This window comes from Rhinoderma darwinii, chromosome 2 (assembly GCF_050947455.1).
Source record: "Rhinoderma darwinii isolate aRhiDar2 chromosome 2, aRhiDar2.hap1, whole genome shotgun sequence".
Taxonomy (NCBI): domain Eukaryota; kingdom Metazoa; phylum Chordata; class Amphibia; order Anura; family Rhinodermatidae; genus Rhinoderma; species Rhinoderma darwinii.
This window is the reverse complement of record NC_134688.1, coordinates 377,191,278-377,479,635: the sequence shown is the minus strand read 5'-3', so window position 1 is coordinate 377,479,635 and position 288,358 is coordinate 377,191,278. Positions and strand designations below refer to the sequence as shown.

At 42.9% G+C, this 288,358-nt stretch overlaps 1 long non-coding RNA gene across 1 annotated transcript; it reads left to right on the top strand.

The window, feature by feature from the left end:
- Positions 1-88,186: 88,186 nt before the first annotated feature.
- Positions 88,187-237,268, top strand: LOC142741369 (uncharacterized). The gene is made up of 5 exons (XR_012881111.1): positions 88,187-88,449; positions 156,027-156,158; positions 164,061-164,180; positions 235,931-236,033; positions 237,085-237,268. It is a non-coding gene; the product is annotated as an uncharacterized LOC142741369 (long non-coding RNA).
- The last annotated feature ends 51,090 nt before the right edge of the window (positions 237,269-288,358 follow it).

Below are 288,358 nucleotides of genomic sequence, written 5' to 3'. Positions count from 1 at the left end.
TGTTCACTGACCTTGATGCCAATGCATCACTATCATATCCATTTTGTATTTTATCATGTTCGTGTATGATGGTTGGGTCAGTATGTATCGTCAGATTACACAATTTCAAACATTTATGGGATATCCACAGAAGCTTGCTCAGCAGTTTTTTTTTTGTTTTTTTTTTTTCAAAATTCCCATAAGTTTCAATGGAGAGTCTGGCACATCCCAGTCACCCTTTCCATTTTGCTTCCTCCTTCTGTATGCAGCCACCACAGGCCACCTCAGCAAGTGAGACAGGGTTTAGGGGACCCCTGTTCTCCCGGATATCCCAGAGGTGGGGCTCAACATATTAGACATTGATGGCATATCACCTAAAATAAAAATGTAAAATGAAAATGTATCTATTTATTTTGAAGATGTAGATGTAACAATAATGTTAACGCTATATTCTATTTAGTTTGTATATAATGGAACTTATTTTCCATTATTGTTTCGTTGCAACTACTGTAGTCATTACATTTGAGGTAACCGTTACTTTTGCACGTGTGTTATACAGTTGCCAGAAAAAGTTAGTGAACCGTTTGGAATTACCTGGATTTCTGCATTGATTACTATAAAATGTGGTTTGATTGTTATCTAAGTCACAATTATAGAAACACGCAATCTAACTAAACTAATAACACAAATAGTTGTAGTGTTCATGTCTTATACTTAGTACATGTCACGAGGCGGGGTGTGGACCTACTGGACCGTACGGATGGCAGCTGACCAAACAGGTAAGGTATAGAGTCTATAGTCCAGAAAAGGGTACCTGAGACAATGTAGACAGTAGCAAGGCAGGCTCGGCTGGGACCAGGCAGCAGGTAGACGTCAGGCGTGGAGTAGTAGAACAGGCGTGGAATGCAGCACAACATGACAACAGTTCAGCACGGCAGTAGACCAGGATGGTACTGATAGCACGGGAAACAGGATACAGGTACGGGGAACACTGAGAAGCTGGAAGACACTTAGGAGACCATTTGCAAGACAGACTAAGGGAAACAACAACAAAGCTCAGGCGAAGATAAGAAGGGCGGTGACCCTCTTATAGTCCACGAATTCAGGAGTTGATGATGATTATTTCCAGGTGCACGCGCTGGCCCTTTAAGAGCCCTTTAACCCTCCGAGATACAGGCTCGATACCTGGAAGTGAGTGCCGGTGCATCACAGGGGGATGACGCAGCACAGCAGCAGGACGTCCATGGGCACGGTCGTCGAGGGGTAAGTTAGACTGACAGACCGTGGCCATAGACGTTACAGTATCCCCCCTCTTAGGCCCCCTCTTCTTGGGACCAGAATGGGAGAGAAACTTCCTTATGAAGACAGGGGCATCAATGTTCTCCTCTGGCTCCCAAGACCTCTCTTCTGGGCCGAATCCCCTCCAATCCACCAAATAAATGGTCCTTCCTCCCACCTTCTTGGTGGCTAGAATCTCCCTTACCTCGAAAATCCCTGACGAACCGCCAGGAGCCACTGCGGAACTTGGAGTCCTAGAGTAGCGGTTCAGAACCACGGGCTTCAGCAAGGATACATGGAAGGAGTTAGGGATCTTGAGTGTAGGAGGCAGCCGCAGTTTGTAAGACACCGGGTTAATTTGTAGCAGGATCTCCTAGGATCCGAGGAACCTGGGAGCAAATTTGCAGGATGGAACCCTCAGCCGGATATTCTTAGAGGACAACCAGACCCTCGTGCCTGGAAGAAACTGAGGAGGATCACATCTTATAGTATCTGCTTTTCTCTTCATGCGATCAACCGCTAGCAGAATAGAAGATCGGGTCTGTTGCCATATTTGCAAAAAGTCCCTGAAGGCCGAGTCAGCTGCAGGCACGTGGGACATAGTAGAGACAGGAAGAGGTATTCGAGGATGTTGACCGTAGACTATGAAGAACGGGCTGGAGGTGGTGGACTCACTAGTGTGGTTATTATAAGAGAACTCTGCCCATGGGAGCAGTTGCACCCAGTTATCAAGTTGTCTGAAAACAAAGTGCCGCAGATAGTTCTCCATAATTTGGTTAATCTTCTCAACTTGTCCATTGGACTGGGGATGAAAGACCGAAGAGAAGTCCAACTTTACACCAAGTAGACCGCAGAGTGCTCTCCAAAAATTTGAAGTGAACTGGACCCCTGATCCGAAACAATATGCAGGGGCAAGCCGTGCAGACGGAAGATGTGTTGTATGAAGAGGTCAGCCAGTCAAGCAGCAGAAGGCAGGGGAACAAAATGAGCCATTTTAGAGAATCGATCCACCACCGCCCAGATCACACTGCAACCGGCAGGGAGAGGGAGGTCCGTGACAAAGTCCATTGCAACATGCTGCCAGGGGGCATCGGGCACAGGCAGGAACTGGAGCAGACCAGCTGGTCTGGAGTGGGAAATTTTATTTGCTGCGAATATTGTACATGAGGAGACAAAGTCCATGACGTCTCCCTGGGCAGCGTGGGCCACCAGAACTGACGGGTGACTAGGTCTTGGATCTTACAAGTACCCACGTGACCTGCCAGCTTGGCGCTGTGACCCCAGCGAAGGATTCTTCCTCTGTCTGCCAAACGTACAAAAGTTCTTCCTGGAGGGATGTCTCTAACCTGCAGAGGGTTAACAGAGAAGATGCAGGAAGGATCAATAATATTCTGTGGGGACTCCACAGTGTCCTCTGTTTCGAATGACCTAGACAAGGCATCGGCTCTCACATTCTTGTCGGCAGGTCGGTAGTGGAGTTCGAACCGGAATCGAGCAAATAATAACGACCACCTGGCTTGACGAGGATTCAACCGTTGAGCCGTCTGTAAATAGGTCAGATTTTTGTGATCCGTGAAGACCAGGATAGGATACAGTAGATGTCTAAACTCCTGCAGGGCCAGCTTGATGGCCAGTAACTCCCGATCGAGTAGTTGTGCTCTGCGGAAGAAAACTGTTTAGAATAGTAGCCACATACCACAGTCTTGCCTTTAGAACCTCTCTGGAACAAAAGTGCGCCAGCACCAACAGAGGAAGCGTCCACCTCTAAAGAAAACTGTAGGGACACATCAGGTTGGTGAAGAATCGAGGCTGACGTGAAGGCTTTTTTCAAGGTATCAAATGCGGCTTCAGCCTCTGGAGTCCACACTTTGGCATTCATACCCTTTTTTGTGAGGGAAGAGATGGGGGCTGTCAATGACGAGAAGTTGGGGATGAACAGCTGGTAGAAGTTGGCGAGTCCCAGGAAGCGTTGTATGGCCCTTAAGCCTTGGGGGCGTGGCCACTCCAGGACAGCCTTTACCTTCTCAGGGTCCATCTTGAGGCCCTGATCGGAGATGATGTAGCCCAGGAAGGGAAGAGATCTTTTTTCAAACATGATTCTCCCTTAAACGAAGCAACACCTGGTGGAAATGACTCTGATGAGTTACTGGATCTGGGGAAAAAAATCGAAATGTCATCGAAATACGCCACAACACAGATATAGAGGAGATCACGAAAAATTTCATTGACAAATTCTTGAAACACCGCAGGGGCGTTACACAGGCCGAAGGGCATCACTTGGTATTCATAGTGCCCATCACGAGTATTAAATGCAGTCTTCCACTCGTCACCCTGACTAATCCGAATCAGGTTGTAGGCCACCCCGCAAGTCCAGTTTAGAAAAATAATTTGCCCCCCGTATGCGATCGAACAGTTCCAAAATTAAAGGCAAAGAGTACCTGATCTTTACCGTGATCCGATTGAGACCTCGGTAGTCAATGCAGGGACGGAGGGATCCATCCTTCTTTTTGACAAAGAAGAACCCGGCTCCGGCCGGGGATGAGGATTTACGAATGAAGCCCCTCTCCAGATTCTCCTTAATGTAGGTCGACATAGACTGAGTCTCTGGCAGGGAAAGAGGGTATACTCTACCACAAGGAGGGGATGAATCAGGAACCAAGTGGATCGAACAATCATATGCACGATGAGGCAGCAAGGTCTCAGCTTTCTTCTTGTCGAAGACATCAGCGAACTGAGAGAAACAAGGAGGCAACCCTGCCAATTACTGATGCAGAGAAGGCTGTGGTGGATGGATATGACACAGACAGCGGTCGAGACACTTGGGACCCCACTGGAGAACCTCTCCGGAGTTCCAATCTAGAGATGGGGCGTGCAAATGGAGCCAAGGTAAACCCAGCATCACGGGGTTGACGGCCTTGGGCAGAACAAATATGGAGATGAGCTCAGTGTGAAGGGCTCCCACTTGAAGTCTCAATGGTTTGGTCACGGAAACAACTGGGTCAGGCAAAGGCAGTCCATCTACCGAGGCTACGATCAACGGCCTTTCCAGCAGGACAGTAGGCAACTGGAAAAGATCCACAAGGTTTTGACAAATGAAATTAGCTGCAGAGCCAGAGTCCATGTAGGCAGAAACCGGATGGAGCCTCTCGCCAGCGATGATGGTCATGGCAATAAACAGTTTGGAAGAGAGTTCACGATTAAATGCAGTAGTGCCCAGGGTTGTCTCTCCAACCAAACCTAGACATTGGGGTTTTTGGTTTCTGTGGACACAGACGCATGACATGGCCAGCGAGGCCACAATACAGACAGAGTCCTGAGGTGCGCCTGCGCTGTTTCTCTTGTATAGACAATTTTAGGCGATCCACCTGTATCGGCACATCGGGCGTAGCAGTAGATGAAGGCAAGAGGGGTTGTTGTAAGTTGGACGCCAATCTAGGAAGTCGTCTCTCTTGTTGCATCTCATGAGACCTCTCCCTGAGCCTTATAACTACTCGAGTAGCCAACAGAATCAGGTCATCCATGGCAGGTGGTAGGTCTCGGGCAGCAAGTTTGTCCTTGATTCTGGGCGACAGGCCATGCCAGAAGGATGCCACCAAGGCCTTATTGTTCCAGGAAAACTCTCCTGCCAGGGTCCGGAACTGGATGGTGTATTCGCACACGGAGGTGTCCTCTTGGCGAAGGTCCTGGCTCCTCAAAAACAGTACGGAACAACCGCATGAACCCCTGGAAGTCTCCAATCTCAGGTCCCTGTCGTTCCCAGATTGGATTCGCCCATGCCAGGGCCTTGCCAGCAAGTAGAGACATGATGAAGGCGATCTTGGTTCCATCCGACGGAAATGCTCGGGCGTGCAGGGAAAAATGTATATAGCATTGGTTCAGAAATCCCCTGCAAGTACTTGCCTCTCCATGGAACCAAGAAGGTAATGGCAACGAAAATCGGGCATCCGAACCGGAACCGCCAGGAGATGTAGCAGAAGGATCGGTCGGAGGAGCTTGTATAGAGGCAGGAATTTAAGCAGCTAGCGCCCCTAGCTGCTGCGCCATGGAGTCCACTGCCACAAGAAGTTGATCCTGTCTTGTTCGGAGATCCTGCAGGTCCGCCAGCATGGCTTGGGAGTGTGACATGCCCTTAAATTGACCAGTGGAGTCCATGGCCTGAGCGTACTGACACGAGGCGGGGTGTGGACCCACTGGGCCATACCGCGTAGCGGGATGGCACCTGGCCAAACAGGTAAGGTATAGAGTCTATAGTCCAGAAAAGGGTACCTGAGGCAGTGTAGGCAGTAGCAAGGCAGGCTCGGCTGGGACCAGGCAGCAGAGCAGGTAGACGTCAGGCGTGGAGTAGCAGAACAAACGTGGAATGCAGCACAACACGACAGCAGTTCAGCACGGCAGTAGACCAGGATGGTACTAATAGCATGGGAAACAGGATACAGGTACGGGGAACACTGGGAAGCTGGAAGACACTTAGGAGACCATTTGCAGGCTAAGGGAAACAAAAACAACACTCAGGCGAGGACAAGAAGGGCGGTGACCCTCTTATAGTCCAGGAATTCAGGAGTTGATGATGATGATTTCCAGGTACGCGTGCGCGCTCGTGCCCGCTCTTAAAGAGAGCACCTGGAAATCCCTGCAGGAGACAGGCTCGATACCCGGATGTGAGTGTCGGCGCCTCACAGGGGGATGACGCAGCACAGCAGCAGGATGTCCATGGCTGCGGTCGTCGAGGGGTAAGTTGGACTGACAGACCGTGGCCATAGACGTTACAGTACATTCAGTAAAAATACACAGTTCAGGGAGAAAAAGAAGATTTGTGTTTTGGAATGGGCAAGTCAGAATCCTGACCTGAACCCTATCGAGATGCTGTTGCATGACCTGAAGAGGGCTGTGCAGGCATGGTATCAAAGAAATATTTGTGAAATTAAACACATTGGCAGGGAGAAATGGTCCAAAATTCCACCTTAATGTTATGCATATCTTATTTGTAGCTGCAGGAAACATTTGGTTGTCATGACTACTAGCCAAGCTTCTGGGTGGCCCTGGTTTGAGATGCAGAGTCAATCTTATTTCTCTCTCTGCAACCTATCAGGGCCAAGGTTGAATTATTTGAGTCTGTTCAGTGTTTTCATTGTTGCTTGTGATTTTCCTGTGAATGCATGTGTCTGATCAAGCTCCTGGTTACACCCTGAATCAACTTGACTACTTGAACTCTTTGAACTGGACTTCGGCTTTGGATTTACCCTCTGTTCACTGATTTGGATATTCTGCTTACAGCTGGTTTCGACCTCTGCAACTCCCTTCTGGTAATCCGTTCTGGTATTGCCTGCAAGTGCAGCTCCTGTCCAACACCTTATTCTGTTAAAGCAGCCTGGGTTCTATGCGGCCAAATCCAACCTGCCTTCCGGCGGGCTCCGGTGAAGACCATAGAGTAGCCTTAGACTCTGCTGACCAGAGTGGTGATGGACTTGAGGTAGCTGATTTACTTGTGCGCTTGATCCAGACAGTTTCCAGCTGCCTTTGGGGGATTACTCATATAGCAATTCCATAAACTTTCCCTCTGGGGAATTGCTCAATTAGTGATTCCTTGACTAGGAGATTGATGCTAAATAGAGATCTAATTCAAGGGTTCACTTACTTTTTCTCCCTGCATTGTGGATATTTACTCAATGTGCTCAATAAAAGACAAGAACAGTTTAGTTAGATTGTGTTGGTCTATAATGGTGACTTAGATAAGAATCAGACCACATTTTATAAGTAATCCAAGCAGAAATCCATGTGATGCCAAAGGGTTCACTTACTTTTTCTTGCAACAATTTGTACAGATGAGCAAATCTTTTAAAAAAATTTATTCTCTATCAATTCTCCAAAATGAGAAATACTCTGATTCACTGTGAATATATGCATGTTGCACTTGCCATTACTCTGCTGGAAATATATGAATAAATTGACAACTGGGGGTCCCTTTCTCAATGGGGTGTCTCGCTACACAGTTTCACACTGTCCAATCAGTGCTGAGAGTGTCAGACACATTTTGTTATCAAGGGGAATGGCAATGCCACGATTTCAAATTATATAATAAAAAAAACAGGTAGAAATATTTAACTATGGTACGGAGCCTCTGATATGAATAGATAGATATTTATACTTGCTCTACAGGCACAGTTGGTGGGCTCTGGAGGGATAGAGAGGGGCTATAATATGATCCTTATGGGGTCAAACATATAGTAGTCTTAAAAAGTGCATAGAGATGATCCCCCTTACCACCTTTTATCCTTAGCTTTATGTATACTCCTCATATGACACTGTTTCCAGCAGATCAATCAATATATTCGGCTTGCCCATGCAGTAACCTGTATGAAAAACTTTGCATTTAGCAATACATGTGCTCCCAGCATAGGTCCATGAGGTCTTGATATAGATACATTTGTAGTAAACTGTGTTAATTAAAATTAGCTCTAAATTTTAGGAACATATAACCCCTTTAAGTACATGAGGTTAAGACACCACAGCTGATTTAAAGATGACCTGTCACTTCTCCATGTCTGTTTTATAAAATATAATTATTCCTTATGAAATAACAATTTTGAAACATATTTTCTTAGAACTCTGTGTTGTGCCATTCCCCTGTTATTACTTCCAGAAATGTATGAATAAATTGACAACTGGGTGTTACCAGTTGGGGGCGTGTCCCTATAGTCTCACTCCGTCAGCACTGATTGGACATTGTCAGCCTGTGTAGGAACACCCATTTATTCCTTAATTTCTAGGAGGGATAAAAAAGGAATGGCACAACGTAGAGTTCTAAGAAAAGATGTTCCAGAATTGTTATTTCATGAGAAATAAACATTTATTTTTTATTTTTAAAAAAGACATGTCAGGAGAGGTCCTCTTTTGTAGCAAATATATCCTCTAACTGTTAAGTCTAAATTTGCTTGGATGTATTTGCAAGGTGGCTTGTATGACTAGATAACATTCTTAAAAGGGACTTTACAACATTATTCAAGTTCAAACATAAGTGAACATAAAGAATAAAAAAAACATTTTGCGTAGGAGGAACAACTTATTTATTCATGACTTTGACTGAAATATAATTAGACACCAATCTGAAAATACTTTCTATTTTCACTGTCGCTTAATTGCATACTGTTCATATCTAAGTATATAGTTCAGACAACTTGAAGGCAAAATTAATGTTCCTTACAATAATAATGCTAATAAAATTCTGAAAAAAATTCAGAAAATTTGGGACTAGTGGGACTAAACAAATACCAATGATCATATTGTCATAATTATCAGGGAGCCAATAAACTAACAATAAATAATAGGTAGAGAGCCTACAGAAAGTCCTATAAGTCTGCATTGCATACTTCAAATAATTATTTTTCATTTGTACTTTCTGTGAAGCTGCGGCATCACCATCCCTTCTCCCTTTCCATCTGTAATGATGGGGGTAGGCAAACAGACAAGTGAGCCCTAATCTACCCGCCACTCAGTCCCTGCCTACTTGCAACGACCCGCCCTAGGCGACAAGGTACAACTGGGCGACGGTCTCTACGCTCAGTAAGTGCACGACAGACAAACAGACAAGGGTACACAGAAGCAAAGGGAAATGGGGCAGTTGCCCACGGCAACACCGTGAACAACAAGTGTGGTGAACGAGCCGAGTCAAACCAGGAGTGTACGAGGTACAAAACGCAGAGCAGGAGAGTAGTGAACCAGTCGAGTCAAACCAGGAGTGTACGAGGTACCAAACGCAGAGCAGGAGAGTAGTCAGTAAGCCAGGGTCATATGAAGCAGGGTCAAATAGTACAGAAGCTGCAGTAGGAAACCAAACAGAAGAATCACAAGCAAGGAGGAACAGGAAAGGCAGGTATAAATAGACAGAGAGCGGGAGCTAGCTCCGTCTGGCCAGGCTGTGATAGGCTCTCCCACTCCTAAGCCTGCCATCCTGAGTGGTGGAAGATGGAGTCAGTCTCACAGACATAGAAGCAGGTACAGACTGATTACCTATGGGTGTATACACAGAAGCTGTGCCTGGCAGATCCTTAACACCATCCCATCCAGTTTCCTACAGTGGTATGGCCTCCTTCACATCACGTTTTTTGGAGGTATACATCTTTGTTCCTATATGGACAGTGATGTCAGGAGCTTTACTAGTTGACGCGCAGTGCATTGGAAGTTCTCTTACCCGCTGGACTCCAGCACTGGGGAAGCTCCTGACATCACTGTCCATATATGAATAATGATGTCAGTAGCTTCGCCAGGATCAGAGCCCATGGCCAGAGCGTTTTTGATTCTCTGCCTAGGAACTCCGACATTGTAAAGCTTTTTGACATTATTGTTCATCTATGGACAGTGACATCAAGAACTTCCCCAGGGCTGGAGTCCAGGGGCAAAAGCACTTTTGATGCTCTGCCCGGGACTACGGCTCTGGGGAGGCTCCCTCACATATACGTTTAACATATACAGTGAAGGAAACAAGTATTTGATCCCTTGCTGATTTTGTACGTTTGCCCACTGTCAAAGACATGAACAGTCTAGAATTTTTAGGCTAGGTTAATTTTACCAGTGAGAGATAGATTATATAAAAAAAAAAAAAAATTCACATAGTCAAAATTATATATATTTATTTGCATTGTGCACAGAGAAATAAGTATTTGATCCCCTACCAACCATTAAGAGTTCAGCCTCCTCCAGACCGGTTACACGCTCCAAATCAACTTGGTGCCTGCATTAAAGACAGCTGTCTTAAATGATCACCTGTATAAAAGACTCCTGTCCACAGATTCAATTAATCAGTCTGACTCTAACCTCTACAACATGGGCAAGACCAAAGAGCTTTCTAAGGATGTCAGGGACAAGATCATAGACCTGCACAAGGCTGGAATAGGCTACAAAACCATAAGTAAGATGCTGGGTGAGAAGGAGACAACTGTTGGTGCAATAGTAAGAAAATGGAAGACATACAAAATGACTGTCAATCGACATCGATCTGGGGCTCCATGCAAAATCTCACCTCGTGGGGTATCCTTGATCCTGAGGAAGGTGAGAGCTCAGCCGAAAACTACACGGGGGGAACTTGTTAATGATCTCAAGGCAGCTGGGACCACAGTCACCAAGAAAACCATTGGTAACACATTACGCCGTAATGGATTAAAATCCTACAGTGCCCGCAAGGTCCCCCTGCTCAAGAAGGCACATGTACAGGCCCGTCTGAAGTTTGCAAATGAACATCTGGATGATTCTGAGAGTGATTGGGAGAAGGTGCTGTGGTCAGATGAGACTAAAATTGAGCTCTTTGGCATTAAGGGTATGTTCACACGGCCTATTTACGGACGTAATTCGGACGTTTTTGCCCCGAATTACGTCTGAAAATAGTGCCTCAATAGCGCTGACAAACATCTGCCCATTGAAAGCAATGGGCAGACGTTTGTCTGTTCACACGAGGCGTATATTTACGCGCCGCTGTCAAATGACGGCGCGTAAATAGACGCCCGCGTAGAAGAAGTGACCTGTCACTTCTTTGGCCGTAATTGGAGCCGCTATTCATTGACTCCAATGAATAGCAGCGCTAATTACGGCCGTAATTGACGCGGCGTTCAAGCGCCTGCACATGCCGGTACGGCTGAATTTACGGGGATGTTTTCAGGCTGAAACATCCCCGTAATTTCAGCCGTTACGGACCCCCGCCGTGTGAACATACCCTAACTCAACTCGCTGTGTTTGGAGGAAGAGAAATGCTGCCTATGACCCAAAGAACACCGTCCCCACTGTCAAGCATGGAGGTGGAAACATTATGTTTTGGGGGTGTTTCTCTGCTAAGTGCACAGGACTACTTCACCGCATCAATGGGAGAATGGATGGAGCCATGTACTGTCAAATCCTGAGTGACAACCTCCTTCCCTCCACCAGGACATTAAAAATGGCTCGTGGCTGGGTCTTCCAGCACGACAATGACCCGAAACATACAGCCAAGGCAACAAAGGAGTGGCTCAAAAAGAAGCACATTAAGGTCATGGAGTCGCCTAGCCAGTCTCCAGACCTTAATCCCATCGAAAACTTATGGAGGGAGCTGAAGATCCGAGTTGCCAAGCGACAGCCTCGAAATCTTAATGATTTACAGATGATCTGCAAAGAGGAGTGGGCCAAAATTCCATCTAACATGTGTGCAAACCTCATCATCAACTACAAAAAACGTCTGACTGCTGTGCTTGCCAACAAGGGTTTTGCCACCAAGTATTAAGTCTTGTTTGCCAAAGGGATCAAATACTTATTTCTCTGTGCACAATGCAAATAAATATACATAATTTTGACAATGTGATTTTCTGTTTTTTTTTTTAATATAATCTATCTCTCACTGGTAAAATTAACCTAGCCTAAAAATTCTAGACTGTTCATGTCTTTGACAGTGGGCAAACTTACAAAATCAGCAAGGGATCAAATACTTATTTCCTTCACTGTACCTGTGACAGATGCCATAGGACCTTCCCCAGTGCCAGAGCTTTCCATAAACGTGATGTGAAAGTGGCCTTAGTTAGCTGGGTGGCACTGCATGAGGGAAACCCAGTCTTTATGCGCACCTAAGGGAATTAGCAATTCTGTGACCTATCTAGGCAATGCTGATCTCACCTGACTTGCAATGAGACTAAGACTTCTCTCATGCAGTACTACCAGATGACAAATTCAACTGGTCAATAAAAGCAGCATACAGCTACAAAATTACATAGTCACTACTTAAGAAAAAAGCTGTTAAAAAAAATTACTTCCAAACTGCAGTTTAGTACATGCTGTGAGAGATAAATGGTTTATGCTCTTATGACTATACAGAATAATGGGTATTTTAGAAAGGTTAAGAGAAGAAATAGTTTGCAGATGCTCTGCCGTCCCTTGAAATTGCAAACAGATGGAGGTCAATCGCTTGACCACCCCCCTAAGCATAAAGGAAACCTAAGGGAATACCTGGTGCTCCACCAATGAGCTTTTATGGGAAAGGAAGATGTAAGGCTAGAATATACAGATGACTCATATGTTATGGAATGTTCTTTGTTCGTCTGATGCTATAAGTATGAGCACTGTAGTTCAATAAATTAGAAGTATTACTTTGAGAACTTGGTCTCAGTGTGTCTTTACTTCTCCGAGCTCGCACCCCCCCCACCTGATTTGAACCTGCATAGATGATCAAGGCGTAAAGTGACCCCATTGCGATCACAGAAATTGGCGCCCGAACAGGGACTTGACCAGAAGGACGGCACCCCACCTAGGGGATCTCCCGGGACTAGAGTGGCGACCTCCCGGACGAAGGAACGTGCAGACCACTGCTGCAGCAAGGTAAGAAGACTTAATTCTTACAAACTCTGCTCTGCACCTTCCTGTCTGGTAGGTCACCTTCCCGGTAGTACTCCTAAGGAATAGAGGGGCCACATGAGGGTATTTTTAGTGTAAAAATCTGCTCAAGTCTAAAATAAATCCTACCCTCAGGATAAAGTGCCTGATCTCTATGGCAGTATTTGTATGAATGTTGTAGAAACCCAGTTTTGTGTCACAAATGCATTTTAGAATAAGGAAATTTAAAAAAAAAAATACAAAAAAAAAAATCCGATAATCCGGCAAATTACCAGAAACATGTGTACATGCTTCAGGTGACTACGGGGATTATGATAGGCTAAATTTTAGCCCGGAAATCGAAAATTTTGTGCAGTCCAATAATCCGGCATGATGAATCAACACTTGGATTTGACACTCGCCCTATTATTTGGACTGGGGATACTAGCCGATTTACTGTAATGGTGTGGAGGATATCTCCTTGAGTGGTGTTTAAAGTAAATAAGAAGGACTGTAAAAGGAAGATTCTCTGGCCAGAGTAGAAAGTAAGTACCGAAACTAGAAACTGTCTAAAATAGATGAGAATAGAATTCATCTGTCAGTAGCTAAAATCTGTAACAAAATACGGGTGTGCCTAAGGCAGACATGGGCAAACTACGGCCCGCGGGCCACATACGGCCCGCTAGGCTTTTTAATCCGGCCCGCCGAACTTGTCCAAATAATAGTAAAAACCTCCTTTTTTTCCCCTTTCCCTGCAATGCCCACGTTTTCCCAATAGATGGCGCACTCAAAACACATTGACCGTTGTTAACCCCTTAACGCCGAAGGACGGATATATCCGTCCTCAGCAGCTGCTAGTTCGCGCAGGAGGACGGATATATCCGTCCTGTGATCGCGCGGGTACTGACAGTTTACCCACGCGATCAGCGGCAGGAGCACGGCTGTTATACACAGCCTGGCTCCTGCTGCAACTGCCGGAATCGAAGCACGCGCCGATTCCGGCAGTTTAACCCATTAAATGCCGCTGTCAACAGTGACAGCGGCATTTAATGTGTTTGACAGAGGGGGGAACTCCCTCTGTCTCCCGATCGGCGCCCCCGCAAACAAATCGCGGGTCGCCGTCGGGTTTCCATGACAGCCGGGGGTCTAACAAAGACCCCCAGGTCTGTCTTCAGCATCTGCCTGTCGAGTCAAACCAGGAGTGTACGAGGTACCAAACGCAGAGCAGGAGAGTAGTCAGTAAGCCAGGGTCATATGAAGCAGGGTCAAATAGTACAGAAGCTGCAGTAGGAAACCAAACAGAAGAATCACAAGCAAGGAGGAACAGGAAAGGCAGGTATAAATAGACAGAGAGCGGGAGCTAGCTCCGTCTGGCCAGGCTGTGATAGGCTCTCCCACTCCTAAGCCTGCCATCCTGAGTGGTGGAAGATGGAGTCAGTCTCACAGACATAGAAGCAGGTACAGACTGATTACCTATGGGTGTATACACAGAAGCTGTGCCTGGCAGATCCTTAACACCATCCCATCCAGTTTCCTACAGTGGTATGGCCTCCTTCACATCACGTTTTTTGGAGGTATACATCTTTGTTCCTATATGGACAGTGATGTCAGGAGCTTTACTAGTTGACGCGCAGTGCATTGGAAGTTCTCTTACCCGCTGGACTCCAGCACTGGGGAAGCTCCTGACATCACTGTCCATATATGAATAATGATGTCAGTAGCTTCGCCAGGATCAGAGCCCATGGCCAGAGCGTTTTTGATTCTCTGCCTAGGAACTCCGACATTGTAAAGCTTTTTGACATTATTGTTCATCTATGGACAGTGACATCAAGAACTTCCCCAGGGCTGGAGTCCAGGGGCAAAAGCACTTTTGATGCTCTGCCCGGGACTACGGCTCTGGGGAGGCTCCCTCACATATACGTTTAACATATACAGTGAAGGAAACAAGTATTTGATCCCTTGCTGATTTTGTACGTTTGCCCACTGTCAAAGACATGAACAGTCTAGAATTTTTAGGCTAGGTTAATTTTACCAGTGAGAGATAGATTATATAAAAAAAAAAAAAAATTCACATAGTCAAAATTATATATATTTATTTGCATTGTGCACAGAGAAATAAGTATTTGATCCCCTACCAACCATTAAGAGTTCAGCCTCCTCCAGACCGGTTACACGCTCCAAATCAACTTGGTGCCTGCATTAAAGACAGCTGTCTTAAATGATCACCTGTATAAAAGACTCCTGTCCACAGATTCAATTAATCAGTCTGACTCTAACCTCTACAACATGGGCAAGACCAAAGAGCTTTCTAAGGATGTCAGGGACAAGATCATAGACCTGCACAAGGCTGGAATAGGCTACAAAACCATAAGTAAGATGCTGGGTGAGAAGGAGACAACTGTTGGTGCAATAGTAAGAAAATGGAAGACATACAAAATGACTGTCAATCGACATCGATCTGGGGCTCCATGCAAAATCTCACCTCGTGGGGTATCCTTGATCCTGAGGAAGGTGAGAGCTCAGCCGAAAACTACACGGGGGGAACTTGTTAATGATCTCAAGGCAGCTGGGACCACAGTCACCAAGAAAACCATTGGTAACACATTACGCCGTAATGGATTAAAATCCTACAGTGCCCGCAAGGTCCCCCTGCTCAAGAAGGCACATGTACAGGCCCGTCTGAAGTTTGCAAATGAACATCTGGATGATTCTGAGAGTGATTGGGAGAAGGTGCTGTGGTCAGATGAGACTAAAATTGAGCTCTTTGGCATTAAGGGTATGTTCACACGGCCTATTTACGGACGTAATTCGGACGTTTTTGCCCCGAATTACGTCTGAAAATAGTGCCTCAATAGCGCTGACAAACATCTGCCCATTGAAAGCAATGGGCAGACGTTTGTCTGTTCACACGAGGCGTATATTTACGCGCCGCTGTCAAATGACGGCGCGTAAATAGACGCCCGCGTAGAAGAAGTGACCTGTCACTTCTTTGGCCGTAATTGGAGCCGCTATTCATTGACTCCAATGAATAGCAGCGCTAATTACGGCCGTAATTGACGCGGCGTTCAAGCGCCTGCACATGCCGGTACGGCTGAATTTACGGGGATGTTTTCAGGCTGAAACATCCCCGTAATTTCAGCCGTTACGGACCCCCGCCGTGTGAACATACCCTAACTCAACTCGCTGTGTTTGGAGGAAGAGAAATGCTGCCTATGACCCAAAGAACACCGTCCCCACTGTCAAGCATGGAGGTGTGTTTGACATTTAATGTGTTTGACAGAGGGGGGAACTCCCTCTGTCTCCCGATCGGCGCCCCCGCAAACAAATCGCGGGTCGCCGTCGGGTTTCCATGACAGCCGGGGGTCTAACAAAGACCCCCAGGTCTGTCTTCAGCATCTGCCTGTTAGGCGATGCCAGAGGCATGACCTAACAGGTTGCCTGTCAGTTTTAGGGCGGGTTCACACATAGCGGAATTTCACTTAAATTCCGCTGCGGACACTCCGCAGCGTTAATCCGCAGCGGAGCCGTTTCTCCATTGACTTTCACTTTAATTTAGCAGTGTTCGTTTACACGATGCGTACAATTCCGCTGCGGAGCATAGGCTGCGGAGCGGAATTTGGTGTCCGCAGCATGCTCTGTCTGTTGCGGAGCAGTGGCGGACTGGTTGCGGACTCATGGCGGAATTTCTCCATTGACTTCAATGGAGAGTCAAAATTCCGCAATGAAGTCCGCAGATCTTATGTGTGCTGCGGAGCGTATTGTTTTTACTACCATGACATTTCTTCATTCTGGCTGGACCTATGTATTTCTAGGTCTACAGCCAGACTGAGGAAGTCAATGGGGCTCCCGTAATGACGGGAGCGTTGCTAGGAGACGTCTGTAAATAGTCACTGTCCAGGGTGCTGAAAGAGTTACGCGATCGGCAGTAACTGTTTCTGCACCCGGGACAGTGACTACCGATCTCAATATACATGTATCTGTAAAAAAACATATAAGTTCATACTTACCGAGAACTCCCTGCGTCTGTCTCCAGTCCGGCCTCCCAGGATGACGTTTCAGTGTAAGTGACGGCTGCAGCCAATCACAGGCCAAGCACAGGCTGCAGCGGTCACATGGACTGGAGCGTCATCCAGGGAGGTCGGGCCGGATGCCGAAAGAGGGACGCGTCACCAAGACAACGGCCGGTAAGTATGAATTTCTTTGACTTTCACTAGGGAAAGTGCTGTCCCTTCTCTCTATCCTGCACTGAATAGGGAGAAGAGAAGCACTTTTCCTGCAGTCCGCAGCGGCCAGTCCGCATCAATTTTCTGCACATTTTGTGCAGATCCGCTGCAGAATCTGCAACGCAGATTCTGTGCGGCATTGATGCGGACAGTTGCGGAGGAAATCCGCCACGTGTGGTCATGCCCTTACACTGACAGGCAATAATGCTTTGGTATACGAAGTATACCAAAGCATTATATATGCGATCGGCATATCGCATAGTGAAGTCCCCTGGTGGGACTAAAAAAAAAAAAGTAAAACCGTTAAATAAAGTTTGTGAAAAAAAAAATAAAAAAAATTACAGTCAAAGTCAAATAAAACTACTTTTTTGCCCCAAAAAGTGGTTTTATTTAATAAAACGGTCAAAACAAATCACACATACACATATATGGTATCCCCGCGATCGTAACAACTTGACCAATAAAATGAACACATTAATTAAACCGCCGGATGAACGGCGTCCAAAGAAAACGCAAAAAACAACGGCAAAATTCTCTCTTTTCTCCCATTCCCCCCATAAAAAATAAAATAAAAGTTCATCTATAAGTCCTATGTACCCCAAAATAGTACTAATGAAAACTACACATTGTCCCGCAAAAATCAATCCCACGTACGGCCACATCGACGGAAAAATAAAAAAATTACGCCTCTTGGAACGCGGCGATGCAAAAACAAGTAATTTTTTTCTAAAAGGGTTTTTATTGTGCAAACGTAGAAAAAAACATATAAAACCTTTACACATTTGGTATCCCTGTAATCGTGCCGACCCATAGAATAAAGTTAACATGTTATTTACGCTGCATAGTAAACGGTGTAAATTTATAACGTGAAAATTAATGCTGGAATAGCTGCTTATTTTCAATTCTCTCCTAAAATAAAGTTAATAAAAGTTAATCAATATGTTATAAGCATCTAAAAATGGTACAATTACAAAATACAACTCGTCCCGGAAAAAACAAGCCCTTATACGGCTATGTCGACGGAATAAAAAAAGAGTTACGACTCTTGGAATGCGACCGTGGAAAAACAAAAAATAATCCTTGGTCATTAACGTGCAAAATGGCCCGGTCATTAAGGGGTTAATGTGGCGCGTATTTCTCTTTATTTCACTTTAATTTTCACTTCGTTTCACGTCACCATTAAGCCCTTCGGTTTTCAAAGAGTACAATATCAGCCGTCACTTTGCCACGAAGCATGCAAACTATGCTAGCAAGCAGTCAACACAAGAACGGGCGGCTACTGCTCAGAGGTTGGCAGCTAATTTACAGAGTCAACAGAACTTTTTTCTTGATAAATCACAGTGCGTATGTTATTTTAATCTATTTACATTTCCTTCTCCCAGTATCTGCGAAATAGTATGTAAATGCCATATCTTGCATATTCCTTGAGACAAATTTATTAACTGATAAGGGCTATTTTTCACATTTGAAAGACAGTTAATAAATTGGGTTGTAGTGTTCTTACTGTGCTATGAGGTTTGCACACACTACATTTAATGCTTTAGTATATCCGGCCCAAACACTCCCTCCAAATGCTCCTGGCCCGGCCCCTCTGTCAAATTTTAGAACCCATTGTGGCCCGCGAGTCAAAAAGTTTGCCCACCCCTGGCCTAAGGCCACCACTTACAGTCACAAGATGGGAAACTTGGTTACCCTCTTTAAAGATGAACACCCCAAAGGACAAACCGCCAAACAGGTAGTAGCAGAAAGAGAAGGTAAAAAGGCGACACAGGGAATAAAAAAATTAATGAAAGCATGTGGTCTAGAATCCCATGGACGGTTAGATGCAGACAAACGGAATGAATGTTGTGACACAAAGCGTGGATGGCTGAAAGATAAAGGGTTGACTGAGAAAGCCGAAGCATGGAAGAAAGTGTCAGAGGAAGTAACGCAGGGGGATGCATGGAAACAGAAAGTAAGAAAAGGTTTTATTATGATTGCTATAATGAAAATCCAGGAAAAAGGACAGAGAAGGTAGGTAGACCCCCGGGGTATGGAGACAGAACGGCAAATGGTCCAGAAGGATGGACGTGTTTTTTGGACGAGGGATGTATGTTATGCATGTGGCGCTCCCAGACCTAGGGACAAATATCCTCTAGGTATATACCCAGTAGTGCCAGGATACTCGAACAACAACCCTTTTGCGCCTGCCCCCACGCATATACCGGAACCATATAAGCAGGTTGCAGGAATGGCCCCAGTGGTGTTAGCAGGGGTAATTACTAGGGCAGGTAAAACAAATAAAGGAGCAGAGGGAGGGGATGAGGAAGACGAAGAGGAGCAAAAAGAGCAAAACAGGAAGGACAAGGCAAAAAGAGAGGAACAAGAAAGAGAAAGAGAAAGGCAGCTCCAAACCCTCCAAGACCAGATGGATGAAGGGAGGAATATACCAGTGGGGAAAGACGCTACAGAGGCGCTGAATGCAGTTGCCTCCAAGCTCCAGGTACTGACCAACATATACGCTAGCGAGGCAGATAAGAAAATTAGGAAAAGGGAATATAAGTACAAACCCTGGAATCCCAGGGATGCACTTATACTAGTCCAAAAAGCCCCGGATCCAGAGGCAGAACCCATACCCTTCTATAGATATCTAGAACAGATACAGAGTATGTACAAAGCAACCTGGCAGGACCTAGCACAATTGATACATACAAAAATGGGAGGATATAGTGCCACAGTATTGGATCACTTAGAACCCCTAGCAGGAGGGGAGGAATGGAGACAGAGTGAGGATTCAGGGGATCAACTGGTGATACAGCTAAAAGAGTGGGCAACTCACAAGCAAGCCGAGTTAGGAGTAAATTTAACGGACCTCACTCAGGAAAACTCAGAAACGGTGGAGAAATTCTTCACTCGGCTCCAGACAAGCTGGAAGAACATGGGGTATCGAGAACGAAACCCTTTGGACTGTAGACTGCTTACTAGTAGTTTTGTGGAAGGATTAAAAAGACCCATACAAGACGGGCTGAAAACGGCCAGACCAGAATATCGTAGTCTAGACCCTAGAGATTTGCTGAAGGTAGCTCAGGGAGTGGAGCAGGGATTAAAAGCCCAGACTCAGCGTAGGAAGCAGACCACGGGGGTAGGAATTTACCAGAACCCACAGGGGACACAGAATAGACCCCCCCATAGGGAAATAATATGTTACAACTGTCAAAAGACAGGGCATATTGCCAGAAATTGTAGAGGCCCAAAGCGCTCCAGACAGACCGAAGGCATTCTTTTCAGTCCCTCTACATACTGATTGCCAATACCTTTTTGCATCCACCCATCAAGGCAAACAAGATGCATGGACCGTTCTACCTCAAGGTGCCCACAATTCACCCAGTGCTTACACGGCTGCTATGCAAACAGTATTAGACGATTGGCTGCCACCACCGGATGTTGTATTATTGCAGTATGTCGATGATTTACTTCTTTGCTGTCCCTCTTCCGAAGCGTGTATCCAAGCTTCGGTATCACTGTTGAAGTTTTTAGCGGAAAATGGGTGCAAGGCCTCTAAAGATAAATTGCAATTTTGTTGTACTCAAGTTGTATTTTTAGGACACTGTGTAGCACAAGGCACGAGGCATCTCACACACAGCAGAGTAGAAACTATTGTACAAATACCAGTTCCAAAATCTTTAAATGCTTTACGTACATTTTTAGGTTTAGTCTCTTACTGCAGACCATGGATTCGTTCCGCATCCATTCTCATGCAGCCTCTGTATGACTGCCTCAGTAGCCAGCCTTTCCATCTTACGCCCGAAGCTGAAGAGAACTTCCACACTTTGAAATTGGTGGTCCAGACAGCCCCAGCTCTCAGGACCCCCAATTATGACAAGATTTTTCGATTATATTGTACTGAACAAAATGGCCATGCCACGTCTGTACTTACGCAAGCACATGGTCCACAACAGCGCCCAGTTGCCTACTATTCAGCTAGGCTTGACCCGGTTGCCCGTGGATCCCCATCCTGTGTACGAGCTATTATTGCAGTTAACCTTATGTTGAATAAAGCGTCTGATCTTGTATTAGCATTTCCTGTACAGATATATGCCCCCCATGATATTACTGCTATTCTAACTCAAGTACAACCTAAGCATTTGTCCACTGCCAGACATCTAAGATTAACCTATGTGCTTCTTCTCCCTGAGCAGGTTACACTCCATAGGTGTACCACTTTGAACCCAGCTACTTTACTGCCTCTGGAGCAAGGGGGAGTAGAGACAGGTAAAGTATGGTCGGAATATCTACCAGATACTGAAGAACATGATTGTATGGCCCTTATGGCTCAGGAAACAGTGGGGTTCGCACATGTGAAAGATACCCCACTCCAAAATCCAGACCTGATACTCTTTGTGGATGGTTCACGGTATTGTGTGCAAGGTTCTTTCTTCACAGGCTATGAAGTCACCACAGAACATACCGTACTTGAAACAGCATCCTTACCGGCCTCACGCTCCGCACAAGAAGCAGAACTAAAAGCACTTGCCCAAGCCTGCCATCAGGCCACAGGTAAAACAGCAAATATCTACACTGACTCTCGGTATGCATTTGGGATTGCACACGATTATGGCCCCATATGGAGGGCAAGACAATTTTTGACTTCAGCAGGTACCCCAGTTAAGAATGCGGATTTCGTAAAGTATTTGATGGAGTCTTTATTATTACCAACTGAGGTAGCAGTAATAAAGATAAAAGCTCACACTACGGCCAACACACCAGAAGCAAGGGGAAATGCCCTGGCAGACGAAGCGGCAAAGCAAGCAGCACAGAAGCTACCCGTGTTAGCAGCCGTATGTCAGATAAAAGATCCAGAGGAAACAAGACCAGCTGTAAGCCCGGAACTACTGCAAAAACTTCAAGGACAAGCAACAAAAGAAGAAAAAGACAAGTGGACGGCCCAAGGAGCAACGCTACGAAAAGATGGCCTCTGGCAATGCCAGAATAAACTGTGCCTGCCTAAGACAATGTTCCCTATGATGGCACAGGTAACGCATGGACAGACACACCAGTCAAAAACAGCAATGATGGACTTGGTTAACAAAACCTGGTATGCTCCAGGGTTTAGCACTGTAGCGAGTAAGTTTGTACAAGGGTGTATGGTATGTGCCACCAATAACGTGGGGAGAACAGTGAAAGTGCCACAAAAACACACCCCAAAGCCAATTTACCCATTCCAGAGACTACAGATAGACTATATTCAATTACCAAAAGTCGGTACCTATGAGTATGTGCTTGTTTGTATTGATCTCTTTTCAGGATGGCCAGAAGCATTTCCAGTAACCAAAGCTACAGCCGTAGCCACAGCAAAGAAACTGATCAACGAGGTGGTGTGCAGATATGGAGTTCCGGAAGTAATTGAGAGCGACAGAGGAACACACTTTACGGGTGAAATCATGAACAATGTTTTATCTTCGTTAGGTATAAACCAAGCATTCCACACACCATACCATCCGCAAAGTAGTGGTAAGGTTGAGAGATTAAACGGGACTCTCAAATTGAAAATCCAAAAAGCTATGGTAGAAACCGGGAAACCATGGACCGAGTGTCTACCATTAGCCTTGTTCTCAGTAAGATACACGCCCACAAAAAGAACAGGTCTCAGCCCGTATGAGATCTTATTTGGGTCGGCTCCCAGACTAGGATGTTATTTTCCACAGGTGCTCCAGATGCAGTATGGTAGGTTAACTGACTATGTATCAACCCTGAACAAACAATTGACCAAGGTGCATGCACAAGTATTTTCTTCCATTCCAGACCCAGAATCGGTTGCCGGCGCGCATAAGCTAGAACCAGGAGATTGGGTCGTTGTCAAAAGACACGTGAGGAAGAGCCTTGAGCCACGGTTTGATGGTCCTTTTCAAGTTTTGCTCGTTACAAGCACCTCAGTAAAGCTAGAAGGAAAACCCAGATGGATACATGCCAGCCACTGTAAAAAGGTCCTGATACTATCAGAAGAATCTCAAGAAGCGTCAAAGACGAAGGACTGAGAAGTCAAGATGAAGCTTTTCTCGGTTGTTGCGATAATTACTGTTTTTATGATGTTACACAATGTATGGACAGCAACCCCTTTGGTAAAAATACAAGGGGTAGGAACGGGATTAGGAGTATTGAATGGTATACAGTTAGAAACAGTTATGAACAAATTAAACTCAGTGGGAGATGACACATCTACTGCATTAAGGATAGGTGCGTCATGGTTACCTACTACCTTTGACTTACAGCAAAAAGGGTTAGCTATAGATGAACTGTTTCTAAATGTTTTTAATGAAAGTATGCTAACCGAATATAGAACATTACAGAATGTATCAACTTTTGTAAATTGGACAGTATGTACGCTTAAAACGATGTGGCAACAAGAACAGATGAATAATTTTAAGAATAAATTGTTTAGTAGTCATGTTAGGCAATGGACAGACATTCTGCCCATAGGAAAGAGAAATGATACGTGGTTATTGTTACAGCCTGAGTATACTGAGTGTACACCTAAATGGTGTGCAGGAAGACTAATAGCATTTAATGTGAAAAATCCTACTCTATTATGCAAATTTATTGTTATGCCAATGGTAATGATTGATCCGGTGACATTATTAGGACAATATTGGATGCCGGAAATGAAAGGAACACACATAGATTCTCAAAATAAGACAAGGAATATAGATTTGTGCCAATTAACAGAGCAAGGATATGTATGTAATCAACAGTCAGGGATATATGAACCCTGTCTAATGCAGCACCAGGATAATGTATGCGCACTCACTATAATCCCAGAAGCTAACCTACAGGTTTATATTGAAGTAGGCCCCTTGCATGTATGTCTCATAATGGATGACCTAAAGACACTTAAACAATTTAATGTCACCAGTCCATTCTCAGGGTGTTTGTATAATGTGACTCATTTGAATTGGGGTAATGATACGGTAGTCTTCTTGCCCACCCTAGAAGAAATTATGTCTACAATATGGGTTCCTGAACCACTACCTTATAGCAATTTTAGTTTACCGTTAGAAGAACTAAGAAGGGTATTACAAAAATCACAAGATGTCCAGAAATTAATAAAAGAACACAATGTAACCTTAAATAAAGTAAAAGTATTGGCCACTATAGCTTCAGGAAAAATAGTGCATTTATCCTCAGCCATAAAGGATGTTAGTGCCCACCACTGGTATGATATTTTCACAGGATTTTCCCCTACAGCTACTACAATATTACACGTATTGTTTCAACCTTTAATCTGTATGATGATATTATTTGTACTACTTACATGTTTCAATTGTTATGCTTTATGTAAGATAAGAAATGCTTTTTCTCGAAGACCTATACACTATGAGCAGAGACGGATGTTGTGAGTTTAAGAGATAAGATGGTTAAAATCACAAAAGGGGGAATTTGTGAGAGATAAATGGTTTATGCTCTTATGACTATACAGAATAATGGGTATTTTAGAAAGGTTAAGAGAAGAAATAGTTTGCAGATGCTCTGCCGTCCCTTGAAATTGCAAACAGATGGAGGTCAATCGCTTGACCACCCCCCTAAGCATAAAGGAAACCTAAGGGAATACCTGGTGCTCCACCAATGAGCTTTTATGGGAAAGGAAGATGTAAGGCTAGAATATACAGATGACTCATATGTTATGGAATGTTCTTTGTTCGTCTGATGCTATAAGTATGAGCACTGTAGTTCAATAAATTAGAAGTATTACTTTGAGAACTTGGTCTCAGTGTGTCTTTACTTCTCCGAGCTCGCACCCCCCCCCACCTGATTTGAACCTGCATAGATGATCAAGACGTAAAGTGACCCCATTGCGATCACAATGCCTTACTCCTTTTCTTAGATTGAAGTTATCCCATTGATCAGCTAATTTCTGGGGCACCTTCAATCTACAACAGTCTAGGGGCTTTTCTCTAGGTCCAGTTGCAACAAATTTCCAATGATGACAAGAACTAATGTAACTTCCATATACATAGAGAAAACGAATAAGACGTCATCAAAATATAACTATTTATAAATGCTGAAGCTCTTAATAATCAAAAAGGCTGAAATTCAGAACTGAATGGTCCGCTATATCTTCTTCTGTGTTGTTCTTTTACAATTGTTTTGGATGTTTTTATATAAATATTTAGACTATTTCTAATACTGTTTTATATCACATATGCCCTCAAATTTACTTGCTTTGAAGACTTTACCGACTTTTGAAACAATCTGTGATAAGGTTTTCCACACCATATATTTTGCTCAGCAGGAATGAAATAGTGTTACTAGATTGCTTTCTTTGCCTTCTCGTGGTTTAATTTGCACTGTTGTAGAGGTCTGAAATAGGACCGCAGCATGAAGTCACTGTTGCCTCAAGGAGTATGAACCCACATTACACAGATAAAATGCACAATATTTTCCTGACCTGTATGCTGCGCTCTGTATGCTCAAGTTTTTGAATTATGTACAATTATACATCCCACTACGCATTTATAGAGGAGCACCAATTTTCTTTTCAACTTTGTTTGACCTTGCAACAGTAAGAAAGACGCCTTGTCTGCCAGGGAAACATCAATGCCTCGAACTGGATTCTACTTCTAAAAAGAGACCCTAAACTGATTCATTGCTTGCTCTTTTGTTCCTAACTTTACTTTCTTGTAAGTATTTTCTATGGAAAAGTATCTGCTTTGTCACTGTTATTTTATAAAACAATTTTTTTTGCTAATAAAGTACAGTAATAATGGTTAAAAATAACAACAAAGGACAACCAAATGCAATTAAACATAAATTACTTACTCTATAGCAGGGGTCTCAAACTCGGCCGGGTAAGTGGGCCGCATATAGAAAAAATGGGAAGTTGACGGGCCGCATTACTTTCAAATTTGATACAATACAAAATTATTGTTAATCAATTAGTTATTTGAACTACTATAACACTATATTACTAGAATAATAATACTACATTACTATAATAATAGCGCTAGGTTTAAAATTTGAGATATTTCTCCACGTGCGTATTTCAACAATCCAGCTTTCCAGTTTAAGTGTCGCTAAATGCAGTCCGGCGGCTCAATTAGCACACATGTCAAGATTGGGCAGCCCCTTTTTAGATGCCGCAGTGCCCTCTGTGGATGCTGCCGCAGTGCCCTCTGTGGATAATGCAACACACCCCTAGATAAGGCCACAGTGCCCTCTGTAGATAAGGCCACAGTGCCCTCTGTAAATAAGGCCACAGTGCCCTCTGTAGATAAGGCCACAGTGCCCTCTGTAGATAAGGCCACAGTGCCCTCTGTAGATAAGGCCACAGTGCCCTCTGTAGATAAGGCCACAGTGCCCTCTGTAGATAATGCAACACACCCCTAGATAATGCCAGTGTCCTCTTCAGATACTGTCACACACCCACTTGTAGATAACGCCACAGTGCCCTCTGTAGAGGCTGCCACTGTGCCCTCTGTAGAGGCTGCCAAAGTGCCCTCTGTAGAGGCTGCCAAAGTGCCCTCTGTAGAGGCTGCCAAATTGCCCTCTGTAGAGGCTGGCAAAGTGCCCTCTGTAGAGGCTGCCCCAGTGCACTCTGTAGAGGCTGCCCCAGTGCCCTCTGTAGAGGCTGCCCCAGTGATGTCAGGGGCTTGCCCAGAGCTGGAGTCCCGGAGCAGAGCCGCTTCTGGCACTCTGCCTGGGATTCCAGCTCTGCTCCTGACATCACAGTCCATATATGGACAGAGATGTCAGGGGCAACCCCAGAGCTGGAGTCCCAGGCAGAGCGCTAGTAGGCTCTTCCTGGGACTCCAGCTGTGCTCCTGACATCACTGGGACTCCTGCTCTGGGGAAGCCCCTGACATCATTGTCGATGTATGGACAGCGATGTCAGAGGCTTCCCCAGAATCCCGGAGCAGAGCCGATAATAGCGCTCTGCCCGGGACTCCGCTCTGGGGAAGACCCTGACACACTGTCCATATATGGGCAGCGATGTCAGGGAATTCCACAGAGTCCCGGAGCAGAGCCTGTACTAGCGCTCTGCCCGGGACTCCGGCTCTGGGTAAGCCCCAGACATCGCTGTTCATATGTGGACGGCGATGTCAGGGAATTCCACAGAGTCCCGGAGCAGAGCCGACACCAGCGCTCTGTTCGGGACTCCGGCTCTGGGGAAGCCCCAGACATCGCTGTTCATATGTGGACAGCGATGTCAGGGAATTCCACAGAGTCCCGGAGCAGAGCCAACACCAGCGCTCTGCTCGGGACTCCGGCTCTGGGGAAGCCCCAGACATCGCTGTTCATATGTGGACAGCGATGTCAGGGAATTCCACGGAGTCCCGGAGCAGAGCCAACACCAGCACTCTGCTCGGGACTCCGGCTCTGGGGAAGCACCAGACATCCACATATGAACAGCGCTGTCCACATATGAACAGCGATGTCAGGGAATTCCACAGAGTCTCGGAGCAGAGCCGACACCAGCGCTCTGCTCGGGACTCCGGCTCTGGGGAAGCCCCAGACATCGCTGTTCATATGTGGACAGCGATGTCAGGGAATTCCACAGAGTCCCGGAGCAGAGCCGACACCAGCGCTCTGCTCGGGACTCCGGCTCTGGGGAAGCCCCAGACATCGCTGTTCATATGTGGACAGCGATGTCAGGGAATTCCACAGAGTCCAGGAGCAGAGCCGACACCAGCGCTCTGCTCCGCTCTGGGCAAGACCCTGACACACTGTCCATATATGGGCAGCGATGTCAGGGAATTCCACAGAGTACCGGAGCAGAGCCGACACCAGCGCTCTGCCTGGGACTCCGGCTCTGGGGAAGCCCCAGACATCGCTGTTCATATGTGGACAGCGATGTCAGGGAATTCCAGAGTCTCGGAGCAGAGCCGATACTAGCGGCTCTGTGTCCCGCGGGCCGCAGATGACAGCCCCAGGGGCCGCATGCGGCCCGCGGGCCGCGTGCTTGAGACCCCTGATCTATAGCTATCTACATGTATGTATTCAGTGAAATCTCTCCAAAAGACCATGTTTCTGAGAAGACCACCCCCTTATCCAGACCGGATTTCCTGTGACCGATTATCTGTTCCACCACATGTTATGCATACTGGTAATGTTGTCTGAGAAGACCAGCAGGATAGCGTAATACTAGCACAAGACCTACTTATGAATGCCCTAGCAAACTGCCTGTGTATTTAACATAAACAGGGTAAGATACTGGCATATATGTATCTTACAAAGTAAAAATAAAATATCAACAAAAACATCTCCCTATAAGATTAACTAATTATTAAAATAAAGGTTAAACAAGTGTGAAAAGAGAGAAACCCTTATGAATTTTTTTTTTTTAATAAATCCATTTTATTAAATATTAAAGGAGTATTTTCAACTCTCACATTTATGGTGTATTTACAGGATATGCCATAAATGTGTCATAAGTGTGGGGTTCCACCTCTAGGTGGAAGAATAAGGACCCCCGTCCTGCCTAATGAGGCGGTTACCGCATCCAGGTGGATAGACAATGGAGAGAGGGCCGCGAGGCTTTCTCCATTCAGGCCCTATTGGAGTTAAAGTAACAGGCGAGCAAATGCCCCCGTTCTCACCAGATGTGGGACACACCCTTATCCCACATTTATGGCTTATCCTGTGGATATGCCATGTATTGTGAATTGGGAATATCGCTAAATTTGGAAGACATCAAATACTGTAGACATATTTGGTATCCCCATAACCATAATGACCTGTAAATTAAATCTATAACATTATTTAAGATTATTGGTGGGCAGCGTAAAAAATAAAATAAAAAAAATACTAAGGCAAAATAGTTTTGTGTCTACATCGCCCCATATTATAAATTCATAAAAATGAAATGCTAAAATGTTTGTACCCATCACAAAGTACAACTTGTCCTGCAAAATACAAGGACATGCTGGAGTAAAAACAAAAAAGTTCTGACGGTCAGAATGTGGGAAAGCAAAAATAAAAAAAATCTATTTGGTCATGAAAATAGTTAAAAAGCTGGCTTTTATGTTTTACATTGCTTGTAGAAATGTGGCTTTTCATATACTCTTCCATTTTTTTTCATTGAAGGCACCCAATAAGTCTTTAAAGGTTAATATGTAAGTGAACAAATTTTTACTCTACTTTATCCTACTATTTTCAATAGGTACCATCGTGAAAGGGCCAGCGACGGGACAAGCTCTCTTTGTACCCAAGACAAAGGCTTTAAAATGTGCCCATCCCCCAGTTTTTCTTAAATTCAGTGTTAGGGTATGTGCACACGACCTATTTTCAGACGTAATTCAGGCGTTTTACGCCTCGAATCACGCCTGAAAAGACGGCTCCATTACGTCTGCAAACATCTGCCCATTGCTTGCAATGGGTTTTACGATGTTCTGTTCCCACGAGGTGTAATTTTACGCGTCGTTGTCAACAGACGGCACGTAAAAATACGCTCCGCTTCAAAGAAATGCATGTCACTCCTTGGGACGTTTTTGGAGCTGTTTTTGTTTGACTCCAATGAAAAACCGCTCCAATTACGTCCGTAAAAGACGCCACGAAAAACGCGAGTACTCGCAAAAACTTCTGAAATTCAGGAGCTGTTTTCATCTGAAAACAGCTCCGAAATTTCAGATGTATTTTGCGTTTGCGTGTGAACATACCCTTATAGCTGTCAGTTGTTCATCTGATACTTCTGCAATGGTGATCTCTCACTATCACTTTTTTTTGTTTATATTGTTTAATTTTAATTTTTTTTCAGAAACCACTTGTTTTAGAGGAAGCTCGTTGCATATGGGTTTACACAGCCTTCAAAGGACCCAATGTTTCAATTATGTAAATAGGTAATCATGTAAATTATGTAAATGATCAATTTGCCACTTGCTGCGCCTAGCAACTGACGGCACCGCCGAGGGGGAAAAGCCAGATATCCACAGCCTTGCGTAGATCCTATGACGTAACATGGTATTCATTAGAATGGCTGGTGGTATCTATTGATACGTGCCACCATCACTTCCAGTCCTAGATATCAAAGAGGGAAGATGGCACCTGGCCCCCAGTATTGAATTGGGATACCTCATTATTTATTTTTATGATGCTGCAGTTATGGAGGAGGGTGTAGACAAGAGCAGTGTCAGACTGGGGTTCCTGGGGCCCACCAGAGAAAATGCTTCATGTATTTCACATCCACTTTTTACACAGGACATCTACATCAAACAACAATAATGTCTAAAAGGTTATTTAGGAATCCACCCATGGGAAATATATCCTAGTGGCTAAAACGCGACTCTGACAAAAAAAATCTTATACTTACCCTGAATTCTTTGTTTCTTTGTCCAAGGCCGTCCGCCTGGGATGAGGTTTCATCCCATGTGACCATTGCAGCGGTCACATGGGATTAAACATCATACCAGGAAGCCGGGCTGCAGGACATCAGAGGGTAAGTATGTGTTTTTGTTTTCTACATGCCGCTTTCTGTAGTGGACATTCCGGATGAAAAACTGCGCCACAATTTGGTGCGGTTTTTAAGCCAGAATTCCCTGCGGCACCCAGGGTGGTTACGTTGTGTGCTTTTATGCAGCATATCTGCCCTTTGTGAATAAAGCCATAAAATGTTCTTTTCACAACATATTAAGTCACAATTCATTACTTAGGTTGTAGATTGTGAATTAAACACTCTATCATATGACACAACTTCTCGAGAGCCACATCTGCAACTTTTCTGAATAAATATAATTTTTAATGACCAAATATGAAACAGAATTTTTGTAGCACTGTATCTGCAGTTGCTGCAGACATAATGATTTGTTCCAAACAATGAGCTTTTTCATTTTGCTCAGTGATACTTTTAGTTTATCTGTGTTGTAAAGTTGTTACCCTGTCTGATGCAATACTTTAGGACACGGACCATTTGGTAACAGCAGGAGTGACTTTTTGAAATTGTTGCTATTATAATAACACATTTTCTCTAGAGGCACAATTTTACTATACCAGAACATATTTATAACTGCTGGATAATGTGCTAAAATGTGTCGTACACTAAGTATTAAGCACGTATTAAAAAAATGGTGTTATAACACACAAAATAATTATTGAGCCAAGGGAGGAAATCTAGGGTTTTACTCAGAAAAACACGTTTTGTTGGTTACTTATGAAAGCTTTAGTGGAATTTAGTCATTTGTCTTCTTCATGAAGAATGGTGAGAAAATCAACTTCCTTTAACATTCCTATTGTGGACCAAACACAATGTATTAATAATAGCATCAGTATTACTCATTCTTATGAACAATACAAGTGAAAAGTACACTATAAAAAGCTATGCAAGCATAAAATTCAGATTTATGCATAACATATACAAGAAGGTAGTGGACAAAAGGCAGGTTAGCTGCATTTCTGTATAGAAAGAACACAATATATAAATATATATGTATATATATGCTAGTCTCCCAAAGAGGTGTGAGTTTTCCCCAGCTTTAAAGAGGCTCTGTCACCAGATTTTGCAACCCCTATCTGCTATTGCAGCAGATAGGCGCTGCAATGTAGATTACAGTAACGTTTTTATTTTTAAAAAACGAGCATTTTTGGCAAAGTTATGACCATTTTTGTATTTATGCAAATGAGGCTTGCAAAAGTCCAAGTGGGCGTGTTTAAAGTAAAAGTCCAAGTGGGCGTGTATTATGTGCGTACATCGGGGCGTTTTTACTACTTTTACTAGCTGGGCGTTCTGACGAGAAGTATCATCCACTTCTCTTCAGAACGCCCAGATTCTGGCAGTGCAGACACAGCGTGTTCTCGAGAGATCACGCTGTGACGTCACTCACAGGTCCTGCATCGTGTCGGACGAGCGAGGACACATCGGCACCAGAGGCTACAGTTGATTCTGCAGCAGCATCAGCATTTGCAGGTAAGTCGATGTAGCTACTTACCTGCAAACGCTGATGCTGCTGCAGAATCAACTGTAGCCTCTGGTGCCGATGTGGCCGACACGATGCAGGACCTGGGGCAGGAAGTGAGTGACGTCACAGCGTGATCTCTCGAGAACACGGCTGTGTGTCTGCACTGCCAGAAGCTGGGCTTTCTGAAGAGAAGTGGATGATACTTCTCATCAGAACGCCCAGCTAGTAAAAGTAGTAAAAACGCCCCGATGTACGCACATAATACACGCCCACTTGGACTTTTACTTTAAACACGCCCACTTGGACTTTTGCAAGCCTCATTTGCATAAATACAAAAATGGTCATAACTTGGCCAAAAATGCTCGTTTTTTAAAAATAAAAACGTTACTGTAATCTACATTGCAGCGCCTATCTGCTGCAATAGCAGATAGGGGTTGCAAAATCTGGTGACAAAGCCTCTTTAAAGCTGTCAACAGTCGGATCTCTTTAAATGATAACATCTAAGAGATGCCCTTACAACAGTTAGGCCTAATTCTCATCTTCATTTAAGGCTCCGTCAGGGGCCTCCGTTGCAGATTCCGCACATGCTGCACTATTGTTTCCGGTAAAAACCACAGACTCCCCGACGGAACCCAATTAAAATCAATGGGTTCTGTAGGGTGATGGTTGTCTCCGTTCTGCAATGGAACTTGTGCTTATGGAATTTTCGTTATTCTGCTCCTCTGAAAGAGCAGAACAAAACAATGCCGAACGCAGAGGTGAACAGGACCTTAGCTGGATGCTCTTGTCTGTCTCAATAGTTCAGAAAGGCACAGCTGTCAAAAGACAGCCACATCCTACTGATGCATAGATCACATGTATCTTCCATTTAAGGGAATTGGCAAGGTGCAGCACACCGTGTTGGAGCATGGACAGGTAAGTAATAATAATGCACTGTGGTTGACACTTTTATAGGGGACATCGTTATGAGGTACTGTGTGGCTGTCACCGTTATGAGGGAGATGGTTATAGTGGTACTGGTTTGTTGGCATTGTTAAGGTGGGAACTATGGGCATGTATGCAGGGCCGGCTCCAGGTTTATGTGGGTCCTTGGATGACACAGACTTAGTGGTCCCCTTTTGCGGAGGAACTCACAGCAGTAGTAAAATGGCAGAAAACTTCACTTTATGACCCTATATAGAAGTTAGGACCTGTTTATGCCCCATAAAAAAGTTAGGCCTGCAGTTTGTACCCCCATAAATTTAGTGGCCACTGTAGATAGTGCCACATGGCCCCCTCCCAGGTAGTGCCAAGCAGCCCCCTCCCAAGTAGTGCCACACAGCCCCCTCCCAGGTAGTGCCACTTAGCCCAACCTCCCAGGTAGTGCCACACAGCCCCTTCTCCCAGGTAGTGCCACACAGCCCCCTTCCCAGGTAGTGCCACACAGCCCCCCTCCCAGGTGGTACCACACAGCCCCCCTCCCAGCTAGTGCCACAAAAACCCCCTCCCTGGAAGTGCCACATAAACCCCTCCCTGGTAGTGCCACACAGCCCCCTCACTGTAGGTAGCGCCTTTGGGGCTCCCTCTAGGAGTGGAATCGCCAACCAGAGCATTGCCGAAGCTCTGGTCGGGGATTCCGCTTCAGGAGGAACCCCTGACGTAACTGTCCATATATGTCCATATAAATTTATTTTTTTGAGGCAGGGGGCTATGTGGCAATATAAACGGGGGGATTGTATACAATGGGGATTGCTGTGTAGCACTATATACAAGGGGGCTGTGTGGCACTATATACAAGGGGGGATTGATGTGTGTCAGGGTCTTCCCCAGAGCGGAGTCCCGGGAAGAGCGCTAGTATCGGCTCTGCTCCGGGACTCTGTGGAATTCCCTGACATCGCTGTCCATATATGAACAGTGTGTCAGGGTCTTCCCCAGAGCGGAGACCCGGGCAGAGCACTAGTATCGGCTCTGCTCTGGGACTCTGTGGAATTCACTGACATCGGTGTCCATGTTTGGACACACGATGTCTGGGGCTTCCCCAGAGCCAGAGTCCCGGGCAGAGAGCTAGTATAGGCTCTGCTCTGGGACTCTGGGGAAGCCTCTGACATCGCTGTCCGTACATCGACAATGATGTCAGGGGCTCCCCAGAGCAGGAGTCCCAGTGATGTCAGGAGCACAGCTGGAGTCCCAGGAAGAGCCTACTAGCGCTCTGCCCGGGACTCCAGCTCTGGGGTTGCCCCTGACATCTCTGTCCATATATGGACAGTGATGTCAGGAGCAGAGCTGGAATCCCAGGCAGGGTGCTAGAAGCTGCTTTGCTCCGGGACTCCAGCTCTGGGCAAGCCCCTGACATCACTGTAGCAGCATCTGTGAAGGGCACTGTGGCAGCATCTACGGAGGGCACTGTGGCAGCATCTGTGGAGGGCACTGTGGCAGCATCTACGGAGGGCACTGTGGCAGCATCTATGGAGGACAGTGTGGCAGCATCTACGGAGGGCACTGTGGCAGCATCTGCGGAGGGCACTGTGGCAGCATCTACGGAGGGCACTGTGGCAGCATCTAGAGAGGGAACTGTGGCAGCATCTAGAGAGGGCACTGTGGCAGCATCTAGAGAGGGCACTGTGGCAGCATCTACAGAGGGCACTGTGTAAGCATCTACAGTGTGCACTGTGGCATTATCTAGGGGTGTGTTGCATTATCTACAGAGGGCACTGTGGCATTATCTACAGAGGGCACTGTGACATTATCTAGGGGTGTGTTGCATTATCTACAGAGGGCACTGTGGCAGCATCTACAGAGGAATCTGTGGCAGCATCTACAGAGGGCAATGTGGCAGCATCTACAGAGGAATCTGTGGCAGCATCTACAGAGGGCACTGTGGCAGCATCCACAGAGGGCACTGTGGCAGCATCCACAGAGGGCACTGCGGCAGCATCCACAGAGGGCGGGCACAGTGGCAGCATCCACAGAGGGCACAGCGGCAGCATCCACAGAGGGCACTGCGGCAGCATCCACAGAGGGCACTGCCGCAGCATCCACAGAGGGCACTGTGGCACTATCTAAAAAGGGGCTTCACAATCTTGACATGTGTGTCTGCCAAACGCACGTGGAGAAACATCTAAAATTTTAAACCTAGCGCCATTATTATAGTAATGTAGTATTATTATTATTGTAATGTAGTATTATTATAGTAATGTAGTATTGTTGTAGTAGTTCAAATAACTAATTGATTAACAATAATTTTGTATTGTATCAAATTTGAAAGTAATGCGGCCCGTCAACTTCCCATTTTTTATATATGTGGCCCACCTACCCGGCCGAGTTTGAGACCCCTGCTATAAGACAATGTCTAGAGGAGAGCTATTTTGCATATATTTCTCAGGGAGCTTTGCCCTACAAACTTCCTACTAGCTGAATCTCCGCATGGAGAATCTGTACTTTACGAGAGCCAGTACACATGGCAGCTCATATAGTCAACGAGAACTCTACTCTGCATAGTGAGGAGCAGGTACTACATAAAAAGCATACATAGGGTCAAGTCAATGGGCCCCTATGATTACATTTGCATAAGCACTGGGAACTTTCCTGGAGCTAACACCACATGCAGGGGCGTAACTAGGAAACACTGGGCCCCCCTCCCTGGGTGCCACACACACAGCCTGGCCTTGTAGATAGTGCCCCCCTGTAAATAGTGCCCTACAGCCCCCTCCTTTAGACAGTGCTATACAGTCGCACTCTGTAAACAGTGCTATACAGCCCCCACACAGTATAATACCTCCAATAGCTGCCCCTACAGTATAATGCCCCTATTGCTGTCCCCACAGTATAATTCCCCCCATAGCTGCCCCCACAGTATAATGCCCCCATAGCTGCCACCACACAGAATAATGCCCCCCATAGTTGCCCCCACAATATAATGCCCCATAGCTGCGACCGCAGTATAATGCCATCCATAGCTGTCCCCACAGTATAATGCCCCCATACAGTATAATGCCTCCCATAGCTGTCCCCACAGTATAATGCCTCCCATAGCTGTCCCCATACAGTATAATGCCTCCCATAGCTGTCCCCACAGTATAATGCCCCCCATAGCTGTCCCCACAATATAATGCCACCATAGTTGTCCCCACAGTATAATGCCCCCATACAGTATAATTCCGCCCCATATAGTAAAATGCTCCTATAGCAGCCACCATATCAGCCCACCTTCCCTACCCGGTACAATGCCCCATAGTGCCTAATAGAAAAATGATAACATAATTACTTATCTATCCCCGTTCCCACGCAGGAATGGAGGATACTTCTCCTCCTGTCTGTGCTGTGAGTGACTCAGCACAGAAAGGCGATGCCACCATTAGACCGCGCCTGCCTGCGCCGAGCCGCGCACGGCAGAGTGAATGCTGAAGCACGAAGCTGTCAGCACCTTGCTCAAGCATTCAGGAAGTGGGACCAGCACGGTGTGGCTACGGTGACCATGCGGGCTCCCCAGGTTTAGAGGCACGGTCGCATTTGCGATTGTTCCGACCCCTAGAGCTACCACTGTATAAAGTAGCCTATGGCGGAGCAGGAAGATAGCTCCCTGCGCTGTCATAGTGTTTAATAGCATCTGTTCCTGAAGAACGCATATACACCGCATTCCAAATTATTATGCAAATGTTATTTTTCGCTGATTTTCCTAAATAGTCGATGCAATGACAGTCAATATAATCTTCAAGGCATCAACCGTTGCAGTATAATGCTAATTTTATTGAACTTGCAGCATCAGGAGGTCATATTTACAGAAATCAAAATCTCTTTCAATCAAAAAAAACTTAGCAGGCCAAGTTACATGTTAACATCCATGAATTGAATTTGTGAGTATTTAGACAGTTTCTGCTTGAATATCTTTGCAGGATGTCAGAATAGCCTCCCAAAGCTTCTGTTTTGATGTGAACTGCCTCCCACCCTCATAGATATTTTGCTTGAGGATGCTCCAAAGGTTCTCAATAGGGTTGAGGTCAGGGGAACATGGGAGCCACACCATGAGTTTCTCTCCTTTTATGCCCATAGCAGCCAATGACACAGAGGTATTCTTTGCAGCATAAGATGGTGCATTGTCATGCATGAAGATAATTTTGCTACGGACGGCACAGATCTTTTTGTACCACAGAAGAAAATGGTTAGTCATAAACTCTACGTACTTTGCAGAGGTCATTTTCACACCGTCGGGGACCCTAACCAGCTCTCTCCCCATGATTCCGGCCCAAAACATGACTCCGCCCCCTCCTTGCTGACGTCGCAGCCTTGTTGGGACATGGTGGCCATTCACCAACCATCCACTACTCCATCCATCTGGACCAGCCAGGGTTGCTCGGCACTCATCAGTAAACAACACGGTCTGAAAATTAGTCTTCATGTATTTCTGAGCCCACTGCAACCGTATCTGCTTGTGAGCATTGTTTAGGGGTGGCCGAATAATAGCTTTATGCACACTTGCAAACCTCTGGAGGATCCTACACCTTGAGGTTCGCGGGACTTCAGAGGCACCAGCGGCTTCAAATACCTGTTTGCTGCTTTGCAATGGCATTTTAGCAGCTGCTCTCCTAATCCTATTAATTTGTCTGTCAGAAACCTTCCTCATTATGCCTTTATCTAAATGAACACGTCTGTGCTCTGAATCAGCCACAAATCTTTTCACAGTACGATGATCACGCATAAGTTTTCTTGAAATATCCAATGTTTTCATACCTTATCCAAGGTATTGCACTATTTCACGCACAGCAGCCCCAGTTACAGGGGAAATCAGCCCTCTCATAGTGACGATTGTCACTAACTGGGCTTTGCTGCCAGCAGCTGTCTCTCAGTAAAGGCACCCGGCGATCATGTGATCAGTCACATGATCACCGGGAGGAATAGAGACAGCGCCGCTGCTGCTGCTGTCTCTATTCCTATACACAGCGTTCATTGAGCGCTGTGTATAAAGACATCGGAGAAGACAGAAGCAGCTAAAGCTGCTTCTATCTTCTCCTCAGGGTCCCCGGCAGTCACTGACAGCCGGAGACCCGACATTCAGCTGCCCGATCGCGCGGGCAGCAAGTTAAAACCCGAGCCGTAAAAAGTCTATGGCTCGGGTTTTAAGGACCCTGACCGCTGGCCGTAAAAACACAGCCAGCGGTCGGGAACCAGTTGGGCAGGAGGATAAACCGGCAGCCAGTACTAACCTCAGCGGCGGTGACCGCCCGCCCGGCTCTTCTCTTCCAGCTTTGGAGTAACAGAACAGCCGTCCGTCGCTGTTCTGTTACTCAATGGCGGTGCCCACACGGTCAGGGAGGCGTGTCCTAAGCACTAGCAGACGTGCTTAACGCCTGCTACCTACCACTGTACCGGCCAATTCCCTGCTCCTCCCCATCTCCGTAGCGGCAGTTAGCAGCGCTAGCGTGCTGAATAGTTTTATAAGACGATGTGCGGTTCGGGCTGCCATGGCCCCCTGGGAGCCTCGGGCCCCGGGCAGCCGCCCAAACCGCCCATATGATAATCCGCCACTGCATGTTATCTCTGAGTTGTATGGAGCTGTAATACAATAGTGTGAATGAGTCCTTGTTTTGTCAATGTTCCATAAAAAAAGATTAGGAAGTTTTGTAATAAAGGCCCTTTTACACGGGCCAACGACTGCTCATATGAACACTCGTTCCCAATCATTGCCCTGTATAAACAGGGCAACTATCAGCCGATGAACGAGCAAATACTCCTTCATTGGCTGATCGTATAATTTATGGAGCACATCCCTTTGTAAAAACGGGGATGTGCTGCCGACATGATGGAAATGCATGGGGACGAGCGATTGTAGTAATGATCGCTCGTCCTTATACATTACTGATCATAACTCTTTGTGAAAGAAGCAAATGAGCGCCGATCAACGAGCTGTCTCTTTGATTGACGCTTGTTTTTACGACCAAAATTGGCTAGTGTAAAAGAACTCTTAGGGTATGTTCACACGCTGAGAGGCAGTTACGTGTGAAAAGACAGACTGTTAACAGCTGCCTCGTTTCACACGTAAAAGCTCCTCCTCGTAATTTACGAGGCGTCTGAGACGCTCGTAAACCTTGAGCCGTGCTTCATTGATTTCAATGAAGAACGGCTCAAATTACGTGGCAAAGAAGTGCCCTGCACTTCTTTGCCGAGGCAGTATATTTACGCGTCGTCGTTTGACAGCTGTCAAACGACGACGCGTAAATTACAGGTCGTCTGCACAGTACGTCGGCAAACCCATTCAAATGAATGGGCAGATGTTTGCCGACGTATTGCAGCCCTATTTTCAGACGTAAAACGAGGCATTATACGCCTCGTATACGTCTGAAATTTGGCCGTGTGAACATACCCTTAGACATGCGGCATGTACAAATACAGATGATAATAATATATTTTTTAATATTCAGCAATCCTTTTAGATTCATTGTCTTCCTTTCTGTGCATTTCACATTACAATTGCATATAACATTTGTAATGGAGCGATAATAATAAAATCACTGCTTAAACCAATTACAGTGCTGAAGAGTTTTCTGTAATGTTACCTCCAGATGGCACCATTTAACTGAAAAGACATTTTCTTAAACTACAAGTAATATAAATCAAAATATGCAATACTTCACTTGCTGAGAATAAATTATACTTGCAAGGTTTGCCAAGTCACAGTTGGTCTTGCAACTCTATACGCAAAATGACTATGAATCACTAATTAACACTGTTACTCAAGTCGTATAGTCAAAATATTTTTCAAGTGCATATTCAAGAATTATCATTAAAAATGTTTATCACATAAGTTACAATTAGATATTTAAAGTGTACCACTAATTTGGAGGTAATATTTGAGAAAACCTAAAAGCGTTCTGTAGTCCGCCTAGAGGACAAAAACTGGAGGTGTGCTTTAAATATGTTAATGTGATTTCCAAAGCTAGCTGGCTACGCCACAAGCCCCACAATCATGGGCCACAATTGAGACAAGCGCATATATCGCATAGTTACAGCCTAGGCAAATTCCAACTTCTTGAACACCAATATGTAGTAGCGTGGGGTTTTCCAGTTTTGTTTAAATAAAACGTAATAATTGTATAATGAAAAGTAATGCAAATTTCTAATATTCTTTGTGTTACAATTACGAACCATTTTCAAAATCTCTATTCGCTGTCAGTGAATGAAAACATTCTTGTTAACATCTGAAGGCTGAAAAAAATAGACGCATCTAAAATTGTATCAAATACTGTGTTATGTGAACCTGGCTTAAAGAACCCATGATAAGAAACCCTGTTCCACTTGCACACACATACTAAATGCATTTATAAAATTAAAAATATAGTAACAAATTATAAAGAGCATAGAAAATATAAACTTTTTTTTAATGGAGAAAATTATTAAAAATATAAATATTCTTGATGTTGGCAAGAGCAGTAGATCAGATTATGGTGTGATACATTAGCACAACCTAGTGGTAAAGATGAATTAACATTTAAATTACATTTTCAATCTGTAAATATAGAACACCATTCTTTAAACAGAAGGTATTTAAAGAGTTAAAGAGTCATTAGTTTTTAATTAATACTTAACCCTAACCTGACAATGTTATGTTGAAGATTATTCCAATACTTTTATTGTGAGTTTATCTTCACACGCAGTTGTTTCAGACGTAATTCGGGCGTTTTACGCCTTGAATTATGCCTGAAAATACGGGTCCATTACGCCTACAAACATCTTCCCATTGCTTGCAATTGGTTTTACGGTGTTCTGTTCCCACGAGGTGTAATTTTACGTGTCGCTGTCAAAATACGGTGCGTAAAAAGACACCAGCGAAAAAGAAGTGCAGGACGTTTTTGGAGCTGTTTTTCATTGACTCCATTGAAAAACAGCTCCAATAACGGCCATAAACGACGCTGCGAAAAACGCGAGTTGTTAAAAAAACGTCTGAAAATCAGGAGATGTTTTCGCTTGAAAACAGCTCCGTATTTTCAGACGTTTTTGGTTAAGCGTGTGAACATACCCTTAAAAGTCATCAGTAGTAAGACTAAAAGTTGTTAAAGGTCCAATTAAGATGGATTTACATGCGGCAGATCTTGTGGCAAAAATTTCTGCAACTAAAAATAAGTTCTAGTTTTATCTGAATGGAACTTGCAGAAATCCATGTGCTTGCCGCAGAAATAACCCCATACAGATGAATAGAACTGATTTTCAGTCGCAGACATTTCTGCAACAAAATCTGCCACGTGTGACTGAACCCTTAACGGGCTGTCTCACGAAGGCAATTCCTTTATAAAAAAAAGAGGGCCTGGTTTCTCTAACCCCCTGCAATCAATCAGTGTAATCGCTGGGCAGATGCCACATCTAGGCTTTCGTTTGCACTGCTGCTGTAGGGTCATCCATGTATTACATGGAGGCGCAGGTCTACCACAGAGGGGGACTATAGTGGCGGATAGGGGGACCTTCTTCTAGAACGTCCATATGTTCTAATAGGGCATGCAGACAGGGGTTTTGCGTATCTGTTCTTAACAAGTTGGGTTCACATGAGCATGTTACGTCCGTAATGGACGGAACGTATTTCGGCCGCAAGTCCCGGACCGAACACACTGCAGGGAGCCGGGCTCCTAGCATCATAGTTATGTACGACGCTAGGAGTCCCTGCCTCTCCATGGAACTACTGTCCCGTACTGAAAACACGATTACAGTACGGCACAGTTGTCCTGCAGCGAGGCAGGGACTCCTAGCGTCGTACATAACTATGATGCTAGGAGCCCGGCTCCCTGCACTGTGTTCGGTCCGGGATTAGCGGCCGAAATACGTTCCGTCCATTACGGACGTAATGTGCTCGTGTGAATCCAGCCTTACAGATGAAGTTAGGAACTCTGTTTGTTGCCATACAGGCTCTGTGTACACGGAATTTTAAGAAGCTTAAAAGAGAATGTCAGTTTTGAGCATGCAAATAAACTAAAGTCAAATAAATATGAAATTATAATAAATATTAAATAATTATTTTATCATTCTATAACTTTATGAAAGTCGAATCTCAAAAGCTGAAAATTCTGGTCTGACTGTACATAACAAATGTAGTCATGCTGACAGGGGTCAAGGAAGATGAGGTACGTGGAGAATAAACAGTCTTTGCACTGAACGGATGAATTAGCCTTTCCTGGGCCTGCAAAACTACATTCATGAACACAGTGGTCACCAGTAAATTTCTCACTACAAAATAGTGTCTCTACAAGGTTAAATCCTCAACCCCCCAGACCTGCTTTTTATTTTCACTCAGGAGAAGAAATTTCAAGTTTTTTTTTCATTGTCAAAGGCAGATTGAAAAAGAGATGAAATCAGCACCACAGGAACACTTTTTATTGAAAACACTCTAGTGTACTGCTTCTCTTCAGAACCAATCCAGAAGTCTATACTACAAACAGAAACAGATAAATAAACGTACTATAAGCGCATGTTCAGACGTGGCGGAATTGCTGTTGAATTCCGCTGCTGACAGTCCGCACTGACAATCTGCAGCAGCCGTTTTTTTCCGTTGTTTTCTATACCTTTGTAGGTAACTTAGTTGAGACGCTGCAGAAAATAACAGTGCAGAATTTGCAATACAAAAACTGAAATCTGCGGCAAGTCTACAGTGATATCCACAACATCTGAATTACCTGTCAAATATGCCAATGTTGCTGCAGATTCGTTGCTCAATTTCCGTGAATTTGCAGCAACATTTGCAGCGGAAAAATTCGGAAAATGCCCGTACACAGCCCGACTTGGGCATTGTAAACAAGCGCCGCTCAACGAGATAGCTCGTTGATCGGCGCTCGTTTGCTCCTATCACACAGAGCAATGATTGTTTATGTATAGGGACGAGCGTTCGTTACTACAATCTCTCGTCCCCATACATTTCCATCATGTCACCAGCGCATTTCCCTGATTACACAGGGAGATGTCCAGCCAACTGATGATTTTTAATTCTACATAAAAGAGCAGATCAGCCGATGAACCAGTGTTTGCTCGTTCATTAGCTGATCGTTGCCCTGATTACACAGGACAATGATCGGGAATGAGCGTTCATATGAACGCTTGTTTGCCCGATCATTGGCCTATGTAATAGGGCCTTTAGAACTTCAGTGCAAAGGCCATGCATACAGCTCCCCATATCTTATCTTCCTGAGTATAATATAAGACAAAGGTGAAAAACAGAGTAGGATATTAGGCACACAGTCCAAAATCAGTTTTACACAGAAGTCCAACCTCCTATCATTTGAAAAGTGCAATAAAACTATACAATATTAAAAAAATATATGCCCACCTGTCAAAGCATTGCAATTTATATATATCTATAATCTGTATATATATATATATATATATATATATATATATATATATATATATATATATATATATAATAAAAATTTACCACGCAAAGCATTTGAGTCAGTCCCTTTATTAGACTGGATTCACACATGGCATATTTTTCTGTTGCGGATTTGGTTTGTGTTACATTCGGATTTGTATGCAGGTTTGTTTGTGGTTTTGCTCTGCACTTGCTGCAGATTTCATTTTTTGCATTGAAATCCACAGCGAGACCGTGGCAAATCTGTTAAGTTTAGGATTATTTTAATCTTTACTCTGTGCCATATGTATTTTTTTAATGCACAGCATAAATGCACAAAGTGAAGTCACATGACGGACATGCTACACATGGTAATGTCACAGTAAGGGGATAATTAACTGAATGAAGTTATAGCACATGAATTATGCTCACAGCCATGTCAAAGTAGCAGAATAATTTGCACAGTGATGTCACAGTAGAGGGATAGTGTACATAGTGATGTCACAGCATAGAGATAATACAAATGGTAATGAAATTGCTGGGGTGCCGGTGGCTGCAAAGGTAACCGGTGGCCTAATACTGGCCTCCCGGTCTGCCTAGTGCAGAAGACTTTCAGGCCCCGATCAGAGGCGGGGCCTAAAAGGCTTCCGTAGCCGCCAGCAAGATGGCGTCATCAGCGGTGGATGTCAGCTGTATGTTACAGCTGACATCCACCTGTAACGGCAGGAACCGGAGCTAGCTCTGATTCCTGCCATTAACCCCTTATATGCAGAGATCTAAAGCGATCACTGCATCTTTGTGGTTGGTAGCAGATCGGCAGCCCTGCCATGCTATAGAACGGCTGCCGACTGCTGCTATGGCAACAGGAGGCCTAACAATGGCCTCCTGCTCTGCCATTATGTAAGCCGATTAGGCCATGCCTGGAGGCGACACCTAATCGGCTTGCTGTCAGTGAATGACTGACAGATCTAAAACATTGCACTATATAGGTAGTGCAATGTATTAGAAAAATAATCTGACAGTTGGACCTTCAAGTCCCCTAGATGGACTAAATAAAAGTGTAAAAAAAAGTGTAAAAACGTGAAAAACAAATTGTAAAAAATATAATATAAGTTTCAAGTTTACTTTATCAAGTTCTTTGTTATTGAAAAAAGAAATAAACCATACATATTTGGTATCGCCGCGTCTGTAACAGCCTCAACTATAAAAATATTATGTTATTTATTCCACGCGGTGAACGGCGTAAAAAAACCGTAAAGAACAATGCCAGAATTTCTTTTTTTTGGTCACTTTGCCCTACAAAAATTGGTATAAAAAGTGATCAAAAAGTCGCATGTAAGAAAAATGGTACCAATAATAACTACAGCTCGTCCCGCAAAAAAAACAGCCCTCATACCACTACATCTATGAAAAAATAAATTAATTAAGGCTCCAAAAAGTCAGGAAAAAAAATATGCAGTTGTGCAGGCCCGATGGGAACATTTCTACCATACCTCCCAACTTTTGAATTCGGAAAAGGGGAACATTTTAAGCCACACCCCTAACCACGCCCAATATCCCGCATCAACACATCAAATCACGGCCAGATTCTTCTGCAAATAACAAGCGCACATTCTCACTGCGGATCTCTAGACTGTCTGGATATCACAGATATTATGGATCCGGTTATATCGTCTTTATGTTACTTTTCCTATCTTGGGTATAACATTTGCTCATCATGGCAGCAGCTGCAGGACAAACCAAAAGGCTGAGATCAATGAAAGTCAAGAGGGAGACCCTGTGGTTGATGACTTTTCAATTGACAGGTAGCAGAGTTACATGATGGGGATTTTTTTCCAGTTGTATAACTCTGCTACCGCTCAATGGAAAAATCATCCACCAGAGCCCCCCTGTAGATTGCTCCACACACAGCCCCCCTGTGGATAGCTCTAGACACAGCCCCCCTGTAGATAGCTCCACACACAGCCCCCCCTGTAGATTGCTACACACACAGCCCCCCTGTACATAGCGCTAGACACAGCCCCCTGTAGATAGCTCCAGATACAGCCACCCTGTAGATAGCTCCACACATAGCCCCCCTGTAGATTGCTCCACACACAGCCCCCTGTACATAGCGCCAGACACAGCCCCCCTGTACATAGTGCCAGACACAGCCCCCTGTAGATAGCTCCACACACAGCCCCCCCTGTAGATAGTGCCACACACCACCCAACTGTAGATAGCTCCACACACAGCCCCCTGTAGATAGCTTCACACACACAGCCCCCCTGTAGATAGCGCCAGACACAGCCCCCTGTAGATAGCTCCACACACAGCCCCCTGAAGATAGCGCCACACACAGCCCCCCTCTAGATAGCTCCAGATACAGCCTCCCTGTAGATTCGTCCACACAGCCCCCCTGTACATAGCGCCAGACACAGCCCCCCTGTAGATAGCTCCCTGTAGGTAGCGCAACACAACCCCCTTATAAAAGGTAGCCGGCCCTACTGCTGCCACTCTCCGCTCTGCTTTCACTCACCGTCATAAGAAGGCAGGAGTCTTGCGGCGGAGTTCTCACCGGTGAGGTCAGATGACAGGTCAGGTGACTGGACTGGTCCACTCCCGTGCCGGCATCGATCCCAGTGAGAACACCGCCGCAAGACTCCTGCCTTCTTTTAATCGTTGCAGCGATCAGCTGTTTTGATACAGCTGCAGCGCCCAGCGGGACATTTTGCAGACCGCCCGGGATGGTGGGACAGCGGTGAGAAACCGGGACTGTCCCGCCGGGTCCGGGACGGTTGGGAGGTATGTTTCTACTGTTTCAAAAGGCGATTTATCAAGGCCCTAAAATTAGGGAACCAGGAAGAGTGCCCGTATTATACCAGGACAATACTTTCAAATCACTGAAGTAACTAATGAGTAAAACTTGTAATTTTTATTAAATAACTCTCTAAAAACAGGGGTACAATCACCACTGTGAGAAGAGCCCACCGTGCTTATTTAAAAATGTATTAAATATATACTGCAATTGCTGGTTCATTTGCGAACCCTCCTATAATTGAGTATGCTTGAATATATGGGATCAAACAGCGTTTAAACATTGGTGTATCAGCGAATGGGACCCTACACCACACCAGAGCCTGCAGTTACCGCTCCTATGTACCCCAGTGCTGGGGTTGCCCAACGATAGCGCTGTCGCCTACGCTAAGACCCCTCTCTCATCTGACCCTACGCGTTTCTATATATAATTTCATCAGGGGTCTGTACTTTTGTCAGACTGGCTTTTGCGCCAGTGATATAGATCTGTAACAGATATTCTGTTACACACACGGAAGCGTGCTCGCATTGATATCAGCGTCACGCGTCACTCAGGACTCCGAGTTTATATAATTAATACTCCTCCCCTTGGGCTGAGGCTAAGCCTCGAAAACGGCCAATCAAAGTCACCCATGTCATCCGTGACGTATGGTCATGTGACTCCCGGCGCGTCATTTGACGTACCCGGAAACCCACCACCATCGTCATGCCAAACGCGCAGCCGCAGAGAGAGGCAGCAGAGTGGATCTCATTACTGCCTCTAGCCCTCCCATCTAGGGGGTGGAGCAAAATATTAACGTGAGAACAAAGATTGCTGTCCAGCTCAACACTGCAATCTGGCAACCCTAATCTAACAACCCTCTGGTCACACACTAGGTGTGGATGAGTAGGCAATAATAGTGTTTTATACAATAGTACATTTTGTCTATATTGAAGGACAACTATACCAATATTTGAGACTTAAAAATTAATTAATAGATGACTGTATATTTAAATAAAGCAAGTACAAAGTCCGCTTATATGACCGTAATAGATGACTCTAGATTAATACATGTTCAAATAAAGCAGGTATAGTTTGTCTGCTCATTTAAGCCTTCTGGCTGTATACATGAAAATCTATAGATCCACTGGGCCTCTTTTCTCAGGATTAGATTGTCCCAGTCCCCTACCCGTTTCGGAGGATGGACCTGTTCAATCAACTGGAATCTTAAACATTCTGCTCTTCCATGATGTTTTTCATGTATGTGCTTAGATATGGGAGTACCTCTGACATTTGTCACATCTCCTACATGTTCTTTAATTCGGCGTCGGAATTGCCAAATAGTTTTACCCACATAATTCAGTGGGCATGGACATGTAATAAGATAAACCACCCCTGTTGTTTTGCAATTCACAAAATCTCGTATATCATACTCGATTTCGGTAGTGGCACTTTTGAATTTCCTCCCATTCTGGATAAAGTTGCAAGCTCTACAACTGCCACATTTGTATGCACCTGGAATCTTCCTATCTAGCCATGTTCCTTTTTGTGGTATAGAATCAAAGCAACTATGCATCACTCTGTCCCTGATATTCTTACCCCTTCGGAACGTGACTGATGGCTGATGAGTGATCTGATCCGCCAAGTCCATATCCGCACTGAGAATATGCCAGTATCTTTTTAGTATTTTCATAATTTCTGATTGCTTGGAGTCAAAAGTGCCTATAAGTCTTTTGATTTTTTCATCTTTTCTTTTTCTTGGAACTAAGAGACTCGTTCTGTCAGAATCTCTTGCCACCTCATAAGCCTTTTTGATTACCTCTTTGGGAAACCCCCTCTCCTTCAATCTAGTAGCAAGGTCTTGTGACTGTAGCTCAAAATCATCTAAAGAGCTGTAATTCTGGCGTATCCTCATGAACTGGCCCTGGGGATGTCTCGTTTTAGGGGATAGAGATGACAGCTGTCCCATTGTAAAAAGCTGTTTGTTGCTGTCTCTTTGCGGTACACTTTAGTTCGAATTGTACCTTCCTTGGTTTTGGTGATCTTAAAGGAACAGTGTCATCACAAATAATTTTTTTATATGTTAAAGATGTTAGTGCTTTAATAAAAATGTTTATATTCATTTGTGTGTTTGTGTTTTACTTTTTCTTATTTTTACACTTTTTCTTCCCTATGGGGGCTGCCATTTTTTGTTCCATTTCTGTGTGTGTCGATTAACGACACACACAGACATGGAATACGGCAGCCACAGTCCCATAGGGACTGCGAACGGCTCCCGTCCCATTGACTGCCGTGTACGGCGTCTGTGTGGGAACTGCGCATGCGCCGCTCCCACACAGTCCTATTCGAAATTGGCGCCGTCCGGCGCCATTTTCCTGTGGACCGGAAGTCGCGGCCGGACAGTAATATTACTACTTCCGGTCGCGGCTTCCGGACTTGTGCACATGGAACAGCGGCAGCAAACGGAGCGGACGGGCCGGAGGGAGCCGCGGCGGCAGGAGCAGGTAAGAGATTTCAATGTATGTTAGTGTTTGTGTGTGTTTACTACTGTATGTAAACCTACTACGCTGTGTGTTAGCTCAAAAAATGGCGACACACAGTGTAGGAGGTTACACCGTTCAAACCCCTCGTTTATCCCGGCACTAGCCAGGATAAAGGAGGGGGGGATGCTGAGAGCTCACTAGAGCGAGAGCTTTTTACCCAATGTTGCAATGCTGCAATTTTGGGAAATAGCTCCATCTAGTGACCAAAAATGGGTAGTATTATAAATTAGAAATAATTTATAATATTTCCTGACTCGTGAAAAAAATAAAAAAAATTTGAACAATGTTTAATCACCCACACACTAAATGTTTAATTAAAAAAAAAAAAACATGTTTTTCTGGCAACACCATGCCTTTAAGATCTAGGAATGATAGTGCTAGATCACTAATCTCACTCGTAAATCTCAGCCCTAGATCATTCTCGTTCAGAGCTGCCACAAAGGCAGGACAACACTTTCCCAACAAAATTCCCCAAACTGCAAAGGTGTGGAGTGTGGACTAAATGGGAGATAAGAAAGGACACAATTTATCAGTGCGACACTGGCCTGTGCAGAAAGGATTGCTTCACAGCGTAAGGCCTTATTCACACGAACGTGTCCGTAAAAAAGGCAGCGTTTTTCCTGCATTGCAGTTCCGTGTGACATCAGTGTATGGTGCTTGTCAGCGTTTTATATGCGCGTATGTCATCCATATGTCATGCGTTTTTTATGTCAGCAAAATAAACTGAAGGAGGTGGTTTTCTTTTTCTCATCATTTCTTTAGCAACTGTTGCATGAATCACACACAGCACACGGATGAAGGTCCATGTGCTGTCCGTGATTTTAAACACACCCATTGACTTCAATGAGTGCGTGATGTGCAAAAAATGCACAAGTATAGGACATGCAGTGAGTTTCACACAGCGGACACACGCTGCGTTAAAAACACTGAATGTCTGAATGGCCCCATTGACTTGCATAGGTCCGTGTGACGTGCGTTATTTTCACGCGCGTAACATGGACGTGAAATACGATCGTGTGAATTAGGCCTTACACAAATCTATGGATTATTTTACCCCATTATTATACCACCTGACTATGCCGCTGATGTACTCTGCTCAGCTTACATGTACCACCACATTATAAACTAAAATACCAGTAAAACTCCAAACAAAACTACTACCAAGCAAATCCACGCTCTGAAAGCCAAATGGCGCTCCCTATCTTCTAAGTCCTACAATGTGCCCAAACAGCTGTTTAATTTACATTTTTGGGGTGTGTGTCTCCAGTGGCATAAACTGGGCATAACATATTTGTCACTGAAATGGCATATCTAGGGAAACATTTTAATTTTTACTTTGGTACTGGAAGAAAATATAGATATAGTTGTTGTTGCTGAAACATGGCTGGACTCTTCACATGACTGGGCTGTAAATGTAAATCTACAGGGTTTTACACTGTTTCGGAAAGACAGAACAAATAGTAAAGGCGGTGGTGTATGTCTGTATGTGAGAAGTGATATGAAGGCGAGTGTGAAAGAGACAATAGTGGGTGAATACTGTGAGGAGGTTGAAACCTTGTGGGTGGAACTAGAAAGGGAGGTAAACACTGAAAAAATTACTTTTGGTGTAATCTATAGACCCCCCAATATAACTGAGGAGATGGAAGGTCAGCTATATAAACAGATGGAGCGGGCTGCACAGGCGGGTACTGTAGTGATAATGGGAGATTTTAATTTCCGGGATGTTAATTGGTGTCATGGTTCAGCTTCAACTGCAAAGGGGAGAAATTTCCTCAACCTGTTGCAGGAAAATTTTATGGGCCAGTTTGTGGAAGACCCGACTAGAGGTGAAGCTCTGTTGGATCTGGTAATTTCTAATAATGCAGATCTTGTTGGGAATGTCAATGTTCGTTAAAACCTTGGTAACAGTGATCACAATATAGTTCCATTTTACCTATACTGTAAAAAACAAACGCAGGCTGGGAGGGCAAAAACATTTAATTTTAAGAAAGCCAATTTCCCCAGGATGAGGGCTGCAATTCAGGATATAGACTGGGAAGAACTAATGTCAAATAATGGGACAAATGATAAATGGGAGATTTTCAAATCTACTTTGGGTAATTATAGTGCAAAATGTATTCCTATAGGTAACAAGTATAAACGACTAAAATTAAACCCCACATGGCTTACACCTTCTGTGAAAGGGCCAATACATGACAAAAAAAGGGCGTTTAAAAAATACAAATCTGAGGGTACATCTGCAGCCTTTGTAAAATATAAAGAGCTTAATAAAATCTGTAAAAATGTAATAAAATTTGCAAAAATACAAAATGAAAGGCAGGTGCTAGTAAAACAAATCCCCAAAAATTCTTCAAGTATATAAATGCAAAAAAGCCAAGGTCTGAACATGTAGGACCCCTAGATAGTGGTAATGGGGAGTTGGTCACATGGGATCAAGAGAAGGCAGAGTTACTAAATGGGTTCTTTAGCTCTGTATATACAACTGAAGAAAGAGCAGCTGATGTAGCCGGTGCCAGTGCTGTTAATATATCAGTTGATATACTGAATTGGATGAATGTAGATATGGTCCAAGCTAAATTAAATAAAATAAATGTCCACAAGGCCCCGGGACCAGATGGGTTACACCCTAGAATTCTTAAAGAGCTTAGTTCAGTTATTTCTGTCCCCTTTTTCATAATATTCAGAGAATCTCTAGTGACTGGAATAGTGCCAAGGGACTGGCGCAGGGCAAATGTGGTGCCTATTTTCAGAAAGGGCTCTAGGTCTTCACCGGGTAATTATAGACCAGTTAGCTTAACATCCATTGTGGGTGGAAAATGTTTGAGGGCCTATTGCGGGACTATATACAGGATTATAAGTGACAGGCAGCACGGTTTTACTAAGGAAAGAAGTTGTCAAACTAACCTAATCTGTTTTTATGAAGAGGTGAGCAGAAGCCTAGACAGAGGGGCCGCTGTGGATATAGTGTTTTTTGGACTTTGCAAAGGCATTTGACACTGTCCCCCATAGACGCCTAAAGGGTAAATTAAGGACTATAGGTTTAGAAAATATAGTTTGTAATTGGATTGAGAATTGGCTCAAGGACCGTATCCAGAGAGTTGTGGTCAATGATTCCTACTCTGAATGGTCCCCGGTAATAAGTGGTGTACCCCAGGGTTCAGTGCTGGGACCACTATTATTCAACTTATTTATTAATGATATAGAGGATGGGATTAATAGCACTATTTCTATTTTTGCAGATGACACCAAGCTATGTAATATAGTTCAGTCTATGGAAGATGTTCGTGAATTGCAAGCAGATTTAAACAAACTAAGTGTTTGGGCATCCAGTTGGCAAATTAAGTTTAATGTAGATAAATGTAAAGTTATGCATCTGGGTACCAACAACCTACATGCATCATATGTCCTAGTGGGAGCTACACTGGCGGACTCACTTGTTGAGAAGGATCTGGGTGTACTTGTAAATCATAAACTAAACAACAGCATGCAGTGTCAATCAGCTGCTTCAAAGGCCAGCAGGATATTGTCGTGTATTAAAAGAGGCATGGACTCGCGGGACAGGGATGTAATATTACCACTTTACAAAGCATTAGTGAGACCTCATCTAGAATATGCAGTTCAGTTCTGGGCTCCAGTTCATAGAAAGGATGCCCTGGAGTTGGAAAAAATACAAAGAAGAGCAACGAAGTTAATTAGGGGCATGGAGAATCTAAGTTATGAGGAAAGATTAAAATAATTAAAGAGGCTCTGTCACCAGATTTTGCAACCCCTATCTGCTATTGCAGCAGATAGGCGCTGCAATGTAGATTACAGTAACGTTTTTATTTTTAAAAAACAAGCATTTTTGGCCAAGTTATGACCATTTTTGTATTTATGCAAATGAGGCTTGCAAAAGTCCAAGTGGGCGTGTTTAAAGTAAAAGTCCAACTGGGCGTGTATTATGTGCGTACATCGGGGCGTTTTTACTACTTTTACTAGCTGGGCGTTCTGACGAGAAGTATCATCCACTTCTCTTCAGAACGCCCAGCTTCTGGCAGTGCAGACAGCGTGTTCTCGAGAGATCACGCTGTGTCGTCACTCACAGGTCCTGCATCGTGTCGGACGAGCGAGGACACATCGGCACCAGAGGCTACAGTTGATTCTGCAGCAGCATCGGCGTTTGCAGGTAAGTCGATGTAGCTACTTACCTGCAAACGCTGATGCTGCTGCAGAATCAACTGTAGCCTCTGGTGCCGATGTGGCCGACACGATGCAGGACCTGGGGCAGGAAGTGAGTGACGTCACAGCGTGATCTCTCGAGAACACGCTGTGTGTCTGCACTGCCAGAAGCTGGGCGTTCTGAAGAAAAGTGGATGATACTTCTCGTCAGAACGCCCAGCTAGTAAAAGTAGTAAAAACGCCCCGATGTACACACATAATACACGCCCAGTTGGACTTTTACTTTAAACACGCCCACTTGGACTTTTGCAAGCCTCATTTGCATAAATACAAAAATGGTCATAACTTCGCCAAAAATGCTCGTTTTTTAAAAATAAAAACGTTACTGTAATCTACATTGCAGCGCCTATCTGCTGCAATAGCAGATAGGGGTTGCAAAATCTGGTGACAGAGCCTCTTTAAACCTATTTAGCCTTGAAAAAAGACGTCTAAGGGGGGACATGATTAATTTATATAAATATATTAATGGCACATACAAAAAATATGGTGAAACTCCCTCAAAAAACAAGGGGGCTCTCCCTCCGTCTGGAGAAAAAAAGGTTCAACCTGCAGAGGCGACAAGCCTTCTTTACTGTTAGAACTGTGAATCTATGGAATAACCTACCGCAGGAGCTGGTCACAGCAGGGACAGTAGATAGCTTTAAAAAAGAGTTAGATAATTTCCTAGAACAAAAAAGTATTAGCTCCTATGTGTAGAAATTTTTTCCTTCCCTTTTCCCGTCCCTTGGTTGAACTTGATGGACATGTGTCTTTTTTCAGCCGTACTAACTATGTAACTATGTAACTATGCACCATCCGCAGCACAATCATTTATGGAAAAGACCTGTGGGGTGAAAATGCTCACTACACCCCTTAATAAATGCCTTGAGGGGTGCAGTTTTCAAAATGAGGTCACTTCTCAGGGGTTTCATTTATTATTTCCCATCCGAGCCTCTGCAATTGTGAACCAATAATTTGTAAATCGGCAAATTAGGCCTCAACTTCGCATGGTACTCTTTCACTCCTGAGCCTGGTCGAATGTCCAGGCAAAAGATTGCGCGACATGTAGGGTGTTTCTAAAACTGGGAATCACAGCATAATAATTAGAGAGTTGTCTTTGTATGGTGGCACAAGCTGGGCACCACATATTTTCATATCTATGGAAAAAAATCTCAATTTCACTGCAACATTGAGTGTACACTAATTTCTGGAAACACCTGCGGGGTTAACATGTTCACTACACCCCTAGGTGAATACCTTGAAGGGTGTAGTTTCTAAAATGCGGTCACTTCTGGGGGGTTTCCACTGTTTTGGTCCCACAGGAGCTTTGTAAATGCGACATAGCGCCCAGAAACCAATCCAGCAAAATCTGCACTCCAAAAGCCAAATGGCGCTCCTTCCCATCTGAGCCCCGACGTGTGACCAAACAGCAGTTTATGACCACAAATGGGGTATTGCCGTACTTGGGAGAAATAGCTTTACAAATATTGGGGTTGTTTTTTCCTTTATTTGTTGAGAAAATTAATTTTTTTAAGCTAAAGATACGTCTTATTGAAGAAAAGGGATTATTTTTATTTTAATTGCCCAATTCTAATAAATTCTATGAAACACCTGTGGAGTAAAAATGCTCACTACACCCCTAGATTAATTCTACATGTGGTGTTGTTTCGTGAATGGAGTCACTTTTGGGTAGTTTCCACAGTAGTGGTACCTTAGGGGCTTTGCAAAAGCGACATGGTGCCCAGAAATCAATCCAGCAAAATCTGTACTCCAAAAGCTAAATGTGCTCCTTCTCTTCTGATGCTTGCATTGTCCCCAAACAGCAGTTTATGACCACATATGGGGTATTTCCGTACTCTAGAGAAGTTGTTTTACACATGTTGCGGTTCTTCTTTTACTTTATTTGTTGAGAAAATGAAAAATTTTGAGCTAAAGCTACATCTTATTGAAGAAAAAGGATTTTTCTTATTTTTACTGCCCAATCCTAATAAAATCTATAAAACACCTGCGGGGTCAAAATGCTCATTAAACCCTTAGATGAATTCTTCAAGGTATGTTGTTTCCTAAATTGAGTCACTTTTTGGCAGTTTTCATGGTTTTGGTCACTCAGGGGCTTTGCAAATGAGACAAGGCCTCCGCAAACTATTCCTGCTAAATTTGAGCTCCAAAAACCCAATGGCACTCTTTCCCTTCTAAGATTATGACCACATGTGGGATATTGTTTTACTCGGGAGAAATTGCTTTAAAAATGTTTAATCCTTGAGGAAATGAGAAAAAATTAGCTAAACCTACATTTTCTTTGAAAAAATTGGGATTTTAATTTTCACGGCCTAATTCCAATAATTTCTGCAAAATACTCGTGGGGTCAAAATCCTCACTTTAGCCCTAGATAATTTCCTCAAGGAGTGTAGTTTCCAAAATGGTGTCACTTGTGGGGGGTTTCCACTGTTTTGTCCCCTCAGTGGCTTTGCAAATGCGACATGGCCTCTGCAAACCATTCTTGCTAAATTTGAGCTTCAAAAACCAAATGGCGCTCTTTCCCTTCTAAGCCCTGCCGTGTGTCCAAACAGCTGATCATGACCACACGTGGGGTACTGTTTTACTTGGGAGAAATTGCTTTACAAATGTTGTGGTGCTTTTTCTCCTTTATTCCTTTGCTAAACCTACGTTTTTGTTAGGGATCTGCCAGGTACTACGTCTAGGTATACTCCTGGGATTAATCAATCCACACCTGAGGCCAGACCTCTTAGACTGACACCGGCTCCCACCAACCAGGGTGGCAGGCTCAGGAGTGGGAGAGCCTATCGCGGCCTGGTCAGTCGGAGTTAGCTCCGCCCCCTGTCCATTATTACCTGCCGTGTTCTCTTCCTCAGTGCTTGTAATTCTTCTGGATTCCTGGCCCCACTGCTGCCTTGCTCCAGCCTGCTTCTGCCGTGCTTCTGCCTTGCTGCAGTTCCGCTTAACCTGCTTCACTTTGCCCCTGGCTTGCTTCCTTCTCCGTGCTCACGTTGGTATACTCCACTTCATCCTGGTCCTGACTACTCATTCACCGCTCCGTTTCCTCGCGGCGTTCCGTGGGCTACTGCCCCTTCCCTTGCGTGTTCCCTGTTTGTTCTCCCGTGTACTTAGACAGCGTAGGGACCGCCGCCCAGTTGTACCCCGTCGCCTAGGGCGGGTCGTTGCACGTAGGCAGGGACAGGGCGGTGGGTAGATTAGGGCTCACTTTCCCTTCACCTCCTTCCTGCCATTACATAATTACAAGCCCATACCTAGTCTACCATTTCTCCTACGCTGACGCTATCATGGACCCCCTTGAGACCCTGACCCAGCAGATGCAGGGCCTCTCCCTACAGGTCCAGGCCCTGGCCCAGAGGGTCAACCAGGGTGACGCTGCCTTAGTAGTACCCCTCACCTCACCTCTAGAACCCGACCTCAAGTTACCTGACCGGTTCTCAGGGGACCGTAAGACGTTTCTCTCCTTCCGCGAGAGTTGCAGACTGTATTTCCGCCTAAAACCCCACTCCTCAGGTTCCGAGAACCAGCGGGTGGGTATCATCATATCCCGACTCCAGGAAGGGCCCCAAGAGTGGGCCTTCTCCTTGGCTCCTGACGCCCCTGAACTTTCCTCTGTTGATCGTTTTTTCTCTGCCCTCGGACTCATTTACGACGAGACTGACAGGACTGCTTTAGCCGAGAGTCAGCTGGTGACCTTACGTCAGGGTAGGAGACCGGTTGAGGAATACTGTTCTGATTTTAGAAAGTGGTGCGTAGCTTCTCGGTGGAACGATCCGGCCCTAAGGTGCCAGTTTAGGTTAGGATTATCTGACGCCCTGAAGGATCTGCTGGTTAGCTACCCCTCTTCTGACTCCCTAGACCAGGCTATGGCCCTAGCAGTACGACTTGACCGACGTCTCAGGGAACGTCAGCTTGAACGTTTCAATGTGCTCCCCTCTGACTTTTCTGCGATCCCCCCGAGGTCCCGTCTCCTCGCCCCTCCACGGAGGACTCGGAGGTACCTATGCAACTCGGGGCCTCCATGTCCCCTCGACAACGTAGGGAGTTTCGCAGAATGAATGGTCTCTGCTTCTACTGTGGGGACGACAAGCATCTACTGAACACCTGTCCCAGGCGCAAGAATAAAAAGCCGGAAAACTTCCGCGCCTAAGTGATCATCGGGGAGGTCACTTGGGGGCGCACAGGTATTTCCCGTTAATGTGAAATGCAATAAAATTTTGCTTCCCTTTCAGGTCTCGTTTGCTGGCCGGTCTGCCACGGGCAGTGCTTTCGTGGATTCTGGCTCATCTGCTAATATCATGTCTGTGGAATTTGCTATGTCTCTAAAAATGCCTTTTATTGATTTACCTTATCCTGTCCCGGTAGTGGGTATCGACTCCACTCCTCTTGCTAATGGTTATTTTACTCAGCATACTCCTGTTTTTGAACTCCTGGTTGGCTCCATGCATTTGGAGCAGTGCTCTGTACTGGTGATGCAGGGATTATCGTCCGATCTGGTGTTAGGTCTTCCCTGGTTGCAGCTGCATAATCCCACGTTTGTTTGGAATACTGGGGATCTCACCAAATGGGGTAGTGAATGTCTGATGTCATGTCTTTCTGTTAACTCTATTTCTCCCCGGGAGGAGGTAAACACGCTTCCTGAGTTTGTTCAGGACTTCGCCGATGTGTTTTCTAAGGAGGCCTCCGAGGTGTTGCCCCCCCATAGAGATTACGATTGCGCCATCGATTTGGTGCCTGGTGCCAAGCTTCCTAAGGGTAGGATATTTAATCTTTCATGTCCTGAACGTGAAGCTATGAGGGTGTATATCCAAGAATGCCTGGCCAAGGGTTTCATTCGCCCCTCGACTTCTCCTGTAGGTGCTGGCTTCTTCTTCGTGGGGAAGAAGGATGGTGGTCTTAGGCCGTGCATTGATTATCGTAACCTGAATAAGGTCACCGTAAGGAACCAGTACCCACTTCCTTTGATTCCGGATCTTTTTAATCAGGTTCAGGGAGCCCAATGGTTTTCTATGTTCGATCTACGGGGGGCATATAACCTTATCCGCATCAAAGAGGGGGATGAGTGGAAAACTGCGTTCAACACACCCGAGGGTCATTTCGAATACCTGGTCATGCCCTTTGGGTTGTGTAATGCCCCTGCTGTCTTCCAGAATTTTATTAATGAAATCCTGAGAGATTACCTGGGTAATTTTCTTGTTGTGTACCTTGATGACATACTGGTGTTTTCCAAGGACTGGTCCTCCCACGTGGAGCATGTCAGGAAGGTGCTCCAGGTCCTTCGGGTGAATAATCTGTTTGCTAAGACTGAAAAATGTGTCTTTGGGGTACAGGAGATACCATTTTTAGGGCAAATCCTCACTCCTCATGAATTCCGCATGGACCCTGCCAAGGTTCAGGCTGTGGCGGAATGGGTCCAACCTGCCTCCCTTAAAGGGAATGTGTTGCCAGAAAAACATGTTTTTTTTTAAAAAATTAAACATTTAGTGTGTGGGTGATTAAACATTGTTCAAATTTTTTTTATTTTTTTCGCGAGTCAGGAAATATTATAAATTTTTTCTAATTTATAATACTACCCATTTTTGGTCACTAGATGGAGCTAGTTCCCAAAATTGCAGCATTGCAACATTGGGTTAAAAGCCCTCGCTCTAGTGAGCTCTCAGCATCCCCCCCTCCTTTATCCTGGCTAGTGCCGGGATAAACGAGGGGTTTGAAAGGTTTAACCTCCTACACTGTGTGTCGCCATTTTTTGAGGTAACCCACAGTGTAGTAGGTTTACATACAGTAGTAAACACACACAAACACTAACATACATTGAAATCTCTTACCTGCTCCTGCCGCCGCGGCTCCCTCCGGCCCGTCCGCTCCGTTTGCTGCCGCTGTTCCATGTGCACAAGTCCGGAAGCCGCGACCGGAAGTAGTAATATTACTGTCCGGCCGCGACTTCCGGTCCACAGGAAAATGGCGCCGGACGGCGCCAATTTCGAATAGGACTGTGTGGGAGCGGCGCATGCGCAGTTCCCACACAGACGCCGTACACGGCAGTCAATGGGACGGGAGCCGTTCGCAGTCCTTATGGGACTGTGGCTGCCGTATTCCATGTCTGTGTGTGTCGTTAATCGACACACACACAAATGGAACAAAAAATGGCAGCCCCCATAGGGAAGAAAAAGTGTAAAAATAAGAAACAGTAAAACACAAACACACAAATGAATATAAACGTTTTTATTAAAGCACTAACATCTTTAACATATAAAAAAAATATTTGTGATGACACTGTTCCTTTAAGGCGTTACAGTGTTTTTTAGGGTTCGCCAACTATTACAGGAGATTTATTGCCAACTTCTCGGTCGTTGCTAAGCCTCTTACGGACCTTACTCGCAAGGGTGCTGATGTCCTCCATTGGCCCCCTGAGGCCGTCCAGGCCTTTGAGACCCTCAAGAAGTGCTTTATCTCGGCCCCCGTGCTGATTCAGCCCAACCAAGAGGGGCCATTTATTGTGGAGGTTGACGCATCCGAGGTGGGAGTGGGGGCCATCTTGTCCCAGGGTACCAGCTCCCTCACCCATCTCCGCCCCTGTGCTTACTTCTCTAGGAAGTTTTCGCCCACGGAGAGTAACTATGACATTGGCAACCGCGAACTTCTAGCCATTAAATGGGCTTTTGAAGAGTGGCGGCACTTCCTGGAGGGGGCCAGACACCAGGTAACGGTCCTTACGGATCACAAGAATCTGGTTTTCCTAGAATCGGCCCGGAGGCTTAATCCTAGACAAGCTCGGTGGGCACTATTCTTTACCAGATTTAATTTCTTGGTTACCTATAGGGCTGGGTCCAAGAATATTAAGGCTGATGCACTGTCACGTAGTTTCATGGCCAATCCTCCTTCTGAGGAGGATCCTGCTTGTATTTTACCCCCTGGTATAATCGTTTCTGCCACGGATTCTGATTTAGCTTCTGATATCGCGGCTGATCAGGGTTCAGCTCCCGGGAACGTCCCTGGGGACAAACTGTTTGTTCCCCTGCAATACCGGCTAAGGGTATGTAATGGCCGGAAGGAGGTGAAGGGAAAGTGAGCCCTAATCTACCCACCGCCCTGTCCCTGCCTACTTGCAACGACCCGCCCTAGGCGACGAGGTACAACTGGGCGGCGGTCCCTACGCTGTCTAAGTGCACAGGAAAACAAACAGGGAACATGCAAGGGAAGGGGCAGTAGCCACGGAACGCCACGAGGAAACGGAGCGGCGAACGGACAGTCAGGACCAGGACGAAGTGAGTACACCCAAGCGGGCAAGGAGACAGAAGCAAGCCAGGGGCAAAGCAAAGCAGGTCAAGCAGAACTGCAGCAAGGCAGAAGCACGGCAGAAGCAGGCTGGAGCAAGCAGCAGTGGGGCCAGGAATCCAAAAGAATTACAAGCACTGAGGGAGAGAACAGGGCAGGTAATAAAGGACAGGGGGCGGAGCTAACTCCGACAGACCAGGCCGCGATAGGCTCTCCCACTCCTGAGCCTGCCACCCTGGTTGGTGGGAGATGGTGTCAGTCGAACAGGTCTGGCCTCAGGTGTGGATTGATTAATCCCAGGAGTATACCTAGATGAAGTACCTGGCAGATCCCTAACAGTACTCCCCCTTTTATGAGGGGCCACCGGACCCTTACTAAGGGGACCCGGTTTAGTGGGGAAGAGAAGGTGGAACCTCCTGATCAATACCCCAGCGTGAACATCACGGGCAGGTACCCAAGTCCTCTCCTCCGGCCCGTATCCTCTCCAATGGACCAGGTACTGGAGGGAGCCCTGGACCATCCTACTGTCCATAATCTTGGCCACCTCGAATTCCACCCCCTCAGGGGTGAGAACGGGAACAGGAGGTATCCTCGAGGGGGACCAGGACGGGGAGCAGCGTTTAAGGAGGGAGGCATGGAAGACGTCATGTATGCGAAATGATGGGGGGAGCTCCAGACGGAAGGATACAGGGTTGAGGACTTCAATGATCTTATAAGGTCCAATAAATCGGGGAGCAAACTTCCTGGACGGGACCTTAAGGCGCAAGTTCCTGGACGACAACCAGACCAAATCCCCGACGACAAACCGGGGGTTAGCAGAACGTCTACTATCCGCCTGAATCTTTTGTGCGCTCTGGGACGCCTCTAGGTTCTTCTGAACCTGGGCCCAGACAGTGCACAGTTCCCGATGAACATCCTCTACCTCAGGATTATTGGAACAACCAGGGGAGACGGAGGAGAATCTTGGGTTAAACCCGAAATTACAGAAAAACGGGGAGACCCCTGACGAGTTACTGACCCGGTTATTCAAGGAAAATTCAGCAAGGGGAAGGAATGAGACCCAATCGAATTGACAGTCAGAGATGAAACACCTTAAATATTGTTCCAGGGATTGGTTGGTCCTTTCCGTTTGGCCATTAGTTTCGGGATGGAAGGCGGAGGAGAAGGACAGATCAATCTCCAACTTTTTACAAAAAGCTCTCCAAAATAAGGAAACAAATTGTACCCCTCTGTCAGAAACGATATTGACTGGGGCCCCATGGAGACGCAGGATGTGTTTCACAAACAAAGAAGCTAACGTCTTGGCGTTAGGTAGCTTCTTAAGGGGCACAAAGTGGCACATCTTGCTGAAGCGGTCGACTACCACCCACACCACCGACTTGCCCTGAGATGGAGGCAAATCGGTGATAAAATCCATGGAGATATGGGTCCAAGGTCTCTGGGGAATGGGCAAGGAACGTAGTAGGCCCGCAGGTCGGGACCTAGGGGTTTTGGACCTAGCGCAAACCTCACAAGCGGCGACGTAAGCCCTAACGTCTTTAGGCAACCCAGGCCACCAATAGTTTCTGGTAATGAGGTGTTTGGTGCCCAAGATGCCAGGATGACCAGATAGAGCGGAGTCATGGTTTTCCCTGAGTACCCTCAGCCGGTATTGCAGGGGAACAAACAGTTTGTCCCCAGGGACGTTCCCGGGAGCTGCACCCTGATCAGCCGCGATATCAGAAGCTAAATCAGAATCCGTGGCAGAGACGATTATACCAGGGGGTAAAATACAAGCAGGATCCTTCTCAGAAGGAGGATTGGCCATGAAACTACGTGACAGAGCATCAGCCTTAATATTCTTGGACCCAGCCCTATAGGTAACCAAGAAATTAAATCTGGTAAAGAATAGTGCCCACCGAGCTTGTCTAGGATTAAGCCTCCGGGCCGATTCTAGGAAAACCAGATTCTTGTGATCCGTAAGGACCGTTACCTGGTGTCTGGCCCCCTCCAGGAAGTGCCGCCACTCCTCAAAAGCCCATTTAATGGCTAGAAGTTCGCGGTTGCCAATATCATAGTTACTCTCCGTGGGCGAAAACTTCCTAGAGAAGTAAGCACAGGGGCGGAGATGGGTGAGGGAGCTGGTACCCTGGGACAAGACGGCCCCCACTCCCACCTCGGAAGCGTCAACCTCCACAATAAATGGCTCCTCTTGGTTGGGCTGAATCAGCACGGGGGCCGAGATAAAGCACTTCTTGAGGGTCTCAAAGGCCTGGACGGCCTCAGGGGGCCAATGGAGGACATCAGCACCCTTGCGGGTAAGGTCCGTAAGAGGCTTAGCGATGACCGAGAAGTTGGCAATAAATCTCCTGTAATAGTTGGCGAACCCTAAAAAACACTGTAACGCCTTAAGGGAGGCAGGTTGGACCCATTCCGCCACAGCCTGAACCTTGGCAGGGTCCATGCGGAATTCATGAGGAGTGAGGATTTGCCCTAAAAATGGTATCTCCTGTACCCCAAAGACACATTTTTCAGTCTTAGCAAACAGATTATTCTCCCGAAGGACCTGGAGCACTTTCCTGACATGCTCCACGTGGGAGGACCAGTCCTTGGAAAACACCAGTATGTCATCAAGGTACACAACAAGAAAATTACCCAGGTACTCTCTCAGGATTTCATTAATAAAATTCTGGAAGACAGCAGGGGCATTACACAACCCAAAGGGCATGACCAGGTATTCGAAATGACCCTCGGGTGTGTTGAACGCAGTTTTCCACTCATCCCCCTCTTTGATGCGGATAAGGTTATATGCCCCCCGTAGATCGAACTTAGAAAACCATTGGGCTCCCTGAACCTGATTAAAAAGATCCGGAATCAAAGGAAGTGGGTACTGGTTCCTTACGGTGACCTTATTCAGGTTACGATAATCAATGCACGGCCTAAGACCACCATCCTTCTTCCCCACGAAGAAGAAGCCAGCACCTACAGGAGAAGTCGAGGGGCGAATGAAACCCTTGGCCAGGCATTCTTGGATATACACCCTCATGGCTTCACGTTCAGGACATGAAAGATTAAATATCCTACCCTTAGGAAGCTTGGCACCAGGCACCAAATCGATAGCGCAATCGTAATCTCTATGGGGGGGCAACACCTCGGAGGCCTCCTTAGAAAACACATCGGCGAAGTCCTGAACAAACTCAGGAAGCGTGTTTACCTCCTCCCGGGGAGAAATAGAGTTAACAGAAAGACATGACATAAGACATTCATTACCCCATTTGGTGAGATCCCCAGTATTCCAATCAAACGTGGGATTATGCAACTGCAACCAGGGAAGGCCTAAAACCAGATCAGACGATAATCCCTGCATCACCAGTACAGAGCACTGCTCCAAATGCATGGAGCCAACAAGGAGTTCAAAAACAGGAGTATGCTGAGTAAAATAACCATTAGCAAGGGGAGTTGAGTCGATTCCTACTACAGGGATAGGATAAGGTAAATCAATACAAGGCATCTTTAGAGACATAGCAAATTCCGCAGACATGATATTAGCAGATGACCCTGAATCCACGAAAGCACTGCCCGTGGCAGCCCGGCCAGCAAACGAGACCTGAAAGGGAAGCAAAATTTTATTGCGTTTCACATTAACGGGAAATACCTGTGCGCCCAAGTGACCTCCCCGATGATCACTTAGGCGCGGAAGTTTTCCGGCTTCTTATTCTTGCGCCTGGGACAGGTGTTCAGTAGATGCTTGTCGTCCCCACAATAGAAGCAGAGACCATTCATTCTGCGAAACTCCCTACGTTGTCGAGGGGACATGGAGGCCCCGAGTTGCATAGGTACCTCCGAGTCCTCCGTGGAGGGGCGAGGAGACGGGACCTCGGGGGGATCGCAGAAAGGTCAGAGGGGAGCACACTGAAGCGTTCTAGCTGACGTTCCCTGAGACGTCGGTCAAGTCGTACTGCTAGGGCCATAACCTGGTCAAGGGAGTCAGACGAGGGGTAGCTAACCAGCAGATCCTTCAGGGCGTCAGATAATCCTAACCTAAACTGGCACCTTAGGGCCGGATCGTTCCACTGAGAAGCTACGCACCACTTCCTAAAATCAGAACAGTATTCCTCAACCGGTCTCCTACCCTGACGTAAGGTCACCAGCTGACTCTCGGCTAAGGCAGTCCTGTCAGTCTCGTCGTAAATGAGTCCGAGGGCAGAGAAAAAACGATCGACAGAGGAAAGTTCAGGGGCGTCAGGAGCCAAGGAGAAGGCCCACTCTTGGGGCCCTTCCTGGAGTCGGGATATGATGATACCCACCCGCTGGTTCTCGGAACCTGAGGAGTGGGGCGTCATACACTTCTCTCCACAACGCCCACTTGGTCATATAGTAAAACACGCCCAGTTGTCCATTGAGAAACTCATTAGCATAAAGCTAATATAGGTCATAACTCCGCCAAAAATGATCGTTTTTCTAAATAAAAAACACTGCTGTAATCTACATTACAGCGCCGATCACATCATGTACAATATAGGCCACTTATAATGTGGTGACAGAGCCTCTTTAAGGCCTCACGCACACGAACGTGTGGCCGCAATCTGCGGGTGAATTGCGGTCGCATTCATTTCTATGGGCCCATGCACACGACTGTGGCTTCCACGGTCTTTTTACGGCCGCATTTTGCGGTACAGGCTCATTGAAATGAATGTACACTCCGCAGTCATCCGAGCTGCAAATCACGGCCAGTGCACACCACTACGGTCGTGTGCATGAGGCCTTATATTGGTATTATTATTATTAATAATTATTATTTGTCTCATAGTACAGATTGTATTTTTATTATTGTTTTTAATAATTTTCAATGTAACACAGAATGACACAACATGCTAGCTCATGTCATTATATACACTTACCTGAAGAGGGAGCCAGTGAATAGCTTTAACTCAAGGCTGGTAATCCAAGACCTGTTAGCAGTGGTGACATCTCCCAGGAGAACATTTTTGATATTTTGACATAACCTTTGTTTTTACTAGTTAATTGTCATAATAATAAAAGGAGCTATGTTACTCAGTACCAATATGGTATACCTACTAAAACTGTATACTTGTAGCGGATTGTCAGTAAGGCTGGGTTCACACGTGGCGGAATTTCACTTGAATTCCGCTGCGGACACTCCGCAGCGTTAATCCGCAGCGGAGCCGTTTCTCCATTGACTTCCACTTCTATGTAGAAGTGTTCGTTTAGACGATGCGTCAAATTACGCTGCGGAGCATAGGCTGTGGAGCGGAATTTGGTGTCCGCAGCATGCTCTGTCTGTTGCGGACCAGTGGCGGACTGGTTGCGGACTCATGGCGGAATTTCTCCATTGACTTCAATGGAGATTCTAAATTCCGCAATGAAGTTCGCAGATGTTATGTGTGGTGCGGATTTCGGGTGTGTTGCGGTGCGGATTTCCAGCCGGAGCAGGATATGACATCATTCTGTAGAGGAAAGGAAGCCGCCATTTTCGGCTTGCAGTCTGACAGGATTGTACTAAAGCAGACAGAAAACTCTGAACCCAGGCTGCAATGGCCAGATATCGACGGATGGACATGGAGGTTTCGGCCCTGATAAATCTGGTAAGTACATGTATATGTTTATGTCATGTTGTTTTAAGTGGTCTAGTATGTATGGTTTAACACTAGCAGCACCTGCAGTATGTACATATTCTAAGGCAGATCAACATGTAACAGCTCCACCGTGAATCCTGAGTACCAAGCAAACTGCAATATGCACTGTGTATTTATTTTGTAGGTGCATAGTAGGCCAGAAATCTGGGACACCTCAATAGCTGCCTATAGTGACCGGAATGCACGTGAGGAGGGATGGACCTACGTGTGCCGCGGTCTGTACCCCGAGTGGGATGGGATGCTGGAGAGGGAGCAGGGAGTGATTGGTAAGTTTGCATATAGTTTGTAATGCAGATAGTTTAAACCACTGTTTGCTAACGTTGTTTTGCATCATTAGAATGCTGTAAATTCTATTCACAACTTTGGCCTTTCCTGGCTAGCTAAACCATACCCCAACTTCTGTCATGTCACTATGGAACGTGCGAAGTTGTTGACCACTTTCTTCCGACTGTAAGGGTATGTGCACATGGCCTATTGACGGCCCTAAATCGTGCGTTTGACACACCATTTAACGACAAAAAATAAGTTTTGAAAGCGTGGACAACCATATGCCCATTCAAATGAATGGCCAGATGTTTGCCAGTGTATTGGAGCTGTCTCGGCATGCGGCATTACATTTGGCATGGAAAGAGGTCGTGGGAACCCAGCCGTAGCCATAACCACTGGCTAGTCAAGTTCAGACCCAATGATGTGGTTGCATTGATGATGTCTCCTCAGGACAGGCCATTAGAAGCGATTGCTCTGGATACACCTGACTTCATCCCCTATGCCCTAATTTAAAAAACATCATTCCTTTTACAGAAAATGATGTGCGCAATAGATGGCGGACAGTCCGCGACCGCTTCCGGAAACAGGTGTCCAAAACACCAGCAAGTGGCTCCTCTCCGTCACGGTGCGCAGCGATAGCCCACTATGAGGAACTGTCTTTCCTGATTCCGTGCAGGGAGCTACGAAGGTAAGTCTCTATTCGCACACACACCTGTGTTAAAAGGGAGCGCATGAACCACGTGATTCCAATCGAACGGATTTCAATTTCCCTTGTTTGACGATTACAGTGGACATGTTTGTTTTGCTTTTGCCAGTGTCGTCACGAAAATGTCCCTTGACCTTACACATTATCACATATCACTCTGCGTTGCTTATGTAACTCATTATCTTCATGAAGAGAATGCGTCTTTAGTTTCCCCCCCAAGCTTGGCGTCAGATCGTGTGTGTGTAGAATGGCAAAAGGCTATGTTAACGAGATTAGCGACTGACAAACTGTCCGACAAATGTCTTCTCAATCCCAAAACTCAGTGACCTTTTTTTTCCTTGCAGAACTCACGGCAATGTACCACCTCGGACGCCGCAAGTGAGTGCCTGTGCCCAGGTGCAGGAGCAGCCCGTGGGAGCCTCGTCTGCCAATTTGACTGAGGAAGATGTGCCCCACGAAGCAACCCCGGCCCCAGCAGTTCCTGGTGGCCACACCTCTCCAGCCCCCCCGGCAGGAACTTCCCGTCCTCGGCAAAGAGTGGGTGGCCGAAAGCGCGTGGCCCCAGCGGAAACAAGTGACACGGTCGTGGGACAAGCTCTAAGCATGATTCGGAGGGTGGAGGCCGAAGATGAATACCATAATTTCGGGTATGCCATCGGTGGGCGCTGTCGCGGTATGGAAACAACTCGCCGGGCGGCATATATGACCTGTGTATTTTCGCTGGCTGATATATTTGAGGCCCCCCAGCTCCTACCCGATGTGGCAGATATAATTTTCCACCTGCGCACGTTAACTGGCCGTAGGGCTGACCCGTCTGCCGCTGTGCCGCACGCCCCACCTCCTGCCTCTGCACCCTCACTGCAGCCCGAACAATATTTTTCCCCCTGGTCACATGGACATCCCTCTGGTTCATCTTTCCGTCCATACCCCAATGTCCCAAACCCTTTGCCCACCCCTTACTCTTCCACTCTCCCACCTCTTCAGATTCATCCTCCCACCTCTGCGGCATACATGCCTCCTACCTCGACCTCCTCCTCTGCCCCCTCCTCGTATCCCCAATTGAGCCCCCCTCGCTACCATACCTTGCATTAGGTTTCTGTTTTGTGTTGGTCGCTATTGTACCAGTGATCTAATTTATGGGCCAAGTTCGTCCCTGATTCTTCTCAGGGCGTCTAGTTGTGCTGTGTAGACGTGGCATAAAAGTTACGTTCAATTGATGACTCTGCCTTGTGTCTTTGTCGTTTTTTATGTGTGGGCGACAAAATGTGGAAGGGCATCAAGGGGACGATACACATTGTTCACGGTGTGGTCGCTTTCATGGAGGAAATACAGTGTGGTTTGATATGCTATGCTGTGCTGAACAAAGAAAGGCAACCTCAACATCATACTCACTTTTCAGACATGTGATTTCGCAAATACACACACTTAGTGCCAATCAGAATAATCGTGTTTTTTTTTTTGCAATGGAAGCACATCCAACAGACAATTTAGCAATCCATAGGAGTATCATTGACAGAATAGTCTACTGTTTGGACATGAGACGGATTACTGCTGGGTAGGCTGCACACCACCAACCCAGGAGTATTGCAAAGGCACGGCCCCTTCAGAAGTCAAGACAAAATAAGAGAACATATCTCGAACTGGTACACCACGACTGGCCTACCCAACAGAACCTCAGGGGCAGTGACAATGAAAGATTCTATCCAAAATATATACCTTCTTAGATCGCGAAAAAGAAGTGCAAAATGACCTTTGGTTGCTCTAAGGGTATGTTCACACGTAGTCAACAAAAACGTCTGAAAATCCAGAGCTGTTTTCAAGGGAAAACAGACCCTGCTTTTCAGACGTTTTTTTACCAACTCGCATTTTTCGCGGCGTTTTTCGCGCCGTTTTCGCTGCGTTTTTTACGTCCGTTTTTGGAGCTGTTTTCATTGGAGTCTATGAGAAAACAGCTCCAAAAACGTCCAAAGAAGTGTCCGCTCCTGTAGTTCAGCCATTGTCCAACACTTCGGACTAGTATACTTCTCCAGGCAGATTCACTTCTCCATCTGGCACACTTATACATGCCATGGGTGTGTCCAGCACGTGCTCCAAGGAAATGACCTCACAAATGAGGTCAGTGCCTAATTTGGAAGACTTGTGTTGGAAATCCGCACCTAAATCCGCAACGCAATACGCAACGCAATCCGCAGCATTTTGGCAAAATCCGCAGCGTAATCCGCAATGCGGATCATGTGCGGCATTGATGCGGACAGTTGCGGAGGAAATCCGCCACGTCTGGCCATGCCCTTAATGTTATGCATTCCAATGTAAATGAAAGTAATGGAATGTGTCCTGCAAGGGCATATTGAGATAATAGGGTAGGGTCCCTGATTGACACCACCCTGTATTAGCCACTGCCCAGAGCTGTGTGAGACACTCACCGTACATGATCAGCTATACTCTGGGGGACCCGCAATCTGAAAGGGATCATAGTGTTGTCTGTATTTTTCATTGTACAAACCCCCGAAATATCTAATTAAAGGCTATATACACCTTTGATTTTGTTTTTGTTTTTTAATAAAAATGTCTATCAGTGTGATTGGTGCAACTTTCAAAATACTTTTTTATTAAAAATAATTGTAACTTTTTGAGACCTGAATCCGTTCAGTGACAGCGGGTCTTGCGGGTCTCTGACATGCAGGATCGAGCTGCTATCGATCACATCTAAATTTATAACTTCGATGTGATCGATTACAGGTGGATCCTGCATGTCAGAGACCCGCAAGACCCGCTTTCACTGAACGGATTTAGGTCTTAGCGCAAGATACAGCTGCTCTGTATACAAAGTAGCTGTATCTCAAAAGTTACAATTATTTTTAATAAAAAGTATTTTGAAAGTTGCACCAATCACACTGATTATTAAGAAAAAAAAAAAAAGAAAAAAAAACATTTCAAAAGTGTATATAGCCTTTAAAATGAAGTTTAGAAATGCATGACTTTTGTCCAAAAAGGCATCAAAAGGGCACATTCAGACGTGGCAGAATTGCTGTGGAGTTCCACTGCGGACTGTCCGCAGTGGAAATCCTTAGCAGACAGTTTGTCCATTAGTCTCCACACCTTTTTAGTTATCTCCGTACAGACGTTGCGGAAAACTCCACTGCGGACCATAGGCTGCAGTGCGAAATTTTAAATCCACAGCATGCACTGTCTATTGCGGAGAAGAAGCGGAATTTCACTGCGTATTTCAGCCTTTGCAATGCAAAAACGGAAATCTGTGGCAAGTTCTGTGTTCTCTGCAACGTCTGAATTACCTGTCAAATATGCAAATGTTGGTGCAGATTCGTTGCGTAATTGCCCCAAATCTGCACCAACATTTGCAGCAGAAAAATTCCGCCACGTCTGAATGTGCCCTAATGGCTGCATAATGTATACAAAATCTAGTAATTAATTTGCTGACGTAGACAGTAAAATATCTGGCACAACTATCCATATAAAGACAGTCACACTACAAAAACAAGTGTAAAAGTGGATGCGTTGCCTATAGCAACTAATCTGGTCAGTTTTTCCATTTACGTTTTTTCCTCTCCGCTTTCCAAGAGCCATAACTTTTTTATTTTTCCATTGAGAAAGCTGAATGAGGGTATGTTTTTTTGCAGGATGAGTTTTATACTTTAATGGCGCCATTTAATATACCATGTAATGTAAAAAAATTGTGGGTTGGAATTTAAAAAAACATCATTCGGATATAGCTTTTTGGGTTTAATTTTTACAACATTGACTGTGCAGTAAAAATTACGTTAACTTTATTCTGTGGGTCAGTACGATAACGGCAATACCAAATTTATATCGTTTTTAATGTTTTACTGCTTTTACAAAATAAAAATAATTTGTTAAAAATACTTATTTGTTTGTGTCAATATATTAATACCCATAACTTGAAAAATGTTTCATGGATGGAGCCGGCTTAGGGCATATATGTATGTAGTTTTTATTGGTACCATTTGGGGGTGTATACAACTGTTTGATTGCTTTTTATTCCATTTTTATGGGGACGCAAGGTGACCAAACAACAGCAATTTGGCAAAGTGAACTTTTTTCCTACGGTGTTCACTGTGCAGGTAGAATAACAAGATATTTTAATAGTTCAGAATTTTACGGACGTGGCAATATTATTTATGTTTTTTTTGTTTACATTATTTTATATGAGAAATGGAAAAAAAATAACGTTTGTTCTTAATTTTTTTAATTTTTTTTATATTTTAAACATTTTTATTAAACATTTTTTGTTCTGTTTTTTTTTAGTCTCTCCTAGGGGACTTTCAGAATTATACATTCTTTATAGTGGTTATAGCTCTGACTTTCCGTCAAGATAAAAAAAATTCTGCTCCGTCATAAGGGCCGAAAAACGAAAATGATGGAGTGCTGGATCCATTACGCGACGGACTTATAATGGGGACTTATTGACTTATAATGGGGACCATCAGATGCTGTCATTTTGACGGGAATAAGGGTATGTTAACACGACCTATTTTCAGACGTAATTCAGGCGTTTTACACCTCGAATTACGCCTGAAAAGACGGCTCCTTTTACGCCTGCAAACATCTGCCCATTGCTTGCAATGGGTTTTACGATGTTCTGTTCAGACGAGGTGTCCGCGTCAAAGAAGTGCATGTCACTTTTTTGGACGTTTTTGGAGCCATTTTTCATTGACTCCATTGAAAAACAGCTCCAATTACGTCCGTAATGGATGCCGCGAAAAACGCGAGTACTTGCAAAAACATCTGAAATTCAGGAGCTGTTTTCGCCTGAAAACAGCTCCGTAATTTCAGACGTAACTTGTTAAGACGTGTGAACATACCCTAAGTGCTTATTCAGACGAACGTGATATACGTCCGTGCAACGCGCGTGATTTTCACGCGTCTCGCACTGACCTTTATTAGTCTATGGGGCTGTGCAGACAGTCCGTGATTTTTATGCAGCGTGAGTCTGCTGCGTAAAACTCACGACATGTCCGTTCTTGGTGCGTATTTTGCGCATCACGCACCCATTGAAGTCAATGGGTGCGTGAAGATCACGCGCACCACACGGAAGCACTTCCGTGGGACGAGCGTGATTCGCGCAACAGCTGTCAAACTATGAATGTAAACAGAAAAGCACCACGTGCTTTTCTGTTTACAAACATCCAAACGGAGTGTCATAATGATAGCGGCTGCGCGAAAATCACGCAGCCGCACATCATACGGCGCTGACACACAGAGCTGTTAAGTACCTTTTGCACGCGCAAAGCACCACGTTTTTTGCGCGAGCAAAACGCACATGCTCGTGTGAATCCGGCCTAATAGTACTACATGCTGCGCTATTCTTCCTGTCAAATATGTTGGAACTGGTAGAAAGAATTTTAGACTTAAACTTACTACTAGGAAATACCCCTCTAAGGCCAAATTCACACGAGCGTGTGCGTTTTGTGCGCGCAAAAAACGCAGCGTTTTGCGCTCGTTCTCGTTGCGTGTCATCCATTTATGCTGCGTTTCTGCGTTTTTTACGCGCGTATGGCATTTGTTTTTTAAAAAACCTAGGGTGGTGTTATGGAGAGGCCAGCCTACAAAAAGGCACCCGTCACAAACACATGCTTGATGTGTGCACATGTTCTCATCCTTTTTGCAGCTTGGCAAATACTTTGGGTAGTTTACAGTGTTTACTGGCTTGTTGTCTTATAAGCCAAACTATGCCGTATACTCCGCTGGGCCGTGTGCTGCTAGCGTGGATGGTTTCTCGGAGATTTGGCGAGCGCCGTCCCATGCTACAGGACCAAACGCGGAGAAGAGGGAGGATTTGGGTTCATCCTCTTGTGGCCCAACGCAACTCCAAAGGGCACTTTCATACCCTCTATGATGACCTCCGGCATCACCCAGAGAAATGTAGGTCGTTTTGCCGCATGTCTGTGCCCACGTTTGATATTCTGCTTGAGGAGATTCGTACAGGAATCACCTACCAGGACACAAACATGCAGCGCTGCATTTCCCCAGAGGAGCGACTCCTTGTGACCTTGAGGTATGTGTGTTTTACAATTAGTGCTTACAGGATGCTTTGTGGGTGTCATGTCCTACATAATATGTATTCTTTGTTGTTTGTGTTTTTGCACCCATGTAGATTTCTTGCAACAGGAAATACATTTTGAATTTCTTCTGGGAGTGAGCACAATTTCAAGCATTGTGTTGTGCTGTGGCAGAGATTAAAGACCACGGTGATGCCTCAGCCCACGGCTTAGGATTTCTGAAGATTTTAGTAGTGGCACCCAATTTCCTCATTGTATTGGTGCCCTAGACGGGAAGCACATTCGTGTGAAGAAGCCCCCCCCCCCACGCTGGCTCCAGATATTATAACTACAAGCAGTATTTTTCCATCGTAATGTTGGCCTTGGCGGACAGTAATTATTGTAGTAGACATTGGGTCGTATGGAAGCTCTGCTGATGCACGCATATTTCGGTCATCCAGAATGGGCCATCGGCTTATGACCAATGAACTTTCTGTGCCTGAACCTACCATTCTCCCTGGCTCCAGCGGACCACCAGTCCCATATGTCATCGTTGCAGATGAGGGTTTTGGGCTGACAAGCCAAGTAATGCGTCCATTTGCAAGAAGGCGCTTGGATGAGCGTAGGCGCATCTTCAATTACCGGCTAAGCAGAGCACGAAGATGTGTGGAATGTGCGTTTGGCATACTGTCAAACAAATGGAGGGTCTTTATCACAACAATGCAAATGACGCCGCAGAATGTGACACGTGTCATACAAGCGTGTGTAGTTCTGAATAACTTTACACGCATACATGATGCGAGTTTTGATGCAGAATATATACAAAGAAATGCAACCACATCAACCATTGTGCGGCCAATTCCACTAGGGAGGGCACAAACATCTGGTATCCGAGTGCGCAATATATTTGCCAAATATTTTGACAGCCCTGCTGGAGCACTACCATGGCAGGACGATTGCGTAAACGGTGGCATAGTTCTAACTATTCTCGAAATAGGTCATTAGTGACCCAAATGTATTTTGTTTTGTGGGGGATTGTACTGTTAGGGACTCGCAATACATGAGGACCCTTGACGTGGGTTGCGAGCTTATATCTTTTGGGGTTTCGACTTAGTATTTAGCAGCCAAACAGGTAATTGTATGAGAATCACATTGGCAATACTAATGTTATTGAATACAATCACAACTGTCCTTTGTGCGTCAAATATGATAGTACTGCACGGCAGCATTGAAATCTGTTTTGATTCAAGCAAAACCCCAACAGATAAACTAATACCTCAATGATGTCGTGCAACAATGTTGGGCCCTGTAAACCGTGTGGAAACGTTACACAAGGACATGATTGGCAAAGATAGTGAAACACAAGAAAAATTAGAAAACACACACACTCATTTTCAAGAACAAAACCAGACTTTATGTTGTGGCCACACAAAATCCGTTGTTACAACATATGTAAAGAGAATGAAAAATATCGCACCAACATGATACAAATTCACAAATAATAACACAAAGAGGCATAAATGAGAACAGAAACTAGAATAAACTGACAGTACTACAAATCATGGTACAGATGAGGCGGAGAGGTGTAGCTGCCCATTTCAGCACCACTATGCTGTCCACTGGCCTGCAGAGGATGTTCCTCAACAGCATAGTAGTGCTGATGCTGGGTCTGATAGGCGTGAGTTTGGGCCTGAGGAAAGTTTTCCACCGGTCGGCTGTAGCCAGGGAAATGTCGCTCACGTCCCGGCACAGGACCAGGAGACATGACTGAAGCCATTGGCCGATAATAATGTTGGCGTGCGCTGGGGGTTGCAGGCTGTGATGGGCCAGGTGCATTGAACCCCACAAACGGCTCCGTTAATCCACGCCAAGGCTCAATTGCGTTGAAGCACTGGCGTCGATTGTTCAGAGGTGTGGCACTGTCGATCAGGGAGATTATGGAGGACTGTAGGCGCGCCATCCTATGGTCGGATACCTTTCGCAGTAACGGGGCTATGGTGCGGCCAAATGAGTCGCAGGTGTCCTCATCCGCGCAGCGCTGCAGGTAGTCCAGAACCCTTGCGTCCACTTGAGCACCTGCGGAAGGCATGTGGGTGCGCCTGCGCCTGGTTCCTGCGGTGGTTTGCTTAAGTTCGTCCGGTGGCACCTGTGGTTGTCTGGACGATTGTGGGGCGGATTCCTCTGCTGTCAGCTCGGGTGTATCTTGGAAATTGTCACTGCTTCTATAATAGAAATGTATAGTGATTAAAAACATTGCCCCAAGGGACAAACACCCTCTTGTGAACAGTGACATTTCTTCAAGCTACAGTATGATTACTTACGGTCGCATCTCCATGATGTCTTTGAGAAACATGAGCTGCTGGGTGTACAGGTACTTCCTTTTTTTTGTGGCCCCATCTCCACTTCGGCCTCTGGCCCCATATTCCCTGCGGAACCGATCACGGGTGCTCCTCCACCGGGTCTTCACATCATCTACTGTACAAAGGTTTGTACAAAAAATTGGTCAGTCACAATGTTACAGCACACAAATCTACACTTCGAAACATTTTCATTCCGTTACACACCAACATACATTACACAAGCTCATGATGCAGTGACACACATGCTACATTGGGCATTTGGAAAATGTTACCACAGGGACACACTATAGCATGTGGGTTTTACATGACATCTAGAAATAAATTTACTTACCAATTCTCTTTCGGTCGCGTGTGCTGCCTTTAGCCCACTCCTGGCTGAAGAGCGTCTGCGCAATCTGATCCCATGCCACTTCTTTGCCAGTGCGGTCATGGTATGCCTCTGAACGCGTGTCCCACAACTCGGGCCTCTCCTGTACAAGGCAGATCAATTTCTCAACATCACAACCCCTAGGGATGGCTGCAGTTGTCTGTGTCAGAGCTCAGTATGTGCCAAACAAGTGCAAAACAACTTCCTGGTTTGTGCTTGTTTGGACAAGTTTTCTAACCCATTTACATACACTTAACAAGTCTTGCGTGAAAAACGCATGTCCCACGGAAGTGCTTCTGTGTGGCATGCGTGGTTTTCACGAAACCATTGACTTCAATGGGTGTGTGATGCGCGAAATACGCACAAATATAGGACATGTCGTGAGTTTTACGGAGCGGACAGACGCTGCGTGAAAATCACGGACAGTCTGAATGGCCCCATTGACTAACATAGGTCCGTGCGAGGCGCGTGAAAATCACGCGCGTTGCACGGACGTATTATACGTTCGTCTGAATAAGCCCTAACTGTGCCAAGGGTAGATCATAAAGGAAACAAAGTATAATGGAAAGACTAATTATTTTCCTCTTCTATTTATCTAAGCTTTGCGTTAACTTTTTTTATAATTTTTAAAATGGATCAAAAACTGCACGTGTGAATCAATCCAAGCCGAGGAAGATTTGTTTTTTGTGTTTTTTTGTCTCCAAACATGAGAACAGGCTGAAGAACAAGAGGCAACATTTTCAAAGGAAAGACTGGGGAGTGTATTTTGGGTACAAAATATAAACTGTATTCTGCAAGCAGTGCCAGAAGAACAGCTGCAGAGAATTTTATGTCCCTGCAGCCAGTGGCGGATTAAGTAGACCATGGGCCCTGGGCTGTTACCCAAACTTGGGCCCCCCTTCCTCACCGCCGCCCTGCCGCGCCGTAACTATTTTTGACACTACTTTTTTGGGCAAGCATTAACAGTGTTACGATTTCCCTTGTCACAGGGCTGTGTCCCTACATACTGAGAGTATCACACTGTGCAGGGACACAACCTCCTGACAAGGGGAATTGTCTATCAGTCCTGGACTGCAGAAAGACTTTTTGTGAAATACAAGGATTCCTATAATAAACATGTCAGGAGAGGTGACAGATTCTCTATAAATCTAGTGACTCACAGGTGACGACGTCTCAGATTCTAGTAGTTTTTTTCCTCTTTTCTTCTCCATCCGGTCCAGCGTTCATGACGACTTCTCCCGGCCATGACTCATTTCTGCAGAATTTGCCACTCAGACGTGTCCTCACTTTTCCAACATTTCCACACCTATAAACGAAAATAAAGTTATCATGGTGCCACATACTGTGCCCCTAAATATAATAGCACCAAACACTGCGTGCCTGAATATAATAATACCACACACTGTAAAACACCACATACACACAGCCCCCTGTACATAGTGCCACGCACAGCCCCTGTAGATATTACACACCCCCATAGATATCGCCATACACAGCCCCCTCTATATATCACACATCCTCCCCGTAGAGAGCGTTACACACAGCCCCATATAGATAGTGCCATACAGCCCCCTGTAGAGAGCGCCACACAGCCCTCCCCCTCTTGTAAATAGCACCAAATAGCCCCCCCTATAAAGAGCGCCACACACATACCACTGTGGATAGCACTACACAGCCCCCCCTTGTATATAGTGCCACACAGCGCTCCCCCTTGTATATAGTGCCACACAGCGCTCCCCTTGTATATAGTGCCACACAGCGCTCCCCCTTGTATATAGTGCCACACAGCGCTCCCCCTTGTATATAGTGCCACACAGCGCTCCCCCTTGTATATAGTGCCACACAGCGCTCCCCCTTGTATATAGTGGCACACAGCGCTCCCCCTTGTATATAGTGGCACACAGCGCTCCCCCTTGTATATAGTGCCACAAGGTTATGTACACATTTAAAAACTTTATATCATAATTTTATATATATATATATATATATATATATATATATATATTACCCAATTACCCTAATATAGACATGTAATATATTACAATTTACGGTAAACAATGACGATTACAAATAAAAGGTCTATTTTAGGGTAAAACTATGTTATTACCAAAAAAAATAGCTGAAACGTAAAAAAGCTTATTTGTTTACTATTATTTTCAAACTTTATGAATAAAAATTGTAAAATAGCAAAAAAGGTGTGTATAAAAACGATAAAAAACGAAACCTGCATTGGCCATGGAAAAAACGTCGCAAAAATCACGTCGTTTTTATTTATTTTTTATAAAAATGTGTGTTTGGTGCAACTTTGTAATTACATTTTATTAAAAAATATTTTTACTTTTTGAGATACAGCTGCTTTGTATCCTGTATCCGTCAGGTCAGCAGGACTGACAGGATCAGTGACACGCAGGATCCACCTCAAATCTATCACATCTAAGAATATAATTTAGCGCAGGGCCCGTTTCACTGATCCCGTCAGTCCTGCTGACCTGACGGATACAGGATACAAAGCAGCTGTATCTCAAAAAGTGAAAATATTTTTTAATAAAACGTAATTACAAAGTTGCACCAAACACACATTTTTATAAAAAATAAATAAAAACGACGTGATTTTTGCGACGTTTTTTCCGTAGACAATGCAGGTTTCTTTTTTTTTATCGTTTTTATACACACCTTTTTTGCTATTTTAGAATTTTTATTCATAAAGTTTGAAAATAATAGTAAAAAAATAAGCTTTTTTACGTTTCAGCTATTTTTTTTGGTAATAACATAGTTTTACCCTAAAATAGACCTTTTATTTGTAATCGTCATTGTTTACCGTAAATGTTAATATATTACATGTCTATATTAGGGTAATTGGGTCAGCGCTAGCGTTACAACAATGATTGGCGGGGGGGGACGACGGTTTTTATTGGGGTGGGTATTTTATGTGTATTTATTATTTCATTTTTTTTTGCACTTTACTTTCCTATTTTTTTATTACTGTGGTCTGTTCCTCAAAGGTCAAAAAAGACCTTTGGGGAACTTTATATATATTTTTTCTTTCTTTTACACCATGTTTTTCCACTGTAACTGGAGCTGCACAGCAGCCCCAGTTACAGGGGAAATCAGCCCTCTCATAGTGACGATTGTCACTAATAGGGCTGTGCTGGGTCTAGTTAGACCCAGCAGCAGCCTGCCACTAACGGCACCCGGCGATCATGTGACCAGTCACATGATCACCGGGAGGAATAGAGATAGCGCCGCTGCTGCTGTCTCTATTCCTATACACAGCGTTCATTGAACGCTGTGTAAGAAGACATCGGAGAAGACAGAAGCAGCGAAAGCTGCTTCTATCTTCTCCTCAGGGTCCCCGGCAGTCACTGACAGCCGGAGACCCGACATTCAGCTGCCCGATCGCGCGGGCAGCAAGTTAAAACCCGAGCCGTAGAAAGTCTATGGCTCGGGTTTTAAGGACCCGTCCCTGACCGCTGGCCGTAAAAATACAGCCAGCGGTCGGGAACCAGTTGGGCAGGAGGATAAGCCTGCTGTACTGACCTCAGCGCCGGTGACCGACCGCCCGGCTCTTGTCTTGCAGATTCGGAGTAACAGAACAGCCGTCCGTCGCTGTTCTGTTACTCAATGGCGGCGGCCCGCACTTGTCAGGGAGGCGTGTCCTACCCCTTTCCCGGCCAATTCCCTGCTCCTCCCCTCCTCATCTTCATTAGTTAGCAGCGCTAGCGCGCTGAATAGGTACCTTTGCAAGATGATGTGCGGTTCAAGCTTCCATGGGCCCCCTGGGAGCCTCGGGCCCCGGGCGGCCGCCCGAATCACCCATATGATAATCCGCCACTGCCTGCAGCTGCTCTCCTCTGTACCCAAATCAATCACGTTTGTAAAGATTCAGTACATTAGGGAAATACTGATAATGCTGTTCCCTAGTATTCAATGACAAACTTTAATGTGGTAATAACTTCTCTGTTGGAAACATTGTTATAAACAAATTTACAAATTGTAATTTTTTATTCCTACTTTTTATGATTTCATTAATGTTATAAATGCTTTCAGGGGAATAGTTAATCCCTTAGTCTGCGGAGTTGTGCATTTCTTCTTTGATGGATTGTACTGATATTCTTTTTTTTTTTTTTTTAAAGAACATTAACCACTCATGAATCAAATTAACAGTAATAATTAGTTCTTGCCATCAAAAATATGAACAGATTTTGATCAATTCAATATTTCATTTCTAGTAGCCAAAGAGGAAGCCGATTTAAATTTATTCCTTGAGGAGCTTTTCAATCAGATTACAATTATTCTGGTTACATAACTGTATGTATATTGCTTTATATATTTATTCATAACTTCAGGAGAACCTTTCACCTCCCCATACATGTGCAGCTGAGTGCAGCATGTAATGGGGAGGGCTGCACAAACCCTGGGGGCACTTAAATTTTTTTTTTACCCCCCTCCGTTATTTAGATATGGGTGCTGTTATATTTGGCACCCGATATTTAAATAACCCCCTGAACTGTCAATGGGGCGTGTACTGGCAAGGGGGCGTGTAATGGCAAGGGGGCGTGTTACTATGGCTGTGACACTGTCCAATCAGATACGGACAGCGTCACACCAAGAGCTGGAGAGAAGAGCATGAGCACGCGCACGCTCTCTTCAGCTTTCGGCAGACAAGGACTGCATCCATATTTGGTCCGTATGTGATCCGTATTGCATCCGTTTTTTAAATGGGTTGTCTTATGTCATTACATTTTCTCCCTAAGAGACATCCCTTCAGTAATACGGATCTGCAATAATGATGAAATACTGACGATATACTGATGTAATATCATCCGTAATATGTTTGTATTACGAATCCGTATTACAGATGTTTACAAACTCGCTCCTCTGAAAGAGGCCTTAGTCAATTGTCCACTAAGTATAGCAATTTACAAACCAAATGCACATTTGACCACCCATGATCCTCTGTGGCTGATGGCAGTGCATTTAGCTCACTATTAAGAGGTGTTTTTTGTTTTATTTTATTTCTAAATTGTATAAATCACTGATTTTAGTTTATAGTATAATACATGCCTGCAAAAATGAAGCAATAGTGTTGCCTGTGATCGGATTTGAACTAAAACCTTAAACTGTATTTACCATTACAAAAAATTAAATTACAATCACTCCTTAAGCAGCTGTAGATAATAATTAGATGTAGTCCAGTCAGAAATGTTGTGTCTAACCTGCATATTTTTTGCAGTTTTTTGTAAATGTCCATTCTCTCTCCATGCTAGCTGAGTTGGAGGGTTCCTTCTGGGATGTATGAGCTGTGTTGTGTGCTAATCAGATGTCTCCCATGCTCCTCACCTTTTTATGTTACATCCCCCTCCTTCCTGTCTCCCACTTAATTTTTTTCACTAGATGGATTTTTTGGGAGATTGAGAAGGTTCCTGGACATTTACAAAGACCTGGCACGCAGGGCCGTAATTATAGGTCACTCTGCCCTAGGCCCTAAGCCTGAATACGCCCCCATTTAAAGCGGCATTTAATTAATTCACTGATTTACCATGATTGTGTGGACTGTATTCTTCAAGTGCCATGTACTCTATTGAAAATTACAGGGCACACTATGCTGTACCAGATTCTGGAATTGGTATACATAAATTAGCCATACCCCCAAATAATAATAAAAACAGAGAATAAATATTGCCACCATACAGCGACTAAACAATACCACTATACAGTGTCTGAATAAAACCACCATACAGTTACTAAATAACACCAACATACAGTGGCTGGATAACACCAACATACCGTGACTGGATAATACCACCATATAGAGACTGGATTACACTACCATACTGGGACTGAATAGCATCATTAAAACGGACAGGCATCTGCTAGGTCATGCCTCCGGCATGATCTAGCAGGCATTCGCTCCAGGCAGACCTGGGGCCTTTATTAGGCCCCCGGCTGCCATTAGAGACACAGACACTCGGCGATCGTATCGCCGGGTGTCGGTGGGAGAGAGAGAGAGCTCCCTCCCTCTCTCCAAAACCACTCAGATGCGGTGCTCGCTATTGTGCACCGCATCTGAGGGGATAAACGGGTGAGATCGATAGTAATATCGATCTCACACAGCAGAGCAGGGACGCTCCCAGCCCTCAGCTGCCTCTAGCAGCTGAGAGCAGGGAGATTTGACGCTCCCTGCTCTGTTTATTTTATCCTGATGCAGTGGCGTAAAAAGGCATATGCATCAGAATAAAGCCCGTTAGTGGCCATCGTTAAAAGGCGTATTGGCGGTCACTAACGGGTTAAATAAAAATTTGACACATTTTATACAATAAACATTAAAATAAGTCTCAATACATAAAATATGCACATATTTGGTAGCGTCACGGCCGTAATAACAAATTTAGAGCATTAATTCTGGTATCATGACAACCCTATGAGTTATGCAGACCAGAACAATAGGGAGATCCATCCCCAACACTTGTTTCACACATAGCTTCTTTTGGGGGCCATACCAAGGGTGGATGCAAATCAGTATATAAAGCCATATCCTCCAGTAAAAAACACATCACACAGCTGTTTAAAATAGACACATAATGAACAAAAATTACCTAATTATCTTATACGAATCGCATGGGTAAAAAATGGCAACAATGCTGCTTCTCATCCCGTCCTGCTAGAAAGGCATTAGCCTGGCCAGAGTATAGACAAGATACTCATAAATTGTTCAGGTCTGTCTTTTTAATGGCATCCTAGTCTACATGGTATTCTTCTTTGGTTTAATGCCTCTAGCGCCATTCAACATACTTTTTTTTATATCCTTAGCAAAACATATTGTGTATAAACTATACCTATTTAGATACAATGATGCATTCAGAAAGTCTTCAGACCCTTTTAATTTTTTCACATTTTGTTATGTTGAGGATTTGTGCTAAAATAAAAAAAATAAAAAATTTTCACCCATCATTCTGCACTCAATATCCCATAATGACGAAGTAAAAACAGAATGTTAGTAATGTTTGCTAATGTATTGAAAAGGAAAAACCAAAATATTGCATTGACATAAGTATTCAGACCTTTTACTTATTACTTAGTTGAAACCCCTTTGGCAGCGATAACAGCCTTAGGCTGGGTTCACACGAGCACATTAACATCCGTAATGGACGGACGTATTTCGGCCGGAAGTCCCGGACCGAACTCAGTGCAGGGAGCCGGGCTCCTAGCATCATAGTTATGTACGACGCTAGGAGTCCCTGCCTCTCCGTGGAACTACTGTCCCGTACTGAAAACATGATTACAGTACGGGACAGTTGTCCTGCAGAGAGGCAGGGACTCCTAGCATCGTACATAACTATGATGCTAGGAGCCCGGCTCCCTGCACTGAGTTCGGTCCGGGACTTCCGGCCGTAATACGTCCGTCCATTACGGACGTTAATGTGCTCGTGTGAACCCAGCCTAAGTCTTTCATTCCAAATCATGTCCAATCAAATGAATTTACCAGATGGACTCCAATCAAGGTGTAGAAACTTTTTAATGATGATCTAGAGAAATGGGAAGCGCACAGAGCTCAATTATAATTGTCATAGCAAAGGGTCTGAATACTTATGTCCATGTGAAATTTTACTTTTTCATTTTCTATAAATTTGCAAACATTTCTAAAGTTCTGTTTTCACTTTGTCATTATGAGGTATTCAGTGCAGAATGATGGGGAAAAAAACGTGAATTTTTAAAATTATTTTAGCACAAGGCCTCAACATAACAAAATTTGAAAAACGTGAAAGGGTCTGAAGACTTTCCCAATGCACTGTATTGTCTATGTACGAACGCATGTATTTTACTTTAGGGCTGCAGCTCTCATATTTAATGATGAAGTTCCTCTGAAGGCTTATAAGCTTTGTGATTGGCTCTTATTATTTGGGTGGGGGGGGGGGGGGGTTGGATCAGCACAGTCCTGTGACTGGTTAATGGGCATGCACGGTCCAGACTTTCGGACGCCAGGTGCCGATGCTTCCTCGTTATTAGGTCTGCAAGAAAATGGTGTGTAATTATCAAATATTTGTAAATTACTATATAAAGAACAATACTCTCACTAACTGTATCAACTATACGCATGGGTCACTTTCTCTTTTTTTCAGTGCTGTTGATCTGACCAGACTTATTTGCTCTCTCTCTCCGTCTCATGCATAATTATTTTTTCTTTGGCTCCTTGACTGCCATGTATATACAAGGGTCATATGCTCACTTTGCATTATGCCTTATCTGTAATTTTTTTTGGGTGTTAAATTGGTATTTTGATGTATTATCTATATTGGTTATGTGCTTCATATATGGTGTTCATTACGGTGTTTAGGGAGCCTTGTATTGGAGATCTTTTATATCCTGATTGGTCTAGCCTCATTTTTAAGGACCTCATCACTAGAGGGTCACACTATTGTTTGTGACCCCCTTTGAATATTGTCTATTTTAATTGTGGTTTTATACTTGTATGTGTCCTTTGTGGGCGCATATATATTTTTTGTGTATTATAATATATCTATTGTGTTTATTCTATTCTGTATTTTTTTGTCTGTGCATACTTCCTTTTTTTGACTTGTCGATTTTTTTGTATATCATAGTGGTCAGATACTACACAAGCGGTCTGAAGAGTATCACCACACTGTAGACTGGACAAATTAATAAAATACTGATCAGATGCAGACAAAGGCAGAAAAAACAAATAAATCCAGTGACTCACGGGTGACGTCTTCTCTAATTGGAATCATTTGCTTTCCCTTTTCTTCTTCACCTGGCCCAGACCGCTATGACAAGTTCTTCCAGCTACGACTGGCCTCTGCAGCATTTGTCACACAGACATCTTTGGCTCCATGCTTTCTTAGCACATCTTCAGCAACTTCACAAACCCCCCAATCCTGCTGCCTCCTTTGATAGGGCCATTCTGCTGTTACCCCTAATAATGGGTCTGCTGTGTTGCTCAGTGCCCCCAAATACTGTACCGACGTCAAATTCAGTGCCTCACAGTAAAAAGTACCTCCAACCTGCCCCACAATAAATAGCTCCATAGATAGAACCTCATAGTAAATAGTGCCATAGTACACATAGTACACAATATAAACTTGTACCATATCAATAGTGTCTCCCTGAGTGTTCCATATAGACTTGTGTCATCTATAGTGACCCATATAAAGTTGTGCCATAAATATTGCCCTGTGCCATTCAGACTAGACCCCCTAAAATAATTTAGACCCGGATTAGACCCCTTAAAGTAATTAAGATCTCAGATTAGAACCCCCAAATTAGTTCAGACACAACGGAAATCAGTCACTGACCGCTCCGTAAAATAGGTGCCGCTCATCTGTCACTCAGTGGCGCTCGCACAGTTTATGATGGTGCTCTCAGACAGCTAAAATTTACTGGGGAGCTCTATCCAGCCACAATTTGCAGGGGCGCTCTCAGAAAGCCTCAGTTTAGGGGGGGGGGAACATAAATCTCCCAAAGGCTATGTTCACACTGAGTTTTTTTGACAAGTTTTTTGACGCGGAAACCGCACCAAAAAACTCCTCAAAAAACGCCCGAAAATGCCTCCCATTGATTTCAATGGGAGTTGGACGAGTTTTTTTACCGCGAGTAAAAAAAACGCGTCGCGGTAAAAAGAAGGGTCATGACCCATCTTGAGACGGTTTCCGCCTCTAAAACTCCATTTCAATCAGTCAGAAAGAGGGAAAAAAAACCTCGACGAGTGTTTTGACGAGTTTTTGTCAAACCACTGTGCAAAAACCTACTGGAGCAGTTTTTGCAGGAGGAATTTTCCTCCTGCAAAAAAACTCAATGTGAACACAGCCTAAAAGTGATGTGATGTTAAAAGTTCCCGACTTATACTACAATTTTCCACTACGCTGGACGTTTTGGACAGTTCCACCCCTTAACATGCCTCTGAATTGTGGTCTACTATAATGTGTCCCTGTGTCAAGGTTGACTGTTTCAGGACATCCCACCATCATTATTGAGGTTCAGTCCCAGTACACTATTCATAAGGCAAGTGTCATTGCAACAAACATACCTCTGACCATGACCATGACTTGTTGTGGACAGGGGGCTCTTCTGTAATATGATGACTGATGAGAGTCAGAACATAATAGCTATGACTGCTGAGAGTTGTAGTTTAAAAATATATGCTAAATCTAAGGGTTATACTGAAGAGTCTCAAAGTTTGTACTTCAGTGCATTACGCACCGTTGATCATGCTGAGAACTGTAGATGGAAGTAGAAAACTTTGAGACAAAGGATATGATGGCAGTTGTTACTTAAAATAGATTAATATGAATGCACCTGCTGAGAGCTGTAGTTCACCCCACAACCTATGATGTCCTTTCTCTCAAAGCTGTTTCCTTCCCACTACAATTTTTAGTATAAGGTAGTTTAACAATAGGTTAAAAGAAAACAAATTAAAGAGACAACACACAGCCCCCTGTAGATAGTGCCACACACAGCCCCCCGTGTAGATAGCGCCACACATAGCCCTCCATGTAGAAAGCACCACACACAGCCCCTCTTTTGTATATAATGCCACACAGCCCCATGTAGATAGCTCCGCACACAGCCTCCTCTTGTAGATAGTGCCACACACAGCCCCCTGTAGATAGCGCCACACACAAAAGAGAGGTGGGAGCATTGCTTATCTCCCTCCCTCTCTCGCTGCCGACAGTGGGCAAACAGTGCACTAGTTCCTAGTGGCAAATATGGCCCTGCTTTTAGGCAGGAAAAAGGGAACTACAGGTTGCTGGAAGGTTAGGAATATGCCACTTTCCCTATTAAGATAAATTACTAAATGTCATGTTTTTACGCATACTACTGATTTGTGCAAAAAAATATGTAAAAGCGATATAAATTTGCGTGATTGATTAAGTTGAAATTATTTCTCTTTGTTCTAGTAATAAAGTTCAAGACCAGTGGCGGATTAAGTAGACCATGGGCCCTGGGCTGTTACCGATAGTTGGGCCCCCCTTCTCCACCGCCGCCCTGTAACTATTGTTAACACTTCCTTTTTGTCCAGACATTAACAAATGGGTGTTACTACTGCCCTTGTCAAAAGGCTGTGTCCCCACATACTGACAGTCTCCAACCATCGCTGACAGTATCGCACCGTGTAGGGACACATTCTCCTGACAAGGGGAATAGTAACACTTATTTGTCTATCAGTCCTGGACTGCACAAAGACTTTGTGAAATACAAGGATTTCCCATAATAAACATGTCAGTAGAGATGACAGATTGTCTATAAATCTAGTGACTCACAGGTGACGACGTAGTTTTTTTCCTCTTCTCCATCCAGTCCAGACTTCATGACGACTTTTCCCGGCCATGACCCATTTCTGCAGAATTTGCCACTCAGATGTCTTTGGCTCCTCACTTTTCCAACATTTCCACACCTATAAACAAAGATAATATTATCATGGTGCCACACACTGTGCCCCTAAATATAATAGCACAGTATAATGCCTCCATAGCTGCTACACAGTATAATGCCCCATAGCTGACACAGTATAATGCCCCATAGCTGACACAGTATAATGCCCCATAGCTGACACAGTATAATGCCCCATAGCTGACACAGTATAATGCCCCATAGAGGTGACACAGTATAATGCCCCCATAGCTGACACAGTATAATGCCCCCATAGCTGACACAGTATAATGCCCCCATAGCTGCGACACAGTATAATGCCCCATAGCTGCGACACAGTATAATGCCCCCATAGCTGACACAGTATAATGCCCCACAGCTGACACAGTATAATGCCCCATAGCTGACACAGTATAATGCCCCATAGCTGACACAGTATAATGCCCCCATAGCTGACACAGCATAATGCCCCATAGCTGACACAGTATAATGCCCCCATAGCTGACACAGCGTAATGCCCCCATAGCTGACACAGTATAATGCCCCATATGTACGTACCTAATAATTAAAAAAACCATAATTGCTTACCTATCCCGGTTCCCACGACGGTGGGGGATGCTTCTCCTCCTTTGCACTGTGCTGTGAGTGACTCCGTGCAGGCAGGCGCGATGACGTCACTACATCGCGCCTGCCTGCACCGAGCCGCTCACGGCAGAGTGAATGCTGGAGCGAGGCTCCAGCATTCAACCCAACTGAATCTGCGTCCTGCAGACGCAGATTCAGTTGGAAGCGGGCAGCGCGGCAGCTAGCAGCGCTGCATAGTTTTTTAAGATAGTGTGCGGTTCGGGCTGCGATGGGCCCCCTGGCAGCCTCGGGCCCCGGGCGACCGCCCGAAACGCCCATATTATAATCCGCCATTGTTCAAGACTGTCAGAATTTCTGGATATATGCCAGATCAAAGGAATTTTACCATGCTTGGTATTTTTGCTGGTTATCTTATTTTCTTTGTAGCATGTGACTGGAAGGTTTTTTTTTTAGGCATGTCAATTTATGGGTGCCAAAATCTTTCAACATTTTTGAAACACTGACGATCCGATTTTAGGTTTGCTATTAGACATGGACTTTTTAATTTGTGTATTCATTACAACTAGTGGGTTCCAAAGAGATCCCTGAGCATATGGATATATCTAAAAATTATATTAAGTAATTTGAATACATTTCCATATAGATTGGTTGACATCTATCTGATTTTACAGATTTTCTGACTCCTGAATGGCAAATCTGCTGACTTATCAAGTGACACAACGCCAATTCTTAAATTACTCTATAACTAGACAGATTTTGCCTTTAGGGTCACAACCTTTGTGGGAGCCATATTAGCAATCATATCCGTTGTTGCCTAACTTGAAACAGTAAGAAATAGCTCAATAATATTGAAATGTGGGTTTATTTATAATAATGAATGCATTATTGATGGGAGTCTCAATATTGTCAAGTAGTTCCCATCTATTATATATTTTCGAAAGTTTGTTTGAAGCCCGATTTTTCATTGGTTTAAAATGGATCACGTCATCTGTAAGCCATAACAACCAATCAGATCGCTGCTTGGATTTTTAATACCTGCTTTGGAAATGATAAAAGCTTACCTGATTGGCTGCTGGTAGGGATGTAACAACCAGAGTGATGTCACACTGCTGCTGCTGACATCATAATCTGCCTCCCGGTACATTATTCAGAGACCAGACACACATCTAATACACCGCCTGCTGCCACCAGACTCCACATCCAGGAGAGGACGCACAATATTCCTTACAAGACCGCACTCCATTTCTTGCTACAAAGAGAAGCCATCTCTGCTGTGTTTTCCTGGGACATGATCAGAACAACTTCCTACATGTAACATGGGAGACATCACAGTCCTTCTACTATACTGGATAAAGGTTAGTATATATAGGCAGGTTGTGTATTTTGTTAAATTTGCCAACAACCCCGTTTTGTGGGAGACAGTCCAGCAGGCCGGGTTAGGAAAGGTGGTGTTTATGCAAATTTGTGTTTTCAGGCAGAAAGGGGGCGAGTCATCAATGCTTTGCTACTATAAATAGTATGGGGGAGGGGTATTAGTGAGATTAAAATCTATTTGTTCATCCACACACTTACGCTCTGTGCAGTAACGGGACGTCACTGTAATGGAAATGTCTCCAAATTTGATATGGACACAATCCATTATAACGTTCATTTTTATATCCATGTTACAGACAATTCTTTTGGTTATTGATATAAATTAGACTTTCAATGTTAGTGGTTACTGAAAATTACAATGTTATATATGTCTCATAATGAGAGCCACTGTAGTTTATATGAGAAGAATGTGTTGTGCTGGTTACTATGGTGATAACAGCCATCTTGGGGCTTATGTCTGAAGTATGGATTGTGCCGGTTGCTATGGTGATACCAGCCATCTTGTGCCTTATACGAGAACAATGTGTTGTGCTGATTGCAATGACAGACATCTTGGAACTTATGGGAGAAGATTGAACCTCATTTAACACAACTGTCTAATAGAAAAACTGGATTTGTTGACCATAGCAACCAATCACAGTGCAGCTTTCATATTTCCAGCGCATTGTTTACAAGAGAGCGTTGGAATAGAAACATGCAGTCTTTAATCAACACTATATAAATCTGTAATGAATATATTGCTTCATTTCATTTCTTTTATGCTTCCAATAACATTATTTACACTCTCTAGCAATTAAATTCATATCGAGAGGTAGCAATTAAATTCATACTGAGAGGTATTTAAATAGTGAGCTTTTACTCTATCTATACCGTAAGTCATCCTCCCGAGCAACGCTGGGTATAAAAGCTAGTAATTAGAAAAATACAACACAATGCTGTATGAGAGTCACACATTGGATGGCTGAATGTATGATTCTCAATGATAAGACGACAACCCCTATTTGAACAAAAGCGGGCCCAGCATTGGGGGGAAAGTCCCGTCTGGCCAGATGCTGCAGGGGTAATATAGTATTACATTGCGACCTTTTAATTAAATGACCAACCATTGAATTCAATGGATGGGTTGGGTCCGCCAGAGAGGAGGACCACTTCTATGATGCCATTATACCCTAAAAGGGCATATGGATGGGGTTGTCTTTATGACACAACCCCTTTCATATGGGGCAGCTATTAATTTTGATAAATAAATAATAAATTTGATAATTTAACCTGCTTTTGCAATGTCTTATTCACTTTAATTTTTCATTTTTCATGTTGTACAGTTGTTTTGATAATCCGAGTTTTATTCCCCTTCTAATCATGTATGTCACTTAATTATTTCCTAGTTCTGGTAAACTAATATCTTTATAACAAATGTTTTAACATCATCATAATACAATACTCCTTTATTAAAGTAAAATCTTATCCTCAAACCAATAGTGAAATTATATGCAAATCTTTAGTCTCATTTACTTCTGCATTCTTCCAGTGACAAAGTAGGTTCATATTAAAATAATTTATCAGCTTCAGACCTGGAAATTAAACCCAAAATCAGTTCAGCGTTAAAATATTAGAGCTCTCACAGCACCATTAAACTTAAATTTAACAGTTATTATAAGCACAGCTTATAAAAAGAGCTGCTAATTATTCATATATATATATATATATATATATATATATATATATATATATATATATATATATAGCTAGGTACAGAATTGTTTGGACAGTGACATTCAGGTTTAACCCCTTAGTGACCAGCCTATTTTAGGCCTTAATGACCAAGTCCTCCGGCGCGTCCTAATAGGCATATGCCCAGGGCAGACCTGGGGGCCTTTATCAGGCCCCCGGCTGCCATGACACCCCATCGGAAACCCGCAATTGCATTTGCGGGCCGCCGATGGGTGAGAGAGGGAGCTCACTCCCACTGTTAAATGTTTAACAAGTTAAATGCTGTGGTCACTATTGACGGCGGCCTTTAACGGGTTAATTGACCGCGATCTAAGTAAACTTCGATTGCGGGCGTTGGAGCAGGAGCCCAGCTGTCATCAAACAGCAGAGCCCCGGTGCACGGGACACCCGTGCAGGACTTAGACTGGGCCACCGTGAAAAGGCGGCGGCCTAGCCTAAGACCCCTTAGTGACAGGCGTGAAAAGGCGTATTGGTGGTCACTATGGGGTTAATTCAAAGGGTTGAACAAAAATATCCTGTGAAACGCTTAGGAATTGCAACCATTTTTATACACAGCCTCCTAATTTCAGGGGCTCAAACGTAATTGGACAAATTAACATTACCATAAATAAAATGTTTTTTTCTTTTTTCTTAATACTTTGTAGAGAACCCATTGCAGGCAATGACTGCCTGAAGTCTGGAACCCAAGGACATCACCAAACGCTTCTTGGTTTCCTCTTTTGTGATGCTTTGCCAGACCTTTACTGCAGCTGTCTTCAGTTGTTGCTTGTTTGTGGGTCTTTCTGCCTTAAGTTTTGTCTTAAGCAAATGAAATGCATGCTCGATCGGGTTGAGATCTGGTGATTGACTTGGCCATTGCAGAATATTCCACTTCTTTGCCTTAATAAACTCCTGGGTTGCTTTTGCAGTATGTTTTGGGTCATTGTCCATCTGTACTGTGAAGCGACGTCCAATCAACCTTTCTGCATTTGGTTGAATCTGAGCAGAAAGTATATCCCTGAACACTTCAGAATCCACCCGGCTGCTTCTGTCTTCAATCACATCATCAATAAACACTAGTGACCCAGTGCCTTTGGCAGCCATGCATGCCCATGCCATCACACTGCCTCCACCATGTATTACAGAGGATGTGGTGTGCTTTGGATCATGAGCCATTCCAAGCCTTCTCCATATTTCTTCCTCCCATCAGTCGGGTACAGGTTGATCTTAGTTTCATGCTATTCCAGAACTGGGTTGGCTTCTTTAGATGTTGTTTGGCAAAGTCTAATCTGGCCTTTCTAATTTTGAGGCTGATTAATGGTTTACACCTTGTGGTGAACCCTTTGTATTTGCTCTCATGAAGTCTTCTCTTTATGGTAGACTTAGATACTGATGCACCTACTTCCAGGAAAGTGTTCTTCACTTGGGTAGATGTTGTGAAGGGTTTTTCTTCATCATTGAAAGGATCCTGCGATCATTCACTGCTGTTCTCTTCTGTGGACGTCCAGGCCTTTTGGAGTTCACGAGATCACCAGTGCAGCGCTGCTTTTTTTTTTTCAGGAATGTACCAAACTGTTGATTTGACCACTCCTAACATTTTTGCTATCTCTCTGATGGATTTCTTCATTTTTTTCAGCCTAACGATGGTCTGTTTCACTTGCATTGAGAGCTCTTTTAACCTCATGTTGTGGGTTCACAGCAACAGCTTCCAAATGCAAATGTCACACCTGGAATCAACTTCAGACCTTTTACCTGCTTAATTGATGATGTATTAACGAGGGAATGGCCCATGCAGCCCATTAAATAGCTTTTGAGATAATTATTCAATTACCTTTGATCCCTTGAAAAAGAGGCAACTACATATTAAAGAGCTGTAATTCCTAAACTCTTTCTCAAATTAGGATGTGAATACCCTCACATTAAAGCTGAGAGTCTGCACATTAATATTGATTATATAACTGTATATTCAATATGTTTTGGTAAACAGCTAACATGCTAAAACTTGTGTCACTGTCCAAATAATTCTGGATCTAACTGTATATAACTGTTTCTGGGAGAATCTCAGCGCTATGATACAAAGTATTGATTTTGGGAGGGCAGACATTTTCCTGGACTTCCAATCTGTAATCCCATTTGAAGAATATTACAGTCAGCCTCTTCCCTGCCCAAAATATCTGTTTACACGGAACTTTCTGTTTAACCCTCTAAAAGGGTTGTCTGCTTAAGAAAATCTTTTTGCAAATTCCCTCAGGGAAGCATAAGTTATTAGAAGGGTATCCCCAGTTTGGCACCTTCAAATGTTAACCATAGTGGAGATCACTGCAGGGATATTGAACACTTGTTGTCAATTTCCCTCACAGATTACAGCTGGTCCCAGGGGAAAACACCTTTAATGACCACCCAACAACTTTTGACTTTGGGCAAAGTCTGTATTTCTGGCACAGTGTAGCAGATTTACCATTTAAAATGCGCAGGAATTCTGGCTCAAATTTTTGGAACCTGGCTTAGAGGAAATGGGCATGGTTTAAAATGCACTGATCTGCAACAGTTTTGTAGAGACAAATTTTTGTTAAGCTACACCTCGGTTTCGAGACACTTTTGAAAAGTCTCTAGTAAGACAAACATTTACTCTTTTTGGTGCATTTGCTTCATAAATAGGAACAAAACTTGATGCAACATTATGCGTGTTTTACAAAAAGGATTAGGCGCAATCACATCAGTAAATCAGCTCTAGTGAATAATGAAGCTGCATGAGCAATGGGTTTGTAGCCAGATGCCTACAAATCCAGAAAGTTTTCTAAATACCTATGCTTTCTTGATAACCTTATACAATTTTATGCAGTACATGGCATATACACCGTTCAATCATAACATTAAAACCACCTGCATGGTCGAGGCATGGACTCCACAAGACCTCTTAAGGTGTCCTCTGGTATCAAGACATTAGCAGCAGATCCTTTAAGTCCTGTAAATTGTGGGGTAGGGCCTCCATGGATTGGACTTGTTTTTCCAGCACATCCCACCGATGCTCAATCATATTTAAATCTGGAGAATTTGAAGGCCAAGCCAACACCTTGAACTCTTTGTCATGTTCTTCAAACCATTCCTGAAAACACTTTTTGTGTGGCAGAGCGCATTACCCTGCCGAAAGAGGCCATTGCCATTAGGGAAAACACTTTGCAATGAAGGGGTGTACTTGGTCAGCAACAATGTTTAAGTATGTGTCAAAGTAACATCCTTATGAATGCCAGGACCCAAGGTCTCCCAGCAGAACATGGCCCAAAGCATTACACTGCCTCTGCTGGCTTGCCTTCTTCCCATAGTGAATTCTGGTTCCATCCCTTCCCCAGGTAAGCGACGCATATGCAACCGACTGTTCACATGATGCACAAGAAAATGTTGTTGACCAGACCACCTTCTTCCATTGCTCCATGGTCCAATTCTGATGCTCAAGTGCCCATTGTAAGCACTTTCAGCGGTGGCAGGTGTTAGCATGGGCAGTTTGACCAGTCTGTGGCTACGCATTCCCAAATGCAGCAAGCTTCGATGCAGTGTGTGTTCTACCATAGCCAGCATAACATGTTTCAGCTATTTCTGCTGCAGTAACTCTTCTATAGGATCAGACCAAACAGGTTAGCTGTTGCTCCACAAACACATCAATGAGCCTGGGTGCCCTTAACCCTGTCACTGGTTCACTGGTTGTCATTCTTTTTACCACTTTTGTTAGGTACTTGCCACTGCATACCGAGAACACCCCACAAGACCTGACGTTTTGGAAATTCTCTGACCCAGTTGTCTACAATGAATGTTTGCTTGTTGCCTAATATATCCTACCCCTTAACTGGTGCCATTGTAACAAGATAATCAATGCTATTTACTTAACCTGTCAGTGGTTTAGGCTGGGTTTTTTGTTGGGTTTATATTGCATTTTCAAATGCTGCCAAAAGAAACAAGTACTGCCCCTGTGGCAAGCACCGCTAGGGCTTGTGTCAGTAACAGGGACTGAGTGTTCCTTTGAATATTTCTGTCTTCCATTGCCATTTTATGAGAATACTGTTAGGTAATTAAAATTTACTGAGGCTGACCACATACCACACCATTATTATAAAGATTAAATGGAAATGATATACAGTGAAACCTCTTTGAGATGACCACCTAAAATTGCATTAAAAAGTGGTCTTCTAGGGAGGTAGTCTTCTCTGAGAAGAAGGGCAGTAGGCATAGCATATGGTGGAACTGAAAAATCTGTCAGAAAGTTTGGTCTGTATAAGGAAGTGATCTTCTCAAGGAGGTTGTTTTTATAGAGGTTTCACTGTACTTATATTATCAGAATGATTTAATATGAATAAAAGATAGATATAAAATTTTAAATAGATATCCATTGGTAACATTTGTCTAGAATGACCATCTGTTTAAATATTTTGGAGCCACAGGGTTATGAATACCAAAGAAAAAATGCATTGACAGTACAAATGGCTCATTTCAAGGAAAATTTGACAGTGTCCAATCCGGATAAGGATTTACAGTGTCCAAAAGTTGTCAATTTTTGGACACAATAATTTATTTTCATCATACTTATTGCAATATATTTATTTTAAAATTGGATATGATTGGAGAATGGGAATTATCTTTCCAGTAGCTTCTGATTACCGAAATTACAATTATTTAAAGGGAGTTTTCCGGATTATCCTTAGGGAAGGCCATTAGTGTGTGGTTTAAGGGGGTCCCAGACCCTAGATATCCACAATCAGCAGAACGAGGAACACTGTCCCCTTTACTGCAGTACCTGCCCCTACACTGTCTATACACATGCAGCTGTTTCTGATAAGGAAGCTCAGCCCATTCATGTTAATGGAGTTGATATTTTATTGCCATTTCTGTTATTATGCTAATAAATTCCTTTTCCTAATGAGCATCAAAGAGTAATACGCTAAAATAAAGCTAGTGGATTGTTATTACTTGAATCAGGGACAAATATTAGAGTGTGGGCTGAGGGGACTTCAGGCGCATGATTTGTTATTGGAGATAACACGATCACATTTAATTCCCTCAGTGTTTTGTGTGGGAGTCATAATTCGGGAATGGTAAAGATGACTATCAGTCACAAGGATTTGTCTCAAATGGCAATGTAAGCATATAAATTATGTTTTTTTAAAGAAAGTTTGATTATATATTCAGCATGAACAAGCTCTTGCACCTGACAAAAGATTTAAAAGTAGTTTTTGTTTCTTAAAGAGGACCTGTAATGTCCCTAGAAAAGTTAAGCTGGCTCCATACCTTCATGGCTGGCGTCTCCCTGATTCTAGATCAGTTTATTTTATCTTTGTAGGGATTCACCTGCAATCATCCTCTGTTTTGTCTCGCTATCAGCCTGCTCATCTCAGGCAGCAGATAAGCTAATTTAGAAATAATTTGACAATAACCTGTCAGAGATTCTTAGGTTTACACCCCTTTGACAACTGGGCAGTGGGAACCGCGAAATTCTCAATTTATTCCTAAATTAGCATATCAGCCGCACAAGATGAACTGGCTGATCGCGGTGGAACGGAGGATTGCCGGGTAAAGGGGGCAATGACAGGTATAGAGCCTGAATGAATTATCTGGTGACTTGACATGTCCTTCTTTTAGATGTTTAGTATTTCAGAGTTGTGTTTTTTTAAATTATAATTATGAGCATGAGACGTGGAGTTAAAATGATGATATCTGTTCTTTCACTACGTAAAATCAAATAATCTTTCAAATAACCTTTCACATTTTTGGACAAATTATTTAATTTTTTCCAATTTTTTTATTGTTTTCAAGTTATACAAAACCATACAACAAAGATGAGCACACATGCTCAAACATAATAAACAATAATACAATAATAAGTATTACAAGAATCAAAGAAATTGCACATTGTTTAGTATCATAAAACAGGAGATAGTAAAATCAAAAGACAAGGAAGAATGGGGACAGAAGCCCCTCCCCCCTCCCGGGAAAAGGAAAAATCCTAACTAATCTTGGTAAAATGTTTAGCTGTCACGGAGTTGCAGACGACCCATCGTACCCTTTAAAGTTTAAAGTACCATGCAGTTAGCGTGAAGGGAGACACCGCCTGTTGAAGTTCCGAGTCAGATAAATGCCTCACCAGAAATGCTCTCCACTTCATAATTTTTTTTTAGTGCGTTTGGTTTTCATGCGCTCAGCATCTAATCGTTCTATGTGTAAACATTGTTTCAGTTGGCTCATTACACTTTGCATAGTTGGTATTGTCGATACCAACCAGTGCTGTAACAGTAATCGCTTAACTACCAAACAGATCAGGTGAAACAATTGAGACAGGTTGTCTCCCCTCTTCTCTGCCACCATCTGTCTCCTCCTCCCAATAGTGGAAAAGGACAGGAGACATTGGCAAGGTCAATCCCCACAAAGTGTCCATCATGTCACAGATCCGAGACCACAAGGGCTAAACTGCGGAACATTGCCACAAACCGTGGAATAGGTCCATTCTAGGAACATGACATTAGGGACAGGCAAACAGGCGATCAGGCATAGAAGGACTCGGTGCATTATACGAAATTGAGTGTCCCTCCACACCTCTCTCATCACATGTTTCCGAACTGAACCCCATCCCATCAGGATTTTATCCCAAAGGTCATTATCACCTAATTGTTGTTCCCATTTTGTAAAGAAGTGGTCCGGTGGAGTAACAATCAAGCTATCCCTGATTTTACAATATATATTGGAGACAGACATCATTCCAGTATGTTGAAAAAGAGCTTTATCCATATCATTTGTAACTACTTCTCTACCAACAGCCCTAAGTGCATTCCCAAACAAATGTTGAACCTAAGCATATTGAATACATTGAAAAGGTCGTAGCCCAAATTTATCGATCAACTCTTGACCAGTAAGCCATCTCGGATCCGTGTCATGGAGCAGATGTTCCACTCTAAGAATACCTTTCTCCCTCCACTCTGCAAAAAGACTACTGTCTCTACCTTGAGCAAATTCCGGATGGTTCCATAGGGGAAGATATTTGGAGATTCGAAAAGACAAACCATAGCTCCGTCTCATCGCCCTCCAAGCCATGAAAGTATCCCTACAGAGCACAGATTGCTTTATGTACCTAGGCATGGCTGAGAGGGAGGAGTGTAGAAGCGTGCAGAGGTTCCATGGGGCACAAAAATGCGATTCAAGAGCATGATCAGAATGATAACTAGTGTGTGCAACCCAATCTCTTACATGTCGCGCTAAACAAGCTAAATTGTATCCCTGTACATTAGGCAAGTTAATGCCACCCCGCTCCTTGGTGGCCATAAGCTTGTCCAGACGTATGCGAGGCCTCCTCCCTTTCCAGAGGAAAAGAGAAAAAGCCTTATACAACCTTGAGACATCTATATCTTTCAAAAGAAGTGGTAGGGTTTGTAGCGGGTACAATAATTTAGAAAAGCACATCATCTTGAGAAGGTGGTTTCTCCCCAATAAAGAGAGTGGTAGACCATGCCACCTCCTCAAGTCGTGTAGAATTTTCGTAAATAAGGGGAGATAATGCAAACGGTAAAGGGATTCAGTAGTGTGCCCAATGCGAATGCCCAGGTACTTGATAGATCGTTCAGCTACAGGAATATTATACAAATGGGCGGGCCACCACCCCCCCCCCCCCCGTTGATCCTTGGTTCCCAGAAACAGGGCTTGGACAAATTTTAAAATGCATTTATATTAATGTGAAATCTTAGAAAGTGCAAGATTTTAAAGTAGATCACTCACAGCAGAGACACTTCATGAAAATCTGCTTCCAAAAATGGTGCAAGCACCAACATCTGGAGTATATATAGGGTCTCATATGAAAACAAGTGCAGACTAGAACTGGAAGTATTGCCTATAGAAAAAAACCTCTTCTTTTCTGTGTCTTGTCCTGCCGTGCACCATATCTAGAGTCATTTTACTGGTGCAACAAGCTTCGCTTGGCTAGTTTTTGAAGCCTTTGAAACGGTGGAATCCATGAGTAATTTTGAATCCTAAACTGTCTCCCTTTATTTTCCCACTATGCCATCTCATGCCGGCCTAAATACAGGGAAATAGATATAGCACTTACTGTATGATAAAGAGATATGTGACTGGGAAATCACGTGAGTTAGAGCGTTAGGCTGGGAGTATGCTGACAAGGAAGAGTGGGAGCAGACTACAATTCCTTAAGAAACCACCGCAATCAGCTGGTAATACTGAGGTAAGTCTTGTCCAACCCTACATTCTCCCTGCAGTGCCCACTGCAGGGCACTTATAGTATAACATGACACCCATTCAATAGAGTAAACAACCATGTAATACAATACATTGTTGGGCAGAGTCCACCAGAGCGGGAACCATTATTTCTTGGAAGCTCTCCACTCTGGCTCATAAAGGGAGACTTAGAGTGTGGGAACCCTCCCTATGATGTTCATATGCCTAATAGGGCATATGGACAGCGGTTTTCTTTATCAGGCAACCGGTTTAAGTGTAATGAAAATTTAATATTTTTTCACAATATCTTGTTAGAATCTAGTCTCACAATAGAATTTGTTTATTAGACTGACAGAGAAAGATGCCTATTTTGAAGCACCGCACATGCTGACTGTAATTTGTCATAAATCATTAACCATAATGGATTTTTCGGATTTTCAGTTTCTAATGCAAATACAAAAAACATCAAAGCCCTTATTTGGGGATATTTTCACTATGAAGTTAGGTATTATTTTGAATAATGACACTAGTGCTGCTACAAAAGGAACTATGTTTTCAGCTAGCCATCCAAACAAACAAACATTACATAGGTAATGGGGCATTAACTTATTTTAAATAAGGATATTAAAAAATAAACTTAAATTTAATAAAAGCAAAAGTAATCAGACAAAGGTAATACATTTGAAAGATTTTTTAGTGGAAAATACTCAAAACGAATTGTAAATGTTTTGAAACGTTAGAAATTGTTGGCATACGTATCCTCACTGTTCTAAGATTAAAACATCTCCCGGTGTGAATGGAGTTTATAAGTAAAGCTTGAAGGTGACACAGAAAAGAAGAGATAGTAATTCAGTTGGTAAAAGTAGGATAGCAGGTATATTAATTAATATATCAAAAATATCTAGTTTGTCTGTTGTAACAAACCATTAATATAGAAAATAATTAATTCATTCTAAAGTAATATGGAATTAACTCTACACCACAATTTGCTCAACCTTGCATAAAGGGTTGTTTCCACTAGAAGTAGTGATGGCAAATTACTAGAATATGGCATCATTTTCTGACTAGTGGGGGGCCGAATGCAGGGATCCAATCTATCCTCAGAATGAAGCATTCACAGTTTTTCCCTTCACAGCACTGCTCCCTTTCACCCGCTGTGCAGCTAACTACAACATTTACTATTACAGTGGTTTTCCAGTCCTTAAATGGTCACTAACTATTCAACAAACTTTGCATAAATCAATAGTACAAGCGAATATAAAAAAAAACATTGCACTATATCTTATTAGAGAAAAATACATCTTTCTCCACTTACCAGGCTTACCCCCTCCCTCCTAACTGTTCACTCACTCCGAATTTACTGCCTTTTCTGTCTCCTCATGACAAAATGGACTATGTGTGCAATGAGGGATCAGGTTATAGCTGCCCATAGAAGTCCATGGAAAGGGGAGGGGAAGGAGGAGAACAGGAGCAGAGTGAGACGCTGCATCAGCAGCTTCCTGGTAAGTGTTATATCTCACCGCAGAGCTGGATTCACAGCTACACTGCTCATTACTGCTGTATTATCCTCCGTCCTCCATTCTGCTGCTTCTATATATGTGATAGATTAAGATAGGAGAGCAGGATTCTCCCCTATTCTGTGTGCAATACTTTTGTATTGCAGTGTATTACTGCCTGTCCGTTTAAAACGGACAGGCATCTGCTAGGTCATGCCTCCGGCATGATCTAGCAGACATTCGCTCCAGGCAGACCTGGGGGCCTTTATTAGGCCCCCGGCTGCCATTGGAGACACAGACACTCGGCGATCGTATCGCCGGGTGTCGGTGGGAGAGAGAGGGAGCTCCCTCCCTCTCTCCAAAACCACTCAGATGCAGTGCACTCTATTGCGCACCGCATCTGAAGGGTTAAACGGGTGAGATCGATACTAATATCGATCTCACGGCAGAGCAGGGACGCTCCCAGCCCTCAGCTGCCTCTAGCAGCTGAGAGCAGGGAGATTTGACGCTCCCTGCTCTGTTTACTTTATCCTGATGCAGTGCCGTAAAAAGGCATATGCATCAGAATAAAGCCCGTTAGTGGCCGCCGTTAAAAGGCGTATTGGCGGTCACTAACGGGTTAAGTATTTGTGAGATTTCAACAATTGCAGACTTTATACTACTATCTATACATATCTGTAAGGGGTCTGTCTTCAGGTTTCATGCTAAATATGATTATTTTGTAGGCAACGACTTCCTCCAACAAACCCATGCTAGCTGAGTGCAGTGGCGCACCAACATGTTGGCAGTCATTAGGACAACACGACTTCCCCAGCAGCCTGAGATCTTTGTGTATCTCTGATTGGCTGTTACAGGGCTGGAGGAAGCAAGAGGCTTGAGATAAAGATTGCTCATGGAAGTGAGTGACATTTCTGTTTTAAACTGGGATTCTTAAGAAGTCAGCAAGGCTGGGTCAGTTTAAAGAGGTTGATCATCAGTACTTCCAGTGGATTAAATTCTATCCATGGTCATGTGATGGACTAGGGGGTAACTAGGAAAGACTGGGCACCATAGCAACCTCTTGATTGGAGCCCCCCCAGGTGCCACAAGCAGCCCCCATTATAGATAGTGCCCCCTATAAAATGTGCCATACAGCCCCCCTGTAGACAGTGCTATACAGCCCTGCCTATAGACCGTGTCACACCCCACTGGTAGATAGCGCCCCCAACCTCCCCCTTGTAGAGAGTGCCATACAGCCCCCTGTAGATATCGCCATAAATCCCCCTTGTATATAGCGCTATACAGCTCCCACTGTATATACTGCTACACAGCCTCCCTCCCTTGTATATAGTGCCATACAGCCCCCCTTAGTAGATAGTGCCGCACAGCCCCCCTTATTAGTGCCACACAACCCCTTGTATATAGTACCACACAGTTCCCCCATGTGTATAGTGCCACACAGCTACCCCTTGTGTATAGTGCCACAAAGCTCCCCATTGTGTATAGTGCCACACAGCTCACCCTTGTGTATAGTGACACACAGCCCCCCTGGTGTATAGTGCCACACAGCCCCCCTAGTGTATAGTGCCACAAGGCAATGGCACATCCAAGAAAGTTGTATCAGCCAGGTAGATGTCAATCCAACATGGAAAGGTGAGTAATTAGCATATAGTATGCGCCATTTTAAAAGTGGATTTTAAAGCTTTTGCTGCATCTGAATAAAACATACATTTGAAAATATTGTTAGGTCATGTATTACCGCATGGTGGCGGTTCAAGGGGTTAAAACTACCAGACAGGTTCCCATGAAATAAACAATGAATTGAGAACAATTCCATCTGTCCTGCAATTTTGTTATTATAAATATATCTTATATAATTACAGCTCCAAAACCAAGCTCTGACATATATACTGCACCAGAACCAAGCTCAGTACATATATACAATATCAGAAAAAAGATCAGTACATAAATACAGCCCGAAAACCAAGCACAGTACATAAATACAGCACCAGAACAAAGCTCAGTACATATATACATCCCCAGAACCAAGCTCAGTACATATATACAGCACCAGAACAAAGCTCATACATATTGTAGCAGTGCAGCTACTGGACAGTGCAGAAACTGTCAGGTTTTAAGCAACCAGGGAACATGTACAGCAGAGAGGGTTTTCTCTGCTGTTGCTTGGGCGTAAAGCCTGGAATAGGGCCTGGTTTGCTGGAGTGTGAAGGAGAAGGGCGGCTTCCACTCCATACAGACAGTCCGTGTCTTGGGCTGTCTGATGAGCCTAGTTAGCCTTCACCTGAGATGGCTCTTTAACCCCTAGGCGCACCACGACGCAACTGTACTTCCGGGTGGCCAGTGTCTTAGCGCAAGGGGACGTACAGTTACTGCGAAGTTCCCGGTGCACACTGTCGTCGATAGTGTGCACCGGGAATCGGGAGGCCAGCTGTCCCTTACAACTGACACCCCACTATATGCCGATCAGCGGCTTATTTCCGCTGATTTCGGCAATTAACCCCTTAATTGCGGTGATCGATTGCAATCGCCGCAATTTAGGGGTTTCTAGCACATCTGCAGACCTCACAATGAAATAGTGAGGTTTGCAGATGGCTAGCATGGCGACTGGCCAAGTAATGGCCTCCGTGTCTGCCATGTACGGAAGCCTACCAGGACCAGCCTCCTGATTGACTTCCTGTCAGAGTCACAGGACGTCACTGCCGTTCGCGATGCACACTGTCGGCGACAGTGTCTGTGACAGTGTGCATCGGGAACCGGGACGTCAGCTGTCCCCTGTTGCCGATCAGTGGCTCATTGCCGCTGATTTTGGCAATTAAGCCGTTAAATGCGGAGCTCAATTGTGATCTCCGCATGTAGGGGGTTTGTAGCACATAAGCAGCACCCATGCAATTGTGGGGGCTGCTGATGCTGATTCTTTGATGGCAAAAGGGGGCCAGACAACGGCCTCCGGGTCTGCCATGCATGGAAGCCTATGAGGACCAGCGTCTGGCTGGTCCTCATAGACTAACTGTCAGAGTGACTGTGACGTCACACTGACAGTTGGAATCCATTACACTACTAGCTAGTGTAATGTACTCTAGCAGCGATCAGAGCTACAGTTAAAAAAAGAAAGTGTAAAAAGTAAGTAAAAAAAGTAAAAAAAAGTTAATAAAAATGTTTTACTAAAGTGTAAAAATAAAGGATTTTTTTTCCTATTATAAGTCTCTTATTATAAGAAAAAAATGAAAACGTTAAAAAACAGTACACATATTTGGTATCACCGCGTTCGTAACGACCCAATCTATAATGCTATAGTGTTATTTTTACTGCACGGTAAACGCAGCAAAAAAAACTAACTAAAAACAATGCCAGAATCACTATTTTTTGGTCACCACCCCTCCCAAAATATAGAATAAAGTGATCAAAAAGTCTCATGTACCCCAAAATAGTACCAATAAAAACTACAACCCGTCCCGCAAAAAACAAGCCCTTACACAGCTTTTTTGCCTGAAAATAAAAAAGTTACGGCTCTCAGAATATGGTGACACAGAAAATAAATTATTTTATAAAGAAGTGATTTTATTGTGCAAACGCTGCAAAACATAAAAAAACTATATACATATAGAATCGCCGTAATCATACCGACCCGCAGAATAAAGTAAAATTGTCATTTATAGCGCATTATGAACGCCGTAAGAAATAAAGAATTTCAAATGCCAAAATCACTGTTTTTTGGTCACCAAAGCTCTAAATAAAATGTAATAAAAAGTGATCAAAAAGTTGTATGCACCAAAAAATGGTACCAATAAAAACTACAGCTCATCCTGCCAAAAATAAGCCCTCACACCGCTCAATTCATGGAAAAAATAAAAAGTTATAGCGTTTGGAAGGCGGGGAGTGAAAAACTAAAATGGAAAAGCAAAAATGGATCAGTCCTGCAAAGGTTAATTAATTTCTATTAAAAAATAAATTATTACCACATGTGGGGTATTGTCATACTCAGGAGAGATTGCGTTACAAATTTAGGGCGACTTTTTCTCCTTTATCCCTTGTGAAAATGAAAAAATTCAACATTTTAGTGGACAAAAATGTTTATATTCATTTTCACGGCCTAATTCTACTAAATTCTGCAAAAAAACTGTGAGGTATAAATGCTTACTATACCCCTTGAAAAATTCCTTGAGGGGGTGTAGTTTCCCAAATGGGGTCACTTTTGGGGAGTTTCTACTGTTTTGTTCCCTCCAGGGCGTTGCAATCGCGACATGGAACTAAAAAACAATCCAGCAAAATCTGCGCTCCAAAATCCAAATGGCACTCCCTCCCTTCTGAGCCCTGCTGTGTGTCCAAACATCAGTTTATTACCACATATGGAGTATTTCCAAAATCGGGAGAAGATGCTTTACAAATGTTGGGGTGCATTTTCTTCTTTATTCATTGTAAATATTACAAATTTTCATTTTCACAGACTAACTCCAATAAATTCTGCAAAATACCTGTGGGGTCAAAGTGCTAACTATACCCCTAGATAAATTCCTTGAGGGGTCTAGTTTCCAAAATGGGGTCACTTTTAGTGAGTTTCCAATGTTTTGGCACCACAAGACCTCTTCAAACCTGACATGGTGCCTAAAATATAATCTAAAAATATGGAGCCCCCAAAATCCTGTAGGTGCTCCTTTGCTTCTGAGGCCGGTGTTTCGTTCCATTAGGACACTAGAGCCACATGTGGGATATTCCTAAAAACTGCAGAACCTGGGCAATAAATATTAAGTTGCGTTTCTCTTGTAAAACCTTCTGTGTTAGAGATTTTTTTTTTTATTACAAATAAATTTCAGCAAAAAAAAAAAAGAAATTTGCAAATTTCCCCTCTACTTTGCTTTATTTCTTGTGAAACGCCTAAAGGGTTAACAAACCTTCTGAATGCTGTTTTGAATACTTCAAGGGGTGCAGTTTTTAAAATGGGGTGATTTATTGCGGGATTTTAACAAATAAGGCCCTCAAAACCACTTCAGAACTAAACTGGTCCCTGTAAAAATAGCCTTTTGAAATTTTCTTGAAAATGTGAGAAATTGCTGCTAAAGTTCTAAGCCTTGTAATGTCCTAGAAAAATAAAAGGATGTTCAAAAAACAAAGCACATAAAGAGTAGACATATGGGGAATGGTAACTAGTGACTATTTTGTGTGGTATTACTATCTGTTTTACAAGCAGATACATTTAAATTTAGAAAAATTCACATTTATGCAAATTTTCTCTAAATTTTGATGTTTTTCACGAATAAATATTGAATTTATCAACCAAATTTTTCCACTATCATAAAGTACAATATGTCACGAGAAAACAATCTCAGAATTGCTTGGATAGGTAAAAGCATTCCAGAGTTATTACCACGTAAAGTGACACATGTCAGATTTGAAAAAATCGGCTGTGCCACAAGGCCAAAACAGGCTACGTCCTAAAGGGGTTAATTCAGGTGTGTGCAGTTCACACTGGGCTCTCAGTCTGGGGAGGACAGGCATGCTAGCCTGTGAGAGTCACCAACGTGTAAGGTAAAGCCGCCTATGTTTTGAGGTGCTGGGCACAAGGCTCAGTGTCTCATAGTGAAGGACACTGAATGTGTTAGTTAGAGGCTGGAGGTCCTAGGGTTTGTTTTGAACTGCTGTGTAAAACCATCTTTTATGTGTGAAGATAATAAAGCTGGTTGTGGCCAGTTTTAAACCCCCTGTGTTGGAGTGAAAATTCTTGTGGGCCAACCATCTTACCCTGAAGATAGCGATCCTGTGAGCTAAGTAGTCCCCAGGTTGCCACATATGGTGGAGAATTGCTTTGGGCAATAAAATGGCACAAGAAGTCTGCAGTGAAATGTAAAGGGCCATTAGCCCAATTAAAGAGACTTATCTGTGAGGATTGAAAGAGACTGTTTTTCCGTTTCAATGGGTCTTATGGAGGAACTCCTCAAACAAATGGTGCAGATGAATGCAGAGCTGCAGGAAACAAATACCAAACAGAGGGAGGATAACCAAAGGTTCCTAGCACAGTTGGAAGCAAATCGAGAGGCTCTAAGAGCACAAGTGCTGTCCATGGATATGCAGCCTTCCAGGCCAAGTGAATGCTTTTCAACGCCAGCTGCATTGATGCCGGGTACTCTTGAGGTGTTGCAAACAGTTTGCAGAGAAGAGCACAGAGCATGCATAGCTGTGATACAAACTGTGAGTACCGTTGCTAAGGGCAACCACCCGGACTCATGGTGGGAATGTTTGCAAGCGGACTATTGTGTGGATGGAAAAGGTGTTCCCAAGCAATGTTGGGCAGCTGTTAAAAAGCCAAGTGTGCTGAATGGCCCAGATGTGGTTGCTAGGAGCAGCCAACCTCAACAGCATGTGGCGGCTGTTCAGCAAAAGGAGCGCTGTTGGAGATGCCATCAAGCAGATGGATGTGCACCTGATTGTTCTCTGGTGAGAAGGCCAGAGAAATCGCATGAGAAAACATGTGAAGTGTTGGTTGGTGGGATTCCACTACTGGTCAGCCTGGATCTTCGCCAAGAGGTCTCGAGGGTGAATCCGTTCATTTTGCTGTTTGTGAAGAAGGATCCTGAGTTGGGTGAGACCGGTCTGATTGTCTTTGAAACTGACGTTGGGACTGTGCAGCACAGACTTATAAAATGTCAGGAACTTGATGAGGAGTTTGTGCTGGGAAGGGACTTCCCTCATTTTTGGCAGTTGTGGGAGAAAGGCAATATCTCTGATAAGCATTTCAGCTATTACAGGGAAAAGTCCTCTGCAGGGTGTGCTGCTCCACTTCCAAAAAGGGAAAATGCACCAGTAGTAAGGATGTCAAATGATGAAAATGTGTTTCTTGAAATGCCTGCTAAAAATGCTGCACATAATGTATTTGATGCACAGCGTTTATGTGATGACACTAGTGAAGTGTCCAAAATTGTGCCTAACGTGTCTTTAACCCGTGAGTATGTCACACAGCCTAGGCAGGTTAATGCAGTGTGTGAACAGGCTGTTAAAGAAAGAGCCTGACACAGCCGAGACAGAAGAGGGGATTAGTTCAAGTGTGCCCCTTGAGGCTGTAGTTGAGAAAGTCGAGAGTGTCACATGTGATGTGCGTACTGTTACTAATGGTAACCCAGAGGATGTGTCCTTGGAAACAGATGTGCCAGGTGTATCTGAGATTTCCCTAGAGGTTGGGATTGTTGATGGTGATAACCTGGAGTACAGCCCTGCCATACCAAATGATGGTGATGAAAATGTGCGTGGTGCAATAGATGTGACTTCAGAACCTCTAGAAATGTTGCCCCCTACTCGTCATTCCTATCCTGTAGAAACGGAGACTGATGTAACGCTCACTCATTCCATGGGGATGGGGAAGCACAGGAGTTAGACTTCAAACCATGTTCAGTGGATGCTACTATAGTGTATGCTTCTGTCACTGATATTACATGTGATGTAAAACAGGTTACTAATGGCTCATGTGTGCCCCTATAAGTCATGGGTCACAATAACAAGACTGTTGCATGTGATGTGTGTATGCTGCTGCGATGGATGACAATGGGATTACTGCTGCTGTGTGTGAGTGGAGTGGTGATAAACTCTACAGGTCTGAGAATGTGGTTGGGGTCACATCAGAGTCCGCAGAATCCAGCAGCAGTGATCCACCTTTTTATTTGAGCAACCATACCAGTGTGAATGTAGCCCTAAGTGACGCACATGAGTACCTGGACGGTGGGGTTAGTGAGGTGAGTGTACTGGTGGCTGTGGCCTCGGACACTAATGAACCGCCTAGTAGTGAACCAGATGTACTTAAAAACATTTCCCTAGAGGTTGGGGCTGTCAATGGTACCAATGAGGGCACTACTGCCATGTATAGTGTGGGAAGGGTTACTGCTTCACCTTTAGAAGTTCTGCCCCCTGCAGGTCTTTCTCATGTAGATGTTGAGACCCATGTAGCGCCCACACTTTCCCAGGAGATGAGGGGAGCCATAGAGGTGGTCTTCCAGGCTTGTTCAATGGTTACTGATACCGCGTGTGCTTTAGCCATGGAAGCTGCATGTAACACAAGACAGGTTGCTAAGGGCAACAAGCGGGGCTATAACAATAAGCAGGATGAGGGCCCTAACACTGCTGCAGAGACGACCACTACTGGGTCTGATAGAAGTAACCCAGAGATGTCTGGTCAGTGTGGTGAAAAAGTGTCTCTGAACGGACAGTCTGAGCATTTAAATGCTGAGACGCAAAACTCCAAGATGGAGGAGCGTATAGCGTCTGAAAGTGGTGTTGTAGATAATACAGGGTATACCACAACTCATGTACATATACATCCTCAGAACCAATTTCATACATATATACAGCACCAGAACAAAGCTCATACATATTGTCGCAGTGCAGATACTGGACAGTGCAGAAACTGTCAGGTTTTAAGCAACCAGGGAACATGTACAGCAGAGAGGGTTTTCTCTGCTGTTGCTTGGGCGTAAAGCCTGGAATAGGGCCTGGTTTGCTGGAGTGTGAAGGAGAAGGACGGCTTCCACTCCATACAGACAGTCCGTGTCTTGGGCTGTCTGATGAGCCTAGTTAGCCATCACCTGAGATGGCTCTTTAATTCAGGTGTGTGCAGTTCACACTGGGCTCTGTCTGGGGAGGACAGGCATGCTAGCCTGTGAGTCACCAACGTGTAAGGTAAAACTGCCTATGTTTTGAGGTGCTGGGCACAAGGCTCAGTGTCCCGTAGTGAGGGACGCTGAATGTGTTTGTTAGAGGCTGGACGGCCTAGGGTTTGTTTTGAACTGCTGTGTAAAACCATCTTTTATGTGTGAAGATAATAAAGCTGGTTGTGGCCAGTTTTAAACCAAATCCCCTGTGTTGGAGTGAAAATTCTTGTGTGCCAACCATCTAACCCTGTAGATGGCGATCCTGTGACCTAAGTAGTCCCCAGGTTGCCACAATATACATCCCCAGAACCAATCTCATACATATATACAGAACCAGAACAAAGCTTAGTGCTTAAATATAGCATCAGAACCAAGATCAGTACATATATACAGCCCCAGACCCAAGCTCAGTACATATATACAGCACCAGAACAAATACAGCTCAGTTTAGTGAATCCCCTGCAAACTAGGTTTGTATGGCGTAAAACTACAGCTCCCAGCATCGCCCGAACAATAGTAAGGATATGCTGGGAGATGCTGTTTCACAAAAAAAAATAATCATACCACCCATCATTGCGCTGCAGATCATACAGTGACTACAGTACTGATTAAAGGCAGAATAAACACTTACATTAAGTGACTCACCGGTGACGTCTCATATTCTAGTTCTTTTCTTCTCCCTCCGGTCCAGACCTCTATGATGGATTTCTCCCGGCCACGACCCATTTCTGCAGTTTTCCACTCAGATGTCTTCAGCTTCTCACTTTTAAAACATTTCTGCACCTATAAACGAAGTTAAAATGCTAAACACCTCCAAATATAATAAAGCGCCATACACTGTACCACTAACTATAATAGCGCCATACACTGTGTCCCTGATTATAATAGTACAATACACTGTATCCCACACACACACACACACACACACACACACACACACACACACACACACACACACACACACACCTGTAGTGACCCACATAAATCCTCTGTAGATGGTGCCCTACATAGAAGCCCCTGCAGATAGTTCCCCACATATAGCCCTCTGTAGATAGTGCCCACATATAGACTCCAGAGCTGTAAGGCAATAGTGCTAACCACTAAGCCACCATGTAGTACCTCACATTTAGCTCCACCTGTGTATAGTGTCCCACATATAGCCCAACCCTGTAAATAGTTTTTTACATAGAGCCCCCCTTTAGCTAGTGCCCCACTGGTAACCCACCCTTTATATAGTGTCCCACATATAGCCCACCCCTATAGATATTGCCCTACAAATAGCTCCCCTATAGATAGTGGTCTACATATAGCCCACCCCTCTAGTGCCCCACAGGTAACCCACCCCTGTATATAGTGTCCCACATATAGACCCCCCCCTGTAGATAGTGCCCCACATTCCCAAATATAGACCTCCCTGTAGATAGTGCCCCACATCCCCACATATAGACCCCCCTGTATATAGTTGCCCACATCCCCACATATAGACCCCCCGCTGTAGATAACGCCACTCAGTTTTAGTAGAAAAAAAAATAATAATTACATACTCACCCTGATACCGTTCCCGCGCTTTCCGGTGGCAATGCAGATCCGCTCTCCTCTGAGCAGGTCTGCTGGAGCTGAACGACGCAAGCAGTACGTCGTTCAAAGGTGCTGATTGGAAGGCAGAATTACTTACCCCGTCAATCAGCGCTTTTCAAGCACGGAAGCAGCGCAATGACGTCATCGCACCGCTAGCATCGTTGAAAGGCGCTGATTGACGGGGCAAGTCATTTTGCACCGCCAATCAGCGTCATTGTAAGGCGCTAAATGGTCGGACACAGAACGTGCCCGGCTATCCAGCGCTGATACATTTATTTGTAACTACGTGCTATAGACGCAGGTACAATTACTGCAAGTTGGGGTGGCTGTCGCTAGCACAGGGGCCCCTCCGGTGCTAGCGATGCCCCCAGACATGAGAGGGCCTGTGTCGCCCGGCCAATACATGTTAGAGGCTCAACGGCACGGGCCCCGTAGTAGTGTTGCTACCGCTGTAGAAGCCATAACAGCTGCTAGCGGCGCCATCGGGCATATGGGGAGGCGTGTCGGCTGGCGGCACGGGCCCCCTCAAGCCGCGGGCCCCGTAGCAGCTGCTACGGCTGCTACAGCGGTAGTTACGCCACTTTAATGGACACACAGGTGCATTGCTCATTACAGTTACATTGTATGTGTCACAGCTGTCCATCATATGACCATGGACAGTATTTTAGCCACTGGATGTTATTCCTATTGAATAAAAATAAGCAGAGATCATGAAGACCATGAGGAATTAATACAGATTGTACAATGGAAAATTGTAGAACTTTTAATTATATAAATAATGACTTTAATTTGCTGAAGCCGGACAACGAGCAACGAAGCTAATAAGGGGCATGGAGAATCTAAGTTATGAAGAAAGATTAAAAGAACTAAACCTATTTAGCCTTGAGAAAAGACGACTAAGGGGGGACATGATTAACTTATATAAATATATGAATGGCACATACAAAAATTATAGTGAAATCCTGTTCCATGTAAAACCCCCTCAAAAAACAAGGGGGCACTCCCTCCGTCTGGAAAAAGAAAGGTTCAACCTGCAGAGGCGACAAGCCTTCTTTACTGTGAGAACGGTGAATTTATGGAATAGCCTACCGCAGGAGCTGGTCACAGCAGGGACAGTAGATGGCTTTAAAAAAGGCTTAGATAATTTCCTAGAACAAAAAAATATTAGCTTCTATGTGTAGAAATGTTTTACTTCCCCTTTCCCATCCCACTTCCCCTTTCCCATCCCTTGGTTGAACTTGATGGACATGTGTCTTTTTTCAACCGTACAAACTATGTAACTATGTAACCGCTTTAAACAATTGGTGTGGTCCCATTTGGAAGCAGTTTTTCAAGCAGTTTGATATTACAGTAAATCTCCATCAAGAAAAATTCCTAATGATCACACCATATCCGTAGATGGTGTACAGCTTAAGTTGACTTCAGCTGGTCAGCGTCCTACCAACTTCTAGTAGGCCACAAGACTAAGACAGCCAGGCCTACAAAAGTAAGTGGTGGGGGGGTTGGGGGGGGGGCAGGGAGCCAATGGCTCTCTGCTCTGCCAAAATAAGATTTAATTTATTAATGAAAACCAAAAAGTAGTCCTGGTTACCACACCAATAAATTTAGTAACTTATTCTGTATGTGAGTTTTTCAGATAAAGACGCATAACTAGAAATTTGTACATGTATTACGCATTTAACCAAGTAGGGTTTTTCTCAAAGACTGAGGATGATAATCCCTAATTGGAACTGGTGACTCTGTGTAATCAAAAGTTGGGCTAGAAATATACTTAGTCATTCTGAAGTGTCTTACTGACGGGGAAGACTATATGAAAACAAATTTGCGTGTATGTGGTACTGGTCCATTAAAGGGGTTTTCTGGTACTTTGATATTGATGATCTATCTGTAGAATAGTTGATCAATATCAGATCGAAGGGGACCCTAATCCCAGGACCCCCACTGATGAACTGATTGAAGGGGCTGCAGCGCTCTGATGAGAGCTTCAGTCTCTTCATTGCTTACTAGGCACAGCTTCTTACATTCAGTAGTGACAGTGCCTTGTACTAAAGCTCAGTCCCATTTCCTTTAATGGGACTGAGCTGCAAAGAGCTGTATTACCAGGCAAAGAACTGCAAAGAGCTGTAGTACCAAATGTACGGAGCTATGCCTGGTAAGCAATGAAGAGGCCGTAGCGCTCACCGTAGCGCCACAGCCCCTTTAATCAGTTGATCAGTGAGGGTGCCGGGAGTCAGACCGCAAACAATCTGATATTAATGACCTATTCTAAGGATAGGTCATCAATATCAAAGTCCTGGAAAACCCCTTTAATTTAGCTATGAAATAATAATCTGTAAAGTGTAATAACCACAGCTTATTAAAGTTCCTTATTCCCTTTCAAACCAATTTAGTTCAATTACATATTGCAGAATCAGATTAGACTTTACGTACATTCACATTGTATACAGTATTTGTTTGAATAAGATAAAATCATCAGGTTTTTTCTTGCATAAAATGCACCACTTCTCAAGCTTGTATTTACATCATTAGTCAAAACTCCCATCATTACTGGTGTTAAGACAACTGTTCAGATGTCAGAAAAAAAGTATATATATATATATATATATATATATATATATATATATATATATTTAGAACTAGGCAATTTATACTAAGCACCTTAATACCTTGAGCCATGATTAAAAAGTGACTGGGATAACACTTGTAAGCAAAGTCTAAAAGAAAGCAGCTAAACCATAATGATCACAGTTTAAAAAGCATTGCTGCAGTTAAATCCTCAAATTGCTGCCAAGCTTCTAAAACCATATAATTCATACAAATGAGTAAAATCAGTATTCACCAGAACCATTACTTTAAAGTATGTATAATGATATCGTCTGTCCAGTGTATGTTCACATTTTAAAAGTAACAGAAAGTTGGATACACAAATTGTGGAGTAGGGTTAGAATCCATACTGTAAGGTACTACGTACAAAGCAGACTGCAAGAGGGTATAGCCCAAAAAATGCTACGTTAAGAGAAAATTCTGTGTGTGATCTGTGTTGTTTAGGGCATTAGCTCCAGTGTGTGAGCTTCACCGATTAGACATTGTAGCAGGAAACATCTACTTATTACTCCTCAATATCTACTATTCCCTGCATTCTTTGGTGTGGGAAGTGTGGTTATTCCTGCATAGTGTGGGCTCTGCTTGCCTCTTTATACGACTTACTTCACCAACAAAGAAGCATGAAGGGTTGTAACAATGGTATGGTACTGTCAGGGTTCCTTTCCCTGTTATTCCACACCGAATAACCACCTCTGTAAATCGGAAACTGAGGGCATGCGTGGAAGAAATACACCAGACAGAGAAGTGTTGGTAAAGATCCTCCCTCAGTGAAGTAGGAAATGTAACTGAACTTTATTGCACAAAGTTACAAATCTTCTCCCTAGAAATGTGGGACGTGCTTAAGCCCTATTGGTTCTATTCAGTTGGGACGTTCATCTGCATGCACACTCATCTTGCATTCCAGGGCGGTGTCTTCTATCGGCGTTGTCTCAGATGCAGGCTCCATCTTGTTGCATAGATTCTTTGTGAAATATACTGATATTTATCTTATGTAAGGTAATAATGTTTTTGCAAGCAATATACATGCTAATGATCCCTGACAGTCCCCCCTAAAAATATTATTACTCTATTACTCTATCCCTGAGTCTTGCATTGCAACCTACTACTGACCACTCGAACCAGGTGGGTTGGGGTTTTGGATTTCTTCACCAGCTTGAGACAAGCTACTCCTTATGAGTAACCCCCTTTGTACCTGGACTTCCAAGGTTTCGGAATGGTCCTAACTTTCCCTATTCTCCTCAGGATACAGGATGGTTGTCTATAAAGGGACTGTCGGTGTCACCTCGTCTATTTGTGTAAACATAGTGGGCACAGTCTGTTCTACAGCTTTCGTCATAATTTTCATGATACAAGGGAGAACACAGCACACAAGGACAGAGAATAGTATTAAAAAGACCACTATCACTACTCCTATTTGTGCTAATATTTTCTGCCATCCATGAAAAATACTGGTCCCATGGGTCGATAATACCTGAGTTCCTTTTCAACCCTTGAGATAACCTCTCCAACTTATGTATGGCCATTGTGACTTTCCCTTTGGCCCGGTGTTGTCGGGGATATACGCACCGCATGTTGTCCCTATCATTCGGTATACCCCACCTTTCTCAGCCAATACCATATCAAGAGCCATTCTATTCTGGAATGTCATAGTTGAGGTGGGCCCTAGTTGGTTGGCTAACCCTTGTAAAGCATCTCGGGTATAATTTACAAACCGCTGCTGGTTGTAATATATATATATAATTAATCCAGTCTACATTTTTATTAACGGTAATAATTGGGATAAGAGACTCAAATCCTGCCTTCACCTGATCTCTGGCCTTGAACTCGTCTGGCACCCCCCTCGGGACACCAATTACATCTATATACACGTGTGGATCGAAGCTTCCCCTTGGGGATGCTTCCCGCTTTCTGCGGTGGTAAGATCCTTTTGTTGGTTCTTCATCTGAACCTTCGCCAAGAATGTGGAAAGGCATAATTGCTTTAGCCAATGCACACTCTCCTTTCCATTGCCCCTCAAGTCTGGTTCTGATTTTCATATCCCCACATATCCAGTATATATTGCCCAAAAACTGCACCTGATTCTGAGTGATAGATGCATTTAATGAGCTGTACTTTGAACAGTACCCTTCCGAAAACTTCCCTAGGAACCTGCCATTCCCTTCTGTATTGGTGTAACATGTGTAGTTGCCTTTGTAAAAGGTAAGTCCCTGGGCTTGTTTGGGTGTCTTGGTGACTATGGGGTATTCCTTTTTCCAGGACTCGCATACTGTGGGGTCTAATGTTATATTGGTGTATAGGCTTAGGAAACATTCTTCAGCATCGTCAGGAATGTTAAGTGGTACTATCCCTAGATGTGGGCGGGCTAGTGCACACACATAGCAGTTGGACTTATTCACTTTCCGTGTCGTGTATTGTACCCACTCTAACCAGACATTATGGTCCCCAAATCCGGTTTCTACGGCCATAGTGTCTTCCACTCCCGGATCAGCCATGGCGATCATATTTTTATGCATCTGTATTTGGGGTCGCAACATGTTTATCTGTCTCTCGGGGTTCAACTTTCTCCATTCTTGGGAGCCTACCATATCTTTTAGTTTGAATTTTCCCATTTCTCCGTTTACTCCCCCATAGGTCCCTAATATGTATGTGTCTTGGTCTGTTTTACTAGGGTTTTCTATGGTGAGGATCAAACCTAATCCTGACAGACCACATGCTTACCTTGATAGCGTCATTCTAGTTAGAAGTGACTTTCCATTAATGTCTTTCTTCTCTAAGGCACTCTGTGGGCGATATCCCCAATGGTCCCCCGTGTTCCAGCCCACCGCCCCCCAGTATGTAATTGTCTATTACACATATATATTGAGTGCCTTGATCACACAGGTGATAAGCATTCCAATATGTTTGTTTGATACAACCATGTTTGTTTTTGAAGGATATTACAGACTTAAATTCAAACTGGTATGTAGCTACATGTGTATTAGAAGAATTATACCAAAAGGTGGTCACCCCATCAGCCTGGGTGATTGCTACATGTCCCCCCTCAGTACTCTGTGCAATAACACGAAAAAGGATAAGGATGTATATGGTGATAGTCATTCTTTGGAAGAGACCCTCTTGCAGTGCGAGGCGTGGATCCATGTCGGCCTTCCTTCCAGCTTAACTGCAGTGGGCGAGATCAGGAGGACCTGGTATGGAACCTCGAATCTGGCTTCTAAGGCCCCTCTGACGTGTCTTTTCACCAGTACACAGTCTCCTGGTTGTAGCTTGTGCACCCCTGGGACAGAATCTGGGTCTGGAATGGAAGAAAACACTGCAGCATATGTTACTGTCAACTCTTTACTGAGGGAAATGACAAAATTAACAAGGCTATCATTTCGTAGACTAAGCTGTTGTGGGTAGTAACATCCCATTCTGGGAGGACCCCCAAACAGGACTTCATATGGGTGGAGTCCTGTTGGCTGTTTGGAGGGTATTTCTAACCGAGTACAAAGCAATGGGCAATACTTCGGACCATGGCAGGGACAGTTCTTTAGTGGCTTTAAGAATTTTACTTTTCAGAGCACCGTTCATCCTTTCCACTTTGCCACTGCTTTGAGGGTGGTACGAGGTGTGTAGTCCAAGATCTGCACCCACCATCTTCCAAATGTCTCTGGTCACATCTGCAATAAATGCTGGTCCCTGATCACTTTCTATGACTTCAGGGATACCGAATCTGCAGACTAACTCTGTCAGCAGTCGTTTCACCATGGTTTTTGCTATCATGTTGGACACTAGGTAAGCTTCAGGCCATCCTGAGAACATGTCCACCGCCACCAGGACATATTCATACCTTCCACTCTTTGGTAATTGTATATGGTCTATCTATATCCTTTGAAATGGGTACAAGGGTCTTGCCAAGTGTTTCTTTGTAGTGAGTTCAGTTCTTCCTGGATTGCAGATTTCACAGCTTTGGGTGTATTGCTTAACTGGTATGGAAATTCTGGGTGCTACGTATAGTTTGTTTATGGCAGCAATCATCTGATTCTTGACCCTCTGTGTACTATTCCGTGGGCCCATTGTACTGTAGATGGGTAAAGTGCTCTGGGTAGACATATTCTGTTTCCTTTTCTCCAGAGTTCATCCTGCAACGTTTGTATCGCCCCTGTTCTTAGCCATTCTTCTCTCTCGTGGGTCGGGGCTTGTTTTTGGAATTCCCGGAGGGTCTTGACTCCTGGATTATCCGTTTTCTCCCTCTCCTGTTCTTCTTCTTTCCTTTTACTCCTCGTCATTACGTACACACCTGCTTCCTTTCGAGGTCCTGTGGCTGCTTGCTTAGCCTCTTGATCTGCGAACTGATTTCCTTGGGCTTCTGCCGTATGGGTTTTCCCATGTGCTTTAACTTTGATTACTGCCACTTGCAGGGGGAGCTGGAGGGCCTCCAGTAAATTCTGCACCGCCTCTGCATTCTTGATAGGAGATCCGGTGGATGTCTTGTAGCCCCGCATGGCCCATATCTGACCAAAATCATGCGCCACCTCGAATGCATATCTAGAGTCAGTATAGATATTGACGGCTCATCCTTCTGCATGTCTGCAGGCTTCAGTTAGGGCTATCAGCTCCGCCTCTTGTGCTGATACGTGCGGCTGAAGGGATCCGGCTGTAATGACCGTGGTAGGGGACACCACAGCATATCCAGTGTGGGAAGACCCCCATTCATCCGCATATCTGGATCCATCAGTGAAGAGGGTAAGTTCAGCTTTGGCTATCATCTGTTCAGTCACCGTGGGCAAATGCGATGTTTCATGGTGCATCACCTGGAGGTAGTCGTGTTCGTGGGCATCTGGATCATCATAATCCGTCATGAGTGGGGGTTAGGAGTGTGGGAAGAAAACCCATCTGTATAAACCCCCCTTGAGAGTGAAAGCAGTGTGGCTGGATTCAGGATTGTGCATCTCTGTAGGGTCACATGTTCTGGGAGAAGAAGAGAACATTGAAGTCTCATATGCCGTTGTGAAGAGAGATGCTTTTGTTGGCTTTGAGCAATGATGGCTTTGAGATTATGTGGAGCTAATATCGTTACTGAATGTCCTAGAAGAATGTCAGACGTTTTATCCAGCAATTCTTTGGCGGCCAGCACAGCTTTAAGACATACAGGGGCCGCTTGTGAGACAGAGTCCAGTTTACAAGAGTAATATCCAATGGGACGATGTTTCCCTCCATGGTGTTGGGTTAACACTCCGGATGCATGGCCGTGGTATTCTGACACAAAGAGGAAAATCGGTCGTTGATAGTCGGGGATGCCGAGGGCTGGCGCGGAGACAATCAGTTCTTTAAGTCTTTGTACTGCATCCACGGCTTCCACAGGTAGATGTGGATTCCAGACTACATCCTTCAAGGCATCATACAGTGGTTGCATAAGGGCAGAAACATTGGGAATCCACTGTCTACAGTAGGTGACCATACCCAGGAATGCTTGGAGTTGTTTCACTCCCCTTGGGAGGGGAATATCTCGAATAGCAAACTTCCAGTCATCAGTAAGGTGTTTCACTCCCTGAGAAATGCAAGTGTCCTAGGAAAACAACTTTGGTGGCACACCACTGGAGCTTCTTCAGAGAAACCTTACAATTAATTTTGGCAAGAAACTGGAGCAGGCGTAGAGAGAAATGATGACTTGTCAGTTTGTCCGGACAACAAAGGAGTAGGTCATCCACGTATTGGAGGAGTGTAGCTTCAGGGTGAGTTCGTATCCAAGGATCCAGGCACATGGAGAGGGCCTGAGAAAAGTGATTGGGTGAATTCTTTGCTCCTTGTGGCATAACTGTCCAAGTGTACTGAGCTCCCCTGTAGGTGAACGCAAAAAGATACTGACAATCAGGATGTAGATGGACACTGAAGAAAGCATTGGCCAAATCAATAACCATGAAGTATGTAGAGTCGGGCGGAATGTTACTCAGTAGATTATGCGTGTTGGGGACCACTGGAGTTTCTAGTACCGTGGCAGCGTTAACTGCTCTCAGATCCTGGACCATGCAAAATTTATTGGGCTCTCCTTTCGGAGTTTTCTTCTTCACAGGGAAGAGGGGGGTATTGGCTGGAGATATGCAGTGGTTAAGGGCGCCATTCCGTAGTAGTCCCTGAATCTGGGCTCCCAAGGAAGCTTCTTGTGTAGCCTTCAAAGGATATTGTGGCAGCCTTGGTATGTGCACACCTTCTTTGTGGAACACTTGAACAGGTGGAACGGGTAATTTCCCGATATCTTCCGGGCCCATGGACCACAAACAATCGGGGATCTGATTGTAGAAATATTCCGGAATGGGGGTGGGAGGGGGTTGGTCTTGAAGCAAGGGGATAGCCCTGATCTGACAGGTCTCTTCCTGGGACAGAGGAGTGTCTAAATCAAGGTACATTCCAGTGTCTTCATAGCGGATAATCGCGTGAAGTTTTTGTAACAAGTCCGCTCCCAACAGGTTGAGAGGACAGGTATTGGAAACCACAAATCTGGAGAGAATCTTTTGTTGGGCCCCAACAGGTACGGGGTAGGTGAGCCTGGAAGAAGATGGCTTGAAGCCTACTCCAACGCAGGAGATATAATCTTCAGAAACGAAACCATCAGCAGGTAGATCCGTAGTTCGTATGACTGATATGACTGCACCCGTGTCCACTAGAAAAGGCAAAGAGTGGCCTCCCACCAGGATCCTAACAGAAGAAATAGGTCCAGACTGTGCAGTAACATATGCCATGGTGGGCACGGGCTTACCGATTCCCTATTGTTGGTAGGGGTGTTCTGGAGAGCGATTACGGTAATCGCCTTGAGGTCGTGGGTCGGGTCGATTGTCCAGACGAGTTCTGCAGTTTCGCCTGAAGTGTCCAGGTTCCCCACATCTATAACAGATGAGGTCTTCACTAGCCCTTCCGGGACCCTGGGCGTCAGGATATTTCCTTGTAAGTCTCGCTTGTATGGGTCTGGGCTCGTAAAGTCATTGAGGAGGACGGTAAGCCTGTTGCGGGTAGAGAGGGGGGCATCGCTCTGCTGGTCCAGCATACATAATTGTATCGATATCCTGGCACACGGCTACCTTTGTAGACTCCTGCGGGGTGGGGGCGGGTTGTTTTTCAATAGCTTTAGCTATGAGGAGGACCTTCCTGGGATCCATGTCAACATATTCTAGCCTTCCCTCCACCAACTTCTTCTTGATATGCTCCTTGAGACCATTAACAAAGGAGGTAACTAATATCACCTGTTGCATTTTGACTTTTACATCAAACCCCTGGTCTTGGAAAAGGGATTGTATCCGGGCATAGAACTTCTCCACCGATTCCGTGGTGTTTTGGGTGCAGTCTGAAATACTCGTGGAAGATTCCGTTAACCTATCCCTGGCCCACCCTTGCATTTGGTGGCAAAACACATCTCCTGATTCATAAGTTTCCTGATTTGGTACTTGTATATCATCTAAGGCAGACTGGATTATGGGCCAGACACTGTCCCCGGCCTTGATGCTAGTGATGAGTTGCAAATCCTTCCATGCAGCTGAGTATGTCTGTTGAATTTGTCTGGGCTCACAATCTGGTTCACTTGCGTCGGGTTGAAGGCCACATATTTGTTGTGTGCATCACCTTGGGGCGTGGTCGTAGGTGGGTCAGGGACTGGAGAAGAGCCGGGGATGGCGGAGGAAGCGGCTGTGGTAATCCCGATCTCCCGAGGCAGTTCCGCATCGGGGAGTACCACGGTGGATGTGGATATGGGAACTAGAAGTAAGGCTGTAGGAGAGCGTGGGTAGACCGGTGGGCGGGGTAGGCCAGGTAGCAGTTCATCCGAGTCTTCGGAGAACGTCTCCTTAAGTAAAGGTGTGGGGATAACTTGCTGGGACATGTTCTGCATGGCCTGCTTCAGTGCTTGGACAGTAATATCATCATTGCTAATTAATCTTATTTCCTCCAGAGACGGCACTACTGGGTGATGCCGTATGGCCTGAACAATTGCCTGTGCGCATGCTTGAGGTGGGAAACCGAAAATGCCTGCACTAATATCTGGGAGTGCTATGGTTGTGAGGCCTCTATGATTGACAAAATCCAGAATCCTGTGGACAGTTGTCTGAAGCTGCTGAACACAGTGCTCGTGATTCTCGGCCTCATACACAGGGCCTACTGCATGTACTATCAGGGTGCAGGGAAGATTTCCTGGGCCTGTGGTTGCTAGATCTGTCACTCTAAGTGGGCCCTGTTCCTGAACTATAAGATCGCTGTCGCATTGGATTATGACACCTCCGGCAAGTACTATTGCTCTGGCCACCCCTCGCTTATGGCGGAGCTTACTATTGGCTGTGTTGACAATTGCATCCACTCGCTGGGTGACAATATCTCCCATTCCTGCCGTCAACAAAGTGTCAGTATGCCACACCATTCTTTCCGTTAACGGTTCCCAGTACTGCGGGTGTCCCGCATCAGAGAAAGTATCCCTCTCCTCCACTGGTGGGGACTGCGGTATGTTAAATTTGACACGGGCTGGGATCTGACTGACCGGGAGGGGGAACTTACGTTCCTCTTTCACAGCATGTAACTCATGCTGAGATTCAGTGTCTTCATCCGGTTCAAGCTGACTCCTTCTCTTTTCCATTTCGTGTTGAAAGGCCGGGCTATTAAGAAAGTCGTCTATGGACGGAAAGCGGCCAGTCATGGCTGGGACAGCCGGGAAAAAGGGCACAAAATCTTTCGGGACATAATAGGCACCTTCCGGTGTAAGAACTGGGTATAGTAGTAATGGTATCTCTATGGTAGTTTCCTGTGGAGTAGTAAGATGGCCGCCGGGGGTGGGGGCTTCCGGTGACGTACTGACAACAGTTCCGGGTGTAGTGGGCATGTCTGTGGGTGTGGAAGGGGTTGGGCTTGGGGATGGGCTTGGGGCGGCTAATTTGGTTGGGCCGGGCGTGACCTCATCAGGGGGTGGGGGGCGGCCTCTCCCACAGGAAACACATCGCTCAACCGTGAGGGGGTTTTGCTGCCCACAATGAGGACATACCCAACACGAGGGACCGTCGCCATTATAGGGCGGTGGCAGGTCCTGTGGTTTATAATACATATAACATAATACAATGCCTTTCGTATTCCTAACTTCTGCAAATCCCTCCTTGCTGACAGCTATGGCCGTCCGCTGCCATGCTAAGGCACTTTCCATCACTATCTTCCAACTTCCCTTTGTTCTCTCGAATACCTTTTGCCCAGTCTCCGGTTTGTAGCCGCCCTCCCCTATGCATCCCCCACACTTCCATCAATTTCTTCGTTTTACTCACATACTGTTTCCCTTCCCTTCGCTTCACCAAATCATACGAATAGGATCTTCCGGGTACGGGTGATCCTGATGATTTGAATATGGACCGTAAACCATCCATTCTAACCTTCTATATCCTTCACGTAATTTATATAACAACTTTTGGTCTGCAACCCTCTAGTGAACGGTTCACCGTGGTATGGCCAAAATATTACCCACGACTTATCACACGTCTTATCAGTGTTCTACACACCCCGTGTGCCCCTGTATAAGACAGGTTATAATATTACCCACGACTTATCACACATCTTATCAGTGTTCTACACACCCCGCGTGCCCACGTTCCCCTGTATAAGACAGGTTATATTTTCTATCTAGTCCCTAATTACCCAGAGGATGGTTAGTCGGGCGCGACTAATTTCTTACGGGTTCGTGACCACACAGCAGGGATGTCTCTCCTGTCGCCTGAGTTAGTCCAGCCAGTCGACCAGGGCTCTACAGACTCCGACAAGACGGTCCACTAACACACATAAGACGAAGATTTATAAAATCAACTGACTTACCGTGTTAGTGCGGAGGTGACCAGTCTCCTTTAGTGGGCAGTCCTGGGTCGTCTGCTTCACCCTGTGGTCGTCGGTTGTCCGGATTCCGAGATCCCCTCGAGTGTAGCCCCACATTGGGCGCCAACTGTCAGGGTTCCTTTCCCTGTTATTCCACCCAGAATAACCACCTCTGTAAATCGGAAACTGAGGGCATGCGTGGAAGAAATACACCAGACAGAGAAGTGTTGGGAAAGATCCTCCCTCAGTGAAGTAGGAAATCTAACTGAACTTTATGGCACAAAGTTACAAATCTTCTCCGTAGAAATGTGGGACGTGCTTAAGCCCTATTGGTTCTATTCAGTTGTGACGTTCATCTGCACACTCCTCTTGCATTCCCGGGCGGTGTCTTCTATGGGCATTGTCTCAGATGCAGGCTCCATCTTGTTGCATAGATTCTTTGTGAAATATACTGATATTTAGCTTATGTAAGGTAATAATGTTTTTGCAAGCAATATACATGCTAATGATCCCTGACAGTACTTATTAGAAAGGCTGAAATCTTAGGGTCCATGCAGATGCAATCACACATTTCTGAAACGTTTCATCCAAGGACAATAAATATCTTACAAAAGCAAACACGATTCAGCAGCCAGACAAACTATTTCCAAATTTTGCTGGAACTCATGGCCATGTCACATTCATAATTATTACTCAGATCACAATTTGCCCATCCTGAAGTAAAACTAAACAAAATGCTCACCATAATAACCATGATCTACTGGTAGAGTGATTTTTTTTTTTTTTAAAAAAGGATCTGTCACCAGATTTTACAATATAAACGGCATACATTATTAAATAGAACTCTTAGATCCTGATGAGGCTGATCTACTTATTTTGAAAATCCATGTAAGAATGGCTGTATAATCATTTCTCAAAGTTTTCCTGCTTGATATTTAAATTAGCATTTTACTAGACCAAGTATATGCATGAGACCAGGTATTTGCCTGATGTAATCTCAATCTCCTCCCACCTAGAGCTGACAAGCTCCTATTAGTATCCCTCCTTCCCTGCACCATGCTGAAATTTAACACATACTCAGCACAAGCTGCAGTCTCCCTGACTCTCGCACATGCTCAGTACAAGCTGCAATCTTCCTGGCTCTCGCATATGCTCAGTACAAGCTGCGGTCTCCCTGATTCTCGCACATGCTCAGTACAAGCAGCGGTCTCCCTGATTCTCGCACATGCTCAGTACAAGCTGTGGTCTCCCTGACTCTCGCACATGCTCAGTACAAGCAGCAGTTTCCCTGGTTTTGCAATAAAAGAAAGCAGTAGATGGAGTTAAAAGCTGTAATTTTACACTAAAACTGCTGCTTGAAGGCAGACTTGCTCACTTTGGAGCCAGGAAAACTGCGGGGGAGGAGGGACACTAATAAGAGCTTAAAGAGGCTCTGTCACCAGATTTTCAAACTCCTATCTCGTATTGCAGCAGATCGGCGCTGCAATGTAGATTACAGTAACGTTTTTTTTTTCAAAAACGAGCATTTTTGGCCAAGTTATGAGCCTTTTTATATTTATGCAAATGAGCCTTTCTTAAGTACAACTGGGCGTGTTTAACGTTAAGTCCAAGTGGTCGTGTATTGTGTGTGTACATCTGGGCGTTTTTACTTGTTTTACTAGCTGGGCGTTGTCAATAGAAGTGTATAATGCTCACGAATCAGCATCATCCACTTCTCTTCGTTAACACCCAGCTTCTGGCAGTGCACAGACACACAGCGTGTTCTCGAGAGATCACGCTGTGACGTCACTTCCTGCCCCAGGTCCTGCATCGTGTCGGACGAGCGAGGACACATCGGCACCAGGCGACAGAGGCTACAGTTGATTCTGCAGCTGCATCGGCGTTTGCAGGTAAGTCGATGTAGCCTCTGTCGCCTGGTGCCGATGTGTCATCGCTCGTCCGACACAATGCAGGACCTGGGGCAGGAAGTGACGTCACAGCGTGATCTCTCGAGAACACGCTGTGTGTCTGTGCACTGCCAGAAGCTGGGTGTTAACGAAGAGAAGTGGATGATGCTGATTCGTCAGCATCATACACTTCTATTCACAACGCCCAGCTAGTAAAACAAGTAAAAACGCCCAGATGTACACACACAATACACGCCCACTTGGACTTAACTTTAAACACGCCCAGTTGTACTTAAGAAAGGCTCATTTGCATAAATATAAAAATGGTCATAACTTGGAAAAAAATGCTTCTTTTTGAAAAAAAAAACACGTTACTGTAATCTACATTGCAGCGCCGATCTGCTGCAATACGAGATAGGGGTTTGAAAATCTGGTGACAGAGCCTCTTTAACAGCTCTAGGTGGGAGGATATTGAGATAACATCATGCATATAATTGGTCTCATAAAATGCTCATTTTAGTATCAGGTATGAAAATTCTAAGAAAGGATAATACAGCCATTCTGACCTGGATTTTCAAAAAGATATTTTAAATAATGTATGCAGTTTATATTGTGAAATCTGGTGAAAGATTCTTTTTACATCAGATAGCCAATTCCACTGCAGAAATAGAAAGGCAGCTGTCCAAAATTTAGCATAACTATAAGGGGTATGTTCACATGCCCTATTTACGGACGTAATTCAGGTGTTTAACGCCTCGAATTACAGCCGAAAAAACTACTCCAAACCGTCTGCACACATCTGCCCATTGAATTCAATGGGTCTTACGGTGTTCTGTGCAGACGGGGTTTTTTTTACGCGCCGCTGTCAAAAGACGGCACGTAAAAAGACGCCCGCCTCAAAGAAGTGCATGTCACTTCTTGAGACGTAATTTGAGCCGTTTTTCATTGACTCCAATAAAAACCAGCTCCAATTCCGTCCGTAAAAGACGCCGCGAAAAAAACGCGTGCACTTGTCAAAACGTGAAATTCAGACGTAATTGACGTTGCCGTGTGAACATACCCTAAAAGGTGGTCATGCTAAAGCTGTCCTAGTCGAGTGCCTATTAGTTCTACTTAAACTTGGTAGGTACTTATTTTCACGAAAGCTGCCTACCTGGAAAAAAGCAATATGCTCAACAGATATTGCTGAATCTCTAAAGAAACCTTTTTTTTTTTACTTTGTATATAGGGCATAATACAAAGAAAAAAATATAATTATATAGGGATCTGCAGCTTCTGATTCAACCAAACTTGTACAATAATTCAAATGCCATGATATTAATACTGGTATTATTGTTATGTGTACTATATAATTTGTCCAATCTTCTATTTCCCTACCACTAGCATGTCCTCTTAGTCCCTATAAGGTTCTTTCCTCTGCCATCAGCCATGTCTTTTCAGCTGGGTTAACATATATCTGTTGTATCCGGCCAGTTGTTTTATGTATAAACCGGATATAACGCGCCGGTCCGACCTCTATAGCCTGATATATGTAGCCAGACAGGAAAAAACTGCATGCAACATTTTTGTGTCTGGTGCAGAGAGACGTCTGGCATCACAACTCATGCATCAGATTCCGGCATCAATTCCCAAGACATCTGAAGATCACAATTGTAGATGAATAAAAAAAGTAGCATCATCTTCCTTTGTGCTTTCCTGAGGCTTATTCATAGTAAGTGGAGATGCAAATCTATCTAGTGCTTAGTTATTTGATGCTCTAAGGACTTTATGAGTACTTGCACTTAATACCAATCCTACTTTCATTCTATCTATCTACCGTAACATGTAACCCAAAATAGATTTTACATTTCCCTTTATCTGTATTGAACTGAGGCCACCCCGTATATGTAGATTAATCAATACTTCATTTAGAGGTTTTTAAGTATATATGGATATCTAAAAATTGCTACCAGCCAAATAATGTACAGTATCTGAGTGAGTGCATTCATTCTGGGGCATGTTTTTATTTTTGTGGTTGCGGTCAGGAAGGATAAGCGGGGTTATGAAGTTAACAGTACCAAGTTAGGAACCCATTGCACTGCTGGGCAGAGGCAGTCTGTGGTTACTATGTCTATTCTACTATATAGGGTCCCGCATGGGTGCTGAGCAGGTGTACATGTCAACAGACACTGGTTGGTCAAGCATCCTGGTGACATATATTGCTGCTGCTCAGAGGTCCTGGCTCCTGCGTGGTGTCTTATTCTAGAGTAGCTACAGGCTTTCTCTTCAAGTCTATGGCAAGATTTATTAATGTATTTGTGCTCTGTTTTTTTTTTGGTGCATTTTACTCCATAATAGTGTCTAATCTGCTGCATGTCATATTTATTAACCATTTGCGCCAAAATTTAGTTCCATTTACGCCATGCACGTCACTTTGCAAAACTGGAGTAAAGTGGGCATGGCTTACTGCTTGGCCAGGATTTAAAAGTCACAAAACAAGTTGCATCTCCAGCCCACACAGACCCCAGCATACAAAATGTGTCATCATTTTAGCTTGTGTGAAATCTAATGGCAGTGATGTATTTTGTGACAAATTTATCAGAGGGCACGTGCAGTCATAAAATTGTCTCAACATTAAATTAGCCTAGGTTTAACTTAGACAATGGCTAAAATGCAGCTACTTTTGATGAATGAAGGCCTTTGTGTGTGTGTACATGTATGTAGCAAGGGTATGTATGTGTCCATGTATGTAAAGAGTATGCATATGTGTTGGTGGGTGTCTGTAGTATGTGTACTTGTGTGTGTGCATATGTGTAATGCCTGTGTGTATCTGTGTCGTGACTTATGGCAGTATCATTTAGGAACTGTATGTTGGTATCATGTCCGCACATTTTTTTGACTCATTTTTGGTGTACTATATGGCAGCATTTTTATGTGTACAGTATGGTGACATTTTTTAAGTATACAGTAGGGCGGCATTGTTTGGGTATACAGTGGGGCGGCATTGTTTGGGCAGGCAGTAGGGCGGCATTGTTCGGGTATGCAGTAGGGTGGCATTGTTTCAGTATACAGTAATGCGGCATTGTTTGGGTGTACTGTATGGCTTATGTTCTTTATTTTTTTAAGTGTTGTAATTTAAGTTCACTGACTTTGTCTAGAAAGTGCCTGTTCATTTGTGTCCATTTACATTTGCGTGTAAGCGCACTTTCATATCCATGGCCAAGAATTCTTCCTTGTCGAAATCATGTGTTTGCCCCTGGTTACAGAGCCAATAAGGTTGAAAATAGAAACAACTCAATCTTGTACAACCTATCATCCAGCAGACAGAGGAAGGTAAAATAAACACGTATGAGGTAATTGCCTATTGTCCAAAAATTCCATCCTGCTTAATTATTGTAATGAGAATTAATCTTAGGATCAACGCCCCATCTCAAGCAATTGGTGAAGTTAACACGTAATACTATATCATTGCGGAAAAAAATCCACCCAGCCTTTAAACTCATTGTAGTCTATGCAAATAATGCATAAAGAAATTGTGTGTTTAACCCTTTTACCACCAAAGATGTATGTAATGCATTATGATTTTAAACGCTTGCTTTGACTTTCATGAATATAAGGACAGCAGCACTCGATCGAAGTCGGGGAGGACGTGTTTGTGTAAGGGAGAGGCGACGCTGCAAGTGACAGCAGGAAGAAAGTTCTCAGTCTGTTCTTGTCAGGTCTCTCCCTATACAGCCTCCAGTGACCCCAGGGGAGTGATACATCAGCTTTTTTACATGTTATTGCCCCCATTCACTTACCAATGTGCTACAGAGATGGAATACGGCACATACATCCCCATAGAGAATGCGAACGGGAGCCGTTCCATTCACTATGGTGTACGCCGTCTGCTTGGGAATGGCGCATGCGCCGCTCCCACACAGTCCAAATGGAAGGTTTTCGGCCGAGCGACATCCGGCGCCATTTTCTTGTGGAGCGGAAGCCGCGGCCGGACAGTAAGATGAGCGGACAGACCGGAGGCAGCGGCGGCGGCAGGAGCAGCTAAGTTATGTTTGTGTATGTTCGTGTTTTAGTGTGTGATTACCACTGTATGTAAGCCCAGGGCCGCCATCAGGAATTTCTGGGCCCCATACAGCCAAGATGTTCCGCATCAAAAAGTAAAAACCGCACCTAAAAACTTCTCAAAAAACGCACTAATACGTGCAGATTTTACCTGCGGTTTTGATGCGGATTTTGTGCACCGGATTCCTCAATGTGTGCGTTACAGAATTTGCTGGGGATTTACAGCAAGTTAACCCTTTACATTGTAAAGGATGAAATATGTTACAATTCTGCAACATTAGGGTATGTTCACACAGCTTATTTTCGGCCGTTTTTCTGGCCGTAAACGCCCGAAATATCAGAAGCAGAACGCCTCCAAACATCTGCCCATTGATTTCAATGAGAAAAAAACTGTGTTGTGTTCCGATGGGCCGTTCTTTTTACAACGGCCGCGAAAAAGAAGTGCAGGTCACTTCTTCAGACGTTTCTGGAGCCGTTTTTCATTGACTCTATAGAAAAACAGCTCCAAAAACGGCCGTAAAAAACACAGCGAAAAACACAAGTTTGCTTAAAAAACTTCTGAAAATCAGGAGCAGTTTTCCCTTGAATATCTCCGTATTTTCAGACTGTTTTTGCTAATTGTGTGAACAGAACCTAAGGCCTCATTCCCACGACAGGGTTTCCCGGCCGGGTGCCGGCCGTTCATAAATCGGCCGGCACGCGGCTGCATTAGGAATAATAGACCCCTAATGGGGCTATTCACACGACCGATTTTTTGACGGCCTGGAAAACCGGCCGTCAAAAAATAGGACATGCTCTATCTTCGGTCGGGTACCCGGCCGCCCGGCTCCCATGGAAGTCTATGGAGCAGGGTAATACACGGCCATCACCGGGATGTGTCCCGAGTGATGGCCGGGTTTTCCGGCGCTTGCGCTCTATCTCCTCCTCCTCCTCACAGCGCAGAGTGCATGTGAGGAGGAGGAGTTGATGCCATTCTGACGAATGGCTCTGCGCTGTACACTGTGTGGCAGGGCCAGGGTGTACAGCAGGTGGAGGGAGCGCTGCGCTGGCTCCCTTCCCCTGCTTGTTTTAAAAGCGCCCTGGCCCGGCGACACCTTCGATGGTGCCGCTAGCAGCTGCTGCTGCTGCGGCTGCTACTACTGCAGCGACGCCACTATAGCAGAGCAGGGAGGTATCTCCCCGCTCTGCTATGTGCTAGCCGCACTTTAGCTCCTTGAAGGAGCGGAATCCCCGTGTTTTCTCCTTGACAGAGCGCTTGATGTCTCTGTCCATATCTGGGCAGTGACATCAGGGGAAACTCCTGAAGCGGAATCCCCGAACACATGGGGATTCCCCTTCAGGAGTTGCCGCTGATGTCACTATCTAGATCTGCCCGGCCCGACACGGATGCAAAACTTTATGCAAACCGGCCGGGCAGAATGGCCGATTTTACCGGCCGGCACTCGGGCTCGGGCGCGACCCGGTCGTGTGAATCCCGCCTAATAGGCATGCAGCTTATTTAACCCCTTCCCTCCTCAGCCATTTTTTGGATTTTAACTTGAGGGCTTGTTTTTTGCAGTACAAGTTGTAGTTTTTCATGGCACCATTTATTGTACTGCATAATGTGCTGGGAAGCTGAAAGAAAATTATTTGTGGGGTGAAATTCTGCACGTGCATGAGATTTTGACAAACCACATTCACATGAGTTAGGGCTTATTCAGACTAACGTGTTAATCGTCCGTGTGAAGGACGTTTTTGTTAATGGCCGTCACACGGCTGCATGTATTTCTACGGGGGTTATTCACATGGTCGTTGTTCTAACAGACCGTGTGAAGGGCCTGTAAAAAAAAATAGGACATGTCCTATTTTTGTGCGTTTTCACGGATCCCTCAATAGACTCAAGTCTGTGAAAACGGGTCCCTGCAAATCAGCCACGAAAAACGGCCGTTCTTCACGTCTGATTTCACACACGTTGGTCTGAATATCGCCTTAGACCTTATTCACACGAACGTGTCCGTTTTGCACGCGCAAAAAACTCTGCATTTTGCGCAAGCAAAAGTTCAGTGTGGCATCAGCATATGGTGCGTGGCTGCGTGATTTTCGCGCAGTCGGCATCATTATGACACTCTGTTTTGATGTTACAACACAGTAAAGAAGGAGGGGCTTTTATGTTTCCCTTCTCCTTTACCAGCTGTAGCGCGAATCACGCGTGTCACCCGGAAGTGCTTCCGTGTGCCGTGCGCGATTTGCACGCACCCAATGACTTCAAAGGGTGCGTGCTGCGCGAAACACGGGCAAGTATAGGACATGTCGTGAGTTTTACACAGCGCACATACGCAGCATGAAATTCACTGACAGTCTGAACGGCCCCATTCACTAACATAGGCCCGTGAAAATCGTGCGCGTATCACAGACGTATAACACGTTCATGTGAATAAGGCCTTATATTGTAATTTGTAGTGAATTTTCAGTGTGCAATCCGCACCAAAAATAGGAGACAAGTAAGTGGCCTTATCCAGACGTCCATGTTCGGTTTGTGAAATACGGAGCGTGTATCGGCCATATTTCACGGACCGACCACAATTCAGGGAGCCGGGTTTCTAGCATTGCAGTTATCTATGATCATAGTCCCTCCCTTCCCGTCGGAATACTGTCCCCGGTCCCGTACTGAAAGCATCATTACAATATGGGGCAGTATTCCCGCGGAGAGGCAGGGACTCCCAGCAACACTGATAACTATGATGCTAGGAGTGAGGCTCCATGAATTGTGGTCAGCCTGGGAAATACGGCCGATACACGCTCAGTATGTCACGGACCGAACGCGGCCATCTGAATAAGGCCTTAGTCTAGTTACACAGTGCGGTGAAATCCCATTTTTTTGCCACAAATTTTGCAAAAACGTGATTTGACCGCACTGTGAGAATATAGCCTAACAGCACTTATCAAGTTTTGAATCCTTTTTTTTATGCAATTTTCGTAATTGCGGCATAAATCACGCGGTCTTGCCGCGATTTTTATATCATTGCGGCAAAACGGCGCCATTTTTACGAAAATCGCGGCAAAATAAACGCTAGAAAAATGAAAAAATAACAAAAAACATTTTAAACAACTTTATACATTCTACAAATGGGGACAGGGGGATGGGAAGCAGGATAGATAGGGGAAAATACTCACCAGCCTGCAGGTCCGTTCGGCAGTGTAGAGGAGGTGGGGGGCGGGATCTACACACGGAGCTTCAGCACATGCTGCATCTTCGCCTTCCAGTGAAGCTACAACAGGTATGCAGGGGGTGCCGCGAGCGTTGCTAGGGGGGTGCCGCGGGCGTTAGTAGGGGTGGGGCGCGAGCGTTGCGAGGGGGGGCCCGTGAGCGTTGCGAGGGGGGGGGAAGAGTCCGAGGGAGGGGCGACGGCAGCCCGGCGGGCCCCTTTTCTTCATCCATGTGGCCGGGCCCCTGACGGGAGTACCAGTAATACCCCCCTGTGTAAGCCTACTACAATGTGTATTCGCTCAAAAAATGGCGGCACACAGTGTAGGAGGTTTGAACATTCAATCCCTTCCTTTCTCATGGCACTAGCCAGGATAAAGGAGGGGGGATTGTTTGAGGATGCTAGAGCGAGTGTGTCTTCTCAAATTTTGCAGCATAAAGCAATGTGGTTGCTTTACCACATGCCAATGCTGCAATTTTGGGAATTGCTCCCTCTAGTGACCAGCACAGGGAAATGTTATAAATTAGAATCTAATTTATAATATTTCCTGACTTGTGAAAAAATAAAAAAAATTGGAACAATGTCTAATCATGTACATAATAACTGTTTAACTAAAAAAAAAAAATTTCTAGCGACACATTCCCTTTAAAGGGAATGTGTTGCCAGAAAAACATGTTGTTTTTTTTTTAATTAAACATTTAGTGTGTAGGTGATTAAACATTGTTCACATTTTTTTTATTTTTTTCACGAGTCAGGAAATATTATAAATTAGATTCTAATTTATAATATTTCCCATTGCTGGTCACTAGATGGAGCTATTCCCAAAATTGCAGCATTGCAAAATTGGGAATAAAGCACTCGCTCTAGTGAGCTCTGAGAATCCCCCCCTCCTTTATCCTGGCTAGTGCCGGGATAAACGAGGGGTTTGAACGGTCTAACCTCCTACACTGTGTGTCGCCATTTTTTGAGCTAACACACAGTGTAGTAGGTTTACATACAGTAGTAAACAAACACAAACACGAACATACATAGAAATCTCTTACCTGCTCCTGCCGCCGCGGCTCCCTCCGGCCCGTCCGCTCTTTCTGCTGCCGCTGGTCCAAGTGCACAAGTCCGGAAGCCGCGACCGGAAGTAGTAATCTTACTGTCCGGCCGCGAATTCCGGTCCACAGGAAAATGGCGCCGGACGGCGCGCATTTCAAATTGGACTGTGTGGGAGCGGCGCATGCGCAGTTCCCACACAGACGGCGTACACAGAAGTGGATGGGACGGGACCCGTTCGCAGTCCCTATGGGACTGTGGCTGCCGTATTCCATGTCTGTATGTGTCGTTAATCGACACATACAGAAATGGAAAAAAAAATGGCAGCCCCCATAGGGAAGAAAAAGTGTAAAAATAAGAAAAAGTAAAACACAAACACACAAATAAATATAAACGTTTTTAATAAAGCACTAACATCTTTAACATATAAAAAAAAAAATTGTGATGACACTGTTCCTTTAAGAGTTGTTGTGCATATCAGGGTCTCTTTGGGTCAGACTTGTTGCCACAAGCTTGACTTTTTATGCATTTTTTTTACTGAACAATATGCTTTAATGCAAGTTTGCAAGAAGGTGCCCATAAGTGTCAAGTGCTGGGTGGGATTCTTACGATGTGTAAGGTGTCTACTTTTTTAAAATATTTGTACAGGATATAATAAAAAATATATTTTATAATTTAGGTTTCAATATGTGCACGTCAAAACTGTGTCAAAGTTATGTCAAAAGTGTGAAAATAATTGTGGCAGCAAAGAGATGAAATACAAAAGGATAAAAGTTTGCTGTACAACTGCACAGGAAGTGTCTCAATCCAGAGACCGGGATATAAGATCAATTGAAATAAAAAGCTTTCTAGCACCGGGTGACCATGTGAATTGTAGGTGTTGCTAGGTTACTGGCCATTAGAATTGTCTATGATAAAATTAGTGCGCCATTTTTCTCTCATTTTACGGCTTGTGTTTTTTGTTCCTGGAAGGGGGCGTAACAGTGTGTGGGGCAAAATGTCCATAGTGAACTTATTTTTAACTTTAACACCTGTATTTTTGCCTTTTTTCAAAGTGGTGTCCATGTAAGTCAAAAAAGTCTTATCTGTGCAATAGATCATAATTCATAATGTACTTTTGGGAAATTTATGGCAATTTTTAGTACAATGAACTCATCATTAGCACACATAAATATCTATGCTTCTATTCCCTTCTGTGTCCAGCACTGTGAAATATGTCATTGTTATAGCAGGGAATACATGAAAGGGGTAATTACCTTATGTTAATAAGTTACACAATAGGATGTAATTTGTTTACGAGCGTTCTCTAAAAGTAAGATTTTACCCAAAACCATTTTGTCAGTTCCTTAGGCCTCATATGAAATACACCGTTGTGACACAAACAGCTTTCATGAATCTAAGTGCTCTAAATGCTGCAACAAAATGATACATTGTCACAGTTTTATTCAAATCAACTTTGAGTGTTTTCTTTGTCAAGAGCAAACATTTTAGAGAAAGACAATTGAGATGTGCTGAGTTTAATCATTTGCACCTGCATAAAGAAATGAACTAATTTACTGTCATATCACTGTGCTATTTAATGGCAAATGTTTGTAGCCGCTTTATTCTGAATATAAAACACAACCCAATGTTATGGGAAAAGCTGAAATAGAACTGTTTGCATGCCTGACTATAAAGAAAAGCCAGGGGTTCAAAGGGCTTTAACGCCCCAAAGCCGGAAATGTTGATCTCAGATTGGCAGGGCTTTGGTGCATTACAACTTTCCTGATGTTTAAAAATGACTTGTTAACGAATGAATTTAACGGTGGTTTCTGCTTTTATGGTTTCTGCTTTTAATGTTAGGCTACGTTCTCACGCTGTGTTGGTGGCCCTGCCCCATCCCAGATAACCGCACACTTTTCAAAAATGGCGAGTTAAATAAAAAGTTGTGCATTGTAGCACAAATATGGCGTGCGCCAAATTTTGTAACATGGCCCAAAAGTGGCGTAAAACCATTTTTAAATTCACCCCATAGAGTTTAATGGTAAAATTCTGTCTGAAGTAAAATTTATTTTCTGCAAAGAAAAAACAACAACTTTTGAAGGGTGAAGAAACTTTCGAAATGCTGTTTTGAATACTTTAACCCCTTAATGACCCAGCCTGGTTTGGCCCTTAAAGGGGTTTTCCAGGGACACAACATTTTTAGAGTAATTATCTACAAATTGAATAAAGTTGCTAATGTATAGTCTGTATTGAATATGGAAGCTTAGCTTCCTATTGACACTACGGCCTTGTTCACACGGCGATAAAAAAACGACGTGTAAACGTGTCAAAAGCGCTAGTGTTCCAATAGATATTCAAAAATTTGGCTCCCTTGGATTACCTTTATTTCTGATCTTGATGGAAATTGCAGTTATATGAACAAATAATGTTTTTCCAGGAAAAGGGGTATTACCCCAGGATGCTTATAGGATCAACACTCGCTATTCATTCCCCTTTGGTTTGGTAACTCATGTACCCAGAAAATATTGGTTCTAGACATGTCAGTAACTGTGTTCTAAGTTTTAACATAAGTTTTCCTCTACTGTAAAGGAACTTGTACTAATAGACCAAATATGGCGATCTGTATTACACAACTGTTTGAAGATGTGCAAAATCACTCTTTAGTTATGTAAGGTTTTATGATTTTTCTATGATTGGAATTGACTGTTATTGCAATGTAATGGGTGATTGTAAAACCAATAAACAAAGATTTGATAAAAAAACAAACAAAACGCTAGCAATTTTGAAAAGCGTTTTTTAAATACAGGCATTTTTAACGTGTTTTTAGCTAGTTTTGTACGCGTTTTCGGTGCATTTTTTGGCATGTAATTAAGACACCCATTGACTATGGGAATTTAGCGCATTTCTGACACATTTTCAGGGGAGGGTTCAAACACCAAGAATTGACCTGACGCTTCTTTTTTATGCGTTTTTTTTAAACAAAAAACACGTCGTATGCACTAAAATGCTCTTTCCCATTGATGTCAATGGGAAGCTTAAAGCATGTGTTTTCTACGCATTTTCGATGCAGAAACCGCATCAAGAACGCATACACAGTGTGTGAACAAGACCTACCTCTGCCCGGCCGGAAGTTCTGCTTTGCATGCAAGTGTATTTTTTCTCCGAAAAAGGCCCGTGCACGAGCAGTAGTATCGACACAGTTCTGTCGATACCTCACTTAATAACGTCACGCTAGAGGCATGTTCCACTGATATGCCATTTTAGTGCACAATATGTTGTGCCTATCTTGTGCCACTGAGGACAAATATCTTATAAACTGTTAAGCGGGTTCTCCCGGGTATGGTAATGACATATATGTGGACGTAAACTGCTGTTTGCTCATGTTTTAGGGCTCAGAAGAGAGGGAGCGCCATTTGGCTTTTGAAGAGGGATTTTGCTTGGTAGTGGTTCTGTTGGGTTTTTACTGGTATTTCAGTTTCTAATCATGGGGCATATGTAATCTGTGCAGAGTACATCAGGTTATAATAAGGTGGTATAATAATGTGGTAAACAAATAATATTTCACAGATGTGGCCAGTGTTTTCCCCATTTAGAACACACTGCACATTTTGTCTCTCTTTTGTGTTTTTTTTGTAAGACTTTTTTGTAACTTTTTTTTTTAGTTACACTGGAGACTTGAAGGTCCAGCTGTCTATTCGCTGTTATAGTACACTGAAATACTTATGTATTGCAGTGTATTATACCTGTCAGTTTCACACTGACAGGCAGCCTATTTGGTCCTGCCTCTGGCAGGGCATAGTAGGTTTCCGCAGATGGCATACCCGGAGGCCATTGTTAGGCCTTCGGTTGCCATAACAACCATAGGCAGCCCGCGATCGTGTTCCCGGGGGCGCCGATGGTGTTCCAACCCCTTAGATGCGGCGGTCACTATTGACCGCTGCATCTAAGGGGTTAATCGGCAGAGACCACCGTGATTGGTCCCTGTGTAGTGAGCTGTGATAACTGCTGTATGAGACAGTAGTTATCACAGTTCTTATTTGTGTCGGGGAGGGGGGGGGGCGGATTAAAGCGCCAACATACTATTACTGAGCTGAGCGGGAATGATGCGCTCAGCTCGACATAATAGTACTGAAAGAAGCGGGAAGGGGTTAAGGGGTGCAGTTTAAATTGGGTGATTTATTTCTAACATATAAGCCCGTCAAAGCCACTTCAGAATTTATTTGGTTTCTGAAAAAAATAGGTTTTAAAAATTGATTCCAACATAAAGTAGACATATGGTAAATGTTATTGAGTAACTATTTATGTGTGGTATCAATGCCCTACAAGTAGAAAAAAATGATTTAGAAAAATGCCAACTTTTCTAAATTTTCAATACATTTTGGTGTTTGTTTGTTTTTACAAATTAACACAGAATTTATCGACCAACATTTACCACTAACATAAAGTACAATATGTAACAAGAAAATAAATTTAGAATGACCAGCTAAGGACCGCACCATTTCCGCATGCTGGAGGACACTGATTATCATTCTCTCTATATTCTCCTAAATAAGCTGAGAAACCATAAGTATACAGCCAGGGAGTCTGCACTTTATTCTTCTACATTCTATCTGTGTGACAGGAACCTGTCTAAGTACTAGTGGTAGCTGATGATAGAAGTTTCTGTCCGCCCCCCCCCCCCCCCTGTGGAAAACTAGTGTGGTACAGGAACTGCTGAAGGCTGTGATGGGTGACACAGAGATCTCCATAGACTCAAGTAGAGAAAGTGTGTCACCGAGTCTGATTCACACTGCTGCTAAGCAACCATCCCAGTCTGATATATAGAGATAGAAGCAGCAAGAAAGACAGATGAGAGACTGACACATGGAATATCATAATGATACAAATGGGTCGTTTTAGTTTTGTCTGGAGTGTCCCTTTAAGTTGTTTGTGACTTAGGAGTTCCTATTAATATAGGGTTGTCATATCAAGATATTTTTGTAGATTATCTTGTTAGCTATCACACACTTTGCTTAAATTGCATTTTAAGCCACCATCTGTTATTTATGGGTTGAGGTGTTTTTATCCATTTGATATTATGCATTGTGATCAATTGTATGTAATTTAATTAATAAAGTATTACTTATTTTTGACCATCCTGGTTATAGGATTTTGTGATTGGGGGAAAGATAGATTTTGTATTAATATAACACCCAATGGTATATGACTTTTTGTGGAAACAATTTTGTTGGTTGTCTACAGTTAAGGAGTCCCTCCATTTTTTTTAGGTACCTAATAAAATATTAGGGTATTTAAACATCAGCAGTAGGGATGCTTTTTACTTTTCCTCTCATGCAGCTAAAAGGAGTGAGGCCACGTTCAAACGTGGCAGTTTTTCCGTTGCAAATGTTGTTGCAGATTCGGGGCAATTACGCAACGAATCTGCACCAACATTTGCATATTTGACAGGTAATTCAGACATTGCAGATATCACAGTGGACTTGCCACAGATTTCAGTTTTTGCATTGCAAAGGCTGAAATCCGCAGTAAAATTCCGCTGCTTCTCTGCTACATAATGAGCATGCTGTGGAGGGAAAATTCTGCACCGCAGCCTGATTTCCGCAAAGTTATTTTCCGCAATGTCTGAACTAAGTTTCCTAAAAATGTAGAGAAACAAATGTAAAAAACGGCTGTTGCAGAATTCCAATGCGAACTGTCCGCAGTGGAATTCAACAGCAATTCCGCCACGTCTGAACGTGGCCTAAAGGAGTAAAATTGCTAATTATATAGGAGATAGTTATGGGTCATTTAAGGAAAGAACTATACAAATTGTATTTGGCTCCTGTTTAGAGTTGGCGGTTTGTCCGAATTATATTTACTTGTAGTTTTATGATACATTCGCTTGTGATAGTAGAAACCTTTAATTGAAGTATATACATTTTCTTGACAGAAAAAACAAACGTATAGGTCTTATTAGTTGTATTTGACCCTTAGGGTATGTGCACACGACAACACCAAATACGTCTGAAATTACAGAGCTGAAAACAGCTCCTGAATTTCAGACGTTTTTACAAGTGCACGCGTTTTTCGTGGCGTCTTTTACGGATGTAATTGGAGCTGGTTTTCATTGGAGTCAATGAAAAACGGCTCCAATTACGTCCCAAGAAGTGTCCTGCACTTCTTTGACGCGGGCGTAATTTTACACGCCGTCTTTAGACAGCGACGCGTAAAATTACAGCTCGTCTGCACAAAACATCGTAAGACCCATTGAAAGCAATGGGCAGATGTTTGCCGACGTATTGGAGCCGTCTTTTCAGGCGTAATTCGAGGCGTTAAACGCCTCCATTACGTCTGAAAAGAGGTCGTGTGCACATATCCTTAGAGAATTTTTTTAGTAGGTGGAACCAGCATTTATCTGCTATGAAGTCCTTTTTATTTGTAACAAGGTAAAAACATCAATTAAAAAAACCCAGTGCACCCACAGTAAGGCTGGGTTCACACAACCTATTTTCAGACGTAAACGAGGCGTATTATGCCTCGTTTTACGTCTGAAAATAGCGCTACAATACGTCGGCAAACATCTGCCCATTCATTTGAATGGGTTTGCCGACATACTGTGCTGACAACCTGTCATTTACGCGTCGTCGTTTGACAGCTGTCAAACGACGACGCGTAAAAATGCAGCCTCGTCAAAAGAAGTGCAGGACACTTCTTTCAGACGTAATTTGAGCCGTTCTTCATTGAACTTAATGAAGCACAGCTCAAAATTTACGGCTGTCAGAGAAGCCTCGCAAAATGCGAGGAGGAGCAATTACGTCTGAAACGAGGCAGCTGTTTTCTCCTGAAAACAGTCTGTCTTTTCAGACGTAAATGCCTGCTACCGTGTGCACATACCCTAAGATTTGATCCAAATGAATCAAGTTGGTGTCTGGATGAACCAGGACCGTGCACCGAGGAGTGGTGAGCAGGCTTCAAACCCCTCTTTTCTATTGTATTCGATCCTTAGTTTAATCAATTTAGCCAAGCAGGCCAGCCTAATAACGGGTAGAAATATAAATAATAATAATAACAACAATAATAGTAATACTACAGCAATGTATTATATACACTACACAAAGCTATTATTACAACCCCATAGCTGAACACTTTAATATTAAATAATACATTGAATGTGTTTCTTGGCCTCACAGGATAGGGAATGTAACATTTCTAAATACTAAGACATACTCAGAAAGCAGTGTTTATATAGAGTGGGTGGTGACCCTTTTCTCAGGCAGATGAAAGCCTATTAAATGTAATATAAATTCAGTTGTTGGAAAGTTTTTCATCCAGCTTAATAGAAAACCCCTGTGTATTGCTCAGTTCTTCCTGAATAACCATAGATTTGGGCATACCATTGTTCCAATCAGTGCATCTGTATTGTACTTTTGAACAGTCTGTCTTGGGCATTTCCTGAAATCATGTAATCGTTCTTCCAAAACAAAAAGGACATACATTTGCACTAAGTTGGAAAACTAGGTCCATAAATAACTTTGGCAATATCATTGTCTCATTTATGATTCATTTATAGCCCAATGTAGTGTATTAAAACCAAATGTACAAAATAATTAATTTGGAAGTTTTTCAAGAAAAAAATGTTAAATATATATTTGGGAGAAACGGTAATATGTCTTATTATAGCCCAATAGTTTTGTAAAATATGGTGCAGCATGCACATTACTGTATGTAAAAATGACTATACATAAAATGCCAAAATGAATCAAATATTACAATTTACTAGGCTGAAGAATGTTCCTGTTCTCTTATACTGCACAGTATTTCACTTTTTAGTATAGCAATTTGCACTTCAGTGCTGAACTTCATTCTATAGTTGGGGGCAAGAAGTTGCCATTATAGAGTCTCTATAGAGTCACGTAAGTTTCTGCTAAACTTCTTTCTCCATGTTCATGTTAGGGTATGTTCACACACTCTAATTACGGACGTAATTCGGGCGTTTTTGCCCCGAATTACGTCCGAAAAATGCGCCTCGATACGATAGCGTTGACAAACATCTGCCCATTGAAAGCAATGGGCTGACGTTTGTCTGTTCACACGAGGCGTATATTTACGCGCCGCTGTGAAAAGACGGCGCGTAAATAGACGCCTGTATCAAAGAAGTGACCTGTCACTTCTTGGGGCGTAATTGGAGCCGTTATTCATTGACTCCAATGAAAAGCAGCGCCAATTACGTCCGTAATGGATGCGGCGTTCAAGCGCCTGCACATGCCGTTACGGCTGAAATTACGGGGATGTTTTCTCCTGAAAACATCCCCGTAATTTCAGCCGTTACGGACGCTGCCGTGTGAACATACCCGTACTCCCATATTTACACCCTAGTGCCTTCTGTAACCAATTCAATTAGTGCACAAGGAGACTGCATTCCTACAGATAAAATGCCTGTGAGACAACCAAAATACACTTTGGAAGCACACCTTTATCTCAACACAGTTCAGAATTGTTTTTGACTGGAATTGTACAATTAAGGCCGGATTCACACGAGCGTGTTCGGTCTGTGATATATGGTCCTTATGTCGGCCGCATTTCCCGGAACCGAACACACTGCAGGGAGCCGGGCTCCTAGCGTCATAGTTATCTATGACACTCAGTGTCCCTGCCTCTCTGCGGAACTCCTGTCCCGTACTGAAAACATGATTACAGTACAGGACCGTTTTCCCGCAGCGAGGCAGTGACACTGAGCGTCATAGATAACTATGATGCTAGGAGCCCGGCTCCCTGCAGTGTGTTCGGTTCCGGGAAATGCGGCCGATATACGGACCGTATATCACGGACCGAACACGCTCATGTGAATCCGGCCCAAGTTAAAGGTGTTGTTATCATATTATAACCCTTTTTAACCCCACATCCGCTGTATACATACGGCATTGTACTGTCGGCAAGGGTTCCTGCAATGCGCAGTACAGTTATGTCGAAGTGATAGTGCTGAGCTGGAGCTGAGCCCGCACCATCACCGCTTGGTGTCAGCTGTATGTTGCAGCTGACACCCTCCTGTAACAGCCAGGACCGGACCTAGTCTCTGATCCGGCCGATTAACCCCTCAAATGCTGCACTCAATAGCGATCTCTTCATCTGAGGGGTTTTTAGCAATGGCAAGTGGAGGCCTAATACTGGCCTCCTGGACTGTCGGCTACTGTGGCCTCCTAGGCCCTGCTCGAAAGGGGAGCCAAAAATGCTTCCGTAGCCGACGGCAAGATGGCGCCGGCTTAGAAGCTGGGCCGGCGTCATCAGCGGTGGGTGTCAGCCGTTTGTTATAGCTGACACCCTGCTGTAACAGCAGTGACCGGAGCTAGCTCCAATCCCTGCCATTAACCCCTTACAAGCAGCGATCAAAAGCGATCGCTGCATCTTAGTGGTTTGTAGCAAATCGGCAGCCCTGCAATGCGATCGCTACTATGGCAACAGGAGGCCTAACAATGGCCTCGTGCTCTGCCGATTACGGAAGCCGATTAGGCTCCACCCAGAGGCGGAGCCTAATTGGTTTGCTGTTAGTGAATGACTGACAGTTCTAATACATTGCACTACATAGGTAGTGCAGCGTATTAGAACAGCAATCAAACAATTGGACCTTCAAGTCCCCTAGTGGAATAAAAAAAAGTGTAAAAAAAGTGTAAAAAAAAGTTTTACAAAATAAATTAAAAGTTTCAAGTAATAAAATAAATCACAAACTACCATTTTCCCTTATAAAGTCCTTTATTATTAAAAAAATTAAATGAACCATACATAACGGCCTGAACTATAAAAATATTGTTATTTATCTCACGTTGTGAACGCCATAAAAAAAACTAACATACAATGCTAGAATTGCTGTTTTTTTTATCACTTTGGCTTCCAAAAATTGGAATAAAAAGATCAGAGAGTATGCAAAAATGATACCTATAAAAACTATAGCTCATCTCGCAAAAAAGAAGCCCTCATACAGCTCCGTCGACGAAAACATTTAAATGTTATGGCTCTCAGAACATACATTTTTTTTTTAAAAAGTAATTTTATTGTGAAATAAATTGTAAAACATAAAAAAGTGCTATAAATTTGGTATTGCCGGAATCGTACTGGCAGAATAAAGTTAACCTGTAATTAATAACGTGTGTTTTTTGGTCATCTTGCCTCCCAAAAAAAAGGATAAAAAGTGCTCAAAAAGTCACATGTACCCCAAAATGGTACAAATAAAAACTACAGGTTGTAATGTCTGTAGCTGCGGGCTGTCAGCTCCAAACTCCCCCTGACAGCTGCAGCCAGGAGTCGGCAAGCGCTGGCCCCAGCCTCCTCCTCAGGAGACGCCAGTGCTCGCATCCACTCATCTCAGCCGGATCCCGTAGGGTGCGCGCGCACGCTCGTGCCCGCTCTTAAAGGGGCAGCGCACGCACCGGACCTCGTTAATGAACTTTGACCCATGAGTACCCTGGCTTTATGCCTGAGCGTTGTTGTGTTCCCTAGTTTGTTTATGTGATGGCCTCCTAGTGTGTTTCCTGTTCCAGTCCCTGTCCCTATACCTGTTTCCAGTTCGTGTTCCTAGCAATCCATACATTCCTGGTCTAGCACTGAGCTGTGCCAAAGTCGTGCCGTGCTGTATCCACCTCTGACCTGCTTCACCTCGCCTGACGTCCGCCTGCTACCTAGTTCCAGCCGAGCCTGCCCTCCTGCTGTCTGAGCTGCCACAGGTACCTATAGACTCTCACCTGCTCCCTGTTGGCCAGCTGCATTACCACCAAGGCGGAATGGCCTAGTGGGTCCACAGACCCTTCGTGACAGTACGCTCAGGCCATGGACCCCGCTAGTCGATTCAAGACTATGACGACGTCACAAGAAATGCGGGCAGATATGCTGGACCTCCGGTCTCGACAGGACCAACTCCTCCAGGCATTGAACATTCTTGCACGTCGGCAGGAGGCACAAGCTGCCATTCCTCCTCCTACAACTCCTGGCAATGTCGATCCTCAGACTACACCTCTTGGCAGTATTGACCCATGTGTTTCTTTGCCACTTCCTGACCGCTATGATGGAGAAGCAAGTACCTGTCATGGTTTTCTTAATCAATGCCAGATCCACTTCAGCCTGTATAGTAGAACATTTTTGACTGATGGTGCCAGGGTCGCTTTTATCATCTCTCTCCTCACTGGCAAGGCTCTTGCATGGGCGAACCCTATCTGGGAGAGACAAGGACCAGAGACCCGTGACTTCCCTGCCTTCCTCCGGACTTTTTACATGGTGTTTGAGGAGCCTGGACGGGTCTCATCTGCAGCGGCCTCTTTGATTAACCTGCGCCAATGAGACACCTCCGTGAGTGAGTACGCCATCCACTTACGCACCCTGGCGGGAAAACTGTTATGGAACAATGAGGCTCTGGTGGCTGCATTCTGGCATGGACTATCTTCCAGAATTAAAGACGAACTTGCCGCCCGGGATCTGCCGTCTACCCTGGATGACCTCATCCTTCTGTCTGCCCGGATTGATATACGGATCCGTGAATGCCTCCAAGAGGTTCAACGGGAGGGAGCCCTTCCTAGTCTGGTCCCTACTTTGCAGCAACCCCTGCTGTCCCCAGATGTCGATCCTCCTAAGAAGTCGGTAATAAGTATATGTTATCTACCCAAGATAGACAACGCAGACGCACATCTGGACTCTGTCTTTATTGCGGTCTTGATGGCCATCTTGTGCGCCTGTGCCCCCAAAAATACCAAAACCTAGGGTTGCTAGGAGTGACAACCTTGGGTGAAGATGGACTTCCATCTAAATTGTCCATAGTGTCGGGAGAGAAAACGCATCAGGTATCTAGACTCTGGAACCGCTGCTAATTTCATCCGCAGAGATCTGGTGGACCTTCTGCAATTACCCACCTCCCCTCTGGAGAGCCCGTTGACAGTTGCCTCAGTGAATGGACTACCTCTGCCAGACCCTGTTATAGCTGTGACCAAGCCGCTGAGGCTCCAAGTGGGAGCCCTACACTCCAAACTTCTGTCATTCTATGTCCTGCCCAAAGCTGTTAAACCTGTGTTGCTGGGCCTGCCTCGGCTCCGACTGCATGCCCCAGTTCTGGACTGGAATTCTGGAGGGGGTTCTCCAGTGGCGCCCTGAGTGTCAAGGTCGATGCCTGGTGCAGATTAGTTCGGTTCAGCCTTCTCTGCCTCGGTCATTGGCAGGATTGCCGGGTCATTATGCTGCCTTTTCGGACGTCTTCAGCAAGAGGGAGGCGGAGACGTTGCCCCCACATTGGGCGTATGACTGCCCTATCGAATTGATTCCTGGTGCATCCCTTCCCCGTGGTAGGGTATACCCTCTCTCCTTGAGAGAAAATGAGTCTTAAAGGAACAGTGTCACCACAAAATGTTTTTTAATATGTTAAAGATGTTAGTGCTTTATTAAAAACGTTTGGAATAATTTGTGTGTTTGTGTGTTACTTTTTTTTATTTTTACACTTTTTCTTCCCTATGGGGGCTGCCATTTTTTTTCCATTTCTGTATGTGTCGATTAACGACACATACAGACATGGAATACGGCAGCTCCAGTCCCATAGGGACTGCGAACGGGGCCCCTTCCATCCACTATCATGTACGCCGCTGTGTGGGAACGGCGCATGCACCGCTCCCACACAGTTCAATTTGAAATGCGCGCCGTCCGGCGCCATTTTCCTGTGGACCGGAAGTCGCGGCCAGACAGTAATATTACTACTTCCGGTCGCGGCTTCCGGACTTCTGCACATGGAGCAGCGGCAGCAGACGGAGCGGATGGACCGGAGGGAGCGGCGGCGACTGGAGCAGGTAAGGGATTTCTATGTATGTTTGTGTTTCAGTGTGTGTTTACTACTGTATGTAAACCTACTACACTGTGTGTTAGCTCAAAAAATGGCGACACACAGTGTAGGAGGTTAGACCGTTCAAACCCCTCGTTTCTCCCGGCACTAGCCAGGATAAAGGAGGGGGGGATTCTGAGAGCTCACTAGAGCGAGGGATTTTTACCCAATTTTGAGGCATAAAGCAATGTGGTTGCTTTACCACATGCAATGCTGCAATTTTGGGAATGGCTCCATCTAGTGACCAGCAATGTAAAATATTATAAATTAGAATCCAATTGAATCCAATTTATAATATTTTCTGACTCGTGAAAAAAAAAAAAAAAATTAGAACAATGTTTAATCACCTACACACTAATTGTTTAACTAAAAAAAAAAAAAAAGGTTTTGCTGGCAACACATTCCCTTTAAGGTCTGGCATAAATGTTTTGTGGTAGGCTAATGTAAGTCCGTCTGGGCCTGGGGCTCTACCCGTTCGAGAATCTTTAACGGCGAGTTCGAGCTCGGGAAGTGTGATAGGTTCTTCCAAAATTGAAACAGAGTCCTGGAGAAGGGTGGGAAGGCTGGCCCGTTGCAGATAATTATCTATGGAGAGTTTGCACTCTTTAAGGGCCTGTGATTGAAGGGGCTGAGTAATCTTATAAAGCTTAGCATAATAAGCCTGGAATGTTTCTGCAATAAGTGAGAAAAGGGCATGTTTGTGACCCCGTTCATCCGAGATGAGAGGAATAAACGAGCGTGCTCTCTGTACGCGCAGAGCCCGCGCCAAAGTCTTCCAAACTCGAAGAAATGGCGGCAACATCTGGCCAGGGAAGCCTTCGCGTGAGAAAGAGATAAGCTTTTAAGTTGTTCCCGTAGTGTGCAAAGTTCAACTTTAGTTTGAAGCGCAAGGGATCGTTTATGAGCTTTCTCTAGAGCGCCGATCTTGGATAGAAAGTCTGTGAAATGAGCATTCCTCGAGCGCTTGAGCCGGGCACCATGTTTAATGAAAGTGCCTTGGATAAAGCATTTATGAGTTTCCCATACCACAGGAGATAATAGAGGAGAAAAAGCGAAAAGAAAAAGGAAAGAGGAGAAAGAAAAAGAACCAAGAGTAGTCCTATAAGGACATAATGGGAAAACCGTAAGGACAGAGACTGTCCAGCAGCAATAAAGCGGCTGGGCAGTGTCCGACCACAATTGCGTGGGAACGTAAAAGGAAAGAGCAAAGCAAGGTGCTCCAGCAGGAGACCAAGGCACAGTGCCATAAGAAGTATACTGCATCAAAGAGACATAATGAACCAAAATGACATAAAATAGAAATAAATAAGGAATATACATTGCGCATACCAAAAAAGGGGGGGGGAGTGGGAGACACAGGAATGAGCCAGGACACCAGTCCGGGAAATAGAGGGGTTGGGAGGGAAAAAAAAAGATGAAAGGAAGGAAGGAAGGAGGGGGGGAGGGGATAGGGAGGGAAAGGAAATTGCGGGAATAGGGGGGGAGAGAAGATGGAGCCTCCCGGAAGGTAAGGCGGCTGACACAGTGCAGTAGAAAAACAAATCCCATGAATACACATTAGTATATAAGCCCCAGCCCTAACATATTGGACAACGAGGCTCCAAGTGGCCGAGAGAGATAGCTTATGAAACCCTGTAAGCTAAGATTATACAAACCCCTACATGTCACACTGTAAACCAGTTGAAATAAACAGGGCAGGTAGAAACGTGTAAATCCATGTATGTCCTGAGCACAAAATCCCCATCCTCCCATCATTTAGAGAACGCTATTGGAGAAAAAACAAGAACCCAGTCCAGGGATGGGACCACAGAGTACTCACAAAGTCCCGTCAAATCCAGGAGGGGGAGGACAAGGTCAGGCCGTGGGAGGCGTAATCGGGTGCCGGAAGGTTCAGTGGTCTATCCCCATTCGGACGCAGAAAAAGACCAGGGATTGTCGAGTTCGGGATTGGAACGGGATCTGTTCCCAAAAGACAAAGACCTCCTGTAGGTCTTCCGGAGCAAATTCTGCACCCCCTTTCCGTAGAATGATATGGAAAGGATGGCCCCAACGGTAAGATCCACCCGCCTCACCGGTCTTATCCAGCAAGGGTTTCACCATGCGTCGCATATTAAGAGTGCGACGTGACACATCTGGGAGCAAAGTGACAGTCGTCCTGCGTGTGGAATGGGATTCACATTCCACGCCTTTCGGAGAAGAGCTTATTTTTGTTGGTAAAAGTGAATGCAGCAAAGCACATCACGTGGGCCACTCCTATTCCGGTCCTGCAACCTGGGGCTATAGATCCTATGGACTCTGTCGAGCTCCAGGTCATCCTCATCAGTTAAATCCAACATTTTGCAAAATAAAGCAGAGACAGAACGCCACAATTCATCATTACCCACCGACTTTGGCAAGCCACGTATTTTGATATTGTTGCGGCGGCCCCGATTTTCCAAGTCATCAATATGCAGTGTGAGATCAGTCAGCACAGTAGAATGAGATTGCAAGGTAGTCGTAATGTTAGAAAGCGAGCTGTCCAAGTCTGTGGAACGCTGTTGTACCTGTGTTACTGTATCAGAGTCGACTCCGCTATTGATTTCGTCGGAAAACCGGAAACCTGCCGGAATGGTGACGAACGGAAAGCATTAGCGATGTTTCCGTCACCATTGAGATCAATGGTGACTGAAACGGAAGCTGTGCTTTCACTTTCACTTTCCGTTGCGGGGTTCACCCGACGGACACCTCCGACGGAACCCCGGAACGGAAATGAATGGTGATGTGAACAGACCCTTAGTATTGAAAGAAATATTCATAGTAAACGATTGGCAGTCTTAAATAACAATGGTGTTATGCAGAAAAACTGTGCATGTTCTCCTTTAAGAAGTTATAGTGTATGAACTGCTTCTGCTTAAAATGGGTCTGAAATGCTTTATATGAAAATGAGTCACAATGCTTTAATCTTGTAAATGTGATGAAGCTGCTTTGCTTTATATAGTGCCTTTTCTGTTATATGGTGTTTTAATCTCTGCCAGATATCTCTTTAGCAACCCTGGGCCCTTCACTTTAATTCTCCCTTAGGGGGGCAGCCAGATGCACACACCAGGTTGCCACAGCCATACAATCAATACCTCTGCTGTGTTGCTCTGAATGACCTGAGGGTGGAAAGCAGGGAGAAGGTATGTTCAGCAAGCAATATGTGTGGCTTGTCCCTCACCTGCATTTCCGATGTCCAGTGCTCTCCGGTCGGCCCTTTAAAATTGAGGCCGCGACTCCGGCGGTGTTAGTAGGCCGCAGGCTGTAACCTGCATCAAAGCGGTCCAAGGCTGCTCCAAAGTGCCTCCAGCTGTGGCGAACGGCCTCTGATGACAGTCAGGGCCGTTTTTGTAGAGGTTAGAACGAGATGCACGGGCCGCGCCCACGGCGGAGCTTCCAAATTGAGGCCCCGGCTTCAGGACCCAAAAAGTAGGCCGCGAATCTAAAAATTCAGAGCCGATTTTAAGTTCTAAATGCTCAGTTGGTGCTGCTGGTTGCAGAAATGTCTGCAACACTGGGGAATCTGCTGTGTGAAGGGTTAGATGGACCTGGATGTGTCGTGAGACTCAGGAGCTCACCCCAGATGCGTCTGTCCTGGTCTGTTGTTAGCCACGTCCCCCTTATGTTTTTTTTTTTTAGGGGTGTGTGTCTCCAGTGGCACAAGCTGTGCATGACATATTTGCCACTGAATTGGCATGTCTAGGGAAAAATTGCAATCTTTACTTTTCACCATCCACAGCGCAATCCTTTATGGAGAAGACCTGTGGGTGAAAATTCTCACTACACCACTTAATAAATGCCTTGAGGGGTGTAGTTTCCAAAATGGGCTCACTTCTCAGGGGTTTCATTTATTATTTCACATCAGAGCACTGCAGTTGTGATTCAATACTATATAAGTCGTCAAATTAGGCCTCAATTTCGCTTGGTACTCTTTCACTTCTGAGCCCTGTCGATCGTCCGGGCAAAAGATTATGGCCACATGTAGTGTGTTTCTAAAACTGGGAAACACAGCATAATAATTAGAGAGCTGTCTATTCACAGTCGCACAAGCTGGGCACCACATATTGGCATATCTATGGAAAAATTGCCATTTTCACTCCGCAACATCGAGTGTACACTAATTTCTGGAAAACACATGCGGTTTTAACATGCTTACTACACCCCTACGTGAATACCTTGAGGGGTGTAGTTTCCAAAATGATGACACGTCTGGGGGCTTTCCACTGTTGTGGTCCCACAGGGGCTTTGCAAATACGACATAGCGCCCAGATACCAATCCAGCTAAATCTGCACTCCAAAAGCCAAATGGCACTTCTTCCCGTCTAAGCCCTACCGTGTGCTCAAACAGCAGTTTATGACCACATATGGGGTATTGCCGTACTCGGGAGAAATTGCTTTACAAATGTTTGTGCTTTTTTGCCTTTTATTTGTTGAGAAAATGAAAAATTTTGAGCTAAAACTATGTCTTATTGGAAAAAAAACCTATTTTTATTTTCACTGCCCAATTCTAATAAAACCTATGAAACACCTGTGGAGTCAAAATGCTCACTACACCTCTAGATGAATTCCTCAAAGGGTGTATTTTCCCAAATGGAGTCACTTTTGGGGAGTTTTTACTGCTTTGGTCCCACAGGGGCTTTGCAAAAGCGACATGGTGCCAAGAAACCAATCCAGCAAAATCTTTGCTCCAAAAGCCAAATGGCGCTCCTTCTCTTCTAAGCTCTGCCATGTCCCTAAACAGCAGTTTATGACCACATATGAGGTAGTTCCGTACTCTGGAGAAGTTGCTTTACAATTGTTTTTCTTTTTTTCTTTTCACTGCCCAATTCCAATAAAAACTATGAAACACCTGTGGGGTAAAAATGCTCACTACATCCCTAGATGAATTCCTCAAGGGGTGTACTTTCCTAAATTTATTCACTTTTGGGGTGTTTTCACTGTACTGGTCCCACAGGGGCTTTGCAAATGCGACATGATGTCAAGAAACCAATCCAGCAAAATTTCCGCTCCAAAAGCCAAATGGCGCTCCTTCTCTTCTGAGCTCTGCCTTGTCCCTAAACAGCAGTTCATTACCACATATGAGGTATTTCTGTACTCTGGAGAAGTTGCTTTACAAATGTTGGGGTTCTTATTTTCCTTTATTTGTTGAAAAAATGAATAAATTTTGAGCTAAAAGCTACATCTTATTAAAAAAAAATTTTTTTCTTTATTTTCACTGCCCAATTCTAATAAAAACTATGAAACACCTGTGGGGTCAAAATGCTCACAACACCCCTAGATGAATTTCTCAAGGGGTGTAGTTTCCTAAATTGAGTCACTTTTGGGGAGATTTCACTGTACTGCTCCCACAGGGGCTTTGCAAAAGTGACTTGGTGTCAAGAAACCAATCCAGCAAAATTTGTGCTCCAAAAGCCAAATGGCACGCTTTCCCTTCTAAGCCCTGCCATGTGCAGAAGCAACAGTTTATGACCACATATGGGGTATTTACATACTCTGGAGAAGTTGCTCTATGAATGTTGGGGGGGCTTTTTCTTTTTTATTTTCACATCCAATTCTGATAAAATCTTTGAAAAACCTGTGGGGTCAAAATGCTCACCACACCCCTAGATGAATTCCTTGTGGGGTGTAGTTTCCAAAATGGTGTCTTTTTTGGGGTGTTTCCTTTGTTTTGGCATCACAAGACCACTTCAAACCTGACATGGTGCCTAAAATATAATCTAATAAAAAAAAGCCCCAAAATCCTCTAGGTGCTCCTTTAATTCTGAGGCCAGTGCTTCAGTCCATTAGCACACTAGGGAATTGTCTGGGATATTTCTAAAAACTGCAGAATCAGGGCAATAAATATTACGTTGCTCTGGTAAAACCCTCTGTGTTACAGAAAAAAAAACTGAATTAAAAATGAATTTCTGCAAAAAAAATGAAATTTGGAAATTTCACCTCTACATTGCTTTAATTCTTGTGAAACACCTAAAGCGTTAAGAAACTTTCTAAATGCTGTTTTTAATACTTTGAGGGGTGCAGTTTTTAAAATGGGGTGATTTATGCAGTTCTGTATTGTATGGGCCTCTCAAAGCCACTTTGCAACTGAACAGGTACCTGAAAAAATAGCCTTTTGAACTTTTCTTGAAAAAGTGAGAAATGTCTACTAAAGTTCTAAGCCTTGTAATGTCCTAGAAAAATAAAAGGATATTCAAAAAACAAAGCAAACCTAAAGTAGCCATAAAGGCAACATTAATTAGCAACTATTAGGTGTGGTATATCTGTTTGTTTTCCAAGCAGATACATTAAAATTGCTAAAAATGCAAATTTTAGCAATTTTTGGCTAGATTTTTGTGTTTTTCACAATTAAATACTGAATGTATCAACCAAATTTTAACAGTAACATAAAGTCCAATGTGTCACGAGAAAATAATCTCAGAACCGCTTGGATAGGTAAAAGCATTCCAAAGTTATTACCACATAAAGAGAGATATGTCAGATTTGAGAAATAAGGCTCAGTCAGGAAGGTCAAAAGTGGCTGCAGTGGGAAGGGGTTAAACTTAATGAAGTACTCCACTTTATTTTTTTTATTGCCCCCTCCATTTGTACATTGTTGTTTCAGTGGGGTGCTGTGTGCAAAAATACTTACTGATCCCCACATCTTGTATTTTTCGGGTCCAGCGCCGCTCACGTGATCTTCCCTCTGACTTGACTAGAGTTACTGTGCTTTTGAATAAACCAGAACTCAGGCTCTCAATGCATTACTATGGGAGCCAGAACGAGGCTCCATAGGAATGCATTGAGAGCCTGACTTCCGGTTTTCTGAAAAGCAGCAATTCCAGACCAGGTCAGGATGAAGATCACGTGAGCGGTGTTGGACCCGAAAACCGCCAAGATGCGGGGATCGGTAAGTGTTTTTGTACACAGCACCCCACTGACACACCAATGTACAAACGGAGGGTGCAATAAAAAAATAAAGTGGAGTGCTTCTTTAATATTAGTGATGATAATAATAATAATAGAATATGTAGCGCCAACATATTTTGCAGCACTTAACAATTCAGAGGGAACATGTACAGACAAAATCAGACATTACATAGTGACAAAACGAATTAACAATTTATATTTGAGAAGAGAGAGACGTTCGCAAGAACTTACAATCTATGAGCAAATAAGAGGTGACACAAAATGTAAAAAGTGCTTGTTTTGTACAATGGTCCAGCCGTCTTTTATAAAAAAAAATATAGTAGTATACATAAAGCTGCATGAGCCAGTCACCAGGCAGTATCTGTGTATGATAGATGTAAAGTTCATTAGTGTGGGTTATATGGTTGAGAAAAGGGATCAGGTTCTGAGGACTGTCCATGGTGGGAGGTAAAGCAAAGGAGTTAGATTAGGGAATGTTATAGGCCTGTCTAAAAAGATGTGTTTTCAGGGCACGCTTAAAGGAACAGTGTCACGAAAAAAAAATTGATTTTAGTGTTTTATTAAAAACTTTTATATTTATTTGTGTGTTTGTGTTTTACTTTTTTTTATTTTTGAACTTTTTCTTCCCTATGGGGGCTGCCATTTTTTTTTCCATTTCTGTATGTGTCGATTAACGACACATACAGACTTGGAATACGGCAGCTACAGTCCCATAGTGAATGCGAACGGGGCCCGTTCCATTCACTATGCTGTACGCCGTCTGTGTGGGAACGGCGCATGCGCCGCTCCCACACAGTCCAAGTTGAACTGTGCGCAGTCCGGCGCCATTTTCCTGTAGACCGGAAGTCGAGGCCGGACAGTAAGATTACTACTTCCGGTCGCGGCTTCCGGACTTGTGCACTTGGAGCGGCAGTAGCAGACGGAGCGGATGGACCGGAGGGAGCGGCGGCGACTGGAGCAGGTAAGTTATTTCTATGTATGTTCGTGTTTTACTGGGTGTTTACTAGTGTATGTTAACCTACTACACTGTGTGTTAGCTCAAAAAATTGCGACGCACAGTGTAGGAGGTTTGACCGTTCAATCCCCTCGTTTCTCCCGGCACTAGCCAGGATAAAGGAGGGGGGGATTCTGAGAGCTCACTAGAGCGAGTGAGTTTTCCCAAATTTTGCAGCATAAAGCAATGTGGTTGCTTTACCACATGCAATGCTGCCATTTTGGGAATTGCTCCATCTAGTGACCAGCACTGGGAAGTGTTATAAATTAGAATCTAATTTATAATATTTCCTGACTAGTGAAAAAAAGTAAGAACAATGTTTAATAATTTTTACACTAACTGTTCAATTAAAAAAAAAAAAAACTCGCAACACATTCCCTTTAATACTGTGGATGTTGGGAACTAACCTGATTGTCTGGAGTAGCACATTCCAGAGGACTGGTGCAGCACGAGAAAAATCTTGGGAGATGGGAGTGGGTGGTTTGGATTATGAAGGATGTTAGTCTGGGTAGGGTGGTAGACAGATGAGGAGGGAGATGTACAGTAAGGAGGTGTAGATTTCTGAAGAGCTTTGTAAAAGTAATAGGTTAGGAAAGATCTGAGTTGAACATAACCCCAAGAAACATGCTGCCTAGGAGTTATGGTAGTACCATACACTAAGATGGAGACATCAGGTTTAGGTAGGTTACTAGATGGTGGAATCACAAGGAGCTAAATTTTTGAAAGTCTCAGTTTCAGCTAGAGAGAGGACGTGAGTGTATAGATAGCTGACAGACAGCCACTTGTGTTTTGTAGTAGTGCAGGGGGGATATCAGTGGAAGAGGTATATAATTTGGTGTCATCAGTGTAGATGGTACTAGAAACCAGATCTGCTGATAGATTTTCCAATAGGGGCTGTGTACAGAGGATAGGACCTAGGACTGATCCCTGAGGAACTCCAACTGCAAGGAGAGGAGTAGTTATAGAGCCAATAAATGATACCTGAATGAGGGATCAGAGAGATAGGAAGAAAACAAAGAGAGAGCAGTTCCCAATGCCAATAGAATGGAGCATACCGAGTAGGAGTTGGTGGTCTACACTGTCTTTATTCAGCTTCTAAAGATGCAGTCGACCATGTATTTCACACAGAGTAAATTCAGTATTACATAGGTCCTAATTCTGCCTCAAATAGGGAGGTCCTGACTGGGGAACCACACTATGATATCTTGTTGAAACAACATCTTTGAAGATAATCTCTTGCAGTGGAATACATAGTCCTCTCATACAGAGTTGCCAACCGTCCATAAATTTATGGACAGTCTGCAAAAAAGGGTGTTTTTTTCTGCCATCCGTAGCGTCTGGCGGAAAAAAGCACCGTCCGGGATATTTACTCATTTTCCCGAAACGTTGCTCTGCGCATGCACCAAATGTACATGCACAGATCAAAGGGAAGAGTAGGCCGCTGGTATATTTTCAGATTATGCTTGACCTCTGCGGAATATGAAAATATGCAGGCTGCTACCAAGTGAATGACAGTCTGAGTGAGGTCGGTGCCAGGAGTGGACCAGTCCAGTCACCTGACGTCAGTGACGTGAGGTCAGGTGACTCAGGTCAGGTGACTAGACTGGTCCACTCCTGGGCCGGCACTGACCTCACTAAGACCGCCGCCGCATGACCTGCTCCTAATGGTGAGTCACGTCAGGTAGAGTGGAGAGTGGTAGCGGTAGGCTACCGCTACCGCTCTCCGCTCTGGGGACTGTGTGTCACTAAGTACAAGGGGGGGGGCTGTGTGGCACTAATTTCAAGGTGGTCTGTGTGGCACGAAGTACAAGGGGAGCTGTGTGGCACTAAGTTCAAGGGGGGCTGTATGGCACTAAGTACAAAGAGTGGCTGTGTGGCACTAAGTACAAAGGGGGGCTGTGGGGCACTAAGTACAAGGGGGCAGTGTGGCACTAAGTACAAGGGGGGCTGGTGGCACTAATTACTAGGGGGGCTGTGTGTGTTGGGCTATATACAGGGGGCTCAACTGGGGCATTATTACTGTGTGGGGGCACGGTTACTGAGGGGGCACTTTTATTGTGTCGAGCGCTGAGGGATCATTATTACCATCTGGGGCACTGTGGATTATGAGGTTGTTTAGAGGATGAGGTATAGGTGGGAAGGATGCTGGAAAAGCGAGACACCAACATGTCTGTGTGACAAATTATGCAGAGATGAGTCGTGGCTGGAATAAGTCGTCACAGTCGTCTGGGCCGGATGGAGAAAAAAAGGGAAAGTCAACGAGTCTAAATAGAGAAAACATCACCTAAGTTAGTTTAGGAAAGCTAGAAGCGGAGCTGTGATTGGTGAGTCACTCTTAGCACACTGCACAGGCAATGATTTTGTAATATGTCCGTGAAAATTTGAATCTGTCTGTGAATTCGCCTAGAAATTACTGAAGTGGAGGTTGGCAACCCTGCTAGACCCTTTTCCTCTACTATAGTTGACATTTAAACAGAACACCCAGAAACACTCCAAACAACCATACTAACATCCTCCATAGCTGAGGTACGATTGCAAATTTTTCTTTTATTTATTTCTCGTTACTTATAAAGCACCAACATATTCTGTAGCACTGTACTTAAATCATTTATAGAAATGAGCGAATCGATTCTACACTAATTGGAATTTGTCCTGCAGAGCCATTTTACAGATCAGAAGATGACAAGAAGACAGAGAAGAAGGATCACACAACCTCGGAAGCAGCCTGGCAGACTTCCCCATAATGCATTGCAGACAGCCCTCTAGCGCAGCCTATCATTGGGAGTAAAGGTGTGAGTCCCTGATGACTTAAGTGGATGACATATGTGTCGTATGAGTTATAGTCGCTTTAAACTTCCCAACTAGGAAATGCTGCTGCAGATAGATAGCGAATTAGTGTCAGTGTGTTAGTTAGTTAGTTAGTTAGTTAGTTAGTTAGTTAGCTAGTTAGGCAGGCATAGGCAGCCATTGCTGTGAGTGAGTGCCGCTGCAGCTATACAATTACATTCTTTTGTGAATCACCAATTTTCCTCACATCATTCACAAATCTTCTTCAATAATTTAATCCTGGTACTGACAGCATGCCGTTGCCTTCTAAAACAGATGTCATGGACATGACGTCACTCATTGTTTTGCATATATCTAATAGTGCCACCAAAAATTGGTACATTGTTCTGCGTCAAGCATTTATACAGTGCCGTTATACTTCAGTCTGTCAAATTTACTATTTTTTTTCAAAATAAATATCTTAATATTTAATCTAAATTAAATTAAAATTCTGGTGCTGACAGCATGCCACTCCCTGCTGATACAAACCACAGACGTGACATTACTCATTGTTTTGCATGCACCTAATTGCAAATAATAGCGCCACCAAAAATTGGCGTATTAGTCTGCGTTAAGCATGTCGCTATACTTCAGTATGTCTCCATTCTACGTTTTTTAATTTTTAAAAAGCATAACAAAGATGACAGTGCAGTGTGTTTTTAAACAGGCTGTTACCATCGGCTACCATCCGTTTACCCATAGCCCTAAATGTTGCTGTCACTTTGACATTACTAATGCTTTCTTGGCCTTAAGGAGCTTCAAAGGGGTTGGATACAGTCCTAGAATGTCACACACAACTTTTCAGGGCAACGGGGGGGGGGGGGGGGGGGGCACTTTAAATTCACGACAAATTTATTCAGACAGTATCAAATCTGATGGCTGGTTCGACCGAATCAAATCCGAAATGAATTTAAAATTCACTCATCTCTATCAACATTCACTTAATTTCCTGTCCCTAATGGGGCTCACAATTTGATTACCCTACCTAAGTCTGAGACATACATTCTGGGACCAATTTTATAGGAATCCAATTAAGTTGTATACATATTTTTTTGAGTGTGGGAAGAAACTGATGTACCCAGAGGAATCCTACACAAACACAGGGAGAAAATACAAACTCCTGCTAATGTTGTTCTTGGTCAAAATGAATTAACTAATTCAAGTGTTACTATCTCCTTAAACCAGCATGAACAAAAAATTGGTTAAGAGGTTAAAGGTTTAAAGTTTATTCCCAATTTGAGACATATCCACAGGACTGACACCTAAATCAAGAACGGGGGTCACCCAACACCCTTCTTGGCTGACAAGGTGGACTCTGGTTGCCAATTCCAGACAGGACTAAGTGGAGAGGTGTCCACGCATGCGCGCAGCTCTCTCCATTATGTTCTATGGTAGTTACTGTAAAAGACGAACAGCACATCTATCAGTCATTTATGGTATATCCTGTAGATGTTGGAGTTGGGAATAACCTTTTAATAAAAAGCTCCTCTCAAGAACACAAAGTAGTTCTCTTGGGATTATATACATGTTATCTAAGCTCCCATAATTAGTGATTTTATCTACATAATAGTAGCAAATGTTTGTTTCTTTTTCTTCTACCTTGATTTATATGTCTAGAAGAAAATATATAGAGTGCATTTATCAAAATGCCTATAAATACCTGCAATGTACGATATATAACTCTGAATCCTTCAGCAGATTGCTAATGAATAACTTCAACTAATTGAAGATGAAAACTCATTGACTCCAATAAACATAATTAATATTGATGCAGGAGAATAATGAAAGCTGTCTGATATTACACATTCTGTAAGGCAGACACTTTTAATTATGAATAAGGTTGGCAGAAAAAACATCTCACATGGTAATGAAAGTTTTCTGCAAGCAATGATGTTGCAACAATTTTATAATTCGTGTCTATTTGAGAATATTGATACAGACGTGATTAAGTGAATTTCTACTAATGTAACTTACAGAAACAATAACAGAAAATGCTAATTGTTTTTGGTTACTAAGCAACTATTAAATATTGTAGCCCAACCGCAAAAGCTCCACATTCTAGGACAGATGTATATATGCATATATTTTAGGGGGATTTCTTCTGCAAGGAAGAAAATGCATAATGCCCATTGCACATTGGCACTGCACTGTCTGCCACGCTCCGCAGTTCTAGACCTTTTAAACTAATTTATACTGCAAATGGTAAAATAACTGTCATTGGTTATATATATATATATATATATATATATATATATATATATATATATATATGTATTCTTTCACTATTTTTAAAATTTGTTTGTAGATCTAGAGTATATTTTTTTTATTTATGTAATCTCTCTTTTTTATTATTATTATTATTATTATTATTATTATTATTATTATTATCATTATCACTACCCTACTATAATGGGAACACAAAACTCAAAGTTAAATGCTATGTAAACCTTTGAGCACTGTATTTTGGTGTTTACAGTGGCCTAGCTACAGGGGTCACAACAGTCGCAGTTGCAACCGGGTCCCTTAGCCTGGGGGGCCCCCGTTGGAGACGTCTCACCTAGAGTTGCCTCTCCAACCAACCCTAGGTACGGGAGTTTCCCGGTTTCTGTGGGAATTGGCACACAAAATGACCCTTAAGGCCACAATACATACATAGTCCAGAGGAGCGTCTGCGCTTTTTCTCCTGTTCAGACAACCGGACTCTTTCTACCTGCATGGGTTCTTCAGGTAGCGCACTAGGGGAAGGCCATAGTGGTCTCTGAACCGAGGGTGCTGGTCTATGGACCCGGCTCTCCTGTCGAACCTCTTGAGTGCGCTCCCAGATTCTCAAATCAACCCGAGTGGCTAACAGGATGAGGGCATCCAAGGTAGGAGGAAGGTTGCGGGCCGCCAGTTCGTCCTTGATGTGAGAGGACAGTCCCTGCCAGAAGGTCGCCACCAGTGCCTCATTGTTCCATGCCAATTTGGCTTCCAGGGTACGGAAGGAGATAGTATACTCCCCTACTGTGGAACCCTCTTGCTTGAGGTTCAACAGAGTGTCTGCGGCAGAGGAAGTTCGACCCGGCTCCTCGAACACGGCATGAAAGGACGACAGGAACAAGGCTAGGTCTGAGGATATGGGTCCTTGTTGCTCCAAGATTGGGTTTGCCTATGCGAGGGCCTTGCCAGCAAGAAGGGAGATGATAAATGCCACTTTGGCCTCCTCGGAGGGGAAGAGTTGACCCCGTAGCCTAAAATGAACCATGCATTGGTTAATAAATCCTTTACATGCTCTGGGATCACCGTCATAGCGAGGAGGAAGAGGCAGACCAACTGTGGATCCGGAACAAACAGGAGGAGCAGCGGGCAGTGGTACAGCAACAGTGTCAGGAGGAGGAACCGGAGGTGGTACAGTGAGTAAATCCAGACGGACCAAGATAGAATTTACGGCCTCAAGGAGTTGATCCTGACGTGTGCGTAGGTCATGCATCTCTGTCTGTATCTTCTGGACTGCGGTCTTGGGCGGGCCAGCGGGTTCCATGGCCTGAGCATACTGTCACGGTCACAGGGTATGTGGACCCACTAAACCACTCCGCTGTAGCGGAGAGGCAGCTGACCAGGTCTCAGTCTATACAAAAATCTAATGGCAGTTCATAACACACGGTACCTGAACTAGTCCAGATGGTGGCTGTGGCTTCAGCACGGATGGAGGTCGGTGCAGTAGGTTGCACCAGACGTGGCGGGCAGTACAAGTTGTGGCAGAAGACACTGGACGTGGCAGAAGACACTGGATGTGGCAGAAGACACAGGACATGACAGAAGACACAGGACATGACAGAAGACACTGGATGTGGCAAAGACAGCAGGTGCAGTAGGACACGACTCCAGCACTAGTAGGCACAGGAACAAGAACACAGCACGGGATACAGGAACAGGTAGCAGGGGACGGGTAACAACTGGAATGGGAAACACTAAGGGACATTTGCAAGACAGACTTGGGATAAACTAACAACGCTCAGGCAAGGATCAGAAGGGGCCTTCTTATAAGCCAGGAAATCATGTTGATTGATGATGATGATTGTTTTCATATGCGCTCGCTAGCCGTTTAAGAGCGGGCACGAGCGTGCGCGCTCACCCTACGGTACACAGCTGACCGGAGCGGATCCATGGCTGCGGGCATCGGGAGGTAAGTAAATTCGACGGCCCGTGGCCATGGACGCTAAAATATGGGTGTTTTTTATTCATCTGATCACTTCATTCTTTCATAACGGCTATTTATCTTCCAGCAGTTGTCATGCCTCTGACGGAGACTATTACACTAGCCATTGAACAACTTTTCTTCACCTCGTTATACAATGTGCTTTGCTAATACTTCTCTTTATGCTGTTTTTCTCCATACGCCAGAGCTGTGTATATCACTTTGATACTTCCCACAGAGGCATTTTTGGCTGCAAAGTATCACTTTTTTAAACTTCCCACTGAGTCCTGTTTTTCTGCACTGGAGTCACAGCGGCTGCTGGAAAAATCTTTCAAATGAATCCAATCCTCTTGTTAGCCCTGTGGTCCGGTCAAACTTGGCTGTGATTAGTACAGCACAGTTTAGAAAACAGCTCAGTGCAGATTGATGAATGTTATGGTACAGAATATACATTTTTCCTTTAAATAAATCAGTGACTCCTAGAGGACCTGATGTAATTTAAGAGCAACATTGTTTTGAATACAGGACATGAGTCACAGATCATCTCTATAAATGAGTCATTGGAAGAAGGAGGTAGAACATTAAAACATTAGAAAAGTCCCTTTTCAACATAATCGCTCATCAATGAAATCACTTTTCATATATTTAAATAACTGAAAGTCCTAAAAAAGTCCTAAAGTAAAAAAGTATATGTCTATATGGGTATGTAGATAAATTTATATATTCTGATACAGAGATCCCAAACCCTCGTAGGTCACAAGCCACTTTCAAATATGCCAGATGATGTTGAGCCACGTTGAATATTAAAATGTAAAATGTCACTATGCGCTGTACATTTATGGTGCTAGAAACTTGCAGTTAAGAACCAGTGACATAAATGTATGGCATGGTGATAATGCAGGAACAAAAGCTGTTCCTGTGCCATCACCCATGGGAGAGTAATGTATAGGAGACACATCTCCATAATTAAAAGGGGAACGTGATGTTTCATGTGTTGTGGTATTTTAGGCCCTCGTGGCAATGCAACTGCGTAATTAGTGAAATGCTATTCCAGCTATGCTGTATCGTTGTTGATGTTTATTCATCCCCCCACTAGGTGGCACTTGTGTAGTAAAGAAACCAACCACTGTCTGGCAATGAATGGGAGCAGATGTGCTACCATTATCTGCACTGGAGAGAAGGGTGTCTATCTTACAATGAAGATTGTGTGTGCAAATTGCATCAGTTGCGTTTGCTGACTGTTTTAACTAGATAGGGCAAGGTGCTCGGTTTGTTCACATATTAAATGTCTGACAAAGGGATGTACAGCCCGGAAGCCATTTTCAGCTGCATTGATTGCTCTGTAACAGGGTGATGGCGCAGTGACATGTGTGCTTGCGTCATTATAGCTGGGGGCAGCGCTTGAACTATAAAAGCGTGGTGAGCCCGCAAGTCCATGTTCAGTGTTGGGAAGATTGGTATGAAGTGAGCTCTGTGAACTATACAGAGGAGAGGTGTTGTTACAATGAGGAGAAGGAGATAAAAGTTGCTGTGGATGTGGATTAAAAAAGAGATAGGCCGACTGCTTTGCAGCTAGAACTGAGAAGCCTGAGTTTGACTGGTGATGTCCAACATTTATCAGTCCCACATCTTTGGGCCTGTGGTGGTGGCAGGTCAGGAAAAGTGAGAAGGGGTGGTATGTGATGCCCCACTGTACAGATAGCTGGCTTGGCCATGAAGGGCACGCAGAACAAAACATGACCCAAGACAGTCAGTGAGAGGTGGCCAGCAGTAGTGCAAAACAAAGGGGGAGAATCTGTCCATGTGGAGGCTTGTAGGGCCTAAATTTCGAATCAGCCAGCAACCACTGGCACAAGGGGCAGTAGGCCTAAGGTATGCAGTAGCAGCCTACTAGGCTCCCGGCAGAACAACCCTCGTATCAAGGAGGAGTGCCCTTGGACCGACATCTATACAGAACAAGCCAGCTATCTTGTCAGCCTGAGCCGTAACTAAACTGTGCCTCTCATTAGTGAGAAGTGTAAATATTATAATTACTCTTGTGCCTCTTAAAAAACAGGAAGATTGTAAATATCGAAATTGGCCATAAGCACTGGCAAAAACTGTGAATATATTATTTGAAAGTGCAAGAAAAGTGTTTGGCACTGAAACTCTCCTGCTTCTTCATCTTTCTCCTTGACATCCCACTGAGGACTTCTACCATCCGCTCCCCACTAGGAAAAGAGAACAGCTGTGATTGACAGCCGACCTCCTGCGGCAACAGCCAAGGTCTAAGATAGCTCTGGTCTTGGCAATATAACTCCTTAGATACCACGGTTAATAGTGACCATGGCATCTAAGTTATCTAAACAAAGAGCGGAGGCCATCTTTGTCCTCCCATTGCCAACCTCACGAGGTAATTGCGAAAGGTGATGAAAAAATATGACATCCAGGGGCCTAAGAAAAGCCCCCATGGCTGCCATATATTATGAATGTCAGATTTTCACTGACAGGCAATAATGCACTGGATTACTGAGATATTCTAATTTATAAAAGTTAAACGCTAAGATATATGTACAGTAAAAAATGCTACTATTGAATAAAATAAGAGTACTCGCAAAACGTATGCTATCGCATTTTCATTATTATAGTTAGAAAGCAAGCATAGCATACTTATTACACATTTACTTATAATTATAAATGATTAAAATGTGGATTGAGAATTTTACAGTGCAGATGATACATGAGAAAGTGTTTGTGGCTCTTCTCTGTGCGGCTAATTGCATTCTGAAATCCTCTGCTTACTCCTTTCCTCTTCATATAATCTTACAAGTGGCAAGACCTCGACTTCCACAAATTCAGCACTCTCACTACATGGCGTAATCTGTGAACATTCCAAAGTCATTGGCTTCATGCCCACTCCGAAACGAAGAACATCAAAGATGACTAGGAATAGTAGAAACAATACAATAAGGCACTCAAGTGTTTAATCCTATTGATCATGATATTCCTTTTCTTAACTCTTACAGCACATTTACAATCACTGAAATAAGAAAAAAAAATGGACGATTAAATCATGGACCCCAGCATTTATTTTCAGGAATATTCTAAATTGAATATTGATGATAAGAAATGCCATACCTACAGTATATGTACACATTGTCTGATGTAGTACCTTTAAAGTACACATAGCATTTCGAGAACAACTCTAGGTAACCCCAGATGCCCCTACAACCTGGAATTCACTTCTTCTCCCTATACGTCAAACAATTCCTTAAAAACAACTCTTAGGGTATGTGCTGGCTTTTACATCTGAAATTACAGACTGTTTTCAGGAGAAAACAGCTGCGTCGTTTCAGACGTAAAAGCTCCTCCTCGCATTATGCGAGGCGTCTTTGACGGCCGAACATTTGAGCTGTTCTTCATTGAATTCAATGAAGAACGGCTCAAATTACGTTTCAAAGAAGTGTCCTGCACTTCTTTGACTAGGCAGTCATTTTACGCGTGTAAATTACTGGTCGTCGGCACAGTACGTCGCCAAACGCATTCAAATGAATGGGCAGATGTTTGGCGACGTATTGTAGCCGTATTTTCAGGCGTTAATCGAGGCATAATACGCCTCGTTTACGTCTGAAAATAGGTCGTGTGAACCCAGCCTTAAAAACGACACATTGACCTTCACCTTTATTTTTTTTTATTCTATATTTCTATAGTCTATATTTCGGATCTACATGTCCATCACCTTCTGCCTGTTATTAATGGAATTCATGGAAAGCTGAGCGACAGCTGCTATGAGGATAAATGACTGGCATTCAACATCTATCATCTATACAGTAGGTCATGATAATTCAGAATGAACTAAATAAAAAAATTAAAGTTCACTAAATTCAGGACAACTCAGTGCCTTATACTGTATGGTGTTTTTATTACTTAGGTGGTTGTATACAATTAAAATGTAATCATATTAAAGGAGAATAAAAAAATATAAACTCTGAAACCCCCACAGGCCAACACATTCCGATTATCCAAAAAACTGCACATTATTAAAATGAAAGTGAATAATGAAGAGGTTTTGCCAGTTAGGTTACATTCTCTGGATAACAAACTTGTAGCCAATAGTTTTTAGTTCTACTTATAGTGAATATTGCTCAGAAAGAAAGCAAAGATGTACTTTAATAAAAAAAAACAATAACAATAATAATAAAAATAATAATAATAATGTGTTCTTCTAGTCACAAATTTGCTCAATCCCTTTCCATATTATCATATTGTTCAATTTCTCACTTTTTTAGGAAACCCCATCTTTACAAATATTTCCATTTCTCTCATGTAAATGATCTTACAGTATCATTAAAGGGTTCTAGTATTTCTATCAATCAATGTGGTTCTGACCATTGAGACTCTCACCTATCACTAGTAAATCCAGCCATCTCAGCATTTTTGGATAACTCCTGCTGCTAAAAGAACCTCAATGATCCCTAAAAGCTTAGCACCACAGTCCTTTAAAGTTATTCCCTCCACAAAGGTCACCTGGCCACCCACTTTGTAGTTTAGTTCAGCACAGCCCCGCAGTCACTTGATTGTTGGGGTCCCACAGGTCGAAACACGGCCAATCTTAATGTTATGGCATATCCTAGATATGCCATTTCATTACATTATGGGAATACTTAAAGGTAAAAAACTAATTTCTTACCATAAAAATAATTAGAACTACTACCAACAAGGAAAGGGCTTGTACTATCTCCAAAAAGGAAAACAGTGGCTTTCTAAATATTAAATACCTCCTACCAAATGACAGCAACACTCACAAAATATTTATAAATTAAATGAAAAACGTTATTGTTACATATAAATAGATAAAAATACATGAAAATGTAAACATACCCATGATAAAGGATTAAGCCCAAGGTCTATAATAAATCAGATACAGTACATAAAAAATGAAAAGTGCAAGTGCTACAATCAATGTAAGCCACATAAGTATACTAGGAATGGAGTTAAGTATAAAGTGCAAAATACATACAATAAGCCAATAGAAGACCTAGATACAGCAAAAGTGGAACAACCAGACCAAGAGCGCACGCACGCACCTCTTAATGCAGATGAATGCAGCAGGTGGCATACAACTGCATACATTGGCATCCCTTTTGACATGCCAGGTTTTCTGCATTGCTACAATGTAATGTGAAGTTCACCTAAAAATTATATTAGAGGTTTTCTATTTCATTTGACAATAAGACAATTTGTTCTATTTTAGATATTGTTCCATAATTTAGTGAATTTTTTATTCTAATCGCTTAGATTTGAAAGGGTTAAAATGTCTTCTCTACTATTAGTAATATATGAGTAATACTGGCAATAGATGTTGATATGTAGATTTTAATTGAACGTATCCTGTGGCATTGTTTTTTTTAGAATTGTGGGTAGCATAGATTATTATAAGATGAAAGCACACATTTATTTATTTTATGTGACTTACTATAGATGTATGTGGCCAGCATTCCTGGGCAGTGAATGGATTCTGGTGATTCATGTTTAATGTAGGTGAGAGGTCATTGAAAGTAAATTTACGAAAAAACATTTAAATAGTATCAATCTGAATGTATTCACTTCTGTGTAATCGCTTTGTGATTCAGGTTTATTTAGGTAGTCTCAAATTTCTTCTTCTGTCTTTAAAGCGGGGCGCTTGTATGGATAAGCACTTAATACTTTAATGGAGCACGGTAAACTACAAACTACATTCATTGAGCTTTTATCTTCTTACTTGACTGCCATTCTTTATTAGTAAAAGAAGATACAAACTTTACCCCTCAAGTCATCATATGTTGGCTCCTGCCCAGTCCAGGATTTACCAGTTTCCACTGCCCCCAATTTCTGAAAATAAAATGGATTTCAGAGCTGATGGTGCACAGTAGACTAGGGCATTATATATATATATATATATATATATATATATATATATATATATATGTATATATATATTTAAATATATTTTTTTGTATAAGGGCATATTTAAAATCCAAAACTAAACAGCAGCTATAGTTAAAAATCCACTGCCACCTAGTGCAACCTATAATCCTACAGTGTTGATCCAAAGGAAGGCAAAAAACCCCTATGGGGAAGTTGCCAATTGCCTTATATTAGGGGGAAAAATTGTTCCTGACTTCAAATATGGCAATCACTATGTTATGCATCATAAACAAAAAAGCCACATCCCTCTACACCTAGCAATTGGCCGCCACAGTATAGGGGTGGACCAGTTTAGAAAACCGATTTTTCTATACTCTGTTAGGGAATTCTGAGTAATAGAGGGGGGGTTCCCTTTCTAAAATCCTCCTATCTTGGTCGGAGTGAAGAGTGGTAAGAGTGTCTCTCGTTCTGGAGGAACTGTCCTGTATTACATAGACAACCCATAGCTTTGAATGGGCACTGTGTAATTCTTCCTTTTCCCTACGGTGGTGCTGCAGAGAAATTGAACACTTAGTGCCAGGTTTCCCCACAGATTACAGCTGATCGTAGGGGGTTCCAGAAGTAGGGCACTTTGAGATCACTCTATAGTCTAAAGACCCTGTTAACAAGCAGGTATTGTCGAAAGCGGAAAACAAATTTAAGTGACATGTTGTCACCATGAGTAATACGCCATCGTGCTGCCATACACACAAAGGACCATGAGGGTTTGAGAATCAGTGCAGTAAGTATATTCTAAAATGTATAGACCTTTTAGTAGGAAACAGAAAAACCCTTTAAATAAATAAAATCCCATAACTGTGTGAATGAAAAACAGTGCACAAATGACTATAACAACAGATTTTTTATTATTGTCACTCAATTAATATTTTGTAATAAATGCATGTTATTTTCTATTTTTTGAGACTTGGACATTCAATTTTCCATTGACACTCTTCAGCTCTATTTATAGATGTATGTAGTTTACTCATGACTCGCCTCTAATGATCTTATTTGTCATGGATTGTGAGGGTATGTGCACACACACTAATTACGTCCGTAATTGACGGACGTATTTCGGCCGCAAATACCGGACCGAACTCAGTGCAGGGAGCCGGGCTCCTAGCATCATAGTTATATACGGTGCTAGGAGTCCCTGCCTCTCTGCAGGACAACTGTCCCGTACTGTAATCATGTTTTCAATACAGGACAGTAGTTCCACGGAGAGGCAGGGACTCCTAGCATCGTACATAAGTATGATGCTAGGAGCCCGGCTCCCTTCACTGTGTTCGGTCCACTACTTGCGGCCGAAATACGTCCGTCAATTACGGACGTAATTAGTGTGTGTGCACATACCCTTAGTGCTAGCAACTATGCATGGAGTATAAAGAACTACAGCAGGCTTTAATAGCCTGTTAAGAACCATGTGCCATAAATGTATAGAGCGTGGTCCTGGGCTTTAAACTTGCATTTGTAAATGTTTGTTGTGGGTTTAAAACTCCTGCTCCGGTCTACTCTATTGCAGCTCAAACAGCACTTAAAGAGTGAGGGTATGTTTACACGTAGTGTTTTCAGCCATTTTTCGGGCCGTAAATATCCCGAAAAACGGCTAAAAAATCGGAAACAGAACGCCTACAAACATCTGACAATTGATTTCAATGGGAAATACTACGTTCTGTTCCGACGGGACGTTTTTTTACGCCTCGTTTTGCAAAAACCGCACGTAAAAAGACACCCGCGAAAAAGAAGTGCATGTCAATTCTTGGGACGTTTTTGGAGCTGTTTTTCATAGACTCTATAGAAAACAGCTCCAAAAACAGCCGTTAAAAATGCAGCAAAAAACGCGACTTTGAATAAAAAACGTCTGAAAATCAGGAGCTGTTTTCCCTTGAAAACTGCTTCGTATTTTCAGACGTTTTTGAGTTTGTGTGTGCACATACCCTAACTGTCGTTTCATAAAACATTTGACATGTCATAGTGACATGTCAAAAGTTTTGTTCGGTGGGGGTCCGGGTGCTGAGTCCCCCACCGATCGCTGAAATGAAGGGGCAGAAGTGCTCAGCCTAGCATAGTGCCCCTTCAGCTGTAATGGGATAACTTTGTCTCTTTTCGGCTCTTCTCGGAAAGTCGAAGTTAGCTGAAGATGGGACTTTTAAACTCGCTTCTTATATTATGAAAAGAAAAATTTATACAAAAACAAAAAAGTATTAAAAAAAAACCACACACAGCCTGTACCAACCCAAATTGTCATTTGATCGATCACCTGAGACTATAAATATTATGTACATCAAAAAGACTGAAACACAATAGGGAACCTATTCTAACACTTTATTTTATTGTTAATTAGCAAATTTAAAAAATAAAGGACTATATATTTAATAAAAATATGTTTTTCTACTGTGTGTACAATTTATTCCTGTTAAGGGCTTGTCCACACTTAACGGAATTCCTGCATGTTTTCTGTTAGGAATTGCAGACGGAAATATGCAGTAACATATAGTAGCAGCAAAGTGGATGTGAATGAGTATATGTCATCTACACGCTGCGTAAAATTCTTAAAATCACCTGTGGTGCGTACTTTTTGTTCCCCACCCTGTCAATTCCTGCTGTGGGAAGGTGGACTGAATTCCTGTGTTTTTCAGAGGAGATATCACCATCTCCCAGAATCGAAAAAAAACACAGCAAAATCTGCACTATTTTCTGCAGTAATAAAACCGCAGGAAATGGTGCAGTTTTTCCACAAAGAATTGTCTGCTAGTTTAAGCGGAAATGCGTCAGAAATTTTCTGCAACAATTCCGTTACGTGTGGACAAGCCCTAAAACTCAAAAATAAAAAAAAATACTATAAAAAATTATGAAAAAAAAAGTCCTTTCTGTCACAAAAAAACCTCATAAAAAAATCATTTTTGGATCCCAAGAACTAAAAAGGTTATAGGCATCACATGTGTAAAATCACAAAAAAAAAAGTGTCTGGACATTTAGGATCGAAACACTCTGGACGTTAAGAAGTTAAAACTCATACACGTTTTTTTATACACATTCAAATTATAAAAATAAAAATGTATACAACTTTACAAGAACAGGGATAATGTTATAAAAACAAACATTCTGTATATGGTGTCAACACTGCAGGTAGATGTTACATACAACAACATGCCATATGCCGGGACTGCCAGAGAAATGCCCATAATCTGCCCAACTGATCAGACTGATGTAGTAACTACCAATTGGTCAACTATGGCTCTGTTTACACTGGTGCTTCTCTCTACATTATTCAGTACAAATGGTTTAAATAAAAACATTTCCATTAATGGTCTCATTGGTTTCAATTGTATTTTTTTCTAATGCTATAAATGGGTTATAAGTTAGCGACTGCTGGGGGGCAGAACAGCGTAGCCAATAACAATATTTTATTCAGTAAAAATGGGAAACCTGACCGTCTGTTATTTTTAACATTGACATAAATAATAATGTAATAATATCATCCATTATGCAGGTTGAGCAAAACTTGGAAAATGTGCATTTTCTTTAGTATTGTCCATTGCCCTATATAACTTGTAGTGATGCTGGATTTTCATGTAGCTACACATGTAAACAATACGCTCGGAGCTCACATGGACACGCCGTACACTTTCATATTTATTTACATAGTCACCATATGAAAATAATTTCTTCCATGTGATTAATGGTAAAGAAAAACTGTCCAAGAACTGACTTCTTCGACAGCTATGATTCAGGCAGTAAAAATGGCAATTCACAGTGAGTCACATTTCCAGATGGAAATGAGCACACTTCCTCTAAAGGCTCTTGTACCTTATATTCCATTTTATCAGGAAAGGGCTGAATAGTGTTCACATTTTTCTGTGGTCGGAAGGGAGATGCATCCTTTTTAGGGAGGAAAGAACTACAATGAGTCAAGGATGAAAACATTAAAATTAGTACCAGCCACAAACATAAATATTTTTAGAATGTTTTTACATATTTTTTTTTTTTTAGATTTTCTCTCTATATAATATTGTGAAGTATATACTTATATATGCATTGACACTATGTGGACAAAAGTATTGGGACACACCTTTTCATCAGGTGTTTCATTCAGTCCCATTGCCACAGGTGTATAAAATAAAGCTTCTAGCCATGCAGTCGCCTTGACAAACGTCTGTAAAAGAATGGGTTGTTCTAAAGAGGTCACTGAATTCCAGCATGGTACTGTAATAGGATGCAACAATTGACAATTCGTGAAAGTTCTTCCCTCCTAGAAATTCCACAATCAGCTGTGAGTGGTTTTATTACATAGTGGAAGCATTTAGGAACCATAGAAACTCAGACATGAAGTGGCAGACCACGTAAAGTGACAGAGCAGGGTTGTTGGGTGCTGAGACGCATAGTGCATAAAAGTCACCAACGCCCTGCTGCCTCAATATCTGCAAAATTGTGCGCTGGGAGCTTCATGGCATGGGTGTTAAGGATCTGCCAGGCACAGCTTCTGTATCCACGCCCATAGGTAATCAGTCTGCACCTGCTTCTATGTCTGTGAGACTGACTCCATCTTCCACCACTCAGGATGGCAGGTTTAGGAGTGGGAGAGCCTATCACAGCCTGGCCAGATGGAGCTAGCTCCCACCCTCTGTCTATTTATACCTGCCTTTCCTGTTCCTCCTTGCTTGTGATTCTTCTCGTTTTGTTTCCTGGCCCTGCTGCAGCTTCTTGAACCATTTGACCCTGCTTCATATTGACCCTGGCTTACTGACTACTCTCCTGCTCTGCGTTTGGTACCTCGTACACTCCTGGTTTGACTCGGCTTGTTCACTACTCTCCTGCTCTGCGTTTGGTACCTCGTACACTCCTGGTTTGACTCGGCTCGTTCACCACTCTTGTTGCTCATGGTGTTGCCGTGGGCAACTGCCCCTTTTCCCTTGCTTCTGTTTCCCTTGTCTGTTTGTCTGTCGTGCACTTATTGAGTGTAGGGACCGTCGCCCAGTTGTACCCCGTCGCCTAGGGCGGGTCGTTGCAAGTAGGCAGGGACTGAGTGGCGGGTAGATTAGGGCTCACTTGTCTGTTTCCTTACCCCCATCATTACAATGGGTTTCCATGGCCGAGCAGCTACATGCAAGCTTTATATCACCAAGCACAATGCCAAGCGTTGGATGGAGTGGTGTAAAGCCGACACTAGACTCTGGAGCAGTGGAAACGTGTTCTGTGGAGTAACAAATCAAGTTTCTCCACCTGACAGTCTAGTGGATAAACCTGGGTTTGGAGAATACCAGGAGAATGATACCTGCCTGACTGCATTGTGCCAACTGTAAAGTTTGGTGGGGGTGGGATAATGCTATGGGATTGTTTTTCAGGGGTTGCTCTAGCCCCTTAGTTCCAGTGAAGGAAAATCTTAATACATTAGCATACCAAGACATTTTGGACAATTTTATGCTTACAACTTTGTGGGAACAGTTTGGGGCAGGCCCCTTTCTGTTTCAGCATGACTGTGCCTCAGTGCCAAGGTCCATAAAGGCATGGTTGGGTGAGTTCGGTGTGGAAGAACTTGACTGGCCGCACGCAGTGGTGGAACTACTACTATAGAAGCCATAGTGACTGCTACAAGGCCCGTGGCATAAGGGGCCCATGCTGTGCGGCCCGGGACATAGCATTCACGTGCCGGGCCATGCGGCATGGGCCCCCTCATGCACGGTGGCGTCGCTAGCACCGCCATCTCATAGGCTGCTGAGGGGACTGTGGAGCAGCTCCGTTTGTCGTTGGAACGGGGCTGGGTGGGTACATTTTTTTTATTTGTTTGGAGGACACTATCTACAAGGGGGGCTGTGTGGCACCATCTACAAGGTGGGAAGTGTGTGGCACCATCTACAAGGGGGGAGTGTGGCACTATCTACAAGGAGGGCTGTGTGGCACTGTTTACAATGGGGGACTGTGTGGCACTATGTACAAGAGTGGGCTGTGTGGCACTGTCTACAAGGGGGGACGTTGTGGCACTATGTACAAGAGTGGGCTGTGTGGCACTATCTACAAGAGGGGTTGTGAGGCACTATCTACAGGAGGGCTGTGAGGCACTATTTACAAGGGGGTCTGTGTAGCACTATCTACAAGGGGACTGTGGGGCACTATCTACACAGGGGGCTGAGTGGCTCTATCTTCAAGGGGGCACTATCTAGAAGGGGGCTGTGTGGCACTATCTACAAGGGGGAGTGTGTGGCACTATCTACAAGGGAGAGTGTGTGGCACTATCTACAAGGGGTGGACTGTGTGGCACTGTCTACAAGGGGGGACTGTGTGGCACGATGTACAAGAGTGGGCTGTGTGGCACTATCTACAGGGGGGTCGTGAGGCACTATCTACAGCGGGGGCTGTGACGCACTATTTACAAGGGGGGCTGTGTGGCACTATCTACAAGGGGAGGCTGTGGCACTATCTACAAGGGGTGGACTGTGTGGCAATATCTACAGGGGGGGCTGTGTGACACTATTTACAAGGGGGGCTGTGTGGCACAGCCCACAAGGAGGGACTGTGTGGCACTATTTACAATAGGGCTGCGTGGAAATATCTATAAGGGTTGGCTGTGAGGCACTATCTACAAGATGGAGTGTGTGGCATTATCTACAAGGGGGAGTATGTGGCACTATCCACAAGGGGGCTGTGTGGCACAATCTACAAGAAGGGGCTGTGTGGCACGATCTGCAAGAGGGCCTGTGTGGCACGACCTACAAGGGGGCTGTGTGACACTATCCACAAGGGGGTGTGTGTGTGGCAATATTTGCAAGGGGGCCTCAGTGGGGCACTATCTATAAGGGTCGGCTTTAGGCAACTATCTACAAAATGGAGTGTGTAGCTTGGTCTACAAGGGGGAGTATGTGACACCTTATACAAGGGGGGCTGTGTGGCACACTCTACATGTAGGGGCTGTGTGGCACGATCTGCAAGAGGGCCTGTTTGGCATTATCTACAGGGGGCAGTGTGGCACTACCTACAAGGGTGTCTGTGTGGCACTATCTACACCAGGACTGTGGGATCATTATTAATGGGATCTCATAATATAAGGAGGGTAGATGATCTACAACTTGACGGCCTAGCTATATTCATTGTCGGGAGGGCAAGGGTTGTTGGGGTGGGGGGAGTTGGTTGTGGGGAAGGGGGGCCCAGTCAAAAGTTGGCTATGGGGCCCAGTCTTTCCTAGTTACGCCCCTGGCCGCACAGAGCCCTGACCTAGACCCCATCAAACACCTTTAGGATGAATCCAGCGCAAAAGTGACTTGAAATATCATCAAGGGTCGCGCTAGACAAGTGCCTTCTTTCCAACTTGTATCAGGAATCCTGGTTGGATTTATCTTTGACAACTTATTAAGAGGTATGCGTAGATCACGTAAGATACGGCAGTCTTAATAGATGTGGGCCATAGTGCTCCTGTATTGATTGTGACAGTATGGTTTATAGATTGCAGCAGATTGTGGCTTTTTTTCTCAATTACATATTTTTCCCACACCAGCGTCAGTCATATATATTAGTTTTGCCTGTATGGGTGTCTGGTAAGTGCACACAGTCATGTGACCGTTCAGGGAAGGATAGCACAATAAAATATGTAGTGAAACATTTTTTCAATTCTAAATAAAATAGTTTAGCATTTTATAAAACAATATACAATTGTTTGTCATTCCTAGTTCAGATAAAGTCTGAAACTATATCTCCCCACAGCTTTTTAAGCTGTACTATTGGCTATTTCAATAAACAATATTCAAATATCCCCCCAAAAAATACAACCACAAAAAAACAAACTATAAAAAGGCAAATTAGGCAAAACTCAATTATTTCTCATGTTTTACAGAACACAATAAAATGTACTACTGCACTTTGTTTACTGTCAAAAAAGTAATTTTATAGTCCATTTCTAAGATAGATGTTGCCATGACAGTGAATATCTATTTTTCAGCTTTTAACATTTGCTTATCCTTGGCACTGAGTTTACTAAAATAAAGTAATAAATCAGCTTTACATCCTATCATATTGTCTGTAAATTTTTTTTTAAATATTGCATCAAATGCTACTCCGTTATCCTTAAAGGGATATTCCTGCCACTAACATCTATCACCTTTCCATGGTACTCCCACTAATCACTAAAACAGGAGACTGCAGCACCCCGTCTCTCCAGACCAGCATATCTGTGGACCCTGTCTAATCAGTAAATCAGTGTCGACAGGTTAACCCCAGTTGCACGCAACTGAGTTAGGGCCGTGGAAAAACGGTCCATGTGTCAGGTGGATTTCCCAGCCTGACCGGGGTTCAGGTGAACGGGACTCCTGCCATCATAGATATTTATGATGCTAGGAGTCTCTGCCCCCCCCCCCCACGGAACTACTGTTCCATACTGTATAATTTTGTTCAGTATGAAACAGCAGTTCTGTGAGGAGGCAGAGACTCCTAGCATCATTAATGCCTATGATGCTAGGAGTCTCGTTCACCCATACAGCGGTTGAGCAGGGAAATCCGTCTGACACACAGACCACTTTTCACAGCCCGAACACTCGGTCGTGCACAAGAGGTGTTAGGCCTGATTCAGGTGACCGTTGTATATGTCTTTGTGCTACCTGTTAAAAAACGGACAGAACACGGACCTATGAAATTCAATGGGGCCATTTGCACAGTCACATCGTCCTGTAACTGTACTAAAGTATATTCAGTGGCTTGGACATTTGCAGTGTTTTTCCACTTCGGGTGATATTATCATCACAAAACGGACTCCTCATTTGTTGGACCTTCCAGATACAGATGTACTTATATAGCATTCACTTGGAACAACTTGACAACGATATGTGGGTATGTGGACCCACTAGGCTGCACCGCCGTAGTGGAGTAGCAGCTGGCCAAACACAAGGGTACCTGTAATAGTCCAGACAGTAGCAAGGCGAGGCTCAGATGGTACTTTGACGGCAGTTGATGCAAAACTTGGCAGGTGGTGCCAGGCGTGGCAGATGACACCAGACGTGGTGTATGACCTCAGGCGTAGCAGACGGCACAACACGACTCCAACACTAGAGAGGGCACAGGAACAAATACAGCATGGGATACAGGATACAGGTAGCAGGGCACGGGAACACTGCAAACAGGATAAGAGTAAGGGACCATTTACAAGACTAACATAGGAATACAAACAACGGTCAGGCAAGGAGCGAAAGGGCAGGGCACTTTTTATAGTCCAGAGTGATCTGGGAGTAATTCGTAAATTCTTTACATGTTTTCGCACTGGCCCTTTAAGACAGGGAATGAGCTTGCGTGTGTATCCTAGTGGTCACTGCAGGGCAGGATGGCCACATGTGCTGGCATCTCCGAGGAGGGAGATGTCGGCAGGATGATAGGGGTCTGCGGTCTGCGACCGTGGACGTTACAACTGGCTGAGTTTGCAAATAAAGGTATCAGTGTATACAAAAAGAATGAATGTGTTGCTGTGAATGTACTGTATAATTATACCCCCCAAAGTAAAACAATGCACTAGAGATTTCCTATAGAGTGCCTCGCAGGTTAAAGTGGACCACCTACAATCCCAGAAGTGGGACATCCTGTGATCAGCCTATGGTTGGACAGACCCCTCTAACAAAAATAGAAAGGCCAAAGTGGACAACCCTTTAATACACTGATATCAAAGTATTTTGTTTCCTGTTCCAATTGACTATGGAAATAAAATATCATCCAGGACTGTCCCTGAAAAAGTTTGATATTACATTGATAGAGTAGGACTTCTAGCCTGTTATGATAACACTTTTATTGTGATAACGTTCTTCCATATAATTTAAGGAATTTTTATGGCAAACTTTATGAGAGTCTTTGAAGATTTCCCACAGGATACCTGTTTGACGATGTAGCAACATAGAAAGGGAGAGTCAAGGCCAAGCTCTTACATCACCAAAGATAGAAGCATGAAATAAATTATAATAACTATTGTATAGTTTTGATGGTCAAAGATTAAAGATAAAAATGAAAGATCACATAAGTTTTTATTGTTTTTATGTTATACATAAGCTTTATTTACTTACAGGTTGTTTTGAAAAAATAAAACGTTTACTCCCACTTGCTGCAGAATTCGAATATTTTTTCTTAAATGCCGTTAGGCCGGATTCACATGCAGCGTAAATACTGCAGATTTTCCAATATGGATTTCATTGCGAAAAATCTGCAGCGTATTACAGTAGCAGCAAAGTGGATGAGATTTGAACAAATCTGTCTAAAACACCCGCTACAAAAATGTTAATAAATTGACCTGTGGTGCGGTTTTTCAATCGTTAATTTTCTGTTGCGGGTTTTCCCCATTGAATTCAATAGGGATGTTACGATTTTTGCAGCGGAAAAGTTGTGGTTCAGCCACAAAAATCGCAACTCAGAAAATATACAAACCATATACTTACCCAGAACTCCCTGCTTCTGCATCCAGCCCATGGGACTGCTGCAGTCAAAAACATGCTACAGTGGTCACACGGGATGAAACATCAACCCAGGAGGCCGAGCTGCAGGATGTCAGAGTGCTGTTTTCCGCAGCAGTGTGCTATTTTTTTTAATCTTTATAATTATTCATAACTATAGCCTGTATATAACTATAGCCTTAGAGTATTGCTCACGCCCTGAGGAAGCCATCTACGCGTTGGTCTGTTAAAACTATACAAATTTTGTGGCATCCATCTTGAACAGTTTGTTTCTGTAATATTTTTTAATATATAATAATAAAATTACTAATGAATTGTATATTACTGCTGCAGTTCCTGAAACTAAGATACACTACATAGACAAAAGTATTGGGACACATACACATTACACCTACGGAAGCTTTAATGACATCCCATTCTAAATCCCTTGGCATTAATATAGAGTTGGTTCCCCCTTTGCAGCTAGAAACAGCTTTCACTCTTCTGGGAAGGGTTTCTACAGGATTTTGATTTCTATTCATCTAGAATTCATGAGGTCATGTGTGAGGCTTTGTGCTTCACACCACTCCATGCGACGCTTAGCATTTTGCTTGGTAATGTAAGGCTTTCATGCAGCTGCTCGGCCATAGAAGCCCACACCATGAAGCTACCGGAGCACAGTTTTGTGCTAATGTCAGTACCAGAGGAGGTTTGGAGCTCTGCAGTTATTGAGTCACCAAAGCGTTGACGACTTTTCCTAAACACTTATACTTTGCAATAAATCCACTATCATTAATCGTGGAATATCTAGGAGGGATAGAAATTTCATGAACTGACTTGTTACTATGGTGGCATCCTATTATGGTACCACGCTCAAATTCAGTGAGTTCTCGATCCATTCTTTCACAAATGTTTGTAAGGCAGACTACATGGATAAGTGGTTGATTTTATACATCTGTGGCAATGGGACTGAATAAAACGCCTGAATTCAATGATTAAGTGGTGTGTCTGAATACTTTTGTTCATTTAGTGTAATGACGGGGTAGGGAGACAGACAGGTGAGCCCTAATCTACCCGCCACTCAGTCCCTGCCTACTTGCACGGCCTGTCCTAGGCGACGGCGTACAAATGGGCGACGGTCCCTACGCTCAATAAGTGCACGACAGACCAACAGACAAGGGTACACAGAAGCTAAGGGAAATGGGGCAGTTGCCCACGGCAACACCGTAAGCAACAAGAGTAGTGAACGAGCCGAGTCAAACCAGGAGTGTACGAGGTACCAAACGCAGAGCAGAAGAGTAGTCAGAAAAGCCAGGGTCAATTTGAAGTAGAGGACAATAGAACAAGCAGGAGCAGCAGAGCCAGGAAACAGGACAGAATCACAGGCAAAGGAGGAGCAGGAAATGAAGGTATAAATAAACAGAGGGCGGGAGCTAGCTCCGTCTGGCCAGGCTGTGATATGTTCTCCCACTCCTCAGCCTCCCAGCCTGAGTGGTAGCAGATCGAGTCACTCTAACAGACCTAGGCACAGATGCAGGCTCATTAATCACGGGCGTCGACAAAGAAGCTGTGTCAGGCAAATCCATTACAGTACCCCCCCCTTTTATGAGGGGCCACTGGACCCTTCCTAGGAGGACCTGGCTTGTTGGGGAACCGAAGATGGAACTTCCTGAGCAATAATCTGGCGTGAACATCCCGGGCGGGTACCCTAGTCATCTCCTCAGGCCCATAACCTCTCCAATGGACCAGGTACTGGAGTTAGTCCTGGACCATCCTGCTGTCTACAATCTTGGCCACCTCGAATTCTACCCCTTCAGGAGTGAGAACAGGGACCGGAGGTTTCCTCGAGGGAGCCAAGGACGGGGAGCATCTTTTCAGGAGGGAGGCATGGAACATGTTGTGTATCTGAAAGGACAGGGGTAACTCCAGCCGGAAGGAGACAGGGTTAAGGAACTCAATGATCTTGAACGGCCCTATATACCGGGGAGAATTTTTTTTGGATGGGACTTTAAGGCGCAAATTTTTTGAGGACAGCCACACCAAATCCCCGACCACAAACAAGGGGTTAGTAGAACGTCTCTTATCTGCCTGAGTCTTTTGGAAGCTCTGGGACGCCTCAAGGTTCTTCTGAACCTGGGCCCAGACTGTGCACAGTTCCCGATGAACGACATCTACCTCGGGATTGTTGGAACCACCAGGTGAAACGGAGGAGAACCGTGGATTAAACCCAAAATTACAGAAAAAGGGGGACACCCCCGACGAGTTACTGACCCGGTTATTAAGGGAAAATTTGGCGAGGGGAATGAAGGAGACCCAATCATCTTGACAGTCAGAGATAAAACACCTTAAATATTGTTCTATAGACTGATTAGTCCTCTCAGTTTGGCCATTAATTTCAGGATGGAAGGCCGAGGAGAAGGACAGATCAATCTCCAAATTCTTACAGAAGGCTCTCCAAAACAATGAAACAAATTGTACCCCTCTTTCAGAAACAATATTGACAGGAACCCCATGGAGACGCAGGATGTGTTTGACAAACAAGGAAGCTAACGTCTTGGCATTGGGTAGTTTCTTGAGGGTTACAAAGTGGCACATCTTACTGAAGCAGTCTACTACAGCCCACACCACCGACTTGCCTTGAGATGGAGGCAAATCGGTGATAAAATCCATGGAGATATGGGTCCAAGGTCTCTGGGGAATGGGCAAAGAACATAGTAAGCCCGCTGGTCGGGACCTGGGAGTCTTGGACCTAGCACAAGTTTCACAATCGGCGACGTAGGCCTTAACGTCGACGGTTCTAGAAATTAGGTGTTTGGTACCCAGGATTCCTGGATGGCCAGATAGTGCAGAGTCATGATTCTCCCTGAGTACCCTTAGCCGGAATAGCAGGGGAACAAACAGCTTGTTCTCAGGAAGGTTCTCGGGAGCTGAAACTTGATCAGCCGCAATTTCGGAGGCTAAGTCCAAATCAACAGAGGATATGATTATATATGGGGGCAAAACACAAGCAGGATCCTCCGCAGGAGGAGGGCTGGCCATGAAGCTACGCGACAGTGCATCAGCTTTAATATTTTTAGACCCAGCCCTATAGGTGACCACAAAGTTGAATCTAGTAAAAAACAACGCCCATCGAGCTTGTCTCGGGTTTAGCCTCCAGGCAGATTCTAGGAAAACCAGATTCTTGTGGTCGGTAAGGACCGTTACCTGGTGCCTAGCCCCCTCCAGGAAGTGGCGCCACTCTTCAAATGCCCATTTAATGGCTAAGAATTTGCGGTTGCCAACGTCATAGTTACTCTCAGTGGGGGAGAACTTCCTGGAGAAGTAGGCACAGGGACGGAGATGGGTAAGACCCCTGGTATCCTGGGACAAGACAGCACCCACTCCCACCTTGAAGGTGTCAACCTCCACGATGAATGGCTCCATTTGGTTAGGCTGAATCAGCACTGGGGCAGAGATAAAGCACCTCTTAAGGACCTCAAAAGCCTGAACCACCTCCGGAGGCCAGTGGAGAAGATCAGCACCCTTGCGAGTAAGGTCCGTAAGAGGCTTAGTGATGGCCGAGAAGTTAGCAATAAATCTCATGTAATAATTAGCGAAGCCCAGGAAGCACTGTAAAGCCTTCAGGGAGGCAGGTTGGACCCATTCCGCCACAGCCTGAACCTTGGCAGGGTCCATGCGGAATTCGTTAAGAGTGAGGATTTGACCCAAAAATGATATCTCCTGCACCCCAAACACACATTTTTCAGTTTTAGCAAAGAGTTTGTTTTCCCTAAGGGCCTGGAGCACCTTCCTGACATGCTCAATGTGGGAGGACCAGTCCTTGGAAAACACAAGTATATCATCAAGGTACACTAGAAGAAATACCCCCAGGTAGTCTCTTAAAACCTCATTTATGAAATTCTGGAAGACCGCGGGAGCATTACACAACCCAAAGAGCATGACGAGGTATTCGAAATGACCTTCGGGCGTGTTAAACGCAGTCTTCCACTCATCCCCTTCCCTGATTCGGATAAGGTTATAAGCCCGCCGAAAATCAAACTTAGAGAACCATTGGGCCCTCTGAACCTGACTGAAGAGATCAGGAATCAAAGGAAGGGGATATTGGTTCCTTACAGTGACCTTATTCAAGTTCCGGTAATCGATGCACGGCCTAAGACCACCATCCTTCTTCCCTACGAAGAAGAAGCCAGCACCTACCGGAGAAGTAGAGGGGCGGATGTAACCCTTGGCCAGGCTTTCCTGGATATATTCTCTCATGGCTTCACGTTCAGGACAAGAGAGATTAAATATCCTACCTTTAGGGAGCTTAGCTCCTGGTACCAAATCGATTGCGCAATCGTACTCTCTATGAGGAGGTAACTCTTCGGAGGCCTTTTTAAAAAAAACATCAGCGAAGTCCTGAATAAACTCCGGTAGAGTGTTCACCTCCTCAGCGAGAGAAACCAAATTAATAGAAAAACAGGAGGTCATGCATTCATTACGCCATTTAGTAAGATCCCCAGTATTCCAGTTAAACATGGGATTATGCATCTGCAACCAAGGAAGGCCTAAAACCAAATCGGACGATAATCCCTGCATCACCAACACAGAACACTGCTCCAAATGCATGGAGCCAACCATGAGTTCAAATACAGGGGTATGCTGTGTAAAATAACCATTAGCAAGTGGAGTGGAGTCGATACCCACTACCGGGAGAGGTTTAGGCAAATCAATTAAAGGCATAGCTAGAGACATAGCAAATTCCACAGACATAATATTAGCAGAAGACCCTGAGTCCACGAAGGCACTGCCGGAAGCAGACCTTCCACCAAAAGAGAACTGAAAGGGAAGCAAGATTTTATTAGGCTTTATATTTACGGGAAATACCTGTGCGCCCAAGCGACCTCCCCGATGGTCACTTAGGCGCGGAAGTTTTCCGGCTGCTTATTCTTACGCCTAGGACAGTCGTTCACTTGATGGTTGTCATCCCCACAGTAGAAGCAGAGACCATTCTTCCTGCGGAACTCTATATGGTTGTTGGGGAGACACGGATTCCCCGAGTTGCATAGGTTCATCTGAGTCTTCCGTGGAAGAACGAAGCAACGGAACCTCTGGAGCCATCATAGGTGAGTCAGAGGAAAAGGCACAAAAATGTTCGAGTCGTCGTTCCCTGAGACGTCGGTCAAGACGTACCGCTAAAGCCATAACCTGATCTAGAGAGTCCGAAGAGGGATAACTAACTAACAGGTCTTTCAGGGCGTTCGACAGACCCAATCTAAACTGACACCTCAGGGCAGGGTCATTCCACCGAGAAGCTACACACCACTTCCTAAAGTCAGAACAGTACTCCTCAACGGGTCTCTTACCCTGACGTAAGGTCACCAGCTGACTCTCGGCAAAGGCAGTCTTGTCAGTCTCGTCATAGATAAACCCGAGAGCGAAAAAAAAAAAATCAACAGACGAAAGTTCAGGGGCGTCAGGAGCCAAGGAGAAGGCCCATTCCTGGGGGCCGTCCTGGAGCTGGGACATGATTATACCCACTCGCTGGTTCTCAGAACCTGAGGAGTGGAGCCTTAAACGGAAATAGAGCCTACAACTCTCCCGGAAGGAGAAAAAAGTCTTCCGGTCCCCTGAGAACCGGTCAGGCAACTTGAGGTGGGGTTCTAGAGGTGAGGTGGGGGGCACTACCAGGGTAGCATCACGCTTGTTGCCCCTCTGAGCCAGGTCTTGAACCTGTAGGGAAAGACCCTGCATTTGCTGAGCCAGGGCCTCAAGGGGGTCCATAGTGTGTCAGGGACCAGGGTAGAAAAGGTATTTGGGCCTGTGATTATGTAATGACGGGGTAGGGAGACAGACAGGTGAGCCCTAATCTACCCGCCACTCAGTCCCTGCCTACTTGCACGGCCCGTGCTAGGCGACGGCGTACAAATGGGCGACGGTCCCTACGCTCAATAAGTGCACGACAGACCAACAGACAAGGGTACACAGAAGCTAAGGGACATGGGGCAGTTGCCCACGGCAACACCGTGAGCAACAAGAGTAGTGAACGAGCCAAGTCAAACCAGGAGTGTGCGAGGTACCAAACGCAGAGCATGAGAGTGGTCAAAAAAGCCAGGGTCAATTTTAAGCAGAGGACAATAGAATGAGCAGGAGCAGCAGAGCCAGGAAACAGGACAGAATCACAGGCAAAGGAGGAGCAGGAAATGAAGGTATAAATAAACAGAGGGCGGGAGCTAGCTCCGTCTGGCCAGGCTGTGATATTTTCTCCCACTCCTCAGCCTCCCAGCCAGAGTGGTAGCAGATCGAGTCACTCTAACAGACCTAGGCACAGATGCAGGCTAATTAATCACGGGCGCCGACAAAGAAGCTGTGTCAGGCAAATCTATTACATTTAGTGTATATTAGATGCGATTTATTACATGTCAGTGCAGTGGTCAAACGATGTAGCGATTAAAAACGTATTCAATCTCCCTGTATGTTTCACAGCACACAGCGACATCCTCATTGAAAACAAAGCTGATAATATATATACCGTGCAGCCATAACATTTAGGGTACGATCACTCATAGCACCAGACGCATGTGGTTGAAACCCCGCTCACTTTGGCCACCGCAAGTGAGCGGGGTTACAGACGCATGCGGAAGCCGTTGCTTGGGCCCCTACCCTAAAATACTGACAGGTGAAGTGAATAACATTGATTATGGTGTTACATTGGCAGCTGCTATGGGGTGGGATATATTAGGCAGCAAGTGAGCAGTCAGTTCTTGAAGTTAATGTATTGGAAGCAGGAAAAATGGGCAAGTGTAAGGATCTGAGTGACATTGAAGAGGACAAAAAGCACATCACATATATACAGTACTTGGACCAAGCTCGGTACAAGACCTGAACATTTATAACCAGTAACAAGAAAATGCAGATGCACACCGCAGGCGCTAAGATATATATATACACACTTATTTATTATGCATTTTTATTATTTTTATTGCATTACTGCTATAGTTATTACGTTAATAAATGTGAGGTTCTTAGCGCTCAGTTTGATCAAAATGTGCGAGCCCACCTGCCACGACAAGGCGACCACTGTCAGGGGGTCCCTACACTGAACATTATATCCCTATTTTGGAGACTTACCTCTCTCTCTTGGGCTGAGTACACAGTGAGCTCAGGCCAGGCAGGAACCAAATATATTCTGTTCTAATTAAAAACAGCCCAGGACAGGTGGGTGGAGAGCACGACCAAAATGGAAGTTTTGTAGTATTTGCATGGGGGCGGTGACTGCTTCCATTTTGGTCGTGCTCTCCACCCACCTGTCCTGGGCTGTTTTTAATTAGAACAGAATATATTTGGTTCCTGCCTGGCCTGAGCTCACTGTGTGCTCAGCCCAAAATAGGGATATAATGTTCAGTGTAGGGACCCCCTGACAGTGGTCGCCTTGTCGTGGCAGGTGGGCTCGCACATTTTGATCAAACTGAGCGCTAAGAACCTCACATTTATTAACATAATAACTATAGCAGTAATGCAATAAAAATAATAAAAATGCATAATAAACAATAAGTGTGTACATAAATATATCTTAGCGCCTCCAGTGTGCATCTGCATTTTCTTGTTACTGGTAATACATTAGTCACGGCAGATTAGCAACTGCATATCTATTTCATGTTTTAGGAGGAGCTGAGCAACTCTTTTTGTCTGAACATTTAGAAGGTATGATGGAAGTTTCACAAACTAGTTAGTACCACACATCTTTGTTGCAGACGATACAGTGAATTCAGTGCTAATGTGATGCAGTCAGAGGGAGAATACATAAATGACATTCAGTGGCTCATAGCGTGATGTCGTCTCTGATTGGAATCATTCTCTTAACTTTTCTTTGCCATCTGACTAAGACCTCCATGACGACTTCTGGCCATGACTAGTCTCTGGAGAGTCTGCTGCCGATGTCTTTGACTCCTCACTTTTGCAGTTCATCCTTACCCTTTATACTAAGACAAGGTCCTCATAGTGTCACACACTGTGCCCCCTGAATATAATAGTGTCCAACACTGTGTACCCAGAATATAATAGTAACACACACGTTGGGCCCCTGAACATAATAGTTCTAGACACTGTTCCCCCTGAATATAATAGTGCCACACACTGTGTCTCCTGAATATAATAGTGCTAAACCAATGCACCATCTGAAAGTAATAGTGCTACACGCCCTGTGACCTCTAAATGTAATAGTGCTACACACACACTGTGCCCTTGAATATAATAGCTTCACACACTGTGCCCACTGAATATATTAGTGCAACTACACACACTGTACCCTCTGAATATAATTGTTCTACACACACTGTGCTCCTGAATATAATAATGCTACATACAGTTCCCCCTGAATATAATAGTGCCACACACTGTGTCCTCTGGATATAATGGTGCTACACACACTGTGCCCTCTGACTCTAATACCTTTACACTGTGCCCACTGATTATAATAGTGCTGCACACACTGCACCAGAATAAAAGTGTGACACACTCTGCCCTTTAAATATAATAGTGCTACACACACTGTGCCCCTGAATATAATAGTGCTACACACTTTCCCCTTGAATATAAAAATGACACACACTGTGCTCCCTGAATGTAATAGTACCACACATTGTGTCCCCTAAATATAATAGTGCCACACACTGTGGCCCTTGAATATAATAGCATCACACACTGTGCCTGACTCCTGCAGAACAACACAGGAGGCTCGATGATACCGCCTGCATCTTGGAAGAAGGCGCTAAAGGGCAGAGCAGGAAGTCGAGGGCTTCCATGCACCTGTCATGGCCTGTTAAAGGCTATGTACAACTTTGAAATAGTTGTTGTTTTTTTGTTTGTTTTTTATAAAAATGTTTATCAATGTGATTGATGCAACTTTCAAAATACTTTTTATTGAAAAATATTTTTACTTTTAAGATACAGCTGTTTTGTATACTGTATACAGAGCAGCTGTATCTAGCGCTGAATCCTGTATCGGTCAGGTCCGCAGGACTAACGTGTTCAGTGCACACGCAGGATCGAGCTGCTATTGATCACATCTAAGTTCATAACTTAGATGCGATTGATTACAGGTGGACCCTTCGTGTCAGAGACATGCAGGACCCACTGTCACTGAACCTGTTTGAACCTGTTTGTCCCCCAGACGAAGGCTTCCGGGCTGAAATGCGCGTCGGGGTTGACACCAGAGACGGTGACCTGTTACTATGGGTATGAACTCCGCTTCCAGCATATGCCTGTTTTCCAGCAAAAAGTTTCTTTCTATCACTTTCTACCTAATGGGTGTTTGAGTGTCTGCAAATGGGGTGGACATTACAGCTATTGCCCTGCTCCTATTTCATGTGTCTGTTTAAATAGAGCCATGTATTTTACTTGTGCATGGCACTAGTATTTCACTGTTTTTTCTACTGATTTTTGCATCTGGCTTTATTCAGGGGTATTTATACTTGTGTACGCTCATTCATTGATGTTTATTTAATTTATACTTTAAAGATGTGAGAGTGACAAATACGTGGGAGATTTGCTCTGTTTGCTGAATAGCCTATTTTGCTGGTTAATGTTGAATAGCCTACTTTGCTGGTTAATGTATTAGAATATGTATATTACTTTACACAATTGTAACCTATTGTGGATGTATTCCTGTATTTGAACAGTGTTGCCCTTTACCCATATATCTGGAATTATTATATACAATTAATCTGGTTGTCTTTCTGTACTGTGGATATCATCTCTGTTTTAACTTTTGTGGTATTTTTTAGATGTATTCAATAAATTTTCTATTTTATAATGATTTTGGTGTGTCAGACTCTAAACTATAGGTTTTTGTTACTAATCAGCGGGTTCACCGTTATTACCATGCGTCTTTCCCCATAATTTATTATGTTATAAGTCAGATTTTTGACTACAATAAATGTATCGGGGGAACTTCTTTCGTGGTGTTCTTCATGTAGGTATACTACTGTTTGTCCCACGGAGCTGACGGAGCTGACGGATTCAGGTTATAGCGCACGATACAGCTGCTCTGTATACAGGATACAAAGCAACTGGTTTTCAAAAAGTAAATATTATGAGCTTCAGTTTTGGAATGGTCCAACAACAAAACTCTGCACAATGACAGTAATAATACAGTGGACCTAAAATATGTGTTTCTATTCACATGCAAATTAAAGTAGAAATAATACTATAAAAACATATGTTTCCTCTATTTAACATGGAGGTAACACTCATTAGCTGATAGTTAAACTCTGTTTGACTCACTGGAGTACTAACTGTTATTAGAGGGAAAACTAGAGAAAACCCACCAACCAAAGATCTGGGGGGGGGGGGGGGAAGGGTGGTGATAAAAAAAAAAATGAGGTAAGTTAGAGTAGATAGGGAGGGGGGGTACAGCAGGGGTTAATAGTGATTTAGTCGGGGCTGTGGTTAGCAAGCCAAATACAGAGGTGACTAGGAATACACATAGACCAAAGAAAAATAAAGGTGTTGCTAATATCAAATGTATGCTGGCAAATGCAAGAAGTCTTGCAAAAGAAATGGATGAGTTGCAGATTTTAATGATCAACATAGATTATGATGTAGGGGGCATAACATAAACCTAGCTGGATGAGAGCCATGACTAAGCAACAAATGAGGAGGGCTACACGGTGTTGGGAAGGGATAGAAAAGGTAAAACATCGAAGGCTTTGTCTGTGTGTAAAATCCAGCCTAAGTCTAGTGAGATTGTGGGAAGACTGTGAAAGTGTGGAGTCATTATGGGTAAATATTCATGGACTGGGCAATAATGGTAAACTGGTAATTGGACTTTGTTATAAGTGATCATAGCGGAACAGATTGAGGATGAAACAAATAGAAAAGGCAGCAAATGTTAATGGAGTATTTTAACTCTCCTGACATTAATTGGGACATAGAGGTCGCTGGATGCGCTAAAAGTCGTAAGTTTTTAGCCACAATGCAAGACAATTATTTACTAGTGCCAGATATTTTGGGTTACAGTATTTAAGGTTCCCCACCCAATATTACCTACTTAAGGGTATGTTCACACACACTAATTACGGATGGAAATCGGGCGTATTAACCCCCGAATTACGTCCGAAATTACGGCTTGAATGCGTTGACAAACATCTGCCCATTGAAAGCAATGGGCTGACGTTTGTCTGTTCACACGAGGCGTATATTTACGCGCCGCTGTCAAAAGACGGCGCATAAATAGACGCCCGCGTCAAAGAAGTGACCTGTCACTTCTTGGGGCGTAATTGGAGTCGTTATTCATTGACTCCAATGAAAAGCAGCGCCAATTACATCCGTAATGGACGCGGCGTTCAAGCGCCTGCACATGCCGTTACGGCTGAAATGACGGGGCTGTTTTCTCCTGAAAACAGCCCCGTAATTTCGGCCGTCACGGACGCTGTCGTGTGAACATACCCTCACACAGGAGGGCGTACAGCTGCGTCTGAGCGGCATTCATCCACAAGTATTAAGGGAACTGAGCTCAGTAATGGCCAAACCATTGTATCTCATCGTCTTAGACTCTCTTGTAACAGGATCAGTGCCACAGGATTGGAGGACGGCTGAAGTTGTACCAATTTTTAAGAAGGGTAAGAAGGTGGAACTGTCTAACTACTGTCTAGTAAGTTTGACATCTGTGGTATGTAAAATATTTGAAGTTATTCTAAGAGATGAACTACAACACTATATAGCGGAGAAAAGTCTAATAACTGATAACCAGCATGGATTCATGAAAAACAGGTCTTGCCTAACCAATATGCTTGGTTTCTGTGAGGGGGTAAGTGCAAATCTGGATGTTGGTCATGTAGCTGATGTGATATATCTGTATTTTGCACAAGTTTTTGATAATGTACCACATAACAGCCTTGTACTGAGGCTACAGAGGCAAGTACTGCGGGACAATGTATGTACATGGGTTAAGGGCTATAAAACAAACACTCGTTGTTAATGGTAAGTACTCAAATTGGGCGAAATTCAACAGTGTGGCATACCACAAGGATCTGTGTTGGGCCCAATTCTTTTTAATCTCTTTATTAATGGCCTTGTAGATGGGATTGATAGTAAGGTGTTGTAAAATATTACAGAAAGACCTAGATAAACTGGCAGCACGGGCAAAAACATGGCAGATAAATGTTAATGTTGATAAATGTAAAGTAATGCACCCAAGCTGCAGGAATAGTATTAATGCATATAAACTAAATTGAATAAAACTAGGGACAATAGAACAAAAGAAAGACCTGGTCATTCTGGTTACTAGTTGTGATGCCCGTGGTCGCTGACCACCGGCATTCCTCTCTTACCGGCAGCTGCAGGACTGAGAAACTCTACCGACATCTCCCTTCCCAGGGACGCCGGCGCGCTCTGGTCTCTGCCTCCTCCTCCCCCGGACTGTGACAACTCCTGTGTCCATGACGACTCCTGTGTCCATAAACAGTTTAGGTTCCGAGAATCCGGCCCAATTCAGCTTCCGATTATCCAGCACAAGTCAGCTTCCTATAATCCAGCACAAGCCATCGCTTGATGGCTATCAACCAGTGACTTTTATATATTTATATGGCCAGCAGCTACTTCGTTATGCTACGGCTTCCTCAACCAGTGCAAAATCCATTTCAATGTGCATGCACATCTGTTCCCATCTGATCAGACCAAAATACTCTTCATGGGAACATGAAGGGCCGAAGTCTTCTAATCTGCAGTTGTTCATAGATACTTTTCGCACTGTGTTTGAGGAACCGGGCAGTACGTCTTCAGCCGCTGCTTCGCTTCTGAGATTTTGGCAAGGGTAATCGACAGTAGGAGTGTATGCTATACAGTTCAGAATTTTGGCAGCAGAACTCGCTTGCAACAACGAGGCATTGGTGGTACTTCTTTTCCAAAGGAACTCAAAGGGGAACGCTGTCTCCTATTATTTATTTTCCAAACTTGGCTGCGGAAAGAAACTATTCGATTGGAGATTGGGAGCTCTTGGCTATTAAATTAGCCCTAGACATCTGTTGGAGGGTGCTGCATACCCTATTGTCATCTATACTGACCATAAAAACATCACCTACCTACAGTCTCAATCCACATCAAGCCCGATGGTCTCTGTTCACCTCCAGTTTTAATTTTCTACTCCATTTCCACCCAGCTGACAAAAATGTCAAAGCAGATGCCCTATCCCATTTATTTTAGACTATCGACCTGGAAGGGGATCCTCAGCACATCATCGACTCCTCAAGTATAATATCTGTTGCTCCTCTGCAAATCAGAGAAAAATTCTTTCCTAGGGTCACAACTCCAAGTTGGCAGGTCTCTAGCCACTATTGGTGGCCCACATTGGCTAAAGATGTTGCGGACTATGTCACCTCGTGTACCAACTGTGCCCAAAACAGCTACTCTTTCCAAACCTGCGAGTCTACTCCAACCTCTGATGGTTCCTGATAGTTCCTGGCAGCATATTGCCATGGATTTTATGGCAGATCTTCCTCCCTCTGCCGGATGCACCACTGTCTGGGTCGTGGTGGATCGTTTCTCCAAGATGGTACATTTCATTCTTCTATCTAGCCTTCCCTCTGCTTCTCGCCCGGAAAATCTCTTCATTCAGCATGACTTACGTCTGCACGGATTGCCTCTCCACATTGTCTCTGATCAGGGCGTCCAGTTCACATTCAGATTCTGGGGAGCTCTGTGTAAACTTTTGGACGTAAAACTGGACTTCTCTTCTGCATGAAACCCGGTATCCAATGATGAAGTGGAACTAATTAAGTGCTCGAATACTATCTCCGCCATTTCATTTCAGCTAAACATGACAACTGGGTACAACTCCTTCCGTGGCCTGAATTTGCATATAATAATTCTACAAGTGAATCTATTGCTACTTCTCCGTTTGTTATAGTTTACAGCCTACATCCTCGTCTGCCTTTCCCTGTGCCTGCTACCTCCGAAGTTGCCGCAGCCAATCTTTCCCACGGAAGCTTTCTCCAAATCTGGCAACAGCAGACATCAATCTTGCAGGCAGTGGTGCGGGTGAAGAAATACGCTGATAGGAAGAGAAGGCCACCTCCTCAATTTTCCCACGGAACGAGAGTCTAGTTGTCCTCCAAGAATATATGTTTAAAGGTTCCTTCCTACAAATTTGCTCCTAGATTTCTTGGTCCTTTTGAAGTGGTACAACAAATAAATCCCATGTCCCACAAACTATCCCTGCCTGCTACCCTCAGAATCCCAAACTCCTTTCACGTATCTCTCCTGAGGCCTATAGTTCTCAACCGGTACAGCAAGTACCCCAACTCTGCAAATACTCCCAGTGGTTCTTCAGATACATTCAAGGTCAGGGAGATTCTGGACAAGCAAGTAAGAGGGAAGACCTTTTATCTGGAGGATTGGAAGGGTTTTGCTCTTGAGGAGAGGTTTTGGGAGCCTGAAGAAAATGTTGACGCCCAACACTCATCAAGAAGTTCCTTCTACGCTCTGGACCTAAGAAGAGGGGGCATAAGGGGGGGTACTATGATGCTGACGGTCTTTGACCGGCGGCATACCCCTCTTATCGGCAGCCGCAGGACTGTGAAACTCTGCCAGCGTCTCCCTTCCCAGGGACACCGGCACACACTGCTCTCTGCATCCTCATCCCCCGGACTGTGCCCGTAGGGGAAACGCGAGCTGATGCTTGTTCTTAAAGGGCCAGTGCGCGCACCAGTAAAGTGTCCCCAGCCTATCCTTGGACACCCTGGACTATTTATAGAACCCTGCCTACTAGCCCAGGGTCTGAGCAGTGTTAGTGCTAACCCAGAGTTAGTCTGCAAAGGTTCCGTATCCAGTTCCCCAAAACCTGTGTCTGTAACTATCCAGTATCCGTGTCATGTCCTGTATCCTGTGTCCAGTGTCAAGTCCTGTATCCGTGTCCAGCGTCCGTGATGACGTCAGTGTCGGTGACGTCTCCAATATCCATGATGACTCCTGTGTCTGTGCCCAGTGTCCGCGACGACTCCATGTGTCCGTGAACAGTTCAGCTTCCGTTAATCCAGCACAAGCCAGCCATCAAGGTACCATTGACCAGTGACTGTTCTATATAGTACTTGTCTGGCCAGCAGCTACTTTGTAACGTGGAGTATCCCAGTGGGTCCACATTGCTCGTGCACGTGACACAAGCAAGCTAAGCAGTTGTAGTCAATGTCAAGCAGCAGCTGCAAAAGTGAATAATATTTTAGGGTGTATAAAAGCAGAGATTTAAATGTAATATTAGAGTTCTATAAATCTCGTGTAAGGTCACAACTTGAACATGGGTTTCATTGTAAAACAGATATAGGAGCGCTGGAGAGGGTTCAAACACAGGCAACTAGATTAAGAATTTGAAAAAAAGACACCCTAGAGGTGATCTTATTGACATGTACTGTATAAATATATGTGTGGTCAGTACAAGGAAATAGCAAATGATTTATTCTTTACATGGACTTTACAAAAAAACAGGGGACATTCAGTGCCTGTGGAGGAAAGGCGTTTCAGACATCAATATAGGAAGGGGTTTGTTAGAGTAGTCAATCCATGGAATTCCCTACCCCAAGAAGTAGTAACGACAGATACTATGTCAGAAATTATAAAAGGGCTAGATGCTTATTTAATGACGAATGGCTTTGACGGTTATAATAAATCTAGCAATGAATGACATATATTTGATTGAGAAAGGTTGAACTTGATAGACTTGTTTTTTTCAACCTATGTAACTAACAATTATTAGAGGAAAATTAGAGAAAACCCTCCAACCAAGATTAATAGGTGCCCCTCCCAGTAAGACTGTAATTTAGTGCATGGATAACTTTAACCCCTTAATGACCGCCGATACGCCTTTTCACGGTGGTCATTAATGAGCTTTATTTTAGGCCGCCGTCGGCGGCCTAATCAACATCCTGCACAGGTGCCCCGTGCCGGCTGGAGACGGGGCTCGGCTGTCTCATGACAGCCGGGCTCCTGCTCCAACGGTAGTGATCGAAGTTTGCTTAGATCACGGCCGTTTAACCCCTCAAATGCCGCGGTCATTAGCGATAGCTGCATTTGAGTTGTTTACAGAGGGAGTGAGCTCCCTCTGTCACCCATCGGCGGCCCACAAATGCAATTGCGGGCTTCCGATGGGGTGCCATGGCAGCTGGGGGCCTAACAAAGACCCCCAGGTCTGCCCTGGCTATATACCTATTAGGACACCACAGAGCCCTGTCCTAATAGATGCCTGTCCGTTCTATACTGAGAGGCAATAATGCTCTGGTATACGAAGTATACCAAAGCATTATATCCGCGATCTAAAGATCGCATAGTGAAATCTCCTAGTGAGACTGAAAAAATAATTAATGTGAAATAAAAATGAATAAGGTACACATTAAAAAAAATAAGAAAAAACGACACATATATGGTATCCCCGCAATTCTAATGACCCAAAAAATAAAGTTAACATATTATTTAAACTGCAAGTTGAACCCCGGAAAAAAACGCAAAAAACAACGGCAAAATTGCCCATTTCCCCCAAAATAATCATAATAAAAGGTTAACCAATAAGTCCCATGTACCCCAAAATGGTAGCAATGAAGTCCCGCAAAAAACAAGCCCTCATATGGCGACATTGATGGAAAAATTAAAAAGTTATCGCTGTTGGAAAGCAGTGATGCAAAATAAAATAATTTTAGTTCAAAAGCGTTTTTATTCTGCAAAAGTAGTAAAACATAAAAAACCTATATATATGTGGTATCACCATAATCGTACTGACCCATAGAATAAAGGTAATATGTTATTTACGCTGCACACTAATCGCCGTAAATATAAAACGCATAGAACAATGGCTAAGTTGCGGGTTTTTTTATATCCCCCCCCCCAAAAAAGTTAATAAAAGTTAACAAAAAAACTCTACATATCCCAAAATGGTGCCATTGACAAATACAACTAATCCCACAAAAAGCAAGTCCTCATACAGCCATGTCCACGTGAAAATAAAAAAATTATAGCTCTTCGAATGTGACGATGGAAAAGCTAAAAAAATTGCAAGGTCATTAGGGCCCAGAATACATGCATGGGGAAGGGGTTAATAATCATCAGCAGATCCCCACTAACGTCTATTGACACAATGAAAAACGGCTCCAAAAACGGCTCAAGAAGTGACATGCACTTTTTTACGGAGCGTTTTTTTTAGGCGCCGTCTTTATAAATGGCCGCATAAAAAACTCCCCGTGGGAACAGAACGTGGTTTTCCCATTGAAATCAATGGGCAGATGTTTGGAGGCGTTCAGCCCACGAATTTTCAGCCATTTTTGGGGGGCGTTTATGGCCCAAAATTGGCTGAAAATAAGCCGTGTGAACATACCCTAATGTGTATGAAAGCAATCCAATTGTCCCTTGGTGTCTGCTGTTGAGGGAAACAAGGTTTGGCATGTTGTATTTTAATACGCATGATTCTTTGTTCAAAGAAAAGATAAGCGGAGCCATATATATTAACGTTGCTCATCTCCCTCTCCCTAAGGCAACAAACATGTATGCTCAGCATCCAGGTTTCTTCTAGTTAGCCTCAAGCAGGCAGAAAAATAGAGCTCAGACTCCTAATAATAAATATTACAATTGAATTTTCAGAGATTAGTGGAAGTACACTTAGTTCAGACTAGAATAAATACTGCGGATTTTCTGCAGCATAATACAGTAGCAGCAGAGTGGATGAGATTTAAACAAATCCCATCCACACGCTGCATACATGCTGAGCGGAAAAAAATTGACCTGCTGTATACATGCCTCGTGTGTGTGTGTGTGTGTGTGTGTGTGTGTGTGTGTGTGGTTATCACTGTGTGTTAATAGTGGTGTTACATAGGACCACAGGTAACACTATAACATTTTCTGTACTCAAAGAGCTATCCGTGTGTGTTATCTGTGGTGTTACATAGGACTGCAGGTAATATCTACACTATCTGTAGTGTGTGTGTGTGTGTGTGTGTGTGTGTGTGTGTGTGTGTGTGTGTGTGTGTGTATGTATACATGCCTCCTGTGAGTTTGTGTGTGTGAGTATGTATACATGCCTCCTGTGTGTGTATATGTATACATGCCTCCTCTGTGTGTATATGTATACATGCCTCCTGTGTGTATATATGTATACATGTCGTTTGTGTGTGTGTGTGTGTGTGTGTGTATACATGCCTCCTGTGTGTGTATATATGTATACATGCCTACTGTGTGTTTGTGTGTGCATATATGTATACATGCCTCCTGTGTATATATGTATACACTACCGTTCAAAAGTTTAGGGTCACTTAGAAATTTCCTTATTTTTGCAAGAAAAGCACAGTTTTTTTCAATGAAGATAACATTAAATTAATCAGAAATACACTCTATACATTGTTAATGTGCTAAATGACTATTCTAGCTGCAAACGTCTGGTTTTTAATGCAATATCTACATAGGTGTATAGAGGCCCATTTCCAGCAACCATCACTCCAGTGTTCTAATGGTACATTGGGTTTGCTAACTGTGTTAGAAGGCTAATGGATGATTAGAAAACACTTGAAAACCCTTGTGCAATTATCAGCATTGTGAGAAACTAGACATGGACCGCACAATCCACAGTATATACGTTGATCTGAGCCGCTAGGCATAATTTAGGAACATGAACATGAGGTTCTTTGTAAACATTTTGATCAAACTTAAGCCCACTTGCCACTTCACGGCGACCTCTTTAAAGTAGGTCCCTACTCTAGCGGTTGCAGCACCGCATGGCGGCTACCACCACCGCAGCACCGCTCCTGCAGAGGGAGCAACCCAGGGGCCCAAAAGCACCCATGCCTTCAGACCGTGCCAAGCCTCCTTGGCTCTGGGCCACGTCCCCCCACAAGTGCAGCACTACAGCAACAGACACCACCATACAGCACCACAACATGTGAACAGATGGAAAGAGCTCACCTTGCCATGCGCCCCCAGTGGCCAAACTGAGAGCACAAGCAAGAGCAGGAACACTTATGAGGTCATTCTGGAATTAAAATCAGCTGGGTATTTTTTCAAATGCGTGGAGTGCTGGTACCAAGTAAAACAAAGGAAATGAGGAGGATAGACTATACAATATCTTGTGCAATTATGTTAGCACCACTGTAAACAGTTTTGTTTGTTTAGAGGAGCTATAAAACTGACCTTCCTTTGAGCTAGTTGAGAATCCGGAGCATTATATTTGTGGGTTCAATTAAACTCTCAAAATGGCTAGAAAAAGACAGCTTTCATGTGAAACTCGACAGTCTATTCTTGTTCTTAGAAATGAAGGCTATTCCATGCGAGAAATTGCCAAGAAACTGAAGATTTTCTACAACGGTGTGTACTACTCCCTTCAGAGGACAGCACAAACAGGCTCTAACCAGAGTAGAAAGAGAAGTGGGAGGCCCCACTGCACAACTGAGCAACAAGACAAGTGCATTAGAGTCTCTAGTTTGAGAAATAGACGCCTCACAGGTCCTCAACTGGCAGCTTCATTAAATAGTACCCGCAAAACGCCAGTGTCAACATCTACAGTGAAGAGGCGACTCCGGGATGCTGGCCTTCAGGACAGAGTGGCAAAGAAAAAGCCATATCTGAGACTGGCTAATAAAAGGAAAAGATTAATATGGGCAAAAGCACACAGACATTGGACAGAGGAAGATTGGAAAAAAGTGTTATGGACAGACGAATCGAAGTTTGAGGTGTTTGGATCACACAGAAGAACATTTGTGAGACGCAGAACAACTGAAAAGATGCTGGAATAGTGCCTGACGCCATCTGTCAAGCATGGTGGAGGTAATGTGATGGTCTGGGGTTGCTTTGGTGCTGGTAAAGTGGGAGATTTGTACAAGGTAAAAGGGATTTTGAATAAGGAAGGCTATCACTCCATTTTGCAACGCCATGCCATACCCTGTGGACAGCGCTTGAATGGAGCCAATTTCATCCTACAACAGGCCAATGACCCAAAGCACACCTCCAAATTATGCAAGAACTATTTAGGGAAGAAGCGGGCAGCTGGTATTCTATCTGTAATGGAGTAGCCAGCGCAGTCACCAGATCTCAACCCCATAGAGCTGTTGTGGGAGCAGCTTGACCGTATGGTACGCAAGAAGTGTGTGTGTGTGCGTGTGTTATTGTGTGTGTGTGTGTGTGTGTACATGTTTTTACATGCCTCGTTTGTGTGTGTGTCTATACATGCCACCTGTGTGTGTTTTATGTATATGTATATGTATATGTATATATATATATATATATATATATATACATGGTGTGTGTGTGTGTGTGTGTGTGTGTGCGTGCGTACGTACATACGTATACATGCCTCGTGTGTGTGTCTGTGTGTGTATATGTATACATGCCTCGTGTGTGTGTGTGTGTGCGTGTATACATGCCTCCTGTTTGTGTGTAAATGTATACATGCCTCATGTGTGTGTTTGTATATACATGCCGTGTGTGTGTGCGCGCGCGCGTATGTGTGTGTGTGTGTGTGTGTGTGTTTGTGTGTGTGTGCGTTTGCCTGTATGCCTAAATATATATTTTGTACAGTATATTTGTGGTTACTTCTTTATTTGTGGAGGGCAGCAATAGAGAGTCCCGCACAGGGCGCTATCCAACCTAAGGCCAGCCCTGCTCTTATACACAGCCAGGCTTTTGCTGTAAATGTCCTGATCAGAGATAACGCCAGTTCAAACATGGCATCTAAGGATTTAAACCCAGTTTAAAACCTTAGATGCCACGGTTTGACAGGGGAGGTGGCTTTACCTGTCAGCTCACCAGTGCCTCATAATGCAATTGTGTGGTGTTGATGGGTTGCCATGTCAGTCAGGGGCCTAACAAAAGACCCCGGGCCTGCCATGGACGTATGCTAGAGGCATGACCTAATAGGTTGCAATTCAGCGTAACACTGACAGGCAATAATACTTTGGAACACCATGCAAAAAAATAAAAATATTACTTCCCGCCGTCATTGTAATGACCTATAGCATAAAGATTATTGAAAACGCACAGCGCATGGTGTAATAATAAATAAATAATTATATACACCCCAAAATAGTAGGAATAAAAGTACAACTCATTCTGCAAAAATCAAGCCATCATACAGTTACAGCGATGAAAACTTGGAGAATGGGGAAAGTATAATTTAATCTACCAGCGTACTTGCATGCATTGCAAATGTACTGTTCAATTGTTGTATTGTTGGAAAAGTATAAATAAAAACCTTTTTTTTTTTAAAGTGTTTTTATTGCGCAAAAGTCGTAAAACATAAAAAACCTATACGTCATAATCGTACCGGCCCATAGAATAAAGGTAACGTGTTATTTGGCTTAAGTTAAAAATGCATAGAACAATGGCGGGATTGCTGTTTTTGTTTTTTTTAATCCCCCCCCAAAAGTTAGTGAAAGTTAATCAAAAAATTATATGCACCCCAAAATGGTGCCATTAAAAAATACAAGTAATCCCGCAAAAAAAAAAGTCCTCATACAACTATGCAGACGGAAAAATAAAAAAGTTATAGCTTTAAATGCGCTGATGGAAAAAAAATAAAAAATTGCTTGGTCATTAAGACCTTAAATAGGCTGGTCACTAAGGGGTTAAAGTAGTAAAGTCCCACCAAGTTCTAAGTTCCTGTATAGCTAGTTTCTCGTATTTATATAAACTGTTTTTGCAATCTTGATCTTCAGACACATATTAAAAAAATGAAAAATCAGAAACTTTGTTCAATTTAAGAGTCATTATAGATGTTATTTTGTTCTGATACTTTTACTTGTGAGAGTGGAGGATCAGACATATTAATAGCTTCCACAATTTTAATGGTATTTATAATGCATCAAATAACAGCACACAGGTAAATGTGGACTACAGGTAACAACAATTTTCTGTAAATTTCAGATGATACTGAATTGGATGTAAATGTCTCAAAAAACAGGGGAATGTTTCAGACATCTATTAAAAAAAACCTCATGGAAAGCACCGTGAACTTCAAAACTAATCTTCTTTATCATTTTTAATTCCCATGCTGTTTACTGTGTGAATCATATAATGCCATCTCAGACTGAGGCCTTAGGCTGGGTTCACACGAGCACATTAACGTCCGTAATGGACGGACGTATTTCGGCCGGAAGTCCCGAACCGAACACAGTGCAGGGAGCCGGGCTCCTAGCATCATAGTTATGTACGATGCTAGGAGTCCCTGCCTCTCCGTGGAACTACTGTCCTGTACTGAAAACACGATTACAGTACGGGACAGTTGTCCTGCAGAGAGGCAGGGACTCCTAGCATCGTACATAACTATGATGCTAGGAGCCCGGCTCCCTGCACTGAGTTCGGTCCGGGACTTGCGGCCGAAATACGTCCGTCCATTACGGACGTTAATGTGCTCGTGTGAACACAGCCTTACGTAGAATACACGGAGGCATTTATTTCAATGGGGCCATTCACACGGCCGTTGTTTAAATTTTCTTACGTTTTCACGGATCCCTCCAAAGACTCTACGGTCTACGGGGACCCGTGAAAACGGGACACGCACGGGGGTAACACGGAAGTGAAAAACTTCAGTTTTTTAAGTCCGAGTTTGCCCACGTTCGACTGAATAAGCCCTTATGTATATATTCCTCCTTACAGCCCTGTCTTCTTGAGCTTTGACATATGGGCTGTATTATACAATTGGGGTTTGAGATTGCATTTTGCATTTTGTAACATATCTATGTGGTTTCTTTGTTAAATAACATTTATTAAATGACATTTATGACTTATATTCTTAAATCTCCACATTTTTGGATGTACTTTTTGCAGGTTTTTGGTTTTTTTCGTTTATATGTCTATAGTTGCGACATCAGGTTTGCTTCCTGCTGCCTCCTTTTTCTATATTAACTTTTTTCAAGAAATCCTTTTTGTGATTTATCCACATCATGTGGTTTTGTCACGCGTTTTTGTATTACTTACATTCAGACAAAAAAATGTATTTATTTATTTTCTGCATATTGCACTATTGATAAGTGGATAATAACTTCTTATATTTTCCTGTAATATAATGTGATTCAGTTTGTTCATATTGAGACTGAATCCGTTTTGGCTCATGAGTATATCATTTCATAGGATACATTTAGTTTGCTGCATGTATAGCTATTACGGCTTGAATTTTCTAATTTTCTTCAGGCATATGTAAATGGCATCTCGTCTCGTAATAGTGTTTCCGCATTATTGGCATGCTATCTCGATTTTTGATGTGACTGCTGCAGCCAATCACACGCTGTAGCGGTCACATGGGATGAAACGTCATCCGAAGAGTCTGGGCTGCACAGACAACAGAGAGATGCATAGCCATGACTACGGAGACCAGGGTATGTATATATCTTTTTTTTTTAACTGCTGTTTTTTCCGCAGCAGACATCTAAAACGACACCACATTTTGGTGCGGTTTTTCAGCCGGAATTCCCTGCAGGCTCCAGGGCAGATAAACTGTGTACTTTTACGTAGCGTATCTGCCCTGTGTGAACATGACCTATGAATGCGGTCTTCAAGTTTTTTTTCTGTCATTTTATTTGGGTTGAGATGAAAATAAGCTTGAGACAGATTAGCTGTCATAATATAGGGTTATATGAAAAAGCATTCCCTATGGCCGGGTTCCCACAGGTCAGATATGCTGCGTAAGTATATTGTGGTGCGTTTTTTCGGATGGATTTTCCGCTGCGTAAAGCAGTGGTAAAAAATGCTCATACTTACTTAGACCATTGTTATGGCAACGCTTCCCTCCTGTGCAGTCCGGTCCGGTCTCCCTGGATGAAGCTACAGCCCATGTGTCTGCTGCAGCCTGTGATTGGCTGCAGCGGGGGTCACATGGCATGTAACATCATACCAGGAGGCCGGGCCTCTGACATCATCCAGGCCGGCCTCCTGGGATGACGTTTCATCCCATGTGACCGCCGCTGCAGCCAATCACAGGCTGGACGAAGAAACACAGACCTCTGGGTATGTTTTTTTTTTGCGTGGTTGCGATTTTTGCGGCATAATCGCTGAGAATACGCCGCAACACATGGCTTTCTGTTTACGGGATTTGCTTCCCCATTGAAATCAATCCTGCAATAGAAAATCAACTAAAATGCAGCGTAAATTGACATGCTGCGGATTTTAATTCTGCGCCGCAGGTCAATTTATTAACGGCACTTTTTTTCCGCAGCGTGGGTATGAGATTTTCTAAATCTCATCCCCTTTGGTGCTGCTGTAAATGCTGCGGAATTTCCACACAGAATTCTGTTGCAGAAATTCCGCAGTATTTTCGCTACGTGTAAACCCGGCCTGAGTTCCCCCAGAAGCAGCTAGTAAAGTTTAAAATCTTCTAAAATGTTTTTCCTTTTCATGTGCTATCTTATAGCAGCTTTTTATTGATTATCGTGGAGAGCTATTGTTACGATGACATGAGGCGATTAAAGCACTAGTGTTATAAGTGCTGGTGTGTCATGGTCCCTTAAAAAGGTTGAGTACTGAAACCTCTATTTAAGGTCAGAAAAAGTCAGGTACTGTGAGGCATTTGCTAACAATTCAGCAGTTATTTTTAGAAATCAAAGTAGCTTATATGAGAACACTATATGCTATATATTTCAGAAAGTTTGAAACTTGCACAGAGATAAAACTTTGTTATAGACTATAGGTTCACTACATTATAAGGCCTCAAGCGCACTTGCTATCCGTTTTTTTTGTTTACGGATAGCACACTGACCCGTTCATTTCTATGGGGCCATGCACACTTCCGTTATTTTAAAGGTTCCCTGCGTCTGTTCCACAAAAAATAAAACAGGTCTACTCCTAACCGTTTTTCGCGTATCAGTCTCGGCCTTTCTATTTATTTGGTCCGTTAAAACAACGGACCGCACACAGTAGCCATCCGTGTCCGCATACCTCCCAACCGTACGAGATTGAGCGGTACAGTCCCAGATTCCGGGTGTACGTCCCGCAGATACAGTTGAAGCCAATTCTGAAGCAGGGAACCATCACCTCCCTGCTTCAGAATTAGTTCAGAGCACAGGGAGCTCCTCCGCTCACCGAGGACTTCTCGGGCACAGCGCTACTTTAAGCGCTGTGCTCGGGGAAGCTCTTGATGTTACTGTCCATATCTGGACAGTGACATCAGTGGCTACTCCTTAAGCAGAATCCCCGTTGCCGCCTCTGGCCGGGGATTACGCTCCAGGAGGAGCCCCTGACGTCAATGTCCATATATGGACAGTGACCTCAGGGGTTTCCTCTAGGAGCGGAATGCCCGGCCAGATCATCGGCAATGGGGATTCCGCTTAAGGAGTAGCCACTGACGTCACTGTCCATATATGGACATTAACGTAAACAGCTCCCTCTGCTCCTCCGCTCTGTACTAATTCTGAAGTAGGGAGCTGATGGTTCCCTGGTTCAGAATTAGTGGCTACTCCTTGAGCGGAATCCCTGTTGCCGATGATCTAGCCGGGGAATCCACTCCTAGAGGAAACACCTGAGGTCATTGTCCATATATGGACAGTGACATCAGGTTTTCCCTCTAGGAGCGGAATCCTCGGCCTATGCTCTGGCTGGGGATTCCGCTCCTAGAGGGAGTCCCAATGGCGCTATCTACAGGGGGAGGGCAACTGTGACACTACCAGGGAGGGGGGCTCTGTGGCACTACCTGGGAAGGGGCAGTGTGGCACTATCTACATAGGGTGCTATATTCAAGGGGGTGTCTACATGGACACTGTGGCACTATATAATAGCACTATCTTCATGGGGCACTGTGGCGCTATGTACATGGGCACTATTTACATGGGCACTGTGTCACTATCTACAAGGGCACTGGCACTAGGGGCAGTTAGGGGGCATTATATTGTATGGGGCAGCTATGGGGGCATTATGCTGTATGGGAGAATTTGTTTGGGCATAATACTGCATGGTGGCATCTGCATGGGCATTATACTGCATGGGAGCATCTGTGTTGGCTTTATACTGTATAGGTACATCTATGGGGCTGTATACTGTATGGTGGCAGCTATGGGGGCATTAAACTGTATGGTGGCAGCTATGGGTGCATTATAATGTATGGTGGCAGCTAGCTATGGGGGTATTATGCTGTGTGGGGGCAGCTATTTGGTATTATACTGTGCGGGAGGCACTACGGGAGCATTATACTGTGTGGGCTGATCCGGGTGCGTATGGGTGGGGATTGGATGGGATTAGAGGCATGGCATAAAATAAGAAAATTCCCGTGACGCGCTGCATCGGTTGTCAGTCTTTGTGATACTTGAAAGTTGGGAGGTATGCGTGTGCAGTCCGTGTTTCATGGATCTGTGATTATTGCAGCAGTACAAATAGCAACGGATGTGTGCTTGATGCGTAAGGGTAAGTTTACACACAGCAGATTTGTCGCAGACATTTCTGCAACTGAAAATCCGTTCCATTCATTTCAATGGAACTTGCAGAAATTCATGCAACTGCGGCAGAAACAACACCATTCAAATGTATGGGACTGATAGTCAGTCACAGAAACTTCTGGAACAAAAACTGCTGTATGTGAACCTACTCCTGCAGAGATGTAGGGCCTTAGTGTGCCCTCGTATGGCGCCTCCATACAGCACAGTATTCTATCTTAGAACAATTTCTTCTAGGGGTAGAAGACCTGTATAGTGCTACATGCCATAGAACATGCCACAATTTTTTTCTCACTTTTTCCAAACGAACAAGTGAGAAAAAGCCTCCATATGAAAACGGAGGGATACAGAGGTCCATTATGGGCCCACAGAGACCTGTGACTTAATGACATTTAATTCAAAGCTGAAGACCATGGAGTCCAGGCCTATTCCTGCTGTTTTTTCCAGATTTTTATAGGAGAGAAACAGCAATTTTTTTTAATTAAAAGAACATCTATGTTTCCTACTTTATTGGTTTCTAGTGTTCCTTTAATAAAAAGTAAATTTAAGAGGAGAACCTCTTGAAGTTTCATGTTAAAGGCGTGAGGCATGGGTACGGTATCTTTCCTCTGTGAGCCTTTATTCACTATGGGGTCTAGAACAACCACATGAGCTACTTACCTGCTCTTACCGCACTATGTACTTTACTGCTTGCCTTGTATCTTTTGATCTCGGCATGGGACCTGTCACATCACAAGCAGCCTGGCGAATCACACAGGTCCACAAGATGAGAACATGCACTTCTCAAAATGTTCTTTTTTACTATGGAAATATTCTGATAATATAACAAACTATGGTTTGTCCTAAACTTGTTCACTTAAAACCAGGTTCACATGGGGGAGCAACAAATCAACATATTAAACTGTGCATTTAACATGGAAGATTTAATGCCCTTTGTTCTTTAACTCCCATCATCTTTACTGCATTTAGAAATTAGAGAATTTCAAAATATAACAAAAACATTTGTGGACATTTTCTTCAGGTCAGTAGAATAACTAAATTGTGTTATTATGTAGGGTAGGTCTCCCCCAAGTGGTTTGATAGTTCAAGCGTCCCATTTTTATTTGTCAATGTAAATAGTGATAATTCCTGTTCAGTGGCTGGCAGACTTCTCTAGTGAAGGAACTTAATGCTGCAAGTGTCCAAAACTGGTGGCATTGATCTGGGAACCTTAGATTAAATGCCAGAATCTTGTTCATGACAGGACGAGTTTTACATCCTACAATTTTACATTTAACTATTGTGTTGGTGTGGTATTATATGGAATAAAACACTTATTGTGTGCAAGGACAATCCATAAGGGCCAATGCACATGGCAAAGTCAAGTGCATGGACCCTGTAGACAAAGGTCTTTTGGGTCTGTATTATGCAGCTATAAGCACTCTGCGTGATGCCATATCTTGCTGTATGGTATGGTGAGATATTCAAGCACTGTATTCTCTCTCAGTAATGATTTTTAGGATTAAACGCCTCCATAATGATCGATGCCTTACAAAATTCATAGTTGCCAACAGTCCCAAATTTGCAGGACTGTCTTGAATTCACAGAGTACAAATTACTGTCCCGGACCGTGTCCCGGCAACTTAAACTGGCGACTGCCGTATTCAATTGTATCTTTGTCCTCAGGACGCAAATATAATTGAACACTATGGCAGAGGAGGGAGCCTGCTCCCTGCTCTGCATTCACTAGGCTACAGTTTACGTTAGGCCTGCAGCCTATAAAACGCTGGGACAGGATCCCTGCGCATACTGGAACAATAGTATCACTGGACCATGTGGGCCTATGCAAGGATCCTGTCTTGGCACCTCATAAGCTGCAGGACTAAGGAGACTGTGCAGCTCCGTTCCTCCCGGGAACAGGGCTAGGTGAGTATAAGTTTTTTTTAAATTTGTTTGAGGGGCACCCGGGCGCAGGGGGGCTGTGTCTAACTATCTACAAAGGGAGGAGTGTGGCACTATCTATAAAGGGGGAATGTGGCACTATGTATAAAGGGGTAATGTGGCACTATGTATAAAGGGGGAGTGTGGCACTATCTATAAAGGGGGATTGTGTGGCACTATCTACAAAGGGGAGAGTGTGTGGCACTATCTATAAAGGGGGAGTATGTGGCACTATCTACAAAGTGGGGAGTGTGGCACTATCTACAAGGTGGTGTGTGGCACTATCTACAGTGTAACATCTATGGCCGAGGGCCATCGTTCAAACTTACCCTCTGACGGCTCCGGCCATGGACATTTGTGTTCTCGGCGACATCTCCCTCCAGGGAGACGCAGGCACTCACTTCCAGGTTCGGGGACTGCACGGCCTTAAAGGGTCAGTACGGGTCCTGCCAGGGGCGGACATACCGCATGTGCAGCCGGTGCAGCTGCACAAGGGCCCCGCGTGGGAAGGGGGCCCGTTCAGTGGCGTAACTACCACAGTAGCAGCCGTAGCAGCTGCTACGGGGCCCGCGGCATGGGGGGGCCCGTGTCGCCCTGACAGGCACATTACATTTTATGTACCAGGCCTGGCGGCACGGGCCCCCTCATGCCTAGTAGCATCACAACACTAGGCATGAGGGGAGGGAGGGGGCGGGGGCCCGGTGATAGCCGCCACACTGCACTACCAATCGGGAGGGAGGGGGCGGGTGCCCGGGCCCGGTGATAGCCGCTACACTGCACTGCCAATCTGGCACAGATGAATAGGACAGGACGGCGATGCTGGTGGTAGGAGGAGCGCTCAGGCAGGGGAGAGGACAGGGGGCGGTGCGACGTAAGACTTCGGGCGGCTGGACAGTACAGTCAGGACTGCCGGAAAACTCATAGGATGAGCGGAGGACAGACACAGGACGAGTGGAGGACGTGCAGACTGCAGAGGACAGGTAGATGAAGTTAAAAAGTTCATGTCAGAAGGGAGAAGTTTTTATGTAGAAAAATCTGCCTCATAATTCCTTCCGGAATTTTGAGGCATATTTTGACCTGCCGGTAGAACACTTCCCGCGTTTTTCATTGCGTTTTTTTGTGGCGTTTTTCGGCCATCGGGCCGTGGGCAGGGAAACGCAGCAAAAAACGCATTTTCTGCCTGCCATTGTTGTCAATGGGAAGTCAGAGACAGAAACGCCCGAAGAAAGGGCATTGCGCTTCTTTTTCCCGCATGCGGTTTTTACTGCTCGCAGGAAAAATTTCATGGATTTCAATGGGAGGCACTTTCTGACGTTTTTCGCGAAAAAAACCTCAGTGTGAACTCCCCCTAACACAGGGGCGTAACTACTGCTATAGCAGCCGTAGCGGCTGCTACGGGGCCGCGGCATGAGGGGGCCCGCGTCACCTGCCGGCACGGGCCCCCACCTTGGCCGGAATCTCCGCTAGCTGCCGCTATGGCTGCTACAGCGCGATGCCACGGAACACTACGGCAGAGCAGGGAGTATCTCCCCGCTCTGCCATTAAACATAAGACATGTATCCCCTATCCACAGGATAGGGGATACGTGTGTGATCGCTGGCATTGATAGGGAGAACGGGGGACCGAAAGTCCCCTGAAGTTCTCCATCACAAACCTCGGACTTCCGGGGTCTGTGTCGGCAGCTCCGTAGAAATGAATGGAGCGCCGGTCACACTTGAGCTGCGCAGACACCGGAAGTCAGAGGTGAGTGATGGAGAACTTCGGGGGACTTTCGGTCCCCCGCTCTCCCTATCAATGCCAGCGATCACACATGTATCCCCTATCCTGTGGATAGGGGATACATGTCTTTTGTCTTTTCACACTGTAGGTCGCATTTTTTTGAGTGATTGGGGGTGTATGGCGTTCCCTACAGGGGGGGGGCTGTATAGCGTTCCCTACAGGGGGGGGCTGTAAGGCGTTCCCTACAGGGGGGGCTGTATAGCGTTCCCTACAGGGGGGGCTGTATAGCGTTCCCTACAGGGGGTCTGTATGGCGTTCCCTAAAGGGGGGTCTGTATGGCGTTCCCTACAGGGGGGGGGCTGTATGACTTTCCCTACAGACCCCCCCTGTAGGGAACGCCATACAGAACCCCTGTAGATAACGCCATACAGACCCCACTGTAGATAACGCCATAAAGTCCCCCCTGTAGATAACACCATACAGCCCCCTGTAGATAACGCCATACAGCCCCCCTGTAGATAACGCCATACAGCCCCCTCTGTAGATAGCGCCATACAGTCCCCCCTGTAGATAGCGCCATACAGTCCCCCCTGTAGATAGCGCCATACAGTCCCCCCTGTAGATAGCGCCATACAGTCCCCCCTGTAGATAGCGCCATACAGTCCCCCCTGTAGATAGCGCCATACAGACCCCCCTGTAGATAGCGCCATACAGACCCCTCTGTAGATAGCGCCATACAGTCCCCCCTGTAGATAACGCCATACAGCCCCCTCTGTTGATAGCGCCATACAGTCCCCCCTGTAGATAACGCCATACAGCCCCCTCTGTAGATATCTTGAGATTCAGTCCTGCTTGATAGGTAACAGTGCAGTAAGCTAAGCATGATAAGATCATCTAAATTATTGCATCTCAGTTGCATGAGTGCTTTGTGTTATATTCAATGATTCAATTTAACCTAAGTCTCTAAATGTGGGCAAAGAAAATAAAAAAACTATACTCACCTCCTCCCTCGCCTCCGTTCACCCGCCGCAGCCCCCATCCTCCTGTCTCGGTCTGTGTTACAAGTGTACAAGGCTGCACTGGTGACGCGCTGCCGATGGCACGTGACCGCTGCTGCCAATAACTCCTCATTGGTGTGCTGCTGAGGACAGTAGTTCCACAGCAAATCGCTGTTGAGGGCATTGATTGGCTGCAGCGGTCATGTGCCATCGACCGCGCGTCACCACAGCAGCTTTGTAAACACAGAAAGGGATAGGGGCTGCGGAGGGGGAACGGAGGCGCCGGAGGAGGTGAGTATAGGTTTTTCATTTTCTTTGCCCACATTTAGGGACTTAGTTTAGATAAGAATTTAACCCGGAAAAAAATGTGTTACTTGTGTTCTAAACTGGTAATAAAATGTACAATATAAATCTTCCTTCATAATTTTTATTAGTAAGGTTTATTTTTATATGCATATATATGTTTAGGTAACTTTGTCGGTATTGGGGGGGGGGGCGGGGGGGCCCTGGCACATTATCTGCACAGGGGCCTTTTGCAGTCTGTGTCCGCCACTGGGTCCTGCTGTCATTATTCAATAATTAGCCCAGAATGCTGCTGGACTATAAAAAGGGCTCTGACTACTTGATCCTTGCCTGAGAGTTGTTGTATACCTAAAGTTTGTCTTGCAAATGGTCTCCCAGTGTTTTCCAGTTCCCAGTGTTACCTGTTCCTGCTGCCTGTATCCTGTATCCTGTGCTATCGTATCTACAGTGAGAGTCAAGTCGTGTCTTCCGCTGCATCTACTGTGCCATCTACAGTGAGAGTCAAGTCGTGTCTCCGCTACTGTCTACATTGCCTCAGGTACCCGTTCTAGACTATAGACATTGTTTTGTACCTAGTTGGCCAGCTGCTATCCCGCTATGCGGTACGGCCCAGTGCGTCCACACCATGCGCCGTGACAGTACGCTCAGGCCATGGACCCCGCTGGTCAATTCAAGGGCATGTCACCCTCCCAAGCCATGCAGGCGGACCTGCAGGATCTGCGAGCATAACAGGATCAACTCCTTGTGGCAGTAGACTCCATGGCACAGCAGTTAGGGACGCTAGCTACTTTCTTCACTGCTCCTATTCAAGCTCCTCCGATCGACCCTCCTGCTACACCTCCTGGCAGCTCTGGTTCGGATCCTCAGTTCTCGCTGCCATTGCCACCTCAGTTCCATGGAGACGCAAGTTTGTGCAGGGGGTTTCTGAACAAATGCCATATCCACTTCACTCTGAACGCCCGAGCATTTCCTTCGGACAGAGCCAGGATCACCTTCATTATATCTCTACTTGCCGGCAAGGCCCTGGCGTGGGCGAATTCAATCTGGGAACGACAAGGACCCGAGACTTCCAGGGGTTCGTGCGGTTGTTCTGTACCGTATTCGAGGAGCCTGGACGAGTCTCGTCGGCAGCCACTGCTATCTTTATCCTTCGCCAGGAGGACACCTCCGTGGGCGAATACACCATCAAGTTCCGGATCCTGGCAGGAGAATTGTCCTGGAACAATGAGGCCTTGGTAGAATCCTTCTGGCATGGCCTATCGCCTGAGATCAAGGACGAACTTGCTGTTCGAGATCTACAAGCTGCCTTGGACGACCTGATTCTACTTGCTACTCGAGTGGACATAAGGCTCAGAGAGAGAGATCTCAAGAGGTTCGACAGGAGAGACGGCTTTCTAGACTGGCGCCCAACTTCCAGCAACCCCTCTTGCCTTCTTCTTCTGCCCCGCCCAAGGTTCCGATGCAGGTGGATCGGCTTAAACTGTCCGTTCAGGAGAAACCGCACAGGCGCACCTCTGGACTGTTTATATTGCGGCCTCGCTGGCCATGTCGTTTGTCTGTGTCCTCAGAAACCAAAAAACTCCAACGCCGAGGATTGGTTGGAGAGACAACCCTGGGCGATACTGCATTTAATAGAGAACTCTCCTCCTAACTGTTCATTCCTGTGACCATCGTCGCTGGCGAGAGACCTCGTCCAGTCTCTGCCTACCTGGACTCTGGCTCTGCAGCCAATTTCAACTGCCAAGACCTTGTGGATCTTCTTCGGTTGCCCACTGTTCTGCTGGAAAGGCCGTTGATCGTCGCCTCGGTAGATGGACTGCCTTTGCCTGACCCAGTTTTGTCTGTGACCAAGTCGTTAAGACTCCAAGTGGGAGTTCTTCACTCTGAACTCATCTCTCTGTTTGTCCTGACCAAGGCCGTCAACCCCATGCTGCTGGGTTTGCCTTGGTTCCGTCTACACACCCGAGCCCTGGATTGGAACTCTGGAGAGGTTCTCCAGTGGGGCCCCAAGCGTCTCAACTGCTGTCTTGTGCATGTCCATGCGCCTCAGTCTCCTCCGCATCAGTCACTGGCAGGGTTGCCTCCTTGTTACTCTCAGTTCGCAGATGTCTTCAACAAGAAGGAAGTAGAGACATTGCCACCACATCGAGCATATGATTGCCCTATCAACTTGGTTCCTGATTTGTCCCCTCCTCGCGGTAGAGTATACCCTCTCTCCTTGCCTGAGACCCGTCTGTGAGACTACATTAAGGAGAATCTGGATAGGGGCTTCATACGAAAATCCTCATCCCCAGCCAGAGCCGGGTTTTTCTTTGTCAAGAAGAAAGATGGATCCCTCCGACCCTGCATTGACTACCGAGGCCTCTATGTCTGTGTTGTGGTGTATCTCGATGATATTTAGATTTTTTCCCCAGATCTTGTGACTCATCAGGGTTATGTCTGCCAGGTGTTGCTTCGATTAAGAAAGAATCCTCTTTATGCCAAGCTGGGGAAGTGCGTATTCGAAGAGAAGTCTCTACCCTTCCTGGGCTATATCATCTCTGATCAGGGTCTCAAAATGGACCCTGAGAAGGTAAAGGCTGTCCTGGAGGGGCCACACCCCCAAGGATTAAGGGCCATACAACGCTTCCTGGGATTCGCCAACTTCTACCGGCTGTTCATTCCCAACTTCTCTTCTTTGACAGCTCCCATCTCCACCCTCACTAAAAAGGGTATGAATGCCAAGGTATGGACTCCAGAGGCTGAAGTCGCATTTAAAACTTTAAAAAGGGCCTTTATGTCAGCCTCTATTCTTCATCACCCTGATGTATCCATACAGTTTTCATTAGAGGTGGACGCTTCCTCTGTTGGTGCCGGTGCACTTTTGTTCCAGTGAGGTTCGAAAGGCAAGACTGTGGTATGTGGCTACTATTCTAAGCTGTTTTCTCCCGCAGAGCGCAACTACTCTATTGGGGATGGGGAGTTACTGGCCATCAAGCTGGCCCTGCAGGAGTGGAGACACCTACTAGAAGGCACAGCTCATCCTATCCTGGTCTTCACGGACCACAAGAACCTGACCTATCTGCAGACGGCTCAACGGCTGAATCCTCGTCAAGCCAGGTGGTCATTGTTCTTTGCTCGGGTCCGGTTCGAACTCCACTACAGACCTGCCGACAATAATGTGAGGGCCGATGCCTTGTCTAGCTCATTTGAAACAGAGGACACTGTGGAGTCTCCACAGAATATTAACGACCCTTCCTGCATCTATTCTGTTAACCCTCTGAAAGTTAGAGACATTCCTCCGGGAAGGAATTTTATACGTCTGGCAGACAGAGGAAGAAACCTTTGTTGGGGTCACAGTTCCAAGCTGGCAGGTCACGCGGGTGCCCGTAAGACCCGAGACCTAATTGCCCGTCAGTTCTGGTGACCCACGCTGCCCTAAGACATCATGGACTTTGTCTCCTCCTGTACGGTGTGCGCAGCAAACAAAGTTGCCCACTTCAGACCAGCTGGTCTGCTCCAACCACTGTCTGTGCCAGATGCCCTCTGGCAGCATGTTGCTATGGACTTTGTCACAGATCTGCCTCTCTTTGCGGGATGCAGTGTGATCTGGGTGGTGGATCGATTTTCTAAAATGGCTCATTTTGTTCCCCTGACTGGTCTGCCTTCTGCTGCTCGACTGGCCGACCTCTTCGTTCAACACATCTTCCGTCTGCATGGCTTGCCTTTGCATATTGTCTCGGATCGAGGGGTCCAGTTCACCTCACAGTTCTGGAGAGCACTCTGCGGCCTCCTCGGTGTAAAGTTTTACTTCTCCTCGGCTTATCATCCTCAGTCCAATGGAAAAGTCGAAAGGGTTAACCAAATTATGGAGAACTATCTGCGGCACTTTGTCTCCAGACGACATGATGACAGGGTACAGCTGCTCCCGTGTTCTCCTATAATAACCATACTAGTGAGTCCACCACCTCCAGTCCGTTCTTCAACGTATATGGCCAACATCCTCGTATACCTCTTCCTGTCTCTACAATGTCCCAGGTGCCTGCAGCTGACTCTACCTTCAGGGACTTTCTGCAGATATGGCAACAGACACGATCTTCTGTTCTGCTGGCGGTGGACCGCATGAAGAGAAAGGCAGACACTAGAAGACGAGAACCTCCCCAGTTTCTTCCAGGTACGAAGGTCTGGCTTTCTTGCAGGAATATCCGGCTGAGGGTGCTGTCTTGCAAGTTTTCTCCCAGGTTCCTCGGACCCTTCGAGATTCTGCTACAGATCAATCCTGTGTCATACAAGCTTCAGCTGACTCCTACCCTCAAGGTCCCTAACTCCTTCCATGTCTCCTTACTGAAGCCTGTGGTCCTGAACCGCTACTCCAGGACTCCTAGTTCCGCAGTGGCTTCTGGCGGTTCGTCTGGGACTTTCTAAGTGAGGGAGATCCTGGCCACCAAGAAAGTGGGAGGAAGGATGTTTTATTTGGTGGATTGGAGGGGATTTGGTCCAGAGGAGAGGTCTTGGGAGCCAGAGGAGAACATCGATGCCCCTGTCCTCTTGAAGAGATTTCTCTCCCGCTCTGGTCCCAAGAAGATGGGGCGTAAGAGGGGGGATACTGTAACGTCTATGACCGAGGGCCGTCGTTCAGACTTAATCCTCTGACGGCTCCGGCCATGGACATCTTTGTTCTCAGCGACATCTTCCTCCAGGGAGACGCCGGCACTCACTTCCGGGGTCTGGGACTGTTTCCCACAGGGCGCACACACCCGTGTGTGCACAGCCTTAAAGGGCCAGTACGCATCCAGCTGTCATTATTCAATAATTAGCCCAGAATGCTGCTGGACTATAAAAAGGGCTCTGACCACTTGATCCTTGCCTGAGCGTTGTTGTATACCTAAAGTTTGTCTTGCAAATGGTCTCCCAGTGTTTTCCAGTTCCCAGTATTACCCGTCCCTGCTGCCTGTACCCTGTATCCCGTGCTATCGTATCTACAGTGAGAGTCAAGTCGTGTCTTCCGCTGCATCTACTGTGCGATCTACAGTGAGAGTCAAGTCGTGTCTTCCGCTGCATATACTGAGCCATCTACAGTGAAAGTCAAGTTGTGTCTCCGCTACTGTCTACATTGCCTCAGGTACCCGTTCTGGACTATTGACATTGTTTTGTACCTAGTAGGCCAGTTGCTATCCTGCTATGCGGTACGGCCCAGTGGGTCCACACCCTGCACCGTGACAGAGGGCACTGTAGCACTACAGAGGACATTGCGGCACTATCTACAGAGGGCAATGTGGCACTCTAAAAAGGGGGCTTTGCGGCACTATTTACAGGGGGCTGTGTGGCATTATCTACAGAGGGCACTGTGGCACTATTTAAAACGGGAGTGTCGGGTACTATCTACAGGGGGGCTGTGTGGCCCTATCTACAGGGGGCTGTGTGGCATTATCTACAGGGGGGTTGTGTGGCACTATCTACATGGGGGCTGTGTGGCACTATTTAGAGGGGGCTGTGTGGCACTGTCTACGGGGGGAGGGGTGACACTATCTACTGGGACACTGTGGAATTATCTACAGGAAGCAGTGTGTGGTAATAACTACATGAAGCAGTGTGTGGACCCTGCACCAATCAGCTGTTCTGGCTGCCTCCAGGCACCGGAAGTTATACAGTGGTCTGTGCCAGAAGCTGACGGCTCAGTACACTGTATAGCGGCCATGCTGAAGTAGTGCAACTCTGCTTCTATTCACTTGAATAGGAGCAGAGCAGCAGTATTACAGCACATTCGTTATACAGTGGTCAGGGCCATTTGTTTCCAGCACCGACCTTTAAACAACTTCTGGTGCCGGAAGCAGCCGTATCAGCTGATTGGTGCAAGGTCTGAGTGTCGGACCCCCACTGATCATATACTGATGACCTATCCTGAGTATAGGTTATCAGTATGAAAAACCACCCCATGCCCCTACAACCCCTTTAAAGATCCAATGCAGGTTTTGGCTTAAAAACAAAACAAAAAAAACAGCAAGAGCCTCCAAAAGTAGTACATGGCCTACTGAATACTCCTTTTTGTTGCTACATGTTTTTATTTGCACATTTCAGTACCTCAGGCGCTGTTCACATCTCATTTTTTCTCTACGTTCAGTGCATATGTGAGGAAATGCTCCTGACTTATACGTTAAATTTATCCATAGTGTATGACATTCAGATAACTATGTCAGTGACATATGTACAGTGTATACATCAAGAGCATTTTGGAGTGTATATGCAAAATGTAGGGAAGAAACAAGATGTGAACAGAGCCTCACTGATATAAAATGTTGGAAAACGTTGAGTTCAGGAAGTAATGTCTGAAAAATGAAACATAATGTTTAGTAGGGCTAATTTTATTAACGCTTTTGTCTTTATATTAAAGGGTAGCTTCATTCAAAACAAATATTTTTGCTATTTACAAAAGCTGCTGTTTTCATTTCTAGAAAATTGAACATGCGTACACACAAACTGATGAATTCCTAAAGAAAGATTACCACTGATTTCCTAAAAACAGCCCAACAGACATTTTTTTTAAATTACCCATTGCTTGTATAGTGCCAACATATTCCGCAACGCTGTACAGAGATTGTCAGCATTCACGCCAGTCCCCACCCTCAATGGGGTGCACAATATAATTTCCCTATCTCAGGCACTCACTAGGGCCATTTTTATAGGAAGCCAACTAACCTATCAATATGTATTGGGATGTGGGGAGAAACCAGTCAAAACCCACCCAAATATGGGGATAACATACAGCACCTTACAGATGTTGTCTTTGGTCAGATTTGAAACCTGCCTTGGTTTCAAATTTATATCACTTTATAGTGCTATTATTAGCCCTGTTGCCTTACAGGGCGAATAATAGCACTATGAAGTGATATAAATGAGCAAGATCCTGACATTTATAAGACCAAATATTTCTGAATTACTTGGCTTTTAAGGGCCATACAAAGGAGATTCAAGAGAACAGAAGATGAGGATCAAGAGTAAAATTTGCTTAATTATGATCAACCAATTTTGCCTTCTTTTGTTAAATTATTATTATTTTTTTTGGAACTGGCCTTTTTGACATTCTGAATATATGTGCGTGTTAACCACCGGACGGAATATATAAAATAGAAATATTTATACTGGCATCTTTAGCCAGTGTTAGTCACAAGTTACTCATCTATTTTTGGCTGTTTTAGATTTGTGAATCCAAAGAGTGGTTAAAGGATCTTGAAAGGCTCAATTTTCACATGATAATAAAAGGCAATAGCAAGTAAACAAAATAGTTTTCAGGTCAATCTCCAAAAATATATATACTTTTTAGATTTGTCACTAGTTTAACACATACACTACTGGGTGAATGTTGCTGCCGCACAATAAGGTTTTCTTTCCATTCTAGGAATCATAGTTTCTATTTCTTAGGAAACAAAACTAAGTGGTGATTCATTACACACACATAGGGGCAGATTTATCAATTATGGAACGATGTATAAACTGTCATTTGTTTAACCAACATCTGAGACATATTCTTTAAAATGTCTTATGGCTGAGAAAAAAATCTCAGTTCTACAGACTTTTAAAAAACAGGGACAGACTCTGCATCAGGACTGACTAGACAAATGCATGTGTGCTACTCTTCAAAATTCAATCCTAAGGCTGGGTTCACACAACCTATTTTCAGGCGTAAACGAGGCGTATTATGCCTCGTTTGACGTCTGAAAATAGGGCTACAATACGTCGGCAAACATCTGCCCATTCATTTGAATGGGTTTGCCGACGTACTGTGTAGACGACCTGTAATTTATGCGTCGTCGTTTGACAGCTGTCAAAGGACGACGCGTAAATTGACTGCCTCGGCAAAAAAGTGCAGGACACTTCTTTGCAACGTAATTTGAACCTTTCTTCATTGAAGTCAATGAAGAGCAGCTCAAGATTTACGAGCGTCAAAGACGCCTCGCATAATACGAGGAGGAGCTTTTACGTTTGAAACGAGGCAGCTGTTTTCTCCTGAAAACAGTCTGTCTTTTCAGACGTAAAAGCCTCTCATCGTGTGCACATACCCTTAGATATTCATGTCCCTACTCCCTGCAGCATGTGTTGTATGCAGCTTTAATGCTGCATGTCCTTTGTGACTGTTTTCAGGACACTTACACATTCATAACTTGCCCCATAAGCTCCAAAGATTTAGTGTAAGGCTATTCTGGGGTAGTAAACCTTGTATATATAATTGTTAAATAGTAATAAAATAGTAATAAATATGTAGCCTGTGTTGCTTATACCTTTATATTTTAGAAATATCTATATTTATATATAGATATATCTAGATAAATACATCCATTACTCCCATCATCGATTCTATTAACACCTTACACTGTACACCTCACCTCAAACTGTCCTTGAAGGAAAGGTATTGCAACTTTAGTAGTATCTCTCATTTTCAACTGTCACAAGTCTTTGTGTACATGTGTGGCTAAAGGCATGTGGGGTCACTTCCAGGTATAACTACAGCTTCTGTACTAGTAATGTCACTAGTGGCGTAACTACCACTGTAGCAGCCGTAGCGCCTGCTACAGGGCCCGCGGCATGAGGGGGCCCGTGCCGCCCGCCGACACGGCCCCCCGATGCCCGGTGGTGCCGCTAGCAGTCGTTACGGCTGCTACAGTGGTAGCGACACCACTACGGGGCCCGCGCCACCCGGCCCCTAACATTTAAGGGCCGGGCGGCAAGGGCCCCCTCATGCACGGTGGCATTGGTAGCCCTGGTGCTAGCGACGGCCACATTCACTTCTATCTGAGTACTTAGGACGCAGATACAAATGAATACTATAGCTACTATAGGATACGTTAGGCCTGCAACGTATAAGGCGCTGGGAAGACTCCCTGCGCAGGCCAGCTCCCTCCGTCGCGGGAACGGGGCAAGGTAAATACAGTGGCACTAAATACAAGGGGGGAGCAGGGTGGGACTATATACAATGGGGGGAGCAGCGTCGCACTATATATGTGGGTGGGAGCAGGGTGGCACTATATACAATGGGGGAGCAGGGGGGCACTATATACAAGGGGGGAGCAGGGTGGCACTATGTACAAGGGGGGCAGGGTGGCACTATATACAAGTTGGGAGCAGGGTGACACTATATACAAGGGGACTGTGTGGCACTATATTCAAGGGGGGAGCAGGGTGGCACTATATACAAGGAAGGAAGCAGGGTGGCACTATATACAAGAGGTGAGCAGGGGGGCACTATATACAAGGGGGAGCAGCGTAGCACTATATACAAGGGGGGAGCAGGGTGGCACTATATACAAGGGAGGAAGCAGGGTGGCACTATATACAAGAGGGGGCAGGATGGCACTGTATACAATGGGGGAGCCGGGTAACACTATATACAAGGGGGGAAGCAGGGTGACACTATATACAAGGGGGAGCAGGGTGGCACTATATACAAGGGGGGAGCATGGTGGCACTATTTACATTGCGGGCTGTGTGGCACTATATACAAGGGGGAGCAGGGTGGCACTATATACAAGGGAGGGAGAAAGGTGGCACTATATACAAGGGGATCAGGGTGGCACTATATACAAGGGGGATCAGGGTGGCACTATATACAAGGGGGCTGTGTGGCACTATATACAAGGTGGGGAGCAGGGTGGTACTATATACAAGGGGGAGCAGGGTGGCACTATATACAAGGGCGGGAGCAGGGTAGCACTATATATAAGGGGGAGCAGGGTGGCACTATATACAAGGGGGAAGCTGTGTGACACTATCTACAGGAGGCTGTGTCTGGCGCTATCTACAGGGGGCTGTGTGGCACTATCTACAAGGGAGGGCTGTGTGGCACTATCTACCAGGGAGTGGGGCTTTATGGCACTATCTACAAGGGAGGCTGTGTGGCACTATACACAAGGGGAGGCTGTATGGCACTATATACAAGGGGGCTGTGTGGCACCACATACAAGAGGGGGCTGTGTGGCACTATATACAAGAGGGGGCTGTATGGCACTATACAGGGGGGTTGTGTGGCACTATACACAAGGGGGAGCTGTATGGCACTATCTACTAGGGGGGCTGTGTGTGTCAGAATCTACAGGGGTCTGTGTGTGGCACTATCTACATGGGGCTGTGTGGCACTATCTACTAAGGGGGGGCTGTGTGGCACTATATACAAGGGAGGGGGGCTGTGTGGCACTTTATACAAGGGAGGGGGCTTTGAGGCACTATATACAGAAGGGGCTTTATGGCGATATCTACAGGGGGGCTGTATGCCACTATCTACAAGGGGAGGTGGGGGGCACTATCTACAAGTAAGGAGTGACACTGTCTACAGGGGGCTGTATGCCACAATCTATAGTGGGGCAGTATCTACAGGGGGCACTATATTTAAGGGGGGCTGCGTGTGGCACCTAGGGGGGCCCAGTCAAAAGTTTTCTATCGGGCCAAGTCTTTCCTAGTTAAGCCCCTGAATGTCACCATAAGGTTCCCAGTGATTTTTTGCTTACCGTATTATACGTAGATTAAAAAATCATGAGTAGAAGGATTTTCTTTGGTACTCCAACTATCCATGCATATTAGTAATATTGTGATTCTTTACATGTTTCACCTTTGCAGGAATTTGCATTGGTTTTAATTGCCTTATCTTTCTATGTAAATAATCTGTTTTCGGTGCAGGACCCCATTGTTTAGCAATATCCTTTTAATGGAAAGACAAATATCTAGAGGTTTGGTGTTAGCATAAATCTGAATGCCCAGACTGAACTGCCAAAACTCCTGATAATCATCTGCACTTAACCAGCAACCATCTTTTTTCTTGACTCATATGTACACTTTTACACTGGACAATTATCGGGCAAATGAGCAATGTGTAAACAGGGCAATGATCAGCCGATAAACGAGCAAACGCTAGTTCATCGTCTGATTGCATCATTTTAAATGCATAAACTTTTATCATTGTTGGCAGCACATCTCCCTGTGTAAAAAGGGAGATGTGCTGCCGACACGATAGAACTGTATGGGGACCAGCGATCGGAGTATCGAGCGCTCGTCCCCATACTAGCTCCTTATGAAAGGAGCAAACTAGCTATCTCGTTGACCGGCGCTAGTTTACATGGGCTTACTGTTCTTATAGCCTTTTAGATTATATTTATTTATATATTTAATATTAACCCCTTCCCACTGTGGCCACTTTTGACCTTCCTGACATAGCCTTATTTTTCAGATCTGACATGTATCACTTTATGTGGTAATAACATGGAAATGCTTTTACCTATCCAGGCGATTCTAAAATTGGTTTCTCGTGACATATTGGACTTTATGTTAGTGAAAAAAATTTAGTTGATAAATTCAATATTTATTTGGGAAAAACACCAAAACTAAGAGAAAATTTGCAAAAAATTGCATTTTTTCTAAATTTAAATGTATCTGTTTGTAAAACCGATAGTAATTTCCACACAAAATAGTCACTGGTTAAAGGAACAGTGTCATGGCAAATAATTTTTTTATATGTTAAAGATGTTAGTGCTTTAATAAAAACGTTTTTATTCATTTGTGTGTTTGTGTTTTACTTTTTCTTATTTTTACACTTTTTCTTCCCTATGGGGGCTGCCATTTTTTGTTCCATTTCTGTGTGTGTCGATTAACGACACACACAGACATGGAATACGGCAGCCACAGTCCCATAGGGACTGCGAACGGCTCCCGTCCCATTGACTGCCGTGTACGGCGTCTGTGTGGGAACTGCGCATGCGCCGCTCCCACACAGTCCTATTCGAAATTGGCGCCGTCTGGCGCCATTTTCCTGTGGACCGGAAGTCGCGGCCGGACAGTAATATTACTACTTCCGGTCGCGGCTTCCGGACTTGTGCACATGGAACAGCGGCAGCAAATGGAGCGGACGGGCCGGAGGGAGCCGCGGCGGCAGGAGCAGGTAAGAGATTTCAATGTATGTTAGTGTTTGTGTGTGTTTACTACTGTATGTAAACCTACTACACTGTGGGTTACCTCAAAAAATGGCGACACACAGTGTAGGAGGTTAAACCTTTCAAACCCCTCGTTTATCCCGGCACTAGCCAGGATAAAGGAGGGGGGGATGCTGAGAGCTCACTAGAGTGAGGGCTTTTAACCCAATGTTGCAATGCTGCAATTTTGGGAACAGCCCCATCTAGTGACCAAAAATGGGTAGTATTATAAATTAGAAATAATTTATAATATTTCCTGGCTCGTGCCAAAAAAAAATAAAAAATTTGAAAAATGTTTAATCACCCACACACTAAATGTTTAATTTTTAAAAAAAAAACATGTTTTTCTGGCAACACATTCCCTTTAACATTTCCCACATGTCTACTTTATGTTTGCATCGTTTTTTGAACGTCCTTTTTTTTTTCTAGGACATTACAGCAATTTCTCACATTTTCAAGAAAATTTTAAAGGCTATTTTTTCATGGACCAGTTCAGTTCTGAAGTGGTTTTGAGAGCCCTATATATTAGAAATCCCCCATAAGTCACCCCATTTTAAAAACTGCACCCCTCAAAGTATTCAAAACAGCATTTAGAATGCTTCCTAACCCTTTAGGCGTTTCACAAGAATTAAAGCAAAGTAGAGGTGAAATGTACAAATGTAATTTTTTTTTGCAGAAATTAATTTTTTTTGTAACACAGAAGGTTTTACAAGAGAAACAGAACTCAATATTTATTGCCCAGATTCTTCAGTTTTAGAAATATCCCACATGTGACCCTACTGTGCTAATGGACTGAAGCACAGGACTCAGAAGCAGAGGAGCACCTAGTGGATTATATATTAGTCACCATGTCAGGTTTGAAGGGCTCTTGATGCCAAAACAAAGGAAACACCCCACAAAAGACCCCATTTTGGAAACTACACCCCACAAGGAATTCATCTAGGGGTGTAGTGAGCATTTTGAACCTACTGGTGTTTCATAGATTTTAGTAGAATTTTTCCAATAAAATGTAGTTTTAGCTAAAACAAAATGTATTTCCACAAGGAATAAAGAGGAGAAAGCCAACATTAGTAAAGCAACTTCTCCAGAGTATATAAATACCCCATATGTGGTCAGAAACTACTGTTTGGGCACCCAGCAAGGCTTAGAAGGGAAGGAGCGCCATTTGGCTTTTGGAGCGCAAATTTTCCTGGATTGGTTTTCTCGGAAACCGTGTCGCATTTTCAAAACACTTGAGGTACGAGTATAGTGGAAACTCACCAAAAGTGACTCCATTTAGGAAACTACACCCCTTAATCTAGGGGTGTAGTGAGCATTTTGACGCCACAGGTGTTTCATAGATTTTATTAGAATTGCACAGTGAAAATAAAAATAATTTTTTTTCCAATAAGAAGAAGCTTTAGCTCTAAATTTTTCATTTTCTCAACAAATAAAAGGAGAAAAAGCACCCCCAATAATTGTAAATCAATTTCTCTAGAGTACGGCAATACCCCATACATTGTCATAAACTACTGTTTGGGCCATTTGGCTTTTGAAGCACAGATTTTGCTGGATTGGTTTCTCGTCGCTATGTCGTATTTGCAAAGCCCTTGTGGGACCAAAACAGGTGTTTTCCAGAAATTAGTGTGCACTCGATGTTGCAGAGTGAAAATTAGAATTTTTCCATAGATATGCCAATATGTGGTGCCGGACTTGTGCCACCATGAAAAGACAGCTCTCTAATTATTATGCTGTGTTTCCCGGTTTTAGAAACACCCTACATGTGACCCTAATCTGGACGATCGACAGGGCTCAGGAGTTAAAGAGCACCATGCGAAATTGAGGCCTAATTTGGCGACTTACAAAGTATTGGTTCACAATTGCATAGGCTTTGATGTGAAATAATAAAATAAACCACTGAGAAGTGACCCCACTTTGGAAACTACACCCCTCAAGGCATTTATTAAGGAGTGTAGTGAGCATTTTCACTCAGGTCTTTTCCATAAAGGATTGCGCTGCGGATGGTGCAAAGTAAAAATAGCAATTTTTCCCTAGATATGCCAATTCAGTGGCAAATATGTCGTGCCCAGCTTGTGCCACTGGAGACACACACCCCAAAAATTGTTAAAGGGGTTCTCCCTGGTTAGGCGATGCCATTTATGTGGAAGTAAACTGCTGTTTGGGCACGCTGTAGGGATGGAGCGCCTTTTGGCTTTTGGAGTGTGGATTTTGCTTGGTAGTAGTTTTGTTTGGAGTTTTACTGGTATTTTAGTTTATAATGTGGTGGCATATGTAAGCTGGGCAGAGTACATAAGGGGCATAGTCAGGTGGTATAATAATGGGGTAAAATAATCCATAGATGTGTTACGCTGTGAAGCAATCCTTTATGCACAGGTCAGTGTCGCTCTTATAAATGGTGTCGTGTTTTATCCCCCTTTTGGTCCACACTCTGCACCTTTGCAGTTTGGGCAATTTTGCTGGGAAAGTGTTGTCCTGGTATAATACGGGCACCCTCGCTTCCAGCAGATATGTTTAAGCCCTACGCTTCCTGTTTCCCTAATTTTAGTGCCTTGATAAATCGCCTCTTGAAACAGAAGAAATGTTCCCCTCCGGCCTGCACAACTGCATATTTTTCTTTCCTGCCTTATTGGAGCCTTAACTTACTTTATTTTTTCATAGATGTAGTGCTATGAGGGCTGTTTTTATTGCGGGACAAGATGTAGTTATTATTGGTACCATTTTGGGGTACATTCGACTATTTGATCACTTATCCTTTTTTGCGTGGCAAGGTGACAAAAACAGCAATTCTGGCATCATTTTTTATGCTTTTTTGGATAGCGTTCACCACGTGTCATAAATTACATGCTAACTTTATTCTGCGGGTCAGTCCGATTCCGTCGATACCTAATTTATAGCACTTTTTTATGTTTTACAACTTTTTGCACAATAAAATTACTTTTGTAAAAATAACATATTTTTTCTGTCGCTATGTTGTAAGAGCTATAACTTTGAAATTTTGTCATCAACGGAGCTGTATGAGGGTTTGGTTTTTGCCAGACGAGCTACAGTTTTTATAGGTACCATTTTTGGATATATGCGACTTTTTGATCACTTTTTATTTACATTTTTGGAAGACAAAGTGACCAAAAAAAAGAAATTCTGTCAATGTTTTTTAGTTGTTTTTTTTTAACGCCGTTCACTGCGCAGGATAAATAACATAATATTTTTATAGATCAGGTCGTTACGGACGCGGCGATACCAAATATGTATGGTTTATTTATTTTTTTTCAATAATAAATGACTTGATAAGGGAAAAAGGGAGATTGTGTTTTATTTTATTACTTGAAACTTTATTTAATTTTTTACAACTTTTATTTTTACTTTTTTTACACTTGTTTTTACACTTTTTTTAGTCCCACTAGGGGACTTGAAGGTCCAACAGTTTGATTGCTGTTCTAATACATCGCCTATGTAGTGCAATGTATTAGAGCTGTCAGTTATTCACTGACAGCAAGCCGATCAGGCTCCACCTCTGGGCGGGGCCTAATCGGCTTTCATAATGACAGACCATGAGGCCATTGTTAGACCTCCTGTTGCCATAGTAGCAGTCGGCAGCCCTGTCATCGCATGGCAGAGCTGCCGATTTGCTACAATCCACTAAGATGCATTGATCGCTTTTGATCGCTGCATCTAAGGGGTTAATGGCAGGGATCGGATCTAGCTCCGGTTCCTGCCATTACAGAAGGGTGTCCGCTGTAACATACAGCAGACACCCACTGTTGACGAAGGCGGCTCAGAAGCTGAGCTGGCGCCATCTTGCCGTTGGTATTGGAAGCCTTTTAGGCCCCGCCTCTGAGCGGGGCATAGGAGGCTTCCTTTGCTGGCAGACCGGGAGGCCTAATACTATTATTAGTATTAGGCCTCCAGTTGCCATTGCAGTCACCGACAACCAAGTGACTGTTGCTGGGGTGCCGGTGGATAAAAATCCCTCAGATGCTGCGATCTCTATTGAATGAAGCATCTGAGGGGTTGATCGGAGGCGAGCTATGGTCCTAGCCATTACATCAGGGTGTCAGCTGTAACAAACAGCTGGCACCTGGCGGTGATGGTGCGGGCTCAGCTCAGATGGTGCGGGAACTCCTGCCCGACATCGCCGTATATATATACGGCGAATGTTGGGAAGGGGTTAATATAGCAATAATTTAATTTTTTGTCCTATGAGACTAAAGGGGTTGTTAATTACAATGGGTTCAGCTTCAGAAACCTCAGATGATCAGCTCTCATTGCCGGGGGAAGCTCCAGCCAGCCAATATTTTGCCTGCAGAGGAAATCTAGTATTACATGCCGGCCATTAAAATGAATCGCTGTCTATATAATTCATGGATGGGCAAAGCCTGCTATATCGAGAGCAGCTATTGGCAACAGCTTTGCTCTGGCTGATAGAGGGGCGTCCCAAGCCTTATCTATGAAGTCCATATACCCTCATAAGGCATATACACAGGGGTTGTTGTTATAAGATCGCCTATTTAATTGATATCAGTTATTGATTATATTATTGTTTGTACTGTAATAATATATAAAACTAAAGATGTTGTAGTGACACATTTTAAAGGCTTGCATTGCAGATACCTTTAAGTAAGATGTACATTGACTTTTATTGTAAAGTGAAATGAAAAAGAAAGTGGCATGTCCTGAAAACACATTGCACATTATTAAACTTGTTATGTTAGGTATTGTATAACAGAAGACTCTATTATCTTACCTATAATACAAAGGTGACTGATACCTTGTAGCTCCACAGGTTGATTGCAGGTAGGGCACCCGTAAGGTATGTTCACACGGGCTATTTTCAACCGTTTTTCGGGCCGTAAAATCGGAAGCACAACGCCTACAAACATCTGCCCATTGATTTCAATGGGAAATACGGCGTTCTGTTCCGACGGGGAGTTATTTTACGCCTCATTTTCAAATAACGGCGCGTAAAAATACGTCCTGTAAAAAGAAGTGCATAGAGCCGTTTTTTATTGACTCAATAGAAAAACCCCAAAAACATACCCATAGGGAATTTAGATTGTGAGCCCCAATGGGGACAGTAAAAAAGTGGACCTCTGTACAGCGCTGCGTAATATGTTGGCGCTATATAAGTAACTGAAATAAATAAATAATAAATAAATAAAAACAGCTCCAGAAACGGCCGTAATAAAATCTGCAAAAAACTGCTAGTTGCTTAAAAAGCGGCTGAAAATCAGGAGCTGTTTTCCCTTGAAAACAGCTCCGTATTTTCAGCTGTATTTTGTTAAGCGTGTAAACATACCCAACATGCAAATGTATCTATTCCAGGTTAGGCCCCATGCACACGACCGTAATTGTCAGCCGTACTTACGAATTCCGTAATTATGGATGAAATTGCGGAGCCATTTATTTCTATTGTTCTATTGGCCACAAACACCTTTCCGTATATTTACGGATGTGTGTCCGGGCCGTAGGAATGATCCGCAAATTACAGAACATGTCCTATTCTTGTTCGCAATTGTGGCACGGACTCGCCCATAGAAGTCTAGAAGCGGATCCGTATTTGCGGACAGTAACAGCCCGTAACTTTCTTGTTCGGGAGGCCTTAACTCCTATAAAAGTAGCCGAAGTTTCTGTGTGCTTCATGTGTGGAAATAACATTTAAAATTAGTGTAAGTAGATCTTTATACAAATAATATATTTTCAGTGCAAATCAGCATGATATGTAAGTAAGGCCTCATTTACACGAGCGTAATATACGCGCGTGCGACGCGCGTGCTTTTCACGCATGTCGTATGCACCTATATTACTCTATGGGGGCATGCAGACAGTCTGTGAGTTTTGCTCAGCGTGAGTGCGCTGAAAAAAACTCACGACATGTTCTAAAAATCTGCGTTTTTTGCGCATCGCGCACCCATTGAAGTCAATGGGTGCGTGAAAACCACGAAGGTCGCACGGAAGCACTTCCGTGCGAACTGCATGATTCGCGCAAGAGCTGTCAAACTGAATGTAAACAGAAAAGCACCACGTGCTTTTCTGTTTACAAACATCCGAACGGAGTGTCTTAGACATGAGCAAACCGAACTTTACCGGGTTCGGCCGAACTCGTTTTGACCGAACCCGGCAGGAGACAGTCACTGTGCAGGGTGCTGAAAGAGTTAAACTGGTTCAGCACCCTGGACAGTGACTTCCGATCCCAATATACGTGAACGTGTAAAAAAAAAAAAGTTCTGACTTACCGATAACTCCCGGCTTCTTCCTCCAGTCTGACCTCCCAGGATGACAATTCAGTCCAAGTGACAGCTGCAGCCAATCACAAGCCAAGCACAGGCTGCAGCGGTCACATGGACTGCCGCGTCATCCAGGGAGGTGGGGCCAGATGTCAAGAGAGGCGCGTCACCAAGGACGCGTCACCAAGGACGCGTCACCAAGGCAACGGCCGGGAAGTTCTCGGTAAGTACGAACCTCTTTTTTTTTAAACAGGTTACTCGATATGGTGATCGGAATGCACTGTCGAGGGTGCTGAAAGAGTTACTGCCGATCAGTTAACTCTTTCAGCACCATGGACAGTGACTGACGTCGACTAGCCTCATCTCTATGATGGCGGCTGCGCGAAAATCACGCAGCCGCGCATCATACACGGATGACACACGGAGCTGTCAAGTGCCTTTTGCGCACGCAAAACGATGCGTTGTTTGCGCGCTCAAAACGCACACGCTCGTGTAAATGAGGCCTAAAAGTGATCATTTATCTATACCAAGTAAAAGATCAAATCATGATATATTTCCTATAATACAACTAAAGCTCTGTTCACCTGTTTGTGGTGCATGTTCAGCATACACAGCGGAAAAATCTCACGAAGGATGTAAACATATGCCGTAAAGTTGCCTATGTCTATGTTTTTTTTCCTTTGTTTTGTACTCAAGTACGATTTTCCAAATAGTGAAAAGAAAAGGTATCTTAAATACATCTTAAATGTATGCCAAAAGGACAAACTTTGGCATACGTCAGGACCATTAACGGCTATGAGCTCCTTCGTACATGTAGGAGGGATTTCTTGGCATATACGGTCAATGTACACCAAAAACGTAGTGCGAACATAGCTTTAATACAAATAAACCAATTAACACTAATACTAAATACTGACAGTCTATGAAAAAATAAATGATCAAAAACTGGTTAAATATTCTGCCAATCAGATTTGCACTGCCTGTTTTGGAATATGAGGGGTAAAACTTGTTATCAAAATGAAAAAGTTAATAAATCCCGGGAAATAATTTTCTCTGCTTTACTAAAGACCTTTATTATCCAAGGCTTTTTAGATAGAATCACTCAATCATATTCAATAACATTCAACAATCCTTACATACCCTTTCACGTTTGATAAACAGCGTTTTTTTTGTGTTATAATCAAAAAATAATCTAAACAAGGAGGAAAAAACATTGTTCCAAGTGGTTTGGTAATAATAAAAAGCTTCACGCCAATAAGACAGGATGAAGAACCTTGGAATGACTCTGCTTGTACACTTTATTAAACATCGCTCCATTGCTTGCAGATTTGCTGCCTTGCCTCCATTGTAGTAAGCCTTGCTTTGCTATAGCTGTTCTCTGACACCGATCTGGGTTTCAAGCTGAAACATAGGTCAGCTTTGCTCACTAATGTCGTTCCAGAAAGTAGTGAAAACAGACAATCATTCATAAAGTGAAATTCTCACATCTGTCAAGTCACATTACAAACGTGTTTCAAAATGTGCGGTTAATGGTTTTCTCAATCTATTAAAGGGTTATTCCTATCTAAGACATTAATCATATATCCATAGGATATGAGATGTCTGGTAGATGTGGGTTCCAGTTCTGAGACCAGCACCTACAGTGAAGGAAATAAGTATTTGATCCCTTGCTGATTTTGTAAGTTTGCCCACTGTCAAAGACATGAACAGTCTAGAATTTTTAGGCTAGGTTAATTTTACCAGTGAGAGATAGATTATCTAAAAAAAACAACAGAAAATCATATAGTCAAAATTATATATATTTATTTGCATTGTGCACAGAGAAATAAGTATTTGATCCCTTTGGCAAACAAGACTTAATACTTGGTGGCAAAACCCTTGTTGGCAAGCACAGCAGTCAGACGTTTTTTTTTAGTTGATGATGAGGTTTGCACACATGTTAGATGGAATTTTGACCCACTCCTCTTTGCAGATCATCTGTAAATCATTAAGATTTCGAGGCTGTCGCTTGGCAACTCGGATCTTCAGCTCTCTCCATAAGTTTTCGATGGGATTAAGGTCTGGAGACTGGCTAGGCCATTCCATGACCTTAATGTGCTTCTTTTTGAGCCACTCCTTTGTTGCCTTGGCTGTATGTTTCGGGTCATTGTCGTGCTGGAAGACCCAGCCACGAGCCATTTTTAATGTCCTGGTGGAGGGAAGGAGGTTGTCACTCAGGATTTGACGGTACATGGCTCCATCCATTCTCCCATTGATGCGGTGAAGTAGTCCTGTGCCCTTAGCAGAGAAACACCCCCAAAACATGTTTCCACCTCCATGCTTGACAGTGGGGATGGTGTTCTTTGGGTCATAGGCAGCATTTCTCTTCCTCCAAACACGGCGAGTTGAGTTAATGCCAAAGAGCTAAATTTTAGTCTCACCTGACCACAGCACCTTCTCCCAATCACTCTCAGAATCATCCAGATGTTCATTTGCAAACTTCAGGTGGGCCTGTACATGTGCCTTCTTGAGCAAGGGGACCTTGCGGGCACTGCAGGATTTTAATCCATTACGGCGTAATGTGTTACCAATGGTTTTCTTGGTGACTGTTGTCCCAGCTGCCTTGAGATCATTAACAAGTTCCCCCCGTGTAGTTTTCGGCTGAGCTCTCACCTTCCTCAGGATCAAGGATACCCCACGAGGTGAGATTTTGCATGGAGCCCCAGATCGATGTCGATTGACAGTCATTTTGTATGTCTTCCATTTTCTTACTATTGCACCAACAGTTGTCTCCTTCTCACCCAGCGTCTTACTTATGGTTTTGTAGCCCAGTCCAGCCTTGTGCAGGTCTATGATCTTGTCCCTGACATCCTTAGAAAGCTCTTTGGTCTTGCCCATGTTGTAGAGGTTAGAGTCAGACTGATTAATTGAGTCTGTGGACAGGAGTCTTTTATACAGGTGACCATTTAAGACAGCTGTCTTTAATGCAGGCACCAAGTTGATTTGGAATGTGTAACTGGTCTGGAGGAGGCTGAACTCTTAATGGTTGGTAGGGGATCAAATACTTATTTCTCTGTGCACAATGCAAATAAATATATATAATTTTGACTATGTGATTTTCTTTTTTTTTTTTATATATAATCTATCTCTCACTGGTAAAATTAACCTAGCCTAAAAATTCTAGACTGTTCATGACTTTGACAGTGAGCAAACTTACAAAATCAGCAAGGGATCAAATACTTATTTCCTTCACTGTATATTGAGAACGGGGTCACACAACACCCGTCCCGCCTAGTGAGGCATCCGCTTGCTGCCAATGCCAAGTAGGGACTAAGTGGAGAGGTGACCACGCATGGCTCTCTCCATTATGTTCTATGGAAGTTACGCAAGCGATAGGAATAACCCTTTAACTGAGATGTAAGAATGCATGTATGTGCCTCATTGTCAATCACAAATTTATAAAGTATTTGAGTTTTTGAACTACAGGCTACAAAAATGAATACTTCTGCATAGTCGTAGACAAAGTGAAAGTCGTGATAGGTATGCAGCATATTAATGTTTTTGGAAATGCTCTAATTATGCTCAGACACAGTACAGCAAAAGTTTCTACGTTTGCTGTGTAGCAAAATGCATTGTGATAGCACGATGTATATATTTCTGATTTTACATAGGACTGCAGGTAAATCTTCTGCAATATCTGAAAGGCGTTGTCTGAGAGTAGAAAAAACAGACTGCTTTTCAGAAACAGCACCCCCTCTTGTCCATGAGCTGTGTCTAGTATTGTAGCCCAGCTCCATTCCGGGATTCTATGACTGTGGATTCATACGTGCCGTATTTTTACACCACAGATTTGGCTGCATCGAATCCACCACAAGTGGCGCTTGATTTACAGATGTCACCATTTGCAATGAAAAGGGTAAATGCCGCAGGGAATGTAGGATATGCAGATTTAGCGGCATATTTGTTGTTGCCAAATGTGTGGCCTAACATTATGCTATGTGTGAATCCATCCTTACACTTTCCAAGAATGGCCAGTCTACATAAATGACTCCAAAGGTATAAATTATCTAGAAAGCAATAAAACATCCCGGTAGATCATCCAAAGTCTTGCAGTCTTTCTTTAGCTACAGCTAAGGTTAGTCCTAATCACTTCGTAGTAGGAGGGAGACTGATATAAAATGGGGTTCATACGAAACTAGGATGATCGGTTATCCTATTTGCAAGGTAAAAAACAAACAGGACCTGGACAAACCATTTGTAGTAGTGTTATTTAAAACAAAAAAATTTTACTTTTTGAACAAAACGTTTCACTATGTCAGGTGTAAAGAAAATGCAGCATTCCACCAGTAAGGCTTCGTTCACATCTGCGTCGGGGCTCCGTTCATGGGTTCCGCCGGACCTTTTCATCAAGGGAACCCATTAACAGAAACCAAACTCAAACAAACAGAAACCATAGCTTTCCGTTTGCATTACCATTGATTTCAATGGTAACGCATCTGCTGCAAATCGTTTCCGTTTGTCACCGTTCTGTAAGGTTTCCGTTGTTTTGACAAAATCAATAGCTCAGTTGACCACGGTACTGATTCCGTTAAAACAACGGAAACCTTACAGAACGGTGATAAACGGAAACAATTTGCAAAGGATGTGGTACCATTGTTTCCGTTTTTTTTCCGTTTGGTTTCCGTTCATGGGTTCCCCTCATGGAAAGGACGCCCATAAACCCATGAATGGAACCCCCGACGCAGATGTGAACAAAGCCTTAGACCATCATACCAGCATAGTGATAGTAATGTAACGATGGGGGATGCTTTGCTACTTCAATTTATAGATAATTTACTCTTTTTGAAGAAATCATAGAGTAAATCATGCACTATGCCAGAACATCCTTAAAAAGATGTCAGCAAATAGAGCTCATTTGTGGTATAATAAAAAGAAATGCAACATACATTGTGTATCAATTATTCACAGTCACAGGATCTCTGCTTTTAGCTATCAGATGGGAACCTTGATTATTTACTTCCAAATGATGACAAATTATCCTGATCATGTTAACATTATACAGGGGTTCAAGTCAACCCAATACAGTACACTTTTCCGAGCACTGTCTCTTAGATTAAGGGCTCAGGCTCATGGGTGTACAGAGCAGTCTATGGGGACATACTGTACCTCCATATACCTCTGATTTCATACAGAGGAATATTGAGTATTTTTCAGTTTGAATTTGACAGAAAAAAATTGTTGCATTACTTATTCTCCCTTATAGGAGGCACCATATGGTGGAAAACAGAATGCATATGGCTTCGTAGTACAGAGCGATAGGAACTCCATGTGCCACTGTACAGGCTCTGTGCACAAGGCTTTGCTGTATGTGTGAGGCTGTACATTATTAGCTGTATATTCAGTAGTGGCTGTCTGGTATGAGTGATGTATTGCTTGCTGTCACCATTTTCTCCTCTATTAGGGAAGGGAATGTGTCAACAGCGTTGAGGCCTCAAAACTACTGACAGAGTGATATAAATATGGGGAAGGGTGGTGTAAACATATCTTTTGTTTCGGTCATGGATATTGCATGACAGACAAAGTGATGTTTGATTCCCCCGATGCGGCGGTCGCAAGTACCACTCTCTGCTCTGAATGACGACTCTAGCGGCTAATCAGGGAACCTCTAGTGTCGTCACTCAGAGAAGAGGGGCCGGGCTGGTAGGGTGCAATGTAATAGCCCTTGCACATAAAGTGCCTGCCTTAGCGCCACTTTCGATCACGGCGCCAAGGGAATTAAATATTGTTATCTCGGTCATGCAGTTTGCATAAGCAAGATAAGAGGTATGTTTACAATGCCCTACATCGCTCGGTTGAGGTTTTGAAATTACTGATAGATTTCCTTAAATATAGGGTAAATGTACAAGCTCACTAAGCTATGCCAATATTTAGATTTTCGAAGTGTTCTACTGTATGCCCAGAAATCTTTCTGGTCTTCCAAAAGGTTTATGGCAGGGCTTTGCTTGTTGTAATATATTTATTAAGGCTCAATAGGAGAAGATTTGCATTATTGGATTGCACATATAACAACTTAAACCTGTTATAGTGCTTGTGCCAGTTTCAGAGTAGTCTTTACCATTAGGGTACACTCAGATTTCGCAAAAAATTTCCGTTGGGGATTTCCCTGCAAATGCACTGTGACACTGCGGCAAAATTTGCATGTGTGACATGTCTCTTAAATGAATTGAATACGTTCTACCCAGCACCAGAACCTGAACAGTACTGATAAATCCATCTACATGTGTAAAAAGTCATTCTTACATTCCTATCACTAAACACTGTACAGATATATCTATCTTTAACTTGACTTTTAACACGTTGAATACACAGTGGCAAGAAATATTAACTGGACTTTTTCAAAGGCTTAAGTGATAAGTTACGTATGTAACCATCTTTATCTTGATTCTGATAACTTGCTGCAGCATGATATCACACAACAAAAGCCATTGGAAAGTCATTGAAAAAGTCAAGACAAAGGATCTTGCCAATGTAAAGATGGCTACATCTGTATCATGCTACAGCATGTTCTCAGAGCCAAGAAAAGGATTGCTACATCTGTACATCTTGGCCTTGAGTGAAATTGGCTTTAATGTTTTATGCTACTTTGCTTTCATGGTCCTTTGGACAACCAGAAATAAGTGAGAAATATTTTATTAATCAGTATTTCTCTAAACTGTAAAGTACTGCATTCTTGTAGTAGCCAGGACTGGCTAATGATGTAATGTGTAGGTTGTCACCTCTAATAGTCCCATTACCTTATTACAACCTATTTATACCCCAACATGACAGAAAAAACAAGGAGACCATATTCTGAGGATCCAGCACCTACAGATAAACATTTATTTCTATCCTCTGAAAAATAGACATACAATAGGTGTAGTTGGGTTGTTAAAGAATGCAAATATTATCCTAAACCCTTTGTAGCTGGCAACAATCAGATTTAATATTTCAACTAGTTCCTTGTATTCTCTGTTTCCTCATTCTCTAACCAAAACGCTCTCATTTACCTCATGTTCGCCCACTTAGCAATTGTGGGAACATTTCCAGCTCCTTCGAAACATAAAAATGGTTACACCTATTCTTAAGATGTTGTCAGTATTTGAGATTATTGACCTACCTGCTAGAGACTATAGAAGAGTTGTGTTTAATGCTGTATTTTTAGAAACATACATTATGCAATCAACTATCTTTTGGAATTTCTGGTTCTACCATTTTTAAACTAATATTTGGACTGTAGATTAGCCAGCAGTTTTGAAAGCATGTGTGGAACCATAGTGGGGACGGAATACAGCCCAATTAGCCTAATGCACTACCTTATTTGTATTTGAGCACCTTCCCCACTCAAAGTCCTGATGAACTATTATAGAGCTGCTTGGATAGCATAATACTAAGCACTCGCCCTTCTGATTTTAGAAATTGCAGAACCAGGTTAGCGTAGTTTGGTTTTGGTGTGAGAAATAAAAAAAACGTTAAATTAGTTTTGGTTGAATATAGCCTTAAAGTCAATTTATTGTCTCTGACTTTAATATTAAAATTGTAAAAAAAAGCGAGGTATAGGCAAGCAGAAAAATGATGACACAAATTTAATTGTGCTGTATTGTGGGAAAAAAGCATAACATTGATAGACTAAAGTTGTCAGTTCATGTGGTCATTGCACCCAGGACTGGTTAAGGGGTTATGTTGGCCTCGGGCAGTAAAGCCAGAATGGGCCTCCTGTCTAACCAGCTCTTATATGCACTTTAACTTTGATGCATTTTCTGGACAGTGAAATGCCAAGGCGGGGGGGGGGGGGGGGGGGGTTTCTAGTAGAACATCATAACCTAGAGCAACAAAAATTACTTTTGCGTAATCATCGCCATTTGGAAACTTACACTTTACAATTTTAATATTAAATAAGGACCACCAAGAGAATGAAAACGTCTTAAACTTTATTTGTAGACAAATAAAAAACAAAACAAATGGTAAAAACAGCCAATAAATCCCACTTATTTTGAAATACATAAAATGTGATCATTTACCTTCATGTTATCTTCTTCAAATATTCATTTTGCTGGAGGATATTTCCATTGAGCCTGAAACCCAGCAGACAATGTAGCTGTTGCTTCACAAACACAGATATCTACATTGTGTGCCAGGTGCATGCCACAATCTGGATGGACATTAATACACATTGCATATATAAGATCCAAACATCTTAAGTTTTACCGGTACCCTTGAGTGTGAATAAGGAAATCCAGACTCTGCACCAAGAGCCCAATATGATAGCATCCACTAAAGCATTCATGTTTTATAGAGAATAAAGCACACATCTTCTTTGGATCAGCTGATGATGCTGCTCTTTCCACTTCTCGTGAAAGCAAGATATGTGATCAAAAATGCTGTTGGAGACCCAGTAGCCAGATGTAGCTACTGAACAAAATACAGGATCTACACTGGTTACTGAGCGACCAACAACACTCATCCTCTTTATTATGTGCCAATCAGCTCTGGATAGCCTAGAATAAAAGAAACAAGAATTTAAATGTCTGGTTTACATAGCAGATATCTTAGAGCAGACAGTATATTGGCGGAAACCATTCTATTGTCTATAAATTCTTGATTTTATTCATAATCAAAGAAACTGAAAATTAGATTTCAATTCAGAATCTGCATCAGGAGGCAACTTTTAGTTGTTATTGTTGTATACAAGCCCATTAGTAGCAGAGAACCAAGAGGAACCACAAGGGACTGAGAGAGGAATGAAATAAATTTATGTTTTATCTTGAGAATTTTAACAAGCACATTACATAGACCACCCCATGAAGTTGTAGAGAAGACCACATAATCCCTGGGTACAATGTGACCTATATTTTATGTTTTATCAAACCGTCTAATAGATGCCCAACTTTATATAGAGGTTTGTCTCTATAATAGATCCTATTTAATAGTATGACACATAGCTGTGGCTAAAGCATTGTATCAAACTTAGTTCAACATCCATTTTATTAATTAATAAAGTTTCCAATCAGGTTGTGGCATCTCTTGGCAAGATCTACAACCCTAAGGACAGTTCAGATGGCCATAATATGACCATATATTAGAATTCGTATTATGCAGTCCCCCATTAGTTCTACAGGGCCAAACTTAGATCACCATCACTGTGGTGATCTAAAAGCGTTTGAGAATAACCTGCAAAAAGCTCATTTCTTGCATATGTTAAATATGGCAATGTTGGGGCAGAAACCAGCTTAAGTCTGTGTTCACACAGTATAGTTTTGATGTAACTTTTGAGTGCTTCCTAAATGTATAAACTTTTAATTTTCCAAACCCAAATTTTTGTTTAGAAAAACAAAACTTACATCACATTCAAAAAATGCACCAATATTGTACTGTGTGAACAGTGGTGATCAACTTTCAGGCAAACTATGTTAATTGTACTTCAATTAATAATAATAGTATTGAGGGTATCAAACAATCTAATATTAATGTATGGAAGACACAAAAATATTAAGTGTTGAGAATTGAAAATAGTCCATGAATCTTTATGCTTCTGTGTGAAAAAATGTTTGTCTTTGTGCTCCGTACAAAGCTCCACTGGGGCACCGATAATAGCAAACAGTATTTCAAAATCTGTAATCTTTGTGTATGTATGTAATGATTTTTTCAGAAAATAATTCCCGATTTCCGAGTACGAGAAGTTGGTTGTTTATATAAAATGTTCTTTTATCGATGTTGTAATTATCATAAAATGAATATATGTGTAAAACCAATACATACTCATACTTAAAATTTCTGGCCTAGTTAATTCCAAAAAGAAAAGAAGAAAATCTTTGAAGTTGGTTATACAAAAACACCCACAAAGTGCCTGAGGGGCTGAAGAATCACGGGAGAGAACAGTTCACATGTAAGAAAACATATTATTAAATGGGTGCAGTTTCATTAGCATTGAGTAAATACTTGTGGATGTGAGAAACAAACGCAGAGCAGCTTCTGAACAATAGAGGTTGTACATGAGAGCGGAGTTAAGACTATGGTGTACTGCAGATGTATTAGGTTGTGAAATGAATATGAAATAAGTTGACTGGAGGGCAGTTGAGTCATACATACAGGCTTGTTTTTACTTGCTGAGATCAACTCAATATCAAAGAGTCCTGAAATGTAATAGGGTACTCATTCTTATTCACCGCTTTGGTGCACGTATGGTTGTGTATTCCATGAGATGCCCCAGACTGTTTTAGGAGTTCACTGATCGTTCAGCACTGTCTATAGAGACCTGCATTTTTCAGATTCCGAAAATTCCAACAGACGCTTGGGGTCTCAAAACAATATCACATTAACATCAGGAAAAACTGCTGTGAACCAAGTTGTGGCTAAGAGCATGGCAATACCATAGTCTTTCTAGGTGAAGACAAACTGATCCATTGAGTTAGCTAGTATGTGTATGAGGTTTGGAGTTACATATGTAGATCAGCAGGTAAGAATTAATACACACTGTGTGGTTACTAAAACAAAAACCTCTTTACGAATATGTGATGGACAAATTATCTTAACGCCAAATTCAATAACATGATAGATCAAGATCAATTTTGGATGGTAAATGAACAAGTAAATGACTTTATACACATACTGAGGTATTTCTGGGTTTTGCTAAATGCTATTCCTTCATTTCTGAATTGAACTCCCAAAATATCAAATTCTCAACCATGTGCAAAATCTAGTATAAGCCAAAAGGTAGAGCGGTTACTCGTAGGAACCAATTACATTCCACATTTTTGTAAAACAAAATTAAAATTTATATAAATTTGTTGCTACAGACAGCAATTCCAATTTTTGTCCATTGATTCTTATACAAAAGACCCAATGAGTACAATGTATTAAAACTGTCTGAGAGAAAAAGTTACCTATAGTAGAAACCCTCAAAAACCAAAGTCTAATTTTCATTTTTCTTTTTGCAGTTTAGAAAATGAAAGATGAAACTCAAAGACCATTAATTCCATATGATAGCGAAACTTTTGTCAATTGCAATGGTCTTCCATGTCTTCTTTGTGGTTTACACATCAGGAGTTACAGAAGTTGTGATACACCTGCTGTTGTTGCTGGAGCATATACTCCCTGCCATAAAAAGTGGGGGAAAAGGGAAGTGGCAATAAATATAATTTCATTTCAGAGAAGTAGTTACCACTTTTTTCAGATATGTCCGAAGTTGCTCTTCAAATGTGGCAATAATGATATGCAGTAACAACTTGATGAATTGCTGGCAGGAGACTTTACCATTATCTACAGATGATTTCAGACATTGTTATTACCAAACTACGATGATTAGAACATAGCACACATTCGCTCTACAAGGATAATCTTCTTCAAAGTAAACTGTCCAGATTGCATAACTTTAAAGATACAAGGTAAGTTTATCTATAGTAGTTCATGTCATGTCATTTGTATTGCACTGCAGGTCTAGAATACACCTCTATGCTTATATCTTCTTTTACTAGCTAAATATTTGGGGGACACAGAGAGCATTACAATTTGATCATATACAGTAGACCTAAGGACATAATTAGGAAAAAGTAAATCACATTATGGGGGGTGTTTTGTAAGCAGAGAAACCTGGAATCATACAATCAAACGTTGACTTTATTTTTCATCATGCACCATCCATGAAGGGGTCATGATCGCCTCACCTCAGGAGGTACCCGTCATCTCTAATGACAGATAGGAACAGGAAGAGGAAGTTACATGCTGCAGCTACTCATAGGCTGCTTATATATCACATCCTAGCTGCTGACTGGAGGAGCAAGCAGCATGGGGTCATTGAACAAGACAGTGTGCTGTGTTTTATCATCAGGCTGGCACTATGGGCACTAAAATAAATCTGGCACTGTGGATCTACTATGAGACTGACACTGTGTTGACTTCCATGAGACATGCACTATTGGGACTAGTAAAAGATGGGAGAATTGTCAGTATTGGCCTGAAGGTAGAAATAGGAATGGTGATGGGACTAGAGAATTTTAAGGCGTTGTTTATGTCAAACACTTTTCACAAAGTATTGTGTCTGACAACTCTTGGGGGACCTAGAGGAAAAACGAGAAAATACTTGGCCTGATGAAGACGCTAGTCCAGTGTCGAAACGCGTAGCCTATTTAATTGCGTATTTATTATTTTTAAACCCAATAAATCCCATTTATCACCTCTCTGTCTGGACTTGAATTTGATGTTAGCAGCGCTGTACTTTGGTCCACAATTTTTCTCCTTAATTAACTCTTTGTGGAGGTGGTGTCATTTAACCTTACTCCTCAGGTAGCTTAAAGGCATCAACTTTCTATGGGAAATAACTACAGAGTATATGAAGCTTTTAGCTACTTCAGGAAGTTATGACACTTTATGCAAACTAAATATGTTGTTTTTTTTCCCCAACATGAAAACTCTCTATATTAAAACAGAAGAGATCACTGTCATTCTGGCCTCATAAACCCTCAGCAATAGCAGTTACCACCAAAGGAAGACCCGAGGAAGCCCTGTGGCCACACACTTCCCCTGCAGAGAGTGCTGCAGAGGAAATGTAGCATTACATGGAAGCCACATGAGCTGCTGTTTGCAGCGGCTCTCCTTTCTGTAGTAGAGGGGGGTCCTGAAAGTATGTCGTCGTCCCCCATTACATCTATATGTCTTGCTTAGAAACATGAAAGACAAGTACGATTTTTTGTGGTTAAAAAAAAAAAAGAACCCCAAACAGAAAATTGGAAGCCCTTCATGTCTATATAAATTACACTGCATGCAATGTACAGTATATAATATAAGGTTTCATGAAGTTTTACATGTAAAACAATAGTTAATGACTGGAAAATACAAGACAAGGAGCATACAGAAGAGTGCAAAGGTATTAAAGAGAACTTCTACACAAATCATATAAATTACCACATATTAGTAAGGCCTCGTGCACACAACCGCATTGGTTTTGGCGGTATGCAAAACCATGGGTCCGTTCGCGGTCCATCAGGCCGCAAAAAAACTTCATTGTGCATCCGTGTGTCATCCGGACTCAATTCACCAGTATTGGTGAATCTACAAATCCGGACTGTAAAATGACATGTCCTGAGTTTTTGCAGTCCAGATTTACGTCCCCCCACGCGGATCTGTGTAAACCATGCTCGTTTGCATGGGGTCATAGAAATTAATGGGTCTGAATAAATGCGGATAAATTGCGGCAGGCAAAAGCATGGTCGTGTCCTAGAGGTCTGGATAGAGAGAGATATTGGAATTTTTCTGTTATGTTGCAGAGGCCATTTTGGAAAAAGTCATACTGCTTGCCACTTTTAAATTAGCTTTTATAAAACTGACAACCAACTTTTATTTTATCCGCATGTCCTATCTATAACAAAGTGTCCGTTTCAAATAAAAGTAATAAGACATTTCAAGTCATTGTTTTAGACAGGTATCTTGCTACTACGCTACAGAGAGGCATGGTATGTGAAGTATGCATTTTGAGGTGTCATTGAAAAATAACAACCAATGCGCTAAATGATGTAAAACCTTTAATGCAACTAAAGTTCAAGCTCATCTTAGTAGAACACTAAATCTTAAGTTTATATCTGCAATTCACTATTTCAGACTGAGAGGCTGGTCCTATAGTCCTTCAATGGGATTACAAACCCCTTATCCCCATGATCATTACTTTCTCTCCCATATTACTTTCTCCTCTGGATATGCCATAAATGTCTATGTTGGGAATACCCTTTAAAGCTCTTAGGGCTCTTTCACAATTCCTTAGGATGCTTTCAACATAGATATAAAATATTTTATTAATGATGTAGATATACTGTATAAAGAGTTAATAGTTTTATTATATATGATATATGTATACAAGTTCTTCTTAGATCAGTGGATAATAAGTCACTTTGGGTCATCCATGGTCACTTCTTAAGTTACGTAATAATGAAGTCACATTTTACTAAGTGTGTGTTTAGTACTATTATTATTATAGATTGCACATACCTGAAACCTTGTGACCGTTAAACCATGTAAAATCACGAGCTGATCGTCACTTGACTGTGACGTTCACTATTTAGTAAATGACAGGGCTAAAATAAAATAAACTGCTAAAGGACAGACTGAACATTGCAAGGAAATCTCATGCCAATTACCATTTTCATTCACACTCCTTCCAGAGACTGCTAGTATGAGCAAGCTGGGCAAGGTGTGCTTCTTGCACAACTCACTATGAAACAAGTTTCTAACTGCCAAGTCACATGCACAAACGAAAGTCAGACCTCAACAATTTATTTAATGGAAGTCGTTAAGTTTGATGAAATTGACTTTCTTCATCAAGTCGTACATTAGACTTATACTTTAAAAAGTCCAAAACTGTTAATGGAACGTACTAAAAAAGTAATTGTGGGCAAGAATAGCTTTACTCAGAAAATACTGCCATTTATCTAATTCAACCATGTAGCTTAGTAATAACTAGTATCACATTGGTGACTTACAATTTCCACAAGTCATATACAATGGGAATTATAGGAAATGCAGTCCAGCAAATGCATTATAATATTAATAGAGGATTTGGGGGTGATAAAATTTAAAGTGTAATTTAAAGTGTATAGCCATTTTAAATCATTGTAATTCTACAGGCAAAAAAGAAACAAATTTAGATTTCCACTTAGTGAGTATGTCCAGAAGTATGGACGTAATAAAGTACAAGTAACCAACTGCCCTAAAAGATGTTTAGCAAAAAATTCTGAGCCCGTGTGCCATAAACCTTCAGCCACATGTAAACTGTATGGCTGTGGTGACTTGTCATCCATGTTGATGTTATGTGACAGCCATATGACCGGATGTGCTCTAAATATCTCGCTACAACCATTGGAGTACGTAGTGATGTGACCCCACCATGGACTTATAGTTTACATATTTGCTTATTTGGGTGGATCGGGGCAATATTTTTATAGACAACTATGTGCAGGTTGATTAAGTTTCTTAAAGACTTCTGTATTTTATAAAACTGACCAGAGCAAATCGCACAGAGCGATGTATTTAATTTTTTTCAATATTTAAAAGGTACTACTGAAGACTTTTTCCAACTAAAAACCAGCTCTCTGAATTGCAATGCTAGAAGAATCATCAAATGATATAAGTGTTTTATCTAAAAATCTGATAATATTTATTCATTTCCTAAGGCTAAGTTCACACTAGCTTTAGTATACGTTTACCTCTCTTCCGTCAGAGGAAGAGAGGATCAAACATCAAATGAACGGAGGCAAACGGAAAGTAAGTGAACCAAAAGAATTACCATTGAAATATATGGTAATTCTAACGGAAACGTTGCTTTCCGTTTAATGTTTTGATCCTCTCTTCTTCTGACGGAAGAGAGGTAAACGTAAACTAACACTAGTGTGAACTAAGCCTAAGTGATGGTCAACATTATGTGAACTTAAATATATAAGAATCCCTGTAACTACATAAAAGTATTAAAGGGAAAAAGAATTAGAAAAACGTTGCTGCTTTCTTCCAAATACAGCCTTACACCAGTCCATAGGTTGTGTCTAATATTGCAGCTCAGCTCTTTTAAAGAATATTTGTCACTAGTTTAGTAATTCTCTATCTCCTAGCTAATCTAATAGGCGCTGTCACACTGATAATGCCAGTGAAAATTGTGTCCCAAAAACGTTCATTATTTTAAGTTATGGGCTTTCTAAATATGCAAATGAGGCTATACTAGACAAGTGGGTGTCAACACCAGCGATTCTCCTGAGGTGGAGCTACCTCATAGCCTATGACACTGTCCTATCAGCATGAAGCTGCTTCACACAGTGTGAGAGACTGAGGCAGCAATGGAAGCTGTATACTATATGATCACGCTGTGTTGCTGGGCTGGGAAGAGGAGAAATGTATGACACTGATTGGAAGCGTCATACAGAAAATATTACACCACCCAGAGTGAAAAGAAAGTCACCTCCCAAGTATAGCCAAATTAGCATATTTAGAAATAGGCACATAACTTTGCAAATAATAAACATTTTTGAAAAAAAATACACTGTAGTTATCAGCATCATAGCGCCTATTAGATTATTTAGGAGATAGGGAAGTAATAAACTAGTGATAGATCCTCTTTAAAGTTAAATTCTCCTGAGTTGCAATACCATGCGCCACCTGTGAATAGGTGTGGTGCTGTTTTTAGAAGAAAGCAACCATGTTTTTCTAATCCTGTACAATCCTTTATAGAATCTTAAAATTATACTCCACTGCCCTTCTCAAAAACAGCGCTATAATTTGTTCCTTACTGTTTTTATTACCCTTATTATGTTTTTTTAATGTTTTATTATGATTGCATCCAAAAGAGGACAAAAAGTACAATCCATATATTTGTGAATAATCCATCTATGTGCAATTCAATTATTCATTGGCGACATGCAGTATTTATAAGATCAGAAAAATATTTATGGTTATAAAATTTGTTTTGTTGCTCCCCTGAGTATAAGGGTGCTAAGCTTAAAATGATTTGTTTATAAATAACAATGGCAATTGTTTTCTTGATGTGTTGGTTATTCATTGTGACAGATAGTATGGTAATTAAAGTGGCACAAGCAGAACATTACTAAGCGATATCACTAATGTGTTTGAATAATCCAAACATACTGATCTCTGACTTGTCTTGGGAAACCTGGAGTTCAGAGTTCACTCTTGACAGTTATTGTGGGTTTCCTTGTAGATGTTTGTGGGATGACTGTGCTGACCACATCCACATTCTCAGATATATTTAAGATCCCCTAACCAAACTGCCTTCTGAAAAGCAGGAACTGAGTCATTTTTATAGAAGCCAGTTACAGATGGATTAGAGAAACGTTGCTTGAGTCTGGCCAGAGATGGTACTAGTCATAAGACCAAGCTTTCAAATGTCACATCTACTTTCTGATTTATATGTCATATAAACATCATGCAATGGCTCAAAAGCAGTTTCTTCTACTTTTATAGTATTATCTGTCTCCTTCAAGCCTCCTCCATCTGTTCCCCCTATATTTCCTTATGAATCTTGCAGGTGTTATTCATCCTTTGCTATATTTCTAAATATCTGCAAGATCTTAAAGAGGCATTTCCAGAATCAACATCTATTCCCTATCAGCAGGATTCAACACTGGAACCCTTAACAATTACTAAGGCAGAGATGAAGACAGATTTCAACTTACTGCTTTCCATAGACGTCTATGGAGACGGGAGGGAGAGGAGGGAGCAGTAGCAGAGCGAGTGAGAGGCAGAAAGAGACATTTCAGAAAAACTGCTGATGCTTCTACTAAGTGTTCTATCTCACCCCAGTGCTGGATTCACAGCTACAGTGCTCAGTACTGCTGTGTAATGTCCTACATCTTGCTTCTAGTAAGTGTTTTACTGTCTCATCCCAGTGCTGGCTTCTAGTAAAACACTTACTAAAAGTAGCAGCGTGTGACTGTGTTCCTTTCTGCATCTACCTCCTCCTGCTTCTACAGCCAGCTGTAATCTGATCCTTCAGTGAGCCATCTTAATCTGTGTCTCACTGAATACAGATTTTAGCATTGAATTGAGAGTGAATAATAAGTGCAGAAAAGGAAAATACCCTGAGAAGTAGAGAAGGAGGCATTTTTCTGTAATAATATATACTACAAAGTTTTGCACCGTTGATTTATGGGAAAAATTGAAACGTTTACACTTTAAATTATTATGGCTTATCTTTAGGATAGGCCATCACTTTTTAATCGGAAGGTTATGAACCCACTGAGGCCCCCACTGATCAGCAAAATGAAGGGGCCGTGTCGCTCCAGGCACAAACACCCTTATGGATGTCTGCTGTATCAATGAAGGTGAAGTGGCACTCCACCTTGGAGGGTTTGGACCCTTACGTCCGGGAAACCCCTTTAACATGTCCATATGATTTCCAGTCAAAGTAATTCACTGCAGAACACAAATAAAAATTCTAAAACTATAATGATGCATTTTATATACAACCTTGGATAGGTCTGATAAGCCTTGGGGACTAGGGTAGTGGAAGAAGTTGTATATTGTTTTTCTCACCAAACGCACACACAAAAAATATTATGGGAAGGGACAGGTTTTTCCTGACTCAGCTTGTGCTGATTAATCATGATCATAATCATTATGTATTAACAAACTAATGCAGTTGATCATCATGGCTCTTTCTGTGTGGTCCTTTCGTTAAGCAGAGATGAAGAATTAACAATTTTTATGTCTAATGCTTGAGCAGTTATTATAATATGGTCATTTGTACGCAGTTAAATCTCATTTATTAATGTAGCACGAGAAAGGCTGAGATATTTTGTTAGTGGCAAAAACTTATAGACAGATTATTATTTTTTCAAATAGCCATACTTATTGTTATGAATTGGTACTGTAATCTTAAAATCTTAATTATAGGGTTAAATTAAATTAAGTAAAATACACTCAAGCATACATTTGTACACTTCAATGAAATGACTCCCCAGGTGGCCAAAATACCCTGTTAGAAACATTTCAGAGATTGGAATCCTTATTCAGAAAAATAGAGCCAGAATTACATGTAGTTATTTGCTGTGCAATACTTTGTCTCTCAATGCATGAAAATTTTTTGGGGAAAAAAGTGTTTTGATTTTTTTATAGAATACAATAACCTTTCTAAAATGCGAAGTGTCAAGTCAGTCCGATACTGACATCTCCACGGTGCTTTTATACAGACCACCTGTCTAGCACTTAATGTGACAAGCTTTTCCCCAGCTCTAAAAGCCAAAATATCTAAAAAAAAAAACAACCAAAAAAAAACATTAACACTGACTCAAAGCCACCACACCCGGCTGAGCAGTCATCTCGATTCACATGATAAGTATTCTGTACCTCCCATACCAGACTGAGGATTACAACATATGGTCCTCAATGACTACTAGGCCAGATCTTAGCAAGACAGATAAATAGTTCATTCTACATATAGTAAAGAGGACAGGGTCTGTCACACCCAGCAATATCAAATCCCGTACCAATGTTGATGTCCTATTACGATCTATACACACAGCTAAATATGATTTATTATATCGGTCAAATAAAACACTGAATCTAACAATATAAGACCTCATAGATAGGAATACTCCATAGACAAACATTTGTTAATATATTATATCATCCAACATAGTCTGCAATAACACCTCAACTTGTATAATAAATTATAGCTGTGGATTGGAACTTACATATCAGTAATATATAGGTCCTAAAATATTCATGGAAACAGTTCCCAGATTATGAACACATTTATCTATGCTCTATATGCATTTACTGACTACTGCTACAGAAGAATGATAGAAAGGATTTTTCTAATTCTAAGGTCCCACAGTTTACAATATTTTCAACATACAATGGTCATGCTATTGTAACTTCAAACAACATTTAACATACAATGCCACAGACAGTCCGGATCCGTGGCACGTGCAATTGGCTGTAAGATCCTGTCAATCATCATGGGCATTTTACTGGTAGAAGTTAGCACACCTGTATTACTGAAGTGCATGCACTGATTGGCTGTGTAGTAACGTCTCTCTACTGTACAGTACAGTACTATATGTTATGTACTGCTCTGTACCTATGCTCCTCTAAGCACCAGGTGAGGGCAGCTCCATTTTATTTTTCTGGAATACTGTGTACTATGCAGGACTCTGAAAAACTCTTGTCCCCAATATAGAACGTTATTTACAGAATTCAGGGGCTATTTCTGATAGTTGGATGTAAGGACTTGCTTTACCTGAATTAGAATCTGCACATCACTTTTTTTTGGCCTACGTTTAACGTATACGCTGAGAAAAGCTCCCGACGTATACATTCAACATAGGCTGTGACGAATGCCTTAACAGTGACAACCATCACCAATGCGTTTAATGGTATACGTTAAACATATACATCATGAACTTTCATGGCCCTGTTCATGACGTGTACGTTAAATAGATACCATTATAGACAAAGGGTGATGGATGCCGCTGTCAATAATCCGTTTAACGCACATATTGCCCATTATCTATAATGGTATCCGTTTAACGTATACATCATGAAAGACTTTTGAAAAGCCCATTAAATATACGTTAAATGTATGCCTGTGACATATGCCATACAGTCTCATGCGTCACCCATGAACTCCCATGTTAAAAAAAAGTATACCGTGTGGTATATATCTTTAGACGTCATCAATCTGGATGGAAAAACGTAGTCTAATACACTATTCTAGCCTCAAAAAAAAAAAAAAAAGTATACTGACGTATATCAACCACACAGAGGCCAACAGGACAGTCTTTTGGAACCTGTCGGCTAATGGAGCCCTATGGACACGTTTTGCGTGCACGTCGGGAGCTTTACCAATGTACACGCTGAATATGTGGCAAAGACGTAATCTGCATGGGGCCTTAGTTATCGGCTTACTTTTCTTTAATTTTTTTTCTCTTTCTTAGTTTTGGTTGAGATTTTAGGGACTTCAGAACCAATTACTAATTATTGTCTCAAGGTACAATATTAAAGAGGCTCTGTCACCACATTATAAGTGGCCTATATTGTACATGATGTGATCGGCGCTGTAATGTAGATTACAGCAGTGCTTTTTATTTAGAAAAACAATCATTTTTGACGGAGTTATGACCTATATTAGCTTTATGCTAATGAGTTTCTTAATGGACAACTGGGCGTGTTTTACTTTTTGACTTTAGTGGGCGTTGTGGAGAGAAGTGTATGACGCTGACCAATCAGTGTCATACACTTCTCCCCATTCATTTACACAGCACATAGCGATATAACTATATCGCTATGTGCAGCCACATACACACACATTAACGTTAATCAAGTGTCCTGACAATGATTAGATATTACCTCCAGCCAGGACGGGATGTGTATTCAGAATCCTGACCACTTCTGTAGCGTCTGTGTGAGACTACCGCACAGTACAGCGAGATCTCGCTGTAAATGACAGTTTACAGCGTAATCTCGCGAGACTACGCCTGCTATGCTGTAAATCACAGAGAAGTGGTCAGGATTCTGAATACACATCCTGTCCTGGCTGGAGATAATGTATATTCATTGTCAGGACACTTGATTAACGTTAATGTGTGTGTATGTGGCTGCACATAGCGATATAGCTATATCGCTATGTGCTGTGTAAATAAATGGGGAGAAGTGTATGACGCTGATTGGTCACTGATTGGTCAGCGTCATACACTTCTCTCCACAACGCCTACTTTTTCAAAAAGCAAAACACGCCCAGTTGTCTATTAAGAAAGTCATTAGCATAAAGCTAAAATAGGTCATAACTCCATCAAAAATGATAATTTTTCTAAATAAAAAACACTGCTGTAATCTACATTACAGCGCCGATCATATTATGTAGAAGATAGGCCACTTATAATGTGGTGACAGAGCCTCTTTAACTACTTACAATGGTCGTTCCGGAACTAAGTAACATTGTAACTTGAGGGAATTTGATAGCTCAGGTACAGTTTAGCATTTACCGTAAATAATATAACATGACATACCGGGAAATCATGCTTCACATGACATAAATGACAGAGATACTTCCCCTATAAATACTAGCCATAGTATTAAACTTCAGAGGAGGACATCAATGCAGTGTACAATACGTGTAACTGCATTGAAAAGAAGGCCACTCATACTCAATTTCATATTTATGAAGGTCTCTCACCGCTTTTACTGACAATTTGTTTATGATGGTAAAAGGGACATGGCCTTCTAGTGTCCCTGAGTACGACTTAACTATCTGATACCATTCTAAAAAAAGTAGGGATAAAGAATTCCAGATTCCTCCTCTGCATAAGCAGTAAACTGCATTTTTAGATTTGCATATCGCTCCACCTTGATAGTGTTCAATCCCTGCAAATCTCCCCCACTTTTTCAACAATTGAATGCTCTGAGAAGTCCATGCAAGCATGCATACTGTATTTATCCCGGACAGAACGGAAAGCTGAGCGCAAACCATAGCTTCCGTTTGCATTACCATTGATTTTAATGGTAATGCTTCCATTGCAGTTGGCTTCCGTTCCATTAGGTTTCCGTTTTTTTAGTGGAAACAACAGCGTAGTCGACTACACCTATTCTTTCTGCGAAAGAAGATGAAAACTTTACAGGACGGAAACAAACAGAAACGAACTGCAACGGAAGCATTACCATTGAAAGGTTTCCGTTCATAGGTTGCTCCGATGGAAAGGTCGAACGGAACAGATAAATGGAACCCGACGCTGATGTGAACACAGCCTTTCCTTTATTCTCTACCATGCAAATTGACTCTGCTGCCAGGTATTCCAATTATTACTAGATTAAAACTTTATCATTAACTTGTGGTACCACCCACTCCCAGCACCTTGGGAACTTGCCCGCACCAGCAACCTTTAGCTATGTCTCTGGCATTTATTTATGTTGGAAGCCATTTTATGGGAAAGCCCTAACACTAACCTGCAATATATCCTATTAAAGTATATGTTGTCTACTCTGCATTGAAACCCAATCCTTAATGCCTCATGAAGTGTGACTAATATCTTTAGGGATGTTAAGGGTTTACTTTTTTGGATCACTGATTTTGTCAGATTTAGGGCTTGCTACAAAATACAGCCATAGTGCACATTTGAAGAAGGAAATGAAAAGGAGCTATAAGATTACAATAATGTAAAATATAGATCTGCTATGTAATATGTTTCATGCTATAAATCCAAGATTAAGACTAGACTGTTTACAGAATATCACAACACTATCAGTCTAGTCTTTAGAAGTTCATGAAAACGTTTTCAACCATAAGAATCTATGAATTTGTAACGGCCAATTCATTTGTAGAAGCTATCCTAGTCACCAACTAAAACTGTTAGCTTAGATATGGCACATATGGCCCTTCACAGATACCCTCCTTTATCTGTATGACATGCGCTATTGAAACAAGCAGCAACATATTAAATCAGGGCTCCGTTCATGGGTTTCATCTGAGCTTTCCGTCAGGGGAACTGATGAATGGAAACATACGTTTCCGTGAGCACCATTGATCTCAATGGTGATGGATCCGTTGCAAATAGTTTCCGTTTGTCAACATTGTGTAAGGGTTCCGTTGTTTTGACAGAATTAATAGCGCTGTCGACTACGGTATTGATTCCGTCAAAACAATGGAACCCTTACACAACGGTGACAAACGGAAACCATTTGCAACTGATCCATCACCATTGAAATCAATGGTGATGCAAACGGAAACCTACGGTTTCCGTTTGTTTCAGTTTGGTTTCCCCTGACGGAAAGGTCCGACGGAACCCATAAATGGAATCCCGACACAGTTCTGAACTAAGCCTTATGTAGCTGATAAAATAATGAAGAAATTAACAAGATACTTATATAATTGAGGAGAGCAGAAAAAAAACTAGGATGACCCAAAAAGAGCCAAAATGATTTTCAATAGTTATACACACGACAGAATTTTAGGAGTCACCAAGTCATTAAAGAGGACCTATCACAAGGAGATCATCATTTATTTTAATTGACAAATAGTTAGCCTCCAAAAAAAATAAAAATAATGGAAAAAAAAGGTCTTTATACGCCATGTGCACATTATGCTGAAGTTGGCACCGAGCTTCCTTTCAGGCTATTCCCAACATGCTTAGCGATGCCGATGTCAACTTCCCATAAACTATGGCGGTCTAAAAACAAGCGATCTCACTAGTTATTATGAGATCTCATGGTAGCAGTTATGAAAGGAGCTGCAGTATAGTGACACCATATTTCTGTACATAAATGATGGTGACAAGTGAAATGAGGGGAGTGCACCTTCCCAATGCCACCAGAATGTTTCTGTACTGATAATACTTTGTGCATTCCCTGCTGAGCTCTTGTGGAATAAATGGAACTCGCTAGTTGTCGTGAGATCGGTATAGAAGTTATCTCGTTGCACTCCCCTTATTTTACCTTTCACCATGGGATGGATAGGGTTCTAAGTAGGCTGTTTTTATGTACAGATGTATGGTGTCGCTATAGAGCCGCTTCCTTCATAACTGCTATAATTCATTTTATTTACGGGCACGAGATCTCGCGTTAACTGGCGTGAGTTAGGGTTCATGGGAAGTTGACATGGGTGGCATTAGGCATGATGGAAACAGCCTGACATAAAGGCTGGAGCCAACTTCAGTGGTGAGTCGGCTCATTTGCATAATATGCGCATGGCATATGAAGCATTTTTTTACATTTATATTTTATTAGTTGTATTTAGACAAATCATTTTTTGGTGGGGCCAGTGTCTGCCTAGGAGAGCAAAATGCTTAAAAGGGGTTTTCCAACGAAATACATTTATCACCTTTTCACAAGATAGGTGATCAATGTATGACTGCTGAGTGCCCCACCACAGGGACCCCCCTCTGATCACTAAAATAGGGGTTCCAAAATCCCAGTTCCTTTTTGCCTGCATGACTGCAGTGAGGAAGAGTTTAAATGGAGCAGGTTTTTTTTTTCTAAATTAATTTTTGACTATTCCTTTTTTTCGTCCTGAAAACGTTTAAGATCGAACACTATGAAATATCCAGGTTTTCTTTATGACACATTGTGAGTAATGCAATTATGAGCACATTTCGCCAAGCTTCAATGCAGACAATAAAAGATTAACATGTTGTAAAAGTTCAGGCATTCAGGCTATATACATAAGATAGGACAAGCTTTTAGCACACTGAAAACACTCCTAACAATTGGCAATGGTTTGTAACAGCAGAGAACAATCCCACACATTTTCCACATCAGTGCGCAAATGCGATCACAAGCATGACATTTGAAGGCAAGCGTCACGAGAATAAGTTGGAGTGCTTGGGATATTTAGATAGTAGGATGTGACATAACTAGTTCACGTAGGAAGGAATGAGGATATGACGTTACTTACCTAAGATCACACGGTCGTGGCATTAGATTATGCAGCTCTTGACTTTACATGTCATCTGCTAACTGGCTATTTCCTCAAATTTTCTGCAGCCAAAAAACAATATAAAGTATATAAGCTCTTTGTTCACACAGTGATTTGTAGCCGCATCAATTTTAGTTCCTGTCTTGTGAACTTAACAGGTAAACCCTTGATAGACAATGCACTAAGCTAATAAAACACTGCCACACCTTCATGTAAGGAAAACGTAAAAACTTGGGTTAGTTGAGGGACATTGATCCTTGAACATTTTTTTCTTATCACTTTCGGCTTCTTTTAAGACACTTTGATAAAATGTTTCCTGTTTAGCTCTTCAGTGCACTGAGTGGGTCATAAAAATATAGGGTGCTAAGTTTATAACCTTGTAAAGAGTTTAGTTACATATACATGACACACACTAACTATATTAATATATATTAAGTGACACATATAGTACAATGGTGCACCATCCAAGAGGAAGGGTGAGCACCTGTACTCAGGTAGCACCCTGCCTGATAACACCACCATGCGGTGGTCAATAATGAACAACCCTGTCACATCTTTTCTGAATGGTCAGAGATGGATAGGTCAGCACTATAGCATAGAGTAGGTAAGTGTTCTATAATTATGGGGGAACTGTGACTGTTATAGGGCAATGTCACAGTCATGGTTAATAATACTATATGGCAGGTGTTACTTTATTACTGTATCACTCTGGTATAATATGGGCAGTATGTAATATGTTTGGTATATATATCTATATCTATATATATACACACACACACACACACACACACACTCACACACTCACACACCAGTATATATATATATATATATATATATATATATATATATATATTCAAATGATCACGAGTGGACTGGACTGGAACCTTTTTGATATGATGGTCACTGGCAAGTACTACTACCCAGAGTTACAGCTCTCTTTTCTCTCCATTCCTTGTCACTGAAGTGTGAGAATAAGTTTCCGTGAATGAAAGAAACTATTGTACTGTAACTTGTCTATCTTAACATTTAACAGACTGTGGATTAGTAAATACTTCTGAATCGCTATGTCGTCTGTCATAAGCATTACGTCAGTGGGTGATCGTTCCTGCCATGTGCTTCAAGCAAGACGGTAGAGCCTGATTTAACTAGTGAAAGGCAGTGTCTTACTATAATAGTATCTAGTGTAATAGGATGGAGACAAAAGAAACTAAAATTCAATTATTTCCACTGTCTTATCTTACTTTTACTCATTATTTATAGTACAAATAAAAATTCTTAACAAGTCAACATAACTTACATATGCTACATATCTCCCAAACATCAGTTTCTTAAATCAGTCAAGTCAATAATATAAGTAATAAGTAATTGAGAAAGGAATTTCACTCATTGAACTCACCGAAAAGTAGAATGGAAGATAATTTCTCAGCTTCTGTTATAGTCTCATTCTTTTATGCTAGAGGGAAGAGAAAATAACATTATTCAGCTTTCTATATATAAGCTCCTCTGGTTTTCTCCTGACATCCAGTACTGACTAGAGAGGGCTCGGAAAGGAGTCTTAGATGGAATTCTTGAGGATTTAACAAGGATCACACAATCCTAGAAAGACTTCACAAGTGGTAGAACATATTCAATCCCAGTCCTTGAGTCCCTCCAGCAGAGCCTGCTTTCTATCTATGCATTTGATAAATCCAGAGTTTCCCATACAGCTTTGCCTGAAGTGTGTGATAGTCAGAGAGGCAGGAATGAGAAAGTCTAGCATAACTTAAGTGCTTGGAGTCTTATAGAGTAGCGCCAATTAGAGGCTGACCAATCACATGCTGCTGAGTACAAGCAATCACGTTAAAAAAAAAAAGGGCAGTCCCATCTGAATCAAAGAAGTTCTGAATTACTGAGGTTACACAAAGGACATTCATTCAGAAAAAATAGGCAGTGCTCTGGAGCTGAAAACGCCCAGGAGAAACTGCAGGAAACGCCTCACATAGACACAGATATTAAGCACTGAGCAGCCACTAGCTCATATCTCTCACAGGAAACATGTCTGGCACATATAGAGTGCAGCGTGAAAAATACTCACAAAGGAAACAATTAGCTAAGTAGCAAAGATGAAGAAGCTAAGTACAACTCGGTTCTATCCACAACTCCTCAGAACATAGGCTATACTGCTTTAAAATGCAACAGATTTATTATTACATTGTATTCTATGTTTCTTTAAATAAATAGCAGGACAAATAAAATTACTACAAACAACAATAATAATAATAGCAGCAGCATGAACAAACATAATAACAATTCATGATTTTAGAATGATACTTACCTTTTTTTTTTAACACCTGAAAGTTTTGTGATGTGAACACTATGGTTTAGCTCAGTAATAATTTTTGGATTACAATAGATGTGATCATTCTATTTTTATTGTTTATTGAAACTGATAGGAAAATAAATAATTCCAAAGCAGTAAAGAACTGTTCAGCAAAAGATAGCAAAGTGATGTGGTCCTGTTATCTCTCGTAGACATTGTTTTTAATGTCAATAGATAAAAGATTGGATATACAGTATACAGAGAACATCCATCAGTTATCCAACCATGTTCCAAACACTAACGTGACACACTGTGAACACTGTATACAATGTATTGTAATTGTATACTATACAGACTAACCAGGAAAAAAGTGGACATGCTAGGGAAATTCAGGGAATTTTCACAAAGGCTATAAGCGTAAGAGCAACTAATTTAACTTTATGATCAGAAATCATGAAGTGTATTATTAAGAGGTTATTTTTAGTGTAGCCCCTTCTTAAAAGTTTTCTGTCAAATATGGAGAGATTTAAAATTTAATGTGATCAATAATCGAAAATTAGGTTTAATTTACAAAATTGGTGTTCCAAAAAACATTCATGTGGAGCTTAACGGAAACCATCAAAAAGTTAGAAAGATATAAAAGAGCAATGCATAATGTAGCAACAATCGCGACAGTCCAATATAGAAGTGACCAGCTGGTGTATGTCACCAGAATATTACAAGATAGATCAGAAGCAAATGCATACATAATCTGCTTTCAAATTTGGTTAAGGACACCAGAAAAGATATATAAAACGAAATGTTGAAATTACATATAAAAAACTATAAACAATCGACAATGAAATAGAATATGTGTAAACAGACCATAACAACAAATAGGTAGCATGCTAAGAGGATGCCGTGATCAAACTACAACTACAGATGCCAAATACATTTCAGATTTAACACAAAAAAAAGAATGTTTAATATCCTTGATTGTCTTCTCTATGTCCTATGACAATTTCACTAAATACACATACAATGTGTAATTTACCTGTTTCCCTGAGTTGCTAACTATTCTTTTGGGCTATATTCAAGTCAAGGATTATGTGTTTCCTTTAATGAAAACAAAAATGTTCAATTTCCCAATCATCGGATTTCAGAAATTAAATATTTAAATGATCCAAACTGCTAAAAACAACACGCGCTAGTGTAGAAGATGCAAGTTTGTCATCAATCATCTTAAAGGGAACAATAACCCACTTCATTCATGTAACAGTAACCTCAATACACTATATTGTATATACAATGTTGCATCTTCAGCATCATACTTGGTTTAAAACTGCTAGTGAAAAACATTGTTAATAAAATCCCATTTACCAAATTCTCATACACATATGTAAATGTACTGCCTAATAACTGACCATGATTTACAGCAGCATTTTATCACCAATTTGCCTTAACCAATTGCATAAAGATTTCTGTTTCTGCATAACAATATGTTATTTTACATTCTTGTAATTATTATATAGGTTATTCTTCTATACTTCTGTTTACTTTTCTTATGCACTAGTTCTTTTTAAGGTCAGAAAATAGGGTAAACTAAAGTAAATCTCAATGAACATTACATTTAATAGTTTGTGATCAGTTAATATAAAATTGAATGGCCTTATAATAAAAATAAATAAAAAGTGTTAATATAAACATAAAAACTCTGTAAATCCTACATAACTGTTTATTTATATCTATCTATCTATCTATCTATCTATCTATCTATCTATCTATCTATCTATCATCTATCTATCTATCTATCTATCTATCTATCTATCTATCTATCTATCTATCTATCTATCTATCTATCTATCTATCTATCTATCTATCTATCTATCTATCTATCTATCTATCCCATATCTATCCCATATCTATCTATCTATCTATCTATCTATCTATCTATCTATCTATCTATCTATCTATCTATCTATCTATCTATCTATCTATCTATCTATCTATCTATCTATCTATCTATCTATCTATCTATCTATCTATCTATCATCTATCTCATATCTATCTATCTATCTATCTATCTATCTATCTATCTATCTATCTATCTATCTATCTATCTATCTATCTATCTATCTATCTATCTATCTATCTATCTATCTATCTATCATCTATCTCATATCTATCTATCTATCTATCTATCTATCTATCTATCTATCTATCTATCTATCTATCTATCTATCTATCTATCTATCTAATATCTATCTATCTATCTATCTATCTATCTATCTATCTATCTATCTATCTATCTATCTATCTATCTATCTCATATCTATCTATCTATCTATCTATCTATCTATCTATCTATCTATCTATCTATCTATCTATCTATCTATCTATCTATCTATCTATCTATCTATCTATCTATCATCTATCTCATATCTATCTATCTATCTCATATCTATCTATCTATCTATCTATCTATCTATCTATCTATCTATCTATCTATCTATCTATCTATCTATCTATCTATCTATCTATCTATCTATCTATCTCATATCTATCTATCTATCTATCTATCTATCTATCTATCTATCTATCTATCTATCTATCTATCTATCTATCTATCTATCCCATATCTATCCCATATCTATCTATCTATCTATCTATCTATCTATCTATCTATCTATCTATCTATCTATCTATCTATCTATCTATCTATCTATCATCTATCTCATATCTATCTATCTATCTCATATCTATCTATCTATCTATCTATCTATCTATCTATCTATCTATCTATCTATCTATCTCATATCTATCTATCTATCTATCTATCTATCTATCTATCTATCTATCTATCTATCTATCTATCTATCTATCTATCTATCTATCTATCTATCTATCTCATATCTATCTATCTATCTATCTATCTATCTATCTATCTATCTATCTATCTATCTATCTATCTATCTATCTATCTATCTATCTATCTATCTATCTATCATCTATCTCATATCTATCTATCTATCTATCTATCTATCTATCTATCTATCTATCTATCTATCTATCTATCTATCTATCTATCTATCTATCTATCTATCTCATATCTATCTATCTATCTATCTATCTATCTATCTATCTATCTATCTATCTATCTATCTATCTATCTATCTATCTATCTATCTATCTATCTATCTATCTATCTATCTAATCTATCTATCTATCTACCACAGACACACATATGTAATTAAAAGTGGCTGGACCACAGGATAATATTCACATGTAATCTACCTATTGTCTGTCCCCAACCGCATTTAGAGTGTAAGTTCCTTCCTACCGGGTCCTCTCTCTCCCTTTTTTCCATTAAAAGTATATGTTTGCTTCTGATTATTTGTCAATTTGTATGTTTACTATTTCCTCTGATTGTAGAGCTCTGAGGAATATGTTGGCGCTATATAAACATTTTTTATTATCATTATTATTACTAGATTGAGTGCTAAAGCAAAATACTGTAAAAATGTCATCAGACCATCGAAATTGTACCCAGGTTTACAATCTTTTACAGTATTATACTGTCCCCACCACTTTATCTATGGGAACATCTATTCCTCTCCTCGTATCTACCCATTTAATCCTTTAAACTGTATTCTGGGCTTTCTTTCTTATTGGATCTTGTCAGGGAAATATTATAATTATGTAATTGTCTTAATAAGCCTCTATATATTTCTACCTCCGGGAGTGAATGTTGCTACATAAATAATAAGCAGGAGGAAAAAAAAGGAAGTATGATGCCAACAATTTATGGGACCATTTGCTGTCCGGACTAACATTGTAGTTTGTATAATTGGCCAAAAATGTTTAAATATTTAGATGCAAGGATTCTCCTTTACACTTTGAATTATTATTAAATGATATGTATGGGGTTTACATGTTTATTATAATTTTTTGACTGGGCAGTATTGGATGCAGCTATCCAGCACTTTATCTGTAAATTAGTTACTATTTCTAAATTGGCATTTTTTATAGTAGTAGATTATTTATTTATGAAGCTACTATGCATAAAATGATTGAATTCTGATCTCGCTGCCACAAAGCTCAAGTTAATCATTTGTGCTATGTCAAGAATTAAAAAAATGTTGGGACCTTTTTTTTTAATAAGAAGATATTACAGGTATGAGGCTTATCATACGTTATAACATGCAAAAAGCATGGAATTTTAATGTGCTAAAAATTGCTAACTGCCTCTATACATTGGTGACTCATGACAAAAGAATGTGAAATGTGTACTTTAGTATTGTATCAATAAAAAGGGCACACCTTACACAAAAATGTCTGCAGCAATAAACTGACACTTCAAAGCCAGTGTGAACATTTCAGTATCAGTTATCATAGTTCAGCTCATAACAGTTGTCAAGGGAAAAGCTAATCACTCCTGAAATGTCTCAGTATAACACTTCAGTGCATTTCCGATCTAAAATTGACACCGCAGCCAATTCTCCACCACTATATCAGCGCTTGAAACCAGTCATAAGAAAGCACAGGGAGGATTGCAGGAGCTTGGATGCCCCCTCCAGACCAAATCTACTGATCAATCTATTAAACACTGTACATACAATAACGGACTGGCTTTGTCTTCCAGGGTTGTATATTTATATAGAAAAACACAGGTGCAACTTTATATCATATTCTGGATTATGGGCTAGTCGTAAAAAAGTATCCAAAATGTAGCTGTCAAGGCAACTCAAAACCAAAATATTGCATACAATATTTTACTATAAAACAATCAGTCTTTTGCTCCAGGTCTTGTAAAATTCCAGATTATCTAGCAGATTTGTGATAATCGAGAAAATCTGCCTTCCTTTCTATCAAATGCTGGATTATAGGAATTTTACTATATGTAGAGGGTAACAGAATCATAAATTTTGCCTTTAACCCCTTAGTGACCACCAATATGCCTTTTCACGGCGGTCACGAAGGGGCCTTAGGCAAGGCCGTCGCCTTTTTACAGCGGCCCAGTCTAAGTTCTGCACGCGTGTCCCGTGCAGGCTGGAGCGGGTGCTTGGCTGTCTGATGACAGCCGGGTCCACTCCAACGGCCGCAATCGAAGCTTACTTCAATCGCGGCCGTTTAACCTGTTACATGCTGCGGTCAATAGCGACCTTGGCATTTAAATAATTTTGCAGAGGGAGGGAGCTCCCTCTATTACCCATCGGTGGCCCGCTGGCCTCCAATGGGATGCCATGGCAGCCGGGGACCTGATAAAGGCCCCCAGGCCTGCCCTGAGTATATGCCTATTAGGACGTGCCTATCAATAAGTCCCATAGGAGATGACTATCAATAAGTCCCATGTACCCCAAAACAGTACCAATCAAAACTACGTCTCGTCCCGCAAAAAACAACCCCACATATCACTGACGGAAAAATAAAAAAATTACGGCTCTTGGAAGCCGACAATGCAAAAACAAATAATTTTTGTTCAAAAGAGTTTTTATTGTGCAAAAGTAGTAAAACATAAAAAACCTATACATATGTGGTATCGTCATAATCGTACGGACCCATAGAATAACGTTAACATGTTATTTACGCCGCACAGTGAACGGCGTGAATTTGAAATGCATAAACAATGGTGGCATTTCAGGGTTTTTTTTTCTATTCCCCCCCAAAAAAAGTTAATATAAGTTAATCAAAAAATTTTATGTACCCCAAAATGGTGCAATGTACAACGAATCCCACAAAAAAACAAGTCCTCATACAGCTATGTCGACGGAAAAAGAAAAAAGTTATAGCTCTTTGGATGCGACTATAGAAAAATGAAAAAAAAAATAGCTTGGTCATTATTGCCTAAAATAGGCTGGTCACTAAGGGGTTAATACCTTTGTTTTAAATACATGTATGTGGGACATTTTCTAAATGGAACTGAATTCTCATACTCATTGCTGCAGATTTTGCGTGTATTTTTTAAACCAAAACCAGGAAAGGTACCTAACTAAACAGAACAAATATATATTAAAAAAAGGCCTTATAGTGTCTCCTCTTCTGGATCCACTTCTGGTTTGGGTTTAAAAATGAATGTGAAATCTGCAGAAAATCTGCACTGTGTGAATAAGGCCTTATGGTACAGTCACATGTGGCAGATTTGTTGCAGAAATTTTTGCAATTTAAAATCAATTCCATTTATCTGATTTATCTGTTTCTGCAATAGAAACATGGATTTCTGCAATTTGTATTTAGATGACTATAAGGGCAAAGCCACACGTGGCGGAATTGCTCTTGAATTCCGCTGCGGACACTCTGCAGCGTTAATCCGCAGCGGAGCCGTTTCTCCATTGACTTCCACTTCTATCTAGCAGTGTTCGTTTAGACGATGCGTAAAATTCCGCTGCGGAGCATAGGCTGCGGAGTGGAATTTGCTGTCCGCAGCATGCTCTGTCTGTTGCGGACCAGTAGCGGACTGGTTGCGGACTCATGGCGGAATTTCTCCATTGACTTCAATGGAGATTCTAAATTCCGCAATGAAGTCCGCAGCTGTCATGCACATGTTATGTGTGGTGCGGATGCGTCTTGCTTTTTTGACATGACATTTCTTCATTCTGGCTGGACCTATGTATTTCTAGGTCTACAGCCAGACTGAGGAAGTCAATGGGGCTCCCGTAATTACGGGAGCGTTGCTAGGAGACGTCAGTAAATAGTCACTGTCCATGGTGCTGAAAGAGTTAAGCGATCGGCAGTAACTGTTTCTGCACCCTGGACAGTGACTACCGATCCCAATATACAGCAACCTGTCAAAAAATAGAAGTTCATACTTACCGAGAACTCCCTGCTTCTGTCTCCAGTCCGGCTTCCCAGGATGACGTTTCAGTGTAAGTGACGGCTGCAGCCAATCACAGGCTGCAGCGGTCACATGGACTGCCGCGTCATCCAGGGAGGTCGGGCAGGATGCCGAAAGAGGGACGCGTCACCAAGACAACGGCCGGTAAGTATGAAATTCGTTTACTTTCACTAGGGAAAGTGCTGTCCCTTCTCTCTATCCTGCACTGATAGAGAGAAGGGAAGCACTTTTACCGCAGTACGCAGCAGCTAGTCCGCATCAATTTACTGCACATTTTGGGCAGATCCGCCGCAGAATCTGCAACGCAGATTCTGTGCGGCATTGATGCGGACAGTTGCGGAGGAAAACCGCCACGTGGGGGCATGCCCTAACTGATGTTCAGTTGCACAATTTTCTACAACAAAATCTGAAGCATATGACTGCACCCTTCTAATATAAAAGCAGATCAATTTCTCTGTTCCCAATTAGAGCGAATTCACACGCAGCAGATTTGTTGCAAAAAAAATCTGCAACTGAAAATCAGTTCCATACTTGTGAATTGGAGTGATTTCTGCAGCAAATACATGGATTTCTGCAAATCCCATTCATTGAATGGGACAGTGGCAGGAGTTTTTGCAACAAATCTGCAGCGTATGAATTCACCCTTAAATGAAGAATACATCTAGAAAAACACAACTACCAATATAGTGCATTGTGGTATAAGCTGAACACAAATCACAGTATATACTGTATTAGAGTACATGTACACCAGCCATGAAGTGGCGTAGATAAGAGAAAAATGTCCAACGTGCCTGGCAAGTTGCACCAGATATATTATGCCACTTGTGCCATCTTGACAAATATGGAACAATTTGTCAAATTCATGTACCCTTCAACATTATTAATAAATCCCCTTCAATATGTGTTACTCCATATAGAAAAACTGTTTTAACGTAAATCTTCACTCTTGTAGCCACATAAATGACTATAGTAGGCTTTCCCAATACAACCATACTATCAAAATAACCCATTTTCAAAGGGGGATTGATCAAATAACCTGACAGGAATGCGTGGAATTTCCTGCAGGGGAATGGTGGGGAATTCCAGGCTGCAGGATTTTCAGATCCCTCCTACTTGTAAGTGGGGGTGTTACGATAATAGCATTATACTAAAGAATTGTTCACTATTCAAATACCTAAACATTATTTTATACCCACAACAGCGGAGATTCACTTTAAAATCACTTTGTACAGTAGTATCATTTGAAAGCTAAGTCACTATTCATGAGGCTGTCAAAAATGGTGACATTGTGGCTGTCCGCTCCAGGTAGTCTATATGTAGACTGTCATCCCTCTAAGGCTGAGTTCACACGTCACGGATTTGACGCAAATTTTCAGCGCAGATTTTACACTTTGCAATGCAAAAGGGTGAGATCTGCGTCAGAACCGCAACAAAATCTGCGACAAATCCGCAACGTGTGAACTCAGCCTAAGACTAGTAGCGTATATGGAGCTGCTTCTGTTCTGCATTGCTATTTGTTCAATAAATGCCTTGTTTAGTTGCCATTTATTTTAATCTAATCTTTTGCTGGTTGCTCTTACCCATTGCCAATAGTATTCTATTTGTGGAATATATGAGATATCAAACTGTAGACACATGCGGCTTTGTATAATTCTGATCAATCTATCACTGATCATCATGACCACTAGAGAAGAGAAACGCCTTCGGATGATACAATGATTTAAAGACCTTGATATATTGTCCTTGCAACCGACAGCTTCACATTGTTTCCCTGTGGCACAAATTCAAAGGACAGTCTACGACAATGATATATTTCATAATGTGAGGACTGCGTCATGTTTAGAAAAGAGACTATACATAGTTTACGACCAATATTTACTGGCTGGAATGTCTCAAACAAGCCATCCGCGTGCTTACAACCAGAGCAAAAGCAAAAGTTTTTATTTTTGGGCAATTACATAACGTTATATTATTTCATCAAATTTTTACTTGGCTAATTATTTTCCATAGCGGAGTAAGAGGAACTAAAGTTCCAAAACTAAGAAGGAGGACAGGGATGTGGCAGATCTGAATCATACTCTCATGACTAATTCCAAATGCATTTTTCTCTTTTAAAGTATTTCTCAGTGGTGGGTAAAGAAAAAAAAAGATTGGAGAAGTCTGAATCACAGTAATTACCTACTCATTCTGACATGCATTAATGCTCTTAAAGTTTCCCCGCGCCTTTAAGAATAATAAAATGTTTAAAAAACAACATAAAAAATGTGCAGATACAATGTATATGTAACGTTGATCAGTGTATGTTAACAAATCATTGTCAATTTCTAACGTCCGTATTCGATTAATCCGTTCGGTTATCAATGTCAATGTATTGTGGCCTGTAAAATCGAGGTTTCTAAAGAAGTCAATCGCTCTACAAACATTGTGTTCTAGACGTCGGAACAATTTAAATGGAAGACAAAAAAAGCACTCAGCATGGTGGCAGCGGCTTGAGAATATGGCTTTTTTTCCCACCATGCTTAAAACCTCAGAAACCGGCTTTACAGATGTACTGTAATCTTTGTACCTGTGCTCATAATATAATCAGCAAAGTGAACTGCCGTAATCACATAGCAACTACATCAGAGCAGATTTCAGAAGAATGGCAATACCTCTTCACGTCTGTATCCTGCTATGTAATTTACTGCTCCTTCATGTGTCAATGGGATAAAGAGAAGGAGATAAGAATCGTGTTCATTTTTTGGCACCTCATTAACTACCTGCATGAGGCAGTGTGCTTTTTCCTATATAAATGCTCAGTTGCAGAAAAGTGAGGTGTACGTGAAGTTGCCGCAATGCTGTAAATATTTGACATGTATTGTGACATCATTCAGCTGCACAGGTTTAAAGGGAAACTAGACCGTTCCCATTTGCCCAATAATAAATGTCTGTAGCTCACATTCACTAAGACTGGCGCTTTTATGCCAATCTGGGTAAAGGAGATAGTTGGAATGATATGCACGGTTTAATAAAAGGCTCACGCCTCTCAATAAATGTAGCATATTTTGACTCCTCAAACAGGCAGAATATCAAATCCTTGCCCGCTTTGAACAGGCATAGATTTGCACCATAAATTGACACCTTTTTCCCTGGATTGACGTACACTACGCCTCCTTGGAGACCACGCCCACTTTTCCATAGCTTTCGCCTCCTCGAATCTTCTCAGGCTCCCACATTAGGCTGCGGCACATACAAGGTTCTGTATCCGGGCAGTGACAAATCCTAATAGGTGATGCAGCACACAACACTGTGTGACATTGGAGATTGTGTACTGCGTGCCTGCATAGCGTATAACGTCGCTACGGTGCTCGGCGTCAGGACCTAGTATGCCCGCGGCCTGATGTGGGAGGCTGAGAAGATCAGGGGGAGAAGCGAAGCGCAAAAGCGAGTACATTTTTTATGTCCAATTAGAGGAGGGAGAAGAGAAATTGGGCCTGGCCCACCAGTGCAACCAGAATTATTATGACACAATTGTGGCGCACGACCAGCGCACAGCAGAAAGCTAAGACTGGCGTATAAAACGACAGTCTTAGTAAATCTGTCCAATTACTATACAGTAACCCAGTCAATATTCTCCTCCTCCTCCTCTCTTGACTGTCGGGGGAGCGCAGGCAATGTGCACATGTCCGACTGCTCAATGTGAGTGTCTGGCTCTCGGCTGCCTTGCCCGCTGCAATATTTCGCCAATGCCAGTCTCACACTTGACCTAGTCCTGTTGCCAATGTTCCTAGGGCTGAGCAGCCTGGCAAAAGAGGAGCATCAACTACAAAGGGGAAGTAACCTGACTGTACATGCACTGCATTATTATGCAAAATTACCACCACTTGCTATAGCTGGTACATTTTTTTTAGTGGCACTCTCGTCCCAGTGTTAATACCAGCTAGGCCCGTGGCTTACGGGCTTGGTGGCAACCCTAGGCAGCAGAGATAGCTGCATGTTCTAGAAGTAACATGCCTGCTTGGCCGACTCAAATGGGCATGCTTATGGTGGAGTCAGGGGAGATAGTTATTTTCTTTTATGTTTCCAAACGAATAGGCAGCATAACACAGGTTCCAATTTAGTGAAAAAAGGTTTATTCACCCATACGTCAGTGCAACGTTTCAGCCCACATGGGCCTTTCCCAAGCATCTTCTCTTTTATGGCTATAACCCGCTTAAAGCGTACCTAACTTTTCAGGTGACTATTCAGAATAAGCTGTCATATTTGTGTACATGAGGAAATTCTGGCCATTATATGACATGTATATGGTCTTTTTTTTTTATTAGCAGTTTTCCCCTCTGCAGGCTCTCTCTCTCTAATTCCCAGTTGCCTCACATCTATTGGGTGGAGCCTAACTGCTATCATGTCTTCTATACACTGCACACAAAGAGATGATGGACTCCTGCTCCCTAATCTCCATCTATTACATATATAGCAGCTGCAGCAGCATGCAGGAGATTATGCACTAGTAATAAACAGTGTAGCTGTAAATCCAGCACTGGTGTGAGATAAAACACTTACCTGGAAGCTGCTGCTGCAGCATCTATGTTTCTTTCTGCCTCTCTTTCACTCTGCCCCTGCTTTCCTCTCCCCCCCTCTACATAGACTTCCCTCAGTGAGTCTGTCTAGTCTTAAAGAGAGGGAAAAAGCAGTAAATTTAGAGTAAGTGAGCAGTTAGGAGGGGGAGGATATGTGGAGAAAGAGGAATTTTCTCTAATAAGATATATTACACAGTTTTCTTATATCCGCTTGTACTATTGATTTATGCAAAGTTTGTTGAAATGTTAGTGTCATATAAGCATCCCTACCACTGTAATGTTTCACACAGCGAGTCCACCTCAATTAGACATGTAATCCATAGAAATGTATACAGTACAAACTGCAATATTTAGACAAGGAGAGCACACAACAAAATTTCTTATTATGAGGGCATTTGGGTGATTGGATCGTATTGCTAGTTTAACCCCTGCGTTACCGCCAATACGCATTTTGATGGCAGTCATCAAGGGCTGTAGAATAAGTGCTGCATGGTTGTGTCCAGTGCAGCCCTGGAGTAGTTGCTAGGCTCTCTATTGCTCTAACGGCCGGGATTGGATGAATCACTAATCCCAGACATTTAACTCTTTGATCATCGTGGTCAAGAGTGACCGTGACATTATCAAAGCAACCCCCCACCTTTGATTGGATCCAAGAAAGGACCCCAGGCCTGTCTGTACTCTAAGCCTGCTATTTGGGCACACTAAAATATTGCTGTTGGGAGTGAACAGCATATGTGGAAGAAAACATCTAGATGGAACCATAAGCCCCAGAAGAGCTACAAAGAGCAACATCTTTATTGCTTTACGTCTACCCAGTGATGGAGGAGTCCAGAACATTATAAAAATCAGACGTAGATTAAACATTTCTGTGCCTATACGTATCGTTAGAAATGTAAAGTACATATCGTGTTGGTTGCAAGAACCTGTCCTGGACTTTATTTTCCCCAGTGGTGGCGCTGCAGAGAAATTGAACACTTACTGCCATATTTCCCCCATTACAGCTGATCACTGGAGGTCCCAGTAGCAGGACACTTTGTGATCGGCTTATTTTAAAGGGACCTTTCTAACAAGGAGGGATTGTCTAAAGCGGAGAACCCCTATAAAAGCTATGTACTGCTTCCTAGTTTATAAATAACATTTTTTGTGCTGTTATTTTTGCTATATCTATGTTGTCCTGGAGGTCCAGTTTAAGGAGGCTGTCACCTGACATCAATCCCTGTATATATGCCCTTCTAGTTTGGTACCCCCCTCTATGTGCCATAACGGGCAGCCAATGTAATGGTACATTTCCAGTGCAGTGTTGCAGCATCCCTCACAGATCACAGCTGACAAAAAGATAACAATAAATGTGCCATTGAGGGAAATTTTCTCAATTAAAAATATGTTTACTTTCAAAACACACATCCTAAATAATACAACAAAACATTAATATTAAATAATATTGGAAAAGTTCATAGGAATTTAATATTACTGTAATGTATAGTACATCATAGGGCATAACAAGATTGAAGACCCCAAATGCTGAGCGGTAACACCTGGTGGGCAAGTTACAATGAAGCTATTAGATATTGGTAAAACAATTTTACATTAATAAAGCCAGTAAAGACATTTATTGGAAAAGGACAACGTTTTTCCCTTAATAAAGAAATCTGGCCACACTGCATGTGTCACAAGGAGACAGCATGGCAAGTCTGTGAAGGAAATAGGCAGTGGAACAAATTCTAGACATCCTCTAAGTAATATGACATCACTCATTTTGTAACATTCTCAGCAATGAAAATAAATGAGTGTCTATATGTATATAAGCTTTCTATCTAATACCAGTTTATCACATTAGATAGGTAAATGGTTTAATATATATTTATGTTATAGTCTAGTGTTACATCTTATCTTTGCTATAGTGGGAAAAAAAGCATCACAGCAATGTAAAAGCCTCAAGGAAGCATGAGCTAGATGGAAAATGTGAGATAATGGGTATTGTTTATCTTACAGACTAGTTTTTCATTGTGCCGCCATTCTGCTATATGACAATCCAGCTACACCTTTTAAAGGTGTCAGAGGAAAGGAGTATGAAAAGCAGCAATCCCCACCCACTATCATTAGAGAACAGCAGCCCACGCACCACACACACCCAGCATCCTGCAGCACACCCTTAGTTACACAGTATGAATTCAGTGCTGGAAAGTCAGGATATGCAGCTTCACTATCCTTCACAATCTCTGGCCAGAATGCCACAAGGCATTACAGTGACCTATACCCCTTAGGTTAGGCTTCCTCAGTGTATTCTATGAGTGGGCAGGCTGATGGTGTCAGTACTTCCCACAGCCCCACCAGACTGCAGCCGCCCTTATCCTGGAAATTACAAACCCCCATACTTTTAAACATTCCATTCTCAGCTAACACCAACAGGGTTTCCTGCTCCACTCCCTAACTTCAGGTCTTGTAATAATCCTCCTCCCATGTAACACCTTTCACTAACTTTCACATGCTTAACTCTTACATTTCCAGTTTTTCTTCGGTTGCCTGGACATTTGTGTTCTTCAATAAAGAATATATCTGAACCAGAACATCATAATACTAGACATAAAAGCTCCCAAAAATATACATATCACTAAGTAACTGGTATATATATAAAAAAACAAAAAAACAAGGGCAGCATGGCGTTTGCATGTTCTCCCTGTGTTTGGGTTTCCTCCAGGTACTAAAACATATTGATTGGTCACTTGGCCTCCCATGAAATAGGCCCTAGTGTGTGTGCCTAAGGCCCCATACACACGACCGTAGATTTTGTCCGTAGTTGCGGACCTTAATTACGGACCAATTCATTTATATTGACCATGGACACCTTCCCGTAAATTTGAAGGAAGGTGTATGGGCCGTAAAAAGCCTCCGCAAAAGATAGGACATGTACTTTCTTTTGCCTTTTATGGACCGTACTCCCATACTTTATATGGGAGCACAGGCCAAAAATGCGGGTGGCTGTCCAGTGCCACGAGCCGTGCCCGTAATTGCGGACTGTGATTACGGGCACGGCCGCGTGCTTGAGGCCTAAGACAGGGAAATTAGATTGCGAGTACCATTGGGTACAGGGACTGATGTAAATGGTGACAAATCTATGTACAACGCAGCAGAATATGTTGGTGCCATATAAACAATTGGAAATAAACAAATAAATAAATATGACTATAGCATACTCTTTTTCATTTTATTGGCCCATGATGGTTCTTGCCATATATTCCCTTAAACAAGTATAGTAAAAAAAATATCAGAACACTGGTCGGATCAAATTTTCCCACCTACCCTAAAGTATTTCCTGATCTCAGATCAGGAGACCTTTGGTTTTCTAGCAGTTGTGGACCTACAAGCCACACCATGCCCGCTTTTGAATGCTGGTATCTGGTAAAAATGTTAGTGAGTGGATTTTGTGGAATGTTCCTACTGCATATTGTGAAATGTTTGCAAAATTGCTTCTGGGGGAAAACACACTTGTGTTAAAGCATGTAAAACATGGTCCACATTATCAATACATTTTTTTATTTTTTTTTATTGGATTTTTTTGGAGCTGCAGATGCCCACTGCCAGGAAGTTTCCATACACTAGAAAGGTCTGTGTAGCAAAAAATAAAATTGCCCTCTCAATGAAGTTTCACACAACCAGTCAGAAGCTATTTGTAACTTAAACTCTTGACATAACTTGTGGGAGAAGAGGATGTCATGACACCCACATGGCCAGTTCTATACCCATGTTTGCCAATATTGTTGTGCCCATAGATGGGGGGGGGATTCTTGGTTAGTCGCTTCTCACTGGAATGAAGTCTGAGTTTATACCCTCTTTCTCCACTAGCTCATAGCTGCTACATGGATACCTACTATGGCACATATGTTGATGACTGCATAAAGCCTTACTTTGCTGTCTTACTACTCTTCCCTTATGGTCAAAATGTAAGGAACAAGACGTCAGCAGTTCAAGAATCTCAGTACAGCCAAACTAAAAATGAATGACTTGTAGATCTGGGATTTCAAATGGTTATATATTTTATCAGACCATAAAAACTGTTGTAAAGGTTCTTTGTACAGTTGAGATATACTGAGGCACTGTGTAATCATTAGTACTATCACCAATTGTTATCACATCCTACTTCACTGGCATTTTACATCATTCCATGTACATGCAGTCCAGACTAGTCATATGATAGAAAATACTGAATTCCACATCGGTGCTGACTCACAGTGACGCAGCATTGTTCAAATACAGCCAGATGTGAAGGACTTTATATCAAACATACACACTACCAGCAGACCTGTGAGTGCAGCGCTGGACTATTATACAGGTTGCAGCTCAGGAAAAGTACAGAATTACAAACTTGAAGCAAAAATAAATATATATATTTATAATATAATATATATAAAAGTATACCTTTAATAATAAGATTATCCATTAAAAATAACTATAATAATAACAACATTAATATAATTGGATGATTTCTGCCCAAAATCAAAATATAGCCATATATTAGTAAATCAGAAGTTTGACAATTATGTTTTAGTTACTTGGCATTTCTGTTTGTTGCTGCGGTGGCAATTTTTGCTAAAGTGACAAGTGTGGGCATATTGGTTGTAGCCTTTGCTTGTCAGTATGCTCAATTAATAACCATACCAAGGTCATAGACATACAGTTTTGAGGTCTGATTTAATAGTAACTCTTTGCACATCAACATTCGAAAGCAATTTCTTTCTATTTGATTCTAAGTAATATAACTCAGCAACCTGGGAATACCCACTCAGAAGCAGATAATATACATGTTTACACCTACCATTAAAATGCTATAAATGATAACTAATGTGCAGGGCAAAGGGGGATTGCTATGCTGTCCACAACAACAGAATGGTATGGGAAACCAACATTTTATGAGCTGTTCTAAAAAAAATCCCACCATGTTTCATCATGTTAAACTACCACACCTAGAGTACTTGAAGGTCTGGGTGGAGGGCCTGCAGGCAGGTTTGATGGTATGTGCCAACTCTGGGAGAAAAGAAATAGTAACATAAAAAGTTTTGAAATTGTGTTGTCTAAGGCAACAATAACAAAAACAAAGAGTAAAAAGTTTTTGCTTGAAAAATTTACATTAAAGGGGTTTTCCAGGAAGTAGAAATTGATTGATCCTCAGGATAGGCCATCAACAGCTGATTGGTCTGGGTCTGACGCCCCGGACCCCCATCGATCAGCTATTTTGAAGAGGGTGCTCATACGAGCGCTGCTTCTCCTTCATTTCTACTTGCTCACTGTGAATCATCGACACACATGTAGTGGCAATTCACAGGTATTGCAGCCTTCTTCTCCCATTGAAGTGAATGGGAGAAGGCCGCAATACCTGTGAATCGCCGCTACATGTGTGTCAACGATTCACAGCGAGCAAGTAGAAGCGCTCGTACGAACGCTGCATCCCCCTTAAAAACAGCTGATCGGTTGGGAACCTGAGGATGGGTCATCAATTTTTACTAGCTGGAAAAACCCCTTAAGTAGCCAAGGTCAACTACTAGAGACAGTGATAATGCTAGTACGCCCTGTATATGAAGCAAGAAAAAAAGAGTCATTTTCCATAATGTTTCTAACAGGGTATCAAGCTGAGATACATCATGCGCTATTTTTTGGGAGAAAGATATTGATGCAAAGTACGCTGGCCAAGAAGTGGTGTGAGAAATAGCAAGATGCGTCAAATGTTGTGCGCCATTGTGATAAATGTGGCACAGTTTGTGCCTCCCTGGTCTAGTTTTATCCGGTCTAAATCTAGCACAGTACTATAACATTTCCCCCAATGTCTCAGGAGGAGACTCATGAAGAAAGGGCTACTGTGCCCAATTCAATAAGCTAACCATTACATTTCTAACCTCCTTTTGGTATTGATGTTGATGCAGAAAGATGTACTAATAGTCCTTGTTACATCACTAGCTGTTCGATGATATTTCAAAAGAAGCAAAAACTTTAGGTTAGTAGCACAATCTAAATTTCTCTAGTTCAGAACACCTGCTAAAGGGGTTGTCCAGGATTAGAAAATAGTGTCTGCCTTTTTTCCAGAAACTGCGCCATTTTTGTTCATTGACAGTGTCTGGAATTGCAGCTCAGCCAATTATTCCAACGGATATGAGCAGGTAGGATATCTTGTGCAAAGAGAGCAGTCACACTCAAGCCCTGGTGGCTTAGGGGACCCAAAGTACACCAGTATTATATATGGCAGGTGGGAGGCCCTGTTTTTTTATGTGCATTGGGAGCTTCAATTTCTGGGGATGAGCTGGAATACTAGACACAACCCTCAACAAGCACAGCTGTTTATATATAATAAAAAAAACAGACCTTCTTTTTTCTTATTCTGGACAATCCCTTTAAAACGCTCCTTTATATGAATGAAATGGCTAACCTATATGAGCACACAGATTCAATATTATCGGGGTTCTCCTGGCGGAACTTCTGGTAGTATCAAGAACTAGTTTCTACACCAGCTCTTTGCTGAAAACATTTACTTACCACTGATCAAATTCTATTTGGTACAACAAGCAGACAGACATACACTGTTTCTGCTTAACAACCAGGCCTGTTATTCTCTCCTACCAGGAACACCATGATGATGCAAGTCTATTGCTACAATAATGCGATCCGGTCAGCTTTACCACATGACTGAACAACTTTGAACAACTGCTCATGTAACTATAGATACAGAAAATACAGATCATTCTACAAATATTTTACACTGAATCACACATTTCTGGATCATTTTAGAACCAGCGTTCTGGAACCGGGACGTCCACACACTGTGCTGTCTGTGGGTGCAACTTAAAGAGCACCTCTCCTGACATGTCTGTTATTAGTAAATAACTATATTCCCCATGAAATAACAATTCTGGAGTATCTTTTCTTAGAACTCTGAAGACGAATGGAACTGAATTTCTGCAACAAAATCTGCCGTGTGTGAATCCATCCTAATGCTACAAATGTCTTTAGGCTTATTACTGACATTGTCTATTCCAACAATGTACATTTTGTATATGAGCTGGGGCTATGTCATTATGCCCAAAACGTATTGGATGAATTCAAAGTCTTGTGATGTCATACCAAACAATTATTATGAAGCATAAGATGTTGTGTGATTTGATTGGATGATTGTATATTTAGGTCCTACACCATTACATAAGTACTATGCTCATTTTTCTGTGTAACCCAGCCTATTAGAATTAAATATATTAATTTGTATTTTTTGTTTATTGTCTGTTCAAATAATCTGTGTTTAGTATGTGAGCTAAGACTACATTGTATGAGAATTTGCATGCATGCCTCACAATGGTTGGCTCTGACCTTATGACATCATGTCTCAAACCGAGTGACTGACTTTTTGACATCATACTTCTTACTGTCTAATCAATCTTATGACAACATGGTAACTTTGTGCTTTGATTGGATGATTGTGCCTTTCTATTTTTGATGGTTTGGCCTTCTCCACTGGTGTATCCTACTTGCATTAGGGATTTCAGACATTCATTTTCTGAATGACTTGACGTTCACGGTTGGTCTGTGAAGGCTGTCATTCTGAACAATAACTTCATAAGTTAAAATTACAAAGCACTGATCAATATCTGCCTCGATCTGTGGCCAGTTTTGGGCTGCTACCGAAGAGATACAGGTCTGCCATTTGGCATGAATGACTATACAATTTTGTACCCAAATGCAAGCTAAAAAATCCAACAAAGCAGATAAATTTTTGTATAGTCTTTGGTCAGCATCTAAAGAAAAAAATAATGTTGTCACAGCACCGGAGATAAATGTAGAGTGCTGGGTGCAAGCCTCAGAGGGACCCAATCTAAAGTCCCACAACAGGTATCCACAAAGAAAATAGAGACGAGGCAGCACTTCCAAAATGAATGGGAAGTTGTTCACCCACCAGTGCGACGTTTCAGTCCAATCCATGCTTGAGAAAGGTCCGATTGGACTGAAACGTTGCACTGGTGGGTGAATAAATTCCCATTCATTTTGGAAGTGCTGCCTGGTCTCTATTTTCTTTGTGGTCAGCATCTGTCACGCTTATCTGGCCACAAAAAGGCACCAAAAATGGTCTTAATCGTTCTTTCGGCCGACCAAAATCTCTAGTGAATGGTTAGCTTCTCTCCATCTTGCCTCATTGAATATGTTATTTCTTTCCCTGATAAGCCAATCCAAAATTGTCTAAACAGGTTGAGATTATATGAGGGTCACTCCTAGGATATTTTTGGTAACGTTCATGAATATGGCTGGATTTTTAAGAAAGGCACTTCTATATTTTCTTTTGGGGAATTTTGGTTGATCACCATGTCCATCACCATGTACAATTCAGCCCACTGCATCTGTTTATACACTATTATACTTTGGAATTTCAATGAAATGAAATTTTTATGATTTTTGTATGACTTTACATGAGTTTATGTTTTTCTCTTCTTGTAGCATTTCTTTCAATCATACTAGATACTAATAAATACTGAAAACGTTGTTTCAGGCCAGTAGCTTATTCAATGCCTTTAGGCCTTGCTCACACAGAGCAGATTTGCCGTTTTTACGCCCAAACCAAAATTGGAACCAGGAGAGGAGACACTTTAAGACCTTTCTTTATATATTTATTTTGTTTAGGTACTGTTCCTGACTTTGGCTTAAAAAAATACATGTAAAATCTGCATCAAATCTGCACTGTGTGAACAAGGCATAAAGGTGTTTTCTTGGCCTGATATCTGTTTTTGAGCCTAACTATGCACCAATGTACAGTGATTTAATCTCGGAAGCAATGCTTCTGAACATTGCTCTGACTTGGAACATGTTAACATGGTGCTCAAGATAAGACAATAGGAAAATGACAGTGAAGCCAACTGCTTTGTTACTTTGAATCAGCAAAACCTGCTTGTGTTTAAATAGTTTGTCTAGTTTAGTAGAAACCCTTTTTCATATACCCTATTAGAGAATTCTGAATTTATAGCAGAGGGATCTTCTGTTCCTGATTGCCATCTCTTGGCCGAAATGCCGATCAATTGCAAAGAGCATCTTTCGCTCTGGAGCACCTGTCTTGCAATACTCAGACAACCCATTGGTATGAATGGGCACTGTGTAATGCTTAATTTCCCCTGCAGTAGCACTGCAGGGAAATTGAATATTCACTGTCATGTTTCCCCACAGATTACAGCTGATCAATGTGAGTTCCAGCATTGGAACACTATTTATTGTCAAAGAACCTTTCTAACAAGTAGGGATTGTCCAAAGTAGACAACCCGTTTAAATAAAAGGGGAATTGTGCCAACATTAGAAAGATACTATAAGAAATATAGGATTATGAAACCTATTTGTCCTAATAATATTAATAGTGGCTATTGAAAACAAAAGATAAAGTTAATGGCCCAGACTTACAGTTTAATATGCCAGTCTCAAAGAGAAAGCCACTGGTGTAAGATGCGACAAATTTACTAAGAGCCGCGCGACTCTTCATAAAGTTGTCGCCACTTGGGCTGTCTGTGCACCACAGACTTGGATCTATGCCAGCTATGAGCTGGCTTAGAATTCTGCTATAATTTACACCATTTTCTGCCGTAAATTATACTAAATCTGTCGGGCTTCCGGTGGCCCCTCACCTCAAGCTAGGCCAAACCCAATTTTTTGAAAAGTGGTGGGAGAAGTGGAATAACAAACAAAAGAGAAAACTGATGGAAATGGCACAATTGCTCTCCCTCAATGTGTTTTATGCTGTTAGCAGAGGTTGGGAAGATGGCACTCTGTAAACCCCTAAAATGTAAATTGGGAAACTTTGGCTTTGTCTGTTTTGGGGAACACATGAAACGCTGCATAAATAAACCTGACACACACGTACATCCATGTAGTACCATGTACCTATGATGATGATTAATTTTAGAATTAATTTAACCCTAGATGTAACTAAACCAAGCAATGTTGCAATAGAAAGGAAAACCTGACTGGGCTCAATGCCTCTCACAGCTATATTGGGTTGTCCTCTAAAAGTAGTGCATCTGTAAGAACCTTTGTCCCCCTTTCATACAGAATAACCATGAGTGTAATTGAAATTCTACTTAAGGTTATTAAGAAGAAATAGAAGAAAAATGTCCTTGACTTTAGATACAATATTTTTTCTGTGCCAGATCAAGTAATTCAGTCTGTGAAAAGAATTATCTGCCTTGGCCATATGATTTTTTTCCTCTCACTCTGCTAATACTAACAGTTGGCTGTGTAGGCTTGCGAAAAATATGTGATGGTGACTGTTGGCCACAAGCACATTGTGTCCCTTAAAAACTCTGAATGAAAACTGTTATTTGGTTGCATTCATGTTTAGCTTGGCCATGCCGAGTGTCTGCTGAACTCTTAAACATGAATGCTCTACTACCTGACATCACACCTTCCAAGGAAACCACAAGGTCCTTTGCTCTGCATTAACCACTTTGCTCCCAGCAGTTTTTATTCCAGGATCCTTCCTTCACAGTCATACAATCGTGCTGGAGTTACGTATATCCACAATGCGTTAACCATGTTCAAACCACAGTTAAACCAGAGGAAAACAGAGTAACCGCAGGGAAAAATGTTCCTCATGACACACTGTCCTGTTTGGACACTCTAAATATACAGCAGCACACTAACAAAGCACAGGTTCTTTTCATAGTACAAGATTAGCATTTATTACAGTGATAAGAGCAGGGTTTACTAAGGAATTGTGGTACCCATTGGTGATGGAGTTCTAACACACCACCGTAATGAGACAGAGGAACTTTAGACAACTGCATATATAAACCTGGCCACGTAATAGAGAATTTAGATGGCCAAAAAGGCTGATTTAAAAAAATTCTGGCTACCGTCAGTGCGTTTTCGTGACACAAATGAGTGTGACAGACACCAATCAAAAGGCAGAAATCTGAGGAAAAGTTGATCTAGATTTTTTGCGTAATTGTCGGGTGCAGTAGTTGGCAATCCTTTAAAAGTTGTTTGTGCTAAATGACAGATATGTTCCCCATCAATAGAAGTCCAGCCTAGGTCATTCCAGGTCACAGAGCAAACGAGAGATTGACTTGCAAGTTGTTCAAAAAACTTCAGCTAGAAATCTCTAGTGTGTGGTCATTTTAAGATACCAATAAAGGGTTAAACTAGCGGATGCCAAGAGCTCCCATTATACATCTCCAAGAACCATGGTTTAAGAGCTATACATCGTACCTGATATCCTGCTGAAAAGGCTATTTGGGAGCATTGTCTGTTTGTTGGCTGACCGCAGCTGACAGACAGGGCTATTCTGCCAAACCCTGGTTCTGAGATATGTGCAGTAGGAGTTCTTAAACAAGGTCATGCTCACCATACATGTTAGATTAAAGTAGGCCAACCCCCCCCCCCCCCATTTTTGATAGATCAGCTGATTATCTTTTGTTTATGGGGCAGCCTGACATTCCCCAACAGCAAGTGTCAGAAGGAGGGGCATGATGGATTTCAATATCCCTGCTCCTTTCTTCCCCAGGAGAAAAGCCACTGGCAGAAACTTGTTCCCCTCTCCCCACTGAAATAAATATAAATTCTTTTTTTTGAGGGGGGGGGGGCTCAGAGCAAAATTTGTTGGTTGAGCAAGAGTTTGGCCAATAACTATGTAATGTGTATGGCTGGGCTGGCTTTAGACCTACGGCTAATGAAGCAGAATTAAATGTGTTTGCTCCCTAAGTATGAGCAAGGGGAATTAAATCCTATGTTTTGAATACCAATGTACTTTTCAAATAAATATGAATGTTCTATTAAAACATTCCACAATCTTAATAACTTCAAAATCACATAGTTTAGTTATAGAGGTTCTTTAGGAACATACAAATAAAAGGCACTAGATTTTCTCTAACTAACTTTTCAATACAACCACTCTTAAAATTCAATCTCCGAGGACCAAGAGCCTTTTTGAGTTGATTATTGGTAGTTTGCTATAAATCATGAATTGAAATTTAATAACCATTTAGATGAATAAGAATCATATTTAAGATGAACATTAAGTTATCTTTATCCTTCGATTACCTTGATCATCCAGATACAGTACTTCACTAGTAAAATCTTCTTGACTTTTGTCTACAAGGGTTTGCATGGACTTCTTCTTGGACCCATCATCATTTTTGTCCCCATTTCCATCTAATGTTAAAATGCTAATAACACTTGAGACAAGAACATGGTATCTAACTAATGGACTAAAATAGTCGACAGAATCAGAGTAATTGATAGCACTGGCAGCTTCCCGAAATTTCATGAATTATATAGTGTACAGAGAAGAAGCACCAACTCAGAACAATTCTATACAGCTGTTATGGATATGGTCTGGGAACCTCAATATACAGTACTGTCGACAATACAGCTCCCTGGGTGAAACAATAAAGTAACTATACAGACAAAGTTTTCCTTACTTGCGGCAGAAACACGAATGGAATTCCGGATGAAGAAATTCCAGGCGTACTTTCATCATGTGGGTCATGTCAGGAAAGCTGGTGGAAGACAGCACAAAGCCTCTTCTCTTTGAGAAATAGTCCTAATTCACTGTGCAAAAAGCAATACTAAAAAATACAAGGTGGGGCAATTTTCTTCTCGTGATGCATCTTTTAAGATAATGAATGTCTTTAAAGTAATCAAAAAGATTAACCCCGAAAAGATTCCTGATTCTAACTAAAATATAGGTTTCTTTGTGAACGTCTTTAATAATCAGATGACAAAAGAGGTATACTCCAAAATTTTAAGATGAAAAGTGTATTCTGTTTTAGGTAAATTAAGCATAACCCTTGTAAAACAAAAACCTGTCCTGAAAATGTGTTGGTCACATAGGTGCTCGGCCAGTTTCAGTGTATCGCAGACCTTTCTCTTAAAGAGGCTCTGTCACCAGATTTTGCAACCCCTATCTCCTATTGCAGCAGATCGGCGCTGCAATGTAGATTACAGTAACGTTTTTATTTTTAAAAAACGAGCATTTTTGGCCAAGTTATGACCATTTTCGTATTTATGCAAATGAGGCTTGCAAAAGTCCAACTGGGCGTGTTGAAAAGTAAAAGTACAACTGGGCGTGTATTATGTGCGTACATCGGGGCGTGTTTACTACTTTTACTAGCTGGGCGTTCTGATGAGAAGTATCATCCACTTCTCTTCAGAACGCCCAGCTTCTGGCAGTGCAGATCTGTGACGTCACTCACAGGTCCTGCATCGTGTCGGCATCAGAGGCTACAGTTGATTCTGCAGCAGCATCAGCATTTGCAGGTAAGTAGCTACATCGATTTACCTGCAAACGCCGATGCTGCTGCAGAATCATCTGTAGCCTCTGGTGCCGATGTGTCCTCGCTCGTCTGACACGATGCAGGACCTGTGAGTGACGTCACAGCGTGATCTCTGGAGAACACGCTGTGTCTGCACTGCCAGAAGCTGGGCGTTCTGAAGAGAAGTGGATGATACTTCTATACACAACGCCCAGCTAGTAAAAGTAGTAAACACGCCCCGATGTACGCACATAATACACGCCCAGTTGTACTTTTACTTTTCAACACGCCCAGTTGTACTTTTGCAAGCCTCATTTGCATAAATACGAAAATGGTCATAACTTGGCCAAAAAGGCTCGTTTTTTAAAAATAAAAACGTTACTGTAATCTACATTGCAGCGCCGATCTGCTGCAATAGCAGATAGGGGTTGCAAAATCTGGTGACAGAGCCTCTTTAAATAGCCTTGCATCTGTGTGAGCAGGATATGGACAGTACAGGTATTCAGTCTTTGAATGTAAACATTTCTAAACAATAACAGCAAGCAGAGATCTTGGAAACTCTAAAGAATTAAAACACAAAGTATATTAGGAAATTGTATAATTTGCCATTATACAATAAATATACTTTATTTATAAAAAATGTAAAAATCCCTTTAAAGTTAATAAGTTCTTATATTTTTTTTTAACATCATTAAGTTAATTAGTAAGTAACAAATAAAAAGTATCACAAAGGGATAATCCACTTCATCTTCAGCAGCTGACTACTATGCACTATCATATCTAAGTTTTTCCTATTTTACCCTCAACTTTCTAAAATTTACAAGAAGAATCAGTTAAAATAATTGTATTGTCTTTTTTCTTACATTTGTCTTTCCTTATACAATTAAACAGCCATGATCAGAGCTAGTAGTAGAAGCTGGGGTTCATTTGTGTTGTCAATATGCTCATACTATAGCATTCTAAATAATACTGCCATTCTCAGTGGCATAGATAATTAGATGATAGATAGATAGATAGATAGATAGATAGATAGATAGATAGATAGATAGATAGATAGATAGATAGATAGATAGATAGATAGATATGAGATAGACAGATATGAGATAGATAGATAGATAGATAGATAGATAGATAGATAGATAGATAGATAGATAGATAGATAGATAGATAGATAGATAGATAGATAGATAGATAGATATGAGATAGATAGATAGATAGATAGATAGATAGATAGATAGATAGATAGATAGATAGATAGATAGATAGATAGATAATATTCATAGAGTTTTAGGGGTCAAGGATAGACATCTTAACATATATAGATTTCAGGGGCCATAATACAAAGATTAACCTGCAACACTGTAATTGTCCTTCACACTGCACTATAGAGACGGGTACCCATGAAAAAGTGAGTATCATAAACAATGGCATTTTCCCTACATGAGCAAAAACGAGTACTTTATATTAATCCAGCACACCTATCAATGACCATAGTCACATTTATATACATTATATATGGTATCTGCATAATTTTTTTTTGGGCTAATCTAGTATTGAACATGACATGAGAGTGTAGGAAATATATATATATTCTTCTAGATATTTGAGATAAATTATAATGAATAACTAATTGAATTCCACTATATGTAGAATTTCTACATGAGCGCTTAGAGGATCTGTCACAAGTTTAGTAATTCTCTATCTCCTAGCTAATCTAATAGGTGCTGTCACACTGATAGTGCCAGTGAAAATTGTGTCCCAAAACATTTATTATTTTAAAAAGTTATGAGTTTTTTTCTAAATATGCAAATGAGCCTTTATTAGACAAGTGGGTGTAAACACCAGCGATTCTCCTGAGGTGGCGCTACATCATAGCCTATGACACTGTACTCTCAGCAAGAAGCTGCTTCACACAGTGTGAGAGACAGAGGCTGGAGGGAAGGGGGATCACTTCACATAGCCATATCTCCGGCTGTGGTTCTGGTGGCATATGAAAGATAAGATTCTAATCTTTCATATGGCATCAGGATTGCAGTTCTAGCTGTGACACAACCAGAGGTATCACCAGTTGAAAACACAGTCGGGAATGGAAGCTGTATACTATATGATCACGCTGTGTTGCTGGGCAGGGAATGGGGAGAAGTTGTAAGCTGATTGGACAGCGTCATACAGAAAACATTACACCGCCCAGAGTGAAAAGAAAGTCACCTCCCATTTTTAGAAAAATGCTCATAACTTTGCAAATAATAAACGTCATGAAAAAAAATCACACTGTAATTATCAGCAGCAAAGCGCCTATTAGATTAGTTAGGGGATAGGACATTAATAATCTAGTGACAGATTAAAAAAATGGTTAACCACTTGCCAGAGAATGTGTTAATCTGAACTAATAGTTGCAAGGTTACCTACCCTAATATATAGAACCCTAATATATCTGCCCCCTACAGGCTGAACTGACAGGTGGCACAACACTTGTCTATATCATTAACTTTTATAGAAAAACCAATTATTTACATCATTTATTTGTTAATTTTTGTAGGATGTTGTGTTACCTTTTGAGACACTATGTGCTACTGAACTCCATACTAGAATGCACCAGCCCACCTTCACAGTTATCATTTAGTACACTGCTGTTTATACCCCATATTATATTACGCCCACTTTTTACTCATCTTCTACATGAAGTATGTGGAAATTACACCCTCAGCATCCTCCCACAGATACAGCCTTCTCTGTATAACATTCAAACAAAAGAATGTCCACGTGAGCTCGCTGAGTATATTGTCACTGCCAAATAAGTTCACAAGGGTTCCCTAAAAGCCGCATCACTTTCTGTTGCAGATCTTGAATAGATTTTCAGGAAAAGGAAGTGCAAAGCCAATGGAACTTTGTAAAAGCTGCACAGTACATGACTCATCCGGATGACTAAGATCACAGATAAACTTCTTCAAAACGTCACCCCAGATGGACAATGGATAGTTCTATTTCACTACTACTATCGAGTTAAATCCCAATTTCCATATAAAAAGGTAAGTTTAGACTATAGCAAGGAGGTACATGTTGGAGGTAGAAAGTAGAATGAAATAAAAAAAAAAATACTAATTAAGGGTCAAAATTCTCAACATAAGCTGGCCATATATATTAGGATTTGTTGCAGAAAAAAGGGCAACAAACAAAATTTTCTTCAGAAACCTTTTTTACAATTGGCCACTAAAGGGCCGTGTAAACGAGTGCTGATCAAAGAGACAGTTTGTTGATTGGCGCTCGTTTGCAAGGAGCTATTATTAGTAATGTATGGGGTCGAGCGCTCGTCCCGATACATTTCTATCATGTCGGCTGAGCATCTCCATTTACACAGGGAGATGTGCTGCTGACAACGATAATACTGTAGGCTGCGTAAACGATACAATCAGCCGATGAACGAGTGCTTATCAGGTCATCGGCTGATCGTTGCCCTGTTTACACAGGGAATTATCGGGAACGAGTGGAACGAGTGGACTTTCTACAATGGTCTGTTCACTTCCCTGAAAAAACCTTAAAGGGGTTGTCCTCTTTGGACAACCCTTTTTTGTAGAAGGGTTCTCGGCAATACGCTCTTTAGCAATCAGCCGTAATTTTTAGGTTAACCAGACAGAAAAGTGTTTCATTTCCCTGCAGCACCACAAGGGGGAAATTAGTTATTACACAGTTTCACTTGTAATGAGTCTATGCAATGCATGGAAGTGCTGGGTCCTCCAGAGTAAGAGACACAATTTGTAACTGATCTGGTTAATAGATGAGGAACCTGACTGAGAGATCTCCATCTATAAATTCAGATTTCCCTAACAGGGTATTTGAAAAGGAATTTCCTTTCAAGTATTGGTTATTTCTATATTAGTAGAAGACTGGCAGATGAAGTACACACGCTCCAGTCTTGAGGCCATGTTCTCTATCGCTCCGATCCCAGAAGCTCTTGTAACAATTACATTGCGTTAATCTTTCACTTGACGCTGCAGCGAATTGTTGGTCTCAGTCATGATGCTTCCATGAATAGCACGTGACCGCTAAGACCAGAGATTGGCACATGACTGATGAACAGGATGTGACTGCGGCAGGAGCTTCAGGAACCGGAGCCATGGAGAACAGGGACTCAGGGCTGGAGCTGGGGGGGACGCTCCAGGGGATGAGTATCTGCCAGTTTATTATTTTACACCATCCCTTGCCCTTCTGCTGATTTTAAAAAGTCCCAGATAATACCTTTAAAAATCATTGAAGTCAACCCCTTCTCTAAACATAGCTGCCCCAGATTCTCTAACCCCTCAGCAATGCTATATGTTTGTATAGAGCACTACTTTACTTTATTTTTTTTTTTAGTTCAGTCTCCATGATTTTTGCTCTTTTGGACTCTTAATCATTAGTTTGTTGCCAATGAAGACAATTTGATATTGGCTGATGCATTTTATGAGTAACAACATTAATTCATAGAGGATCTCTTTATATCCAAAAAACCATGGCAACAAAATGTATTTCAAATTGAAATATACTTTGTGTCTGTATTTTATCTAATGTTATGTTCCATATTCTATGTATGATGTTATCCTTTAGAACATACAGCATACCTAATATTTTTCATATTTTTTTCTACTTCCAAACAAATTATAGGTCCTTTGCTTACTTAACTTTTAAAGGGGTTGTATAAAATGTGAAAAATGGCTCTGCTTTTTTTTTCATGTCACTCTAAGGGTATGTTCACATGTCCTATTTACGGACGTAATTCAGGCGTTTTACGACTCGAATTACGGCCGAAAAAACAGCTTCAAACCGTCTGCAAACATCAGACCATTGAATTCAATGGGTCTTACGATGTTCTGTGCAGATGGGCTTTTTTTTTATGCGCCGCTGTCAAAACACGGCACGTAAAAAGACGCCTGCCTAAAAGAAGTGCATGTCACTTCTTGGGACGTAATTGGAGCCGTTTATCATTGACTCCACTGAAAACCAGCTCCAATTACGTCCGTAATGGACGCCGCGAAAAACGCGTGCACTTGTAAAAACGCCTGAAATTCAGGAGCTGTTTTCGCCTGAAAACAGCTCCGTAATTTCAGACGTAATTGGCGTTGCCGTGTGAACATACCCTCAGGGTATGTTCACACGATTAACAAAATACGTCTGAAAATACGGAGCTGTTTTCAAGGAAAAACAGCTCTAGATTTTCAGACGTTTTTTGAGCAACTCGCGTTTTTCAAGGCGTTTTTCAAGGCGTTTTTTACGGACGTTTTTGGAGCTGTTTTCAATAGAGTCTATGAGAAAACGGTGCCAAAAACGTCCCAAGAAGTGTCCTGCACTAGCCGTCATTTTACGCGTCGTATTTTGACAGCGACGCGTAAAATGACAGCTCATCTGCACAGAACATCGTAAGACCCATTGCAAGCAATGGGCAGATGTTTGCCGACGTATTGGAGCTGTCTTTTACGTCTGAAAAGAGGTCGTGTGCACATACCCTTAGGGTGTGTTCTCATCAGCGTTCAGTTTTTTGTTGATGGGTTCCGTCAGACCTTTCCGTTGGAGGAACCCATCAACAGAAAGGCAAACGGAAACCATAGCTTCCGTTTGCATTACCACTGATTTCAATGGTAAAGCTTCCGTTGCTAATGGTTTCCGTTTGTCTCCGTTCCGTAAGGTTTCCATTTTTTGACGGAATCAATAGCGCAGTCGGCTATGCTATAGTTTCCGCCAAAAAAAACTGACATTTTACAGAACGGAGACAAACGGAAACCATTTGCAACGGAAGCTATGCCTTTCCGTTGATGGGTTCCTCTGACGGAAAGGTCTGGCGAAACCCATCAACGGAAACCGAACTCTGATGTGAACACACTCTTATATATTGGCTGTGTCTGGTGTTACTCCTTAGTCCAATTTATATAAATGGGGCTGAGCTGCAATACCAGACACAACCCATGGACAAGATTGGGGCTGTTTCTGTTAAAAAAAAAAAAAAAAAGCTGATTTTTTTTTGTTTTTTGTTTTATCTCAGACAACCCTTTGAGAACCTTGTGTATTGTAAACACACATATATTGGGAAATATTCAGAATAGAACTGTAATTGAGGTTTAAAGCATTTTAGAATGTTAATGGGCATAGGCTTCATTTACTGACATAGAGTGACATCTGGCAATTTCATGAGAACACCAGAAATATTCAGCGGAAAACCCTTATATTAGGGACAATACCTTACATTTCTCCAAATGATCTGCACATTTGGGATAAAACTTAAAATTCAGTTATTGTCTCTTTGACTATACATAAAAAGTTCAACTGCAAACTGTTTTCTTTGATGTCAAGAAAATCAGGAGATCCGGATAACTGACGCTTAGAAGGACAGTGCTTGGGATAGTTGGGTGTTTAAACTTTTAGTGGTCAGACGGCTCCCAGTTATTGTACCCTTCCTCCCAGCTAAACCTTCACTGTTGCCATTTAAAACAGAAATAAATATCTTCAGTGCTGCACCTAAACATGCACAGTATTATGACGTCAAAGCAATGCATGTAATAATACATTACTTCACAAGAGGGCAGTCAATCTGAACAGACATCAATAAAGTTCAGTAACCAATTCACAACCAGAGGACTAGAACACATATTAACATTTCTGTTAAATACAGCCGATCTATGGGAAGCATCATCTCAAGTGTCAATGTTATAGTCCATACTTACTTAGTATAGTCATGTATACCGTTTCATTTGCAGAAAAAAGACAAAAAAAAGCAAGAAAAGAAATCCATGTATCATAAAGGTGAATGATTTATCTCCAGTAACATGTTAAAAACTGTCTAAACTTCCTCATTCCAATGAGCTGTTAATAACTAGGAATAAATGCTGAGGAATTTGGATATTTTGTTAGTTGAAACAAACTATTCATGTTATGTTCTGCTCAGGGGATTTCCAGAGGCATTTTTTTATTTATTTTTTTGTGCTTGCATATAAAGTGTACACATACGTATAATGCCTGAAAAGTGAAACGGCTTCCCATAAGGACAACACGTAAGACAAGATATTCATCTCCAACCCCAGAAGCGAGAGAAGGAATGAAATAAGCAGCACAGTACAGAACTATAGACATGTGATAGGTATAACCAAAATATGACAGTGGCACAGGGTTGGTATAACAGCATTGGTGCACATGGCTTCACTCCTACCTGGACTTCTCTCAGTTGTCCTCACAGTGGGCTGCTGGATTACTCAACATCAGCTGATAACCTGGGAAGTGGCTGAGAAATCAGCTGACCATTCTTCCTAGCTGGCCTCAGTTTAACTGCTCGTCACCATAGCACTTTGTCATGTGAACTACGACACAACCAGCTGTCAATGCTTTTTGCTTTTTTTATTTTTTATAAAAAAGGGGAAATGGGCCCCTTTGTTCCAACCCCTTCCTTCTTCCTCTCATTTTTCTCTCTTCTCCCCTCCCCTTCATTCTCTCTGTTGCTCATTCAATTGTCAGTCTCATGAGGAGGGGGCAAATGGGGAATAAGGAGTTATTGTTCAATTCAGCAAAGATGATAAATGCATGATCCGGTTCAATCATGTGTAGCGATTCCAGCTCCAAATAAGTGGCAGGCATATTTATAACACTAACTTTGGATGGTCGAAAGAGACGAAAGGGAGGGGGTTAAAGGAGTAGAATGTGAAGCACATTCCTCAAGTCCCAGTCAGTCCTGGCAGGCTAGGAGGTATTTTCAGTCACAGTACCTAAATGCATTAGTCAGACCCAGAGACCACACACTTTGTACCACTACCAAGCTTGCAAAGAACAGCCCAATGTAAGCAATAAAATAACCCCCCCCCCCCCCAAAAAAAAATAAGTAAAAAAAAACCAACAAAAAACCCACAACAAATAGACAATAAGAAAAGTACAATTAAATTATAGGACTCACTTTTAGACCCGGACATTAAGGGCAGGAAATGCTAATAGCTTCAGTTATATAGATTTAAAATAATGAAAAAAAAATCAAATTTTTATCATTTGCAAATTACATATATATATATATATATATATATATATATATATATATATATATATATAGATAGATAAACAAATGGATCCAGCAGCACCGGTATAGTGTGGGTGCAAGCCAACGAGATCAGACCAAAATCCCAATGGTATACAATGCAAAAATAGGCAGCACTCCGTTCAGGTAAAAGTGAAAAAGAGGGTACTTTATTGTCCCGTAAACAGTAGCAACGTTTCAGCTCCTTCCACTGGAGCCTTTCTCAAGCTTGACAATAAACAATAAAGTACCCTCTTTTTCACTTTTACCTGAACGGAGTGCTGCCTATTTTTTGCATTGTATATATATATATATATATCTATATATATATATATATATATGTATATATATATATATATATACAGATAGATAGATATATGCAGATATATATATATATATATATACTTACACAGTACAATACACTAAAGACCATGGTCTGGTTCTACACCTGTTTTGTTAAGCATGTACAAATTTAGGGAACTAGAGACAAGGACGCCCACATGGCATACATTTTACAATCTCCATTATTGCTATAACATACTGAACTTTTGTGGTTAATTATATTGGAGTCAAAAAATTGCCTCAACTACAGATTACAGAAGCAAAAAAAAGTACATTCCCTGGTCAGCTGAAAGCCCAGAGCATAATATATCAGTCAGTCAATGCCAGCCCAGCCTGGCAAAGCCATCCTTTTAACTCCTGAAATGTCACCGATTTGCAAAGTGTAAGCATTTAATGGCTTTTAAAATGAGCATGGTTACAATATATACTCAGTATAACTAGTGACAAAGAAAACATTGTGCGGCAATACAAGTCTATTGGATTTTTTTCCTCCTTAAAAATGATGCATGTCTATACCATTAATAAAGTGCGGGTTCACTTTTACACATCTTGTAACATGTTATTGAGGTAGGTTACAAAATGTCATGGGTGGGGGGTCCATGAGCGGAGACCCGAACCATTTACTAGAGTGTCAACAGGACTGTAATGATCATATTAGAAGATGTGGCTTCCAGTAGCTTTCAATGAGCTATTTGCCTTCTTTAATTGTGAAAAACTGTCTTCAAATGATTTAGAAAGTGTTTTTAATGTGTGGCTGCTGTTGAGAGGAAGGAAATGGGAAGACACAGCCAGCGATCATCACCCATTTCACCACCTAAGTAACAAAAACAAAATAGTTGTGTCTGAGTTCTAGAGCAAACATTGCTGTTTCCTCCTGAGTGATAAAGTATGTGCAATGAAAGCTGGCATGTACTCTTTGCCCTTGGATTATAACTCCCAGCTGCTGCCCTATAGAAACCCAGTGAGACTGTAATTTTACCACTGCTACAATGTCGCAAAGACTCATATGTAATATTGCATGTGTGATAGAACAAGCTTTGCCACACGATTATTTTCTCTGGTAGCGAACTCTCTCTAAGCAATGATTGTCTTACCTTGGCTCTTCATGACGTCTCCCAGGAGATCCATATACGTATTGTTCTTCTGCTACTTGTGTTTGTTGCCTTTCGAAAGAAAATAAATAAAAAAAAACTTACCACTTACTGCTTACAATTTATATTTGTATTGTCACCTAAACTTTATGACTACGTTCACTGGGCAAATACCACTTAAGAGGAAATGCCACATTTGATCACGCTTTTTAGGTGATACTTAAACAAATACCAGTGCATATTCATAACTTAACCACTGCCCCCACTAACCTGCAACCTTGAATTCCCCACTGGGGATTTGGGACGAATTTGGGACAGTCCCCGTGTCAGAGTGATTCAACTAACATGTCAGCGGGAAAACCTGCTATGTGTTACGGGATTTCTGCTTAGAAAAGTCCTTGCATGAAATACAAATGTCTGATACCAGATATCACAAAGACACTTTTCTTTATGAGTGCTTGTGACTCATATCCAATGTCCTGTGGCTTTGTGGTTAGACTGTGTTCTTTGCAGAATAAAAAGAAAATGTTTAGCACTGACATTCCTTGGTCTCATACAACTACTAATAATAATAAAAGAAAATGAAGAACCACAGTTTATTTATTAAAGGCTCAAATCTGGCTTATATTTATATATTTACACTATGTATATACATATATACAGGACCTGCTGCGTAAATTAGCAACCCACAAGTCATTAAGTCATTCTTACACATGGAAGATTATTTCGTTTTTTGCTGTATAATATTTCAAAACAAGTTAAGAAAATCCCCCAGCTATAACTTCCACTCCTTAGTCAACCAAGTGACATCTCAGACCCTCGCACTCTAAGAGGTGTTTCCATAGTCATTCAATAACACAATTATAGCTTTGAATGACTATAGCAACTACAGGCATTTCCTACATGGGAAGTCCCCATGGACTTTCAAT